We start from the raw sequence: 279461 nt of genomic DNA, 5'->3' as shown, positions 1-279461 counted from the left end.
GAATCTGTTTGAGGTCTACTCCAATCTCATACTCAGGGGACCAAGCAGTGTCTCAAGCCAAGCTTTGGGCAAAAGTTGACAGTCCGGTTTCAAGAGTCTACAGTGTCTCCCCTAAGTATGCGCCCTCCTGGGGTGTGCCAGTAATTGACTCGTCTACAAACAAAAGAAGCTGTTCGCAGCTTAAGACAGGATTTTAGCTAAAATCCTACTGGTCAATCGACCCATCTCTGGGTTGTAAAGGTAGAAAGGTCCATTGACCCCTCTCTGGGACTTCTAGTGTTAAATGAGTAAAATAAACGTCGCTTGCCATAGTATTCAGCACGATAAGCGCGGACTGTTGCTCGCGGTCATTAGAGCCCTCGATATACTCAGAGTTGCGACCTCCGTTGACTTCGCTGTAAGGGCGGTCACGTGGGTCATGGAGCCATATATAGTTCCAAACAAACATTGGTGAGATATAAGTTAATTAGGAATAAAATGTAGGTGATTACAAGTCAGTTACTGGTGCATGTAACATGGAAAGCAAAAGGGGACAAGGCAGTTTTAATAAATATTTAGGATTTTTCAGCATTTTTCATACAAAATCAGCGTAAAGTTAGGCGTGTGTTCTTGAACTAACTTGTTTTATACTTGAACTGTGAAGGTTTGTTCACATTGATTAAACTGAGGTGTGGCATGACTTCCTATTAAAGTGTGTGTGTGTATATATATATATATATATATATATATATATATATATATATATATATATATATATATATATATATATATATATATATACATATATATCTGCTCTGCAAACAGCTGTGGGATGTCAATTGATCTCTTGAACATCAGTAGATCTTTGTCCTTTTTATGTTTTTTGGTGGTGCTTGCTCACCGTCAGTATGGTTGGACTCCATCAATATATTTTCACATTATTTTTTCAGCTTCAGATGCTGGCAAAGCGAGGTTGAACGATAGATGATGGTGTGGATTTTAAGAGCCCTTACTTGACCTCAATGACCAGAACAAGGTATGTTCTTAAAAAAAAAAAGTCAGATCTGTCTTTGCTAGCCAAACCATCCATTGATGTGTGAGTTGTTGTGTTTCCAGGAAGCAGATAAACTGTGAAAGAATTGGTTCAAGAGGTCATTGATTCCTACTTGTGTCAGATTGCAAATGACAATGTAATGGCAATAAATTAAAACTTTGTTTGCACTAGTGCATGCACATATGGCTTTATTTCTCCTGTCACAGATCAAGCATAACTAAAACATTTGCTTGCTTAAGCCCAAAACTGTAACTATGAGACCATGAAACTTAGTAAAAAAAAATAAAATAAAAATGGAAACGCACAAACATCTTTAAAATAACTATCCTCTACATCTTTGTAAAGGTAATGCCCAACAATAAGTCACCCAAAAGTTTGACAAAACACCAGGTGGACTCAGTCGATCTGTGGCAGGATCAGCACTAACACCTAACATCTCTAATGCACCTTTCAGTCAGGTCACCACATAAATCCCCTCCACATGTGCATACAGATCCAGCAGTTTTTCTCTTTTTGTTATATGGGAACGTGAAGCAATTGTTTAATATGTTCAACCACTGGACAACAGTATCCAGTGTGAAATGAGTTGAATTTGCTATGATATACTGTAGCTCATTCATCACATCCAGAGCAGCATGTTTTTACCATTATCTGGTAAACTCCTACTCTTGTAATGTTTCTGGATAATATAAATTATTTGCTATGTGGCTGATTTCACTTGACCTGTCAATGTTAACTAAATATCTGGCATGAATACTTTTCTCTGGATGTCTCTGTCCATTGCAGCAAAGTTTTGTGTTAAAACACAGATGATAATTTAACTAAATGGCTGTCTCCAGTGGGTTTGTTTATGATCTGTGGTTTTAACAGATAGCATAGCTGGGTGATTTCATGTTAAATGGTTCCAGATTTTTTTCTGCCATTTCCAAAGTGTTTTACTTACATGTTTCCTAACATACATATGTTTCTACTCCAGCTTTTCACTTTTACTTTCATTTTCATTTAAAGATAAAAATACTTCCAGACATCTGCTTTTGAACTTCAGCTTCTGTTACATCGATTCACCTGAGGTGTTGCATGACTTCATTTACTCTCGTCCAGCAACCAATGTCTCATGAGACTAACAAGGTTGCAGCTTTGTATGAAGGGAAATATATATTGATGGAAATTACCCCTTAGATTTTAAAAGTAGAAATCAATTTTAGTTGGAAAATATTTTTTAAAACCAGCCCTAAAGGTATTACAGCTCTTAATTCAAAACCAAAACATTTTATTAGCAGTTCTGACTCTGACAGAGTAATAGGGCAGATGTTGTGTTAGATTACATCATACCTAAAGTGTTAGTGAACATGGATGAGAGGAACTGCTCAGAGGTCTCTTTCATCATATGACGGAACAGTTCCTGGCCCTCTCATCTCCTGAATCTTGGTTTCCAGATATTCCCTGCTGATGCTGCTTTAGCAACAGTGTCCATGGACAACATTGACAAAACATGATTTTCTGGATCTGTACAAGAAGAATTAAAGCCAGCGCAGCATGTGTCCAGCAGAATTCGGGGTGATGAGTTGTAGTGCGTCAATGTCTTGGCCTGCTCAGGGTCTAGCATAAGATCCAGAGCCATTGCTGATAAACACTACAACGATAGAATAAGTATGTTTGTCTTTTCTCAGAAACTTCCAAGACTCAAGTTGCAAGCAAATGTGTTATTTTGTAACATGGAGCAGAGCAGTGATGAATTACTTTGCAGCTGTGAATCCTACAAAAGTTAGATACATTTAGTTATTATACTTTTTGTCATTTTGCTATGAAATGAACATTTGAATGAATGAAGATCATGTGTCTCTCTGCATGCATGCACATATTTAAGGGCCCAAAAAAATTGCAAATGTGCTCAGGAGCATGATGGTTTTACCATTTTAAGTAAATTATATGTATAAATGCAATCCAGCTGTTATAATTTTGCAAGACCTTGAGTCATATGATCCATATGATATACAGGTAAATTGTCAGACAATGGGGTGTATTTATTTTAACTGCATTAAGGTAAGACATATCATAAAAGGTGTGTTTTTGTCCATACTGTTATAACATTACTTCCAAAACAGGACATTAGCTTCTACAGGATAGAGCAGAAATGCTGTCATGAAATGTGAGACTGTAGGTGCGACGATCATTTCCAATTAATACATTTCTGTAACAGAACAAGGGTTGTAAAATTGTCACTAGGGCTGTAAAACGTGCAGTAAAGATTGTAGTAAAATATAGCCATTTACATGGGACAGTACTCATACTGTAGACCACAGCAGGAGTGACGAAGTTAATGTACATTTTTTGCTAGATTTGAAACTCTTATGAAACAAGTGGAAAAGTGACTTTTTTTCTAGTTTTGCAGTCATTTCAGAAAGTGTGTAACTTATTATTATATCAGATCCCTTTCAAGTGTTTGTAAAGAAGTTTTTCTGATCCCTAACTAACTGAATGTGGATGGGATCGCTGGTGTCCAAGTACCTCTTCAGTTTGCACCATATCAGAATTTGCCTGCTGTTAACTTTTCATGTTCAGCTGATGCCAAAACAGATGTATTTTCCACCTTTCTTTTGATGTTTGGTCATTTCATTTTATTGGATGATTTTCATGAAAAGAACTCCAAATATTTTTATACGTTCAGTTCATCTGTTAATTAGAATTCAATGCAAAAATCCTAGTAATTCCAGAGTAATTCAACTACGTCACCTGAGTTGAAGAGGAAACCTTCAATAGACATATATTTTTTTTCATATCCAGTGAAATATGCTGGAGGTTTTGCATTAAATCAGATATTTTCACATGTGAAAATTGCAGTGTCTGATGGTCTTAGCAAGTTGCTTTTAAATATCAGTAGAGTGTGCAAGACAGTGATGCTAAAATTGCATAGTAAAAATGCTGTTTATTCAGACAGAATAAAACATGCTCACTAACCCAAAGATGATGAGGAAAACTTTTACAGTGAATCGGTTCATGCATAAGAAGGTATTCTACATCATCTCAAATCCACATTAACAACCTATGTCACACTGATCTGTATGATTTGACTAACCAGCTGTACACATCCTCATGGGCAAACACTATCAAACAAAAATAATCATATCCTCTATTAAACTGTGCACGTGCTCATACACACAAACCCTCTTCAAAAAAAGATTTTATTATTTTAGTCTGTCATAGTTTTTTATCCTTCATAACATGTACTTCCTGTTCCCACGGTAACAGACCAAGCATGACCCATGATCAGTCCATGATGAGCGGCCAAGGCCCCCTCTGAGTCTCCCACGATGACTTCTTGTGGGTAGACCTGCACAAGCAAAGTGATTTAAAATCAAAAAGATGATTAAAGACTTTTTTTTTTTCAATTAAGAGAGCTTCTGTTGCTCTTAAGTGGCATTATCTATGTTGAGATGCTTCATTCAACAATATAACAGTTGCTCAAGTTCCCACCCAGGCCATGAACACAGTTATTAACCAACATGACTCCAGGCTTTTGAAAAGAGGTTGTAAACCACATGGCACAGCAAGTGACAGGGAAGGATCGCAGTGATCTTGGTAAGATCTGTTGATGTTATTTTTAGACACTCAGATGAGAATCTGGCATTTTGTTTAGTTTTCTTTTCAGTGTAAATAACCCCTTGAACCATTTTTGCAACTTCTAACTACTGGGCAACTGCATAAGGAAGGAAAAAAAGGGGAAAAAAACTGTTAATTAAAGAAGACTTAAAAAGGGTGCAACAAAATGTACTCAAAGCACTCTTTGTATATACAAGACTCACAATGACTCAGTTAAAGGAGGGATTTTTTTTTTTTTTTTTTACTTTGCTAGCGTCACCAACATTTTCCTTCATGGGCAGAGACTGTGTTCTTCAATGCCCTTGATTTAAACTGGGTTATTTTTCCAATAATAAACTATATCAGCGAGGAATGTGAGGTTGTTTCCTTTGGGCCCGCGCTGCTCCTCTTAAGAATTTGACGGATTCAACAGTGGGGGATTTTGAAGAGATTCATGAATGGTTCTTTCTTATGTGACTGCTGTAGACATGTGACCTACAATTTTGCATGGCTATGAGACTGTTCATGCTCATCCTCTCTAATATAGTAATTAGAACCTGATGAATATTCTGATAAATGACCTGTTGATCCCATACTGATATCAATGATATGTGTGTATTTTTTTCTTTCAGCCACAGTTATTATTTTTTTTTCTGTAGTCCAGGTGAGATTTTGTCAGCATCTAGTAGATAAAATGAAATTCAGGTCAGATATGTAACATTTCCCTTCTGTCAGCATGTGGTTTGTAGTTTTGATTAAAGTGTCTTGTCTTTCCTTTTACTGAATTTGAATAATTTTGATGATCATTTAACCTTCCCTCCACTCCCTCCATGAACTGTGGTTCATGACCAAATATCTACACAAGAATAAAGATAATTATTAGCCCCACTTTGTGCTTAATAACAAACATGATAATAAGCCTATACAGAACACTGAGCAGTTTTCTTGCCAGACGTCAGCAGTATCGTCATTATGGGCATGTTATGTTTTTAGCTGGAAGTGCAGTGCTTCTTAAATAACTGTGAATAACTGTAAATGACTTATTTACTGGGTTGATAAGTAATCAGTGTTGTTACAGCTTCATTTTGCTTTAATGCTTTACTGATGGATCAGAATGTAATATAGGCCAGCTGCCCTGTGGTTGGTCAAGACCGCTTGATTGGCGTGGAGAGGCATCGCCTTTTAAATTATTATGTCTGCATGAAATAATTAGTGGATAGCCTGAGTCCTACCCTGTGCCGCTCTTTGTACCTCAATCACCAGCTTTATCCACATGGAAGCTACTGTGACTGAATAAAATCTGTGTTTCATTACATTAGACTGACCGCAGCATGTGACATGATACAGAGGAGTCTTGTTGAACTTGGATGCTTCCCTTCCAATACCACAAGAGCCCATCTGTGTCCCCAGGGAGCCAACATTTATGGCAAGGCACAGTTTCCCACTGCAGACCCTAAGAAAAGACTCACCCAGAGCCTAACCTCACATCTGGATAACCCAGAGGTTAGAGGCCAGAGTTGTCAGGACACTGGAGGGGGCTTCATTCCAGTTTTCTCTTGTGGCTGGATTGTCCCAGTTGGTTTGATGCATTGCTTTTTTTTTTTTTTTTTTTTTGGTGCAGCCATTCTGATTTGTGTATTAAAGAGGTGTTTTTTTTTATATCTTCTAATATCATAAAGTGCATTTTAAATACATTTTTATATTGCTGAAAAAAGTGACTGAAGCTTCTAATAACACTAATTTCAGGAGGAGTTCAGGGTTCAGATCTGATGGTATGATCTTGTCTGCTACCTCAAGTGTATTTATGTACCACTTTGCAGTTTGTCTCTTCTAAAAGCCTCTGAGAAATGACTATATTTGGAAAATTCTCTCCAGTATTTTGGTCTTGAATATTTTTCTTTCTTTCTTTTTCCCCTTTGCCTCCCTTAAAAACCATGATATCAGGTTGATCATACTTGTAAAGTTGTTCCTTTGGTTCAACAACATTTTGTGGCATATTCAAGTGTTTGAGAACATTTTTAAACATATCCTTATATTATTTAAAGACTTTCATTTTTTCATTACTGCCAATGTGTTTAGTTAAGAATGCTTGTAGCATTACAAGATGACAAATTGAAAAAAAAAAAACAGGCTGTAGCTATAACTGCCAAAACATTAGAGCAGTCTCTCTTGGCTCACAGCCATGACTCTTACGATGCAGCCAGTCTGTTACTAATCAAAACCAACTGGTGGGAACGTTGCCCACTTCGCGAGCTGCAGAAGAAAAGAGAAAAGAAGGCTGAGGAGTGGAAAGAGAACCGTTTTGAGGAGAGGATAAATGCTGCTTTCTGAAACAGCTAGTAAAGAGCGTACATTGGAGGAGGGTGGGGTGAATAAATGTGTATAGTGTGCTTGGTGAGCTTTGAGACGGGGGATGGGGCTCTTAGGATGTGATTCATACTTCTTGTCAAAACCAATGGGGAGGGGACCTGATGAGAAGAAGGATAGCTCGGAGGAGAGAAGGGGTGGAGAGGGGAAAAGAAAACCCAGCCCCTCTTACACCACCCCGACTCTTCGGCATTCAGCCTCAGCAGAAAACCAAATGTGATCAAGATGGAAGTTGTCTATGGACATTTTACTGCTTCCCGGCTTTCTGCTTGCCTATGGAGGCTTCACCGCCTGTCCAGCAGCTTTACAGCAGCGACACTGACTCAGGTTTTAAAAAAGGCTCTCACAGTCTTAGACTGAGAAGTCCTCGCAGAGTAATGATTTATATGCCAAGTCACTCTGAAAAACTTGGATTCATATTTCCCAAACATGGAGGGATTGCTTTTGGTGGATGAATGAAAAAGCAGCTCATGAACCATCTCTGGATTAATTATTCCAAAGCACTGGATCTGCTACCTGCCCATTGGATTATATATAAAGCTACTGGACAACAGCAATGCTCCGATATCGGATTATAAGTAAGAAATGGTGTCTGGATAATTCACAAGGTGTACGCATTATTATTCCACTGTGAAGCTTCTCAGTTATACTGAAATGTAAGTTTTGTTGTCAATTGCTGATATAATATTTCTTGTATATCACACTTGTTGATTCATCACTCTGCTTATAACAAGGTAAAAGTTCATTATAGGAGGCATGTTCAGGATTTCATACCAACCAAATTTCTTATAAATGCAGTTGTGAAGCATCATTAGAAAACAGAGTACATTGAGAAACAGTATTTATTCTTTTAATGTGTTTTCAGACTAACAACAGAATAACTGAAAAGAAAATCTGATTAAAATGACAATATTTTCTGCATATGATTGATGTAAGAAAGCTCAGCGTGTATTTTAATCTAGCAGCTGAGGGGCCACTGGCTGTCATTTGCTGTTTAAATTCCCTTCAGTTACACCATTGTCATATTTGTGGGTAGATAAGATGACTGTTAACCAACACCCAGAATTTTTACAACACAATGATTTAGTTAAACTTTCCTCTTTCAAGATTTTACTAAACAAAAAAATAAAAAAAAATGGGCATCTTTGTGTATTTTAATGGTGATCTTGATATTTTTTTTATTTTTGCTTTGTCAAGTTTTTTGGCCTGAAAGATTATTTGAACTTAAAGCAAACCCAGTTGTTACAGCTAAGAGGAACTAACTAGTTGGCGAGCTATAAAGTGAAATTCAGAGCAACGTTGCCTGAAAACGTGTCAGTTTCCCATGTTAGATAAACATAACGAAGCCCTCTGACATCTTATACTGATCCATCTGAGTTTACATTTCCCATGGAATTGTGAAAGAAGTGTAATTGCATCCGTCTTGAACTTTCACTCATGACTTCCTGTTTACCTTAAACGAAGCATTATTTACCATATTGTCATCTATGTGTGTAGTTACTGTAAACTTAGAACTTTAGAGCACTTAATGTTTCTTACTTCCATTTCTCTTCTTCAGTTGCAGCAAGTCTGGTTCTCGGATTTAGCCTGGCATTAAATCAGCTCTATGGGATAAAACTGGCTTTCCATCATGCCGGTAGCCATCCGGAAAAGAAGTTGGGAAGAGCATGTGACTCACCCATCAGGATTACAGTACAGCTATGATGATCTGGATCTGGTCTGCTGTCATGGAGTCAGCAGCGAGGGACTTTGGATGGGCTCGGGCACTGTGAAACAAGGTCGACGGACTAGATGTGCCTCCATGCCAGAGGGCTGCCACCAAATGTCAACAGAGGACTTGACTCAGACGCTTGTAGGGACAGCTTCTGCTGGTGATGGTGTTACTGAATCAGAACACTTGATGCTGACTACAAACAGTGGAAAAGCACCTCTGGATTTGCAAGAGTCAGTTCGTGACTTAGATGAGGTGGGGGGTGCTGACTTTCCTCAAAATGCCTCAGAATCAGAGCATCTTCTAACCATTGCCACTGGGAATTCTGGAACTTTTTGCTGTAACTTAAACAGTTTTATGTCCAGTGCAAATATTCCTTGTGCAACTGATACCAACAGCCAGAAAGAAAAAACTCTGTATTGTGAAAGTGATGTTGGCTCAGACAGTAGCCAGAATCACATCTGCAATGACGATAATGTCTTTAAAAGTCCACATATCTCTCATGAAGAGCAACAATACATTTCTATTTCTTCAGACAATGGACCTCTATTGTGTGAATGTACTGGTGAACAACCTGGCAAACTTCCAAATCACCAGGAAACAAAGGAGAGCCCTACACAGTTTGAGGTCATGCTAAACCAGTCTTCTGTTGCTGAACTGGAACCTCAAACTGACTGCCCAGATGTTGTCGAAGGGATGATTTCCTCCTCTGACAAAGCTGGGACGAGTGGACCTGTTGTTGTGCTGCACATTTCAGCTGACATGATGGAGACTGGGGATGCAGTGACACTGGCAAACAAAACTGTGGAACCGTTTGTGATGTTGGCAGTAAATGAAGACTGTGATGAAGGATTATCTGAAAACTGGAGTGCAGATTCTTCTTCCAAGCTAACTGGACTGAATGATTTAGAAACTCCAAATGAAAAAACAAGACTTGACCAGGGAGAAGTTCAAGGAGAGCAAGGCTGCGATGGCTGTACTGGAGTGCTGGATCAGGGTTGTGGTTGTGAAATGTTTTATCAGCCACTGATGAAACTGCATAATGTTAAAATGATAGCTGGGCCTCATGGGGAGGAAAGTCCACATGGAGAGAGCAGTGAAGAAGGAACACATGTCAGGCATGGACCCACAGAATCAACTGATACTGAACTCAAAAGTCAGTGTAGCTCTAACCTAAAACCTAAAACTAACCAAAACATTTCTTCTGAACAACTAAACGCTGGCTGTTCAGGGGGAGATCCCATGAAGACAAACACTATGCTGTGTGCAGATCACTCTGAGCAAACAGCTTTAAGTCAGGCAACTGGAAATTCTGATCAGAGTTTATTACCTGAAGAGCTGACTGTTTCTGAGGACCAAGGTGTACATCATCATATGGAAAACAACAGTTCAAAACTGGACACAATTCCAGAGATCAGCTTTGTTGAGACAGATGACATAATAATGACAAGTCAGCGGAAACAACAAAAAAATACCAATGTTAATATTACCCACAATCCAGATAAGTACTCCAATTTAGATGATACACATAAATCTATTGAAGAAGACATGCAAAACCTGCCACCATCCTCTAAAGAGGTCATTGAGGGACTCCATGGCAACCAAACCTCTGGTTGTTACTTCAATGAGTCACCTGTCTCTGAGGTGGCAGATGGTCAGAGGGAACACCATCGACCAGGAGCCACAGTCCTCATGATGAGGGAGTCAAATGAGGCCACAGACTCAGTTGTTTGCAGCGAGGAGCAGTCCAGTTTAATTTTCAGTGGAACAAATTACACTGAAGATCAGAAAGAGGACAATGTGGTCAAAGTGCGCATGAGAAAGGTAAGACCAAATATTATATTATGTAGATGTGTAGATGTTTAAGTCATAGTCATTCTAGTTTAGGGAACTGTGATTCTGTCCCTAACATGTTTTTCAAATTGAACAAATCCTCACTGGACACAAATGCCTGACAAATAATTTGTCCCACACTCTGGCAAGTGTCTTGGAAAACAATGACTTCACTCTCACATGCTTACAGATCTGTGAGTATGGGGAGGGGGGTCTGCAAAATGTTTTACACTTTCTCAACCCCTCATTGCAAAACAAGGTCCTATAAGGGCATGGAGACTGTAAATGCAGAGAGTGTTGAAGCTCAAGTAATCGTCAGAGTTACTACTACTTTTCTTTGCAAGTATTGTATAGTGTTCAGTTTAAATACTTGTGTTAAGCACGCTCATTTGGTGCAGCAATTCTCAGAACATTTAATAAGCCCTTCATAGAGTTGAGATGACTGGAGCAAATCAGTGGTCATAGAACTGATGTGGTATTTTCTCTTAGTAATCGTTGTATTATTTAATTTGTAACAACACACACAGAGTTTGCAACACAAGGGCCTTTAGCAGGCATGTTATTCAGAAAAGATTGTGGAATGAGAAGTTCTTGTGTAATATTGTAGTTATTCAAGTTGAACAACACACTTGTAAATGAGACATTTTTGTTAAGAAAATCACATACATAGCTGATACTTTATATAGTTGTTTTACACCAGTTGTAGAGGTTTAACACATTACTTGAACACATCTATTTTTAATATTCATAAGAATGTGTACATTATGAAATTACATATAATCTAGTTGTAATCACCATGCCTTTTTTATGGGAACTTTAAGGAGTTGTACCTGTTCATAAGCATTAAAGCATTAAGTCTTCCTAAAATTAGTTGAATGCAAAAATTTAAAAGATGAGTGTGAAGGTTTTATAAACTAAATAATATAGAAATTTATTGCATAATGTGTTGCAGACTTATTACAGTTTTGTCCTGCAGTTTGAGCTCAGACCAGTAGTTTTTAAACTTCTTCTAACATGTTCCCCCTTTGTACTTAAAGGTACCTATATACCCTTACATAAAGTATTTATATATATATATATATATATATATATATATATATATATATATATATATATATATATATATATAAGAAAAATTGAAAATGGTCTAATAAATAAATACATGAAAAAAAAATTACAAATTGTAAGGGGTTGCCCTTTAATGGTTGGAGTATAAGATAATCAGCAGGTTTAGCTAAATAAATATACATAACAGAAATTTTACGGTTTCAGGCAGATCACAGAGGAGAATAGTACTTTTTTTTAAATGTCGGTATTTAATAACTGTGTTGTGTTCTGGATATTTAAATAACAGTAATCCAAAGTATCTGGCGCCGTGGCTTCCTTCTGCAGAGCTGGCGTTATGATTCTGGAATAAAGAACACATTTTAAACCAGCGGCTGTGGATGTTTTATTTTTGCAAAGCAATCTCGCTTTAAAATAATGTTGCTGTGGGCAGCAAAATTTCAGAAAGATAATATGATTCAATGCAATATGATGCAAGTTATATTAAGTATGTTAAGAGCATGTTCAGCTGATAATAAACCACCTCTGAAGATCAGTACTGTGTTATGTGAGCATCACAGTTAGGGTCGCATGTTGTACATCAACAGGCTGGATCCAGATTTGGCTGAGAGATAATTACGGGTAATGGATGGTATGGTAATTATGATAACAGGTGCACGTAGGCTCAGGTTGAACAAACTGAAGCTGTGCAGGACTCTGCTCAAAGCTGGAGATTTTATTCATTCAGCTTTCTAACTATGTGGCTGAGATGAGCCAGTTTAACATAATTTTTTCATAATTTCCTCTAGTTCAGGGCTGATGTGTCTTTATTTGGCTGCATTTCCTGCTTGTGGTACCCAAAGCAGGTTTTCATCTGAAAAGTTTCATCTTAAACAAACTGTAGTGGCTTACTGACGTGAGAGGATGTAATAAGACCATTTAACTCATTTACTGGAAAACCAAGAACAAGATATCCACCTTCTTTCATCCCACTTACTTATTTCTCCATCTCCCTCTCTACCTGCCTCTTTTTCCATCTTCAGTGTGGTCACCGTGGCAATTCAGTTTGTTGTTTGTAGTCTGAAAAGACTCTGAGCAGTGTCTTAAAGATGCACTACAGAACATTGCAGATTTCCCCAACCAACGACTAATTTGGCATCCATCTTGGCCCATATACTCTCCAGCCAGTAAAAGACAGTCCTATCTTGACTTTAGTCTTATTTCTTGTTTTTTTTCTTTTTTTCTCTTTTTCCAATAATGTCTTCTAGTGTTTATTTGCTGAAACAGTCATGATGTGGGTTCAAAATGGCAGGTGTGTTTATATCCGTTTGCTAGCGCGTGACACGGTGTGTAAAGCGAAGCTTGGCTGCAACATGACGCTACATCCCAGATGAAAAGTTGTATAGTGCGGTTTCTCAGCCTTGGGACGCTGCCAGGCTGTGACGGCTGCAAAAAATGCACATAATAGATTACATACAGATAGATTACATTACATAATAGATTTTCTTAATGGTTTTTGGTAACTGGAAAATCTAATTGGTGAATTACTGCCACCAACTGGTTTGGTATGTCGAACAGAATGTTTCCAGGAGCCAGACTTGTAAAACTTTACTTCCTCTGCTACATTTTCCCAATCCCATGTTACCTTGTGGTGTTTTTTTTTCATGTTAGACTGTAAACATAATTCTAACTTTCCCCCAAAGTGTCACCACTTTCACAGTTTTGTATGTATCTACACAAAGAGTTCTGCCCTGTTGCAATTACAGTCTATCACATTCTGTCTGACAGTAGACTACATACATTTAAACAGAAAAAATGTGCCTTTTAATCTTAAAATGAAAGCCTTAAATTAGCTGCTGTTAAGTGACTGCTGTGCTGTGGTGTATATCTGAGTTGGGATGCATTATTTACACAAAAACTGTACAGAACTGTATAGAAACTCTATAGACTTATGGTCTGCCAAATCAAAGACCATTGTCTGCCAAATCAAAAAGGGTTGCTGCCCAGTGAAAGTACATGGAAAAACAGCTTTACTTCAGGATGACTTCAAATATCCCCCCAAAAAAAGTTGCTTCTGAGATAAAATTTTAAAAGGATGATTTCAACCATGAAAATGGAGGACAAAAGGTGATCTTTCTACCAGCTTATAATAGCTTTTCCTCTTCTCTGACAGCCCACACACAGTAGAGAACAGCTCGATTACAACATGGAAATTTTGCAGCAGAAAAAAAGAGGCTTTGTCCCTCAAATGGAGTGAAATTCAAAATTTAACAGAAGGAAAAAAAATCTCTTGAATGTATTAAAGACAATTACAGAGCATATTTTTATTGTTATTATCTCCTAGCGGACAATGGCAGCACCAACCAGGAATGATCTCTGGTTAGATCTTGTACTAATGACTGTAACCCCAGTGGACCATGTTGTTGTTGCAGATTGGGTTTGTAAAATGAAGCCATCTGGTTTGCATAATGGCTTGAGATTAAACTGATATTGGGCTTTGTTACTTTGTTTATTTGTTTTAGCAACAAGGCCTTATCCTAACCCCAGGGCCAACCTGGCTCAGCAGTCATTTATCTGGCAGCAGATGACTTGGCAACATATCTCTCATTGCTGTCTTTCTCTTTTTGACTTTCTGTGTGGGTTGTTAATTAAATGTGTGTTTTTGGTCACTGTTCATGAACAAAATAACCACATTAGATTTAATGCACAGTATTTTGATTAGATAAACGTTTTAAGAACAAGCTTAGCAAAAAGAGAAAAAGTGAGACTCTGCACAGGTTTGAATTATAAGATGTAGACTGGTTGATAGAGGGGGTGGACAAAAGAGCAAGGAACTGGAAGGGGGGATCTAAGAGTTCAGAAAGTGTGGGAAACATCTCCCATCTCAAAAGACAGGAAGTTGGAAGGAATGTAACAGAAACCTCAAAAATGGGAAAGACAGAGAAGAAACTTTCTGAGAACACTCAAACCACCACCATGCCCTAAAAAACTTTGCCTCACTGATGCTGTTTTGTGGCTGTTGTTGCCATCCTGAGACAGATGCTTTTGTTCATTGAGAGAGGCCTCGTAAAGATGTCATTGTTTTACCACCGTACAATGTTTCATTGTGATACTTTGCCAAGAGACAGAATAGCAACGTATGAAGCCTCTAGCTGGGAATGCTGGTGAATGCATCAGTGTGAGGTGCATTTCCATGACATAGAGGTCTATTTGCTCTCTCAGCAAACCCAATAGAAACTGATTTAAATTGGCTAATTGGGCACTAACTGGAAATAAACACAACCACAAATCATAAGACATTAGGGATGGAGTTTGAAGACAGTTGCAGGACTGAGGCTGTGTCCTGTTAATGCTGAGTGTATATGGCCTGGTTAAACATAGATCAGCATTATTCACATTATCACATATGCTGTCATACGCATACGGCATAGTGACATAATAAGATGTCCAAATCCTGTGTGACCCAATGAAATTTTGTTTTAAGGGATCACACATATGAGCAAATACATCATATAAAGAACAACCTGTCTGGCAAATAGGGTCTGTGTGTCATGAGCCCTTCCTCATTAGATATTAAAGGGGTCTGTTCTGACGGTTCTCCTAAGGAGAGAAGCATAGACAGGAAGCTACATCAACTATCACAATAGAAAACACCTTAAGGGAAATTAAGACTTGACGCTGAAAGCCCTGTAGAAAGGAATTTTTACATATTTTGATAAGGATTTGTTAGCATGAAACAAATCAGATGAGTGATCATGGACAGAGTGTATAGTAGGTGGAGAGTTGAGCTCGGTCGGACTGTGTCATTCAGCTTGTCTTACTGGAGTCAAACCACCTGAGGTCAGTGTGAGGCTTGTTATTGCAACTTAAGGATTTGTAATTAAGAACTGCCAATAAACTGAATATTCCATATTATAAAGTATAAATGACACAAAAGAGTCAGTGGCACATATTTGCTCCCTTTTAAAAAATTAAATTTAATTGAAGGTGATTTGTTGGCATTCAGGACCACAAAAATAGTGTTGCTAACTTTTTCTCCACTGATATGTCTCTTTGTTCAGCGTGAGCATGCTCGGTTAGACTCAATGGTGCTACTGCTGATGAAGTTGGACCAGTTGGACCAGGAAATTGAGAATGCCCTCAGCGCTACCTCTTCTATGGACAGCACTCCTACCCCTCACCGTCGACATCTCCTGGTACACATATAACCATTTTACCTTGTTAAATTTGACTGTATTCACCCTGGTATTTACAGCAACTCTTTAATTTAACTGTACAAAAAATGTTAATGAAAACACAAACCATTAGGCTTGACACTGCTGTAGTCCAAAAAGTTTTGGAAATTAACTTTTTTTTCAGTTACCACTTCAGATTTAAGATTTATGGTTATTGCACCTGCTTGTACTTGTGGCTTATTATATAAATTGGGTCCACCAGGTCTCTCTATCCAACCATGTCCAACCTAAAACTTTATAAATCAATTTAGGAAAAATGGATATCAGACATGATAAAGTAGATGGAATAGAAGAACAACAACATGAGAGAATGTAGGGGAATTTCCATTATCCTTACTGCCACAACACCTCATTAAAATAGAAGAATAGACTGATTATATGTGTAGGTGTACAAAGTTTCTGTATTGCTTTGGTCTGTGCATCCACAGTCTCATACTCAGATACAGCTACCATGAATTATTAAATAAATTTTCCTGTATCTGTAGATTAGTGACTGAAATACTGAAATAATAGAGGACTGCAGTGTCTAAAAAGTTTGCATTTTACTTGTGCAGGAGGTTGATGTAGGATCTGTGCCAGCAGCTTCACAGACTGTTCCACATCCACAATGTGCTGCTGCTTTCCCCTCAGAGTCTGCACCGGCCCTTGGAGCAAAACCTAAGAGCGGGGTAAGTCAAGAAGTGATTATCCCTTCAGTTTATATTAGAGAGAAAAAATCCATCAGAGCTTCAAACTGTTAATTAAGCTAATTTTGGTGAGATTTAATTTTTAACTTTATTATAATTTTTTTTCACAAATTTTGTTTTAGTGGGGCTACAAAATAGATGGAATAAAAAAACAGACATAGCAGCTGCATCTTACAGCATTATATAAAAGGACTGATAGATATGTAGCCTCAAGCAGGCTAGGCTCCTTTATTTTATCTGTATTTTTGCCAGATCTTCATAGCAATGTTTGTTTAAGCCGCTTGTTGCTATGCCAGTAACATGGACAGTAATTTAGTAACATGCACAATGATGCAACCATAGACCCGTGTGCAAAGCAGATAAGCAACAAGATGGTGCAGACAAGGCAGCAGAAATTTCCTGTTAGTAACTACCTGTCTACAGTCTGTCTACAGCTACACTCTGGGTCCCACATTAAGTTGTTGCACTTTGTCTCATACAAGCCTCTGTTACTAAATTTAATAAAAAATAAATAGCTCATAGAGAAGGAGCTTTGCATTTCTTTCATTCTTCTTGTACTTTACAGCAAAACAAGTATATATATATATATTTGTACATGCAGTGAACCTCCCAGTTGTAGGAATGTCCTTCTGCTCTAAGGGTTTAGCCAAGCAGACGTTAAAACTCTTTAATTAGCTAGTTCCAAGGACCTAGCCCCCTTCATCCCAACAAAGGGGTCAGGAGGGGAGTCTGGGAGGTGAAAAGCCAAAGCAGGGGGGAGTAAGGGGGGACACACTTCAACTGAGACATGTTTTTAAACCTTTGGTTGTTCATTTCTTGATTTTTGTCTTCCTTGTAGTCAAGCAGCCTTTTACACATCTATAGAGGTATGTGGAAAACTGATGTTAGCTGGTCTAAGACACTTTATCTCAAAATGTTCAGATGTGTGACAGGATAAGCTTTAAAGTCAAAAATATGTTTCTTTTGCAAAAGAGTCCCGCTATCTAGCTAGACAAAACAGCCCAACCTGTTAAACATCAAAATTCCTTGATTAAAAAGTACATTCTTGAATTATCTGTAGCTGTTTCGTGTTGACATTGCTGTCTCTTTTTGCACGGTGTAACTCTTCACACAAGAGTGGAATGGTTTAGTTAATTGGCACAGATTAACGAATTATATGTGGTGTATTTGGTCCATGGCTGACTGTTCAACTTTCATTTCTGCAGTAACTGAAGGTAACTCACTAAGCTTGAGTAAACAGTGCTTTCACTGCACCTAAAAGAAGGCTTTTAACAGCGGAGGCCCCATGGGGTGATTGGCGGAAGTCAGAGAGATGATGACTTTGTGAATAGGGACTCCCAGTAGTTAATAGTTTCAGGAGACTGTTGAGTCCTTTCAGACCTTACTGTTGTGACGCCTACTTAATCTTTTTAGCTAGACAATACAAATCTTCTAAATGATGTAAACACACAGCAGATGTGAGAAGATCCAGAGTTTACGTTAGAGTCAATTCAGTGACTTCATTGTCAGTTTTACACAATAAAAAGTTGATATTATAAACACATCATCTATTCATTGAGCACAAAGATCATTATTTTCACAGAAGTGCTTGTTTTACATTTATTTTGTTTTTATGTGGGCATAATCTCATGTTAAAACAAAACAAATTAATCTTTTAAATTCTGTGCTCGCAAGAGCTTTATAGATCTCACAATACAACAGATGCACCTCAACAACAATGATCAAATTTAATTAGCATGTAGATGACAGGTGCTGATATCACCACCTGCCAAGTGCCGTATCATGCATGGAGAGATTTATTTGTTTGGAAAGTAAATGTTGCACACGATCCACCAAACTTGAGGGCCAATGATTCAAAAATAACAATGCTTTTAAAAAAGCTATGCTCCGAGTCATTCTGTACCTCCTCAATGGGGTGTTGGTGGGGATAGAATATCTCCAAAGTGGTTTATTTATTTAATTTATTTTAATCCCTGTCCCCTGTTGTGGAAGTCCAGGGGGTCATGTATAGGACCTTTCAATAGTCCCTGAGGAAAGTTGCTGCTGTCAAAAAGCGGTTTACGGATTACACCTTCAGGAAGACAGACACATCCTTCTAACACCCTCTTACAACTTAAAGCGTCAACTTGCCTTGCAAAACTGAGTAAAACTGTAACAGTTTTAACAAGAAAATGCAAAAAAATTTCACTTTTCAGTAAAAATAGAAACCCATCATTCTACTAGTTTTATGTGTTTGTTCAATGACTTTGCTATCTAGAAAATACCGTGCCTACAGAAATAATTATAGTTTGACGATGAATGCCACTCTGAAGCTTTTGTCATATCTTAACAAAATACAAACCATGATATCCAGTATCACAAGGATGGTCAATTTTGGTAGCAGGTGTGAAATGATGACCATATGGTGTCAGTGAAGTAAACAATTAACCCTAAATTGCAGTTATTTTACTTATTCTTTTTCTTTTTACATTTGTAAATTAAATGTCTATAAATTTATTCATTTTATAGACATTTTAGGAAAAGAACATGCTCACTTTATTCAACACTATTATTTTATATGGATCATCCATGCTCCCTCTTGTGAGATACACATTTGTCACAGCTGTAATACCCCTCTGTGGTAAAATGAGTGTCCTTTATGCATCTGACATGATCATACGAATCCATATGGAGCCCTGAAATAGCTCTCTGTAAAAATCCAGGGGAAAAACCTTAATGTGTTGTTGACTGGCATCTACGAGTGTACGAATGTGTACACGTTAACATTTGTTATATCTGAAGATACTGTGCTTACGATAAAATGTTTATCATTTAGCATGTGCGGTCCAACCATCTTGTGCTGGATTATGCAAGTGTTGACTCGTTATCTGTGTTGTTACTGTCCCTGTTAGACCTTGTGACACTGAGTATGACACTGTATTGTGATTGTACAAAGCACACGCTCATGCTGTTCTATCCCTTATGTAACCGTGATAAATGTAAAGTAGTGGTATGTGGCTGAATGGGTCTGCGATGAGTTGACATCCACTTGGCATGGATGTTGTCCTTCTCTCACTGTTGTTGATGAGGCACTGAGTTCATGCGATTATATTCTTGGCCTCTGCTTAGCTTGGCTTTTGGCTATTGTTAGCCTTCAGCAGGTGGCTGTTATTATTGCGTCGAATGTGGGGGTAACATCTAGCGGATGTTGTGCCACAGCAGGTGCTTTTTTTCTTGTGCTCTGGAACTGCTATTCTTTCCCCTGAGTGTTTTTGTTGGCAGGGTGCTATTACTTGCTTAGTGTAGCAGGTGTCTTTCACTGTTGTTTCGCTAGCATTGTTGTACTGCAACAGGTGGGTTTTCTTTTTTCATAGACTGGTGTGTGTTTGTTGTTGGTTTTATATGCATTTAAGCTCATTATTAATTACCAGTCAATGTGCTATATTCTCCCAATGAATTTGCAAGTGTAAAACATAGTTTATGCATAGTGTTAGAGGCATTTGTTATGAGGTTATTTTTAGAGTACTGCAGAGGATGAAACAAACCACAGAGGCGGGTGGAGACTGAGTGTTGACCCCTGACCACCTTCCTCTGAATGATACAGTCGGAAACAACATATCAGTCACCTCCAGCACTGACTGTTCCCACCAGCACGTTAAAGAAGACAGAATCCACCAAAGAACCTAAGAGGCTGCTGAGGAAAAGCACATGGCAAGCTGTTAAATTTAGCACAGGGGTGTTTTGCATTTCATGCATATGTTGACAGGAAAGGTGCTGCTCTATGCCAGCCTTCATCCTTTCTGTCTTTTGTAAACATTCCATTACAGGGCAACCTTTAACCTTGTGTTCGGGTCTGTATTCTGTCTCCATAGCAAATCTGCTCCAAATACAAATTCAGCCTGTGATACATTTTTCTGCCTTTAAAATTTTGTGTTTTCGTATCTGTGTTGAGAGTTTTTGAGATGATTGATTGAGAGATATTTTTATTACAGTGACAGAAAGACTTGATTCCCTGTCAGTAGGTTATATATGAAAATAGTTTTTTATCTGTCTGTGGTCTGGTGGACAATAGAAGCGCTATGGTTTGCGTGCTAAGGTCACTCGCAGATCTCTGCTCTGTCCTTCCTCCATGTTCCGCTTTGGCAGCCTCACAGGCCCCAAACATCCTTCATCTGAACCACACCTCTATGTCCCAGACAGATTAAAGAAAAAAGAATTGTATTTTAATACGTTTACTGCTTATTTTTTTTATCTTTACATTTGGTATGTCATCACTGTCCTTGATTGGTAATCAACAACAACAGGCGTAATTGTATTTGCCTACATTCCACCCACATTTTTGCCTCAATGACTGTATATAGCCAAATTGGGTCAACGAGCTATGAAACCAGCCACCATTCAGTTTGAGAGCTGCTGTTAGGGGCTCTGGTCATGGTCCCGCTGGCTGCTTTGTGTTGCGTCATTGTCCTCAAGGTCACTCCTCTGCTGAGCACAGCTGTAACAAGGAGACAAACACAGACCAACTGTGGCTTACAAAATGAGGATCAGAGAAAAAAAATGGCTTATGTTTGGAACAGGATGTGGAAAATGAACTTCTCCTCAACCCCCACAAGGAAATCATGTTTTTCCTGTCGATTCAAGGCCGTATCAATGCATTAAATACTCCTAGAGATGAAAGGAAGATATACAGATGGTACATCTCCTCTTTATAATAGTTGTATGAGTATTATCAGAAAACAAAATGAAGCCAAAATTTGACTAAATAAAAATCACATAAACCTTTTTTTTTCCACTCTGCTCACATTAACTTAATCATCATTAAAATTTATTATCTATTAATAATATTTTTTGTCCTTTTTGTATCCTTTTGTTTAAAGTTTGGTTTTTACTAAAAATGAATCCTATCAGCATGAAATTAATTTTCATCCAGCATTAAACATTGCCTCACTTTGCTATTGCTATCATACATTTGCAGTGTTACAATCCGGCACTGAATCTGTCAAGTAATTGTGTGTGTGTGTGTGTGTGTGTGTGTGTGTGTGTGTGTGTGTGTGTGTGTGTGTGTGTGTGTGTGTTTTGTAAAAAGGACAGTAAACAGTGCCGCAATAGTTGCAGGATGATGGTACTTGTTGACAGTAAATCTTAAGGATGACTGGAAAATACAAGCATCTGGAAACACCCCTGCAGCCTGCTGATAATGAAGTGTCATAAATCACAGAACAAACAACAAACTAAATGCACTCTCACACACATGCACACACACACACACACACACACACACACACACGCTCTGGAATGAACTATAAAACCAGAGTCAATTAAAGCCATGCTTATTCAGGCATGTGGTCCAGCATCTTTAATTGGGACTTTGAGCCTGAAAATGTGTTCACATTTTTTGTTTTGATTGCGCATTTCCACTTCTGTGTGCTGCCAAGTTACCTCAGTGAAGATGCATTTGAGTCCTCAGTTAATCATCTTAGCATTCAGTTTTTGATGGTGTAAGGGAGGAATGTGGCCTACTTGTTGATGATGTTTATTCTGTATTCATAGATAACTGCCTGTGCTGTATTTTTTTTCCTCTTCAGTTACAATTTAGCACTCAATATTTCACAGATCCACTTTGGGTCAGTGCCATCTAAAGAGCATGTTTAAGTAGCTGTTTAAAAACTGTGACCCCGCATGTCTCCGACTGGGCCTTCTGGCACCGCAACACCGTTATGGGGCCACCACAATTTTTGACTTGCAAAACAGTCTAATCCCTCTTGTTAACCCACTTTCTGCTTTCTCCCCAAAATGTCAACAGCTAATCCACAGGCCAGCATTGTTATTGCATTTGGGAACTTAAGCTTATCCCTATTAACTCTGGTCTTTAAGCTACACTTTCAGCCTGGCGAGCAGGAACAGGTCACACTTTTTGTCTCTTGATGAATGTAACAAGGAAAGAATGATGCTAATAAAACCTGTTTTTTTGTGTTTCTATCAAAAGTTTCAACCTTTTTACCCTGCTTTTTTTTAAAACCAATATGTTTAGATCAAACCTTAGCTCAAATCTGGAGAGGACAAAACATGAGGGAAGATGGTTACCTCAGTCTATCCTCTGCATGTTCAAACACATGGCTTTAATGTAGTTATTCTATTTCGCAACACGTTCACATCCAACAGCTTTTTTTCCTTCCACAACATACTTTTCATTTCCTGCACTACAAATGCAGAGATAAGAATCTTCACAGTGTCACTCAGAATTTGTTAGGTACTCGTTTGCTTTCTCTTTCTTTTTTTTTATTCTGTGGAAAAGTTTTGCCCCATTTCTATACATATTTCAGCTTCAATAGGCTTCATTCACCAGCTGTTCTTACAAACAAATTTGTTCTTAAATCCTACTTATGAACATTTTATGGAAACTGTGGCAATCGCAAAAATCGTCATATTTGTTCTTAGCTAAGAACAAATACGACGGACACTCAGGAGTACTCTCAACAAACATTTGGTATCTGACACATTGGAACAAAATCAGCATTTGTGTTGTTTTCTGCTGTTCTGTTAATTAAAATACAATAATAAAACTACAATACTGTTTTTTGTCAGATTTTTTAATAACTTTTGGTGAAGTATAAAGCATTTTGCTATTTAAAATAAATAGTAAGATATTGCAGATTCAAATGTTATAATTTCCCTAAAAGGAAAATCAAACTATTTTTCATCCATTTCATTCATTCAAGAACATGTCGCAGTCAAGACAGATCTAATTCTATTGCTGGTCTTCCTAACATTGGTGCAAAAGACACATGCCTGATCTGTTCCCTTAAGACTATCACTCCATAAATGTCCAGGTCACTTTTGACTTTCAGATCCACCTGCTGAACGAGGTCTTTAATAATTAAAACTGAATACACCAGTGTATCTTTTCTCTTGAATTGGTATTCATCAATCTGGGCAAGGCAGGCAAAGCAATCTAAGAGAAAAGATTTGAACAATTCCGTGGTCTACGAACATATTCCTGAATCTGATGGAAGGTTTTCAAAAAACACTTGTCAAGTGCAACTTAAGAACAAATTTAAGAAGATTTGTAAGAAGATATTAGTGAATGAGGCCCATTGTTGCCAGCGTAACAAAAAAAAAAAAAAAAGTCAGTCTCAGTACTACAACATAGTAAAATATTGTTCAGTCCAAATGTTTATTGCATTGGTTAGAGTAACACAACTGAATCGACCATTATTGGCATTAAAATAAAACATGGTAGCTCTGTAATTTTACAGTGGGCATCTAGCTAGGACAGGCTAAAGCCTATTCCACCTTTCTTGGGAAGAGTCACTACAAATGATATGATTTGATGAAACATTTCTTTCTTGAGAGAAATGATCCTTCTTTAGAATGCCTCTGCCCCTCAAGTACATAGTACTTTTCAAGTCTTATCAACCACTCTAATTGCATAACATCTCAAGCCAGTTTCACCTTTTCACATACACATTTACACATCACCTCAGTTTTTGTTTAAATAAAGCGTTTCTTTTTTCTGGGCATGGGCTGGGCATTATAAACATATTAACAGTTGCCCTCCCAGAAATAATGAGACATGTGTTGGCAGTGATTATGAACTTTGTCACTGCAGCTCTGCATAAGATTAATTCACAGAGAATATGCGGATGGCGGACAGTGATGAAAGCAGAAAAGTTAGATCCCAGGATTTCTGTTAATCCCCCTGCATCATAGGATTTGCGATTCCATACCTGTCCCAAAAATCCTCATAAAAAAAAAACAATGATCTAATTCCACAACTTGGTATAACATAGTTTTTGCCCTTTTCATGTGTTTTAACCAACCACTATCTAACACATACAACATGTTTTTATGCAAATGTCTGAACTTCCTTTACTTTGACTTTAAGGAATCATAATCACAAATGAAACATCAAGTTTTGTTTTTTTATTATTTGAGGTAGAGCAACACTATTATTAAGATTTAGGAGAACACAAAATCTATAGTGATATAGTGATCATTCATGAATATCATTTGGACAAATATGCCTTTTTTTTCTTTTTTGTACTTACAGATAAAGTAGCATGATGAGCTTCCTTCAAATTAACTTAAAAAAGAGAGTTTGGTAATGACAAGTCTTGTGTGTTGTGTGTCAGACTTGTTTAGACTTATTGTCTTGCCCAGAGATGGATTCCAGGAGCCAGTCAACAACAACAACACTTCACAGGAGTCCAGCACTAAACCCCTCCAGACACTACCTGGAACTAGAAGCCCAATACTTTGGCTTAATCATGTAAACAACTACAAATGTGTGTTTTTGTGTGTGTGCTAGGACATATCTCTCTGTCCCACACTTTTATATCACCCCATAGAGATCATACTCATGACTCAGAGTTTAGTGAGGGAATAAGGTCTCAGTTGGCAGTTTTAATATGTGTGTGTGTGTGGGGGGGGGGGGGGGAGTCCACAGTGTGTATGGTATATACATTAACCTCTAAAAACTACTGAGAGTGGCTCAGTCCTGCTATTGATTTTACTGCAGTACTAGAAGTCAGTCAAAATATGGTTAGGAGTTGTTTTCATTTCAAATTACTGTTAAATTCAACATATGGACAGTAATAATGCCTTTTCTGCTGGAAATGTTCCAATGCATCATTACAACAAGTCATTAAATCACTTCCTGTTGAAACACTTTAAGTGTGACATATTGAGACTATTAAAATATGGAAAGAAAAGAGAAACAATGAGAGATTTGTAGCATGGGATTAAACTTCAACTTAAGGAATTTGCAAAAATGAAATTGTTTCCCATGTCTGTCTTATACGTGCTCCCATGGGTTGACAGAGGATGGAGAAAAAATTCCTTTGTAAATGCAGAGCAGAAAGAGCACATTCATGCTGGTCAAAAAAAAAAAAAAAAAAAAAAAAAAAAAAATGACTCCAGATAACATCTCCAAGGTTGGCATTGTGCACATGTATACTCACACACATCTCTCTTCCCTCCACCACACTGTTACCTTAAACATGCAGTGCTTGAGACGCTAGCTTACCTGAACATAGGCCATCTGCACCTATTTAGCCATTTGCACTAAGTGGTGGAGAAAAGGGTTTGGGTTAGCTTAAGCCCCCCCTAATCCTTAGCCTGCACAGACCATGGGTGGTCACATATACACAGACACACACATGCACACATAGTGTAGCAGCAGTGCATGAAGGGGGATGGGAATGATAGGCTGGTGGTGGGGTTAAAACAGGCTTGGTGGACTTCTTGGGTTAGTTGTGCAATGGCCACATGCCACTGACTTGCATAACATCTTTGACTGACGTGCACAGAAATGTGTGCATTCAGTCACAAACAAAGGGTCCATTACTGAAAAACAAAAGTATATTGGTCACTAATGGAAGGTGCTGAATGACATCACACAGTAAAAAATGCAACTAAATAAGGCTACAAAATCTGTAAAAGAAAACAAACTTGGGTGTAAACTCTATATACTACCTTTATTTAGACCAGGGGTGTCCAGCGCCGGTCCTCGAGGGCCACAATTCTGCAGGTTTTGCAGGTGTCCCTGCTCCAAAACCACCTGATTAAAGTTAATGAGTAATTGTGCAAAACGCAATTAGCTGTTGGATCCATTTCATTTGAGTCAGGTGTGTTGCAGCAGCAGCACTAAAAATTTGCAGGACAGTGGCCCTTGAGGACCGACTTTGGACACCACGGAATTAGATAATTAAAACATTACTGTAAGTCCTACTGTAAGTCCTTATAAAAGACCCAAAGACCCAAGATAGACACTGGTGGTGTGTACTTCAGTAAAATGTCTCTGATGCTTTCTGGTAACGATATAAAAAGGTTTTCTTGTAGCTTTTTTAAATATCTGTACTTAAACTGAACAATTTAGGCTAAATATACTTTACTAAACTGCAGGCTCAAGTAATGATAATAATAGCCATATGGTAGATAATCATGTTGGCTCAAGCGTTTGCAGGCATCTACACACATATGTGTAAGGCAAACACATGCCATACCCCCTGTGCCCTGCAACCACCCATTAAATTAGTGGCAGTAAATGAGCCAACTGACTGCTCTGCAGCGGAGAGGTCCTCAGTGGACACTTGACACAGCCTGAAGTACCCCACACTGTGACAACCTGCACTGTGGGATGCTAGAGGGGGTGCAGGCACACAGCAAGAAAACATGTGTCTTTGATGCTATGTGCAATATAGCAATAGCAATGAGCAATAGTGCTCAGTGTTTTTGTTCACATTGCTGCTATTTCTTACTCACTAGCATTTTTTAATCTGTACTTGTGGTCATGTGGCTGTGAGATTTACTCTGTAAGTGACTTCATGGGTCACTGATAGGAATCTGTGGCGTGGTGTTTACATAGAGGCAAAAGTGCACACTGGTCAACAAAATGTCTTCAGTGCTCAGCACACACAGACCTCCCACGCTGATTCCAGTATTTAAGGCAAATCTTTTTCTGAGGATGAAACACATAATACAATTCTTCATTTCAGTATTAGACACAAAATGAATGTAAGATATCACATGTTGCAGGACACATTCAGCACTTTTTAAATATGACATACTGATATGTATTGCAGCAGAATGAAGCAATTAGGCTCATGTTACTGTGTTATTTTGCAAATAGTGTCAGTTGAAAATTAAATGAAAACTACTTAATTAATCCCCTAAGGGGGAAATTATAATGTTTTGCTTTTTTTCTGTTTTTAATTTTTTGTTTTGTAGATACTTGAAAAAAACCTCTGTCTGAACACACTATATTGTTTCCTCACTAAGTTGTGTAGAGAATGGTGTAGGTTATAGAGAATTGTCAGTTATGTTCAGTAGTTTGTGCAGCATTTGTTTTTGGACACTCATTGTCCAGGGCTCCAGATTAATCCCTAGCATAGAGGCAGTCTTATTGATCTGGATCTTGATTCTTAAAAAATAATCTGTATGAAAACTCATTGTGTACAGTTTGATGTTCAACAGAAGCCCAAGGACAAAAATCAGCAATGCTACAAGTCCATTAATTTAAAATCAACATGCAAACCTTTAATAAAAATTTTACAAGTATTAATTTTACTTGCAGAAATGTCTAATTTCCTTAACTCCCTTTTGTAAATGCTATTTAGACAGAGTAAAATATTTAAATAGTCAAAAACATACTTTTCAATTGTGTTAAATAATGCATTTGTTTATGGCCAATTTTGCAGCTGCTAGTTGGTTGGCCACTACATTAAAACGACTGACTACCTGTTTGTGATGGTATTCAACTGGATGTTACTTTGACACCTACCATCTATCTAAACACTGAGGTGAACAAAAGCACACTTCCAAGATGGCAACTGACCTTCCCAATGGCAGTGTGCCCCACCAAACTGAAACACTGCTAAGCGGTGAAAGCAACAATAAGCCCAGGGTGCTGACCTGGACTCTGAAACTCTGGATCCCAGTCTTACTTAGTATTTGCAGGATTTACCTGAAAAAGCCTGATTCATTATAGCTACATCAAGCTAACCACAGGACCCAAAGCAACCGCTTCCAACATCCCAGAGCCAAAACCTAAAAGAACATGGCTTGTGTTCACACTTTGATGGGTCAGAACTTTTTTGTCATCCCCTATCCACTGCTGTATCGCTTTATTTTCATCATTTAACAAAACTGTTCTTCACCATTTACAGTCCATTCAGAATGGACTGCCAGGCTGTTGACTAGGACAGATATTCTCATGTCACCCCTTCTACAGGGTCCAATTCAAAATACTCATCACTGATCTAATTCGCATACATACCACACTACATGTTCACTTAGGTCCGATAACCTCAACCTGCTCTCTGTCCCTCGTACCCAGGGGCGCCGTATGGGGGGGAAAAGTTAGGAAGATTCCAAGGGCCCACGACTTGATAGGGGCCCATTGAGATATAAAAATATATAAGAAAATTATTAAGCATTATCTAGAAATAATAGCTATTTTTTCAAGTATAATGAGAAAATGTAGCAGTAAAATAAATTGCCACTCTGTTCTAACTTATTTTTCAGTAGTAAAATGATAAAAAAAAAATTTGTTATTGACGGCCACCTCCATAAAACTAAATGGTTTGGTCCTGGCTGTAATAGCGCATCAGTTTGAATGAACCTGTCGGAAGCATCGAATATTAAAAATGCAGCGAGGGAAAAATAAGTCGGGTTTTCAAAAAAGGAGAGAGCGAAAGGAGCGAAATGAAAGACAGAAGAGAGGATGCCAATATGTGACCCATTTTTTCACCAAGAAAGGTGAGGTTGAGATTAACCTGTTGCTCATAAGCTAGCTACCTACAAGCTAATTTAGTCCGCTCCCTCTGAGGTCAGAGGCATCGCCTGGATGATGCCTAGTGATGCGCGAGCCGACGGTTCGCGAGTTACCTTGGAAAAATAAAAACGACCCGTGTTTGTGTATTTTTTATCTTTAATGAAACCAAGCCTCTTTAGCGTTTATAGTAAACTCATCGTATGTCTGTAGATAATCCTGTGGGCGAGTAGCCTGTTTAATCCACAAAGCTCACAGGGTTGACACTTCACAAACTTTCACAACAAGACCAGGCAAGATGAAAATGCGACAGACCTCAGAGGGAGTACATTTTAGTAAGATACCTATATTAAATTAGTTTTCCTTTCCTTACCCCTTCAACATATTAAAACAGATGAGCCAGCAGCAGCCCCATCTCCACATAACCCGTCCCCCACCTGTCCCAATGAAGAAGGTGAGCAATGTTCAAAGAGTTATATTGAAACTAAGCAGTGATGTTGAGTGCATCCTTAAACAGATTTTATCCTTGTTGAATAATATGATGTGGTGGGTGGAAAGAAAAAAAAAAAAATAAAAAAAAAAATATATATATATATATATACCGTATATTGTATATAAAAGAAAAAAATGGCATAGGGCCCCGTATGAGTATGTATGTGTATATATATATATATATATATATATAATGTGTGTGTATATATATATATATATCTATATTTAAATATATATATAATATACACATACACACGGGGGCCCTATGCCATTATCTTTCATAGGGCCCAGATTTCCTGGCGGCACCCCTGCTCGTACCCATTTGAAGACTTGTGGGGACAGAGTTTTTGCCTTCACTGCCCCTAAACTCTGGAACTTTCTTCCCCCCCCCAGCTGCTGACAGCATGGACGGTCAAGCTGGATGGGTTCTGCAGTTGCATAGAAATCTGCAATCGTACCACAGTTTCTCAGTCAGGTTGAAGTCTGTGCTGTAGTGTGTCTATTCCAACACATTGAACTTTAGTGTGAGGACACCAGTTTTGATTTTGGGGTCATTGTCATGAAAGGGAAACCTCCGACTCATTTGTTGGAAAGCTAAAACATGCTTTCATCAAGGACTTTGCTGATGTTAGCAGCAACCATTATTACCTTAACGCCTGAGACCAACAGGATAACCGGCAGTCCCAACGGGATCGCCATCGTTTGGCGGGATGTGTTATTGAGCCATATTGTTTTTGTTCTCTTACAATGGATTTAATTCTGCTCCATAAGATATAGAGTGATTTTAATATTTTTGTAATAGCCCAAACCTGATTTGTAATTCTCCAGAACCTTGTCATTGACTTTTTTGGATTTAACCCCCTAGTTTGTCAGAGGACATTGTTACAGGGATCTTGCGGGCTGTTCCACTGTAACTTTAAAACCTAAGAAGTGCTGCTGTTTTCTTTTAAAAGAGAAGAGGGTCTGCTTGCAGCTCTTTCAAACAAAAGATTTGTTTTCTCTAATTGTACTGTCATGATCTTTAATATCTGACATTCTAAGTGAGCCCTGTAAAGTCTGGCATAAGTTGTTTTTTTATTTTATTTTTTATTCTCCAGTTTCACTATGCTTTGCACAGTTTGACCATATGGTAGACTTGCGGGGACATCCACCCCAAAGAAGTTACTTGTAAAAAATCTCTCCCACACTGTAGAATGATGGACTCCAAATTATTCAGAAGTGGCCTCGTAACCCATACCAGATAATGACTAATTATTTTTTATTGCTGTCATTGCTGATGTCTTTCCTCCTTGGAACTGTGTTAAATGTATATTTGTAGCTTTGGTCTCCAAAAATGATCACCACATGTAGCCAGAGTTTTACCAAATGAGGTTTATTTTTGCTATTTCTGTTACAGGTTCATTTATTTATTTATTGACTAGTTTTATTTAATTTTTTTTGTTTGTTTGGTTTTTTTTTTTGTTTTTGTTGTTGTTTTTTTTTTTTATTCTATCTGCAACAGCACATTTACATCTATTTTATTTCTTCAAAAAGTACCTTTAACACAAACCTGGATGGTCCTCAACAGAAAACTGATGAAATCTCTGCATTTTCAAAATTGCTCCCACTTTTTGATGACTGATTAAATGACTGCATTTAATTAGCAGCACCCTGCTAATACTTTACTCTCCTAATTTCACTAGAAACCATTAGGTCCATAGTTTATTTATTTGTCACATATTTATTTATAATGCCCCTATTCATAAAACCTTAGAAATGGAAAACTGTTTACTTTCTTTTTCACGACTCTATTGAAGCACAATCTGAAAACAAGCCTCACAAGACAAGACTTTGACGATGGAATTTAGTGGATTACAGATAAAGTGTGTGTGCAGTTTGCCCTGTGGTTTAAAAAAACAAACAAAAAAAACATTAGAAGCAGCCAACATATCTTTATATACTGAGCTCCCTTGTCATCTTAGAATTAGTGCTTGTACACATATTCTTGCTCTTGACTGGGTAATTATCTTTGTTCGTGATATACTCAGACAGTGGACCTGTACAATCCAGTGTGGACAGTGAATGATAACAGAAGGCACGTTGTTATCTTTGTGATTTAAAAAGATTTGTGATTCAAAGTATTTTTAAACATACATTTCCTTTGCAATCAGTACAAAAAGAAAAGGGGATTTTATCATTTATGTCTGGTTTCTATAACATAATGTTCACTTCTCTGTTTGAATCTTTTAAAGTGTAGAGGAGATAGTGAGAAAGATTTAAAATGTGTGAAACAGCCAGCTTGCTTGTTATAACTTGTTTAAATCATTCCAGTAGTATGGAAGAATGATATGTTGCAGTGTTGTGGGTATGCATCATGTTCCAAGTGTCTGCTGGCTCAATAACTTCTCTGAGTGTTGTTGCCAAGACCAGGTTGTCTGGCAACCAGTGTAAAATATTTCAGCACATAATATCCATACAGTGGAAGGGAAAAAAATGTATATGATTGTGTGTGTGGGAACTTTAGTCACAGTTGTACAAGGTTAACCTCGGCCTAATGTGGCTGTTTGTCCCGGCTTTTTATTTACCACACAGATATGGGAGCAGCGTCAGTCTGTCTCTTGGCATGAAGAGCAGCAAAAAATTAAATTCCATACATTTCTTACATCCTTGGAAATAATATTTAGTATGATTTTGACTGTTCTGTAGCTCTTGTTAAGAGTGAATTCCTTTTGCTCAACAGGTTTTAACATTTTAGACTTTGTAGAATGCAGAACGGTGTGTGTTGACCACCTCAGTAAACCAAAGCTCTTCAGTGAACATAAATGAGTGAAGTGGCTATAATCAGGAAAAAGTTTGATTTCAATGCTATGCATGTAAACTGCTCATTTGTGTAATATAAGAGGAAAACAATGCATTTATTGCAATAGAAGTTTTAAAATCAAAACTGTGCTTTTACCTTAACTTTTGCACACATCCAAATGTGAGCACAGCGAGTGTATCATAAGAATTCTCCTCACTCTCGGATCTTATCCCGGGGAGTGTGGATTAAAACAGGTCTGTGTGTGGAGATCAGCCAAGGACCCTGAGGTCAAATGTCAGTGGCCAGAAAGACCTTTGCATTCCATCTGACTGCTGCCCCTCACACACACACACACACACGCACGCACACACACACATTTTACCACTGAAATTAGAAGCAATTACTCTATTTTTACTACACACCCTCTGTTGATGAAGTAGGATTTCTAAGAAACCCGCAATAGTTCCATAAAAGGGCATATTAGGTGTACATTGTGATGAGAATATCCATATGGGATATGTTTTGATTTTATTAGTGGTGTCTTTTATCAGGGATATCTCTGCAGTCTATTCTAAATGAGAGTTGATTCAACACTGACTCATAGGAAAGTGTGCTGCCTGCTCAGATTTTAATGATGTGATATTTGTTCAGACGTCTCTGGTGGGTTCATTATCTGGTACAACCATTTAGCAAAGAGTGTGCACATCAGAAAACTATGCAACCACATTCCTGGTCTCTTAGAGTTTCTGATGTTCTTTTAAATTTTATATATTTATGTATCTGTGTAGTCCATTAGTTTTAATTAAAAACAGTGTTCTAAGGAGACTATGTGAAGATAGCGGTGTGGATTACAGATGTGTAATGCAGCTTTCACACCAGAACAATTTCTGCAGTTTCTCTGCATTTTCTGTTGTTGGATTTCACTTATGAAGTTGGAAGGAAAATGTTTTACAGTAACAGTATGAATCATTACCTTGCATCAAATACAATTACAATGCATCATAACATAACAAAGCCATCTCATCTATAATCTTTTTTTTTGTTTGTTTTTTTTCTCTTTCCCAGGGCACTTCTGTTGTTCCAGAAAAGGAAAAGACTGGTAAGTCTTTGCTGTTCTTTTTATTCTCATGTGTGCTGTTATGTGTATAGTTTACAGCTTGGTATGAGAAACCTGACGTATGATAGTATCAGCTCCTCTCAACACATCCCCTCTTCTACTTCTTTCTCTCCGTTGTGTGAGAGTTAAGGAAAACTCTCTGCAGCTGATATGTCCTGGGCCTCACCTGGTGTCATGTGAAGAGATTTTGGGGGCAGTTTCTGATTGATAACCTTGTCTGTGTTCGCAGTGAGGGGGCCAAAGAGGATTCAGAGCAGAAGTCAAAAGGTAGTTGGGTGTAGGAGGGGAAACTGTGGTTCTAAGATAAGATCTGAAACTCATCTTTTAAACCATTCAGTCTGCTGCCTTTTCCAGATAAGAACCAGACTGGATGTCGAGTCTGATGCCCAACTTTTGAACCATTACCTTGTTTAACCTTTGCCCTCATTTTTTGCTCACCTTTCTCAGAAATCTAAAAATATTCCAGTAATTAAGAGAATAAATCTTTAAAATATGGAAACTTTCCAGATACATTACATGAAGAATGAACAGCAAGCATTCTCACTATTTTCACTTTTTCTATATTTTTTAAGTATTTTCCAAATGCAAACCATGTAAACAAACGCCTCACGTCGAGGATTGCATAGTTATAAGACAGAAGCCAAAAAGAGATGTCACTGACACTAAAACACCATATATTATGGCAGAAACAGTTAAATAATACGTTGCAAAGAGTCAACAGGATTGCATTATAAGCATGGGAAATAGAGAAGAATAAGTGAATATTTTTGTGTATTATTTAAATGAGTGACTTGCTGGAGTAGATGGGGGGACCCATGCTGGGTCACTAATGGGGCACAGACTACCAGTCAGACCCCTGCAGGATGGAGCAGGAGTACTGGTATAACTTGCTAAAATGAAGAATAAGTAGATGTATGACAAACTGGATGTTTTCAGGTAGAAAATGGATTTCAGATCAACTTCCAAACCTGCTGCCGATTTTTAAAAAGTACTTTCTACAAACTGTGATAGTTTGCAGCATGAAATTAGGCCATAACTCTGCAGAATCATGCTGCTTGTATGCTGCCAGTTCTTCTCTCATTAGCTAGCAAAAGTAAGATAGAGAAAGTATTTTCAGAATTTAGTTTTAAAATTATTCTGCTAGCTTATTTTAACACTGAGAGAAATTAAGACAACTTTTATTTTGTTAAACGTTGATGTTTAAAATTTATTTACATGATATGAAATAATTCTGGATTGGCTGAGAGCATTGCATGCATTTAACCTAAATTAGTCCTTAACAATGAACTCTGTTTAGTTTTCTCAGAATCAGTCTTTGAGCTTTCTTCCTAATGGTGTTCCTCCAATGGCTGGAATGCCATTTTGTTGTAACTCTTGTCACCGTTTACTTTGTACACTTCTTTTATTGAGCGATCTGAAGAGCAGACTCGATCATAGTGACTGCTCCCTCTATTCTGGCTCCAGCCTCTCTGTCAGCAGTCTGCTGAAAATGCACACGGTCATCAGGAAGCTATGGATGGACAGACTTACTTTCAGACAGACAGCAGGGGAACAGTGTTCATTAAACACCCTCCTGTGTCGTCAGTCCTCCAGTAAACAATACCAACGAGGTGGTTCCACACGGGGACGGTCTTTCATATTGCCCCCTGCTGTCTCAGAGCCTGATGGGAGTCCTCACTCAGTCTGTATCGCTCTGTCTCTCCCTCTAATTACTGCCACTGTTGGAAAATTCTTCATGGGAAATGTGCAGAAGGTCTGTGTGTTTGTTCCTGTGTGTGTGTTATGTGCATGTTTGAGTTCTACATGTTGGCAAAAGTCCCAAACTCTTTTTTTTCTTCTTTTCTATAAAGACACAAAAGCCTCTGAAAAATGCAGAATGCCAGCTTCAAAAGGTCACACATTCTTGGTCATTTTTCTTCATTATATAACCTCCATCTTTGCATCTTTGTGATGGAACCCAGTTCTCTGGAGGGGACATGGGGGGTGTGATGGGAGTTTTGGGGGAGCACAAAGCCTTGCGTTCATTGTGACACTTCAAAGCCCTCTGTGTATCTCCACCATTTAAGCCTCTGGGAATGACACATTTGTGACAGTGTTACATCATATGGCATGCCCTGAAGGCTCCTGCTCTAATGCCATGAAAGACAGCTCATTCATGGTTAATTTTACTACCACACTTACGATGGACACATACCAGAAGTTTCCACCGCTGTTGCTCTGCACTGAAACAGTTGAAAACCTTCCTGTTGTAAACCTTTCTTTAGTGAGTGGTCAGTTTCTTGGTTTTCCTGTTCATAAGGACCATGTACCCATTTTGGAGATTCTGCTTTACAAGATTTGCAGAGAAATGACCCAAGTCACCATCTCAATATAAGGACGGTCATGCATCGTCTTTGTGTAACTGTTCTTACCATTGGTTTGGTATGTGATGTGTCAGTAATGCTGTAAAAAAGATAAAGTCAAGTTTAGCCTTTTATTTCCACTGCTTTATGTATGATGCAATTAGTGCATCCAGGAGAAAGCCCTCATAGAAATATGGAATTTGAAATGAGATGTAAGACAGCATTACAGGATTTTTTTCTGGAATTGCTGTATTGAGAAATATTAAATGATCTATTACCCTATTTGAATACAACTGGCTTAAATGAAACACATCTGGGCTATATGATGGTGTGTTGCTTGTAGGAAGACAGTTCCTGTTCTGGATTTCAGCTCAGGCTGGTGTGAGTTCTTTGCATGTATGGGAGGTTAATTGATGATTATAAGCTGTACATAGAAGGAAGTGAGGAAGTGCATGGCTGATCTTCTTGTTTTTGCATGTTAGCTCTGTAAGGGACTGGCAATTTCTGGGATAGGCTCCAACACGGCTGCAAACCTGAACAGGTTAAAGTATGTAAAATGAATGAATGTAAACAGATATATTCTGGCTTATTCAGTCCATATTGAAGAAAATTCAACTTAAAAAAAAAAACAAAAAAAAAAAAACATGATAGGCATGTACTTAAGAACAGATGTCAAAATGTGTCATGATTGACTTTGGGTCAGTTGATGTGAAGCAGTCCATTAATTCTTTAGTTCAGTGGGCATTGACTTGTGTTCACTGTGTGCTTATCTTCAGAGGCAGCTTGTTTAGTTCTGTGACCTCACTTCCTTTTATACAGGAAGTTGACAGGTTTACTATGGGTGAGTGAAAACACAAGAAGGGAAATTTAAGAAGCAAGGCAACAAAGAGAAGTTTAGAGTTCATGTTATTTGTAGATGCTCTTTTTTGTGGTTGATTGACTACAGAATATCTTTTATCTTTAGTATCCAGGCACATTTATCTTGGGGTCTTAAATTTGTTTAAAGATTCATATCGCCCAGTTATACTTGATACTGACACAAGTAACCAAAATATAGATCACACAAACTTTTAACCTTTTAACTTGTACAGCCACAGATGCTAATAAGATGTTTTCAACCATTTTCTTTTTTCCATGGCAAAAAAAAACATCTTGATCTGATGGGCTACTTGTTGGCTTCTAAATGGCAGGAAAGCTAAACTTAAGTGGAACCTGTTACCAGAACTCATCCTTAGCCTTAGTTAAACAGATTTATCAGTATAAATCAGTTTTAGCTTGTGTAAAGTTGTCAATCTAACAGTCTTGGCCATGTTTCATTACATGTATTATGTTTTGTCCAAACACACATCAGGCCACTAATCGGCAGTCCTTGTTTGTCCATATTTAGATCTGATTTTAGATTTTTCATTGATCTTGACAGCAGCTGGCTCTGGTGGCTGACATCAGCACATCAACTTGTAATCTTACGGCACACAAGAATGTGAACATTTGAGTGTGTAACATCTGTAATTCTCACTATCTGCCCAGCTTTAGAGCTTGTAAACACAACACTTTACAAATTCCCGATTCCAAGAATAGACTGTTTTTTCTCTTCTTCTTCATTGTAGTTGGGGTTAGAGGCACCATGCTGTGCTTCGTTGATCTAAATATAAACCAGTGGGAATAAAAAACACAATGATGGGCGTCTGACCAATGCCAGGATTAAAGCCTGACCTTTTACCTGGACTCAAAATTTTACTTGCTGTGGCTGTAGATGGAGGTAATGAAAACTGTGGTTGTGGAGGTGGTTTAATACCCTCAATGGACTCCTGTATGTGAGAGGCCCGCTGACATTAAAGAGCTGGTGGCTTCTGTGCATAGTTTGTATCATCATCTTTGTCCTTTGTTTCCCTCATGGTCACCATAAGTTACTTTTTACAGTTTCAGCATTGTTGCTATTTTTATTTCCTTTTTTTTAAAAGGCAAAACTTCATGTTACCTAAACTTTGACCTCTAGGGATCCTAGAATTAGTCATTCTATTCTTTCACTATAAAAAAAAAAAACCTTTGATTGTGCATCTGACTGAGGAATGAAATTGTGCAAATACAGTTTCAGATGAACAACAACACATGCAAAATTACTGTTGTTATTTATTAACCAAAAGCATGAACAAACACAGAAACAGTGACTGTACAAACGTAAGTACATCTCTACTCCCTCCAAAGGGAAACAGACAGTAAGTAGCAGCCAGGTGCTGTTAATTTAAATTGATTAATTGATGATTGGCAATGATTAGTACCTCTATAAAAACAGATGTGTAAGCAGTTTGCAGACCATTGAGGTGTTTACTTAGGAAATGCATCAATAAATAAGCAGTTGCAACCATCAGTATGCAAAGGGTTATGAGGCCATTTGCAGACAATTTGAAGTCCTTCGTTCTACAGTAAGTAAGTACACCCCAGGGTTAAACTACAATGCTCAGAGAAATTGCAACAAGAAATCCAACTGCTACATTTCTCTAATGACATGATAAAACAGTAGGATTAAGAGGTTGTACTTTATTTTTCAAATAAAAGTAGTCTATAATCTCTTTATTCTTGACATGAAGACTGTAGTTGGATGGAAAGTAATTTTAGCTGGTAAAAAGTCAAAATTTTATTTATTATATGCTATAAATCTAAACTTTCCTCACCCAAAAAGTGAACATTTTGGAAGTCTATGTACTGCAATGACCTTAGAGTTGCATAGATCCTGCCATGTAACTCTGGTCATAAATACATGCAAGTGTATTTCCCACAAAGTTGAATGTGTTCTTGGAGTAATAACGTGTTATGCCAAGTTGTAATTTATCTTCTATACATATATTGTGCTTTCTGTACAGATGGTGCCTGAGATTCTCTGTTCTTCTACAAATCTTGTGACTACTTTTTGGCTCAAACAGATCACATTCTCATCCTTTAACTTGAGCGCATTTCCACACCACTTTTCACATAATTCAGAGAATGTCACAGTGGAATCACTTACTCACACTGAATGACTTGCTCTGTCATTTGTGAGCCACTTTCCTGTCACTACATACCATCTGAGGACATTGACCTCTTCTGAGTAGGTTCTTTGACAGATGAAGTGAAACTGCTTTTGCCTTGAGCTTAGTCAATAATAGCTCCTGACCAGTGTCTGTTTTTCTGCTTGTTCCTGCTCTTAGATTGAGTCTACCTTATCTCAGATTATCTCCTTTTCACCATGCTTCCAAACCAACTACAGGAGTCACTGTGTTTGTGCAAGGTCACATTCCTGGCTTCATCTGTCCATCTACACCATACTTGACTCCCACAGCCCTAACTTGCCCTTCTTCTCCCCCTCCCTTTTGACACATTCCCTCTTGTTTCCTGTGTGGAGACCAGTACTGTAACAAGCAGGAGGTAATGAAGTTTTTTTCCCCACACCTGCAACTTAGATATTCTACATGTACAGTGTAAACAATTCTTTCTAATGTTTGATATCAAAGAAAGATATCTATATTTAATGGTTGTAATCAGTCGTATTGTGATATACTGATGGCTCACATTTCATGCTGAATCATCTCTTGTGACTATACATATTTTGCATGTTCCAAAAATACGTTTTCCAAGTGAATGAGTCATTTTAAAAAGAACAGTTCTGTAAGCTTACTTGGGATTCATTTTTCTTGGGGCTTCAATTTCTTTAGCTGTGGCACGTTGAACAGGAAACCATGGTATGAAAGGAAATTTACAACAGGAACTCAGCTTACTGAACTCCCTGAGTTACAACAACACAAGTCTTCCCTGTCCTGCCTGAGCAGGCATTGTGTAATCATTCTTAGTTTACTGTTTCAGCAGATTGCTATGTGATCTAACAGTCATTGTTACGCTTAAAAATGCCATCCAGACCTCCACTCTCTTATTTTCTGCTTGAATACTTTAAGGATACGCTAGTTCCTGTAATGATACTTAACATTGATCATGGATATGTGTCGTCTAATATAAAATTGTATCAGGGCATAAAGTCCTTAGAGATTTACAACTTTGTAATCTGTGGGGTCATTTAGGTCAACGTGTTCTAAGGCTGTTCATTATGTCAGTACCCACAGGGGAACAGCCATGGGAATTACACATCCAACTCTTCTCCAAAAAGAGCAAATGTTGGGAAGCATTATGTTAGGATTTAATACTTTTTGCGCAAACTAGAAGCATTCAGAGAGCAGAGATTTTGGCCAAGCCATAGGGGCACTCACCCTGAGAAAAATCCCAAAAGGTCCAACAGCCCCCCCAATACAACCTATATTTATAACCTTCTGGATCACCAGATCTAGAATATCAAACAACGCTGGATTATCATCTTTTATTTTATTTTATTTTATTTTATTTTATTTTATTTTATTTTATTTTATTTATTTATTGCCAAGGATTCTGGGAATAATTTGTTGAGTTTGACGCTCTAATGGCAAAATCATCCCATTCCCAATAGTAAAGATCACTTTAAAAATTTTTGGATCCAGATGGTGACCGTGTGGTGTTTTATAACGTTTTGGACATTGCTGCACTAAATGTGGGGTCCTCTACCAGAGCTGCATCGATGCCAGAATTACCTTGCATGCGTTTGTTATTTAGCTCTTGCTTTGTGATACAATAAGTCATTATTCAGCCCTCTGTTTTATTACTTTAACATTATATGTTTTTTTTTTTTTTTTTTAATTGTTCCCCATCAGATAATTGAAAAAATATATAAATACATTTTTTAAAAAAAGATATAATTTGGTTTTATGTTAGCTGATTGGTAAATGTTGTAAGCTAGTAAGCATTTGACATTTTTTATTTGAAATACAAACCCAAGGTAATCCCACATGCTAATCAATTAAATATTTATTAATGAAGCTTTGTCTATTTCTGAATGATAAAAAAAAAAGAAAAAAAAAAATTCAAAGGGAAAAAAGTGGCCTCTGTAAATGCCGCTTTTATTGTTTTTATGAGGCATTGGCATGGTGTCAAAATGACCCCATCTGGAGGTTTTAGGGGGTAATGTGATCAGTTAGTGTTAAAAAAAATTCCTGGATCCAGGCAGTGATCCAGATCACCCCAAAATCTAATCAGTTGTTCCTTCATCCATTTTTAAGATATCATGACAATTAATCTGTCATCCAAAGAGGTGTTTTATTACCATTGCCATTTGAATCACATCACCTCTGTCCCATATTCCTGTCAGTAATAAAGAAATAAGGGTTGGGTCAAAACTTATACACAGCATAGTGCATTCCTTATTTACTAAGTTCAGCTCTTGGACTCTTGCTGCAGAATCGTGCTGGTTTAATACATTTGTTATGTGATTTATCACTGCTTTAATGAAATAAGCAAGATCTTCTATGAAAAAGCTATGTCTAGATGCAAGGGTGCTCCAAAACTAGTATATATCATTAAGCATTAATGTTGCATTGTTTTGTTTTTATTTTTCTCTTGTAACCAGCACGTTGGTCCGTGTCCATTTAAGCCCAGAGGATCCACCTTATTTCCTAAAATGAATTTAACATTGTTGTTTGACTGCCAACTTCATTGTTTTCTGGTCCAGAGTGATGTTTAATCTTCATGTATTTTGGAGTTTAATCTTGAATTTGTGGATATTTCACTACAGAATCATGGCCCCAAGATCATAGCCAATAAAAACTGGTTTTGGTTAAGATGATAAAAATCCTCATTCGTTGTAGTTGTTTGTAGAGAAACATTATCAAATAATTCAACTTCATCCTCTCTACATTCCTTTTTATATATTATTTTACTTCAGTCTGTCACTCAATGTTGTAATTTAACCTGATCAGTGTACACATGTAAGCATATTAAATATGCATGTATTAAATTTTCCAATTTAACATTTCATACTATTTTTAGAATTAAATGTCAGGTTGAAATTATCTGTAAATCCCTGCATTGTATTTTTATCAATATTTTATACATTTTTATGTTATCTGATTATAGTTTCACCAGTGCAAATTCATTAAATATGGAAAATGGAGCGCTAGGAAAGTTGGACATAAAGTGAGAGGGAGTGTATGACAAGCAGAGCAAAACGACAAGTTGACGGTCCCTTCAAAGGGTCTGCACACAATTACATTCATACTCAGGCACACCCAAACATGCATACTTCAACTAACTGACACGTTTTTGGTCATGCTGTTATAAGAAAGAAAAAAGAAAAACACTGACTGCATTGTGTTTCACAGACATTTTGATGTAAGCCCCTCAAATACTGTTTATATACAGTGTTTGAAGTCCACCCAGAACCCCCACACTGCCTGTCCTGTCTCCATATGTGGGTCAGTATGTCGCCAGGTTACCCTCCCGTACTACTGAGATAGCTGTCCATACACGTTCCTGACTTGTTGAATTCCCTTCCTGAGGTAGGAGAATTCCATTGTTTCTTCTGTCCATCCCTCTTCCTCCCTACTTCTGGGCATTTTCCCTTCATATCCAGGTTACAGTCTGTCTGTTGCCCCTCTTACTGCAGGTAAACAGGAGACTAAGATGGAAAGCACACTGATACTGACCCAGAGGGTGGCATTTCATTGTCTAAGATTAAACGCATTAAAACTCTCTTGCGTGAAAATGATTTTATTCCAAAGTCATGCAAATCAAACAGGTGTGTGACAGAGGACTGGAAAACATGGTACTTTTATAAACTGGGTGTTTTTCTCTGTCATATCCTGAACCTCCTTTACACTGTCTGAGAGGTCATTAATCCATTGCAGAAACACAAACTACAGGGTAAAGAAAAAGTTAAGATGAGGGAATCTAGCCTTATTCTCAGCAAACCTTGGGAGACCATAAAGTTAATTGGCCGTGATGAGCACAATGCTATCAGTAAGCTTAAATAAGCCTATGCAGGGTACATTACCTTCACTTGCTGGGGCAATCAGCGCGATTGGCTAATTTTCTCAAGTGTGAGCTCAGTATGGAATGTAATGGAGGTCAACCTGAATAGTACATCCTGCTTACCACTGCACATTGTAAACCAAACTCTTGTAATAAGTTGCTTAACCTGTGCAAAGTCATATGCGCTTCAAAGGTACACAGTCACTTGTTTTTGCTTTTATTGTACATACAATATAACTCATTTTCACATTATTAAGACTACTAACCCATTATGTATTTACTCACTGTATCCACCGACTCCTGAGGAAACTATATTGCTCTTTAGATGCCAAACGCTCCACCATGATCACTAGCTGGTCACTGACTTTCTACAGCTACTGTTTAGTAGTCAACACTAGGTTTATTGGAGCTTTTTGTTGCCTAAGCTCACTTCCTGTTGTGGCTGGAAATTAGTGGATGAAAGCAGTGAACCAAAACAGGGTTTAAAGTTGTAGTCTGTTAAACCAAAAACAATCAACTCATAAAAACTTAAAAGCTCTACAAACCTTAAAGATCACTAATGATAATCAAGGCGCTCATCACTTCTCAGTGAAGCTTTGAGAATGTGGATCATTTTATTTCAAAATTTCTCATTGGTTCAGATATTCTCATTTCTTCAATATCATTAACGTTAAATTATTTAATGTATGTATTTTATTTATAATAATGTGAACCAATTACAGTGTTACTGTAGCAAGTCTGACGTTGCTTGATTTCACTTTTTCTCCAGGAGCTAATTACTAAGCCTCCTCACAGACCCAAGAGAGCTGTGCTTGCTCAATGGAAACTAAATCAGCATTATCCGATATACTTAGCAGCAGTAATGGATTCCATTGTGCTGTTTTTGTCCATCTCCATAGCTTAATGTTTTGTTACATAATGCTTACAGTATGCATGTATTTCTCAATAAGTAATTGCACTTTCACTTGTGTTTGTATGTTTGTCAGAACTGTATGTTCTGTTTCAAGAGTAAAGTGTCTTTAATAAACAGAGAACAAGCTAAAACTAACTCTTTTGGAAAATGCTAGTTTAATTTTTCATCATTTTGATGGTCCTTTAGTTCTGACTGCTTCATCTCACTTTTGCAATGTCTTTAGTAGCAAATATGACACTTTAATACAAGCAGGCTGCATCGGCAATGAGTTATATAAGTGGCACTGATGCTGCCTGTGTCTAGACAGGGTAGGGCAGGTAAACAGAGTGAATGTGATGAGGAGGGGGTCAAAGAAGACATGCCAATGAAAAAGAGAAATGTGAGATAAAATGCTGGATGCACTCAGGTATTCAGGGTGCACTGGAGCTTGTGTCAGAAAGCACTTACTTAGATTTACACACACACACACACACGCATACACACACTGGCAGAATAGAATATGAAGGCATTGCAGCACCAGCTGGATGTGTCCCAGCAGTTACCGCACTGATGCTTGCTGCAGCAGACGGGAGTGTACAGTCCGGACTCAAAACAGAGCAGAGTGAGGATGAACGGGAGGCAGAAACCAGCCCACTGCAGAGACAGATATACATAGGTAACAAATACATGAGAGAAATTAGCCTGATAATAATTAAATGTTTGAACATTGACAAAATGCTTTAACATAGAAAATACAAAGAGAAACAGAGACAGTGAAAAAAGTGGATTCCTCAAGAAACTGATCAGGAACAGTTGTTGGCAACAGCCTGGCATAGGTAAGTTTATGTGGATGCATATCGACATGTCTCGCTCTATGAGGCTGCTGCTGCTGCAGAGATCTTTCAGCGATCACATCAGGACCTCTACCTCCAAAGCTCTAGATCGGCTCAGCAAGTCTGCTCGAGAGAATCGACTGGCAGGTGGGTGGTGAAAGCATCAACTGAGAGAGCATGTGTATTTGTAAAGATCTTTAACTAGTGTGTCTAGGCTTCCTTGCCTGTGTCTTGTCTGAAATTGTGTGCAAACAAATGCATATTTTGTTACTGAGTATAATGCAGTATGTGAAGTTTTGTAAAAATGTAAAAATAGTACAGCAAAACTGCATTGTCATCATCTGAACGAGAAGACAGGATTGACTGCAAGGCTTCTGTAAAGTCAGTTTTGTTTCTGACAAACAGATCAATAGATCAGCATCTCACTAACATTTAATGGATGGGTGGGGATGCTGAAGCTCAGAAAAAACTGGATGGCTTTTCATGTTTGTAGGCCCATTTTTTTAGGTTTATGATATTTTTAGAGCTTTCTTTTCCTCTCAGTGACATCATTTTGACAAGTAGAATGCAGTTCTTTTTTTGCTTTTGTTTTTTTTTTTCCTCCAACCAGCTGTCTTCTAAAGACACTTTGAGGTTTGGGTTGTTCCATGTATAACTAATGGGCAAGTTATACACACTAGACTGAATCCATTAGACCAAAATCCCAACTTTCCAGCAAGCTTGCCTCTAAATAATACATACTGTAAGAGCAGCAGCAAGATATTAACAGAGATACTTTTTAGGAACATTGGCCACAAATAGCTAAGCAAACAATAAATTGAGGCTATTTTAAAGTATTTTTAATAGGTGTGATTATCATTTGGTTGTTACACGTGGCAGCAAAACTGGTTGTTTGATCTTTAAGTCTTCAGCCAAAGGTGTGGCTTTTTTAAAAAGGAAGTTCACCCAGTTTTCCTAATAAATCCAGTGGTCACTACACCATGGCAGTGAACTCCCTTGCAGTGAAGACTAGCTAATAAATACCAACAGCCAAATCCAGACCTTTTAGTCTGTTGCCACATAGCTCACTGACCCACATGAAAGCACGAAGAGTTACAGCTCACATAATCATAAAAGGATCCAATTACAGCTCTCGTAGAGAACCACTGTACATATGTGTCATCTCTTAGTCAGTGGACACATTTCATCAACATGACAGAGTCGTACAAATGTGTATTTAAGGTAAAATGAAAAACAAACACTCTGGTTTGGAACGTTAATGTATTGACAAGCCTTGAAGTTTGCACAATTTATTATTGGTGTGACTTCATACATATGTGGTAATGGCCATAAGATGCAGGACCAAAGGACTTTTAGGTCTTATTAGTGTGTTTGCATTTACTTGGGATTGTTATGCCATTAACCTCTAATGAAAGTCATTTATATGGAATTTCCTGCCTTTTAATCAATAAAAAAAAATTATCATCTTCAAACTGATACTTCTTGAAGGTGTTGTTCAAGTTGGAGTGTACCAATAGCATCCTGTAAAGATATCCTGTGCATAATCAGCTCAATGAGGGCAAATGATCTTCAGCTGCCTTGAAAAGGCAAGTTTATTTGTATAATGCAAAGATAGCATGCAGATTTCATGCACAGGCTCATGAGAAAAGCAATGCTTTTAACCTGGATTCAAAAGTGTCTACATTTGGTGATGGATTAATCTCAGTCAATCCGCAGTCAGGTTTGTTCCACTTTTTTGAAACATAAATGCTGCTTCTCTCCATGTTTATTCTGGACTAGCCGACCTTGGAGTCCTTGGATCTAAGAGCCCTGCTAGCCTTGCTTAAAAAAAAAAAAAACAAAAAGTGGTAACTTAATATTTATTTACTTGAACTCATGACAATGACATGCATTTGGTATGTGATCCTTGATGACGCATGAGCATTAGTTAATAACACTCACGGCATGCTCTCAAGGACTTCATGTTAATGTGCAGCTTTACTTGTCCTGAAACCTGATAGCTTAATTACCTTTTCTTATCCTCGTCTCTTCTGTGATCACATCACTTATTTTAGTATGTTTACAGCCAAAGGGAGAGAGATGTAACGAGGCACCCTGAGTTTATTCACTAACAAAGCCCAGCTGCAGTCTTTGTTCACTCTACGTCATGAAAAACATCAGGCAATTGTCCTTATCTATCCTTTTCCAAAACAAGGACTCTTTAGGGAGTGGGAGTGCATAAACTGAACTTTGAGGTGACCAAAGCTTCCTGCAGATGTCTTTTTCTAACAACTTTCCTTTAGGCCAAGGGTGTGACATTCCAACAAGGTACTCACAGATACATTGCAAAAAAAGCAGAGACCCAGATCTTTCATCAGCTTATGAATAGCTCCAAAATCCCCAATCATTCGGAAAGTCACACTACATTCACATTCATAACCCTGTTAACTGGAACTCAAGTATGAATTGATTTCCATGGTATAAAATGAATGGGTGTCTAATGAATGCAGGGAGTAAACAAAAAGACACATACAGTTGACACCCACTTTGCTTTAAAAACAGTTTTGTGACCTGGAATTTGTGTTTCTGTTTCTATTAGATTAAATATTTATAGAGAAATTCACATCTTGTGTCCAATCCAGTGTCCAGTCCAGTGTTAAATCAATCCAGTGTTTAGTGAGGCTAAACAGTATCATCAGATAAATATCAGAACCTCACTGTCTATAATAGTCAGTAGCAGTCACATCAGACCACTCATAAAATACACTGTGGGTGGTGCCAGTTTCTTGTATAGCTTAGGTTGTGCTGGTAGTAGTAGTACGGAGAGGATGGGACATCTTTGACTACAACAATGGACTGGTCAACTAGTTTCATGTATGAACTTGTTTTAAATTTTCCTCCAGTGTGCTGCTTCCTTGGATTCTGAGTTAGCTGAGTGAACTTGTTTTATTCAGCTAATTGTTTAAACTTGAGTAGGATTATCAAATCAGTAGCATTGAATGAAGCTCTGTCTCTTAGAGTGCTCACATTGCAGACAATTCAGGTGGATGTTGGACTGCTCTTGTGTTCCCACTTTAAATTACAGTATTTCCACACAGCAGACATGTTTGAAAGGTCCTGCTACAACTCTCAATGATAACAATCTTTGTAAAGCTTTTCTGCACAAGAAAATCAAGCACTGGAAGATAACATGTCCGGTACCTGTTAGATGTTGACCACCCCATCAGTGTCCTGGTTTCCACTTGGGAACCAAATGACTGAAGGGGCTGCTTAAAGTCAGTTATTTAAACATGTCTGTATGTGCTGAGAGGAACCTTTCTGTCTGAAAATGTTCATTTCCCAAACAAACTTGATAACAGTTGATACAATGAAAATCCCAGGAACAGGGATTAGAGTGCAGTGTTTGAGTGTGAGGTGAGTGTGTATTTTTGTTTGTGTGCCCCCACTTGTGTTTGAATGTGTAATTGTTAAGTGCTGTCCAGGCTTTTGTACTGAACTTAAGGGTAGACTGATGGGAGGTCCATAGACATGTTCTGGTCAGGCTCTGCTTCTGTTCAGCCAAACAGATGTCGTGGCTCTATTGTGGTCTTAAAGACCTCTACAGAGACCCAACATAACCATTTCATGGTTGAAGGATGCCCAAAGAGGAAGTCAGAAGGGGTACACCACTGTGTTATCAGCAGAGATCTGTTTGAATGAAAAGTCAGCAAACAATTATGTAGCAAATTAGCTTCAACAAGAATCTTTCACAGCAGGAGTGGAAAGTAGAATCACTAATTTAGTTTGAAAAGAGGAGAATTAAGGACAAATAAGAAAAGTGTGTTGTCAAAATGAAAGCCAAGTCAAGCTAGACCAATGGAACCAAATGAGTGGGGAAGGAAAACAAACTTGATCATTTAGTACCAAGTTTTGAGTTGGCCTGAAACCTCTCTTCTCATATAGAGCAGAAATAGTGGTAGAGACAATAAACCCAAAATGAATGTGACAGTTTGTTTTTCTTTCACTGACAATAGGCAAGCTAGTCAGTTAGCTAACCATGTGTTACAGATTTTGGCTTTGGTTGCATTTAGCTGAAATTCACTGTTGCATTGCTTAGTTTTGTGTAAGCATTTTTTTAATCTGTATTCAATCCATAAATCAGTCAAACTTTATTTGTAAAATACTTTTCATGCAGAAGACGTGCAGCTCAAAGTGCTTTCCTTTGTTTAAAAAACCAAAACAGTTAAGATCAAAACATTCATATCCTCTCTTTGGTTTGATATTCAATATGCCATTATGCACTATACACCAGAAGCACTGACACAGCCATTGCCAAGTGGATGCATTGACAGATTTGGGGCCTCTTTGGTTCAGAATTGTATGTATCCTTGTACTTCCCATAGATGTCCAATCGGACTAAGATTTGGAAAATTTGATGACTAAGTTGGCTGATGCTGTGTTGGTCAGCTGTGCAGGTTATTTTACTTTCAGTGTAAAAGTGAGCAAAATTGAAAGCACAGCTATGATGACTTTGTGACAAAACAGTTAAAATAAATTCAAATTTGTGATGATTAACATTTAGTCCTAATGTTTCAATCACTATTTCAGACTGTTGGATAAATACAAACAAAAACAAATGTAAATGAGAATGGTTTAACTGGGAATCCTGCAGTTTGAGACTGCAATATCTAAAAGCACATTTAAAGAAGTTTGTCAATTTTAAGGGCACACAGCAGCATAATGTCCCAGTGACAGTGGACAGAATGCACATAGTGTACTATTAATAATTATTACCTACTTTTCATAGATATTTTGGTTGTATTATTTGTTGTGGTGTACCACTGCATACTTGGAATATCCCACAAGACCTACCCATTTGCAGATGTTCTGGTCTGTCTTCTAACTCTCATAGTTTGGCTCTTGTCGAAATCCCTCAAATCCAGATGTTGCTCGTTTTTCGTGCTTCGAAAACAACAAATTCCAGAACTGGCTGTTTACTTGCAGCCTAACGTGCTCCATTCCTCGGCAGGTGTTAGTCAACGTTTTGCACATTATATGTCAAAAGCTGCAGCTGACCAGTGTATCTTCTTGTCGTTCTATTTCTCACTTTGAGCGTTTACCTCATTTACTCTGTAGAACAGCCTGTGATGTTCCTCGTAGGCTCCAGTTCCCCTGTTAGCATGTCACGTTTCAGTATGTCTTGACATTTAGGTCGAGCTGCTCATTTTGTGTGTCTATAAATAGCACCTCCTTATTATTTTATCAACTGGTCCACTGTCTTCACCACTGTGTCTGCATCACAGCCTAGTCATGAGGCTACAAAAGTAGGCCAAGAGCATTGTTCTCTGTCATCTCTGTTTGTGACAGAGATTGTATTAAAGTCCATGTGTTTCTCACGAGGGAAGTGTGGTGCATTTGAACTGTTGAAATGATTAATTAAAACACTTGTAAAAGTGTGTGAGTAATTCATAGTATACCTAAAGGCATGCCCTCTGTGCACTTTTAATGTTGCAGTCAGGCTCCCCTGCATGTTGGAAATGCCTTCCTGTGTTGTTATTCTTCTTTTTTATGCATTTTACATTTTAATCTTCATCCTTTTTATACTGATTCCAGTGCTTAATCTTTATTCTTATTTATGTTTTTATTTATTTTGCTTGTAATGCGTATTTAGCCAACCTTTTGGACAGGTTACAGAGTGGCACCAGCTAGTTTAGGGTCCTAATCTCAGAACCACTTACATCACAGGCTGAGTAGGATTATGATGACTAATCAGAGCCAGTATGATGGTCTGTCTTTGCCCAATAAGCCCATGAGAAAGCTGTTTTTCTGCTATTTAATGTTTGAATAATATTCTAAATTCTGTTTTGTGAATACTAGCATGTGCACCATTTGCAGCTGTGTTGGAAAGCAGCATTTGCAGCTGCTTTTACAAAGTCAAACCCAAAGTACCTTATTTGGTCACCCCAGGGAGATTTTTTATTTTTTGTCTTTTTTTTTTTGTCTTTTTTCTTTTTTATTCAATATCACCAGCTGTTGAACGTTTGGATCGAAACTATGCTTATATATTTGATTAGCTCTGGTGTTTATAAGTGTCAGTCAGAAGTTTTAAATGCTGAATTATATTAGGATTATGTGTAAATGCTCTCAGTTTAATGCAGTTCTTTGTGCTCATATTTGATGTATAAGTTTTACTGCATAAAACATTTTGAATTACAGTTTGAATGTACTTTTGCACAACCAAGCTATTGAAAAAAACAAGTATAACCTGATTTATGATTTATACAACATCTGTGCCTTAAAGCATGGTAATATTTATGTTGATTTGTTTTTTTGTTTGTTTTTTTTTGTTTGTTTTTTTGTTTTTTCATAAACAGACTGATGAAGAGACAATTCTTACATTCTTCCTGGTAAACCTTTGACTAAGTTTTCAACCAGCTTTAACAAAAACATTTAACTTTCAGAGCTTAAAACTCTGTGCTTCTAACTTGTTTTGATGGCACAGTGATATTCTTTATGTACATTCCTGGAGCTGTGATTGTCCTGCGGCTGAGAAACTGCACTTCACAGCTTTTCCCTCCTAGAGCATCACATTACAGCAGCGTTTTGCTTTACAGCATTGTGTCACATGCCAGCAACTCAGTATCAACTCACTGGCTGTTTTGGACCATGGAAGACAGGAAAAGAAAGTGAAAAGTGGCAGATCCAGAGATTTGACTGCACAATGGATTGTTATTCTAGCTGGAGAGAGCTCAGAGAAGAGACAGGTTGCAAATAAATGTCAAATTAGCCTTTTTAGAGGCACCAAAGTATAAAAAAAACCTTGTTAATACTGCTTTATTTTGGCTGCATCAGATGTTCAGATTTGTTTTCTGGAGAACAGTAACACATATTTTAATTTAAACATAACATTTCTGGAAATTTGTAACATAAACAAATATTTTAAACTGTAAGAAATCAATTGGGATTTTTATTTTACCTCATTAATCTTTCTCCCCTCAAGGTTATTTACTACCGTTCCCTTGAGGTTTCTTAATGATTGTTATGATTTCATCCATTGTAAATTCTTCCTGTCTGAGGTGGTGTGATGTTTCAGTCCATTTTTAAACTATTAATAGCAGTTTGACAAAACAGTGTCACCTAAAGGTTATGAATTTTTTCTCCTTTATTTTCATCAGCATATATCACATCTATTATTTAGCACTTTATACGTAGTTTTAATGTCTCATTTTTTACTTCTGAGAAAAACTACTTTCCTGTGGTTGATTGAAATGATTCAAGTGTGTCCGTGCATGTATTGTTTCACTTTATTATAGAGATAATATGTGTGTTTGTTGGCTCAGCCATAGCATGAGTGATGCTGGATAATACTTCATCTGCTGCAGATGTGTAAATGATGGGATGTCTATATTAATCACACTTTATTTCAACATTGTTAATACCACAGGATTCCTTTTAATTTTAGCATTAGAATTTGATGTAGCGAGTAACTTCTGTAACTGTGGTCTCAGTTCACATTATCTCTCAGTTTATTAGGTTTAGTAAAAGCTGTCCTGACTAATTTTCCCGCTGTTCTGTAGGTGACTGGTAGCCATTCATCTTGACATGTAGGTGAACACTCTTGAGATATTTATTATTGAATTAGAGTCCTTCAACGCGGTTCTTGTTCAGTGATTTAAAGCCCTCTTGTGTCTGCCTCACAAGGCCACTTGTTTCAAAGACTCTGGAATGTTTTGCTAAACTCCATGACTCTGGCAAGCTCACGCCAAAACTTGTTTACTTTGCTTGTTGTACCTTGCTTCCCCCCCCCCCTTTTTTTTCACTTTCTCCTCTTGACACAAAATTATTCTATAGCTTTTCCGATCCTGCCCTTAAAAAGACGCCTTACTGCTTTGTTGATCAGTTGGTGTCTCGTTGAGTCTGAGGAAAAGATCTTTGATGACAGGACTTGAGCTTGTAAAATAGAAGTGTAGGATGCCAAATCATTAATACAGAAGTACTAGTATCCCACACAAATCTATACAAGATTCCCTGTATTCATTATTCTCTTAATGTAAAGCAACGTAAAGCAAAGGTTTTATTCTTTTTGTGAGAAGAATCCTTATCAGCCTTTTTTTATGATTTGTCTTCCTCTAGTAATGTCTCAAGTAGTACTTTTCTGCAGGACCTAGCAGCACTCTTGACTTTTCATTGTACCATTCACTGCCCATACTTCACTCTTACAACCCCCCCTACACTTGTCTCCCTCTTGGACTCAAACAGCAGGATAAAACTTAGCTGGAACATCTACTTTCTATTTCAAAAACCCACTAACATTATATGCTGATTGAACAGTGATTGTTTTAAGTGCTAATACTCACAGAACTTCTCGTTTAGCCCAACTCTGGATTCCCAAAGTGGTGTATACAAATATTTACACAAATTATGGAATGCAGTCCTGACTTGGCACTTTGGAAAGCCTTATTTCACAACCCAGTCTCTCAGATCAGTCCATTCCTACACCCCTTCTTCCTCCATCGACAGAAATGTGAGTGCTGTTTGGAGCAGTATTGCGATTGTTGGCAGAGACAGAGCTGTCCTTATTGGTCTGAGTCATTCGGAAACGGGTGACCATCCAGCTTTAATCAATGCTGCAGGGTTGATCTGTGGTGCTGTGTTGCAGAAGAGTCATGTGCTGTCAGAGAAAGCCCTGGAAAGATCCAAAAACAAACAGAAGTTTTGTTGAATGTAAGTACATAAAAGCAAAATTATGTCCTTAATGATAAATTTGATAGATTTAAAAGGTGTGACTAATTTTTTGTGGCTTTGTAATTACTTTGAACTGGTTCCATGAAACTTCAATACAGGAATTCAGATCACTTCTGATAAATTGAAAGGAATCACAAAAAGCAATGAAGGAATCAAAAATCCTCAGAGACTTTGGTTCATTAATGTTTGTTTTCAGGTTTGTCAATAAGAAATACTAAAAGCAAATTTGAGTAGATGTTGACCAAACATTGGGACTTTCTAAATAATGATTTTGCCATTTAAAGAAAAAAGAAGTTACTGAGTGTTTGTGAGTTCATTTAAGAGGGTTTTGGCAGATTTGTAGGATGTTACCTTGTGCTATGAGGGAAAAAAGGGAGATAGAAATAAGAGTATCATATTTAGTAACATTAACTGACATTAACATCCATATGCACATCATTTCAAAAGGAAAGATGGTTCTACATTTTTTTAAATGGCAAATGCACAAGGAGCTTTCTAATAGTCTCTATGCAAAGCTTACTTTAATTCAGAATCTCAGGTTTTTTGTGGATGTTTATGATAGTAAGGCCCAGTCTAAAAATACATGTGAGACAAGGGAGGAGGATAGCGTGACTCGTCACTCATCATTAGCTGTGAAACAGCCACATTCTGGAGGAATCTATTCCAGATGGGTACTTAAAACAAGTTTTAGTGCCCCATTAAAACAGTCTCATCACTGGTAACTTAACTGCCTCTTGGGGTTCCTGATCTGATGGTATGTTGTTTGTTTACTCTCCAGTGGGCCTTCATTTCCTGCGTCTCTGCTGCTTTTAGCAGCTCTGACCGGTCTCAGTGGGTTAACCATTTTTAATTTACCGAGTCAGTCGGCAGGAGATTTTGGGCTAATCCTATGGCTTTGTTGGTATTTTTGACCCTTTAAAAGACATTGAGGAATTCTCACATACATTTGGCTATTTGTCTGAAAGGCAGAAAGAATTAGTGGCAACAACTCAAAACACTGAATAGATTTTAAAAAGGGGTAAGTCACAAAATCAGTGAGGAATACAAAAGTTATTATTGGCCTGGATATCTGTCATTTCAAAATACTTGAAAGAAAGATGGGCAGATGTCCCTGAGTGTCTCACAGTTGGAGGATGGTATGCTCTTATTAAACTTACAGAGGAGCTTGATGATAATAGCTTTGGTAGAAAAAAATAATGCAAACAGAAATGATCAGACATCATCAACACGTTGACCCTTATTGGTTTATTTGAATAAATCCCTTTTGCTAAAAAGTCACAAGATAAAACCGAATACCAGAGATTTGTCATTCGAGCATCTAATCTGATGACTACTATACATATCTGTCATGATTGAACAAGCATGTGGCTGCTTTTGTGTACCAAATCAAGACTACAATCTGACCAGTTTGGGCCTAGTTACAAACATGGATCCAGCAGATCATGTCAATAAATTAATAAGGAAGAGAAGGTTTAGAACCTTGCTTTTTAATACTTTGACCTGCAACAACTAGCTGTTGCACCTTCATGTGTTTTGCAGTATCTGAATCTAATAAACAAGCAATCATTTCAGCTGCAGCTCCTGCTTCTGCTCTGTTTGCTATATAGCAGTTTATCAACTGTTCCCATTCATCTCCTTTTTTATATAGCAAGTTCATTGAATTCTTTATGGTAAAATAACATTTATTATGAGGAAATTGTAGTCCATTTGGACTTCAAGTTTTTAGTCAGACTGTGCCTTCTCATTTCTCACACAGCAGTGACAATAAAGACGTCTCCAGCTGAAGTGAAAGATTGTGTTTTAAGAACTCAAAGTTGGTTTTTATAACAGTGAGTGTTCAATAAACTTAAACTTGCAGGAAAGTGAATTTTTCTGCTGTGTCTATACATCAATATTTTATTCCACCCAACAATTGCATGCTTAGCATGCTAAAGTAAGTTTTAGTGGCACTACAAGATGTAAGAAAATTCCAACTGTTTAAAGACACCCTAGTAGGTTTTACTGACATGTCTTGCATGAATGGCATATTTTAGGTACACACTGTATGAGCAACATCTGGATCACTAAATACCATGACTAAACAGACTGATGAAGCCACTGATGTTCCATTTCTTTTGTCTGAAAAAGGCTTTGAATTCAATAAAAGAGACACATTTTCTTAAATCAGTAGGCCAACCTCTTTAGATTATATCTAAAACAATATGTCCAAACTTGGACTTAAAAGCTTATTCTTAAAAATAGCTGAGAAAAAGATGATCTATAATTGTGCTACTCCAGTCAATGCATCTGATAGTTTGTTTTTAACTTGCAGCTGCAGATGCACAATTTACCCAATCAGGAAAAAATATTTCTGAATCCACAGGCACATCGAAGTGAGTGACTTAGTGGTCTGTGAATGCAGCTGTTAATCCTTCCTTTAGACATGCTAATGTCAAAGATACAGAAAGGGTTATTCCTAGACTTCCTTGTTTTCCACTAATGTGCCAGTATTTTAGTCTGCATTTGTGTGTGGTGTCCAATAAAAATACTGATGGTATCCAAAAGGAAATGGGAGTGTCAGTAGGGGTGATATGAGAGCGAGGATGTGCTAATACATTGGAAAGGAGATTAATTACAGTTAAGTTTCCTGAATCCAGAGTGGCATTTACAGAAGCAAAGCTGACATACCACCTCTGTTTTGAGTTGGACCGGTTCTTGGCTTTTTAGTTTCTGTATGCTGTAAAATAACTGCTATGTTTTAGTCTGTGAGAAGGCTAACAGACACAGTCCTTGAACAAGTGCAATCTTTTTCCAGTCTTCATACTTTCAATCTTGGAGGGCTCTGTTATGAATTTATATCTCCTTCCAGATGCTTTCTTTGAGTTAACACAAGCACTAAATGTTGTGGGACTGTCAATAGTTTTCCTGAAATGTGCTTGTTGAACAAAACCATTATGACTTGGTCTTCATGGAATTTGGTTTGAAGCTATGAACTTCACCATAGATGATGATGACAGTGTTGTTGCTTTCTATTTTTTTTTTGTTTGTTTGTTTTGTTTTTTTTTTGTTTGTTTGTTTGGTTGGTTTTTTTTGTTTTTTTGTTTATGTGATGAAGAAAAACAAAAGATAAAAAAACGTAAGCCCGTTGTGAAAACCTTATAGTATATCACATGGTCGTTTACTCTCATTTTGAACCACCTGGACCACCATGACACATCATCAAAAACTGGAAAGTTGAGCTTATAACTGTCTCTCTGTCTTTGCTTTGCTACTTTGCTACTGTTAGTGTCATATTTACATGCATTTCTTCCTTTTCATCATAGTTTCACAGCCTTATTATTCTCCCCAACTCAGTGTCATCCAACAAAGAAGCAGAGAGACCAAATATTCTGAATTAACCTCTCTGTGTTCTTTGGGGCTTTGGAAATGTAGGCCTACATATGTTATGACATTTTTGCTGCCTCTTGGAGGCAGTATCAGAAATACAAGGATCAGTCAGAGCTGAGGGCTGCTCTTCATTGGGTTGGCGCTTTTGTTGGTGCTTTACCTTTGCTCAGTAGAATTGAGTGTGTAAAGATATGCTTTGTGGATAAGTGAAACTAATTGTTACAAGTAAAGATTGTACAGTGCAGCTGTTGTGCAGTCTTCTCTCCATCTTTTAAAAAACTGCAATCTGCTGAGAGTGATGCAGTTACCTCTTTGAATGTATGAAAAAGCCTTATTGTCCATGGGGCTGTAAACTACTTTAAACTTATATCCTTAATAAAATTAGTTGAAATGCAGCCTTACCTTTTTTTCTATCTTATTGCCGAGCCCCCTGATGAAGAGGTGTTTCCGGTGACCTTTCACCCTGTAGTGACTCTGGGATCCTAACCCCTTGGCACCTTGAATGGGTAAATACAAGGCCACTGGCTAAGTGTTGTCACCCTCCATGTCCAAGCCAACCCCTAATTTAACTCTTTACAGCTGGTAATAATAGAAGCACTGGGGCGCTTAGCAATAGGCTTGCTAGCTAAGTGACACTTTGACAACTTAATGTTTTTTGTGCATGTGTGATTGAAGTCAGGGTCAGAGAACATCATGCAAGTCCAGCATTTCTTCTCCTAAAGGCCCTGACAGATCTTGCAATCTGGAACATCATTACCATCATTAATTTGGTATAAAGCAAAGCAGCAGGTCTGTTCAGTTGTCAACAAGGTGATGTTGGAATGCCATGAAAACAAGGATTTGTTGGATTTAGCTAAAGGTGACTCTGGACCTGAAGGTATTTGCACACAAGTTGTTTGAGTCTGTCTCTGTCCTTTTCTCAGATAGCTTCCATTTGAAACTTAATGACTGGTAAACACGCTGGGTCTTTTACTATCTGTCTGTCTTTCTGCAGGGTCAGTATAGCTGTCATGTGAAACACTTAAGTGGCTCTTACAATGTGCACACACTGAAACGTGAGCTGGAAAATCCTGGCTGTTTGAGACCTCACGTGCATAACATTTTTTAATTCAAAACCTCAGGAGAGAAGCCCTTCACCCCCTTCATGTGCTTCTTTTCTCTCTGTCTCGTTGCCCTGAAGACATCAACAGTAAAAATTGTTTCTTGTTTTCAGTTGTTATAAGAACCTGAACCATTTTCCTTCAGATAATTGTTTCATTTCCACCAAGGATTTTCTGTTTATATTTTAAGGAGGCTTAAAAATGAGACTCAATCAAAGGTTCAAACAGTTTAAACTAGCAGTCACAGCTCTGGTGTTCAATACCACAGTCCACCAGGGTTGTGTGCTCAGCCTCCTGCTTTTCTCTCTGTATCCCCTGTATTGTATGGCTGTAAAGATAAATCTGGGAAGTTTGTTGACATTACCACCATCATCTTTTAGATAACAATGATAATTATTATCAACAGGATGCCAGCAGAGTTTAAGTGCAGTGCACAGAGAACAGAGAATATCTGTAAGTACATCAGTGGATCTGAGGTGGAGCAAGTGTACAGTTTTAATTTCCTGAGAAAAGAGCTGAGCAATATGACCAAAAGAAAGTAATATATCAGTAATGACAAAAAAAGTATTGGTATTCTGCCAATGTTAGCTTTCACTGTGTTTTCTTCTCTCCCACTCTGCGCTCTCATATTCTATTTGATGTAAATAATATTCCATTTAAGTTGTTCTTATGTACATTTTCATTGTCAATCAGACCATGCAAGTGTAAGCTTCAATATTTAAGGCTCCATTTATATACATCATTAACATGAGCTGCTGAGCACTGATTTTGACTGTAATAATATGATAAATACTGGCTTTGAAGCTAATTAGCTTTCCTGCTCACTGCCATGCAATCAGCCAAATGTGTTGCTTCCTCCACTTGAGAAGGCAGAGAAAGATGTGTTGGAGAAAAAGCAAGTCGTCACACTTGTAAGGCGTCTTTGGTAACCTCTCTCTCACTTGTGTGGTTAAAAATGACTGTATTTTAGTGCTTTACATAACATTGTATTATTGTGCATCTACTCTATTGATGTAAACATTAAATCTTTGTTGACATTGTGACTTGGAGTATTCCTCCAAGTTCTCTATCCACCCATGCTCCCGTACTCTTGAAGAGATAAGGGTGCTGGGAGAGCAGAGGAAGGTTAGTGATGAGACCCAGAACTCAGTCTCTTAAACATATGGAGGCTCTGTCACTGCTGCCAAACTCCAGCTGGACAGTATTAGTCCTCCTCCATACTCAGGAGCTGAGCTATCATCCTCCAGGGACCAATGAGGAGCAGAGGAACGAGGGGAAAGTCACAGGTCTGACTGTGGTTCCTGATCATCACCCAAATTCCCCACCCTCAGACAAGTCTAAGCCATCCATTAGTTTCTAAAGTAAATAAACCAACTGTGCAACTGTGGCTGGGTGTTGGGGAAAGAATGGCTGAATGAGGGATAAGGGTATTAGAGCTAATCATATAAAATACTCAAAAGTTTAGCTCAAATGTGTTTCTGAGGGATATTTTTCAACTTGATGTTAAAAAATAAGTTTAGCTGATGAGGTACTCTGATTCTTGATGATATGATATTTTTAAGAAAACACAAGTCAGGCTTAATTTATAACAGTATCTGTCCACCACGTATCTACAGAGGTGTTGCCCTCTCCTTATACAGCAATAAACAAATGCTAACTTCCTTCTCTTTATTTATATTTACCATAATACACCAGATTCCTCAGATTCCTTCGAGCTGGATTTGGGTCAGCTATGCACACAGATAAACATTTAGATTTCTCAACAAAATGACCGCCCTTCATAACTACACCAACCACGTCTTTACTGGCTCACAGAGGGCTACCTGAAAAACATGCTAAATAAAGTACAAATAAACCATCCATATGTAGGTTTGCATAGATGCAGATTCTGCCTGTGCTTCCATGATTCCTGCTGGTGTGAGAGATTTGTTTTGTGAATATCATGTCTGTCTATAGTTTAGTAGGTCAAGGTTGTCACATGAGAAATGAGCTAATATCCACTGGCTGATCTCTGCCTTCCTGTTGTGATTTGGCAGCCTGGAGCTGAAGGGCACGCAAAGCAAAACTGAGAGAGAAGAACAGCCCTTGAATGTCTAATGTTTTACTTGAAAGAAGAGAAGACAAGTAAATATTTGTGAATATACATTCCCTGGACCCTTACATACATATATACCATTACGAGGTCTGTCTCTGTTACACATCTTTGAGTTACATAACTTTTTTATTCACATCTCCAGTATTTTTGTCAAATAAACACCACAGTAAAAAGTTGCAACTGTTAATAGTGGTCTGTTTGGCTCTGCAATCATTGTCATACTCTAAAATTTACAATAATCCAGATACCAGAAGTTAAAGATAACAGAAACGAAAGTGGCAAGTATCAGACTGAGAAGGTATTCTTATCATTTTAGCAACTACATCTGTCATCATGGCGTAGCATCTGAATTTCAGGATGTTATGTATCATAAAGTAATGTTTCCTAATAGGAAAATGATGTCTGGTATTATTATTTCTGTGAGGGTAAGTCCTTCATCCCACCTGTTTTTGATCTGCTGCACAACCCCTACTTACTATCCTCTAAAAAATGACACAGGAGCATTAAGATGTTAGCAGCTGGCAGAAAATCGTTCTGAAATTAAAACCTGCTTGGTTCACTTTGGCTAAGAAAGTCTGTGGACCAGTGATGATCTCCCAGCTGAACCTGGTTTGTGTTTTTCGTGACAGCCTTCACGTCTGCCTGGTTTGTCACATGGCCCACTGGAGGCCAGGGTTCGGGGAAGGTCACAGGTCAGAGCAGAGAAGACTTCCTGCGTTACTCACTGACAGATTAGGCACACAGAGAGAAAGAGAATGGATATGTGGTACTCAGGAATTTAGTTTTTTGACAAAAATCAAAAACAGGAAAGAAAATAGAAAAGGGTAAAAGATTTCTCTAAAAGCTTTGCTTTTAGACACCTCAACATAGTCATGCACGTGCAGAAAACAGTGATACATTAAAAAGATAATAACATGCTAGTCATTCTTGCACAAACATAAAATTTAAGCTTGTAGACACACTCCTGTGAATCTTTTTTTTAACCCTGATGTCATATTTCTTCATCTTCCTTGCATAGCAAGCATCCATCCACACCCACCTACAGCTACACTTACGTGTCCCCACAGGGTTAATTTCTATCTAATCACACTGTGTACCCAATGCCCCATGAATCATCTGTGCTGAAAGTTAATTGGCGTACATTTTACACGCATGCCAATAGCATTCAGCAAGTGAATGCCAACTCCCCCTCCATCCCAAACAATTTATCACAATGTCAGATGGGATCAGAGGCCTTGCATTCTAATGGAACCTTGTCACTACATTTATGAGGTGCAGAAAAATGAGCATCTTACAGCTTTATTTGCTTTAAAGCTGGATTGGATGGAAGGCTTTTTTTTTTAAGTTAACCCACTTTTATAACCTGTCCTCTCTGTCATAACCACCAGATGTATATAAGCCTATTCTACATAAGCATGAACTTGGATTAATCACCAAAAGTCTTTAGCCACAGCTAGTGAAAGGTTAACATATTAGCAGCAACCGTCATAGCCAGCTTGCAAGGTATATCGACCTATACTGCCTACCTTATTTAGATATTTCTGGAAGCTGAATTTAGCTGCTTACGGGCTCAGGAGAAGAATAGCAAGCTGTGAATAGATAGCATTTTAATGTGTTTGTAATCTTTCTCTTGACTTTCTAGTACATCCTCTTTTTCTGGTTATATTTAAGCATACACAGTTATTGGCAGTGCTGGAAAATCAACTTTCCACCATTAAAACAGACGTTTTTCACCACATGAGACATGCAAGCATGCAGTCAATAGGAGTGCATTTTCTTCCTGAAAGGATTTGTGATCAGCAAGCACCCATCACAGGCTAAATGATCTAAAGCCCAGAAACAAGTCTGGTTTCCCCTCAAACCACTTCAATTACAGCATGCTAAAGGGTTATTATGGATTTTTTTGCTCCAAAAAAACAGCTTTAATGAGGACAGATCCACACAACAGCCTCTAGACATACACAGATGGTTGCCATTAAAGGAGGACAGACATCACTGACAACACCACCTGAAGGACCATTCAGTAGCCATTCTGAAATCTTGCCTCATCTGTTCACATTTCCATTTTCATGGTCACTTTCAGGACGCCTTCTCATGAACTGTCCTTTTTAAATGACTGCACTCTGAACTTTAAATCTCCGAACCAAAACAGGAAATACTACTTAGGAAAACAAAGGTTTAGAGTCTTTAAAGTTAAGTGCCCAAATAAACTAAAGTCATTTTTGTAAAGCAATTTTTTTTTGTTTTGTTTTTTTTTGTTTGTTTGTTTTTTTTATTTTGTTTTTTTTTTTTTTTTTTTTCCAGTACTTGGTGAACATTAAAAGTCATAAAGGATTCCTTCTTATTTGGATTGTTTATTTGTCTACTAAATGAAGGAATTGGAATTCTGGAAGTTTCCAGGCATCACGTCACAGCTTCGAATGTGTATTCATTCACAGCCATATGGTTGGCATCATTAACCACTCGCCAAGTATTCATGTTGGTTTTCCAAGCAGACCGCCACCTCTTGTAATTCTCAGAAAATGTGGTCTCTTAGACAGTAACTATCTGCAATTAAAAGCTTTTTTCCCCAGTTATAGAGCCTGTAGAAGCAAATTAAATCAGATTGTTTCATTCAGTTTAAGCCAGCAACAAGAAAACTTTACCATAATACATAGTTTTGAGTCTTTGTAAGATGAATGGCGATCATCAGCCAGTGCGTGGAAGAAAACACACACAGACTAGCGCTTTCAAAGAGAATGACAATAGATGATTGCTGTTATTTAAACCTTTTCTCTACAACACAGACTTCCAAGCTGATGACGCCGTCTTCATCTGTTCTCCAGATTTATATCATTTTTTGTAATAGTCCTCTGCCTTGTTTTCTAAGGTTTATTTGAAATGTTTCTCCTCGTCCTTCCTCTATCTGTCGCTTGCCCTAAAGCAAGCCATCTCTCATCTGCTTTCCCCAACCATGACTAATGAGAAAAATATGAGCAATGATCTAGAGTTCTTTTTGTGTTTTTTTTTATCAGAGCTCTGGATCTGCTGATCAGTGGATCAAACTACACATTTAACAAACTATACTACACTGTGTGTGTTATAATGCATATTACCTACACAGATGGTATAAAGTGAATTTGCTCTTCATGTATCTTGAAATACTTGCTCTCTACTAAAGAATATGTCAGTGTGTAAAATAAAGGATTGGGACATGGATATGTGTATGAAATTAATTGTGAAATATTAGTCAGGCTCAAACCACATATATGAACTGATTTGTAGCATAAGTATGCTTGTCTGTTGAAACCAAGACTAATCCAGTAAAGACCAATCTATAGATTATTTTAAACTTAACATGTGCAGTAGTTTGGTTGCATTGTGCTATATTATTTGTTTTATTTAATTAAATTAAACATATTTAATTAGTGGTCCTGCTTTGTTCTGGACTTTTAGAATCGTAGTGCTATCTGGTGAACCAGCCTGTGTTCACACCAGTTTAACCAGAACCAGAGTGGAAGGTCATTACTCCATCAGGATGACAGCCATTTGCTACACCTGGTTGTTGTTAGACAATGAAAATGTAATTTCTTTATCCACTGTGGAATGATGTATACATTTATGTGAATGGCGTAGACAGGCAGATAAAATCACTGTGCAGTTCATCCTCCTTGCTGATGTTCTGCTGTGTGCTTCGTACCTCCCTCCACAGTTAATTATTTGTTGCTTTTAGTTTTTCTACTTGTGATGTGATTTAAACACACTCAAAAACTGTGTCCTTTAGTAGTACAACACAGATCCATTGTTTATGTGTGTGTTAGGCTTCTGCCTCTATTGTGATCACGGTCAGTCTATTACAGGCTGGAGAGGGTATTGGAGAGGCATTTGGTCCACTGTCTGCTTCACATTTCCTTTATTTGTGTGTGCGTGTTTGTGCGAGAGCTGGTCCAAGCCTCTGTCTCCTTACACTTCCTCTTTGCCATTGTGTCTATGGAGGCGGTTGCTCTCTCTCCATCTCTCTCTCGCTCTGTAATTGGTGTCTTATTAGGCTGATCCCCAAGACTATGGATGAGCTATTTCTGGAGATTCCTGTTATGAAAAGATGATCCACTCCACCTACGCCCTATCTGTTTATGTCTCACACATCATTGCAGTTAAACCCTTTATTGCAGCCTCCATTGGTTAAAGGCAGAGGACACATGCTTATCTTGGGAGGCATGTAGATTCAAGTTCTAAAGATTTCAAGCATGATGTCAGTTATGAAATGCATTTCTGGCCTTACCATCTGAAATTCTGAAATTCCCACATCTTTCATTTAAAAATGACGGCTACAGCTTGTACACCTAGAATTTAGTTATCTCATGAATGTTTGTTGACGCGGCCTTGGGTGTTTGGTTGTTGGAGTGACACATCCATTCAGTGACCCTCATTTGGCCCCACTGTTTAAGGTTAGAAGAGAGGGGGGAGAAGACCCCAAGATACACCCAGAGAACAACTCTTATTCTGCATCTTTCTGTTACTGCTGATGTGTTTGTTCTCTCTTCTAATCTTACATCTTCATCTTTATTTCTAGCTGTCACTATCTCAGGAAAGCACTTCTCAAATCATTGTTTATCATATTCACTGCACATTTACTCTTTTTTACACTCTGAGCCCCTCCCTCTGTGCGTCAGGGTCAGAGGTGATGCTGTAAAGTTTACAACCTACAAGAGTAGTGTCACCAACGATTCAGCAGTTGACGGACCAAACAAGAGCGTTTTCATTTGAATCTAATTTCTGCTGTTTGTTTTGTTCCTACGCCCACGTTTTTTGACATCTCAATGTAAAGGTGATAATTAAGACTTATGACACACATGAGTAAAATTTACTATGAAACAAGGTAATCCCCTTAAACATCCATGGCTTAAATGTTTTTCTTTTTGTTTTGTTTTTTTCCTCCCTTTTGTATAGTTGAATGTAATGCTGGCTCTAATCCCTTGTGTCTATCTGCTTTAACACTGATGCATCTCCTTGTTTCCTTTCTTCTGTCCAAAACCCTTATTTTACTTGTGTGTATTTGATTTGTATTTGAATCACAAACCAAACAAAAGCCTGGCTTTGATGAGCTTTGATGAATGAAAATTGTAGACAGGACACACTCATTTGCCCTGGAGCTACTGGCAGCAGCGGCAGTCTGCTAGTCTGATCTCTTGCACTTTACCACACACATTCATCAACAGTCACTAGCATCATTGTGTATTTATCACCACAACATGACTCGAGAGGGTGAACCCCCTCGCTGCTGAGCAGGGTTGTTGACCCGTCTCAGAGGAGAATGGCTTCTGGTTGGTGTTTTGGGTGCAGCCTCTGGGTGGTCGGGTTTTTGTGGATCGGGGATTTGGCCTTGTTTGGTAATCTCTCTTCATCTCTGCTTCCTCCCTGTGCTTTCTCTCTCTCTCAATCTCAGTTGCACACACCCTAACAGACCATAATTATCTTTCTCCCTCCCTGCAGGTTACAGATTTAGTAAAGAAATCACGAGGGATTAATGAGCTCATAAGATGTGATGTTTGTGCAGGGATAATGCTTATACTCAACCACGTTATGGTCATTGCCTTTTGAGTAATGGCCAAAACATGCCTAACACTTCAAATGGAGAACACTCCAAATGATGGAAAGTTAATATCAAATGTTGTGTCACTTTCTTACTGTTTACGTCTTTGATCATATAACACAAAATCTCAGTCAGGAATGTGGAATGCATGATGATTTTTTTAGTTTGCATGTCTCAGCCTCAGTGTTTTTCTGCCATTAGCTTCACTTCCCATTCTTTTGTGCTTCCACAGAAGAGATGTGATATAAGATATAACATCTAAGAAACAGCTATATCCAATGTCAAGATTTCTATATAAGAAGTGGCCACCAGACCCTTTTTTTAGCAGGGCATGTGCTGATATGTTGCCACTGCCTGTCCAAAGAAAAACCAACCAAAAAAAAAAAGGCCACACACTTTTTGTTGGACCACCTTTAGCTTTGATTACAGCACAGATTCATTGTGGTATTGTTTTGTTAAGCTTCTACAACCTCACAAGATTTATTTTCATCCAGTGTTGCATTCATTTTTTTACAAGATCTTGCATTGATGATGGGAGAGTCCGACCACTGCACAAAGCCTACTCCAGCACATCCCAAAGATTCTCAATGTGGTTCAGGTCTGGGCTCTGTGGTGGCCAATCCATGTGTGAAAATGATGTCTCATACTCCCCAAAACACTCTTTCACAATCTGAATCCTCACGTTGTAATCTTGGAATGTGTCCGTGCCATGAGGAAAGAAAAAAAAATCCATTGGTGCAATAACCTGGTCATTCAGTATATTCAAGTATCAGCTGACCTCAATCCAGCTGACCAACTGCAGCAATCCGAGATCGTAGCACTGCTCCCACAGCCTTGTAAAGTATCAAATCAAATCCATTTCTAAAGCACTTTTCATACAAAAAGTAGCACAAAATGCTTTACTTAAAAACAATTTAAAAAAAAAGTCTTCACACACCCAAGTATTAAACCTAACAATTTTAAAAATACACACCTCTCTCTCAGATGCCCTCATGTGCACACACAACATGCATGCACCCACCCCACCATCACCACTACAACCACCCACACCCCCCTCCATCATATTTTGTACTCTAACTTCTAGTTTCTGTCTCTTCAACTGTATATTAAGAAGAAAATAAACATCTGGCTTGATGCTGCTGTAAGGAAATGATAACTTGGAGATCTGTTCACACTGGGAGCAAGTCCACTCATGACTACAGAGGCCACTGCCACTGGAAACCACACAGATCGTGGCAGGCCAGAGTCCACACCACAGCCATAGGGATACATTGCAGGACCCCTACAGCCACCCAGACAAGGGGGATCACCGAGGCAACAATCCAGCAGAATGAACAGGCATAGCCCCCGGCATAAAGATCTCCATGGAGAAAAACACTGGAATTAAAAATGTTAAGACAATAAAGCCAAAAAAGCAACAGGGACAAAATATTAATAAATGAGTTCATAAAAACAATGCTCTTGGGTAAACAGAAAGCCACATAAATATGAATTTTATTAAAAAAGAATAGAAAAGTGTATAATTAAAAAAGTAGGAAACAGAAATATAAAATTATGATAAAATAAATAAGATATAATAAAATAGACTAAAATAAAATCCAATAAAAGTTTAGCTCTAAGCTCACAAGTCATGATGGCTGCATGACTTTATCTGCCTCTCTTCTTACCCGATGTGCCCCTCCCTCTGGAACAGGGTAAATCTGGACTCATCAGACCACATGACCTTCTTCCATTGCTCCAGAGTCCAATCTTTATGCTCCCTAGCAAACTGAAGGCTTTTTGTCCAGTTAGCCTCAGTGATTAGTTGTTTTCTTTTGACTACACAGCTGTTCAGTCCCGATCCCTTGAGTTCCCTTCTGTGTGTGTGGAAATGCTCTTACTCCCGCTATTAAACAGCCCTGAGTTCCACTGATATTTTTCTTCGATTTAATTTTACCAAACATTTAAGTGATCGTTAACTGCGATTAATCAGGATTTTTTTCTGACCACATTTCTTCCTCAAAGAAGACGGTTCCCCAATTTCCTTTCAGTTTTTAATAACTCATTGAACAGTTCTTAACCCAATTTTAGTAGTTTCTGCAACCTTATTAGATGTTTTCTCTGCTTGATGCCAGTAAGTTGACCCTTCTGAAACTGACATCTTTTCCACAATCACGGACGTGTCTTTCCACAAGATTGTTTAAGAAATGAGAAGCTACTCATTGCATCAGTTGGGGTTACATAACTTGTTCCCATCTGAAAAATAATCACCCATGCAGTAACTATCCAATAGGAGGCTTGTACCTATTTGTTTAGTTAAATCCAGGCAGCAACTTTTTTGTGGCCAGGCAGTGTATTGTTTACTGTTCTACCATATCAGACCATGCAGTTTAATTTAATATGTAAGCTGACGTTAGCAGAAACAGCAAGCTTGCTAAGGGTGTACCACCTTGTGCACTTTGTTCATGTCACTCACAAACAACGACATACATAGAGCAGTCAAGTCTATGTGCACAGCGTGTAGCGCACAGCATGAATCACCACCAGTACAAAGCAAGAATACAACTTCCTGGCACTGTGTGTGTCTGGAAGTTGCAAACAGTGTAAGTAACAAGCTAACAAAGTTAGCTTGACATGAATATTATTATAACAAGCAAAGCATGCATTTTTTTTTCTGTGTAATATTTTGTGTTGTGCATTTCAATGGAATCCACTGTGTGTGTGTGTGTGTGTGTGTGATTGAAGACACAGGAAACAACACAATATTGAATAAGCTTTTCATTAAGCAGGTAAATATTTATATATTGCACACTGGTGATGACGTCTTGTACATCACCCATCAGTGAAGCCTAAGATGAAGAGAACAGTAACCCCTACCATATAGATGGCTTACCCCACACAACTGATGCACCATCACATGTCAACAAACTTTATGTAACTACTTTGACCACCAAGAGGAGGAAATAAAATTTCCATACTCCAGGTTTAATGGGCTGTTGTTTGCTTATGTTCTACATTTCCATCAAGTTTAATGGAAAACAAGCAGGTACACTGAAGTAATCCTGAAGACAAACAAATGGTACTGAACACAAACAAACACCCAGAGATAAAATGCATAAAAAGAGCCGTCAACACCAAAGCTGGCAATTAAAAGCCTACATTGTAATATCCAGATGTCCCACTTGGGTTACATTTGCCTTACTTTATGTGCCGTGGCACATACTGTGGCTTTTTCCATCACTTTACTAACAATGTTTTAATGAAGGGTGCACATTAATAGAGAAATGTTCAATGCCAGAATGACTGAATGTTATTACTTTATTTGATCAATTAATCCAGTCACTTTACTTATGTCATCTCTGGAAATGGCTATAATGTGCTGTTTTTCCTAGTGGAGTTCTTAAACATGTTATTTGCTCAAAATGTAAGTTAGATGCATTTTTTTTTTTTTTTTTGGAACAAGTCATAAAAATGTTATGCTTCAATAGAGCTCTTCAAAACAACATTAAACACCAACCCCATAAAGGCACGTTTAAATAAATAAATAAACAGCCTCTCTTTAAAGCTAATAATATTTCTGATGCTGTGGTCTCAACGTTTTATTGCGCGTGGCTGAAAACATCTGGTGCAAGCTCCAGATGATTCTCAGCCTCTCGGAATAAATGCTCACTTAAAAAGTGGGCAGGATCTGTTCTTTTGGTTGAATCACCGTCAACTGGGGCAGGTACAGCAGCCAAATTCAAACTGCGTAACTTGCCAGGATTTTCTGCATCACACCACCCCGCTCTTCATCCAAGACTTGAATTGCAAGTATTTCCCTGCCACATGGCAACTCCTCAGACTTTCCTTTTCTTGCTCCATCTCAGCTCTGCGTGTTACCATGACAATAACAAAAAGATGGCTGACTTCGTTGAAGAGAAGCTGGGAAATTGTGAAAAGAAGGACATGGTTAGAGAGGATAGTGTGGCCAAAAGTGGGGAATGAGATTTCCCCCATTTTATTTTACTTATTTGATCTGAATAAAAAATTAAAAAGCTGAGACTGCGCCATCATTCAGGACTTAATAATTGCCAGTCTGAGCAAACACAAGTGTTACGTGCGCCAGGCACGCCATGGACAAGGACGGACAGGGGCAAAGGCATTACCATACCTGCAACAGCTGTCTTTTCACAGTACCACTTGCGCTTTTTAGACTAATCTGGCGTCACAAAAGGGCGTCTCACAGTTGTCTCCACTAGTTTCTAATGATATGCAAACTGAGCACCAACCCACCAGTCAAACGCCGTTTAGGGGAGTGGTAGATCTGTGGAAAGCCCGCAGCTGTAGGAACCACTCAGGATTCCCGGGGAGTCCAGTTAATCACCTAGCAGGAAACATTTTTACGTAAACGCTGTAAATTAAATCTGTGAAAAACGGTAAGCATAGCATTGACAGAAGGTCCCACGTGGAGCTCAGAGCTTGCATCAGTTTCTGGCCCATGCTTAGGACACTTTGACAAACATGATCTAATCATTAGGCTTCATAAACTTCACCAGTAGTGTCCGGAGTCTTTTGTCTGTGTGTGCGTGTGTGTGTCTCCACTCGTTATCAGGTGGGGAACAGTCGAATGGGTGGGGGTGGAGCCAAGGCAGAGTCGCTCATTCCTAAAGCTTGAATCACACAACTCTCCATTCACATTCCTGCTGGGGGACTGCATCATAGGGTTGGTGGGAGCAGAAGTTTGCGGAATTCTGCCTATCGCCTGCATACCAAACTAGAAACCATGGATGTAACGACCTGCGCAGCGATCCGGGGACTCTGGCGAACCTCTGTATAACTTTTCTCTACACTGGATTTTATCATGAGGACTTCGTCCTAACATTGGAGTCGGCGGAGTTGTAATCGGTTAGTCAAAGCCTGCCGAGGCGCAGCCGGGAGTTGGGTTTTATGGTGAAGCTGCTCGCGACCGTGACATTTGAATATGATTTTAACACGTAAGTTTGTTTCATTCTGTCATGAAATACGAGAAGCGTTTTGGAGGTCTGCTATAAATTATCCATACATTCAGTCGGTCTCCAGAGGGAAACGCAGAGCTCATTAATAAAAAAGATTAATATAGTTTTAAGACCCAAATTTAAAGCTACTTTTAATAGTTAAAATTGTGAACTTTTGCTTGAATTTTATCGTCATAAATAAGATTCTTTTAAGTCGTCTTGAAGGCGCAACGCTGCAGGCTGTCAGATAAGAATCCCCCCGCTCGTCGCATACTTCCACGTCCCCACTCCCGTTTACAATTCACTGAATATGCCCAGGTTTTGTTTACTGGTTAACCTTTCCCAACTTACGCACACTGTTAGGGATGATTTTCCACGTCTGAAGAGAAAAAAACTGTCTGTGGTTACCCCTTTTTCTACACACTTGAGCCAAAGGAAGTTTCCAGATCTACTGTTCAGGTTTAGACGGAGTGAAACTTTGATCCCTGTTGGGAAAAATCAGCCATGAACTGGAATGTTTAGCCTAAGTCGTATTTAGTGTATTTTAAGATTATCAGAATGTATATGCTGGTACCAGTCACACCTCAGTGCCTCTAATGATTATTTGCTTTTGCCTGACTGCCGTGGTTATGTTATGACTACATAAAATCCTGTTTTCAATTTTTCTTCTTCAGGCTTGCATTGATTTGTGGGCTTTTTATTTTTATTTTTTTATTTTTTTCCTATCTGTGTCATTGGTTTTGTCTGTTCCAGCGCATGGCTCCTTATCAGTTACCTAAGGTCTGGAACCAATATGAGCACACTGAGCTTCAGTTAAGACATAAAACCATTAAAGAAGGTCCTCAAAGTCAACCAGCCGTCATGATGAAGGGAGACAGATCATAACATACAGTTAATACCAACCTGGAGATAACAGGTCATCAGCAGTATCTTCACCCTCACCGTCTCTACTCTTCTTTCCCCCAGATATGATGAGATAATTAAGTTTTGTGGAGATTTTTCTGTGATGAGAACTAATGAAGGAAACAGGCCTCATCTGCTCTCTGTGTAAAACAGGAAGTGAGCTGTGTTATCTCTGAGATTTACATCCAGCTGGTTTCTGCATGTCCTGTGAAGAGAGCCACATATTTAGTTTTACTTTTATTTTTCTTGTGTTGAAGGAATGGGGTTGGTCTTTGTTAATTTACTGCAGGTTGGTCTGTGTTGAGGATGGACTGGGGGCCGCCTGGCAGGTATTGCCTGTCATCTGGCTGTAGAAAGCTTCTAAGAGGTTTTGAATATGGCTCGTCACCTGATCCAGGGATAGGGTCCTCTCCATGTGAGCATAAATCTGTCATCAGGGGGGCACAGGGGCCTGTGGGGTTAGCCAAGCGATGATCCATCTGGACCAGCTGTGTGTTTGCATGTGCTGGTGGATTCATTCCTGCATGCCTACACCAGCTGGTGGTTGATAACTGGAATGGACCATGTTAGTAAGTTAATTTTTTTGTGTGTGTGTGTGTGTCTGTGTCAATGGGGTTGTTTGCTTGAGGCCAGCCAGATGGTGATTCTGCTGGCACCATATCACTTAGCTAACAGCCAGACCATCTCAGCGAACACCAGCTGTCCCGGCAGTGGAATCACAAAACATGATACCCATCAAGAAAGAAATATCTGTTATCAGCCATCTTTACATTCCAGTACTGGTCATGCTAAAATCAACTCTCTCTCCAGTTGTTCTGTGTGTTTTCAGACCAGCGCAGTTTGAGATTTAAAGCTTGGTCATTCCTTAAATACTTTATATCCATGTCTGTTTGAAAGTTCATTAACACATCTGCTGAAGAACAAAGACCAGCATCTTTCCGGTATCTGGCTTTGCTTATTGTAGGTCACTGCTGAGCCACTGAGTCTGGCCTGGTTAATCACCCCCACCTGTCTAGACCCACTTTGCAGCTCCTTCAGAATGACCCACTCAGTCCTGGGGTAGATAAGAACCTTATGACCACCTTTTGGATTGTTTTACAGTCGGCCCTTCGAAGCCCAACAGTGATCGAGTAACTCCAGATAAGCTACCTCAGTCCACAACAGGCATCAGTGAAGCATTCTTCTCAATCTGCCAACTTCAAAGACCCAGCGTTACAGATAACTGTATTCAGACTCTTGACCTCCAGTTTGCTGTAGCAGAGCCTTTGAGGTGGGGAGCAGCATCCTTTGTTTGCTAGCCACTGACAAAACTCCCACTGGAGCTGAGCATTCAGACCCAAGTCTAGCCAAACCCTCACTGCCTCCTGTGATGGAGGGAAGCTATGGCCGGCAATTGTGAGAATTTCCTGCCTCCGGAAGGGAGAGAAAAGAAGTGGTAAGCAGGGTTGAAATAAGCGGAGACAGTGTTGGTGATGAGGCGAAAGAAGGTAAAAGGAAAGCAAATAATGACTATAATGGATCATTTTAGGAGTTGCTTCAGCTGGCAACTGTGGAAATGTGACCTTGCATGGAAGCTCAGCGCAAGAACTTTTGACAAAGTCTAGAAGTAAAGCCACTCGTGATCTCTGACATATAATAGCATCGGCTTGAAAATCACTCCCAGCTTTCTTTAACATTGAGAATCAGTGTGTCTCACTGTACTGTTATCCCATAATTTTGTACATTTATCTTACAATGTGGCTAGTTATACCAGGAAAAGTAACACTAGTTACCATAGGGATGTAATTCATGTCCTGGTGAGACCAGCTTAAATTTAGCCACATACACGTGGGTCTGTGTCCAGTCTTAAAGGGAGGTTTCAGGTTGTTCATTTCTCTTTTTTCATATTAAATAATTACAAATTTAAACCATAAAGAAGAAGATACACTGAGTGTGCTATGTAAATAAGGAAAAATGTGGTAATTTACAAGAGCAGATGGCATTTTTAACGCTGTTGTCAGCTTTGAAACGTTGGCGCAGGCCTGACTCACCCAGTTCTTGTTTTCAATAACACCAACTTAGTACCTATACCACCATCATAAAAGTGGGAGGGCTCTTTTCTTCTTGTGGTTAGCTTGGTGGTTGGCCTTTGTTATCATCATATTTAAGCTGTAAGTGCGTGCCGTAAGACATTTGTCCAGTGTGGCTTTGTATCTCTCTTTAACCAAGGGGGCGTTTGCTTAGTACACACAATCACCGGAGCCTGTGTTTGTCTTGGCTGCCTCTATGCCTATTATCTGACAAGGAACAAATGAAGGCAGGGCCCTCCAGCCAAGTGGTCAGTGGTCACTGCAGCGCTGCTCAGCTCTCTTCCTGTGAGGGAAGCAGGAAGAGGAAGCGAGGTAGTTCGCTGGTGAGGGTTAGGGAGTTGCATTGGACTCTAAGGAAAAGAATAAGAAATAAACAGATAAAATACAAGCACAACAAATTCTGAATGATTGGAAGCAGTGTTGTAGGGTCACATTGTAATGATCACTGCAAAGGATATTTTTTTTAATTCACTTCGTTAAACTATTTTTTCCTCAGATGTGTATGAATATTTTTGTGCCTCTATTGTCAGGTTGTTTGTGCCAGATGCCCCATGCCCCTGTCCACTTCCTGTAGCCAAACAAAGAGCACAAATATTCCTGCTCCACTGTGATTGGAGACTCGGTGTGATGCAGTGACACATTTTATTCAGTTTTATGTGTCTGCAGAGTGAATGCTGTTGTCATTATTTCATTTCCTTGGCACATTAAGGTCACATTATGTTACTGTAAAGGAGATTTGACACACATTCTAGCCCAGTGGGGTGTGTCTCTAGATAGCTTCCCACTATAAGAGATTATTGGATCACATCGCTGTTATTCTGGGTTTTTGGGGGCGGAAAGCTATCAGTGTGTTTGCATGTCTAATTTGCATTTCAATGGACTCACTGTCTTTTGAGTGATTTGTCTTTAAACATGAGGTTGGTCTTTGCAAACACAGCGACTTGCTTGTGCACACATACACCTACACACAGATACGCCAGCTAGCTCAAGAATCTATCCCTAGATGTGTGCTTGTTTTCAAGAATGTTGGTATAATTACTCTTTGGTTTTTGAGTTCCTCTGGGTTCACAACCCTCCAGTACTACAAGGCCAAACACACACACACTCAAGGAGACTTTTTCTAAAACATGCATGTCTGCTGGGAAAGATCGTGCTCATTTGTCAAATAAAGTAATTACTGTTGATGCATTATCTGACATTTTCAGCATGCTAGCTTCATGTTACCTGCCTGCCCCTGCAGTGGCAAAGGAGGAGACCCTGTTCTGGTCGTGTCACACCTTGTTGTTAGAGGGTTTGTCTGCCGTCTAGGCTTGTTGTTGGTATGAAAATGCTGGCACATAATGTAAACCAGACCCCTCACAGCAGCCGTCCTCCCTGTCTGACTTGACAGTGTTTTATGGCCAACTTTGGTTTGCTCAATGGAAAAGAAACTTAATCCTGACCCATTAACGTGGCACCTGTTTCCCATTATTTTCTACTTGCTTATCTTTGTATTTTTCTCAAATACTAAGTCTCCTTTTTGTGTTGTTTTTTAATGTTTCAGAGAATGATATAACAATGCACTTTCGCTCAGAAATGAGGCAGAACTGCAAACTTATTATCATTCAGGGTTTTAAAAAAAAAACACTAAATAGCAGCTCAGTTAAAAGAGTAAAATGTGTTATTGGGTCTAAATTCAAGGATGATTGTCTGACTTTCTTTTGTTGTCACTTTCATCTATAGTTTACCAGTGTCTTTTCCTGCTTTTGTCCTGCTGGTTTGTTTTTCTCAGGGTTGTGCTACATTTGTACTTGCTGTCACATCAGTGCAGTGAGGACATTGTAAAGTCAGCTCTTTAAGGCCATCAGACATGTTTCTGTATCCTCTTACTGGTCGTGTGGAGCGGGTTGGGGTGTTGGCTGCCATTTGGCATATGTCATCTAAAAGACTTTCACACATAGTTGGGAGACATCTCTATGGCTTCCCTGACACACTGTGAACCTCCACATCCAGTCACAGTACTTAACATCATAGGCCTGAATATCACACTTTGTGTTTAAAAGAAGCTATGAAACAGTTTGTTTGGTCGTGTTTGTGAAAGTGCCAAACACAGAGGGTGCAAAGAATGTCTCATCAGACATACAAAGCATCCTTTTCTGTAGGCAACAGCACCTTCAGATATTCCTTGAATTTTCAGTCTTGTCATCACGAGGAAACAAAAGCTCAAGATTTTCAACACATTCAGGCTTAAGGAGGTGTCTGTGTGAGCAATGGAAACCACCGCCTTGCATTTCTGAGGGGCCTAAGTGGCACACACTTGGCATGTGAGGGTGTTAACGCAGTTTGCTTGAAAGATGCTCTGAGCTCCAACTTTAAAGGCATGTGAGAGGAGAGTGACCAAGGGTGAGATAGCTAATGAGGTCAAAGATTTCACATGTGATAAGCTCCTAACACACTGTAGTGCACAGTTCCAGAATCATCCAACTCTGTTGCTGTGACAGGATAACTTTACCAAGCAATGTTTTATTCATAATAACTATTGTTCCATTTTTTGCTTCTCTCACAAAGATGTGTTTTTTTGTAAATCATTCATTAAAAAAAAAAAACATATTTTCTGTTTTGTTGATTCTTTTGCAACCTGACATGCTTTTGTCCTGTTCTTTACTTTGTCCCATGTAGAGATCGAAGCCAAAGAGGCCTGTACCTGGCTCCGAGCTGCAGGGTTCCCACAGTACGCCCAGCTTTATGAAGGTACAGAACCCCATGAGATACCTTAAATCATCTAGAACATGCAGAAACTATCAAAGCAATACCATAGTAATAGTTTATAATAAAGCAAATTTGTCAAACAGTAAGTAAACCTAAAGCAAGCCAGTTTAATGAACCCTAAACATATTTTCTGTTGGCTCTAAACGTAATTCTACAATCACAGATGGTCAACAACATATGCTTTAGTCAATGCTTGAGCTTTAAATACACACTCACTTAAAAACATGGTGCATTCTTTACACTCCATGTTGCTCTTCTAACTATACTATAGCATTCCATTAGCAAACCAGTTGCCTTTATGTAATTACAGGACGATGACAGCACGACCAAGCGACCACTATCAACAGGTCATTGCTTGTTTCCACTTAACCGTGAAAGGTTTCCCATTTGAACTGAACGGTCATTGTGTTTCTGCACAGGTGATGGGACATCTTGTGCATTCATGAAGCCCAAACCACAGTCAATCACTCCACACACTTTACAGTAGAGCCACCTCATAATTGCTGTCATTTCTACACTAGAGGGAATTACTGTGCTTATGTAAGGGACATTTTTGCCCCCTTATATCATTGGGAAAATCTCTATTGTTCCTTCAAGACTATTGCCCCACTAAAGATAAGTAGACTGATAAGCCTGCTTCAGTACCAGAAGGTTAAAGATGTTAGCCTACTGTGAATAGCGTTTTCTTATCATCATCACACCTGAGGGTGTAGATGTAAGATTCCTATATTGGGTAGGGTCAGCACATTCCAGAAAACCTTTTGGTGTCTCAGCTTTGTATTCAAACCAGAAAAGAGCATCTGGATATTTTATTTTTCTTTTTAAAGTCACATTAACCTTTTACTAATGCAGTCACTGGGTGGGTGGAAGAAGTGATCCTGTTATTGAGGTAGACTAGAGAGAAAGAAGCAGAAAAGGAAGTTGGACCTCTAAGCAGCAGTGGAGTACCTATTGTCATTCTTCAATCAATCCCCTGTTCACTCCCTCTGTGCTCCATATCCCCCCTGCCTGACCAGTTTGAAAGCGGCAGCTGTGTTTGTTTGGTCGGCTAAGACGCCACTTCCTCCTTTAGCTTTTCATCAAGGTTGTATAGGGGCTGGGGGGAGAAGGTAAAGGTTTGAGCTGGTGGGCGTGTTTGGGGCTAGTGGTGATCTTTAGTTTTATCCGAATACAACTTATCAGTTGAACTGCAGAGGAATGCCATCACTAACTTGACTGTCCCTCTTTTTAGATGCCCAGTTTCCTATTGATATTTCTTCAGTCACCAGAGACCATGACTTCCTCGATCGGGATGCTATTGAGGCTCTCTGCAGGTGAGACAACACGAGACTGTCAGCCTTTCTTTTGATGGTTTATGCCATTCTTCTTTTTCTTTGGTGCGTTATCTCTTTTTGGGCCCCCACATGAAGCCATGAGAACATGACTTCAAAAAGAGGAATGCTTTAGAAATTTAGAGATTTGATAAAGGAATTACACGATAGGCATCATGGAAGCACACTGTACCCAGAGTTTTTCTATAATTGTACCATGCACTTATCTCACTCCTACCTTTCTCTGCTGGATGGCAAAGTCTTGCAAAGCCTCTAAGTTTTGTTATTGCTTTCATATTGTAGGCATAAAATATTTAGCCCCTTTTGGAAGTTTAATTTGTGAGTAAAATCTTTACAGGGTTTGTCCCTGTCATTTTATTTAGTAGATAATAAGAGAATAAATGGCCCTTCTAATGGAGTCAGTTCTTTCATAATGAGCCTCAGCAGGTGTCCAACCATACATCTGTAAGCTATCATCTCTATGTCTTTTCCCTTTCACCCTTTCCCCAAACCCCTACTATCCCTCAGTTCCCATCACTTCATCTCTCCATTGTTACATGATATGCTCTAAGTGCTCACAAGAGGGTGGACCCCAACACCACCCTTTCCTGCCCTTCTCCAGGTGGCAGGGGGGATAAGCTTTCTGTCCCCTCCCCATGTTTTCTCCACCACTTTAGCAGATTTATTCACCTCTCTCTCTCCTTATCTGTCCCATTCTCTCCCCGCTCATGAAGAGGATTATCCCTCAGCAGCTAATTAGCTAGACTGGTTGCACCCTGGCTTCCCCTCTGTCTTTCTCTTCTCCAGTTATGTTATCCATCCTTTCCTTTTCAGAATAGAATTTTAAAAAGGTCAGTGAGCTGGAATGTGTCTAATCCATTTTTTTATGTAATGAGTTTTGTGTGTATGTGTTGCAGGAGACTGAACACCCTCAACAAGTGTGCTCTAATGAGACTGGAGATATCACCACAAAGAAAAAGAGTAAGTGCACATGCACACACTCGGGCCCATCTTCCAGAGAGCAATGCTGCTTTTTCTCTCATTTTGTTTAATGAGCAGGCACCCATTGAGTTTATTTCCAGATCAAGTAGGCTGTGAGACTTCTAAGGAAGCTAGGGGGACTCTAAGGGATTGCATTCATGGAGACCCCCCTCATTAAAGTCACGCTGCCCCTCTTTGTCAGATATTTCCGTGTAATTGTGACTCTACATAAACAAATACATCTCGTGCACAGTTGTGCATGTCCGGGTCTTTGAGCAATTTTATGGTGTAATGATGGTTGGTTTGTTTTTAAAGTGTAATTTAACTCAGATCAGTGCCAGCTCTTAAATTTCTCTTTCAAGTAAGCCTGCTTTTTGGAAAGTCTTTTTGAAGAATGGACAGTTATCTGAAAATCTCAGTTTTTAGATAATGCATGTGTCTAGTAAACTGGAAAGTCTTGACTGAAACAGTGTCACTTTGTGACAATAATTACTCGGCTTTATCTAAATCAATCCTAACAGCCTTCAGGGCTGCATAGTAACATCCTTGTTCTGCGGGTGGTGGTATTCATTAGGATGACCCTCTCTGTGTCACCTTTCATTTCAGGAGGCAGCAGAGAGAGGTAGTAGAGTCAGAGGTTATTCGCCTCTTTGACTTCTCCGCTCTTACTTGACAACAGCCAACCATGCCACCGCCCCCATCCAGACAACTTAGGAATGCATTGATCTTCTCGTGTCTTCACATTCCCTCTCCTTTAACATCATCTCCATGTCTATCGTTCTATGCTGTGTTCTCTCTGTTGACTTTATTCTAAGAAAAAATTATTTTAGTTCCCCACGCTCCTTCAAAGTGGCCACCATTGCAGTGAATGCTTTGGTGGTTTTTGGTGGTTTGATGAGTTGATAAGATATCTCCAGAATGTTGACCAATGGTCCCAGCTCTGTTGGCCAATCGCAGCTCTTTGTGTGCAACAAATACAATACTACTGTTATCTCACATTCCAGCCAGCATGACTGGAGAAATGAGCCACAGTGGTAACTAAAAACAGGATGAAAAATCCTGTTTTTTTGGGGGGTTTTTTACCCTAATTGTACCATTATTACTTGAAATTCCATCATATAATTATTTTTCACTTTGAGAAAAGTTTTTACATCTTGCTAAGTTGAGATTTAACAAAAGATAGGATGTATAAAGTAAAAAGAGGCAGGTGGTTAAGTTGTGGAACCATGTTTTTTTTTTAACTTGAGCTCCTCTAATGTGAAGGATGGATATGGGTGGATATCTCTGGGATGAAGAATACAGCATTGTAGTACCAGTGTATAAGTCTGCCTCTCACTCATACACAGAGTGTGTTTGTGCACATATGCACAGACAGAGAAGATAAAGACTATTAGGTGGGGGTGTGTCTGGCATGGTGACCCCAGTCTGGCTGGCTGCGTTGGGACCTTTGGGGGTCATAATGGAATTTCCTGAACTCCCTTCAGGTTCTGCGATGGATTAACTAAACTGGGAGACATAGGCATTTTGGTTAAATGCCTGTACATTAATTGCAACTCACTAAGGGACTAATCTTTTCTGACTGTTCCTGCAGTCAGGAAGTGAGAGCAACATGTTAAGTAGCTAATCTTAAATAGATTCAGTTCCTCATCTCTTAACCTCAGATTAAGATATTATCCAAAACATTTAGATTCTTATTATTTCACTGCCTTGTGATATATACTCTCACACCTTTAGTAATGATCTTCTGTTATGAAAGGATTTGACAGCTGCTGTATACAGTTATATTTCATGTAGTTTAAAATTAGAACAAGTTTGCCAAAAAAAAGAAAAATTCCATAACTCCAGCAGGTTTCCTGGATCAGGGTTAGGAATGTTGGAAAAGAAGTGGAAAATGTAGCAGTGCATAATGTCATCTAACTGTTCCTCTCCCGCCTGTTTCCCTCAACCCCCCTTCTGTTCTCCCATTTCCTCTCTCCTTTGTTCCCTCCTTCCCCCCATTTTCAGAGCGAAGACTCAGATGAGGACGAGCCTTGTGCCATCAGTGGCCGGTGGACCTTCCAGAGGGACAGCAAGCGGTGGTCCCGGATGGAGGAGCTGGAGGTTTTCTCTACGTTGTCTACAGATGCCACCCAGCCCTCCTTTACCAAGGATCAAGTATCTCAGAAAGGCAAGCTGGCCCTGCATGAAGGCAACAGTTCAGAAAGTGTGCTGACTGACCTCAGTGAGCAGCCTGAGGTGGGCTCCATCCATAGCAGTGGCAGTGGAGGAAGAGGAGAAGAGAAAAACCACAGTGCTGCCTTGGTAAATGAAACTATACCTGCCGGTGCCACCCGTGCCAGCTCAGTAGCTAGCATGTGTTCATCCTCAGGCACAGGCGGATCAGGAGGCGCCAATGAGGACTCTCTGTCTGATGGGTTACCTCCGTCTCCCCTTGAGACTTTCAGGCAATTCACCTTTGATGTCAAAACAGGGATGGCAGGAGGAAGTCTGGACCGAGGAGGAGGCAGTGGCAAAAGTACGCGTTCAAGAGCTAAAAGCTTCCTCAAGAGGATGGAAAGTCTGCGGCTTCGCAGTGGCACCTCCTCCAAGAGAAAGAAGAAGGGGAGCACCAGTGGAGGAAAATTAGAAATCAGTGGGCCAGTCATCAAAGAGGGTCTAGATGATGACAAACTGCGAAAGCTTAACTGTGTTGACATCTCAAGTATCAACCTCAATCACCACCGCAATCCCACTCAGACTATGACTCTTAACCGGATTCGCTCTGTATCTTACTCTACTCAGACCAGCAACGGAAGCACTGGAAGTACTGGGAGCAGCCAGTCTGAGGCCAGCAGTGGAAGTGCAGTGAGCACACCGAGCCCAGTGACTCGAGCTCGTAGCCACAGCACAGCAGCAGGTTCAAGTAAGAGAGGAGGAATGTATCTGGAGGGTTTTGATCCTTTCAGCATTCTCCAGCAGGCTTCCGATCGACAGCCGCCTCCTCCAAAATCTGCTCCGCCCATCCCCTGCCAAGCCAGTAATGGGATGTCGGTTGATGAGCAGAACCACAGGAACAACTGCAGTGTTCCAGACAAAAGCAAACAAGAAGAAGATGACGATGAAGAAGAGGGAATGATCTTTTTTTACTTACCAGAAGGGCACAAGCCGGGAACCTTCCCCAAAGCCCTGCAGGATGGGAGTTCACGTAATAACAACGGGAATGATAATGGAAACTTGGTGATCCTCAGGGGACGGCAGAGTAGACGCCAGCGTCGCACCTCTTCAGGCTCAGTCGACAGCCGGCTTAGTTTTTATGACAATGTCCCCTACACTGAGAGAGAGGAGGGAGAGGAGGAAGAGGTGGATGAACACAAATTGGAAGAAGTGCTGCAACACGTCAGTGGCCTGCAGCGCTTCGTTAATGCCTGGTCGGAGGCCATGGCTGGTGAAGAGGAGGAAGAAGAAGATGATGAAGAAGAGGAAGGAGACTCTGATTCAGCACTGGATTCGGCATCCCCGTGCCCATCATCTCCTCTGCAGAATCGACTGGAAGAGGCTGAGAATGGAAGCGACCAAGACAGCACAGGAAATCCCCTGGGCGATGGAGAGGATGGGATGAGGGAGAGAAGAGATTCGGGCGTTGGAGCGTCATTAACTCGAACCAGCAGGTTGGTGAAGAACATTTAAACTCTCTATCTACCAATACATTACAAGTATTAAAGTTATTTTCATCATTTTGACTGAACTTTTTTCTCTTCTTGGTCTCTTGATGGTTTTTATTATTTGCTTAAATTGATCAGAAGCCAAACTGTGGACTACGTGTAGAAAGAATTGCCAAAGAAAACTTTTTTTTTTGCCTGTACTAAAGCATTTTTATTAGACTGTTTTAAATAAAATGGAGTGATCCTTTAAAATAGAAGCATACACATGAAAGTAAATGGAAACATAAACACTGAGTTGATTACAAAAGGACAAAATCCCCAAAAAGTGACAACAAAGAATAAACAGAGGGACAGGTTGAGACTCCTTTCTTACATAATGGTGTTGGGCACTCTGGAATGCTGCTAGGTCTCCATGGAAACTGTTTCTGTGCTGCTAGGATTTCACTGTTAGAATTAAACTTGGTGTCTTTTAGGTAATCTCTTGATTGATGTGTACATACATCTTTATAATCCCTAACCTGATCACTTGGCCACACACAGCATTGGTGCAGTATTTGTGTCATTTTCCACATTTATGTATACACACAACAGCATGACGCAGATCCTAAGAGTCACACTACTCTTTCTTCTTTTTTTTCCTTCCCACATCTCAATTTGTGCTTTCTCCCTTCTCCTCCGATGTTACTGCAGACCACAGAAACTGCGCTGGCCGAGCTTTCAGAACTCCCATCGGCCCAGCTTGGCCTCCGCCCAGCTCCAGATAAGCTGCCAGTCTGTGCTGCAGATGAATCTGCTGCAGAAGCTCTCCCTTCTGCAGCTCACCGCTCTTCTGGAGAAACACACCCCGACAAATAAACACGGCTTCAGCTGGTGAGTGGAAATATCGAGTATGCACATGGAGGAGCAGGCACTGGTTTTAGCAACAGCTTGGCATACTGATTTTTTTTTTTGTTTTTATCTTAAAGTTTATTCTCGTGCAAAATGGCTGCTACATGTGTTTCTGCAAGAGATGCCCCCAAATATTTTCCTTTCAGCCAGCCACTGCCCCTCTAGCCAACCCATCCATTCCACTCCATCTGCAAGTTGTTGAATAGCTCTGTGACGGCTGTCCACAGAGGTTGGGTTTCACATTCTTTTCCCAGGCCCATAATTGCCAAGAAAGGGTGTACATTGTCTTCTTCTCAACGGTGCAATCATGGCAGTTCACACGCAAGGTGCTGCGCTGGAGGCTGGAAAAAGCTGCCCTCCCCTCTAATGGTCTTTCTAAAGTTTTCTACACCACTTGTAGGCAATTGGTCTGACCTTACTTAATATGCTGTGTTTGATTATCCACAAGCACCCAACTGCATTTATGTAAAAATCAGTTGTAAGAGAAGCCCAAATCCAAAAAAAGGCACAAAATACAAGTGGAACACAAGATTAAATGTCTTTTTTTATTCAATTTCTTTTTATCCACAAAACATTACTGTCATGCATTATTTTTGGGAGCCAAACATTTAACCCACTATTACCACATTTCCAAGTTTAACTTTCCTGCCAAGATCTGATAAGAAAATTTAACTAAAAGTGAAAAATTGCATCATATTTTTGTGTTTTTCTCCTGCTGGAGGCCTGTCTTGGACAGAAACTGAAGGCGTCATGACAGTCTTATGACAGGTTTGGGCTCCCTGAAAGACAGAGTCTGATTGTTGGCCATTTGAGGCCTGTGCATATTCAGAATTCCGTCCACGATCATAAAATGCTCCTTTTTCATTTTTCCCAAACCGTGGTTCTGAGAAGTAATCTGAATCTTGTGAACAGCAGCTCTTACAAAGACATGCTTGTCTCAAATCACACACAGCGGTCCTTCTGCTAAACACACTCACACCCATGCATATAGAAGCACATCCATAAATTTGTGGGCACGTTCTCGTCGGTGTTGCATGTTTCAGCTCAGGCCCTGTGATTATAGACTTGTTGTCCTCTCGTTCTCTTGTGCATACATGCTCACAAAGTAAGAAATGAGGAGACACCAATCACTTTACACATCCCCACTATGTGCAGATGTGTAAAGCACTTGGTTTGGAAACTTTCTTCCTCCCGTTTAAAAGGTTATAGTTTACAATATGGTTTCTTTCGTTCTGTGTATGTTGCAGGGCAGTGCCAAAGTTTATGAAGCGGATCAAAGTGCGTGATTACAAAGACAGGAACGTGTTTGGTGTGCCACTACAAGTCATTGTCCAGCGCACCGGCCAGCCCCTCCCTCAGGGAATCCAGCAAGCCATGCGCTATTTACGCAACCAATGTCTTGATCAGGTAACATTAAGCACACCAGTACGCCCCTAAGAACTGAATGTAAACTAAACCCAAGAAAATGCAGCATTTTTTTATTTTATTTATTTGTAGCAGAAGTTAGACTTTTTTTCTTTAATATGTTTAAATTGTATAATATCTGTTTTAGGATTTATGCAGTCAGTCAAACTTTCACCTCTGATTTTTCTTTTCTTTGCCTCACAGCATGTTACATAAGACTGATTTGTGAATAGGAAAAAACCTGGTACCCACTTACCCAGTGTGTATACAGTTTCTCTCTTTCCCCTTTTTCTCATCTCCCTGTCACACATACTCTGAAACAGGGAGGCCTGTGGAGAATCAAAGTGTTTTTAAAGAATTCATATGCAGAGAAGGGAGTAATTCGTAGAAAATCCCTGCTAACGAAGAGCAAAATAGAAAAATGAATGCAGCTTTCTTCTCAAAGCAAGACAAGGCCGCTCTGTTTGGAGGTGGTGAAAGCTCATGGAAAATTTTCAGACTGCATATTAAGACTCTTTTCCTTCCAAGTATTTATTGCCATTTCATACAGCTTTAAAAAAAACACCTATATGATTCTACATAGCTTTCTGTGAAAGAGTGAGGAGCTTGTTTTCTTGCTTTTAGCTCTGAAGTTTTCAATATGTTGTGAATATGTTGTGTTTTAAAGATATGCACCGTTTTACACAGTCTATTAATACGATCAAATGTTTCACCCAAACTAACACAGAGACCAATAATGGACTTAAAGCTCAAAGGTGACTATTAGGTGTTTGTTTCTGCATGAAGTAACTGTCTTCATTTCTCCTCCCTAGGTGGGTCTTTTTAGGAAATCGGGAGTTAAATCTCGAATCCAGGCTCTTCGTCAGATGAACGAGGCGAGCGGTGCAGATGGAGGAGGAGTTAACTATGAGGGCCAATCGGCGTATGACGTCGCCGACATGCTGAAACAGTATTTCAGAGACTTACCAGAACCCCTTCTTACAAGCAAACTGTCTGAGACCTTCCTCCAGATCTATCAGTGTAAGCATACATTTAGAAATGTCAGCATCTCATCTGTGCACTTGTAAGGAAATACACATGATGTGATATTAGTGTTTCAAAATGCAAATGCTTAACAAATCAAACATAATTTAGTGCAGTAAATACCAGCTTCGTGAGGTAATCATACAGGAAACATCATCACCGTTTCATCCTTCTGGTGCTCCCTGTTACAAGTGCATCCTCAAGCTTGATACTTACTTAATTAGAAATAGCTTGTATAAGGTGAGCCCAAGCCAGCCCTATGAAGCATACAATGTACACATTCATGGGCTTATATAACACACTTAAGTCACCTCAGATCCCACAATAGCTCATTCTTGGCAGGAAGAGCCAGCCTTACCAAATTTCCTTCCTGAATCAATCAGTTTGTGCATAAAAAGATAACATGATGTAGCATGACAGTGGTTAATGGCACTGAAGAGGAGCCATGACAAATGCCATTTTCTCCTACAGACATGCCTAAAGAGCTCCGTCTTCAGGCGACACGCGCTGCTGTGTTGCTGCTGCCGGATGAAAACCGCGAGGCGCTGCGGACGTTGCTGTGTCTGCTCACCGACGTGACGGCCAGCGTGGCTGAGAACCAGATGACCCCCACCAACTTGGCTGTTTGTCTGGCCCCGTCACTTTTCCACCTCAACACTCTGCGCCGCAAAGAAAGCTCCTCGCCAAGGTGTGTGGGCCCAAATCTTCCGTTCACTCGTATGATCTCATAGCTTTTGACTGACATGGTTATTGTTATTTGAGATTACATAACAGCTAGTAAGCTGTATGTTTTGAAAACAGGAAAGGGGTCACACCAAAGAAACAAAAGAGTAGGATGCTGTAGATGGAGGGCAGGGATGAGAGAGCAAGGGTGCAAAGCTGGAGAGAAGAGGAAGGGAAAGAGACAGAGGAAATGGAGATGTTACATAAATATATTAACCTAAGACACTTATTGTTCCACATTTGGCATGCCTATGAGAGAGTTTATCACCTGTATGCAGCTTACCCTTTTGCTCCACACTCAAACTTTACCCCTGTTAATAATATCTTAACATCTATTTGTTTGTTTCTCCCCTCTTCCTTGGTGACAGGGTTATGAACCGGAAGCAGATGCTGGGAAAACCAGACCAGAGGGATCTAAATGAGAACTTGGCTGCCACTCATGGCTTGGCACATATGATCCAGGAGTGCAGAAAACTCTTCAGGGTCAGTGAAAAGTGCGAAAGTTGTAATTGTGTTATAATGAAATGCACCCATTTTTAAAGATAAAAGAACATGCAGATGAAGACCCAGACTAGTTTAATGACTTACATTCTTACTAAAAATTGCCATTTGCGTCGGTGAAGATATTTTGGTGACTTCGATAAATAAATGTCACCTCCAGCTCAGTGTACCATGTCACCTCAGCACACCTTGTGTCCTAACGTTTGTCCTGTAAACACAGTCACTGTTACATAACAAGTTGATCCCAGTCATGTTACGGTTACATAAAGTGAATGAGTGCTTGGACTACCTCCATCGTGCTGAACTTCCCGTGTCTGTGTTAATTTAAATCCTTCTCCAGGCATTTGTGGAAAAAGGTAAATCAACGAATCCTGCCAACGAGTGAGGTTCACTGTCTCCACATGAAAAGCTGTTGACTCGATAAACAGGAAATAATCAGCGTTACAAATCCCGTTAGAACGATATTCTGCCACAAATGTGCTCTGCATTGAGCCCTCTTCTCTGACACGCTACAGTAAATGCTAAAAGGCCACACGCGGTGGGTCATTAATATCATTCGAAGTTTTATTAGATTGTGGTGAAGCTTCCTGTCATAGTCATATCACACTAGTAAACTTAATTACCCCCTCAATTATTCCCTTTAATCACATTTGTATTTGCTCATGGAGGTTTATAAAAGGAAAATGTTGTATAAAAAAACTATGGTAATGAACTTAATTTGAGCTGGCCTTTTCTTATCTCATGAGAATCTTGGACCGTAATGTTGTCAGGATTCGATTAAAGGAAGGAAGGTACAAATAAAGGAAGTAAACAATGGGAATGAGCTACACAAACATAGAGATGACCACAGGATTCAACATGTTTCTACTTTTAGATGTGACGCATCCTAACCCAGGTTGCATAAATAAGGAAATGGATACCTGATAATAGCAGAACACCCTTAAAGATGGTGCATAAATCATATATTGAGACCTGTAAAATTTGATTAATGCTCATATGTTCCAGTGCAATAACATTTTAAGCTTTTAATTTAAATAGTCGTTCTTTTGCTCTACTATTAAAACACTTTTAAGGTACATATTTGTTTTTATTCTCACAAAGGAGACAGTTAACTTTAAACTAAACAACTTTAGATATCATACAAGCATGTGTGTGTATGAAATATCTGACCCTCTTTTTCCTTCTTTTCTCACAGATCCCTGAAGAAATGAACCGCTGTAGGAACTCTTATGTGGAGCAGGCATTACTGCCACAGCGCTTAGAGGAGCTTGCAGGTGAAGAGGCCGGACAAGGAGGCTACAGGGCCTACCTGCAGGACAGCTTAGATGTTTTTCTGAAAGAGGCCAAAGACAAGTTCAAAGGTTACGACAGCTTCTCAACACCTGAGCATGCTGAGCTCTCCTGCAGGAAGGTGAGCCAGGATTGATTTTCTAAAAATGAAAGTAATGAGATTAAGGACAGATTAGATGAGAAAGCACATCAGCCTGTCTTCAGTGTGTAAACAAGCAGCCATTCATGAAGCAAACTGACCACCTTGGCTCAGTTTTCCATCTTCATTTTTAGTCTTAATGTTCGCTTTGACTCTCTACTGCTTCTCTATATAGTTAGTGGAAAGACAGCATTTAAGGGTTTCCTGTATAGAAAGACATTCGTGTGAAAGCTGCCCAGCTCTTGGCTTCTCATTCCCATCCCTGGACTCTGGAATCTTTCCCAGAATGACATCAGCTTGAAATGGAGACACGCACACTCACACACACAATTGCAAACAAACACAGCTTTCCCACTATCCCAGGCCTACATTTCCTGTGTCTAGTGTGCAAAGGGCCTGGATAGATTTATTTGTTTTCTAGTTCGAAAGTCACAAGATGGAGAGTGTGTGTGTGTGTGTGTTCATCGTCAAATGGCAGAATGAAGCAACTGACATGGCTAAAGGGCAGCATGAGGTTTTGAAATGGAACTGGACTGTAATTATGTCTGGTCTACCACTTTGAATCTTGAAAAGACGACTGCTGATCGTTACATATCCTGCATAAAGCTACTGAACACAAGTTTTTCTCTTCTTATATGATTGCCCTAAAAACATAAATAAATAAAAAAAAAAAAACATAAAAGGCTTCAGATAATAATGTGAATAATTCAGTTTAGATAACTGGACTTCTGCATCTGTTTCTCCAGGTGCATGATGGGTTTCCACTGCGGCTGTGGAAAGTGACTGTAGAAGTTCCTGCGAGTCCTGAGGAAGTTCTGATGCGGCTACTGAGAGAGCAGGGGCACTGGGATGAGGACCTGCTCGAGAGCAGAGTAGTGGAGACCCTTGACGAGAGGACGGAGGTCTACCAGTACGTCCGCAACACCATGGCTCCACATCCCACTAGAGACCACCTGGTGCTCAGGTAGATGATTTTCCATCTCCTCACCTGTCTTTTTCTAAAATTTTGTTCATCTCTTCACATATTTTCATAGTGTTCTCAACCCAACCTATGTTAATTCTCTCCACTAGAACATGGGTAACAGACTTGCCAAAGGGAGCATGTGCACTGGTGTGTTCATCTGTGGATCATGAAGGGGCACCAGTGGTGGGTGTCCGCACCAATGTCCTTACTTCACGCTACTTCATAGAGCCCTGTGGAGCCAACAAATCCAGACTCACACACATTTCCAGAATCGACTGCAGGTGGGTGCATTAGCCAGGACCAAATATAAATCTGGCATAGTAGCAACTCTGTGGCATTTATGTTTCCTGTGATGTTTTGTTATGTAATCAATAAAACTAGCTGCTTCAGGCCGCACATGGTCTGTGGAACCAAAGCCAAGGAGCTAACATGGCATCTCTTTCTTTTTCCAGGGGTCGCTTCCCGGAGTGGTACAATAAACTTTACGGACACTTGTGCGCTGCTGAAGTGGCTCGGATACGAGACTCATTCACTGTGCCCATGGACAAATAAGAAAACGGCCTCCAATTTGACTCAACAATTTCTTGGATCAAAATGAATAATTCCAGCTGAGTACAGGTGGATTAAAAGCCTCTTTATGCTCATAGTCAAAGACAGACCCTTGAGCATTGATTGAAGGACTTGTTTTCCCTGCATCCATACAGACTAATGTTATGTTTAAAACCGTTCTGTTGGGACCCCAGAGAGGACTTCTAAACAGATTTACCCGGGCCTGAGGACATTGTGTTGCTGATACAGGATGTATGGCTTAGACTTGATCTAAAGGATGCTATTGCTTCTGAGAAGCAAGGGAGATTCATGGTATGTGTGAGCGTGTGAGTGTGTCCAAAGCAACAAGCGGGTAATTCATATTTGTCGTGTTGGTTTTCAGGTGGAGAGTGATGTGTACATATAGTATTCTGGTCACACAGTAGCAGTCGGTGCCTGTCTAGTTTTACCTTTGTCCCCTTTTCTGTTACGGCAAAGCACAGGAGGAATAGTAGACGTTATTATGACGAGCTGATTGATGAATCTATGGGTGAAGAAAGATGCAAATGTGCTGGTAATATGCAGACTGAATGGAGACAAAAGACAGGATATAGCGAGATGACAGGTGGCCAATAGCACACAGGGTTGTAGTGTTTCAAGGCAGAGACGGATGAGAACTGGTGGCTGGCTCACCAAAAGAAATAGACTGATCAAAGAAAGGGTTTCATTTACTGACAGGTAAATAAGTCACTTCAGTCCCTCAAGAAAAATTGCTTTCACTCAGCCTGAGTCATGAGCTTAAAATGGAAGTTGATTTTTGTTTGTTAAAAACACACAGGCAGGGTTAGTTTCTGTGCTAGTAAAGCAACATAGTGCCAAAAACAAGTGTTTCAGTGACAAAGAACAGAAAGAAGCCATAAAAAAAAAGCTCTGAAGTGGTAAAATCGATGACCAACTAACAGATTTAATGGACCAAATAAAGAAAAAGCTGAAAGCTTTCCAGTATTAAACTTACTATTAGAGCAGTCAGTAGTTGTTTTTGTTTAGAGCACAGCACAATTCACACTTTATATTGTTGTGGCCAGATATCACTTATATACATAAAAGATATATAAAATAGTACAATTTCTAATTGCTTTCATGTACACAAGAACAGGAAATACAACCCACTGTTCTAGCTTGCAACAGGATCCTCTTAAAGAAAAAAGTTAAAACGCTAAAAAGGAAAAAAAAAAAAAAAGGTCCTTTTATAAAGGTGGGGATTTTACAGGTTTTACTGTAAAGAAGAGGTCAGATTTGATGTGTGGTGTTAAAGGAAGGATAAATATGTTTCTGTAAGCTTCTTTCTCCGTACTGTCTTGCCAGTGTTTAAAAAGAAGTTGGAGATTTGGGTCTTTATAACCGGTTGACCTTCTTCACTCGTAACACTTCAGTCTGAGGGTGTGCATCGTTTATGTTGAGTGTTTAATTAAATCACTAAGCCATTGTTCATATCATAAATGTTTGTACCTGTAACTTGTGTTTCTGCCAAATAACGCATGACAATGACAGATAATTTAAAGCAAATATATTTATACCTCAGATATATGTTTGTTTTGTATCATTTTATTTTATTTTATTGTACATGTTAAGCTTTGTGTTACAGAAATGAAAAAAAAATGTTTTATCTTTTTTATTAATATTATTTCTGTACAGGTTAATCAAAGTGCACTATTAAAACTATTAAAATAATAATTGTGCAGGTTTTCTGTTACAGTCGTGCAAAGAGACCAAACCACTACACAGACTACTTTTTGGACCAGAAAGGTGCCTCTTTGTTGTGGTTTTGCCCATCAAACCCCTCTCAATCCACTTATCAAAACATTGCTCCATGTCTTTACTCCATTCCACACCAATACATGTAAGATTAAACCAGAGAGTCCTGGAAGAAGATGATCTGATGTCCTTATAATGTTTCTAAAGAGAATGGGGTTCATTGTACCACAGTTGGTCTGGTCTAGAAGAGGGAGTTCAGGGATCCATGTGGGTACCAATGTAGCTCTTCAGAGTAAGAGGTTCTCATCTGTGGCAAGAAAATATCTTTACTGCTCTGCACTTATTTTGTTATGTTTTTTTGTATTTTATTATCCAAACATTTGAATTATTGCAAACCAAGAATCTGGGCTGTGTATTCTCATCACTCTAGAGTGGGTGTTTTCCATGTGTGTCTGGTGTGACAAGTGTTAACTTGATTGTGATTCCAAGATAATGCATTTTATGCTGGCATACTCACATTTCATATAGAGCAGCACAGAACTAGACATTATCCAGAAACTTTTAAGCATCACACACTTAGCCAAAGACGTATCCATGTGCCTGCCTTTGAATTGCTCAGATTTATCCTCACTCCCTGTTTGAATAACATAAACATCTACAGACAAGGTTTCTGTCTTTCTCTGCCTTTCTTTCCATTTTCTCCTGAGTGTGTGTTTGCTTGTATATTCCACACCAGTGCATTTTTCCATGTGCTTGTGTATGTGTTGTTCCTGAGCGCCCCAAACACCTCAGAGAGATTACACAGGGCCAGATAACGGAGTCAGCACCAGGGCTGCATTCCCGCACCTCTGTTTGAGAATCCAGCTCAGAAGCTTTCCCACATTGATAAATGAATATGAACGTGTGCATTCCTTAGCGTGTGTGCTCTTCCTCTTTGTCAAGCATTTATCAAAATGCTGGCCTTGGATTTTGTAACCACACACTATACAAGTGCTCTGTCTATATCAGGTCTTGGTTTTTAATTCCTTATGTCACTGAAGCTCCATTTTCGCTGTTTTCCTTTAAACAAATCAGCATTTTCAAGTAAATAAAACCCACAAACTTATCTTGCACCCTTACGCAAGCTAACCCACTTAATAGCTTATTATTAATCCCAGAAACATGACGTCAATCAAAGAACTGAGTCACATTACGTATCTCCATGTGGACCAGAAGGTTCTGTTGGATAACTTGTAGAACTGTTGTGGCAACAGAAACTGTATGTCATTGCGATAAGATTATATTTTAAGAGTCAACATAGAAGAGGACGAGGGTTTAGTCATAGTGTTTCCACTGCTGACCTCATATCATTCCTCAACATGGCTCGATATTTTAGAAATTGCAAAGGCTGGCATGTAAGTTTCTGAACCAAGAGAAATGGAAAATGGATTTAGCTGTTTGTCCTGCAAAAAGAAAAAAATCCGGTTGGCCCTGTGTACAATCAGAACTTGTGCTGCTGGTGCCCATGCCCTTATGTGGATGTGTGACAGAGAAAGGAAACAGCTGGGATACAAGATGCTTAATTTACATATCAATGGAAACATAGGTGGTATTTAATTTTTACTTGGGAAAATGAGATTATCTCCAATAACTTGTGTTAGCAAATAACTGGAGGGGAGAAGAATTTGAATAAATTGTTCATGTTGTGCAATATAATGGTACTGGGTTTGGTTTTTTTTTTCTGATTTTCTCAGTTGCTAAATCTCTGACACCATTCCCTTGTGTGAGTCCCCATTTTGTCCTCCATAAAATATTTGCTGTTTTAATCTGCCTGGATCATAACACACCTCCAACTATAGTGTTTATGAGCTGTCTAGGGACAACCACCAGGTGTTACTGAGCTGACTATGACTCACAGATTACTGTGAGTCTGTTTCACAGAGTTCAACACTGACCTCTTATGGTTGGAGGTAATGAGTGTAGGCTCTGAAAACTTAAAACACAATGTACAGGAAGCATGAGAAATGGGCAGTACAGAAGATCTTTGCACATGCTAGGAAGCAGCAATATCAGCATGTAGCATACCAAAATGAAAGGAAGAAACTCAGCTACAAGACTCTGTCAAGCATTGCCACCCAAATAAAACACAGTTCAAATCCCAAGCAATTATAGGGGAATGTAACAAAAACATGAGAAAGGAACTGTTAATTTTAAAACTTCATCTAATCTAATTCCTTCACTTTTAGAAAACCACACAAGGTATTATATGAAAGCAGAGACTCTGTCTCATCACTATACGACAAAACCTCACTGAGAGCAGCCAAAGAATAGCAAAGAAAAGAATCACTAAATCCTAAACCATGCCTTACTTTTACTCTTTTGTGATCCAATGTTAAATCTCACCTCAAAAATCTCTGCTAATATGTTTTCCTATGACTGCCTTTGATTGAAATCTATTGAAATTAGCTTTTAGTTTCCATGAATTTAAAGAAGGTTTTATTATAAAGAGGAATTATTCACTTTTCTTATGATTTACTATTTTGTGCCTCCCTTCTTACAAATGATAGAGTTGTCATCAACATCTGCTGATGGGTTTCTGGGATATTTCTCTGCCAAACACCTCTAATAAAACATCTGTGAAACTACTCAGGTTCACTTTTTTAGCTTCTACTTTTGCATAGATACTTATCAGACATTACTAATTCCTAGATTAATTGGGCTGCTTTCCTCTGGCTTTCACTCTAAACCTTCTCCTTTAGGAAGAGATAACCATTCACAATTTTTTATTGTATTCCAGGTGGGTTTACTGTAACACAGTAAAACATAACTTGATTGTTTTGAGACCAAGATTAGACATACAGCCCTTGTACTTAAAACATATCTCCTTTATTCTGGGTCTGTCATTTCAGACAGGAGGCAGAAAAAATAGACCTAGTCAAAAAGAGGTACTTTTAGTTACATTCCACTAAATATGTGAAGACAAATAATATCAAGATTGTGCCTTATTGTATATCATTGATATTATTTTTACATGTTTAATCATCCCTGTAATCAATTGTGAATACTGCTTTTATAATCTAATACTAAAGTTTTTATGTACATCTAAATGTAAAAATGTCACAAAGGTTTAAAATTTTTGCACTGTATAAGTTTCCTCCTAATTATTTCAAAGGGCCCATGGCTAAGTGTGTTGTAGAGCAGCCTATGACCTCACTGTCACAATGACATCAGAATGATGCCAGAATGAGTTTTAAACTCTTAAGTTAAGGTCTATAGTGCTGAAGAAGAGAAAAGTGAAATTCCACTTTTTTAATCTTAGTGAGAGTGATCCTACCCATCATGGAGCAGCCAATTAGCCAGAAATTAAACCTAGAACTTGGAAAATGGCTCACGAAGATTGAGGAGATTGCCTCAAGACTGCAAGTCTGCAAGAGAGCAGAGCAGTGAGACTGGTGGTGGAGAGCCAAAATGGGAGGGTACACTCCAGCCCAGGATCACCTGGGCAAACATCATGCAGGCAGACTTCCAGCAGGTCCAATTCTTGGTGCTGGTACTCTCTGTTTCTGAGCCTAGCCCATCAAATCTCCATGTGTGGGGCAAGAGCAAAACACCTTTCTGCTCCTTTTTCTCTGAAAAAAACATCTCAACAGCTGTCCAAACGCTCTGACAGACAACCACAATCGATAGTGCCATGACCAGGTGTTGAAGGCAGTAGCTAACAGTTAAGTCACAGCCATCAGCACCAGCAAAAATCATACCACTACAAAGACATTTCCCTTTGTCGAAGCTCCATTTCACTGTGATGACCCTGACTCTGCTGGTTGCTGGGCTGGCCCTTTGACTTTGAGCTTTGTGCTGTGGGTGCCCAGCGGGCATGTTTAGATCGTTGTATATTGATAACACCTGGGCCCAGTGTTCCCAGTATTAAAGGCCTCCTTTAAGCCTTCCTTTATTTGTCATGGATTTAAGGCAGCCTGACACCCATTCAAAAACACCAACAATCCTTCTCCAAACAGCCTGGGACTGACAGCTGCAGATGGATGTGAAAAAGCAACTTTTATTCAGACCACATTACTGAAACTGCTGGCTCGTGCCACTGCGTGAATGGTTGGTGCAGGACTCACAGTATCTCCCAAGTGGGTGGGGGGTTGTAATTATTATTATTATTATTATTACATTTCAGGGTATGCTGCAAACCTTATATCCAAAAGCTCCTCTTGAGTTAGTTTGAAACAACAGGGCATCCAGACCATTATTCTGCTGTATTGATGCTGGACACGAAAAGGTAAAAAAAAAAAAAATTAATTAATTAATTAAAAAAGAAGGTAAGAAAGAAAGAAAGAAAGAAAGAAAGAAAGAAAGAAAGAAACATCCAATGATCCCTGGATACATCACTGTCTTTGCATCCTAGGAGATGTTTCTTATATCCTGAACAAGCTATATTAACATAAAGTTTATAACCAGAGAGGAGTAGAGCACATCCTCCACCAGGTTCAATGTTATGACCCTCATACATAAATAAATAAAACAGAGAGACAGAGAGAGAGAGAGAGAGAGAGAGAGAGAGAGAGAGAGAGAGAGAGAGAGAGAGAGAGAGAGAGAGAGAGAGAGAGAGAACGAGAATAACTGATAAAAAATAATAGTGAAGGCCTCCCAACTGTTCAGCGCCCATTGGCGCAGTGACACACTTTGACCACTAGATGGCAGTATATGCAGGCACACTACCAACACTAACACTGAGCCACTTACTCTTCTTAACCCAGGACAGGTCGCCAGTCCATCACAGGGCCAATACAGAGAGACAAACAACCACTCACATTCAGTCCTAGAGAGACTTTAGTGACCAATTAATATAAAATGCATGTCTTTGGATGGTAAGAGGAAGCTGGAGTACCAGCGCTGAGGTTTGAACCAGTGACCTTCTTGTTGTGAGGCTAAATGTAGTAATAATAATGGACTGGATAAAATACATTCAAACTGGTATAATAATATTAAAATGAATAATTATTAAATGTAATAATAATTAGTTTTAATATTTTTTATACCAGTTTGAATGTATTTTAACCAGTCATCTCAACACTGTGTTAATGAAACAGAGCTGGAATTATTCATTTTCTTTAGTTTGACTACACAGGACAGAATTATGGACACTATAACCAGTTTAAATTACAGCTAATCAAACATGAAGCCACATAGGAACTGTTCAACTCAAAGCCACGGTCCAGATGTTTGTGAGGGCTAAAATGTGTATCAGATCAATATGATTCAGACAGAAAAAAACCCCCATTATTTTCTTGCTTTTGTGCTTTTTATGCATGACTTGTTTCTCTGTAATCTGATATTTAGCTCACTGGAATGATAACACACCACTATTTTCAGCATATTGCAGTTAAGTAATACTGCTCATGCTTCCTTTCATTGGTAATTACCATCACATTCTGAAACTAGAATTAGCTTACAGCCTCATGGTTTTGTGCCAACCAGTCAGTTGTTTCCATTTTGTCCATTAAAGAGAGCTTTTCCTAATCCAAGTATATGGTCTAAAGATAGAACGCAAGGACTTAGTGATTAATTGTTTGATATATCAAATGGGTCATCTTGCAGCCATCCTCTAAATATAAGGCTGGAAAACACTCTTCTCAACTTTTCCTGAATGAAAGATTAAAGGCCAGAAAAGCATTTATACAAAACATTCTAATATCATCATGACACTGACGTTTGACTGCAGTTATATCAAATATAGACAATGGAAAATACTACATACAATATACCATAACAGCATCAGTGATATTTATTTTGTTTAAAAACACCTAAAAACATAAAAGCAGTTTGGAAAATATTTCACAACAACAGAAAACGTCTGAATGAGCTGTTGTTGTTTTGGATATGCTTTCTGTAATTTTGTTGTTTATGTGTTTTCATGGGTGCATTTGTGTGTTTTCTACCTCTAGGTCAAAATATAATGAGTTCATCTTTGGGCCTAAGTGAATAATTTTCCCACATTTAAAGAAATTCCCTCAAGGTGTTTTTAAATCATCAAAACTGAAAGGGGCAGACAGCCTGAGAAGAAAAATGCTTCTGGCTACAACCGTTGCTGGTGTAGAATGGTAAATGGACAGCATTTATGAAAAGCTTTAGCTTTGTTGGCCACTCAAAGCGCATTAAAGACCAAGCGCCTATTACCCATTCACACACAGATTTAGACATAACTTCCTTTGTCACTACATGTTTTTTCTTAAATCATGCACACACTCGCTCACCAAGGAACACATCTAATGTTGAGTTCAAGGACACTGTGTCTGATGGATGAGGGAAAACAAAGATCATGACAATAAATTTCTGGCAGGAAGACGATTATTTGATCTAATCCCATCAAAAGGAAGATAAGTCAGTATCTTGAAGGTCAGGACAGAATGTTCTGTTCTGTGTCATTACAATACAATACTAAAGAGACAAATTTTTGCATCGGTTTAACAAAACTTTTGACTGGCTTCGGTCTGCTGCTGGATCATTCACACACTTCTGTGCTCATGTAAGGAGTTTGTTTGGTTTTTCACTTCTCCATTTATCTGACATGTTACCAACTTTAGGCTTTAGGGGATGAGATGATGGGAGTAAACGTCAGGGTAACACATTGTTAACAAATCTGCAGATGTCTTTTTTTATGAATTAGCATTGTGTCCCAAAGAACGTGACTCTTTTCTGTAGTAGCGTGAGGGATATCTTCTTGGCACACTTTGAACTTTGAACCCTGCACGGCAGTGTGGTGGCTAGCACCGTGGCCTCACAGCAAGCAGGTTACTGGTTCGAGCCTTGGCTGGGGAGGGGGTTGAACCAGTCCAGATACTCCTGCTTCCTCTCAACATTGAAAGACATGCATGTAAGACATGGATGTTCTATATTTATGCAAGCATGAGTGCGAGTGGCTGTTTGTCTTTGTGTTAGCCATGTGATGGACTATTTTGTCTGAGACAAAAGGGGTTCCAAACTGGTAATGGTGAGGTGTACCTATCTACTAATGTGGCTGATGAAAATGTCTGTTATTACGTTTTCTGGTGGTGGATTATTTTATAGAAATTATTTTAGTGTTGGCCAGATTATGACCATCACTTTAATTTGTGTGGCAGAAATATTCTCATTATTGTTTTTCTGGCACAAAGCATAAAGGGCAATTATTTATTTATTTATTTATTTTGCATATATAAGCATGAGTACTGTAGAGGTACATTGAGTTAATGTGGCCCTTCATTGATCAAAAAAGATCAGATGCATATTCTAATAATACAATGTCTGTATTCCTGAAAAAGTCACAAAAACTTTATACTTAAACAACACATAATAACTGAAGGTAAGCATCGATCTGCTCAGTTCTACTTAGTGTTCTGTCAGTTATTCAGTTTTTCTTCTTGATATGTTTATATTTTTTTATTTGATTTCTAAGTTCATCTTATATACTTAATTTACATAATTTAAATGTATTTATTATTTCCGTCCCTTTGTACAATTTTACAATTTCAGAACTGAACAATCAATTTTGCTTAGTTTTTATCTGCCACTTGTGCATCCACATACAGTACATAAATCATTTTTCTTATTATTATTTCATTGTTTGCTAGCTCAGAACACAGCCCTGCAGTGTTTTGGGCATGAAGGTGTGTGTTATTGAGATGGGTTTGGGTGAAGAGAGGGCTCTGAAGTACTGTTTTTTGTTTTATTTGTTTATTTATTTATTTGCTTTTACACTTGTGTGCTAGACTCAGTTACGTATTAAAAGTGCTACACAAATAAAGACTGATAGATGCATTAACATAGCGGGAGTCGCAGCTCCAGTTCTGTAAATACACTAGTAGCCCTCTGAAGGAATTCAGGAAAAAATCTCTGAAACAAGCTGTGAATTTTTGATCAAGGCTCAAGCAGGTCACTGAGAAGAGGCAATAAGACGATTAGAGAGGACAACTTAAATTATATAAAATCAAGTTTTTATCAAATCAAAGGACAATACAAATGGTGTTATGACACCGTCTTGCACAAACTGTTAATAATGAGTTTTTTCTACAAGTCTATAAAGAAACTCCAGATTAAATAAATAAATAAAACAGTTCGGTTGCTGGCGCACAAATTTGGCGCAGTTCATCAACTTAACTGCGTCTCTTCCGTAGTTATGAAACTTTCCAGCGCAGGTTTTATAACAGGCCCGTTCTGACCAATCACGGTACAGGATTGCTGTTCACGTGACCAAGATTTCCTTTATGTAACAAACTGGTATCTGTTGGAAAGCTAGTCGCTAAATTGTAAAGGACCGCGGCAGCTATCGAAATGTCTAATCACGCTGACAGAAGAAAACCCAGATCCACATAGCATTTTGCAAATGTATTGATGATATAATGTCGCTGCAACCACAAGTAGTGGATGCCTTGGAGGAGAGAAGCGCCTTCTTCATTGGCGCGGACAATGTCTCTGAAGAGGAGGACCATCAAGAACTTATTCTTCAGAAAGGCAATGCTCTGGCATCCGAAGACTGCCTAAAAGAAGCCATTGATTGGTTTTCAGCGGCCATACGGTATGGCCCTGTGCGACCCGAGCAGTTAAGCACTTTTGTGGATTGTATTCTTCGAAACTTCAAGAGGAAAACGCCTGGCCCGGATTCATCCACAGGCCAGAACTCGGACGCAGAAGAGGGCTCTGGGGACGCAGTGTTGGACTGTCCCAACTGTCATAGCTTTTTAGGGGAACCTGTGACCATAGCCTGTGGACACTCGTATTGTAAAAGATGTTTACATCGGCGGCTGCTCTCCAAATGTAAGCTGTGCAGTGAACCGGTCGGCAGTAAGGAGAAAGTGAATGTAACTCTGTGTGGACTTTTAGAAAAATGGTTTCCTGAGGAGCTGAAAACGTCAAAAAAATTAAGTGAAGCGGACATGATGTGTAGAAGAAAACGCTACAAAGAAGCTGTGTCACTAGCTACCGATGTTATCCGGTCAGGTGAGTGCCGCTATCACAACATTAGCACTCATGTTTTCGGGATAGGTGTGTCTTCTTGGTTTTAACATGAAGGAGCGAGAGCTTACTGCGTGATAATAGGTGTAAAATAGGAGTGTGTGGTGTTGTAATAGACCCTGTATTCAGTGGGCCCTGGGAGGGATAAGTTCAGTGAGTTCTACTGACCAATATTCTGAAAACAGTTACGATGTCACCATGTGTTGTGCTGGTGCCAGCCTCCTGACTGCCCCAAGTCTGGAGGGCCTTGCTTACGAAATCTAACGCACTGAGCATGCGCAGTAAGAGAAAGTTGCATAAGGCAGGTCGTGACACATACTGGGGCAGGTTTTGTAACTTATAAAAATGGGTGGGTGGGCATATTTATTTTGTAATTGTTCCGGCTGTTACGAACCACAGTTTCATAAATGTCCTACAGGGGAATGAACATACCGTTAGTGGGTCAAGTAAAGGGCCAGGGTCAAGCTGGTGGCCCATACAAGCTCTCAGGAGGGCTGCAGGTTATCTGTTGTAACACGGTACAGTGAAGGAAAAGAAACTAGGTCAATTCTGTCACATTGTTTTGTAATAATCATGTTAATAATTTGGGGTGGGAGGGTGCAGACAGCATGCATGCACACAATAACTGATAAGAACATCATATAATACTGCCAATAAATACTACAATTGAATAATTAGTTATAAATACTAATAACTAGATGGCTGTAACTTAAAATATAACGCTGCACTTCAGTTAAGGCACTAGGGACTGACAACTGCTGGTGAACGTGGAAAAAGCTCATGCTAGCACTAGCTGCAAGAGGAATATGTGCATATATTTTTGTTTCTTCAATATCACTGAACCTTTGGTAACCTCTGATTATGTAGGAAGGAGCAGCAATTTCCTGTTTTTATCCTGTTAATTTTTTTATTTTTTATTTTTTTACTGCAGGTACAATAACCAGATATCCTGACATAAGGTCTGGAATATTACTTTGGACTTTCAAGATTATAGATCACATTACATGCTGCACACCGTCTGTTATCTTCTGCCACCTAAATACGACTAGCAGGATGCATTTCATTAAAAAAATGGACTTGACCCTTTGTGTCACCAGAACTTCAGTGACCTTGAAAATAATTTGTCGAAGAAGTAATAAAAAATAATTATAATTTTGGTCAGTGAATTAACATTTTCCTTGAAGAATTAAGGATAAGTTTTTTCTGTTTTCTACTGAAAGGAGTAAAATTGACATTATTTAAAGATGTCACCTTGACATTTGGAAAGTCATTTCAACTTTTGTTATTGTTTTCTGATACGTTAGTGACCAAATGTTAAATCTGAGAAAGTAATTATCTTATGCAGAAATGAAAATGATTATGTAATAATAACTCATGTTATTGACCGTAATAGACCAAAGTGCTGCCTATAACCTAAGAGACAGGACAGGATCTGATATGTTGACCTTCTGATGACCAGAAGTTCTGCTGGTGCTGATTTGACCATACACAAGTTAACAAGCTTTACACTATGGTTCAGTGAAAGGTAATACATTAGTGGCATCATGTGCATTGCGGGGAAAAATAAATACAATTGAATTAATCTGTTAGTTTGCCGTTTTTTATTCTTATAACTTATACAGATGTTGTTTGTAGTTGCCGGTAGCTTTTTCATTGGATGCTTAATTGCTGTTTGTCTTACAAAATGTCAGCACCATTACAAAAAAAAAAAAAAAAAGAAAAAAGAAACACAACAAAGATTTCTCTTCAACTCTAGCCCTTCTTGCTCTTTATCCACATTAGTAATTTAGAGCAGAAATAAATCATCCACTGATCTCTCAGCTTATGTAACTTGTTATTCTTTAACTCTGTTTGCGGAGAGGTCTTTGACATAGTTAATATAAAAAATGGGGTTATAATGTGTTTATATAGTGTATGAGTTGCAGGACAAACTTTCTGGTGCATTTAAACAAAAAAAAAAAAGGGGGGGGGGGGGTCTTGTGTAACTAAACAGATCTTCAAGGTTTTTCTATTAAATGACCCTCAGTTTGTTGACGTGTAATGATGAAAGCATTTGTTATGTCACGGAAGATATCGACCAAGAGTTGTATGACTGAATGTTCCCTCTAATCCGGGGCTACTCAATTCAGTCCTACAAGGGTCGCAGTCCTGCAGATTTTCAAAGTATCCCTCCTCCAACATACCTGAATCAATTTAATGAGTCATATTTAAGAACTTAATAGACTGTTAGATCCATTTAATTGAATTGAATTGAGTAGCCCCACACTAATCGACTGAGGAAAACAATTGAAGAAAAATAAAAACACTAATGAAGGTTTATCTTTTTCTTGCAGATCCACATATGGTGATGGCCCGGCTGTCTCGAGCAGAAGCGTACATGGCTCTCAAGCAGTACCGACTGGCTCTCGAGGACACAGAGTGTTGTTCCAGGTCCAGTTGTGCTACTGAGGTAGGTCACTCATTAATACAGCAGCAACTCATTTTTCTCTACAGTGATGATAAAGACAAAATAATTCATTAGAACAGTTTTTTGCTACTTTTAAATTAAATACTGTGTCTGAATTCAGTGTTCAAAATATGTTTTTGTGACTCAAGCTTGAGTTTGGTGCCAGACAAAGTGGAAAATGCTGGCATGGCTTCCACCACATTCTCTCGTACAGCTGCTTTTTATTTTCTGAAGTCTGGCGTGTGTTTATCTCTTACAGGAGTCTGTTCTGATATCTTTGTCTGCCAACCATAATTAAGAAAAGGATTATTTTAAGACTGTCACCTTCAAAGCTACAGTCAGGATGAAGTGCTTCATGAGTTGTGTCATTGGATTGTAGTTATAAGTTTATTGAGCTGTAAGTTGCAGGTCCACTTACGTATCCAAGGTTTAATTTAATTGGTTTGCGTCATCATAGAGCAAAATGGATTTTTGACTCTGCTATTGAGTTCACCGAGTGATGGTCTGAGGATAATTCTTTCACACTGACCCTGTTAGTTTGTTTAAAATGTGTATTTGTAACAAACCTCAGATATTTTTAGTGCTGTGTCTGCTGGGGTAGATATGTTACAAAAGAGTGTTGTGGCCACTGTCGGTTTTCTAGACCAAAGCTGAGAATGCAAAGATTAAGGTCAAAGTTACTAAAGAGTATTACATCACAAAAAGGGGACATCATGTTTGTGTTGTATTTATTGATGGTGTCATTTGTTTTTGCAGTTTGAACAAGCTCCACTTACAGTGATGTTTTTCCTACGAGATGTGCATTAACACTTAGCAATCCATAGTGTACCATGGTTTATGTCTGCATAGTATTAATGTGACTCAGCGTAAGAAAGATAACACAGAAGTAACCCTTCCTTCCTTCCTTCCTTCCTTCTTTCTTTCTTTCTTTCCTTCCTTCCTTTAGGCTCTGTTCAGGAAAGCTATGGTGCTGCATGAAATGGGTCAAGTGGACGAGTCTCTCCAAGTCTTCCTCCACTGCCTGACTGTTGATGAGGACTTCCCAGGTGCAAAAAGACAAGTGGAAAAGGTTAGAGAGCGAAGCTTAGGTCACATAGTGCTTATGTTTAGAGGCCACTGTGTACTCCAAGCCAATGTGGAGTAGTACTACTACTACTACTACAATGTAGTAGCGACTTACATCTGAGAGCAACACAAGCAAGAAATCAAACAGGAGGGACATCATAATTAAGTGGTAGTCAGACTGCTGTGACACAGGTGCTGTCTTGAAGTGCTAGGGGCAGTGCATTTTTTTTCCCAACAGTAGTCCTTTGTTTAATTATGAGATCACGATTACATCACACAATATCATCTTTGTCGTAAATGCATGCAGCTTATTCAGTCAGTACTCAGTGAGTTCTTATATTATGTCATTGCTACAAGGAGTTAAGTTACAAGAGTAACTCATTTCTCTGAATGGACAGCAGAGACCAGAAAGTATAGTTATTTGCATTATTTTTATGGCATGCAGTTGTTATGTAACACTGACTTTGTGGTCATTATTATGATCATGTTTAAGGTTTATAAACTAATTAAGTATTTTACCAGAATTTTGAAGATACGTTGCTTTTGTTATACACCTTAAAGATTTTTTTTTGTGTAAAACTACATTTTAGTAAGATTAAAATTATTTACATTGTTCTGTACAGAGATTATTCATGCTCCACCACACTGGGGGTCTCTTTATGAGTTCTGGATGTATTCAGAATAACACACAACTGACAGCATTTTGCTGAGGTTTCCAAGCATGATTTATTGACTGAAGATGCTGTCTAGTACCAAGGTTACTGGCAAGGATGAAGCATCTGTTTTCCTTAAGATCTGTTGCAACAAACTTTGTAAACCTGGAACATGGGATTTTGAGAGCAGGTCCAAAAAAAAAAACAAAAACAAAACACACCTGTCACTGGCTCATTGTTTTATTCAAAAGGAAGAGAAGATGTCAGGATTTGGCTGATGATGAGGGGAGTCATTGTGTTTTAAGAATTATTCAAGTGTGTCTGATCCATAAAGCTAAAATGTTTTCAAGGGAAATTTTTATAACATAGCCTATGATCACAATCCATTGCTTAGTTATCTTTTTGTTTCAATGGCATGGTTGACTTAATTCAGATTTAATTGAGTTCCCAAACATCAGCTACTATGAACACATAAGAAAGCTCTCTTTCTAGAGTTTATATACAAAACTGTACAATAAGTGGTGTTAGAACGCTTCTTACAAAAAAGATTATTTGTTTGTTAAACCTAAAGGCAGTCGACTACTTACTAGTTACCGTACTAATCGTTGGTCAGATTTTAAAACCCACCCATTTTTGACTGGTGCTGTAAATGTTCCAAAATTTGTTTCTACCTCTCTGTGATCATCTGTGTTGGTATTGCATAAGTCTTCAGTGGGTCAGGTCTTGTGACTCTCTGTAATGACATTAGTACCACCTAATATGACAGAACACAGACAGTATTGAAGTTATATAAGTGACACACATTTGAGGCATGCATTTTTAAGAAAAACACATTTTTTTATATTGGCAGAGGTACAGTATGTGATGAGTGCTGTTTGTTTGTTTGTCTACATTTTGTGTTCAAACTATCTGTTGCTACATAGCTCATATAAATAAAAAAAAAAAACTTTGTACAATCATCTCTATATGTACCAATATTCAGGTTCTCACTTGGTAGGCCATTAAAGATAGAAAGGCTGGTAGCTGTAAATAATGTATTCCTCCAAGTTCAAGAGCCATATTTTAAACTACACATGAGCAAAGTAGCTGTAACAACCCATGAGTGGACATATAATCTCAACACAGATACCTCAGTGCTAAAGTAACATGGCAAAGTAATGCAACTGACGGCCTCTCCTTATCGTCACTTCTCAGTGACATCAAGGCATCTAATTAATGCAGAGCATATAGTTGTGTATTTTTTTTAAAATATGAGTAAAAGAAATTAAAAATGACTTGTTCATGGCACTAAATTCTCCTAAGCACGGCATCACCATCAGCTCCATTAATGAGTTGAACATGAAGACGTGACTGCTTAAAGGAAAAAAATGCAAGTTGTAGAGATCACCCATATGAAGAAAGTTCTTTCTTTCTGCATGTGATAAATTCAGTTTAATAATACTTCATTAATCCCTAAAGCAACATTTTATCATTACAATGCAAGAATAAATAGATAAATAATAAGGGGATCAGTTATTATAAAGAGTTATTCTGTAGGGCTGTCGTTGTTTAAAAAGAAGCCTGTATCTGGAGGCCAGTAAATACAGAACCAGTCAAAAGTTTGGACACATTTTACCATTAAATCTAATAGAAAAATGTGTCCAAACTTTTATTTGACATTTTTTTGTTATTATATTATAAATGTTGAGCTCAAATCTGACAGATTCCTGCTATACCCAATAAACCTTTGTGGAAAGTGTGTTACTTAGTTTAAAAGGAGAATTTCCTTGGGTGACACTAAATTCAGCTTTATTTTAACCCCAATGACAAACTGATGCTTTTTACAGATCTTGTGCGACCTGCTCTCACCTGGTGATGAGAACGTAAAGGTTGGCCTGAGGGAAACCACACAAAACACCCTGCCTCACTTACGCAGTAAAACCCTGGTGGCAGATACCCAGGCTGAAGAACAGAGCCTGGTTCAGAGACAACACAATCAGGTCCGTGCCACCTCTGCGCACAGTGTGGACAACCTGGAGGTACCAGCATAAAGAACAATGACATTAAAGTTAATAGATAGGTTGATTCAGTGTAGTTGTTTCTCTGCAGAAAAGAAATGACTGTTATCTTCTGTCGTTGTGCAGAAATGCTGGGAAAGTCTGGAACGCCCTGGTCTGACCCGTGCACAGTCACTACGAATGCACACTTCCAGCAGCATTGAAGAGGGGCTGAAGAGAGTTAGTTCTGCGCCCCAACTGGGTGACCAGGACAAGGGAAGTCTGCTGAAGAGAAAGCTGTCGGTGTCAGACATAGAACCCTGCTTTGTGGACAGTGGAAATAGCAAACATAAAAAAGGTTGGTTTGCTAAATAATTTCTTGGAATATTTTCTGCTCTTTCTGTCATTTTCCTGCAGAAAGAGTTGGAGTATATGTAAATGATGAATGACTGAATGCTATTTTCTCCTTATTGACTGTAGGTGTGGCAAAAAGCTTAAAACAATGGACTGCCAAAGCAAAAACCTACAGAAGTGTTCCTGTGAATCTGTTGGATCCCAGTGACCTAGAGTGTTCCCTCTGCATGAGGTAAGGACAAACTACAATGCCACATGATACATTTACTACCAGCTCACACTAGAACCTGTGCATTTGATTAAACAGCTAGCTGATTATTACCTCTTACTAACTGATAACAGGTTGTTTTATGAGCCTGTGACGACACCATGCGGTCACACCTTCTGTAAAAACTGTTTGGAACGCTGCTTGGACCACACGCCCTGTTGTCCCCTCTGTAAAGAGAGCCTGAAAGAGGTGAGAAAGGCATCAATCTATCTTATATCTAGATATTAGTTTTATTACTTACCTAACATTGTACTCACTGTCTCCAGTATCTAGCATGCAGGAAGTACATGGTGACATCCGTCTTGGACATGTTAATCAAAAAGTACTTGAGTCGGGAGTATGCTGAAAGAACTAAAACTCATCTGGAGGAGACCAGAGAGCTTTCTGAGTAAGAAGCCTTTCCATTCCTTCATATTTCAAATGTCACATTGACATTCACAGAGAATTTTTAAGGTCTAAACTATGTCTCTCTTTGATTCCCTCTTTGTAGCCTGACAAAGAATGTGCCTATCTTTGTGTGTACCATGGCTTACCCCACTGTGCCTTGCCCCCTGCATGTCTTCGAGCCACGTTATCGCCTCATGATTCGCCGCTGCATGGACACAGGCACGCGGCAGTTTGGGATGTGTATTAGTGATCCTCAGAAAGGGTGAGCATGCTAGCCTGCAGCTGCTCAGCTTTTTAGAGGACTTCATGCAATGTTATGAAGCATTTCCTTACAGTCTTCATGAATTTTCAGCTTAGTTCATTAAGTGTTATTTGATCTGCTTTATATCTACTTCAGAATTAGCTATTGTATTTATTCCTGCAGGTTTGCAGATTATGGCTGTATGCTGATCATCAGGAGTGTCCATTTCCTCCCTGACGGACGTTCAGTAGTGGATACTATCGGAGGAAAACGGTTCCGGGTCTTAGCTAGAGGAATGAAGGATGGTTACAGTACTGCAGACATTGAGCACTTGGAGGACAGCAGGGTAAGAGCTACTTTGACCATTTAACCCATTCACACCTGAGGTGCCCTGATACCTGCAATGTGCAAATGTTGCATCACATCATAACAGGATGTTACTTAATAGGTGTGTTAATTTTAAAGACCTGTCATACAAGTTACTGAGGTGAAATTTTACATGAAGCTTACATCATTATCTGCCTTTTTCTGGGGGACTTATGCAATTGTTTAGTGAAGTTAATCATTAAATTTGACCCTTAAAAACATAAATGGTGACTTAACTGAGTGATTTTTGTCTGCTAGGTGGAGGGCAGAGATGAACTAAAAAAGTTGCAAGAGCTACACGATGCAGTATATGAACAGGCCCAAGATTGGTTCCAGAACCTCAAGATCCGCTTCCACAACCAGATCCTGCAGCACTTTGGACCAATGCCAGAACGAGAAGCTGATATCCAGGTACAGGCACGTTGTATATGTGTTGCTACAAACCAACAAGTCCTCAAGATCTACTGTCCTGCAACTTTTAGATGCAACCCTTCCCCAACTCACCTGAATCTAATGAATGTCTCGTTACCAGGCATTTGCATGTGGATGAGGGAATTGAGGCATTTCATTTAGGCATATTGGAGAAGGGCTGCATCTAAAAGCTACAGGATAGTAGATCTCAAGGACTGGCCTTGGACACCCCTGCTATTAACATACCTGTACAGATTTGCTTCCCAGATCAAATAATAGGAAACTTTTTCCATAAATATGTCAACTAATGATAAGTGTACCTGCTATCATTTTTAGGCAGCATCACAGTTACTGATTGCATGTTTTATTTGGCTTGTCAGTCTAGACAAAAATAGCTTTTTACTAATAAATTGCTCATCTGGCTCGCTGCCTCATTAACGATGCTTGAGCATGTGAGGTTAGGAGCCATGTTTGTGTTGGGGTACTTTATACCATATGATGCAATACGATAGGATACCATATACTTTAATGTCCCCGTAGTGTATTTTGTCTTAGGCTTGATGGTTTGCTCTCTAATGCCTTCAAAGTACAACAACACAGTATCAGATAGTTATACATTTTACATTGTCCCACCTCCGATACCAATTGCACAACCCCAGGCCTGTTACACACACACACACACAGACACACACACCGTACACATATTATACACACCCTAAAATACATAAATTAATGCATGTCACAAAAAATACATAAATAAAATCATTAAAAATAAATAAAAATCATAAAACAAATGAGTCCATTCAACATTCTCTTTGTCCTCAGGCAATAATATTTAAAAGTCTGATTGAAATGAGCTCAAATAAGCTTTTATAACAGTTCAGTTTACAGCGGGGGACTCTGTCACCTGCCACTCTGTATCATCTGTACCATCATATTGTTGAATTATGTTGTTTTTATTACTGTCCTCATCGGAGCAGACAATTTGCTTAAAAACAACTTCCAGGTTTGTAAAGCTTTCATTACTTGGACCCAAGCTAAACATTTACGCTAAATTCTTGGACTTAAGTTGAATCATCTCATGATGCATTTTCTTGTGGGAATATCCACACTGACGAGGATTCACCTGCGTAAGAGGTCTTAATAACAGAATGTAGTTGTTGAGTGCTTCAGCTTCCACACCAGCTCAGTTTGCAGCGCTCAAAGGGATTACATCCCTGTTCTTAGGACAGCCACTGCAGTCTATTGACAATGTGGGCTAAAGAGCTTAAAGAGTACTTCATGCCTAATCTCCAACCAACCGTGTTGCGTCACAACAGTGTCATGCAAAGAATCCCCAGGTCTACTTGTGCCAATACATTCAAACAACAATGTGGGGACTGTGAGTTTTGGTGGTCTTATGTAATTTCCTTACATGTTTGTCACAGGGTAGCTTATAAATTCTTTGAAGCCTGACTAAGGCTCTTGTCTTGAAGAAAATTGTATCACAGATGAAGTAAATTTCACTCCCAATCCTTATTAAGCACATTGGAGCATTGCATTGCCATGCATTCCTTGTGCAGATTACTGTAAACCATCATTTAACTCATTCCAGTGTGCTCCATCCAGTTATCCACCAGGTAAAGGGAAGTGTCTGAGTATGAAACACAAGGGGAAGCAGAGACCCAGAAGCAGCTGGAGGCCTGGAAAAAATGCTCAGTGTGCAGCTAATTCAAATCTGGAGAAGAGTTCATTTAAAAAAAATCTATATTTGTGTGTTTTCTTTCAGCAGATTAGTTTGAAACATTCATGGAAGATTGGATTTCATTACAGCTCTGACAAATCAAAGCAAAATAGGGTGGATGGGAGAACAGCAGAGCCTCTGTAATATGATCAAGAATAACAACGCTAAAAACTAAACTGCTGTTGCGCAAGAGCTGTGAAGTTATTGATTATTGGTTCACCTAGTATTGCTTTAATCAGCCTTGAAAGTCTTGAAAACTGATACATAATGCCTTCTTCGGTGAAGGAAAAATAAATATTGTACAACCCAGAATTTTTTTATATTTGATATTTCTCAAAATGAAACTTTAGATTTTTTTTAGCTGTATGAAACACTATCACATATAATTTTAATGGAGATCATTTTTTTGTTTCTTCTTTTCTTCAGGCAACTCCAAATGGTCCAGCTTGCTGCTGGTGGCTGCTGGCTGTTCTGCCCATTGACCCTCTGTACCAGCTCTCTGTCCTCTCTATGACCAGCCTCAAAGACCGTCTGGTGAAGATCCAGCACATCCTCACATATCTGCAGAGCATCCCCAACAACTAAAGCTTCCCCCACAACAAACAACTTTCTGGGCTTTGAAGTGATGTTTAAGAAACCGTAAATCATTATCTTCTGTCTCTACTACCAGCTGAATGCGTCATTTTTCCTCTTACAATCTGCAACAACAAGCAGTGTGGCCACACCACCTCAGGGACACCTTCGTAGACACATTTTTTGTGGGTGAGAAAAATAATTTACAAAAACAAGAAAGAAAAGAGATGATTAAAAATATTCTTATCTGCTTCCTTAATGATTGCAGAAAAAAGACGGATGAAAAGTACGTATTGCACTGTTGATACTAATGAAGACAGAAATGCTTCTAACAATCAACTGTGCAAGTTTGTACATGTGGAACTGAGGTGAAGACAGCCTAATGCAGGTTTTATATTTATATAATCTGGTTAAACGAGTAAAAGGATGATTTCTTTTCTTTGTATGTTTAAGAGAGTGGAGTTATTCCACGAAACAAAATCCTAAATGCTGAAAGTCCAAAAATTGATAACACCTTCTAAAACACTCTAAAGATGCACCAAGATTTCATCCATTCTAGTTTAGAGGAAACCATCATGAGGGGATTTGTGCGAAACCTAAGTGCAACTAAAAAGCTGGTGTAGATGTAACCAATCACTGAAAGTATTACTCTTGTCATAAGATTCCCACTCTTTTCTGTCACACTTAACACGCACAACTTCCACTGCTGCCTCTGCACAGAGGCAGAGAACTTTCATGTTTATAGAACGAAATGTTCTGTGTTTCTTCCTGTATTTTTAAGATGCAACTTTTCCGTTTCTTCCAAAGCTCACGTGACGAGTGTGGCCCTGAAATCATTTAGATTTTTTTACGTCACGTTTTCCACTTTTTAACACTTCTCCTTTGACGGCCCCGGGGTTAGCCTTGTCGTTCCTGGTTGGCTTACAGTTAACCTTGATAGAGGAGTCCCATCTTCCAAATGTTTTCTTTGTCGCAGATGCTAAAATTCTTCGGCAGCAGGAAAGATTTAGCAGTGAAAATATTACCCGTGCATTCAGCCCAGTTCTCCTATCACAAGTGTCTGATTTATCTTCCCATTAAACTTAATTTATAAAGAAAAAGATATATTTGTACATAGATTTTTGTTTGAAGAAATACAAAGGGGGTTTTGCAATATTATAATTCATCAAAACCAGAAATGAAACAATGATATGTACATCACAGGGTTTGGGTGTTGTTCCTCATGTAAAGCTGCTCTGTCTGCTTGGAGGAGAGAGGAGGGTACCTCCAGTGCTTCAGTCTGGGGACTGCATTTGCCTTACACCATTTTGCATTGTGATTTCAATAACAATGCGATGGCTTGGTTACCATTCCCTTTTTTTTTTTTTTGCCATAGCATGAATGTTTGTGGTTTTGTTCTTTTGTATTTTTTTTCTTCTCAGTTAATCTGAGTTACTATGTGTTCACAGTATATGTAAAAGATCTAGAAAAATAGCATAAAAAGGCTGTTAAATGTAAACTATTTGTACAAAGGCTTTTTGGACAACTCTTGTTTTATTTTTGCTCAGATGATTTAAGTTATCGGTTTTCAATAATAAATGCACTTTTTTCAACAGTAGCCTCAGTGTTTTCTTCACAAATTTAATTGAAAATAAATAAATAAACTGAGCAGTTTATTTATATCTCTTCCCAGAACATTGATCATCTTCATTCCAAAACAACAACAATAAAGTAAAAAAAAAAAAGTGTTTTGCATGTGTATAAGGCTTTCACTTCACTGTTATAGCATTATTTACATAAATTGACCCACTTGAAAGCATTTAAATATACATAGAAAACTAGACTTACTATTATAAGCATATATATATATATATATATATGTGTGTATATATATATATATACACACACATATATATGCATGTATATGTGTGTGCATGTATAAAAAATAATACAATTCCAAGTTGACACGTGGAGAGGGAAATAAAATATTTTTTACATTTCTGAGCCACAGGGTGGCAACCATGCAGTATTTTTGTTACATTTAGGCAAGTTGTTTCATAACTCACCTTTTACCCACTACCCTTACCCAACCTCAACTTTTGATAGAAAAATATAAAGAGATTTCTGTGACACGGTTATTTTACAGCCTGTTAAAAAAATTATATATATATATATATATATATGTGTGTGTGTGTGTATAAACAAGCTGCAGAAACAGGACTGCAACAGAAGGACGCAGACTGGCTGTGAGTTCATGGCACACGGCTCCTCTGTCCAGTTTCAGCTTTTGTCGGAGGTCATCGAGCAGAGAGCATCATAACAAACTCTGCAGGGGAGACAAGAGACAGAGGACCCACTGAGAAAGTTTAATAACACTCAGACATCACAAAAGAACAGCATGCTGCCACATTCTTCTCTGCCCACTTGAAGTCATAACTAACACTACTTATGGTGACAATTCTTCACTTGTCACCAAGTGCAGCGCTGATCGAGTGATGTGTCAAAGCAGGACAAAAGAAAAACTAGACAAGGAATTAAACTTAGGTCATTTAAAAGATTAAATTATTTAACAAATTTCTTATTGAAGGTTCATTTGTCTGTGAAGACAACTTTTGATATTTCCTGGAAGGGAAACATGCGAACAGACAGATTTCATGGGTGGGAGTTTATTGATTGGCGGGTATTAAAACTGAATTCCACATGATTTTTTAAATTGTGTGAGCAGCTCTCTGAGTCATCCCAATACTTAAGGGCAAGCTGTTCAATACGCTCCTAATTGACAATAATGAGAAGCACCAGCTTATTGATGGTTTCTGAGATTGATGTGCCTTTTCATATGTTCTCAATAATTGTAATTGATTGGGCTGCTTAGGCAAGATCAGATTATAATGCATGATGCGTCGATGTTGCCAGCACATGTGCACAATGACGTGCATGTGTTTGACTGTGTGCCGTTGTGTTGTTTATTTGAAAGAGAGTGCTTGGTAATGTATTTTCTGCAAAGTCCTTGAGGTGTCCAGCAGTGTCTCTTCTTTGTGGGTAGCGTGTGACAGATCTCCAGGCATGTACAGAGTTTAATGCACTTCTGATCTGGCCTTTTCAACCAACCCACTTTGACTTGACAATGTCTCCTTTCCTATTTTGTTTCCTACCTCATTCCTTACAAATCTTCTCTCTCTGCCTGCTTTAGCCACAACTTTTTCCTGCTAGGTACACCTTGTCCTTCCTTTAATTCATTTTTTTCTATCAGAGGTCCACAACCTCTGTTTTTTTTTTTTTTTTTTTTGCCAGTATCACATCATTGACTGTGCACTTTCTACGCACCAAATACTGTGTTCTTTTGAAAAGACACCAGATAGCATTTAATACTATATATTATTCATTATAAAGATATTAATTATATATTAAAACAGACAGAAGATAACTCCTGCCAGCAGCCATCACCCTCTGGATTAAGGCCCTGTCCTGTAATTAACTATTATTATTGTTTTGTTGAAAAAGAAAAGTAGAGAAAAACTTGCAACAGCATTGCAATTTCTCTTCATATTAACAAAATATTTTTTTATTTAATGTAATTTAATTATAATTATAACTAATTAAACCCCAGTTAATTTGCCAGGAGTTCTCTCAAGTGTCATCTGTTTGGTCTTACAACCATGGAGGCATTTGTTACTTGTAACTTGTGATGTTTCAAAGTTTTGTGAATTCAGTGGGGTTTCCAACATATTGACATACAATTGACTGGAAAAAGTATCATATTTTCCACTTGCTTTAAAATTGAAGAAAACCCGATTACACAAATGCATCACAAATATATTTAATAATTTATTTACTGAGGAAATAAATCAATTGTTCCCTCTGAGTTGAAAAATGATGCGAACCTCACAGTTAACCCTGAAAGTTAATCCGAGGGTGAAATTAAACTGAGTCCTTTTCAATCTCTCAGTCCAAGTCCCATTTAATTTCTGTGGAAGTGTATCATCAGAAAATTTAATGAAAAGAGTTGTTCATTCTAATCAGGCCAGAAAAGTCTACAAAACAGTCTAAAGGGCTTTGAATCAGTAAATGAAGAATCTTCCCTTTTTGGACATAAATGTAAATCTAAATCATCATGAGGATGCAGTATGTCTGATATCAACCTATTTTTATTTTATTTTATTTTATTTTATTTTATTTTATTTTATTTATGATATCCCAAATAATAATCCAGCTATCTTTGCTGGTCACAATGTTCTATAGCACTTTTAGTTGGTTAGATTTTTATTTGATTTGCTTGGTTTGAGGACTGAAAACTGGCAGAGCTGCAGAAAACATCTTCTGCTCTACAAAAAAACATTGCTGTAAAGATTAAGTGAAATAACACAGAAAACCATTAGAAAAATATTTAGAAGATAAATAATATCAAAATGGAAGATTTAAGTTTAAAGGAGAACAGTACAGAAAACACTCCATCCCAACACTGGAACCTCATCTCCTCCCTCTGTGAAACATGGTGGTGGGAGTATCAGGGTTTGGGCCTGTTTAACTCAAGCCTGGAAATCTGGTCATCAAATGTGAAACAAAAACAGTCTGGACATCTTTCTGAGGGCTAAATGTAAAAGGAAAGTGGGTTATAGAGTAAGACAATGACTCTAGGCACACAATTAGTTTTAATGCGTAGTTAGAGAAGATTAGAGTTGATGAGCCTCATTCACCCAAATCATCATATGAATCCTCTTGAATTTGTTATACTTGAGAAATTATTTACCAAAATTCTCCATCAAATTCACCAAAGTGTTGTAAGCCCCAAAATTATTTCTAACTTTCCTCTTAGATTGGTGAATACTACTTTCTCTGCAAATTAAGCTTTGCATACGTAAACACCCAAAATATCCATAAAAGGACATGAGAATGCATGGTAGACACAGACAGGTGAGACGGAGACAAGGACAAATAACAAACAGGATGTCAAAAGAATTAATGGAAATGAGTGAAAATAATTAGGATGCACCCTAAAAACCTGATTGTTTCCTAATTTCTAAAGTGATACACTTGGTTGTAAATAATGACGCAGTGCGGTTCGATTCATATAAAACCAGCTTTATGTACAAACGGGCAATTAATTACTTCCAAACGTGGACAGTAGCTTTAGTCATCCAATGAGCATGTCAGGATGCACTTTCTCATGGTGTGGATACGGAGGAAAGGTGTGGTGCGCTGATGGCAAGTGTTACATTTGATGAAATAAAACCTCTTGGTGAGTCTGAAGGTTGGTCAGTGCTGATATTACCAAAGGAGCCAGGGCATAAACTCCATCTCCTAATAAAACAAATCATTATGATAAAAAGACAACAATGTAGTTCATTTGATTTATTAAAGACCACATTCAACAGGTGGATCTGGGAGTTGTAGGTGACATGGACATTGATTTAGTAATATTGTTTGTGGTTGAGGGGGCAGATCTGATTAGGGTATGGATACATGTGTGCAGTGTATTGCACCAGTGGTGTCAGGAGGGCCAGTGACCTGCTCTTGAATTAATGAAATAAGTGAAAAATAGTTTCCCCCTGAAGGAAATTATAAGTTTGAACATGATCTGCATATTTTGCCTTTGTTCTAACAAACTGTTTTGTAAATGGTCAAAAATTAGTTTAAAAATCAAACAAAAAAACATCACTATAGTTTTACTGTTGTATTTTAATGAACTTAACATTAGAAGAAAACACAGACACTAATTTCTTTTATTTGTAATGTGGTGATCACAGCAAGGGTTAACAACATTTTTGTAAATATAAAATACTGGACTGAGTACATCTATAATATTTATTGGGTTATCTATGTCTTTTAGTCATATTTATGACTGAAATGTGACTAATGGTTGGTTTAACAGGGTGTTTAAAGCAAGTATTTTGCTGCTGGAATAATAACTGCAGCATCAGTTGGTCTGAGATCATCACAGATTATTTTAAATTGACAAAAAAAAAATAAGCATCACATGAATCTTTAAGTCTAGCTGGTTTATTTTGCTCTTAAAAACAACTATGTGTACATTTTGAAAAGGGCTTCATCTATGCTCGTTAAATTCTTGTCATGCATCCTCGCTTCCACTAACAGTTTTACAGGTGTTTAATCCCTCCCACCTCTTTTCTCCAACAGGGTTTTAAATTCCTGACAAAAATGTGGCTGAACCAAATATTCTTTCCATCCACTCACCATCAAAGTCAATGCTGCCATCTTTGTTGAGGTCAATATCGCCGAGGATTTCCTCCAGCTCGCCTTTTTTCAGCTTTTCTCCAAGGAGGGTTTTCGTGCCCTCCTTTAACTCTTCCAATGTGATCTTTCCATCACCGTCACAGTCAAACTGCCATGTGGCGGGTTGGTGGAGGGAATGAAGGTGGGGACACAATCATGCAGTGAGCAAGGAGACAAATAAGTAGATCACAGATGAGGAGAATTAAAGGTGACAATGAGCAGAGAAAAAAAAAGAAAATAACAGAACAATTTTTATGGGACAAAAAGAAAAGCGGAGAAATGTAATTGCAGTACAATGCAGACAATAACGGGGAGACGAGGAGAAATAAAACTGTTTGCCACAAAAGTAAAAATTGAGTTACAGAAAAGCAATATAAGCTCCTTGTGAGTGTGAAAACAGCTTGCGTCAGCAGATGGTTTATTGCTGACTCATGATGTGTTATGTGAAAAAGACTGCTGTAGTGATTTGATGAAATTATTTAAAATAAATTCTCCGTTGACCAAATAGCAGACGTTGCTTTGAAGCTGCAGATGTTTCTGTTCAGAAGCAGCTGAATCATTCAAACACCACAACAACAACAAAAAAAACAAAAAACAAAAAAAAAACACCACAACACGTGAACCGCTGGCTTTTACCTGCTGTTATGATGCTGAATGTGGGAAGAAGGTGCAGCTGCAGATCACCATATAAGCAATATGTTTGTAAGTTGTGTGTAATGTTTTCAGTTGCTGTCATTGAGAACATACAGGATTAACGGGATGCAGACAGGCTCAAAACTACTGCACAAACACAGCACATTCAATTTTTGTCTCAGGCAACTGTATGTTTACCAGATTATATTTGTTGCGTCTGCAAGTCCCTGGCAGAGTTCTGGTTGGATCTTTAAACACGCCTCTTACCAGAACTGATGGAGCTTAATGACATTTTTGATTTCCTGACAGAGACTTTACTTTTAATCACAATCCGCATGTGTTTGAAACCATGACTTTGGGAAGAACATTAGAAAATCTTAATGTTTGTCCAGTTTTATCCACTCAAGAGCAAGGTTTGATGAGCTTTTGGGGTGTTATTATTTCCACTGAACAGTTTTTGATGCAGCTGCTGATGCTGCTGTCACTAAAGTTAACAGTTGGCACTTGTTATCATGGTCGAATGCTTTATATGATAAAAATTGTGGACATTTTGTGAAAACAATACAATATTTGTTGCATGTGACCATAAAACCTTTATAAGTATTTTTCTTTGCGCATGGGGCCATTTGCAAACTTTATTTAAACTTAAATGTGTTGGTTTCGTAGCAGGAGTTTCTTTCTTGGGGAGCATCATTTCAGTCAATTGTAATACAAAAATCCCTTGTAGACAGTGATTATGATGTTTTCTTTTTAGTTAATAACAGGGCTACCTTGGTGATGCCTGGATTGTTTCTGAATATCATAATAAATTTCCTCTCTGTCAAAAGTAACTGGTTGGACCTGCCAGACGTTGGCAAACTGGCTCCACCTCCCAATAACTGTATATTGTTATGAATTTTTAACAGAAAACCCTGGAGTCGGCAGTCGTAGAGAAATAGTTCTTAGTAAAATGTCTGTAAATTCACGATTCCCCTCTCTTATCTGCACTGACATCTTCAATGGCATTTCAATGTTTCGAAGTCTGCTCATGTACAAGCTCTATGTTACATAAATTTATTCATCCACGCTCTGGTGTCCTTCTGCAGCATTCCAAATACTTGTAACCACACACTCTGAGCATGGCAACTATTCAAACACCATAATCAATCTAAAACCAAACAAAAAAACAAAAAGAAAAAGTAGACAAGAAGTACCAGAAGAACTATATTTGCATTTGTTTTGAAGAGAGACTTTGCAGGAGAACCGTATGACTGCTTACATGCTCCTGCTGCAGTGCAGCTGACTGAAATGATGACTTTACATCACACACAGAGAGTAAAAACGTGAATCCAGCCTTTGACTTTCCCATTGGTCTGTGTGCTGATCAGTCCAAAATGTACCATCAAGTAAAACCTGAGGTTTACTTAAACTAGATCTTGTCAATCATCACCAATCAAGAGACCTATAACTTTTAATCTTTCATTGTTTAATAGGATAGTTTGACCAGTTGTATACCTCGTGATCTTTGAAAATCCCAATTACTCAAAACTTAGTTACATGCTGTACAAATATTTTGTCCTAGAAAAAGAATAGTTGTTGAAATCTCTCCCGGACTTATTTACACCCTTGGTACAATCTAAGCAAAAGTCCTGTTACACACTTGAAGATACACCCAGGAAACAGTCCAGACCACTTAATAGGCTCTAGCTGAGATTCCCTTACCTGTTTAAAGGCACAGCGGAGCTCCTTCAGACCGACCATATGAGCTGTTTCTGCAAGCATCCTTGGCCCCATTAACTCACAGAAATCATCAAAGTCTACATGTCCACCCCCTGCAGAAAAGCAGAGGACAGCATGCACAGGCTGAAATAGCAACATCTTTCCTTTCCTTTGGCCTCTGTTTTCTACATATGGTGGATATTGACACATAAAGTTAGATGTTCTAAAGATTTTTATATCCAGCAACAAAACTTGATGAATTGTTCAGATCTTTCACTGAAATCTTAGATTTTTTGGCAACAATTAAAAGGTAAATTTAGAGTCAAATTTGAAAAAAACAGGGTAACTCTGACTCATCACTCAGTCTCCTATTAGCTCTGTTTTGGTCTCCACCAACTCCTCCAAAAATTGCTGATTGTTCTTCCCCTTTAGTGCTGCAAAATGTGCACATCTTAATTAAAATTCTTTGAATGGGAATAGCCATCTGCACGTGGGAGAAAACATAAAGTACCCATCTAGCCTGACTTAATACCAAGCTTGCAGTATTCATTATAAATCACAGGCTATGCATGAATTCATCCATGTTCTCATTATGTTTCCTTCAAGCTAGTTGGAACCAGTTTTATTTTGTTTGATCCCCATGGTAATTATTAAAACAGGCTGATACTATGGGATGACTCATATTATTAGTTTGACAAAAGGCAGGCTTATTTAATAGTGTGTAGCCAAATAAGCTTGTTCTGTTTTCATTATCTGGGCCTTTGTAGAAATGAAAGACTACTTCAATAAAGCCACATGGTCATTTAATGGTTCAGAAATGTAATCAGGGCTTTGAGTCTTAGGACTGCTGAGAGAGAGTCAAACTACTGCAAACTGATGTGAACATAAAGCTATTTCAGTGGTACTGAATCATGTAAGTAATGGTGAAACTGTACTGGTAAGGCAGCTGCAGGATTCTCGAATTAAACGCCTCTTCTGGTAATTGACTCTCTGATTTTCAAGGTAACAAAGAATTTTCACACCAGCCTCAAGGTAGATTATAATTTTTGGCTCCCTGACTGTAACCTTGTGAAGCAGCGATCCCGGGGGACCCTGCACTGAACAACTCTGCTTTACAGAATGTGACTCATGATGCAATCACTACTTTTGTCAAAAGTCTTATACTGATGGTGTAATAGTTGTTGTGACAGACCTTTTTAATAGCTCCACAGGGGGTGTACCACAAAAAGCAGGCTTGACAGGTCAAATAAATCTTAAATGCAACTAATAATCACCTAAAGCCTGTTGCACTTAGCATTTTTTGTAATCTTTCTATCTCAGATACGGGGCTATTTTTTTTTCTCTTTTACTGTTCGAATTATTTCAACTTCATTTTTATGGCTGAAATATTGTATTTAGTTAGTTAGATAGGTGGCATCTTTGGAAATTCTGACAAAACCTAAAGTTTCTGCCACCTTGACCTGTATTTATGGTACAAAAGTTTACCTTATTTTCTTTTTTGCAATGATGCACATCAGATTTTTTTTAAATTAACGTAGCTAGTAGTCTCCCTACTCATGTTTTGCTGTTGTCATTGCAACCATATAATTAGGAGATCATTGAAACTAATTAGCTGGCAGAAAGGAGGCCAGCAGCACTCTGGTCCCAGTGGATCGCAACAGAAAAGTACACTCTCAGTACTCAATATGATGAAACTGCTTTGTTATATTGTGGATCCAAATTCCAGGATGTTGTTCATTGTCTGTGTAATTTTTCAGAGGCTGAAACTAAGTTTAATTTTTAAATGCAGAAAAACCCAGTCTTCAGACCTTTTCCTCTAAGGGCTGGGATATACTTGCTGTGAATGCAAGCGTTCACGTCAACACATTTGTGTATATATTTGCTGCAAATGACAGGAGCGCAACACGACAAAAACGCTCAATACTGGAGGTCACTGCAAGGGCAAAACAAAGCACTTAGACTATAAAATAGTGAAAAGGCCAATCTACTGGTCACATTGTATATCCTAAGCATCAACCCCCAAAACGCTTCCAATTTGTTGCCAACTGTTAAGCCACGAGTGTTTGTCACTGTGCACTGGGTAGAAAAAATCATATAGAGAGCGGTAGTAGTGGAAATGTCCGAGAGACGGTCTTCAGCATAACCATCAAGCCCTTTAGAGCAGTTTTGGGGTATGTTAGCAAGCAACATACATGTCGTGGGACCACATTCACATGAGTTGTAGATGTATGGAGTGGTACTGGATGCGATTGAGGTAAACAAATGAATATTAAGAGGATGCCTTTGTACACCCACATGCAATCAAGTACCAGTGGTTCTGGAGCCGTGCTGAAGCAGATGCAGACATTGTGCAGGTAGATCATACTAGTGTTCTGCAAAATACTGAACATAAATATAAGAACAACTAATTATACAGATATTTACTTGAAATAATATTAAAGAGTCAACTTAAAAATAAATAATCGATTATTAATCTGTCTCAATACCAATTTAGAGAAGTTCTTAGAGTGAAAATGTGTAACACAAACTGAAAGTTAAGTGAGTTTTGGTCTTTGTAAAATATTGGATTATACTTTTGACAGCAGCTGGCAAGCTGAGGCCTTTTTTTTTTAACACCAACATGAGAACATAAAACTTCTGCTGCAACTTACTCTTCAAGTCATGTATAAACAGTGTGTTTTAAAACAGTGCTGGACAGCAGACATGACAACAACATTTAAATAGGCTGAGGTGACATTTGCTGATAAACTTTGTGGCCTAGGTTTTTAATGGGCTACAGCTGACTACTACTACAGCTTTCCTGACAATAACGGTTCACTTTTCAATTGCCTGTGTGGCCACTTATGCTGCAGCCTGAAGCTGCTATCTGGTGATTAGTTCACCCTCCTGATGTGGCCAAGTGGAAACAAGTTCTCAGGTGAAGAACAAACGGCATTAATAATACATTAGACATTTAATTCTAATTATACAACAGCAGTGCTAAGTGTTTGACCTGATGAGAATTTGAATCTTGCAGGAATGAGCAACAATAAAATCTAAACAGACAAATGTCTCAATGTAGCTAAAAAATAAGCTGATCAAGCTGTGCTGTTCTATAGAGTAACAGGCATCAGATACCAGATGCTGGTTCATAGAAAATTAGATCTAACCCCCCCCCCCAGATTCTTTTCGTATAGCTCTCCTCAGAGTCTTTAGGAGGAAATGAAAAAATTCTAAAAAATAAATCTGGTGTGTAATTTAGGAGTTAGCCATGGTGTAATGACAAGACTGGGTACGAGAGAAGAAATTTACCTCTGAATCTGAGAAGTGAGGCCACAAAGCACTGCCTGAAACCTGCATCATTTGCTGTTCTGATTGAAAAAGGTTATCGTGTAGTACAGACAGTACAAAAGGTTATATAAGAGAATGAACCTCAGCTTTAATTGCCCCAGTTTGTAAGCTTTCACAACATAGACGACAGTCTTGGTGTTATTAGGTTGCAAGTATGGTAGAGGTGAATTTGGTTACATAACCTGCACAATACATTGATTTCTTGGGTGGATAAATGCAAATGAAGGAGTTTATTTTAAAAAATAAAAAAGAAGGAAAAAGAAAAAAAAATATCAAGCACACATTGAGGAATTTGTATGTTCTACTCTTGATGGTGTTGGCCTCAAAATTATTATTTTGCTGAATAATATTGTCTCGAAACATACCTAAAGAAGACATTGAATGTTATATTCTTCATCTTCTCTGTTGTTTTTCAGCTGGCGGACACTTCATTAACCCCTTAAAAATCCACGAATATAATTTTAATGTCACCATTTAACAAACATGTTTTCCTTAGTGTACTTGCTTTTGTAATGTTTTTATTTAAGTGTAGTTAAAAAAAATGCTTTTTTTTTTTTACAAAACTTTATTGAAACCATAAAAATACTTTTCTGAGCGCTGTTGCTCATTTGCCACCATCTTGTGCGCAATGAATTCTGGAAGAAAAGAAGCCTCAAATGAAAGATGCATCACCAGCAGCCTTTGTTTGAGGCCAAACGTAGTGCAGATTTGTAGGGTGGATTTTGGGGCTCATTCGAATTCTCTGAATTGGGACAGTGCTTGGTGCACCACGATGACATATGTAGCCGACAAATCCGTACTTTTTGTGCAGACCCTGAGTTGGGACGCAACCCATAAATTCTGAATTATGATATAGAACATGGTTAGATGATTTAGAACATATAGAAATACACTACATGCTGCATTTACTGACCATTGGACATCTGATGTTTGCCCAAGAGAAGCTCAGTTAAGAGTAAATATTTGTAGCATTGGCTCTTTATGAATTAATTTGAAAGCTGTGATTAATCTGATTAAAAATTTTAATAATTTGATAGCTCTAGTTTTAACAGCCCTAACAACTGATGTAAGTCATGCTTGGGAAAATGCACTTGAACATCTAACAATCTTTTAAAAATCATGCAGGCTGTCAGTACTCAGTAAGTGGTCTATCATCCAGTAGATTTCATCAGAACTTTAACACTCACACATGTGCATCTCCCAACAGGCTGCAGCTTTGAATCATTGCAGAGATTGTGTCCAAGAGTATCTTGTTCTCTATCATTTGGAAAATAGTCGACGATCTTCAATATTTTAAGTATAGTAGATAAATGTAATTATATCAATAACAGGGGATATCCATCATATTCAGTAGCTTAATTAGCCATTACAAACTACTGGTCACACCAGAGTAAGAGGCTGGCTGTAGCTGCATAAAACATTGAGAAAATTACCACACTTCCTATTCTTTATAAATAAAAAGTGAAAAAAAAAAAAAACCCTACTGTTCTGTCACTTGCATAATATAACTGGTACCATACACAAATGCATATTAAATATCATATTTTACTTATGTACAGTATCTTTTTATTGGAATATTATATAACTTGCCATCCATAGAAAGTCTTGTCTATCTACTGTGGGTTTATGTAACGTTTTGGCTGACACATTGTTTAGCTTTGGTAGGTGTAACACATTCTGGTCCTCCAGGCTTATGGCAAAATCCAGAGTTTATTTGTGATCGTGATTCACCTTTAACTCAAAAAGCTGACCACATTTGAGCATTCAGGAAGGAAGGCAAAGACAAACACACCATTAAGGCGAGATATTATGAATAAATCATTTCTGCAGTAGCTTATAGCCCATAGACTTAACAGGTATGAGCAGACTAGACACAGCCCTGGCTGTTGGTGGTCACAAAGGGTTGCTCACTGTCTTACATTTAATTTATCTTTTGATACTGTTACATGACCTCAATGACCAGAACAAGCTGAAGAAATAAAATAAAATAAAATAAAAAATACAGAAAAGAAAAGAAAAGAAAAGGAAAGAAAAGGAAAGAAAAATGAGCTGTCTTGGTTGGCTAAAACCATCTCTTGAGATGTTTGTATTGCTTCCATCAGGGCACAGATATATTCTGTCATGACGCAGATCAAATATAATAAAAAAAAAAAATCTTTATTCTGTCATCTATTGTATTACAATGTTTAAGTGCACTCAATATCTGGTTTGTGATGTCGTTCACTATTTTATAATATGTTTTAATGCTGGTTGCAAATCAAAATTACCCCCATGGCACAATAAACACATCTTGAATTGTGATTGCTCCATCTAGCCACACAAAGGTGGTAACCTGAACTAACTGCTTTTTTTTTCTCTGAACATAGGATTTAATTAGCAGAGCAACAATTGTTTTGCATTAGTTTAATTAGTCAGTGACACAACATATATTCTAAAATTAGTGAGCACATTGTGGTTTATATTGTTTTGTCATGACTTATTAGTTGCTTAATTTTGTGTTTTTTTGAGTTATGACAACAGCTCCAGTCCCTTGACTGAAGAACCGGCAGGTGCTCACAGGGCGGAGCTGACAAATTGGACCATACCACAAGCCAGTTTCAAGGGGATGGAATTGGATTTTACTTCACTAGTTTCAGTTAAGTTTTTGTCTTTCACCCCTCGTGTCTTTTTTGTGGGCATTTAAGTTTACCCATTTGTCTCATTTTATTAGGTGAGTTTTGTCTTGTTATGTTACCAGGTATTTCAGTAGAGTTTTGCTAATTTGACCTTTTTTATTGGCCCAACTTCTTGTTTATTTTGTATAAGTTGCATTTTGATTATTTTTGGGTTGAATAAAAAAGACCTTTTTGGACTTTAACCTGTGCCAGATTATCCGTCACTGCTTTGTCCATCACATGAATCTTGCACCATAATCCCACCTAGTCCCCGATGTAAACGGTTAATAAATCTACACACAAGAAGAGTCGGTGCAGCTGTGAAACCTGTTACATAGTTGTCAAAATAGGGGGACGTAATGTGAACATAATAATTTTTAAAAATAAAATTTTTTTGTGCTTGAAGCATAAATTATGGTGTAAAAAATCACTGACACTCAAAATTTGAGTTTTTAACAGTCAGACCTGGAGCTCCCATTTAGATCAGCAGTAATCTACAGTACACCCCACTTCCAGGTCTGAGAAGAATTATCCTGCCTGCTCATCTACTATATCTCCTCCCAGCTTAAAATCATACTGTACCTTGGAGGGAGGTAGTCAAAATGTTTGTTCTTGCCTTTTGCTTTACCAAGTGTCTGTTGTGGAACTAAGAAGGAAATACCTGTCAAATGTTTTCATCTGAGTTTGGTGTGTGATAATCTCAGCTCAGTTTGCCATGAGAGCAGTAATAATGTATTTCAAACTTATTGAATATTACCAATTTCAAAAGAACAGGTGGAGTTGAGTCAAGTGGGTCACAAACAAGAAAATAGAGCTGTTGTTCTGCATCTCTGTGGTATTTGACCAAAGCAGACATCCCATTAACACCCCAGGACATTGTGTGAAAAAATTGCATAACATGTCTTCTTTAAGATAAAACTCTTATTCACTCTGCCCCTGCAGTGTGAGGTCCATTAATCAGTATGCTACAGCTTAGATATCTCCCAACTCCAAAGGCAAACATTAGGTCTTCAAGGACTTTATCCAAAATAACACAAACACATGGCTTATGAAGCACACACACAGACATTTCTCTCACATTCAGACCTGCTCATTTAAGAAAGACCAATCAATCACACATGCTTTAACCCCTGAGGGGTGGATGAATACCATGCACACATAAAATACACACATACAGCTTGGAAGATAAATACTAACATTTCATCTTGATTTGTTGAATGATCTCGATGAGCTCCATCTCTGTAGGCATGTAGCCCATGGTCCTCATGCAGTCTGCAATGTCTTTGTAATGGATGAAGCCATCCGCATCATAGTCAAATTCCTTAAAGGCCTCTTGCAACTCTGCCAAACACATAAACGAATTACTTCGATTGTAACAAACCATGCAGGAAAGTAAAATATTTTTCCCAAGAGTCAAACACATTCAAACATTCAGTTAGCTGCAAGTTTGAAACTTCCCTGTGAGTTGTTGACTCCACTAAACAGACCTACAGTCAGCCCTAAAGAACAGCAAGTTATGGTGTCTTGATTGATTTTGTTTCTCTGCGTCATTGGCAAATACATTTCAAGGCAGTCTGAGAAACCTGCAATCTCTTGCATGAATCATGCACTGGAGCAAGCTGAAAGGGAGAAGCCATTGATGCAATTGATAAAGTTCTGTATTGACTGGTGATGTATCATACGCTTGCCTTGTAATTACAACATCAACAACATCTTACCATCTATCTCCCCTGGCATCAGCTCTCTCTCCTGCAAGGCAAAGAAAAGACACAATGGAAATGATTATGAGACTGTATCGCAGTCAGCATGTGAAATCAGGGTGTGTTTAACATTGAATTCTCCTGAGAAATACCCAGTGATAATTTGTTTTAGACTACCAAATTAGAACAACATGCATATCATGTCAGCGCTGCTGCATGCTGACAGTAAACTCTAATGGGATTTCACCCAGCGACATATCTCCCTAATTTGCACAATGATACAATATTACACACTTACACACACACTGCATTCACAATATCCTGAGAGAAGTGTAGTATTATCTCAGTCTGTGAACACAAACATACACCTACTCACAAGCATATACGTGAGTCTCATAGACCTTGCTCTTTCTCAAAGAAACACAGATACATAGGTACACCGGCTATGTACATATGAACAGCTGACTTTTAATGCATCTCGTGTTGTTTTTTTCAGTAAAGAGAGACAAACATGACGTGGACATTTAGGTTAAATGTAATATTTGGCTGCAGACAGACAGACAGGGAAACCAGTACAAATTAAAAACCAAAAATTTATAATGAATTTTTTGCTTTTATCACAACTTCTTCAGCTAACTGCTTATATTAAAACATGCAGAATATTAGCTGAAGCTAGTTTTTAATTTTACATATCAAGGGTCAAATATATTTCCAAAGGGGATTTTTGGATAAAAACGTTGCACAAAAAAAATAAGGAAAATTCTGTTTGGTCAGTTATTTCTCACTTTAATAATACCAATTGATTCTGTATTATACACTGTTGGAAAACCTGATTACTAACTTTTACAATGAGGAATATTTTGTAAGGTTGAGAAACTGGAGCCAGTGATGAGCCCATATTTCCAGAATCAGGGATCTAACTCCATCCTCCTGGATGACAATGCTTTCCTCCACAGTGCCAGGATCATCAAAGATACCTCCATAATTTAGAGATGGAGAGGATGGAAAGGCCTTTTTAATCAACACTAATGTAAATGTGCTAGCCAACGAGCTCATTCTTAACTCGGCACAAAAAAAAGGAAAATGTGGTTAATTATTCCTCCACTTAAATGATACCATTTGGTGTCATATTATACATTGTTGAAAAGCCTGATTAGTCACCTTTATAATGAGGTATAACATTATATCACATCTTGTTAAAATCCTTAAATTAAGACTATAATTCATAAATTTGAGAAAATGATTCAACACCCTCTTGATTCCGGGGCTCACTAACTATGTTTAACTCTTCTTTACAGACATCATCCAAAGGGGACTCACAAAACATACCAATGTAGTTGTGTCTGTATGTAGCAAGTCAGCCTGTAATACGGAGATACTGCTAAGCACAAAGATACTACGAGCCTGTGGGCATCCATAACTTCAAAAGAACAAGATGGCCAAAAAGACCTATACAAGCTCTGATTATTGCAGACACAAATTTGCTGCAGGGCGGCTTTTCCTTTCTTTGATGCCATAAAGAAAAAAGAAGAAAAAGAAAAGATAAAAACAAAGTTCTATACAATTAAAAGAACAGAGATAAAGACAGACTACTAGAAGTTGAAGTAAGACATCAAGTCATTGTGATGATGTTTTACTTGACATTTTTTATGAGTTTTTTCTTTTTTGTTATTTTTTTATTTTTGTACCTCCACCAAGGCAAAGGTGTTTTCAGCTGTGTTGGTTTGTCTGCCTGCCTGCCTACCTGTCTTTCGCTTTGTATTTTACTGGTTGGATAGAGCTCACAGTACTTGTGGGATATCAGGTGGATGCTGAAGTAGCCATGCATCAAAGAAAATATCGTTCTGTAATGTATTTTTAAGTGTGCTGAAGTTGTCACTGTTATAAAGTATAAGAGCTCAGTCCCTCCAGCAACAAGATTGTGTAGTTGGTTTGTTTGTCTGTTTGTAGCATTACTCTAAAATAATTAGACTTACATGACAATTTTTACCTGAGGTGCGGCAAACCTACCAGTTTTAACTTTTGATGCCAATTCCTATCTGGATCTAGAACATGTGATTGATGCAATAATGCAGGTTCTGACAGCTTGAGTTGAAATAGCTCTGAATTTAGGGAGAATGTAATGTGAATGCTAACTTTACATTTATGTGTTCACATGTTTGTACTGCCTAAACAGGGCAGCAGTGGAGCAGCAAAGAGAAGCGTAATAATTTCCTCTGAATAAATGTTGGCACTCACATCAGCTAATACATAAGTTGTACAAGGTCACCCTGCTCATGTTCTCAGTAGCATAAGGAGAAGGAAAGGCTCCTTTGGTTTTATATGGAGGCTGCTCTGTATGGCAGGCGTTCAAATGCTTATTCACTGCATACCATTGCCAAAACAGTTAAAAAGCAACGCCAAGATGCAGTTGCATCAAGAGTTATATCCCTTTTAATGTTCTCTGCCTATAAGCACCCCTGATTTATTTAACCCTTATGCTCTGATATGATTTTTCTTGTCATGTAGCTCACAGTGTGCTGTTTACCCTCCACAAGATCTTTCAGTTATACAAGGGCAACATTTAGATAACAAGGTCAACACATTAATTGGATATTTTTCATCCAGAAAGGATTAGACAGCATGTCATGCAGACTCTCAGTTCATCCATCAGAATGAGCCCATTAACAGTTAATGCCACTCTGTCTGCCATCACATGGTTAATTTAGCATCCCGCTGCTTTGTAAGCATGACGCATGCACACATATGAGAGGTTTGCTGATACCTAACACTAAATCATAGACCCATCAGACTAAAACATCACCTAAAAGCCAACCTAATGAGCACAGTTCATTCTGTCTGTTTTATGCTGTTTATCTTTTAGATAAAATTGTTGCTTCTTCGCCATTTTCCTCTTTTGTCTCTGTAGGACCTGATGATAGCTGACAGTGAACCTTGCTAAAGGGCTTATTAATACTTGTGTTGACATGATAAATGCCGCAGGGTAGATGGTCTCTCTGCCTCAGTGTCCCAGCATCAGCCAAAGCAGCGTGTCCTCCGCCAGGCTACTAGTAAATTCAAACCAAATACTGTCACAGTGAAACAAGTGAGATCAGTCACAGAGGTTTTACATCAGGCTAGGATGTGAAAACATCTACAGAAGCCCAAGGTCATGGAGAAATTGTGTTCTGTATCCATAAATTGCTTAAAAAATTAAACAGACCCATTAGTTATTAAGGAATCTAGTTATGGAACATCATTAAAAGTTAATGGGCACAAAACTCCCATTGGTGTAAAATTTTCTGTTATCTTTCTCAGTAAATCCTTATTCTGTGATGAAAGCAGTTATAGAAAAGCCTTGCTTTCACTCATTCAACTGTATGAGACTTAAGTCTCCATTTGGTTGTGTTGAGGGCTTCTTTAAAAAATTAAATAAAATAACATAAAATAAAATGAAATGGAAGGGGGGTAATTGGGAGGAAGCCCCCCCCCCCATCTAAATCCGAGTGGTGTTTTGTTGCTGGACGTATGTGCTCGTCATGGATTGTCCATAACGAACAACTTGTTCAGGCATAAGAGTGTTCACATATGCACTTAGCACCAGGACACTCTAGGACACAGTTCGATGATCGACTTTGTAGTCGTATCGTCGGACTTGAGGCTGCATGTTCGGGACACTCGGGTGAAGATGGGGGCAGAGCTGTCAACTGATCACCGCCTGGTGGTGAGTTGGCTCAGATGTTAGGGGAGGATGCCGGTCAGGCCTGGCAGACCCAAGCCTGTTGTGAGGGTCTGCTAGGAACGTCTGGCGGAGTCCCCTGTTAGAAAGAGTTTCAACTCCCATCTCCGACAGAGCTTCAACCATGTCCCAGGTGAGGTGGGGGACATTGAGTCCGAATGGGCTGTGTTCCATGCCTCTATTGTCGAAGCAGCCAGCCGCAGCTGTGGCTGTAAGGTCGTCGGTGCCTGTCGTGGCAGTAACCCCCGAACTCGTTGGTGGACACCGGCAGTAAGGGATGCCGTCAAGCTGAAGAAGGAGTCCTATCAGGCCTTTTTGGCCTGTGGGACTCCAGAGGCAGCTGGTGGGTACCTGTGGGCTAAGCGGAGTGCAGCTTTGGCGGTCGCTAAGGCAAAAACTCGGGCATGGGAGGAGTTTGGAGAGGCCATGGAGAATGACTTCTGGAAGGCGATTCTCCTGCGGAGGAGATTTTGGTCCACCATCTGGTAGCACAGGAGGGGAAAACAGTGCTCCGTCAACACTGTGTACAGTGGGGATGGGGCGCTGCTGACCTCGACTCGGGTCGTTGTGAGGCAGTGGAGGGAATACTTCGATGGCCTTCTCAATCCTATCAACACGTCTTCCGATGAGGAAGCAGAGTCTGGGGTAGCTGCTGCTGGCTCTCCCATCTCTGGGGCTGAGGTCACTGAGGTGGTTATAAAGCTCTTGGCCCTGGGGGTGGATAAGGTCCGCCCAGAGTTCCTTAAGGCTCTGGATGCTGTAGGGCTGTCTTGGCTGACAGGTCTCTGCAGCATCGCATGAACATCAGGGACAGTTCCCCTGGACTGGCAGACTGGGGTGGTCTCCCCCTCTTCAAAAAGGGGGACCGGAGAGTGTGCTCCAACTACAGGGGGATCACACTCCTCAGCCCTCCTGGTAAGGTCTGTTCAGGGGTGGTCCTCAGCCGGAAAAGGGTGGAGTGCTCTCTCCGGGTCTGCAATAGGGTCCTGCCCCAAGTTGGGGAGTTCATGTATCTCGGGGTCTTGTTCACTAGTGAGGGAAGGATGGAGCGGGAGATCGACAGGTGGATTGATGCCGCATTTGCAGTGATGCGGGCTCTGCATCGGTCTTTCGTGGTGAAGAAGGAGCTGAGCCAAAAGGCAAAGCACTCGATTTACTGGTCGATCTACGTTCCTACCCTCACCTATGGTCACAAGCTGTGGGTAGTGACCGAAAGAACAAGATTGCGGATACAAGCGGCCGAAATTAGTTTTCTCCGCAGGGTGTCTGGGCTCTCCCTTAGAGAAGCTCGGTGATCCAAGACGGGCTCAGAGTAGAGTCACTGCTCCTATGCATGAAGAGGAGCCAAATGAGGTGGCTCGGGCATCTGGTTAGGATGCCTCCTGGACGCCTCCTTGGTGAGGTGTTCCAGGCACATCCCACCGGAAAGAGACCCCGGAGAAGACCCAGGACACGCTAGATGGACTACATCTCTCGGCTGGCCTGGGAATGCCTCGGGATCCCTCCAGATGAGCTGGTGAATGTGGCTGGGGAGAGAGAAGTCTGAGTTTCCCTGCTTAGGCAGCTGCCCCCACGACCCGACTCCGGATAAGCGGCAGTAAATGGATGGATGGATATAAAATAAAATAAAATAAAATAAAATAAAATAAAATAAAATAAAATAAAATAAAATAAAATAAAAAACAGCCCCTAAACTTTTTTAAATTGTACAATGTCTAAAAATTTATAAATAAATTGTTATTGTTGTTGCTTTATCTACAATGTGCATAATATTTTTCCATAACACATTTCCCCTTTTAATTATTATAAATCTATAATACAAGTAATGTTAAAAAAGAGAAAGCAAACCTTCCATTATGCATCAGAACAGTTTTCATGATTCTATGAGCCAATTCTAAATATTTGTTCTCCCATATGGTGCTGGTGTATTCTCACCACCATATTTCACTGTTACTCTGCTTATAAGCTGCAGCTTATTGCTTTGTTAGTTATCTTAGTTAGATATTTTTGTTTCTGTTAAACTCTGAGGATGTGTTATAAAATTTCCCCGATGCCAGTGTCAGTAAGTATTTTAAACTGGTTTATATTAATGAGTGGAACTATTATGATGTGAGTCTTTTTTTTTTGTTTTTAAGGATAACGAAAAAATCCACAAGAGCTATTCTGATTAGCATAAAAACAGAAACTAAAAGAAGGTTTATATAATCTGTTGACTCGCTTCCAGTTGTAATTTTCTCAGATATTCTGAGATGCCCTGCAGAAATCTGGGGTCATAATATCAGTTCTGAACACAGCCAATACTTTGCTTGACATTACTGGATGTCAGCTTTGTGGCCAGACAGTAAATCATATGTGAATTTGTGAGTGATTTTACTGAAAAAGAGGTTTTTTTTTTTTTTTTTTTTTTTTTTTTTTTTAGTCTTAGAAATTGAGGGAAAATATCACAGTCTCATTTACATGTTGGATAGAATTATTTCCTTTTTGGACCAACTCCATGAGCAGACTCCACTTCCTGAGGAAGCTCAATTCCTTTAATGTATGCAGCAAATTGCTGGAGATATTCTTGCATGAGACAATGGAGATATATATATATATATATATATATATATATACATATATATATATACTGTATAAAATCTGTCCCTGAAAAATTAAATAAAAAATTTTAATGGCCCTTTAGAGATCTAAATGAGCTGAATTAAATAAGTAAAGATGTGTAAAATGCTAGATAATCATGTGTACAGCTCACTGGTTCTGTTTTAAATAATGTTATGCTCCTTTATGATGATAAAAATCAATATGAAGCAGTTTTAAAAAGTGTGTGACATTGTTAGTGCTAACAAATATAATATTGTTCTTTCTTTTTTATAACCACAAAAAGGTTTCCTTCCGTGAAAAATTACATTTCATTCCAAATGTTTTCAGGCTTCAAGGAGGGAAATGGGACATTCTCTAATCACTTCTCATCCCAAGGAAAAGGCACTGCTTGTTTTTTTTTTTTTTTTTTTTTTTTTAATATTTTTTAGGCATGGCAAAAATTAGATGCCATCTTTCTGGAGTGTTTACTCTGGAAAAGGCTTGATTTGTGACACAATCAGAGTGAGAATGAGTTGGACTGCAGAGTTGGTAAAGATGGAGAAGCATGAGGCAAAAATACTGCTGAATGTGAAATAAACTGTTGCTTATTTTCAGTGAATTGACAAAAGTAAACAGTCCCATGGAAGGTGTACCAGTAGGTTACTGTGAAAGAAATTTCTGGCAGGCTTAGCCCTGGGTTTTATTTTCCCATCTTCAAGGGTCTAAATGATGGGGGTAAACATTAATGGAGAAGTTGGTCAGCTGTCTTATACTGGTCATTGTGAACAATTTTAGCTTAGTCTCTGATGGTTCTTTCTTAAGTACATCGGGGTACTATGGTATTCACATTGAACTGATTTTTTTTTTATCTTTACCCCACCTAGTCTTTCTGTTTCAATAGTAAAATAGAGCCCAGATTTTAAAAACTGGACTTTGTCTTCCGAACTTTTTGTACCAATTTACAGTACTGTGCAAAAGTCTTCAGAGACTTGTCATTTCTTTATATTTTACCAGGAAAACTGGACACACATGCAAACTTTAACAAAGTCGGTACAGTTAAAATAAGGTTGGAAGTCAGTGTTGGTTATGGCCACTTTAATTTTTCAACACAGCCCTGGTTGAGCAAACCTTCTCCAGGCTTCTTGAAGAACATTTCACAGCTCTTGAGTGGATGTTGGCTGCTTTTTGTTTTATTCTGTCAAGATGATCCCACACTGTTTCACTCCTGTTGAGGTCTGACCTCTGTGGAGCATTCATCAATCCATGAGACCTGTTTCCATGGATCGGATTGTGTTTTCTTGAGCATTTTTCATGGAAGCAGTTATACAAATGAGCAAAAATTGCAACCAGCAGTTACTAACAAAGCCTAAAAATATTATTTACAATGGGCTCTTTGCTAAATTGTACATCCTATGTACATAAAATAATACTTCAGACTTTAAATTCTACAGCCCTTTTTAATGCTTGAACGACATCAGTGTTCACTGTTATGTGGCCAAAATGGAAAATAACAGAATAAACCAAAACATGGTCAGGTACAAGAATAATTTAAGAAAATATGGGAATATACTGGGGTGGTTAAAGACTTTTTTACAGTACTGTTTGTCAAAAATATGAAGTAACATAATCACATTATGAGAAATATGCATGGTCACATAAAAACAGCTATTTTTTCAAGGTTGCTTAATAAGATAATGACGTTTTAAATTATTTCTGATTTAATGTGGCATCATTAAAAGTGCATGTGTAGTATTTGCCATGGCCTTCCTGTCCCTTCTTTATAGATACAGCAATTTATAAGGCTTTGTCTTCTTTTTTATATTTTCTAGCCGGGAGCATTTATTTACATCTCATCATATCTGTACTGTGCAGTTTAAATGATAAGGGTCATCCAGACTTTTTAAATTTTGTTTCTGTTTTTCCAATCAGCTTATGTGCAACCAGTTAAATAATAGTAATATGAGATTTGCAGAAATATGCAAACACATTTAACAGGGTTTATAAGGGCTGAATGTGTTGCGAGATCACGCCCTGTGGAACTGATCCACAGTATTCATTATATAACAATGCTGCTGCTAAGGTTTGGTTAATGCTGATGCCCCTGAGGACAAAAGCAGATGATGATTTACTCAGCAGCCTACAGGCAGGGTCCCAACACGGCTAGCCAGGGCTGTTGTTTGTGAAAATCATTCAGCTAAATAAACAGAAGTGTGATATATATGCAGTAAGTAAAAAATACACAATCATGATGCTGCATGTGTGTTAATGTACATCATTATTCATGTGGATTATTGGCTGCAATTTACAAATGCTGCCTCACCTGCATTAATTTTCACTTCATATTTATTATGAGAGTTATGTTATCAGAATGGAGGTTATTAACCTGACGCCCATAAATTATTCATCCCCAGGCCAGATTTGGACTCAGTGTAAATTCTTTTGGCTGTAAATAGCATAAACAAGTCCTAAAAGATGGTGAGACACTAATGCTGAGTTATTTCTTATTTCTATTTTTCCTTTGCGCTTCTCTTTTAAGAAAGAATGCCATGTCTGAAATTACTCACATGTCTTCTCTCAGTCTAAATTGTCACAGCAAGTAAATACTAATTCATGCTGCCATGCTGTTTGTACAAATCTGTAAATTTGAACCATTCCTCCACTGAGACAGTTGGAAGGGTTTATTGTTGTTTTCACAGACTCTGGGTGGGAAGAGGGTCAGCTGTGTTGTCATTGCTTTCTGTTAAGCATTTCTTGAGAATTTTAGATGTGTGCTTCAAGCCACAAAATAAAAATCAAACCTTATACCTGTGGAGATCATTACATAGGATGCATGCTGCAGAGTCTGAGTGGCGGCACGGATACTTGCTAGCATTTATAAGAACTCTTTGCTTACTGTGATGGGTAATCAAAGCCTTGTGACTAATTACTGAAAAATGGCAGCACTAAATTTGGACACAGCATTTTTCATTAGGATGTGTTCAGAAATACATAAATATTGTTGATGACTGGTACATAGTTGAAATCCTGAAGTTTCTGATCTCAGATGACAGCGTGTTAGCTATTTTTTTTTTTTAAATAAAGCAATAAAAATTTTATACCCTGAAAAATCTATTAAACCAATTAAATGATTGCAGTCCAGACCAATCAACTTTGAGCCAGTCTGTCTTCACATCAGTGAGTATAAACGTGTATTTTTATTGCATGTGCTGAACAACATATTTGACATTGCACATGATGTTGACATGCACAGATCTGATAAAACAGTGTATGCTTGTGACATCCTCTATTTTATTAATCCTCTGTGCACTGAAGCAGTGACAGCATGCATGTGTGGATGGGCAGCATTGTGTTGCTGAACTAACCTGTCCAAAAAGCTTATTAAGGTAGGCGATGTAGGCAGCGGCCACCGTTGAGCTGTTGCTGAGGCTTCTTTTACTCTTCCGACTACCATCCTCTCCATCAGGGCCATTCCCTTTGGCTGTGGAGGGCTGTGATTTTGAGCTGTGAAGCGTGTATTTGCATGCCATTGTTTAGAGCTGTCATCATCAAAACCAAGCCTGCAATTTCTCCTCCCAGCTTTGTTTAACAAACACACTCAAATGCCTTTTAGGTGATTCTCTTAAAAATGCATTTATAGCCTTGCTCTTGCTGGGAATGACTACTCAGCCTTAGTACTGTCAGCTGACTTCGCTGGTTACACAGTCGCTCACTAAAGAAAGAAAGGCAGTGTTTTTGAGAGGGACAATTCTGAAGGCTTGTCTTCCACCTTATGAATCATTTGATACCGCTAATTGGGTGCACAACCCTACATAATTCACTCCCTTCGTCTTAATCAATGCTGATTAGAAACAGAGAATGATAATAACCAGAATTTCTTGGAGAGGCTAAGCTGAAGGGCCTTGTTTTTGAATTTCCCCATAGCGGGCGATTTTCCAGCTGCTGCAGCTCTCCCTCCTCGTGGTGACACGCTGGGAAAAAAGGAGCCTTGATCAATTTAAAGTGAGCTAGATTTAGTGTCATAGTTATAAATATTTTTCAATTTCTTTAAAACAAAAATAAAAATCAACAGGCAGGAAATTGGAGGGTTGAAATAAGGATCCTGTTCAGGTTATTAAGACTGACTGCTGATAAGTACCAGACAATTACTTTAACTTCTCAGAGACTCCCCAAACATATTGGTAAACAGTAGATCTCTACTCTAAACCACCAAAGTACATCTTTCACTGTGTGAACTACTGTGTGAGAACAAACTAATATTTGGAGCTCTGCAGTTTTGCATAGCCAAATTTATAGTTTAAAGAAATTTAAGATTCTAAGATGCATTTGCTGAGTTTTGTCTTTAAAAATGTGCTTCCTGTTGTTCATCTTCACTGACCTGCAGGCAGATGAAGGTCTACTTTCTGGTCCTCCTTTTGCACTTTTCACAGACATCCTGGCTGAAAAACATAAAAAAGAGAAGCAACAGATTTTCTAGCTGGACATAAAATACTCACAAAGACATATATTGTTTAATAGCATTAAAACTCCACAAATAAACTTTTTTTTTTTTTTTTAATCACATTAAGAACAGGTGTTGAATTCACTGCCTCCTTAATGCTCCTATAACACCCAACCTTGTCAACTGTAAAGTCAAGCCAATGTGAACGTGTCTGGCCATTCGTGGAACTACAGTTCCACAAATGGCCACTTGTGGCATCTAAAGCCAATAAATCACCACTCTCACGTTAAAATGTTAAACATCTACAGCTCAAATGAACATACAAAACAGTTATGGTCTATAAAAGTACCCTGTTCTTTCATGACGACTGTATTTATAATTGTTCTGTTAGATTTATGAATTTTAATATGGACCAGACTGTTTTGAGGTACCCAGGTTGAGTTACCCAAAGAACATACAAAGTGCTCTCTTGATCAGTCTGATCTTTGTATATATATTTATTTTCATTCTACTTTTAGAATGGTCTCTAAATGAAACTTTCATTGTTTTACTATCTGTTTTAACTGTTTAACTTATCTATGTGCCAGAATTTAAATATAAAATATATATTTCATTCCATTTAATTTATGTTTATAAAATAATAGTCATTTTTTTGGAGTTTACAGATCAAGAACTTTAATATTGTTTAAGGAAATATACTGTAACTTTAGTAGTTGCCTCAATGCAAATTTAGAAGGTTGATGGGATCTCAATTAGAATTTTTCTTGGTTTCTTTGTATTTTACTTTCCTGGATTTTTACAATTACAGTGCATTTTAAGAAATGGGTCCAGGATTTAATGTTTCCTTGTGCACAAAGTTGCTTATAGAACCTGGAGGTTAAATTTCAACAACATTCATGGTCACTCAGTGAGATTTATGAGTACACTAGCTGTCTCATGAAGGATTTAACTTTTCCTTGTGTGGGTTGGCCAGAGGGTAACAAAGCTTAAATAAGTGGTATATATATATATGAATACAAATTTAACTATCTTCCTTTTTACCAACATCTGACATGATTATATAATATCCTGTCAGAAGCTATATAGAGGTGGAGCAGCTTTTGTGGTATCACCTTTTCACTTCTGGACTACCATTTTGGAGTCTTGATGTTGAGTATTTGGCATGTGGAAGGAAGAATGAAATTACGTCTTGATATCATCTAAAAAAGTTTATTATATATGAAATCACCCCTGTACAGCTGTCATGAGAGGTAAGATGGCTTCTAGAACCATAATCTTTGTACCTGCTGTAAAAATGTTTGCATATCCTCAGCGTTTTAGTTGTAACTGGACATTTCAGCATCAGAGGCTGTGGTAACTGACCTGTTTTTGTAGCAGGACGTTCAGTAAAGTACAGCTTTTGATGCTTCCACATTGACTGATTAATGGATTCCAAGTCACATGCAACATATAGGTTTATGTGCACATGTGTGTGTGTGTGTCTGTGTGTGTGTGTGTGTGTGTAGGTGTGTTTGTGTGTAAGTGTTGTATTACAGAGGTGTGTGGGTTGAACTTATCCCAGCTCGAATGAGAAATGGTGAATACTGACATGTGGGCAGTCAATCAAAGGACTCATATGCAAATACTGATAGAAAAACAACACACAAAGGACAACATAGGTTTAAAGGGTCAAGAAAGCTGATATTAATAAAACAAATGTAGATGAAAAATGGAAACAAAGGCATGTGGCTTAGAGGAGGATGGAGAGGAGTGAATGATAATCATACGCAGGGCTTATAAGAAGGAGGAGGTGCAGGAGGAGGAGGAGAGAGTTCTAGCTGTCTCTTTGAGACGCAGATTAATGTTCTGTCATGGACCTCTGCGTTTGTGAGCATCAGTGCCTGATGATGAATAGCCGTACTTGGTACTGATGTGCTATAAACACAAGGCCTTACACCACCATTTCAAATGCCACAAACATGGTGCAAAGACCCCAAATCTGATCCAACAGTTGCCCCTTGGGTCCACATAGACTAAGGAGGCTGTAATGTGAGGAGATACAAAGACCAACCAGTCATCTAAATGGTTGTTGACCATTTAATGCGTATCTGTCCAATAAGCTCCATTCCCAACTCCCATTGGGCCGAGCGAAATGTGCCATGACTGAGTAGCGATTGCCTGTCTGTCACGCTCTCACACAATCAGTGTGTATGTGATACATACTGATTACAACACGCTTGGAGCATATTAAGCTTTATGGGGGTGGAGTGGAAGAATGTTCATGTCCACAGATAAAAACTTGTTATGTTTATTACACTGCTTTTTTTTTATGTGTGTCGATTAATTTATGATGCATGGCCTCAAATAAAAAAAGTTTGCAACATGTATTTAATGGCAGACAATCTAAACTCAAGCTAGTTCATATTTTTCTTCTTCAGCTTCATTTCATTTGTGAATGTAGAATACATTTTGTATTTCAGACATACAGCACATGAAAAAGCTTTTGCTATTTTTTTAAATTATGTTATTTAGAATTTTAATTTCCCCATTCTTCTTGCAAATATGTCTTTTCACATTCTCTGTGGGAAAAGATGTCGCCTCTAATGTCTCAACAGACCATATTCTTCCGCATTATTGCTGTCATCACAGAGATGTAAATTATTTTTTTCCAAGGGCAATGATGCAACCCAGCGCTATCACAGAGGTTGACTTATCAGATGCTGTTAACAGCCTCATGTCTACTCCCCCATCCACAAAGGCTGTATAGCTGTATACTGATGGTCTAATCACAATATATATTTCCATTGTGCAATGGTTCATCCTAAATGCCTCTGTGTTTAGATAAATTTAACTTGAAGTTTCTATATTTTACTGCTTATTACAAACTACCCAATAAAGCAGGAAGTTAAAGCTAACTAAAATACAAACTAAACCAGGAGTCTTGTTTCCACCAAGCGATTTGGCCCATGACAGGACGGTTTGGTACAGCAAATAGATGTGTCAGCTATGTAGTAACATGATGTCACAGTGGGGCGATGCCTTCCTTGAATTATAACAAAGAAAATGCAACACAAAAATAAAGGAAAAAATGGACATGCAGCAGGTTGTGTTTTGGAAAGAAGCCACATATTTAAATATGCTGTTTTAAATGTGGAAATGCGTACAGAAACTGACCCAGACACGTTGGTAGAATAAATTTACAAAGGAAACAACCAGGACTCACTATCAGAACAAAACCCATAGACCATGACACATCACATTCACAAACAAACTAACCTGCTTATAATCAGACGCCTGTAGTTCACAAGCGATTCAGTCACAGCTTGTCTCCTGTTACATTAACGTTTAAATATGAACCTGATTAATCGTTCAGGTAATTTGGTCAACCCTGATAAATGAACTCCTCTTCGAGCATCATAAGACTTCAAATTCTACCTGTAAGCTGTCAACTGCTTTCCACAAAGTTTCACTCAGTGCACCAGTGTTGCATTTTTCCATGTCAGCTGTGAATGAGCTTGCTGAGGACAAATAGCTAATGAAATTTCTAAAAAGTGGAAAATCTCTTCCTTAGCACACTTTCTCATCCTGCCTGGTGCTGTGCATCACCTGTGCCTCATCTGCGCAGCATAAACTACAGCCATGCCACGTAAAAAAGTTAATAAAAGGCAAATCTTTTATAAAAAATAATATAAAAGATGTGCTTTTCTTTGGTCAAATAATGGTGCAATCAGCTGTAAATTGCAGGTTCAAAGTTTCAACAATCATTGATAAATCAGGGCCTTAGACATGTGCTTCTTACTCACTAAAATTCCATCCTTAAAGGTCCCATATTATACACTTTATTCCCAATCTGAGACCATTCATTAATATCTAAATGAAATATTTCCGCCATGGTATGAACAAATCGACCCTCAGTTTGAGTGCAGCGGCTTCTCTTCACCTCCCTCTTTTTAGCAGCTTCAGAAATGTGCCGTTTATGGTGGGCGGAACCCTGGTGGAGCAGCTCAGCTGTTGGCTCCGCCCATCGCATCGCCCGTCATGAGGTGATTGACAGGTTAATATATTTTCAAGCTATCAGACTAATAAGGCCGAAACGATAAAATAACTGCCAGCTCTTACCTCTCCAGCTGTGTCACGGACAGTTGGTATTGAACCTGGCTTCAGCTTCAAACGGTTGGCGAAGCCTGCTTTCCATGCCCCCATGTTGTGGAAACAGTCCTCTTTGAAATGCTGGCCACAGACATGCAAAACCTTTGGAAGTTTTCCGGGTACATTTCCTCCAAAAATAAAATTAATCCACTCAGTCCTCGTGGGTTCAGTGGATGGAAGTAAAAAAACGTTTTCGTGTTCATTTATGCAGCCACAAACAGAACAGTGCTTCTGTCGCTTAGCCATGTCCGCTAACGAGGGTTGCCGAAGAGGGAAAAACACTGGGCGCTAGGTGATTTTTAGAGGGCGGGCTTTGAGAGCCGGTAGACGGGTCCATCGCTCTGTGGGGAGTGGTTATTGTCCCTTATGACGTCATAACGTACACGCTTTCAAACAAGCTCATTTCAGCGCTTACTTCCCTAGAGGTGGAGCAGGGGGGAGAGAGAGCGCCTGAAAGAGTTTCACACTTATGTCTCCTACACATGCGGGGGGACCAGTATGACTGTTCCAAAACCATTAAAAAGTGAATTTTGCATAATATGGGACCTTTAAATTGTTAAATAATACTGGAGCACTGGAGAAGAAATATATAAATGCCCTTAAGTCTTTATATTTCATGCACATATTTGTCGACTAACTTAAGATTGTTTTCAAAGCTTTGCCCCTCAAAGACTCTGGCTATTATAAATGCTGCTTTTGTTTCATATTATTATTACAATCACCTGTTGGCGTCACCTCTTGGTAATAGCATCTATATTTATACTGTAATTCATTCTTTCATTCATTACTATGCCTAAACTGCGGATTTTCTAACCTGTTAAAGAATGTGTTGCAGGTCTGAAATGAAAAAACGGATGCTTTGTAACAAATAAAACGAAACTGACTAAAGAAAATGTAAAATGTCTTAGGTTCATACTATCTTCAATGAAAATAGAAGTAAGACTGCACATGGACACACGCAGAAGAAAATATATCCAACAATGCATAAAATGTTAAAAGTACATTATATTTACAAAACCTTTCCCTCATATGTGGAAGCACACACAAGCACACTTCTTCTTCAGTCTGAGCCACTCCCCCAAAGCAGTCATGTTGCACATGTGGGTAAAGATATTAGAGTTTTCTGCAGCGATTGTCTGCCTGAAGAATAGTTCTCATCTTCAATGAGCACAGCTCCCTTCAGGGAAAACAGAGACACCCACTAGCACAGTGGGTAGATACACATGCGCGTTTCACTACACAAGCCACTGAGCAGCACTCAGTGTGTCTTCAGCTTTCCTCCCTAAGTGGCCAATTGCTGTCAATCACTGAGCCGACACAAGCAATTTTAGATCCTAATCATGCTAATTGAGGTAATGAAATGGAGAGCCAGGTGGACTGGGCAAAAGCAAACACAGCTGAAGATGGAGGGCAGGCTGCACTTGTTATGTGCAATAGGATCTGAGTGGTGCTGCCTGGAGCTTTAGGGGTTAAATACTAAATAGGAATTCTAACAACCACTGGAGTGGAGGGCTCTGAGATTCATGGTATATATTATACAAACCTGACCCACATACAGCACATTCACAGCCACTAAATAAAATGATGATTCACCACAATCCCTTCTTTTGTTTTTTGATGAGATAAAAAATATTTGCATCTAGGAGTAAATCTGAATCAAAACACAACCAGAGGTGATTGTTGTGAGAGTCGTATTTGGCTTTGCACAAGGATAAATGCATAATATTACAAGTGAGTCATGTTCATTGTTGTTTTTGACACATTTTTTTATATAATTTTGCCACATAATATCAGTAAGCTGCATCATGCCTCTGCTGTCCAGCAACAAAACAATGATGGTAATGCAATCAGGTCTAGCACTCCATATTATCTTCACTTTTTTAACACCGCTGCACCACTGCCTCCACCTGAAGTCCCTCCTACTTCCCACCAGTACTGATTTCATGTCACTGCTGTGAAATGAGGCTGTCACCTTCAGTCTCATTTTAGATACCAAGCACCAGGCCAGAAGATCTTTATTTTTCCATTCACAGATATCTTTTCTGTCTCCAGATTAAAAAAAAAAATCTGTTTTGTACAAATCTTGTCAAATTACAACCTTTTCTTCCTTCAGTTTCTGGAGGCTTGATGGTGACTGTTGATGTGAGTGCAATTCAGCACACAACAGGGCCCCAAATATTGAACCATAACAAATGCAAGCAAAGGGCTGGCCATCTGTTCATACAGCAAAACACAGTCAAGATCCAGATAATCAAATATTATAAAGCCAAGGGGAAATGCCTGTCAGTCTCATTAGACTGTGAGTGGGCTGCCTCAAACATGCCCTGTCCAAGGCTCGCTTATTACAAATGAAGTGTTGTTAATGCAAGTTGAATTATTAAACAGTGTAGAGCAAAACAAAAAGTTAACACCTCACAATAAATCATTGAGCAGCAAAAGGATTTTTTTCTTCTCCTCAGGTTTTTCCATCTACAGCCACATTAAAGGAAGGAAGAAAGGAAAGAATATTGTTTATTCTACTTACTGGGATGGCTCTTTTTGTTTGTCCTGGATGACAGATGCAAATGAAATGTATGTGCATGAAGTCCTCTTACCTAACTGGAGGATTATATGATGAAAGGTGATTATCCAGCTAAATATGTCTGGATTAGAGATGCAACTGGCTCATCAAGAACAGCAAGGACAACAATGTGTTCTTGGAGCGCATGTACCATTTTCATTCATCCAGAAAAGCTTGCATTTTATCTGTATTTTCAAATTGTGTGAATGACTGCAGATTTAGATCTGCACAGTGTGAATGACCAAGCAGGTTAAGGCTTTTCTTTATATGTAAATGAATATGAGAAGCAAAGTGTTGTTGTACATTTTGCTTACTTGCAGAAGCATGTGCAGAATAATAACAAGTTACCAGAACATGTCGACAGGACTGAATGGGATTGCTAGAGGGACGGGACGGACACAGAGGCAGTCACAGTTAGATTTACATGTCCCCATTCTACATGTCTGTGATGTCTGGCTTTTATACAAGCCATTTTACAAATGAATTGCCTCTGAATGCACAACAGTTCATTTTAATTTTTAGTTCCCCTTTGATTTTTTTTTTTTTTTTTAACCAGGAAAGTTAATTGAGAACCAGCTCTCATTTACAATGACAACCTGGGCCAAAGGCAACAGTAAAACATATAATGGTACATACATATATCACTTTCCTGTAAAGTAATATGTCCACACACTGATGTCTGGAATGACAAATTTTGCCTTTATAATGACAGTACATTGATTTTTTTAAGTTTAAAATGACACTTTGGAAAGTTTCCACTTGCAGCTATGAGAAAGAATCTCACCTTTATACAGTCAATCTTCCCATTTCCTCACTGAGTTTAGTGAGGTTTGTCCATTAAGTTAAATAAATATATGAAATGCCCAAACCTTTATCAAGCCCTAAGCAAATAAATGTTACGTAAGGACAGAACACTGGTCCTTTGAAGATCAGAGAGCTGCAGAGCTAGAAACTTTGTTGTTCTTCCCCTCGGCATTCTGGTTTGCCCTGCAGTGAACTTTGTCTCACTTCACTGGACAAACTTACTACATGACACATGATTCAAATGTAAATGTCACCCACTTTAAAATAATAATTTAAAAAGCAGCAAAATAGTTTAGTCTTGTCATTTTAATTAAAAACATGCTGTAATTTTACACAAGCATTAATTTCAAAGCAACTTTATCCTCCTCTGGTGCTCATTGTCCTGTAAATGAAGCAAACACACTTTGTGGTGCACATCAGTAAAGTTGCAGGTAAAGCATAATCTGAATTTTCCACATACTCACCCTTTTCTCTCCGTTTTTTCCATCTGGTCTTTGCTCGTTGAGGCAGTGCTGCAGTGGGAAACTGTTGAAGAACCCATTCCCCTGTGCAATCAGACTCTCGCCACGCTGAAATATGCTTAGCCCATCCAACCAAAGCCCTTATTTAGCACTTTGATTTTTTGAAGAGGTAGAAACTTATTTCAACCCTTACCTTCACACAGAAAGACAAGTGAGTGCAATAATGTGTGTTTCATGCACCAGTCAGCTCCCAATGGAGTGTAGACCTTTGAATTGTTAACTCCTTCTACCCTATGGCTTCCCGTAGAGCGCACTGCAAGTTAAATAATAATAATAATAATAATAATAATAAGAAGAAGAAGAAGAAGAAGAAGAAGAAGAAGACAGAAAGAAAGAAAGAAAGAAAGAAAGAAAGAAAGAAAGAAAGAAAGAAAGAAAGAAAGAAAGAAAGAAAGAAAGAAAGAAATGCAGGGCCATTTTTTAAGGTTGTTGGTTGTGATACATTCACTGAAGAGGCTCTCTGCTTCTACAGTGAATCTAGAAATTCCAGGTTTTAATTGTTTTTCAAGCAAAGAAGCTTTTTTTTTTTTTTTTTGTGTGTATTTTTCAACCCTTTCTGGGGGATGGGGAAAAGGGGATTGGCTGTGTTTTAAAATTTCATTGATGCAGATTTCATATGGACTCTGGGGAAATCCAGTAAGCTGGATGTCTGGCTGATGTTCTCTGCGGGACACTTGAGTGTAACACTTCATTTAATGCAGTCTGGTGAAAATAAGGCTATATTAATAAAGTCAGTGAATCATACTCAAAGGGGCAATAAGCATAAATTCATTATTTCTAGATTGAAGGAACTTAAGAAATGGCTATGTGAAGAACTAGAGGTATAATTTCATCTGGACGTCACGTCGTCTCTCCAGCCCTGTGTTTACCAGCTGGTCTGGCCACGCATTCATGTGAATTGCCGCCTTACTCTCTTCTCTCTCCGCTCCAAGCCTTTGGCACCACCCTCCCTATAAAAGGCTACAGCAAGAGAGCAATGGCAGCTCGTATTTTCAAAGTGAAATGGTTGAGAGTAAATTAAATGTTTACCTGCAGACGACCAGGATCCGACATTACCTCTATAAAAAAATACGGTCGGATAAAGAAAGGGTCATAACCCGGATTAAGATTGGCCTTATATTTCCAATGTGGAGAGCAGTGCAAGAGCTAAAGAGCCTACAATTAGATTTGGAGCAATTTTTTCTCCTGGACAGTAATGATGTTTTCCAGTTGTCTCAGAATTCTGAGCAGTCGAGAGTAGGTGAGGTCATTACCAGATAGTCGGTGTTCCAGCTGCACTGACTCTGGAAAAATAGACGCCTCCAAAACAGCCAATTTGTGAGCATCTCTAAATGCCCTATAAAACTGCCCTATAAAAATATAAAATTACAACCCCATTGTAAAAATTGTGCACCATGAGAACAGCAGCCAGTTTTAGTGATAGTAATTAATAAACCACACATTGACATGATTTTACACGAACAAACTCGCCGTAACAACGTAATTATCGAGAACAACTTATTGCTGCACAAAATTTATTAGAAAGAATCTTCATCAAGTCAACAATGGGCTACAAGTGGTGGAGAAGCCATCTTTAAATCTGGAATCTTGGGGTCCTCTGAAACTTCTGAGTTCACTGTTCGGAAAAACAATATAACATTTCTAGCACAAATTCCTCAGAATTCCAAATTCCAAAGACAACTGGAACACAACAAGTAATAACATGAACGTTATAAGTTACGTTGCATTAAATAGTGATATTGTTTTGCTAGTTGGGGGTGGGGGCAAAGGTAGAGGGAGGTGTGGCTCATGATACACTTTGTTTTGGTCTACAGGCAGTGCACAACAGCGAACCTTGCGGTGAAATGATTTCCCTTTAACTAAAGTTAGTTTAACTGCTAATTAATTTTCTGTAGGTACTACTCTCCCGGGTGGCCTGGGAACGCTTTGGGATCCCCATGGGTGAGCTGGAAGAAGAGGCTGGGGAGAAGGAAGTCTGGGCTTCCCTGATAAGCAGCACGACAATGGCAGAATAGATGGTTTAGGTCAATGATGCAGGTCTTAGATGTCTCCCTGCAGCAACACACCTGATTCAAATTAAATGGTTTTTTGACAAGCTCTGCAGAAGTCTGCTAAAGAGCCATTTATTTTAGTCAGGTGTGTTGAAGCAGGGAAACACTGAACATCTGCAGGACAGTGGGCCTTGAGGATTTGAGTTGAGGACCCCTGGTTTAGGTTATATTTTAGTTAGCCCTGCTTCCTGTTTAATTTAGTAAAACTTGACCTCTTTTGTTAACTGTTAAGATTACTTCTTGTCCTTGATTAACAGAGATTGAGTTGTTGATTGCCACACCTGTAGCTTGCTTGTCATTAGCTTCCTTACGATTTATACACCATGTTTTCCTCTGCTCTTCACCAGATCCTTGACATTATTCTGAGTTTTTCTTAATGTTCCCACTTGCATGTGGGTCCATCACCTTCACTGCTCTCTGATAGCAGGAATGTGGTAAGCAATGTGGAATGTACTGTTCTGGCCAGTGAGGCGTGTCCTCATCCCTACAGTGGTGAGAAAAAAAAACAAAACAAAAAAAACTCAACAAGCGCAAGGCTTAACACAGGAGAGCAAATTCCACAGGTCAAGCCTCAGCTGCTCACCTACATTTTAAGGAAGAGGGACACTTTTTGGAAGGAAAATAAAAATATAATCTGGACAGGGTGGACAGATGGTGTAAAGAAAGCAATTTATTCATTAAAATTATTTGGTTGGCTCAAGCATCCCCTATACTGTTACAAGAGAACGGCTACTAGAGCACAACCCAGTGCATCCTGTTTAAGTTTGTCTAACTTAACTCTGTGTCAGGGTTCGAGGCATGGATGAGGACCCATGCTTACGAAAAGGCAGGAGACAGACGGGTGCAGGAACAAGCTTTAATGAGAACTGACAAGCAAACTGGCTTGGACTGGCAAGGTGAAAAGGAAACCAAGGGGTATATACACACAGAAGGACAACACTATTACTATTACTATTACTATTAATATTTGGAACTATTACATAAACTCACAACAACATGCCTTTATAGCAATAGTCTATTGTAGCTAAATAATGGAGAGGCATGTTTTCTGGGTTCCTGGGTGCCTTGCTGCTCCCTTCCTGTCCTCTGTGAGGGAGGAGTGAAGAGGCAAGTTGTCTCTTTTTTCGTAATCACATTTTTACAATAAAACTATCACGTTATAACATGATAAGATCCCAATTTTTATTTATAAGGATGTTTTTGCTTGTGAAAATAACATTTGAGAATGAAGTTTGCTCCGATGTATTCCTATGAGTTAAATCCATGTCTTGAAGCTTCTAGAATCCGTACATTAGAGGCGAGCATTAAGAGACCTGATTGTTTCAATTAGAAGATATTATATTGTGAAGAAAACATGCCTGTTTGTTTGTGATAAAAAAGAAGCGACAGAGGAAGAGACACTCTTAGAGACATCTTGTGGTTAATGATGTGTTCACTTATTGGTGACTGATAATGTCAAATCAGGAACTAATTGCCTGCACTGTTGCTTCATTAAGCATAGCGTGACTCCCTGCCAAGGGGCACTGGCTGCGCACCTCACAACAATCACTGCTATCACAATACATTCCCATTTTATGACATCTGCTGCTCATACTAATAACATGTAATGACAAGAAATGAGTTTTGAAGCTATTGGTTTAATTTTCTGTAGAAATTGTGCTGACATCATTTCTCGTTTTATGTATTTAAACTCGTCTGTCTTGTTAACTCCTCCCTATTTCACTTCTCCATGCATGCAATTTTTTTAATCAGTCTCACTTTTAGTCTGTCTTCAATTCTCTTTGCTCACCTTTTTCTCTTGATTTCATCTCATCTCTGTTGCGACTTATTCACTGAAGTCACCTTCACACTCCTGATCGGGAGCAGTTGGCTCATCACTCCCCTTCGCTCTCTATTCATTCACCCCTCTATTTCACATATGTACACTGCCCTGCCTCTGGGCCACACTTCCTTCCACATCAACCTATTTTATTTATGGCACTATGCTGATGGGACAAACCCAAGTAGAGACAGATTTTTTTCCTCTGTAGTATTGTGGAGAAGAAACAGGGAAAAGAGTTAGAAGGCATAACAGCGAATGCACAATTTATCACATACTTGTCACTTGTCCTAGAAAGCAAATTCATTCATCAAATGCAAAGAGGAAAAATAACAAGTGAGGCAAAAATTGAGGAAAGTACGAAATATGCATTGCACGATCAGTGCAAAACCTAATTGGGTCAGTAACAAATAATGTGCCTGTGTTAGTGCTGAGCTTTGCTCCAGAGCTGGAACAGCAGGCTGGTCAGAGATCTGCATCAGCAGGAGAGTAATTCAGACTCACGAGAGCTGAAACAAGAAATGAGGTAACCTGGAATCTCCTGTGGTATGTTTCTAGCTCAGCTCCACACAGCAACTTGCCATGTGAAACCACTGAACTGAGAGCAAGATATCAACTTCTCTAAATTCCCGAAGGGACACACTCATTGTAGACACAGTGTAAATCCAAACAAAGCTAAGAAGAAAGCAGAAAATAAAACAAAACAAATTTAGCTTGATGGATTATCATTCTATCAGTGTATGATTTTGTTTGACAGAGGTCATTCTTTCTTTTGAAGGACTGGCTGCACCTGTCACAAATCATTAGAGAAATGACAACTTGTTCAGCATCATTGTGCATGAATATAGATGAAAAAATAAATAAATAAACTCCCACCTGTTCTTCAGGCACATGACCCTGCTTGTCAGAGATAAAGACAAATCAAGGATAGGCTTAATGGGCTCCATCTGTGTTAAAACAACCCTCAGGACAGGAAACAGAGAGGAAGGACTGATGAGATGAGATGAGATGAGATGAGATGAGATGAGATGAGATGAGATGAGATGAGATGAGATGAGATGAGATGAGATGAGATGAGATGAGGGTGAAAGTGAAAGCTAATTCTGCTGGTGAGCCATTGCAGTGATGGAAGGGAGAGCTCAGAGCAAATGTTCAAAAAACAAAAGGGGGCAACTTTTTTATGTGGGACCAGGAGCCACTTGGGATGTAACATGGGGATGTAGCTCTTGGTGAAAAGAATAATGCACCCTGACAGAACAGCACTGCCTGCCAACGTGATCAGTGATCCACCAACCCTCACCGCTTGAAGTAGAGTGATGTGAAGCGCAAGCAGCACCTGTGACACCAACTGCCAGCCTGCAGTAACATCAACAACAAGCCACCTGTTTAAAAAAATGCACTCCAACATCCAACTTTCATTTTCATCCAGCTTCCTGTGATTGACATCCGTTATAGAAGTGATGACCATCTTTTACCATTTCATGTGGAGAAGCTGAATTTCATTCATCAAGTTTTCTGACATTTAAAGAAAATTTGCATCATTCACATCTGCCTTTCATCAGGAGACCTGCCGCTCAATGAGTAGCTGATGCACTACTTTGCTTTATGTAAGACTGTCGCTGTTGAAATAAGAAATTACACATTTCCCCCTAAATTTATCACCAGTGGAACAAACCTTTACGACATTCAAGATTTTATGCAGTTCTAGGTGAAACCCCAAATATAGACAACTGAATTTTTACAAATCTCTACTGTAAACTGACCTTTGCTTGGGTAAACCTCAGATGCTTAAGTACAAGTGAATGCAGCACATAATGAAATAAGAAAATATGTCCCCCTTCTGCTGCCAAATGCATAAAACATTAAAGATGGTGGAAAGTGTAATTTCAGCCTGAGAATGAAAATAAATTTGTGATCAAGTAAAATGAAGTTTGATTTGAGTATGTGATGTTTAATTATGATATGCTAAATAGATCTATAAAACGTGATATGCATGAGTCTTTAAAATCAGGATGCTATACTTGAAAAATGCTCGTAGTAGTGGTAGAAACACATTGGGGATATTGAGAAGATGCAGCTCCAATAAGATGTACACCCTGTCAGTATCACCATGCCACCATATTTTATCTTAGTTATTTCTACATCAGTACAATCACAGTCTTGAGCATAAGGCAGGACTTGAATAAACAGCTTGCATGAGTAATAATATTTATCTGTCCCGGCTGCTTATATTTTATGAGGATGATGTAAAAGACTGTGCAAAACGTATTGATTTCCTGCTAAAATGTTGTTGTCTTACACAAGAGAAAGAGAAAAGAGAATTTACTGACTTTAGGTTTTGGTGAATATACTGTCTTCACTAATGTGTGTCTGAGCAAGACAAGACCCTATAGCTATCAAAAACTCTAGCAAGCCAAGTTCTTAGAAGAGATTTGGTTTTACTGATGGCCGTTTCTGTAAAACTGAGAAATACAATCCAAAGGATGTAAACATTTTGCATACATGGGTTTACAATTGGTGTTACTGAAAACAAAAATGTGGATATTCATCCACTCAACATAAGGAATGAAATTTAATACATTTTACATGGCTGACTTTCTCTTTCATAGCATTATTTCTCATGTAATGAACATAAGTGAAGCTCCATGGTGTAAATTATTACCATATGCTATGCTCTGAAATTAACATAGTGGCCAAGGGAAAACAAATTATTTCTGAGAATGAACAAATGAATAGCTTGTGCAACACTAACTACAGTCAGAGAAAAAATAATTTACATTCTGAAAATAAATCAGCGGGCTGCACAGTGGCGTGATGGTTAGCCAAACCACGTTTCCACAGCCTCATAGCAAGAAGGTTAGGTTCGCGTCTTGGCTGGGGATGGGTTTGTATGTGGCCTTTTTGTGTGGAGTTTGAATGTTCTCCTCATCTATATGTGAGTTCTCTTTGGGTACTACGGCCTCCTCCTACCTCTAAAGACATGCATATTAGGTTAATTGGTCACTCTAATTTCTCCCTAGGTGTGACTGTAAGTAGTTGTTTGTATCGCTGTGTTGACGTGTGACATTGGCGACCTGCCCAAGGTGTACCCTAACTTGCCTGCTAATTGTTGGGATAAGCTCCAGCCCTCTAGACCCTGAATTTGACTGAGATAAGGTATAAAAAAAAAGGAATGAATGGAAACAAACAGCTATTAAACATTTTAACAATACTTTCATATCTATTTACTCCAAGGCTAGAACGATAGGAGAGAACTGTTTTGTAATTTGAGGCTGAAGGGGTGATGGAGGAATGCAACACGTGATTTCCAACCAAGAGACTTGAGTCTGAATCTTGTGTGGGACTATAAATTTATAATTTACTGGTTGGTCTGGACATTCGTGATTAGGCTAAAGAAAACCTAATGTTTCAGATTTAATCTATTTGCTTGTTTTTACCACATGATAGAGGATTAACTTCTTTCTACAAAACACTTGTTGTGCATGTTTATTTTTCTATGGACGCTGAACTGTGTAAATAAATGTGAACTTGTTTGGATTTTGTGAGCTCCTGTGACCAGAGGTGCTACCAGGAACATGGGACCCACTAAAGACCATTATTTAAAGTTTCACTGTAAAATTCCAATATTGAAAGATTCTCTTCACGTTAAAGAAAGTTTCATGGGAATAATAAAGATCTATAGATGTGTTTTAATGGCTGTAATTCAATCTCAATGTACACATCTAACTGGACTGTCTTTTATAATGACTGTCACTTTAAAACAGGGTCCTGGAGGCTACTCGTTGTTTCCAATCACAACTGTCCAGTATCCAGTACAAACAATTACAGGCTGCTGTTATTATTTTAATGATCTTTATGTAGAAAAAAAACCCCATTGTGCTTTGATTTCTGTCAAAAAACAGAAAAAAGGTACTTTTCTGTCGCAAGTACCGTCTCTCTCATAGCGTTTTTTTATCGTTTATGTAAGAAGGAGGACTGTATCAGTTCATGGCTCAAACCAGCACAATATTTACCCCAAAGTATTGTTTTTGGTAGGACCCTTCTTAAACACAGTAGCTGAGAAGAGGTAGAAAAGATTTATGCTTCTGCTTTGCAGGGATGGGTCTAGAAAAGTTATAAAGGGTGGCAGGCTGGAGCAATGGCAAGGAAAATGGGGTCAGAAATAAAACCTTTTTTTTTTTCTTTTGTTTAGAGTTTATGAAATATTGAACTGATTATTACAACTACAGTGATCATCTAATGTAAAAAAAGAAAAAAAAAAAACAAGTAGAACCTACAATAATGTATATATATATTTTCAACAGTTTACTTCTGATGATGCTGCTGTAGGACTTTTATCACTGCTGCACAAACACTTACACTTCAGTGATGAAAGAAAAAGCCCATTTCAACCAGACCAAGGTCATAGCAGACATATATAAAACAAACATGTCTGTGGCAGACACTCAAGTGAAGAGGGATCCTATAGCATCCCAATTTTTCAACACTAACAGTCTAAATACTAGGACTGCAGATGTCTGCCAAGCCACAAGCTCACTCACCTTAGAAAAACCCCAAAAGGTCCAAAGCCCACCCAGTTACCAACCCCATGCCAACATTCTCATGTATACTTCAAGCTTCAAGCTAATATCGCTATCTATTTCCATCATCAGGGTATCTTATTTAAAATCTTTGACCCATAAAACATACCTTTTGGCAAATAGCAATAATTGTCTTGAAGTTATTGAAGAAATTCACATTTAAGGTGGAACAGAGTGTGAATGTACCTTTTCCTGCTTGATTCAGCAAAAATGGATCGTCTCAAACTCATGAAGCCTGTTAATGACCCAATAATTTGAGTCAGGTCAGTGTAAGCAGGGAAACGTCTAAAACCTGCACGGCAGTGGCCCTTAAGGACCAGATTTGGAAACACCTGTACAAAGGAGGCCTAGGTCAACCAAGTATCTGATAAGATGAGTTAAGGTTTTGTTGAATCAAAGATAGGAGTTCACTGCAACTCAAGTGTGTGGCCAGTGGAACTGCTGTAGGATGTATGTAGGGTACACATTATTAATTATAATCTAAACTTAAATTGAAATTTTAGTTTACCATGCAGGCAAGGAGCACAGAATCTGCTATGCACTTTGTCAAAAGAGCAAGGAATAACTCAGGAATTCAAGACTTGTCAGCACATACTTCCATTTATGAGATATAATGAGCAGTTCCTTTGATTTTTATCAGAAGATTTATGCAATTTCATGTCCTGTAATGTGCCAAATGTTGAAAAATTCAGTATGCACCAGCGCTACAGCATGTAAATGGAAGGTTACTTAATCGCAGAGCTAATGGCTGCGGGAGAGGCAAGACAGGCTGTGGCTGTTTACTTAATGAAAAACCTGCAATGCTTTGTGCTCTAGTAATGGGAGGAGATTATCTCGCCATGCAGAGGGACTGGCTGAATGCTACTCCACAAATTGCTCACAGACACTGCATCCTTCTCAACCGTCTTCTCCTCAATAATTCTGGATGCTTTTTAACCCTCGTGAATGATGGGTGCTTTCATATTGCTGACATGGAGGCTGGGGTAGCATAACAGTCATGCACGTGTTTGTTATTTTCTTTTATTAATTTATTTTTTTTTTTATTTTAAGCATTCCTTTATTTAACAGTGAGGTGTCAGTAAGTACCTTGAGTACATGCCCCTCAATTAATACATTTGTTACCACGCTTCACTGATGGTGTTCAGATCTTCCATTTTTTCTTTTCTTAGTTTTAAAATTTTTTATTTTCTTAGATTACAGTCTATGTCACACAGTTAAACATCCATCTGACAGGCTACCTAATGTTTACCCCTTAGAAAAAGTCAATATCACAGTGCCATTACCAAGACTTCATTCTTCAAGCACAATTGATTAGGTTTCTTCCTCAATGCCGGCCTGGACATGGCAAACCAGACAAATCCAGACCTTGTCAAATGAAAATATTACCTCATTCAACCCATTGTTGAGCTTTATCCACAACAGTGTCTTCCCTCTCATTCAGATAATGTTGAGTGCTATTTGAGATGTGCTCAAAGGAAATCCTTGCAGATTTAGGATTACTTTTCAGCTCCGACAGAATAAAACAGGAATTTTATCCATAAGTGTCCATAAATATCTGTAGTGCTTAATTAAATGATAAGCTCTGGTGTGCAGCTGAAATCCTGAAGGGAAACCACTGAGAGGGCACCAAACATTTTTTACATGAAGTAGACAATGTGTAAGCCTCCCCTCTTTTGCAACAGCATTAAGGTTTTTTTGTGCATGTGTTTGTTTTTTTGTTTTGTTTTGGTTCTTTTTCTTCCACTTCACAACTCCAATCAAACAACATCTTTTTGAGTGAGAATTAAGTGTCCAATTATATTTTTTTTTTCAATCAGTCAATCAAATTTTATTTATAAAGCACTTTACAACAAATCTAGATGATCAAAGGGCTGGACAGAGATAAAACAAGAATAAAAACTTAGCACAATTATAAATATTACAAGTTTCTCAAGTGACACCACTATCATGTGTCAAAGGCTGATCTGAAAAATTAGGTTTTCAGTTTGGCCTTAAATAGGGGGAGGTCCATGATGGAGTGTAATTCTAGGGGCAGAGAATTCCAAAGTTTTGGCCTTGATACTGTAAAGCCATGATCACTCCACTGTTTGCACCTGTACCTTGGGACTACCAGTAGGTGTTGTTTGAAGGGGACTGTACTGGGCTGGTGAGGGGTCAGCATGTCACATAGATAAAGAAGTGCAATAGTCCAAATGTGAACTAATAAGATGTGTGTAGCACACCTAAAAAAGGGTTGCTACATTTATTTGAGTTTTTATTTGTAATTATTCTGTGAGTATTTCAGTTCTAGTATTTTTTATGTAAAAGTGAGAGGTGGAACATTTGTTTTCTCTCTTGTTGCTCTGGGAAAGGTAAAGGAGCCGGTGTTCTGTCAGTTTAGCACACACATCAGAGTAGCATACGTTATGTTAATGTGCATGTGGGTTAAGGTTAGGGTAGGGGTTAAGGTTAGGTGCAGTCGTCACTTTGAACTATGCGTATGCTGATCTGACAATGTATGCTAAACTGACAGAACACCAGCACTTCCATCATTTACTCAGATGCAATCTTGGAGAGAAAACGAGATGCAACTCTTCCTTACTTCTCCTCTTTCACCTGCTGAAAACAGGTAATATCTTTGTTACAGCTGTCATCATCCTCAAGACCCGTAACACATGGATTGTTTTTTCAAGGATCTTATGGCCAAGGAATTGTTTGACTTTGGCCAACAGGCAAAGCTGAAAGAAACTTGCCCTGACCACAGAGTCTATTTGGTTATTGAGTTTAACATTATTGTCCTAAGTCAATGGGACTTGAGATGGAGGCACCAAAGAAGATGAATTCAGTTTTTGACTCATTCAGACAGAGGAAGCTATGTGACAGCCAGTGTTTAATGTCATGCAGACACATTTTAATGGATTCTGTTTCTGGGGTTCTGGGCAGTCTGCAGATTGATTTGTAGATCGTTTGCATACAAATGGAATGAGACATTATCACGAGATATCACAGAACCTAAGGGCAGCATGTACAAGGAAAAAAAAAAATCGCGCCCAGAATGGAACCGTGTGGGACACCAGTGGACAGTGGGGCTGGAGAGGTGATGAGATCATTGAACATTACAACCAAAGTTCTATCTGTTAGATAAGACCTGAACCATTGCAGTACAGGTCCCTGAAGGCCCACATGCTGGGCCAGACGGATCAGGAGGTTGGAATGGTCCACTCTGTCAAACGCTGCAGTAAGATCCAGCATTACCAGCAGTACAGGTTTTTTAGCATCCAAGGACAGCAGGACGTTGTTCTGCACTTGCAGTAGTGCAGAATCTGTGCTGTGGTGTGCTCTGAAACTGCATATGAATATGTGATTTTGATCCAAAAATTATTTTAGTTGTGTGAAAACAAGCTTTTCCAGAACTTTAGAGAGAAAAGGTAGATGGGACACTGGTCTGAAATTTGAGAGAACTGATCGGTCAAAATTAGGTTTTTTTGATTAGTGGCTTGACCACACACCCTGTTTAAAAACAGTTGGGCTAGACCCTAACCTAAGGCTGGTGGTGAAAAAATGGAGGAGGCATGGCCCTACTATGTCAAAAACCTGTTTAAACACCCTGGATGAAACAATGTCCAGAGGACAGTTGGTAGGTCTCAGCTTCTGGACAACCTCAGAGAGCCGAGAGAGTAATAATGGCTCAAACACATTAAAGACAGCAGAAGTGGAAGGATGCAGGTGCATGACTGAAATGCTAGCCTTACTGTTGTTAATACTCTAACTCTAACTGAGGCCATTTTGTCAATAAAGTGATTGAAAAACTTTTCGCAGATTAATTTAGACACATTTTTAAACATGTTAAGTTACTAGGATGATTTGTGAGAGGCTAAATTGTATTAAACAAGACCTGGGGCCGATTACAGCTAGCAGAAATGACACTTGAAATGAATTTACATTTGGCTTCTTTGACAGCATTTTGATAGCCTTCGAAGACGCACATCTGCTAGATAGCAATAGTTGTTTATGATACCAGTCCGTTTTGGTCCTTGGGTGTGTGATTCTCCTCTGAGAATAGGAAGGAGAGTGACGCCATCCAGTCTCCTTTCTCTGACTTTATCATTTTTTTTATTTATTTATTTTTTTTTAACTTGTCCTGTCCAGCATCATAGCAAGCAAAATGATAATCTGGTTGCTGTATCGTGCTGAACAAATTTGCTCTGCCAAGGGGAGGCCTATGGGTAAGGCTCCTCTTGATAATCTGATTCATTTACTCTTTTATTTACTTTGAATCACGGAATCTATGTAATCTTGCTGGACCTGACCGGAGGGGACAGGAAAAGATGGAAAATAGCAAAAAGATGCAAAAGGGAAAGAAGAAAGGAGACATAAACATCACAGACAGAAGGAAAAGACCCTTCAATCCACACCATCACCAGACAACAAATTGTTACACCTGCATATGAACACACCAGAAAATTTTCTACAACTTTTACAAAAAGCAAAAACACAAACAAACACACACACACACACACACACACACACACACACACACACACACACACACACACACACAAAAAGAAAAACAACAACAAAAAAAAAAAAACAGAGCTGCTAGTCATTAAGAGTTTTTAAATTAAAACCCAATTTAAAAAGACATATGAAAGTAGCATAACAGCAACCAGATACTAACTCACAGGAAAAATAAAACAAAGAATTCTCTCTTAGTAAATAAACCCACTGGACAACTCAGTGACTGTGTCAGCATGCAGAGCATGAGGCATAAGGAGTGATCAGTGATGAAGAGTGGTGAGTGAGATCGTGCAAATGTGACCACGCCTCTACGGAGGTCAGAGGCAGACCAGGGCAGCCCAGAGAACCGGGCCCTCAGCAGCAGCCCCGGAGCACTAACCTAAGCTACCCCACCACGAAGACGACTCCAGTTTTATTCAGCTGGGAACCAGCTGAATAAAACTGTTTTTCTCTGATGAATCGGGAGAGTCCTCTTCTGACTTTTCGTGGGTCAGAAGACTGCTCTCAAGTTACAAGTAATTTTGTATTCAATAATTCTTCTGTGATAAACTCTAGATATTTTTACTCATTCCAGACTCTTGGTAATTTTTCTACGACACAATCCAGCACCTCACAGCAGGGTGCAAGATACTGGCAGACAAAGAAAACATGGAACACCATAACCAAGTAGCCATAGTGTACAGGAACATCTGTGCAAAATGTGGACTGGAGACCCCTAGGTCACAATGAGAAACACCTCCCAAGGTGGTGGAGAATGAGAAGGCTAAGATCCTGTGGGACTTCCAGATATAGACAATTAAATGGTGGTTGGCCAACCAACTGGACATTGTGATAATGGATAAGCACCAAAGGAAAGCCACAGTAATCGATGTAGCCATCCCCAACGATAGAAATATCAAGAAAAAAGGAACACGAGAAACTGGAGAAATACCAAGAACTCAAGGAAGAGCTTGAGAAATATGTGTTTGTTTAACTAACCCTCCTTAAGTACACATACATTCATTGTAAATCAGCTACAACCTAAACATGCTGTAAGGGCCATCCTGAGGAAGTTATGTGTGCTTCTCTTGAAGTCTCACTGGACAAAAAGGTCTAATATCTGGATGAGATCCAAGAGTATACAAGTTTGTGCATCTGCCACATATCCAAAATGTTTCAGGGGATATACATAGATCTGATCTGTAACAGGTCTTTGTATGGGATACCCTGCACATATACATCTTTAACAGTATAGGATATTCTCCAGATACACATCTGTGATAGATCCTAGGATTGGATATCTTCTGTATACACATCCATAAAAGTTACTAGTAAAGGATATTCTTTGAATACACATCTGTGACAGATTCTATGGGATATCCTCCATACACACATCTGGAACAGATCCCATAATATATTCAACTCATTGACAACTTAAGCCTAGTGCCCTGCTCAAGTTTTGCACTCTGTTTGACTCACATTGGCAAAGTGTCCACACACAAAACATCTATGAAATCATCATACATCAATATTTTTCTGCTTTGTTTTTCATAAATCTTTTAAACAGCTTTCATCATGATTAAAAAAAAACAAACATTCAATCATTTTTTAGGATTTTAACCCTTTAAATTAGTTTAACTATTTTAATTAATTATTTACTAAAAACACACAAATCATAAAATATTTTCTATAAAATAAATATTACATTGATGGGGCTTTGGTAGTAATTAAAGTCTTGGGTAAGTCAATTATTAGCAAAAGAAATGATCTGATGACATTTAATTTTTATGTAGTATCAAATACTTTCTCTGGTGACCTATGTGAACAAAGCTGTTGATTTTCATTAAAACTACGTATTTTAATCTTCTTGCAATTACAGTTTAGAACTATTCAATATTTAATGTCAGGATTTCCTTTGGAAGAAAATGAAATGCTGATACCTGATTCTACCAGATTCAGCTATTTTCCCATTTCCCATCTAGCCACATGAAGAACATCTAAGAATTTTGGAGATCAGATCAACTGTGAGCACTCTAGCTGTCTTACAATTGCTCCTTTGGATGGAGCCAGAACTCACCAGTACCACATCTTTTTTCTGTAAAGAGACAAGCAGCTCTGTAGAAACATAATACACTAACACATGAAAACTCCCATCTTTTGACCCATGTGAGCAGAAAACAGACAGAGGTGTCCTTTCGACTCACTTCAGCATCCATTTCAAACCATTTGATACATGTGGCCAACGTCTAAAGCAACTAAAAATAGATTGCTTGCCATGGGACGACTGAGTCTTCATCCTTCTCTTTTCAACCCATTTGTCCCACATGTTCTTTTTGCAAATGAATGAATGTAATGGTCTAATGGTCTGTTATCTCAAAATTGATGAGCTAATGCTGCAGTAATGAAAAGCCCAAAGTTAATGTATGTGTTTACAAATGGATGAGCACATGACTCCCTCACCAGCACTCAAATACACTGGATTGTTCATTAATTTAATTGACTACTGCTGTTGTTAATCATGGTTACTTTTTAAAAATTAGAATATAATTGAAAATGGGCTGCATGTTGGTGTGGTGGTTAATATCACAACCTAACTGGTTCGATTCTCGGCTGGGGAAGGGTTTGAACTGTGGCCTCTGTGTGTAGAGTTTGCATGTTCTCCCCATATATGCGTGGGTTCTGTCCTCCCACTGTCCAAAGACATGCATGTTAGGTTAACTGGTCACTCTAAATTCTCCCTAGGAGTGAGCATGAGTGGTTGTTTGTCTCTCTGTGTTGACCTGTGATGGACTGGTGACCTGGATGTACCCTGCCTCTCGCCTGATAATTGCTGGGATAGGCTCCAGCTCCCCTGTGACCCTGAATGGGAATAAGCTGTATAAAAAATGAACAAATGAATAATTGAACATAGTATCTGTTGTTTATTTCTACCCTCTGACTTCAGCTCAGAAAAGCCTCTCTTGAATCTTTGGAGGAATTCAAGCACAGGCAACAGAATTTCACATCTCTTTAGCTACATTTAGACACAAAAACTGGAACAGATTTAGAGAATAAAGCAAGTTACGGGTCATAACAAGAAGGGCCTTTTCTAATATAGCCACAATAAAAATGTCTTTGTTATTGTGGCTAACAAAGATATTTTTATTCTGCACTCTAACACAGCAGCAGTAATGCAACTTTACTAGATTGTAGATATTTACATTCCATTAAGCTATTTCTAAAAATATGGGATTGGCTGCTACCTGCAGTTAGATACATTTAATTTTAAAACAAAGAATTTTTAGTCTTTTATAGCACAGAGGAAAATGCATTTGAGAGGACTTGAATGATATCCTTCTTGGTTCTGATATACAAGTCTGGTGTGCAGTTCTCAGTGTCACAGAGTCAGCATGGTATAAATCAAACAATTACAGTGTTATTATTACCTTTAACTTGGCTAAGTTGTGGCTAAACTGTGATAGGAAAAATTTATATCAGGGTTGGAATTTGAAATATTGAAAACTTGGACTGCAGCCCTTGTGGTTTCAAATTCTACTTCCACCACTAGATTTGAGCAGTACACCCAGCATGCAGGCTGACTGATACACTGCTTTAATGATGTGCAGACTGCTCTTCTGACCACCAGAGATGCATGGTGATGGTGGGACTCCAGTAAAAATGGAAATCTCATATCAACTCTGTGTAGGACCTGAATTACAAGTTTGGTGGACCAACTGCTACCTGATCATACAATAAAGTCATCCACTGGGTTATGGTATTGAAACTGATCCAATGGGCCCACATATTGATGTAATTACATCTTTAACACAGTTGTGTAGATTCATTCTTACACCCCTAATAGACCCCTAATATGATCCTCCAAGGACATTGCTGAACACATTTATTTTAATAAATGGCTATATGGTGATTTATTGTTTATTGGTTTAACTGGTTCTCCATTAGCAGCAGCAAAACTGCAGCTATTCTTCCTGGGGTCTGACATGGGTTTCTGATGTGGATACATTTCTTATAAATATTAGTAGTGAATAAATTTTACCATTAACCAGTTGAGATCTTTATGCATTCCAAATACATTTCTTCTAAAATCACAACCGACAATGCGAGCTGCTCTATTTTGCGCTCTTTGAAGTTTATTATCCATGTCTGCTGAACCGTTAGACCAGACAACTGGGCAGAAGTCAAGATTTGACAAGATTTAAACCTGTATTATTAATTTAACTGATTTTAGTGGCAAATATGCCTGGCGTCTACTAATGACAGAGATGCCACTTCTCTTTTTATTAACAGTTTTATTTATATGTATTTTGAAAAATGAAAGTTTGTCATCTATGATGACTCCCAGCAGCTTAGTCTCTTGCACTTGGTTGATAAATACCTTCTCCATTTTCAGCTTTAACAGTCAGTGCAAATGTATATAAGGTTGAGTCATCAGCATACATTCCTGTTTGTCTTTCTCAGAACAAGAACAAGAACTTCCCTTGTCTTACCTATGTTGTTTTCTCCAAAAACTTGCCTTTTGTTTTCTCAAAATTACTACCAAATTTAACTTATCAAACCCACAGCTGTATTTTCGAAAGATCAGAAGTTGGTCAAGGTTTGCTCAAAAGGGGTGGGTGGTCTGTCTGTTAGAACCTAATTTAATTGTTTATTGTGGCATACATGTGTTAGGCAGACAATATGCCTGCATTTTATACTCACATGTGTGTAGACAACCAGCTCCTTTGTAGGTGTAATCATTCGGTTATTGCTTGTGTAAGCTTGCTACCTAAGGCTTTCCACACAGGGCACATTAGGGAACTCCACATAGAGCCAGATAGAGTTGCTGAATTTGTAGGATGTAAACAAAATGATAAACATGGTAACAATTGAGGAAGTTAGCATTTGGTTAATTTTGAAATCATGGTAGAGAGAAAAAATAACAGTAGTGTTATCACACTGTGTCTTGTCTTAACTTCCATCATTTTAACAGCAGTCTATCCTCTGACTTCACATACAGTCAAATTGGTCTCTACACTGTCCCCACTGGGATTATTGCATATCGCAGAGCACATAGTTAATTTCTCAAACAAACAGTGCTTCAAACAAATGCATGAAAACATGTGCATGTGTTATTAAAAACAAGTATAAGTTCAGCCTTGTTCTGTTATTCTTTCTTCTAGTAGCTTTGCTGAAGTCTACCAAGGAAAAGACCTCTACTAGAATCTTAATTAGTCCATTAATTTAAGGAAAACAATCCTTTTTACCTTAAGTTAGACATAAATTATGTTACAAATTTATTTTAAGTATGGCTGCTTTCAGCTTCTGTTAAGGCTATTACAAACTCTGCAAAAACAGAGAAATTTAATCTTGCTCTTGAGGTGGTGAAAACAAAATGTCATCATTTTGTTCTCGCAGCCCTGGTTTGGTCTGGGCAGAAGTTTTTTTTTTTTTTTTTTTTCTTTCATCTGGTGTCCGAGAACGTTAGGTTAGAATCTTGAAGTGTTCATTTTAAATGCAGAAAGGCTTGAAGCAGAAAGTTGTGAAAGATTCAACAAGGTGGAACAGCTAGTTGGGGCAGAGAACTATGAAAATCTATAAAACACATGTAAGCCATTACAAGACAGGGTTAAAGGGGTTGAGCATCATAATATTTATTGGACTTTATAATAAAAACTAGTAAATGTCATCATGTATGTTGCTTCTGTGTTGTGAAAACTCAAGCAGAACAACAGGCTGTAACACATCCTATATAAACCCTCTGATAGTGATCTGTCTACATCTTTGATTCATTTAATTAGTGTAGCAGGTGGTAGCTGTTGCTATGAAGGCTGCTACAGTTGGACACAGGCAGACAAACACTGTCTCACACAATACACAAATAAGCTTGTCTTGTGTTGGGCATGTAATAATAGCAAATATAAAGTAGCCTTGCAGTGCGATTTCATAGCTAGCAGTTTATTTTCTTCAGCTCAGTCAACATGACGGAGTTAATTTCCCCTTTCTGTCTGTCAGTTAGTGTTTTTCTTTTTCTATTTTTTTCTTTTACCCCAGAGCAATACAGTATTTCCTATTTTGTGCCGTCAGTGTTTTCACATCCACTCTCCCCCTCATCCATTGTGCATTGTGTCTGCTTTTCAGTGTGTGTGTCTATGCTGGCGTCTCTCTGCGTTTGTCTACTTAAAGCTGTTCTGTCTTCTCATCTTTTCCTCTTTCTTGCTCTGCTTGTCTGTCTGTCTCTCTTTCTTGCGCTCTCTTTGCACCTCCCATACGTACCTTATCCACCACTAAAACATCCACCCTCACCGCCCCCCACCTACCCCCCTTTTTTCTGGCTTTTCTTAAATGTCCTTACTGGTGAGAAAGTGAGTGACAGTGCTATATGCACAGCCTGTAGACAACTGATGGGGATTTTAACAGTGTACGTCACAACTACAGAGAAAGGGAAAGAGGGAGGGACAGAGGAGAGAAGAAGAGGAGAGCGAACGATGAGCAGAGACAGGGAGGGAAAGAGGGAGGGAGCGTACGGAGGGATATATTGACTCAAAGCTGGTCTACATGCTCCACAGAGTGTGAGAGACAGAGGACGTGAAAGCAGGCAAGATGGAGTGCTGGCACAGATGAAGACTGTCCCTGGGTAGGTTTTTATGTGTCTATATTTGTGCATGGATGTGTGAATGTCTTTGAGTGTGAGTACACATGTGCTTGCTTGTCTCTAAGCAGTGAGAATTGATTTTAGTAAGTTTGTAAGCAACATGCAAATGTTCATGTGGACCGAAGCAGTAGATTTGGATGTCATTACATAAGAGTGATTGTATGAGTGTTAAAGATAGAGAGAAGCAGTTTGGGGTCTTTGTCTTTGTTGAGTCTTAAGACATGTGTCTATGTGCGTGTGATTTTGAATTGCAACTAAGTAGAGTGGAGAGGGTGAGTCATGTTCTTACAAACCCAAGTTTTTAGTTGTAAATATGAGAGAGATGGTATGTTTTATTTAGCATCAGAAAAGATTTATGGAAATAATACAAAAAAAAAAAGAAAAAGACAACACAACAAATCTGTAGTTCTTTCAATCCTTGTCTTCGTTGTCTATTGCTTTTTCTTTTATTTATTTATATTTTTTGGACAGCTCAAAGTGTAAAATGAAAAAAAATTACATAATTTCTTGAAAATGACACATCATACAGGCTTAGCACTGTTTGGTAGCTGTGAATGAAAACTCCACCTTAACTAGAGGTGAAACGGCAAAGCAATCAATTAACACTATAAGTAATTTTTTAAACATAATGCCAATTATTCTCCATTTCCATCATTTCTGGTGTGAATATCTGCTGCTAATGATTGATTTTATTTATTTTTTGTTTATTTTTTTGCTGAGGAGAAGGAGGAGGGGGGATAAAAGATGGTTGAACAGACAAAAGAAGAAATATGAAAATGTGAGCTTGAACTCTGAGTGCAAGCATTACATATCAGTGGGACTTTATGACTTAAAACTGCATGCTGTTGCCAAAGACTCATTGCCAATGTAAGATGAAACAAAGGCAAATTCCTTGTTTGAGGTTACGCAGAATGATGACCAAAAAAAAGTCTGTATTTGACAGGAGCTCAACTCTAGGACTTTCACACAGAAGACTGAGGTGTATAGGTTAATTACTGCATTATTATCGATTGTTCTTTAAATTATCATGACTTTCCTTTTCAGTTGCTGTTTGGTCAGGTTTTGGCATTGAAATAACTGGTTAAGGTTTAGGAAAACAAACGTCATCAGAAGAATGAAAAGAATGAGTAGTCAAGCCCATGAAGAGCATGTAGTCTGTGCAACCTTTCCACAAAAGTGATGGTTTCCTCATCACCTCCTGAGAAGGACTTATGACCTTGTCACTATGGCAAAGGAGAAGAAGCTTCTCATAAATCAAATGCCTGTAAGACAGCTTTTAGTACTTCACATATTTCTATGAGAGAAAACTGTGTAACTTCACTTATATATTAATTAATCTCTTGTAACAATTAGTTTAGAATTGAATTTAGTGCTTAGATTAGTGAATTTTTAACTAGCACTTTCTAATAAAAGCAAGACAAATAATACATTTGCACAGAGGTCAATAATCTATGTTTATCTAATGCAGATTAGTAAGAAACTGAAGCATAAAACGGTTTAAAATAGTCTAAAAAAATGATGATATCATCTGCATGGAAATTACAAACCACAAGTCACAAGTTGCCAACTATTTACTGGTGGAGCCATGGGTATATGCAACACAGGGAAGGATGAAAAGTGACATGGATCCCTTAATGACTTGCTTTTACTGAACTATGCTGGCGATGACTTGTTCATTAGCAGGACCTGGATTTCTCTGCACATCTAATATAAAGATCAAATCAGTTTTTAGAATCATACTATTTTTATCTGGTATCATTTAATCTGGGACAGCAGTAGAAAACAAAGACACCCACTCGATTTTGAAGTGGTTTTCTTTTTTTCTTTTTTTTTTTTTTGTCACTAATATAATCAAACATGCTCTAGAAATCTTAAGCGAATCTGTAGGAGCACATGACAGAAAATGTGTAGTTTTTTTTTTTTTAAATCTCTGCAAGAAAAATAGGTTTAAAGAGGATAAAATTTGGCAGCAGTTGTATGGCTTCATTTAGTGACAAATATGTAAGGGACTGTGAAAGTATTAAACACTATTATGTAAAAACTGCTCAGGGGGTTTGCAGATGAGAAAGAACAAGTGAAAAAAAGAGGGATTAGAGTGAAGTGCAGATGCTCAAGTGACATCACTTGTTCATAATTTACAGCCCTGCATTTGAATATTCACTCAGAGAGCAGACTTGAGGTGCTGACACATTGTGTGAGTCACACTTGAAGTGCCAAAGGTTCTGGCAAATTCTATTTTGGCTTTTGAGAAGTAAGGACTGAATCAGTGGATTGAAACAAACAAACAAACACAGCAGCTTGTTTAAAGTTGTCTCCAGGATGTTTCAGAGCTGTGGTGAAATTTAGCATTTCACCTGGAGATGAACTGATCACAGCTGCTTGCAGGAACTTGAGCATGTGAGTGTGTTTTTATGTGCTTTGTTCTTCCTGACATCATTAATTTCTTCCTCTCTTCTTCCTCATCCTCCAGCCCCGTTTGACAATCCACATGAGTGTCTCCAAGCCCCCCCCACCACCCTCCACCTCCCACCTGGCCATCCCCCCTTCTTCCACCTCCACCCCTTCCTCAACCGCTTCCTCCCCCTCGGCAACGCCCCACTCCACCGCTCCTCCCCCACCTTCCCCAGTCAAGATCTCTATGCAGGAGCACTTTGCCATTAACGTGTGCCCGGGGCCCATTCTCCCCATCCCACAAATCTCAGACTTCTTCCCACGTTTCCACGACTACCCCTGCACGCCACCACCCCCCAGGGAGAAGAAGATCCTGAAGGAGGAGACTTTTAATGGGGAGACGGGTGGAGGATTCAAGGATGGGGAGAGAAGAGGGGACACTGATGGCGACAGGGAGGAGGTGTTTGACTCTGATGATGATGACAGTGAGTTCTGAGGAGGAAAAGTTTGTGGGGGAAAGTTGTTGTCTTGTCAGTTTTTACACAAAGTTGTGTGAATCCTTTCATGTGAAGATTATTAAGCAATTTAGCATAAACACAACACTGCTAATTCTGCAACTTTGAGGGAGTGTCATCTAGTTTAGCTCAGTTTGAGTTTTTGCGTTTTTCCTCAGCAAGCACAACACATGTTTGCAGAGTAATTGTGGAGTCAAGCATTTTGTCACTCTGGCTTTGTGTGACAGAGCGGCTCAGATGATTTATTACACAGTGTTGCAATAGTGGGACTCCAGTTTCTGCTCATTCCCAAACAGTAATCAAGCAAGGCAGATCAATTCATATGGGGCAGCAGCATGTTTTTAAGAGCCCATCTGCTGCAAACATGACTCAGGGCTTTTGAGTGTGTCTGAGTTTGACTGAATGCGTCTGTGCCTCTTAGTGACAGTAATTGCTGTGATTGTGTTGCTTTTTTTAAGCTTACCTGGGAACGCTGGAGTTCACCCTACTCTTTGATCAAGAGAACAACTGCCTTCATTGTACTATTCACAAGGCGAAGGTACACACAATGTTCAATATGCTCTCTATATAAACAGACCATCTGCATTTGTTGTGTAATCATCCTTGAAAGCCCATTGAAAACGATTCTTTCAGATTTGCACAAGACGTCACACCTCTATCTTCTTTTCAGAAATATGTCCCCATCTCGCAATGCATCAGCTTGTCAGTTAAAAGCAAAATGATGCTACAATGAATTGTCAGATAATGGCCATTGTGCACGGACACAAGCCTTCCAGTACAAATTTCCTTCCATGATTTTAATTATGTAAATCTCATTGAAGAGTTCCTCTGAGGACAGCACAGAAAAAAAAAGAAAAAAAAAAAAAAAAAAGAAGTCGAGGAGGGTGGAAAACACAGTCGGGGAAAGAAAGACCCCAAAGCCAAACAGAGAATTAACTACAGTAGAAGTGGTCTGCCATATTCACTGTCTTTTTCTGACCCTGTCAGTTGTGTGACATGGTTTAAAGGCACAATGATGTCACCTCTGACACTACAGTATGTGTGTGTCTGTGTGTCTGCTTGTGTCCTCAGGGTCTGAAAGCCATGGACTCCAACGGGCTGGCCGATCCCTACGTCAAGCTCCATCTTCTCCCCGGGGCTAGCAAGGTCACTGCTCCAACCTTACCTCAATTGCAATTAGTAGAACATGCTTCCACACTGGGCTCCCCTACACACCAACACTCACAATTAAGGCTGTTACGTTTATGAAATTTGAGTTGATGTTTGATTGTGACTCGAACATAGTCATTTTTTAAAAGTTGACACATAATTCAAAAAGCAGAGAAGAGGAAGAAACAGATCATTTTGACTGTTGTTTACTTTTTTTGTAAATAAAAATCCCCCTCGTTGATTCTTATTTACCTGATACACAGACAAAGGTCAAGACACTCTTGCAAAAACAAGGCATCGGACTAATTTAGTGTGTCTTTTCAAGCCGTTGAGCATTTCACTTGGCCGCTGCTTAATGTGGCCCGTCTAGTCCTGCCGCTTTATCGAGCACAAACACGTTCTGGTCGGCTGCACCACTCTTGTCTCATTTTCAGCTGAAACGGTGGGGAAGATAAGGCTCGCCCACAACAGCGCCAACAACACTCATATACACAGAGCTACAGCAGAATACAACCTGTTGTCGGCCATTACGGTCAAGGTTGGCACGAAATTGGGTTATGAGGAGTGTAGGAGGGTAAGACACTTAGTCAAGTTAGGTTGAGCCGGGCACATGTCAGAAGTCCAAAGGGCTAACGGTGACAAAGTCTTGGGGATTTGGGGATTTTTGACCTCCATCTTCCCTCCCACTGTTATCAGTCTCGTGTCCCCACTTTTCACCCAGATCTCTGTCTCTATCGCACTATCTGCCTGTGCCCCTCTCTGACCTTGAAATACCACCAGTGTGCAGAGAGAGAGAGAGAGAGAGAGAGTGGGGGAGACAACCGAGAGGGAGGGGAGGGCAGGAGCGGGAGACAGATGAGGGGAGGACAGCAGCAGGTGGTTGTCATGGAAACAAGGAGGATTGTTACACGGCTCACGTCAACAGGCGAGTGTTGATGGGGGGGAAGAAGGGTGGTTAAAGGTAGTGTTGGTGGTTAGGGGAGCGCAGAGAAAGCACCAATGAGTAGGTAAGTGCCCGTGAACCACTGTTTGTTAAATAGCCACCAGACGGGGGGTGTGCATCACTCGAAAAAGTGGGAGTGTGCTGAAGTGAGGATGACGGACGCGCACTCTCACATCCACTCTCGTCCACTCTATGTGGGTACTTTGTGATGACTAATCCAGCACACAAAAGCACTCAAGAAATTTCAGAGACATGTCTCCTCTGTCCTGCACATTTTGCTTATGTCTCCCAGCAAACACTTTTTATTCAAGCTACAATCAAGCGTGCTGACGAGTGATGTACAACACACACTGCAACACATGCGGCACATGACCTTGTGTGTGCGGACACATGCTAAGGATTTAGTCACAGCCACACAGAGAAGCTCCCTCCTCCCTTCTTTTCGATCACTGCTTCCCTTCTTCTCACACACAAACATGCAATGACACAGTGGATCTTGACTCCCCAACGGTCACTGGTATTTTCATGTACCCATTCCAAGCTGAGATGCATGGACAATTTGCTCACAGCCAGGCTCTGTTCATCACAGCTCTGGGAAGGAGGGACTGAGTAAGAGGGAGTGTGAGATAAAAAAAAAAATCATGAGAGACAGATGGAGAGAATGGAGGAAGAGTGTGATGGACAGATGGAGGATTTGAGATAAAACATTTAGAAACAGATGCAAAACCACCCGTTGAGAGGGAGCAGTAAGTGACAGGGCAGCGAGAGGGAACTGGTGTTATGAATATTTTTAGGTGGACCACGTGATAAGATGTACGTTTAAAAATCCAGCCCAACTCAGTTAAACAGGAGTGAAGGTTTTCAGGGGGAGGCAATTATTAAATTTGTACCCAAGCATTAATCAATCAGACTAGGCTAGCTTTGTTGATGTAGCAAGCTTTGAGGGGTTGGTTCTCAACTGGTAGGCAAAGAAGTTTCCAACAGAAAAAGCACTGGAATGGGGACAGAGATCAAAGAATGCGAAAGCAAAAGGAAAAGTGGTACTGACAGAACAATGGTATCTGATGACAAAAACAGACCTGGGGGGGGGTGTCACAGCTGGCCCTGAAGCATTGTAGTGGGAGGCTGACAGTGGTAGAGAGGAAGAAAAAAAGGGAGCTGGGGCACTTGGCTTCAAAGCCTCAAACATAAGCTGGAGTTTTATTAAGACAGGAGGGTACACACTTCTCTGGCTTTATACAAAATATTTTAGCACAGCTGCAGCATTAACAGCAAATTGAGTTGTGACTTTAACAGCTCAATTTAAAAATACTCCAAGACCTGCATTTAAAATGTTATCAAACATAAAATATATACATAAAATGAAACTGTAAATGGGGTTATGTAACTTATTGATGCCTATTACTAATGCATTAATAAGTGGAGAAGATCTTTGTACATGCAGACCCTGTGTTAGTGCTTAAAGCAGTGAATTAATATGCATTTGGTGCTCTTATGCAAATTCACAGCTGAAAGAATTATTCCATTTATAAAATACTAAAGAAAAAAATGTGTTTTTTTTCCTTGAAATGTTTAGGTGTTACAAACCTTTAATTTTGTGATTAAAATATTTGTAGAGTTTAAGCATTTGAGGATGATATTTGCATAAATCATTTAATGTGAATCAGTAAAAACATATTTTAATTGGACAATGAAGCTTCTTTTGGTTACTAGAGGGCATTTCCTCTTCTGGAGAGCTTCGAATTTTCATGCTGATTTTGTTGCACAGTTTAATTGGCTGCTATGCTGTGCTGTATTCGATATGCGGTACTTGTTTTGGAAGTCTTGCTGGTACTGCAGCACTTGGTTATGATGTTGGGCAGGAGACAGTAGAACAGGTGAGATGAGGCAAGCATTGCAGCCCCTCACTTTCTGGCAGCAGATGCCAGCGAATTCCTGAGGGACACAGATAAATGATGTTTTCCCCACTGTTTTTCATCTTCACTGTCCCCTTTTTTCTTGATATTTCCTCACTTGTTTTCACTGCACATTCATGATCTTTTCTCTAATTAAGATCTGACGAGTGATCTTTTGCCCTTTAAATATTTCCCTTTTTTTTGTTTTTTAACTTTTTTCTGACTTTCATATCTTTTTTATTTACTTTCCTGCAGGCAAACAAGCTACGCACAAAAACCCTAAAGAATACTCTGAACCCAGTGTGGAATGAAACGCTGGTGTATCACGGCATCACTGGGGCCGACATGACCACCAAAACACTCAGGTAGGTTCTCGGCTCTGAATTTGTCTCTGGCCAGCAATTAGCACCATTCCCCCAGACAGCCAAATGAGCAGTTCATTACTTGGGAAATGAGGGTTCATAATTCTAACCCTAGCAGCACTCTGTGCTTCCCATTGGGCTTTTCCAGGTACTGTAATTTATTATCACAAGCAGGCAACACCACTGACTGCTCCACTTGCTGTTACTGCAGTAACTGCTCAGGTGTTGGTTGAGCTGCGACTCTCCGCCCCCTCCTTCCCACAGTGCTCTCCATGTGGAGTGATTGAGGTCAAATGTAGCCATCTTGGCCCAAAAACTCTGACGCGCTCGTATCATCCTGCATGGCTACGTTGACTCAGAGACAAAGCTACACGTGTGTTTTGTTTTTGGATGTGCGCGCTGAGTGCAATCATTGTCAGTTTATTTGGCGGATTCATAATAGGGCTGGATGTTTATCCTGAGGAAATGCAATGCCAAAGATATGCGCACACAGACGCATACACACATACACACACACACACACACACGCACAAAGATATCATCGCTGCACACAAATACAGGCAGTCAGGTGTGTGCCTATCCTCCTGTGTGCACATCAAGGGCAATCACTGACAGGAAAGAACATGTGTGGCCCCTCCTATTTATGTAGAGAAAATACACACACATTTGTAAACCACACATGTCCTTGAACCACACATGTTCAGAAATAACATTCTCTCTCATCCTCCAAATGTACCGATATGAACTTTTGGAGAGAACCCCTTAAAATAGTGGAAACTCTCCTAACCTCTGCTCAAGGACACTGTCCAGTCACAACCCAGCATGGGGACTCTGGACTGCCAAAATGAGGAAGAGGAGCTGGAGTGTGATCAGTGTCACGTCAGAGATGAAGAGGCAGGAAGGAGGCTGCCAAGATAAACAAAAATTTAGGAGGAAAAGTGCACATGATGCTGAGTGACAAATAAGAGGGCATGGAGGAGGAAAAGAGAGAAGCCAAGCCTGAGGAAGATGACAGAATGGGAGGATGGAGAGAATCCAAGGGTCCATTGAAAGAAAGAAAGAGATTGGCAGAGAGGGTTGTTCATTCATGAATGAAGTGATGAATGAGAAAATTCACTTAGCTGAGATAAAAGGGAGGCTGATGGGAGGATTTTGCTCAAAGAGAAGCCAAAAAGAAAAGAAAAAGAAGGGCAGTGAGAAAATGGGAGACAGAGAATTGAGCTGGCGTGAATAACGGACTCTCTGACAGCATGGGTGGGTGTGGGTGTGTGTGTGTGTGTGGGGGATAAAGAGCAAGCGACAGCCACATATAGAAAAAGGTAGGTAGAAAGTGTGTTTGAGTTCCCTTAGGATGTGTTCACCAGTACAATACCTCAGATCGTTAAACAACTTTGTAGTCATCACTCTCAAGAAAGAGACAAGAGAAAGGAGAAAGTGAGAGGGATCCCCAGGGAGATGTTTACTCAGTGGGTCGAGCCTGGCCGTGCTGGTCACAGCAGGGTGCAGAGGAGGGGATGTTGTTGTACTCTTTGATCCCTGTGCTTTGTGCACAGATAAACAGGACAGTTCAGCCTCCCTGAAGGCCTGAACAGGTCAGAGTTTATTGTTAAAATGGGCCATAGCTGTTAGCTCCAGTATACTAGAAAGCTTTATCATCTCAGAACAAAGATTATGCCTGTCCAGTTTTTTTTTTTTTTTTAATCCACGCATCTTTAACTTGTCATCATCAAGTTTGAAGTTACTTTGAGTAAGTTAAACAAGGTTTAAACAGATTAAGATTGCTTTTATGTTCTGGACCCTTGATGAATACAAGTCCAGTATTTATTTTGTTAGTGCTGCGTTGTGTGGCCTCTACCAACTGCTAAAAAAAACAAACGTCTAGCTCTGGCTCTAAACCAACCAGCTGCAAATTGTGCCTGACTGCTATTTGGTACTGAGCAGATTCTGTACAGCTGGCAATCAAATCTGTTTCTGCAATCACAACTTCCATTTGCAGACAGAAATTATGCTATGAAAGCAGTGATAGTTAATCAGAGATTAATCAAAGAGTGAAATTGTGGGACGGTCAGTTGGGCAATGAGCTGAAACCAATAAAGCTTCATTACAGCAACGATGGGCAGCAGATGTGAGTGATGTTTGCTGGCATGTTTGTCATAACAACTCATTTGACAGTGCCATTGTTTATTGTAGAGATTTTAGCCATTTTAAGAACATTTAAATGTTATAATCCTTCATATTTCAGTCCTGGTTGATTAGTCAGCTTACGATGGCACCAAATGTTGCTTTTAATAGAAAACCACTTCAGTCGCTACTTTGCATAAAAACAGTATCCATCCATCAATTTTCCATACCTGCTTATTCCAATGCAGGGTCATGGGGAGCTGGAGCCTGTTCCAGTAACCAGAAAAGAGGCAGGGTAGTATTGATTTTTTTAAATGTAAATGAAATTGATTAACTGGTCCACAGCACAAAATGGTGCAGTTTCATTGTGAATGCTCAAAAATTGAACAATGACCACTTTCTTTACTCTGTTCTGTACAAGGAAACAGCTTCTGATTTGTCAGCACACTGATAGTTTTCGAAAGCTTGTCTACACCTCAAGTCTCCAGACCTGTTTCAGTGTTTCACTAGCATTATGTGACTTCAAAAGTTAGTATAAACAAAGTAAGGGATAACAGAATGAGTTTAGAAATGGGCTTTTGGAAAAATGGAGTAAAATTGATATGCACTTCCATTTATCAAAGCCAACTAACTACGATGTTTGTGCACAGCAATCCCGTACTATGTTTTGTAAAGGTGGATAAACAAATCTGTTACATGTTTTCTGGTAATACGGGGCTGCCTGTGTGAGTGTGCTGAGTGTTTTCCAGATGTTACATTAAGGTGTGTATTGTACAAAATAGTATTGACACGATTTATCGAATAATTAAAAAAAAAAAAAAATCTTTATATGACTGCACAAAAATAATATGTGTAACACTCCGAAGAGGCTGCAACCAGTCTAATGTAATATGGTATACTCCACCTTGTATGCAGTAAATGTTGGATTCCTTGAAAGCTATACTGTGCATGTGACATGCATACATGCAGATCTTTGTTGTGAATCCCTTGTGCTCAGTTCATCTTAAATCAGGGCAGTAACAACTAAATAAAGAAGTAATTACTGGACGTAAACACATTAACCAGCTATCAAAAGAAAAATGCCACGTATAAATAGTATCAAACATGGGCTTTGATTATGTCTTTGAGCAGGTTTTTATGGTTTAGCATGTCATCGCTCATCATGGTCAGTGATAAAAAGCTGGAATGCAGCCAAGACGTTGCAGCACATTAAAAATTGATTCAGCTCAGGTCTTTGTATGACAGGACAAATGCAGGAAAACAGAGTTGAATTGTGTGCAAAGTGGAGGACACTGAGTGGGTTTGTGCATTATTTGATTTATTTAAATTATCTGCACTGAGAACAATTATATAAAACCATTTTGCTAAGGCTAAATACTAAGGGGAGGCCGGTCATAAAATGGCTGGGAGTAGAAAAAACCTCAAACTTCTAACAGCACACTTTTTATATATAATCCATAATCAAAGACTTTGACTCTTAGTGTGCTTACTTTATCTCTAAGGGCCACTGGAGGTCCATTTTGCTATTAAGAATGAAGCAGCTGAGTAAACCAATAACTAATGTCTTCAATCCTAACTTCACGGCTGGCCTCATACCGGCTAATCCTTTAATTGGCGCAGCAAGGCTGCTTGAGGTGCTCTAGTCTTCAGCGAAAAGTCTGTGAACTGGAATAAACAGCATCATATTGATGAATTATTTATTCTATCACTGAGTCAAAATCATAATTGATTAAAGGATTTTGAAAGAACTCGGAGATGATTTTGATCACCAGTAAAAGTCTGATTTTATATGCTGTCACCAGTTTTACGGGAAATACCCTGAGTATGAGAAACCTCAAGGTAGATGTTTTTGACATCTTACTGTGAGACTCGTTGAAGCTGTTTTGTTACAGAAGGACCCGTGTGATTTAGAGATGAGGTCTAAAATGCCTAAACAGCTGCTGCAGTCTGACTTTGCCTTTGGGCAAATTTCATATGATTTCAAAGCCAATGACAATGATAATGTGATCTTCAAACCATCCCTTCATTTTAATGATACCAGTCCTTTATGCCCTTTAATTCACAAACAGAGTGTTGAGTCAAACATTAATGCATACCTTGGGCAGAAACCTTTAGGGAATCTCATCTTTAAGAACCCTTGTGGATCACAGTATGTCACTAAAACTATTATCAGGTCTCCAAATAACAGCAGGGAAGATGTAGAGGTGTTGCAATGAGAGGCCATATCAGGAGAGCCTGTGTGTGTGAGTGTGTGTGTTAAAGGAGCATAAACATGATGTCATTGCCAAGTTTAGTCTATCTCCTCTCAATTTCTCCCCTCTATCTCTCCATGCTTCTGACCGGCTTCATAATAGACTTGACTGTCATCAGCTGTGGGGAGATGGGAACATATCCAGGACTTGATTTAGTACTGGATGGAGGGCAAGGCTGAGATTGGATATAGGATGCCTCAGGTGGGATGTAGTTAGGTGCTGATGCCTTCAGGAAAGGATGTATGTGTGTGTGTGTGTGTGTGTGTGTGTGTGTGTGTGTGTGTGTGTGTGTGTGTGTGTGTGTGTGTGTGTGTGTGTGTGTGTATGTGTGTGTGTGTGGGATTAGGAGATAGCTGATTGATGTTTTAGTTGGACCTTTTTCACTGATTTTTTTATTCAGACCCAACTTCAGGCAAAAGTGTGAATTCATCTAATACTTGAAAATCTGCCAAACAACTCAGATTAAAAACAACTTCTGTGAGTTCAGTTTGCAGACAAACTGTGTGAACTGTGCAAATAAGCTATGCTGACCCAATTTAATCTGCCAATCATGGACACATTTTATATGAACTGCATTTAGAAGCTTTTTATAGTCATTTGATCACATTCAATGGTTCATTAAGTCAGGAAAAACCTGAAGTCCTTCATACTAATGCTTAGCCAAAAGGAAACCCTAATATCCAATGACAATGAGATAATAATGAGAAACCAGCCTCCTCTTTAGTTGGCAGGGCAGCAAAATACCTTATCTAAACCTAAATAAAGCTACAACATATTAAGTATTGAACTGTTTAATTTATCCAGTTTAAGAAGAGGCCTACTATCAGATATGAAACTTCCAGCCTCCCTAGAAACAAATACTGTGCATAAGAAATTAATTTGACTGAGCATCTGGAATGTAAAATGAGAATCAAGACGTCTTTAACGTCTTTTACATTGCAGACCTCGTTCCATTGGCATTGGCAACACATGAAAAAAAACACAGAAAACACATGTTACCATGACAACCATGGTATACACGCACTATAACACATGCATACAGAGTCATGATTACAAGTCCCGCAGCCTTGTGGCCTTTTATTGTGCATCCAGCACCCTTTGGGGGCCTGCCTCACAAGTTTAGTGACATCAAGAGAAAGTGATATTGTTCACAACAATAACAATAAATCAAATTTATGGGCAAGCTAAAGCAGTATGCATGCAGGCATCTGCTTCAAACCTGGCAGCCTCTTCTGACAACATTTAAATCTTTCACAGCCTACTGGACTCATGGGCACTTCCAAGCTTCAAAACCCACGTTCCTCTGTAGCCAAGTGTCCCATAAAGCCCATCTTTGTGCTTGGCCTTCTTTTTTATCTGCCCTGCACTCCTGTACAAATTGTCTGTATCTTGCCCAGTTGTGCTGCTATCTTGTTTGCAAAATCATTCCTCAAATGTCCAGATTCGCTGGTGTGTTGCTTTGTTTTGAGCTTTTAAAGGGACACAAGACAGATAGACTACAGAAAAATGTGTCAAATTCATAATCCATTCATCATAGTTGTTAACAAAATTAACAAAAAATTGACATCCGTATGGACATTATAACAAAGACATATCTGGCCACAGTAATTATAATTTTATTTTTCCCCATACAACCTTTTATCAGTTGACAGTGGTCTCTTTTTTACTTTATATTACTCCTTAAATGCATTCTAAATTAAATACGAGACAGCTGAATCAATATCTTCCCCTGTGCTGCTACAAGGCTGCTTTTGCCCCAAGATGAATTGGAAGTGCACTCTTCTAATTCTGTCTTCACTCGCACACCTTCCTTCCTCCGTCTCTTTCTTCCCCCCTGACATTTGGACATTTGACATGCTGGTTCCAGCTTTTTAGTCATAACTGATGAGTATCTCTTGCAGAAGTTTCAGAATAGCTCTGACTCATGACCACGTCTGTCAGATGATTTATTTCCCTTTGCTTTGTCACAGTACATGCAGGGTGTCTGATGAGATGGAGTTTGCTGTGAAATGTGACACCACTCCTCCCAAAAGTTTGGGTTCTGTAAAAAAGTCTCCCATTTCCTAGTAAACCAGGACTTCAGATGAGTTTTATGAGTTGCATATTGGTCCACATCCAAATATATTACTAAAAATTACCAAACCTCTTTTGTTTTAAAGGATAATGGCCACAGAGTATGATTAAATTTATTATGTGTATCTGGCCAAATAATAAAAAAAAATCCTTTAACATGAATCTCTTTCTCTTCTATGAATTAACATATAAGCTGACAATGTCCTTTATGATAAAATTAAAAAGTTGGTTTCTCCAAATTTGATTCACATGAACTGTTGCTTTATTCAGAAGATTCAATGTACCCTGAGAAAATGGAGAATAGCAGCTTGTTCTTTATAAAATATCGTTATTTCAAGCTGTTCGGCACAGTGATTAGTTGCTGGCAGAGGTGTTGCCGTTCCTTATCTGTTCCTTCCCATGCTTATTCATCACTGCAATTTACAAGAATGGTAAAAAAAAGAATTGTTTAAAATCTGTGGTCATGCCAGTGAACTATATATATATATATATATATATATATATATATATATATATATATATATATATATATATATTGCAGCTACATCATGTTTGTCATTAGCTTGTGGTCCCAAGGCGCTGGCAGCTGCCTTGAGCATCTGATGTTTCTTTAAGTTAGTTCAGCACCTACAGTTCTGATCGTCTTGCTCCTTTTTTGATACCATTTGGCCACATCTCTCCAGCCTCAATAAAATACATGAACAGTGTGAGTCTTTCATGTCAGAAGGAGTGAATGCTGGAAATTTTCAATCGAAGGTCGCCAGCTCATTTCACATTTAATCATCTGATATTTGAGAATGCCACGTGACAGGAGGGTTTGAGTTATCGGTTTTCTTCTAAAAGATAGATAGGTGGTTCAGAGACCTGAGCGCAGTGACAGGAACAGTGAGCCGCTTGCTGACCATACATACTGTAGGTAGGTAAAGACCCCATATGGTTTTAATTGTTCCCACCTGGCATTGTTACGATGATGGCAAGCTGGTGTCTTTGCTCTTTCTTTGTCTAACAAGGCACACACACACAAACACACACACACATTGATTCTTGTTCACTCCTGTTTCGTAGGGTGCATGATGGGACATAAACAGGGACCATTTTGCTAAATCCCACTGGTGCATTGAATAGTAAACTTTAACTGCACTGTCTCCAAAAATGGCCACAAAATGCAACTAAATGGTCAAAGTCTGGAGATCCATACCTCCCCTACATTTTTTTTTTTAGCTTTAAATCCTAATGTCAACGTGAGTGACAGAGTGGACAAAAACATGTTAGAAGACCAGTTGTCAACAAAAATGATTGATAATGACAAGAATAATCCACTGTAGTTGTGAATGTATGACTATACCTGTCAATACAAAGCCCAGTGCCAGAGGAAAATGTCACCTTTTCACATTTTTGGAAAGCACAGATATGCATTGTGTTAGCATTTCTCAGTCAGACACATACAGACTAAATGCTTTGAAGCCAAAAGGCTTGTTGAGTTTCTCTTCGCCTCATTGCAGGAGTTTGTTTAGGATTCAGAAAGCTTGTATTTTTCTCTAAATGAAGATTTTTTTTCTAATCTTGCCAAAAAGTTTAATCCTAACCAGAAAGTGACGAGAATGAAAATAAGGAGGCAAAACCTGTTAATGGCATTTTTGTTCTCTTTTCAGAACTTTTCTTTGGTAACAAACATGCATCAAAACCACTTGATTAGCAATAATACTGGGTCAGGTTGTCAAATTTAATTTAGTTATGATAGTTAGGAAAATACAAATGTAGTTTGAAGTTAAATACACAACTTAAATAACTTCATCTTTTCTCACAGACCAGTGTTGTGTTGCGGCTGATTTTATGTAAAAGAAAATAATACAAATGCCTTGAAATTTGTATTTAAAAATTCATCCAACCACATTTATCATTAAATATTTATGTCCTTACGCTCTGGAGAAAGAAAAGGAATTCTGATTGCTTGATTCAAATAATTTCTTTGTCCTCTTACATCTTTCAATTATAACAAATTAGAGTCTGACTGAGTGGGAGGTGATTAAAATCATCTGGAAACTCTTGCTCTTCAGCAATCATACAGCTTGTTATCGTTCACAAAGCTGCTGGTGATGAAACACAAAGTGCTCACCTGTTTGGAGACTGTTTGTTCTTAATACCAGCCTGCTTAACAACATGCTTCACATAAAACCTTTCACTGATCCACCTACTTCTCTTCTCCATCTGCGTGTGTGTTCATGTATGAAGGCTGTGTGTATGTGACATGGACAGACTTGGACGAAATGAATTCATCGGAGAGGTGAGAGTGGCTCTGAAGAAACTGAAAGAGGGAGAGAGCAAACGTTACAATATGGGCCTGGAGAGAATTGCACAGGTATGCTTAGTTTCTCTATACCGTGTATTAATGTGTTCTTCTTATTTATTTTATTCTGAGTTCATCAGGCATGAATTTCCACCGTTTTCAGTTGTGTAATAAATATCCATCTTTGCTTAATATTGCAGAATAAAGAAACCAACAATCAAACGGTGGAGCAGGGAGCAGTGGTGGCAGAAGAGGAGGTACAGCGATCATCAGCTTTATCATCACCACTCATCATTTGGATTTTCAAGCAAAACATGGCTTACTATAATTTCCAATTATTCTCTTACTTCTAATATATTTTCTTATCTTTGCAGCACTTTTAATCGGCCATGTATTGCTGCTAAGTTAAATTAATTAATCTGTTTAAGTAGCATGAGCTTTAACAGTCTTGTGAGCAATTAAGCTACAAACCTGGACACTGTGTGTCAGTAGTGTGTAAATCACACCAGTGTTTTACTCCGCTGATCCTTGTTATCTCATTTCCCTTCATGATCTTAGCTAAAAGCTTCTGTCAATTTATGGTCCAGCCTGGAGATTAAAGGGAGAAAGAGTCGTGCCATTTTTGCCAGATAAAGCCTGCATTTAATTTCTTGCATTTTTATTTTAAAACCCTAGACACTTGCTATGTCCTAAATAGTAAAAATACTGTAACAGATCCTACATATTCTGTTTACAAACCTTTTAAATTTGAATATGTTATGGGTTTATTGAGTGAAGTGTTTTGAAGAAATCATTAGAGAGGGAATATGACACTGTTATGTGTTGTGTATCCAGCGTGGCCGCATCCTGGTGTCACTATGCTATAACACAGAGAAGGGCTGCCTGCTGGTTGGGATCATACGCTGTGCCCATCTGGCCGCCATGGACTCCAATGGGTACTCTGACCCTTTCGTCAAAATGTAAGTCACATCCAATATCTATGAATATCTTACAAAGTGTGGTCATGTGTGGATTTCCTTTATTAGCAATTCACATTCAGTGCAGTAGATGTTGTGATATTTGCCAGTGTAAGGCAAGGAAAGGCAGTTTATTTGTATAGCACATTTCATGTACAGGACAATTCAAAGTGCTTTACATAAAACAAAGGCATTACAGATATTTAGAATAGTAAAAGGCATCAACACATAATCACAATAAAATAATAAATTACATTAAAATGATTAAAAGCAAGAAAAGTTTAAAAAAAGTTACCGTGCAGATTTCATGCATAGGCACATGAGAAAAGAAATGTTTTTAACCTGGATTTAAAGATGTCTACATTCGGGGAAAGTTTAATCTCCACTGGCAGTTTGTTCCATTTGTTTATTCTCTGAACATATCACAGATGTATTCTGGGCCTAAACCATTCTGGGATTTGTAAACTATCAGAAGGTTTTAAAATCTATTCTGTGACTCACTGGAAGCCAGTGTAAAGATTTTAAAACTGGTGTGATGTGTTCAGATCTCTTAGTCTTGGTTAAAACTCTAGCAGCAGCGTTTTGGATGAGCTGCAGATGTTTAGTGCTCTTTTTAGGAAGTCCTGTTAAAAGACCATTACAGTAATCCAGCCTACTGGAGATGAATGCATGGATGAGTTTCTCTTGGTCTTTCTGGGAGACTAAACTTTTAATTCTGTTGATGTTTCTGAGCTGGTAAAAAGCTGTCTTAGTGACAGCTTTGATGTGGCTGCTGAAAGTCAGGTCTGAGTCTATCAACACTACAAGGTTACGAACTTGGTCGGTGATTTTAAGAGTCCGAGTCTCCAGGTGTTTGCCAATGCTGTCCCTCTTCTCTTTGCTACCAAACAGAATAATCTCAGTTTTGTCTTCATTTAATTGTAGAAAATTCTCCTTCATCCAGGTGTTTATTTGCTCCAGACACTGACACAGAGTATGTGTAGAGTATGGTCTGGGCTCTACCTTTAACCATGGACTAATATCTTAACCATTAGCTGACATTACTGACTGTTGTTACTGTGAGTTCAGTTTATACTCGAAAGTTGCGTTGCCTGAGTTCCCAGTCGAAAATACAACGCGAACGCCCCTTGAAGTCGGATATCTGACTCGGCTCTGACCCAAATTAATTATACTGTTACTGTATATTTTGGCATCCTGTTAAGACTGCAGGCCTAAACACATGTTTCACGTACCCAGACTGAAGCAGAATTTCCTCACAGAAAAAAAGCACATTTAAGAGATTTAGCTTTTTTGTAAAGTTTGAGGTTGTTTTAAATACTAAAGAATAGTCTGATTAAACTATGGGCATATACCTACCTTCATATCAGACCAGGGGTTTCAGTTAGATTGGACAGAGAATTAAAAAATTTTTGCACCTTTGTTTGGTTAGGTTTGCTTTCACACTGCACCTTACTCAAGTGGACCAAACCACCTGGAGAACATCACTGAGTTACAACAACTGCTTGCTAGGGACAATATTCCTTAAAAACAACCCTGACCATGAACAAAACAGAAGAAAATCCGGCTCGAGCCACTCCAAATTCCTGCAGACTTTGGGTTTCTGTTTTTAGTTTGGTGTTTGAACCTAAGGCTGTTTTCACAGGAATCTAGCCAGTATGAGCTGCAGGAAAGGCAGCAAGCTTTTTACCATGTTGCACTTTGTCGTGCTCACGTCACTTTTATTCATTGGTTCACTGGATGATCCATTTGCTTTCCCCCCCGTGAGCGAACTGCTCCAGGGTTCATTTGCAAGTGAACTGAGGCCCTCGGGTTTTAAACAGAACAGAGTAACGCATCTTTGGTTCACACCAGAATATGAACCATAGACTGCATATAAAAGATGGACGGAGCCTCTGTGACGTCACCAGTAGGTTCCTGAAGAGCAAAAGTGAAGCCCGTTGGGTTGTTCCTACCATTGCCATCTTGGCAGCGTCATGCCTGCTTTTGCTCCCGGAAAATACAAAAATGGGCAAAGTGGCAGAGCTGAGAGGGGGGCTGTCAGCGTGGGGGTGGATGATTGACGTCTATCAAACTCCGAGCTGCCTGTAGCTAAGAGCTAACCGAGCCAACTCTGATCTAACGTGAGCTGACCGGCTAATGAAGGTAGGTGGGCAAAAGCTAAGGCCCACTGTTAGCCGGCTAAAAACCACGGTTGTGCTACACTCTCCCTTCCTGCCACAGATATTGGATACATGTCAGTCAAAAGGACACGCCCCTAATTATGCAGAATTTCAAGATTAAATAACATCCAAAGTAGGGCTGAACAATTTTGGAAAATAATCTAATTGCGATTTTTTCCCCTCAATATTCCAATTGCAATTTCATTCAGGAAAACTAAAGAGAACAAATATGTTCTTAAGCGAATATGTTCTGGACACGTTTCCTTTTAGATAAATCAAAGTCCCAATGAACACAAAATAAACAAGTGTATGTTCTTATTAAACCTTAAGTAAGAAAAAACTTTTTGAACACTAATGAAAATACTATATTCATACAGTAACAGCAGCAAACAACACACATGAGTGCAAAATGAGTGGCACAGCCAGCCAGAAAGATTCTTCTGTGTAGTTCACAGATTTTTAGCGAGGAAAACCAGCATGTCAACTTTTGCTGGTTTCAAAGATGAGCGAGTGCAAGTTATTATATTCCCCTCAGCACTAAAAAGACGCTCTGAGGGAGCACTCGTGGCAGGGACACAGAGATACTTGCGGGCCATCTTGCACAATCGTGGAAAATTGATTTTGTGCACTTTCCACCACTCCAAGGGTTCATCTTCTCCATCAGTGGCAGGGATCATGAGGTAACTATTTAACTCTGCCTCAGCGACATCTTCAAGTTGCAAGGGAGAAGCAGAACACGCCACAGTGGTCTTGAAGAAGCTGCCAATAGACTTCTACACCTTTTTGTCAGAGGGCTGCACACTTTCAGGCCTTGGAGTGGTTTCTGTGCGAGACCTCTTCTCCTACCACATGAAAAGCAAAAAAAAAAAAAAAAAAACAGCAATTAGTAATCAGTTAGTTAGATTATGAATAAATAAATATAAGGTACGTTTGTGAAATAATAGATACACAATTATTACTAACCTGGTTATGTGCACGCCTTGCTGATTCCAGCATTTCAGTCTTGAGTCGGGTCTTAATGGCAGGAATGTTGTCTATGGTGATATACTGGTTTTAAACCTGGGGTCCAGGAAGGATGCAACATCCAAAAGCTCCTGGGTCCTGGGGTCATTGTACTTGTCATTAAGGTATGCCAAGACCTTGGTTTTGATTGGCCTAGTAAGGTCAGTGTCCTCTTGATCTTCAGCCAGGACTGATGTGGCCAGAAGATGAAGAACTGGTTTGAGGTAGGAGATGCTCACATACTTCTCTCCAAATAGAGCATCTCTAAAGTCCTGGAGATGATGCAGTGCCTTGTGAACAGACTCCAACACCTCAATATCCTGCGGATGAGGGAGCATGCATATCGGTCACCTGACAATACGTGAGATATGGCTTTAAGCTGCTCTAGCACCCTGGCGATCATCTTTGATCAGCAATGAGGCTGTGCTCAGGAAGTTTGAGCTCCTTTTGTGCTTCAGTCATTGCTGCCTTCTTCTTCCAACTGTGGGAGAAGTGTCCCACCAGCCTCTTGCAGAGCCCTATTGCTCTTGACACTGCCATCTTTCAGCGCATGTCCTAGAATAAAAAATAATATAAGAACAGTATAATTAATAAAGTTGTGTGATACAGTGTTATCAATTTAAACACAATTCTCTTCTATTTTCTTTTTTAATTTCTTGTACACTGTATTGGTCTAAGTACTATAATTTATCTATCTATCTATCTATCTATTTATCTATCTAACTATCTATCTATCTCTCTCTCTCTTCCTTCCGGGTTGTGTGTGTGGTGGTGAGCTCGGTGGAGGGGAGTGTGGTGAGTGTGGCTGAAAAGTTTGTTTTTCTTTGACCCACTTTTTTCTTTCTTATACTTGTCTACTGTTATCTACTGTGTTACTGGCCGTTTATCAGGTTGCTTCACTGGTATTAGGCAGGTTTTTTCTGCCGGGATGGCGTCGGTAGAGACACCCTCCTTATCTTTAAAACACTGGGCTCGGCTACAACCTGATCCTTCTATACCTGTGGAGACAGTTCTCCTAGCCGTAGGGGAACAGGTTGGTCATGCAAACCTTGTTTATGCCTCCAGGATGAATAAAGGTGTGGTGGTTTTTCTGAAGGAGGAGCGGCTTGTCTCTGAGCTAATAGCTAGCGGCGTCACGCTTAGCAGCGTTTACCTACAGGTTTCGCCGCTTGCGGTGCGGTCCAGCTGGGTTACGATCTCCGGGGTTCCCCCTTTTATTCCTAATGAGACACTGGAGGGGGTGCTGCAGCGTTTCGGTAAAATAGCGAGTGCTTTCCATTCAGTTGGTCTGGGCTGTAAGAGTGAGAAACTGAAACATGTTCAGTCTCTCAGGAGGCAGGTGTTTATGTTCCTAAACTCTCCATCACAGCCTCTGGAGGTCTCCTTCAGGGTTAAGCACGGTGACGGGCACTACATGGTTTATGCCAGTACAGGGAGCATGAAGTGTTTTGAGTGTGGAGATGTAGGACACAAGCAAGCTTTTTGCCCACATAAGTCAGCTGAAGAGTCAGCTGGGTACCATTGGGAGTGTGTGGGGCAACCCGTAGAGGTTCCTGCAGACCCTGCTGTGTGTCAGGAGGGGGAGGGAAGCCCAGGAGAGGGGCGTGACAGACAGGTGAGTGGTGACAAGGATGATGAACAGACTGATTTTCTGAGTGTGAGTGTTCCAGCTGAGGACAGGAGTGAGGCTGAGGGGAACGTCAGGAGTAGTGAGCAAGCTTCTGCTGATGCAGCCTCTGTGTCTGATGCTGGAGAAAACATGGATTATGATACTGACTCTGACTGTATATCTGTTGCCGGTTCACAGTCTTCTAGTGGGGATCTTTATACTTTGGAGGAAATTAATGATTTCCTGGAGGAAACTTTTGGGAAGTCTGTGCGAGTAAGTACTTTCCTGATGGCGAGAAGTTTATTAATAGAGTGAGGACTCTACTGAAGGTGGTTGGTGTGGACTTGTTGGATGAAAAGAAACGGTTCCGTCAGAGTAAACACATGACAAGCATTCGAAAACAGCTAAAAGCCAGTAAAAATCAAAGTGCTAAACGACTAAAACTCCAAAAGTAAAATCATGGTGCTTCACTGGGTGATCTTCCTTTTATTGGTTTCTATTTCTGTCATCTTTAATTCTCTCCCCCGTATGCAGAAGGTGAGGGTGGGCTCCTTGAACATAAATGGAGGGAGGGATCGTCAAAGGAGGGCAGTTGTTTTAGAAACAATCACTCAGAAAGGCTTGGATGTAGTTTTCCTGCAGGAAACTCATAGTGATGCAGAGAATGAGGTAGACTGGGGTCTGTGGTGGAAAGGCCAGTACATCTTGTCTCATGGAACAAACTTCTCTGCCGGAGTTGCTGTTCTTTTCTCGGCAGCTCTTAATATTAACATCACTTCCACCACAGAGCTGGTCGCAGGCAGAGTTTTGGTAGTTAGAGCAGAAATTTTTCCTTCTGTTTTCTTAATATATATGCTCCAAACCTGGGAGCTGATAGGCTTGTCATTTTTAACCAAGTCAGGACCTTTCTGAAGCAGTGTGATCAGAGTGAGTGTGTAGTGATGGGGGGAGACTGGAACTGTACTGTTAATTTTGTTTTGGATAGGAAGGGATTAGAACCTCATCTCCAGTCATCCACTGCTTTATCCTTGCTGCTCTCAGAGCTGAGCCTGGTAGATGCCTGGAGGGTTAAAAACCCACAGAAGAAGCAGTTCACCTGGGTCAGGGTGGTGAGCGGGGTTAGGAGCACAGCTAGGTTGGACAGGTTTTACTTAACAGAGAGTTTTAATAACAGACTACTTACCAGCTTTGTCTATCCTGTAGGTTTCACTGACCATCACTTAGTCACCCTGAACGTCCAGGTTTCTCCTACTACTAGGTGCAGCTCTTACTGGCATTTTAATATCAAGTTGCTACAGGACAGGACTGGGGGATCTGGAGGGGAAGAAAGGGGATTTCCAGTCTCTAAGTCAGTGGTTGGAAGTGGGTAAAGCCCAAATCAGGGTCTTTTGTCAGCAGTACACTAGTGACTCTACAGTTAGAATTAAAAAGGTCATTAGTGAGTTAGAAAAAGAAATTCAGTATCTGGAAGACCGTATTTTAGTTTCAAACATCACTGGCAGTGATACCCTTCACCAGAAGAGGAAAGAGCTGAGTTCTTTCCTCCATGAAAGAGCTAAGGGAGCTCTGGTCAGATCCAGGTTCACCACAGCTAGAGACATGGATGTTCCCACCGCCCTCTTCTTCTACCTGGAGAAATCTGTCTCTCAGAGGAAGCAGATGACCTGTCTTAGCCTCCCTGATGGCTCCTTGACCAAGGACCGGGTGATGATGAGGCAGCATGCTGTGTCCTTCTACAGTGCCCTCTACAGTCAGGAGGAATGTCATAGCGAGTGTGTTGGTGCAGGAATACATGGAAAACCTGCTGGATTGCGGCCCTCGTAGGACCGAATTGAGTAGCCCTGATTTACAGGGACCAGTCATATTGAATACCGGACAGATCAATTATGGACAATCTTTTTCTGATGAGGGACTTGTTTGACGTTTGTAAACTGTTTGGTTTGGATGTACACTACCATTCAAAAGTTTGGGGTCATTTCCTATTGAATCCCATGGCAAAGTGACCCCAAACTTTTGAACGATAGTGTAAGTTTTATTTCTCTGGATCAGGAGAAGGCTTTTGATCGAGTTGATCATGGCTTTCTTTTTTCCGCTTTAAGAGCATTTGGTTTTGGGGATGGTTTTGTTTCCTTACTGACTATGACTATGACGAGCTGGCAGCGCTGATTAAAACACAGAGGGAGTACCGTGCGTGCAGTTTACTGAGTTTTATGGAGTCGTGGCTGCACTCACATATTCCGGACCACAGCGTTGCTGTACCCGGCTTTGTGATCGTGCCGGTGGACAGAGACGTGACAGACAGCGGTAAGAAGAAGGGAGGAGGGATTGTGCTTTATGTGAATGAACGTTGGTGCAATCCCGGACACGTCCGTGTCAAGGAACGTTTCTGCAACCCAAACGTGAAACTACTGGCTGTTGGGCTACGGCCGTATTACTTGCCAAGAGAGTTTACATCAGCCATTGTGGTAACTGTTTACATTCCCCCATCAGCTGATGCGGAGGCCGCCGCTGACGTCATCAGCTCCGTCATCTCCCGGTTGCAGACGCAGCAACCAAATGCCTTCATGGTAATCACAGGGGACTTTAATCATGCTAGCATGGACAGAACACTGACTGACTTCACTCAGTATGTGGACTGCTCCACTTGGGACAATAAAACTCTGGACCTACTGTATGCAAACGCACAGGGAGCATACAGTGCAACCGCCCTTCCCCCCCTCGGCAGGTCAGATCACAACCTTGTTCTGCTTTCACCAAAGTATGTGCCCATTGTCCGGCGGCAGCCTGTGCCCACAAGGAGAGTGAGGAGGTGGACACAGGAGGCTGAGGAGGCCCTGCAGGACTGCTTTGACTGCACAGACTGGGATGCACTCTGCCTGCCTCATGGGGAGGACATCAACAGTATGATGGACAGCATCACGGAATACATCAAATTCTGTGAGGACACTGTCATGTCCTCCAGGACTGTTAGATGCTTCCCAAACAACAAGCCGTGGATCACTAGCGACCTGAAGACCCTACTCAACAAGAAGAAGAAAGCCTTCAGGTCTGGAGACAGGGAAGAGCTGAGGAGGGTGCAGCACCAACTGAGGGACAAGTTGAGGGAGTGTAAGGACTCTTACAAGAGGAAGCTGGAGGCCAAACTCCAGAAGAACAACATGAGGGAGGTGTGGTCTGGAATGAAGGCGATCACAGGATGTGGGGGGAGAGGCAGACTGGCTGATGGTAATAGGGAGAGAGCTAACGAGCTTAACACCTTTTTCAACAGGTTTAGCTCTCAGACTGCCCCTGTCTCCTCTGCCGCTACCCCAGCCATCCCACACCTCCCCCCTCCTCTTCCAACTGCTCCACTGCTCTCCCCTCCCCCCCCTACAGTGAGCCCACTGGATCAGACTGGACTTCAACCCATAACACCTCCATAACAAGGTTCTGGGTGTTTATTTGGGGAGTGAGGGTTTTCAGAAAAAAAATTGGGAGGGTGTCATGGAGAGAGTGCGTGCTAGGTTGGCCAACTGGAGGTGGCTGCTGCCCCAGCTGTCCTACAGGGGTAGGGTTTTAGTGGCTAATAATTTGGTTGCCTCGACCCTCTGGCACAAACTGATTGTGCTACCATCACCGGAAGGCCTGCTTGAGGACGTACAGAGGACACTTGTGGACTTTTTCTGGTCTGGTCTTTTCAGACACCAGAGCTGGGTGAGTTTGAAGGGCCGGGAAAGAGGGCCCTCTACCTTATTAGCATGAAGGTTTCAAACCTACGCTCGCTGGCGGCTGTCAGGGGGTCGAGGTGGACTGAGTTTTTTGGCTCTGGGGCGTCCCCTAAAGCCTGCTGGCGGTCCCTGTACAAACATCCCATTGATAAACGGTCTGGTGACCTTCAGTGCACAGGGCCATAGCCACCAACAGCTACCTGGCACACCTTGATCCGAACACAGGGCCTGGGTGTCCCTTTTGTTTCCAATTAAAAACGGTTCACCATCTTTTTGTTCAGTGTTCACGACTGATGGGTTTGTTTGAGCTTTTGAGGAGTTTGGTTCAAAGGTTTGGAGAACAGTTCTCTTTCAGTTATTTTATACTCAAACTCTATCTATCTATCTATCTATCTATCTATCTGTCTGTCTGTCTGTCTGTCTGTCTGTCTGTCTGTTTCTCACACAGACACACCGCCTCTCTCTGCTCACACACAATCACGCACACGCGCGCATTCAGTATATAAGTCACAATACTAATTGACGTACCGATGGCAAGATGTAATCGGTGCCCAAAACACTGGAGTCTTGTCCATTCATTTATCTGTGCCGCCATCACCATATTCAGTGTGTTGTCCGTCGTTATACATACGTGGTTTTCTTCCTGTAGATCCCAGCTAGCAAGCCCATCTCTCAGGCCGGCTACAATGTTTTCGCCCATGTGGTCGTCCGGGAAATAGGATGCTTTGAAGGCAACAAGCTCTGAGATTTAAGTCTTCGTCAATGTAATGCACTTTTAGACTCTGGTATGGCTCTGCTGTACGGCTTGACCACAGATCAGTTGAAAAATTTGAAAAATTTTGGAGTCAGTCAGCTGATGCATCACTGAGTAAATAGTGAAAAAAGTCACAGGCTAGTTTTAATGTCAGGTTTTGAAAATACACATTTCTATGACTCGATAGTGCCTTTGTTTGTTCAGTAAATAAGAAATAGTGGCTTGGGAGCATCTTCCTGTAGCAATATAATACAAATTCTTTTTGGAAAAAATTGTTTTACATTACCCTTAGGAAGGCCTATGATGACTTTAAAAGGATATCTTTGTTGAAATGGAAAAAAGGTTTATTTAATTATGTTATCCATCACATATAACAACCAATAATGTTTATGTTTCCTCATAAACATTTTCATTTTGAGTGGGTCATTTTCCAAAGAGTCAGTATTACCAGTAACATACAATCCTAACACTATTGCCACTGATATAATTGTGCCTGTATTTTATGTAAACAGAGCACTTTCCTTCATGCTAACAGAGAGGTAGAGCTGTCACCACTGGGAAAAAAATTGGGACCTAATTAGGTTATAACATGGTAGTTTATTGAAAAAAGTAAAATGTATCACGTTATATCGTGGTGCATTTTATTATTAGAACATGAAACACAAAGTGTACGTAACCGTTGTTGTGATTCAGAAACACAAAGATGTAGTCCTGTCTGGTTTAAGATGCAACAGCAATATTATCACAATGTCCTCCAAACTTCACCATTGTCTAATCTCTCCTTGTCTCAGCCTAGTATAAAGTAACTAACGTTAGCAGGGTTTTGTACATAGAAGAAGAAACCAGCCCATTTTGAGTGTAAGGAGAATGCAGGTTTTTGTCAGTTTTGTTGTGTCTCCATTTACATGGGTGATGTGTTGATCTCAGGAAGAATACTAAGTTGTATTTTTATAAATAGTGGGGATCCTATTGTACAAAAAGGTATTACCAGAGCAGCTACCTCAATGATGGGTGCCAGTAAATAATTTTTAACAAGCATTCCTGTGAATGTTTGTACAAGAGGCAGGAGCCGTAAAAAGACAAAAGCAAGGTCAGATTGCAAATTGAGAGATATTTATTGAGTAGATAGAGCTAAAGTTGCAGGGATGTGGGTGCTTGCACAGGAAGGAGGTGATTCTGTCAGAAACTGTTGGAGAAGATGAAACTTGTGAATCCACAGGTGAGTATTTAGAAACTGAGCTGAAGTGAAAGGAGAATTCTGACCACGAGGGTTTTCCTGAGGCGCATGAAACAAAACCTTCCAATCAGGTGACGATGAAGAGTGACAAGAGGATGGATGAGCTCTTAGGATTGACTAATGACAGTGGATGATTTCCAATACCTTGAAGAGGTACAAAAATCCTAACTGCAGATCTTGAACAGGCAAATTGAGACAAACAAGATCAACAACACAAACTTCTTTCAGAAGCTTGAACTCAATAGATTTTCGGCCATACAGTATTACGTGAAAGCAGACGAACTGGCACTGACTGAAGAGCAGATCCAGGCTTTAAGGAGGAAGCAATCAGCAGTCACGAGTGAACTGCATGAGCCATCAATCAGGAGCTAGAAGCTATACCCAAGAGAAGGCAGGAGCTGGAGACAAACCAGCCACAGAGAAAAATACCCAACAATCCCTCAGTCCAGAACGCTGGGCTTTTCACGGCTAAATAAATCCATTTGCATTAAAAGTCAAGCCCTAATGTTAGCATTAGTCATCGACTAACCAACTTGCACTTTTCTGTACGTAGTTTGGGGTGCAGATATTTCTAACACATTCACTATTGACAGATATGTGTTTGAACGGCAAAAGCTACTGATGGCAAAAACGCCTCGTGTTTTAACCCGTGGCAAAGTCCTGTTGCTGCTGTTTTCCCATATGTTTATGAAACTGAAAATCTTCTTAAGGCCAGCACATGAAATTCCTGGCAAGGGAAAGTGCATAGCTTAGGGTTAAATACCAGCCAAGTCATCAGAAAATTTGGCATACTGATTTCTAGAAATGTAAAATTAGCAATCTATTTCCGAGAGGCTTGGCTGGTTTGGACAAAGGTGAGTTTCAAGACCTCTGAATTTACTTATTTAACCCAAAGAAACTTATTTCACACTTGCTTTGCCCTTCAACCAGATTAACAGGCTTGGGGGGGGAGGGGCAGAGTCACATGCCCTGCTGTGACAACAGTATGGCCCAACACCCACTAGCCTCTGAACACACGTGCACTGGCCACATTCTATCATTGCATAAGTTAAAGGAATTTAAAGTCAACATAAGCCTCAGCGACTTACACAGCAAAACAGACCATCAGCAGATCAACAACTTCAAATGGCTACTTCAAGTGTATTAGGCAGCAGGATGGAATTGAATCCAAACTCCACATTTTTTTTTTAAGAAAACACCACTCTGTGAAACTGTACACAGCTGATGTTCATCTTCACAGACTAAAACACACAACCAGGGAGAGGTTCAGTAAACAGCCTGCCTGTAAGGGATGGATAGTGACAGATAAACAACCCACACAGCTGAATCTCAGATATGCTTGCTGTACCTAAATACCAACAGTGCAGGAAGAGAGATCTCCTATTAAAGATAGCCAGTCCTATAGGCCAGTGCCACCTCCAGCAGTGTGATGCTTCCATGTAGAGGAAGCAGAACTGTTCGGAAGACGTTAAATTTCTTATGTTTGTTAAGTTTTGTACCAGGACTGAATGATTGAAAAAGCAGTTATGTAGGTTTAATGAGTGATAATCTGTTTTCTTGATTTTTTTTTTTTTTTATTTATTTGTTTTGTGACAGGTTGCATTTGTTTTTGGCCTGAGGATGATGATCCCTTTGTGTGTTTAATAGGTTTACGGCATCAATATGCATCTGTGGGATATGATGTTAGCAAAATCTGCATTGCTGTCAGCCAGAGATGTTTGCTGGCCGTTATCTTTTATGCATACACTTATCTTTTTATGTTTTGTTTTCTTGACAGGAGGTTGAAACAACCAGTCAGCTTATGTGACATGCAGTCTTGTGTGACATTTTTGTTTGAGATTTCTTTGTGAGCCTGTGCACCCACAGCACCCTCTGAACTACATAGATGCTTTTTTTAAGACATTTCTCTTTGTAGTGCTACAACTATGATTAAATGCCCGGATTACTCATTTTAAATTTTGGCAAAGAATGATTTATTTATCAATTTAGTTAATATTTTGCTGCTGATAAGGTTAAACTGATAAGGAGTGGGGATGGTGGGTTGCAGACAGGTGCAATTGCTCTATCAGTAGATAGTGGAAATACTCTGCAAACCCTTCTCAAAGTTTTTTAAGTTTCTCTGAACTGCTGACAAGATAAACAACTGCAGAGACTCAAGTCTTGTTAAAAATGTATTTTTTTCCATTTTCTTTCTTGTAGAGAGATTTTGTTTCTTTGCTTTACCTGCAGCAGCTGGTACTCTATCCATCTATTCTGATACAATGAGAGCACATGTAAAATGCATGTGAACTTGTTTTTTCAGGTGAAGTATTGAATCCATGATCTCAAGCTCACGTTTCACGAGGAACTACAGCTAAAACAACATCCTTCCAATGAGACTTCAAACCTAGTTAAAGAAATTTTACATACATCATAATGTGGAAATGCTTGAGTGAGGCGTATGTCCCTCTTGCTGCATGTAAGATAATGAGGATGTTATTAATAAAAATCATTTCCCAGCATAGAAATTGCCAAGAATTTTAGCCTTTTGGCTAACTATATAATTAAAAGATTCAGATAAAGCCAAATTCTCTCGGAAAGTGGAAACCATTGCACTGACATAGTTGCAACTTCTGACTCTAACATAAAAAAAAAAAAACTTTAGACAAGATTCAGATATGGCCTTACTTTCTTTGTCCTTCAACATGTTTAAAATAAATTGAGGCAAAGTGGGGAGATTTGCTATAATCTGATGAGAGAAGTTTTTTTTATTTATTCATTTATTTATTGTCACGTCCTTGAAGTTAAAGAGGAGTGAAACCATCTTGCTTTTTTAGCCCACAGTTCAAAAGCCAGTGTCTGTGGTGGTATAGAGGTGGTGCACATGGCATTTGTATTGCAAAAATGACTGACTGTCTTAGACCCTAATTTTAAAGTAGAAAATGTCTCTCATCACAGCATGAAAGGAAGATAATACTTTTTCTCTATCACATACATGTTCATATACCACTGAACACATCGGAGGCATTGTGGGATTCAGTGTTTTATCCAAGGAAACTTCAAACTTCACTGTGAGGTGTTGGGAATCCTGGACTCAAACCACTAACCTTCTGACTGGCAGGTGATCGCTCATTCACCTGAACTAAAAGCTGATTTAATGCAAAACAAGTTAAAAAAAAAAAAAAAAAGTAAACTGTGTTAAATCTGTAAATTATATATACAAAAAAGCTAAAGGCACAAATCTAAATTTACAAATAAACATTTTCTTTTCCTCAAGATTGACAACCATATACCCATTTATTAAAATCTTCTTTTAATGTTTAAGGAAAACCTTCGTCTATGAATAAAGCTTTTTTAACCATTTTCTTCTTTCTTTTGTTTTTTCATAACAGACAGATGTTGTACCCTAACATTTAGAAGAAACATTAAAAATATATACCATTTACCACTTGACAACATAAATGTACCTTTCAGAGGCTCAAATGGGCACAAATAGTCACCTTGAAGTCCAGTTGTGAGCCCCAGTGGGAACATTAGTCCAAACTGTACCCTTGGGGACATAAATGTACTTTCTTTCTCTGACAGTGATATATACACATAAGGTTCTACCACAGAGTAAGAATGGAAAAAAAATGTCAAATATGCATTTTTTTTTACTATTTTTAGTTCATGTTGAACTTGACTTAGTTTAAAATAAATTAATTTTGTTTTTGTTTTTTTTACATTTTGTTTGTGTCTCAACTGTTCTGAGTACATCTCAGTGATTCCTTTTCCTGTCTCAGTATCAGAATCTTTGCATGCATCATGTAGAGCCTTGTTTACCTCAGATCCACAGATAGGCTGCACAAAATGTGCTGTTTATCTCTATCTAGACCCCACATAATTGACACTTTATTGATGTTTTTGGTAAGAAAGTTTGAGTGAAGTTCATTTTAGCCCATGTTTTTGTGTGCTTGTATCTTTACTTTTGTTGGCTGGGTCTTAAAGAAGCAGAAAGTTGTAAGTGGTGTCCTGGTTATGCTGTATGCTGGGGTAAGGTGTAGTTGTAATTAGATATAGTTGAGAGTTTGGGTTATGCTGTCCACAAAAAATGTACGTATTTGGGATAAAAAAAAATATGTGCATACGTGTTGGGTGCATCTTTTCTCCAGACCAAAGTAAATTTATCTCTCTTGAGCAATTGAACATTAAACTGAAATAAAAGAGGAAAGAGTTGCAATGACTCTGGGAATGTGTGTGGAAGATACATAAATGAAATCTCTTTTTTTACTACACGACCCATTCGAGGTTAACCAAAGAGCTTCATAGAATAAAATTATAACATCCAGAGGTGGACGTTCTGATGGCTTTTGTCCTCTAGCTGCAGATACCTTGCCTATTTGATGTAATACTTTTTTTAAAGTTTGATATTAGATGACAACCGTGATTGATGATTGTTCTCTCCTCCATCACAAATCATTAACTGCTCTTTTTTCTCTTTGCAGTGTTTATTTTTTTGTTAATTTAACTTTTTTCCCTGTAGTATATTGTTTCAGAGGATTGTTAAATAATATCTATATCCTGCTCTTAAACTTTTACAAGTGAGCTTCATATATATATATACATATATATATATATATATATATATATATATATATATTGTTTTAATTAGGCCAAATGTTAACTGAACTTGAAAGAGTGAACTAAACAGGGATGTTTGTTTGGCTTCAAAATCGGTAGAAATGAATTATTTCTTCTTCTCCATCACTCTGAGGAGAAACACAAATGATATCCATACGACTTCTAAAGGGATGTGTTGTCACCATATATGGTCAGTTGAGGGCGTTTCTTAGTGTAAATGACCATGAATGAAAAAACCATTAAGGATTTAGAACAGTGGTTCCCAACCTGTTTTTGCTGAGGAACCCCTTCATGCAGCTGCCAAAAAGCAGTTTTTTTTTTAAATATAAGGACAACTTGTCTGCAATGAGGCAGTTTCAAGTAAAATGGTGTTAGTGTTCTTTGGCTCCCAAAACACTGGTACCATGTATATGAAACACCCAAATAATAAAAAAATTTAAGCCAAGACAACTCAACTCCTTAATTTTAATTACACCGTCTCTGAACAGTCAAAGCTTTGGGGACCCCTGGTGCTCTTTGGGGACCCTCTTGGGATCCAGGGAACCCAGGTTGGGATTCACTGATTTAGAACATGTGGGATTCATCAACAGCTGATTGCTTACTAACAAGCATACAACTGGCCTCTGCACATTTTATGAATATAGATTTTTTGTACTTCCACACATTTTAAATGTCATTTGTAGGAGGAAATTTTGGAGTTTTTTTTACTAATGATTGATAAATGAGGACCCAGGACTCTAGTAAAGAAAATTCTTCTTTTTTTTTTTACCGGAATTGGCAAGCTGAGTGAGTTGGGTAGAGAGTGGGCATCAGGTTGTAGCATAAAGTAGACAAATCCAAGCTTGTGGACAGAACAACATTTAAATATATGCCTACAAAAAAACTGGAGGCACCAGGAACAAATTTCAACTTAAAGCAAAAGTCTGAAACTTCTAAAAGGCCTAAAGCAACAAAATATCACTTCAGTGACTGAACTATCTGACAATGTCTGGAATGCAAAGCAGGTAGATACGCTGCAGGACTGAAGAAGAGATGGAAAAAAGATGAGCCAGTGCCACAGCTCAGGCTGGAAGCTGTGCACATTAAACACTAAGACCCAACAAAGACACACAAAGAGAGAGAAACTCGGAAACACCAAAGAACAGAAAGGGATCAGAGCTTAAGCCATGACACTTTTCTCTCTTAATTCTGTGACTCATTAAGCTTTAGGAGCTAAAGGTAAACTGATTTGCTTTCCAACAAGAAAAATAAGCACATTTAAACACTAGATGAGTTTACTGCTCTGTAGAAGCCCACAGTCCTTTTCCCTGCAACTCACACATATGAAGTATGCAAAATCTGAATTATTCTGCCAGAAGAAAGACATGTAAATGCATCAAAGGTGCTAGACATGTTCGACAGTTCCTGCTGACCAAGCACATTGCCATGCCTAGTAGTTTTGTTTCTCGTTTCTTGCTTATCTCCTGTGAAGTAAAAATCATGAGTAACCCCTGCAGCAGGCATATATTTAGCTCCTGTCATCTAATTTTATTCATTCTCTCCATCACTTTTTTTCCGTGTTGCTGTATTTGGTGTGTTTCTTTTTTTTTCCATTTTGTTCCTGATTTTAGCACCAGCTCCCTCTCCCTTGTCTCTCCCTGTCACTTTTCAGTGTCATTTCGCTGAGCTGCTCTACTTCCTCAATTTGATTTTCTGAATCATAACATGCTGTCAGGATGATTTTAACTTGAATTTTCATGACACTCACAACTGGCATTGTCAAGCTGTGACCATGACATGTGGCTCCAATGACAAAAAGACAAACGCAAGGCAAAAAATGCACATATTTTGCTTATCAACAGATATTTTTGCTGTTCTTGCTACTTCTAATACTGTCCCAATTAGTTTATTTCCATTCAAAAGATACAGTTAATATTGTATGCTTAGTTGCTTCCATACTAAGAGTTAAATGAGATTTTTTTTTATTACTAAGATATAACCTACTTCATCTTAAATTCATATTCTAAAGTTCCAGCATATAACAGGGTATACATGCTTTTAGTCATGCAAAAACCTCTTTTTACATGACTCATTACATGAGAGGTGATCAGACACTTTACACCATTATCAGTCTCTTTCATTGTTGTGGGTAAATTTTAACCAGCTTATCTTTAACACATAGTTTCATGGCGTGTAAATGACTTGAATGACCCTAATCATGTGTCTGCAAAACAAGCTTACGTCATCACCTCTCTGCCACTGTTCAGTTGACATGAGATTCATCTATTTCTCAGTTCATTCAGACATGAGATGCTGTGTTTCATTTTCATCAAATGTGGCGCTGTGCTGACAGTTCTTCCTGATGCAAAAAAATATTTTAGGGTTAAAAAATCTGAGGTAATATATACTGTGTGCATGTATGCTTTATGAGTTCCACCCATGCTGCCTCTTCTTGGTTTGAAATGTTGCCTCTTTTCAGCTCAAACCAACACTTCTTAACCGAGCAGGAACAGTAGGAAAAAGATCTGGTAACAGAAGTTACACATAAAAAGTTTTATAAATCTGAAATCCTCATTTTTAACTTCCTCCAGGATGTATAAACTTTTCTTGACTTAATACGTAGATATAACCTTTACATTGAGCAGGTTCTTGCTTTCGTCTGTGTTAACTTGTTGAACATGTGGTTTCTATAAATCTATTAAGCATTATGTTAACAGTCTCCCTTCCCTAAAAAGTTCAATACAACTAATAGATGCTGTTTGCACTCCTTCCAATAAAAATATATTCAGTATAGGAGGAATCATTGTGGTAATCTGTACAATATGGATGAATTCTTACTACAAAGAGTCAAAGTGCTCTGTTTAGCCCTTTAAAGTTGGCTTTAAGAAAAAGGCAAGAGAAAAATATTCCTTTACATTCTTTGTTTTCCTTTGAAAAAAAGAAGAATCATCATTGTTTTTAACAAATTGTTAAAATGACAGTTAAAATACAGTAAAAATGGTGAAATGGTCAAAAATTTAAACAGTAATGGGATAACAAACACTTAGTTTTGGCATTATATGCCCAAACCAAGAAGTAGCATTGGCAGAGGAAGGTTTATTTCCACTAATTTGTAATAAAATACATTATAGTCACAGAATTTTTTTGCTCTAAACAGTCGAGCAGCCTGTGAAAGGGTTAGATGGCTCTTTTAAGCTAACTCTCAGCTTATCAGCATTCAGCCTACATGTAGGGTAATTTCTGCGGGCAATGTGCCATCAGCTTTTCAAAGGACTGCACGCAAGCCCACCAGCGATGGTTACTTACACAAACTCTTTACTCTACTTGGGCAAAGAGTAACACACTTCTATTACACACGGGATTAAATACATGGGAGAATTTAGCCCATGATCAATACTGAAATGAAACATCGTACTGTAATAGTAGCTGAAAGTACTTATTAAATTAAGGTTGACTAATAAACTTACAAAAGAAAAGAGTAAAAAGAATAACATAAAGTAAAAAATAAAATGGAAAAGGTAATATGCTGTTTTACAGTACATTCTTTATTATTCTAATATTTGTAGCAGCCAGGTGTTAAATTTTAAGCTGAAGTGGTTCTGCTGCATTATATTTTGTTATATTTTAGTTTGTAGACCTCATGATTGGCATTGTTATTGTCAGTTCTCCTCACGTGTTCCCTTCTTAGAAAAAGTTAGTCTCATTAACAATATTCAGACCTTCAGCAGCAGCTATCATTCCTTGTTTACCTCATCAGCCAGTGCAACCTGGTGATTTGTAATGTCAGAAATAAAGTGCAGTGAACATGTTGTTTTTTTTTGTTGTTGTTATTTTTGTTTTTAAGAAGAAAAAAAAACAGCAAATGGGAGAAAACACTTGGGGGATAATCCTCCCATATCTCTATGGACCAGCCTCCTCTGTTATGAATTCCTCCTCAAAGTTTCTGTGGTAATTTGGTTGCTGCTGCACAGCTTGTATGGTTTTATCTACGTAGTTAAAATTATGAATGCTGTTGTCAAATAGTGTTTTGTCACTCTTAAAATTAGAATTTTCCAGGCTGAGTTGGCTCAGAGCCATGGGTAGACTGCACCTTGGCACAGATCAGACTGAGATGTATGTACCTTCTCACATTCTGCTGGTAAAACACATGCTTTGCTTGGCTGGCTTTCTGCATTTCTGCAAAATTTCTTGTTTTATGTGTTTGTTGTGAAAGAAGTCACACCGAAAATAACCTTTTATGATGCTATCGTTCACATAACTGTGACCAAATGTGAACATGTGACTGCTGAAAAGAACTCGGCTCGGGGGGAAGGGGGAGAGTTTTTCTTTTTTGAGCAACAATATCAAAATATTCAAATCATTTTATTATCCATTAACCTGTGGGGACATTTCTTTGTAGTTGATGACAAAAAACTCGTAATCTAAATTGACATTTTAAGCTCTTATATTCGACATAAAGTGGATCAAGTCTTTCTTAGGCCACCTGGCTTTCTATCATGTTGCCATCCTCCTCCTTTTTCCTTCTCCACCTCAGTCCTTAAATCCTTGACTTGCTCCAATTCCTGCTTTGCAGTGACAGCCGCCAAGCCCATCTCATGCATCAGCTGTCAGGCCAGCATTTGTCACTGGTAGGAGAGAGGCTGTAAGAGTGAGATATCTCATCAACTGAACATCTTGACTTGGAATTTATGCTGATGATGACTCCTAATGCCCTTCGGCAATCCTTCTGTTGCCTATTCGCTGGAGCGTGTACTCCAGCAACCTCTGCATGATTATGATCTTGCTGTGGTCTACAGTCTCTCTGTTTCCCTCGCCGTCCCTGCCTTTGTTAAAAGGACTTCTAGGTCATAATTATCTCATGAAGGCATTTTGCAAACTTTCTCATTTTCTCTGATTTTGATATTCAGCAAGGTTCACTGCCGCAGTAGGAAAAGACATGAAGAAAAATTCATACAAGGATAACTTTGATCTTAGAAACAACGAAGGTTCTTCTGTTACTGATACTAACAGGAGTTTAAAGTTATATTATATAAACCTGTTGTAGGTTTTCTGTTTTTTTTTTTTGTTTGTTTGTTTTGTTTGTTTTTTTTTTGGGTTTTTTTCTGTGCTGATTGCCAATTACAACAATGGTGGTGGTAATTAAGCAGTGCAGATGTAAATGTGGGATGTCCTGGAGCAAGATACTCAATCTCAGGTTGCTCCTAATTGGAGGCAGATTCATGTGTTTGGGAATGAGTATAAGAAGTAAACTTGTAATAGTTTTATAGTACCTAGCAATGGGTTAACCATTACATACTGTTCAGGTCGAATTTGACCCGTTTTGACAATTGACAGCAGTGAAAATACCTTAAACATCTAAATCTACTGACTTTTCCTAAAAAGACACAAAATACTCAGAATTCAAATTCTGTACTTTGTTGTTGGTGCTACACATTTTTGCACACTAAGGCTGTTTCGGGTCAGATTTGACATATTTGTATTTCAATGGATCTTAGATCTCCCAGTGTGGGTCAAATCAAGAAAAAATTGTGGTTTTAGGGAGTCTTGCAACTGTGGAACTGCACAAGCCATGTTTCGGTTTTTTTTTTTTTTTTTTTTTTATCTTATTTAATTATTAATTTTTATGGGACAGCAGTGACAGAGGTCAAGAGGGCCTGGATAATGTCATAAGAACTGTTTGCATTCCCAGTACATTTGTCTTGGTTTACACTGAAACAGACACCTGCTGGTGGGGGGACCAGGGATGAGTAAAGTAGTGAAACAGCAGAGGAGTGATCATGAATGGTGTAGAAAGGGAACAGAAGTCAATGGTCATGCAGAGGTCAATATTTCATTATGAAATTATCATAATTTCATATGATATAGCAGGGAAGACAGTGTTTATTGATTGCAATGTCTTAACATAAATTCTAACAGTTCTAGAAAGTTCATGCCATTATTAACACAAGTAAAATATGTTTTTATAGCTTTTATGTTTTTATGTTTTATGGGAAACAGGACATGATACTGTGTGATAGTGTCATGACCACAATTTTTGTTTTTGGTTTATGTTCTTGGTTTTTGGTATTTAGGGTCATGTTTAGTTCTGTGTTGCTTTTTGCTTCCTGCTCATTTACTCATTAACCTTACCTGTGTCTAGTTTGTCCTTCAGTCTATTTAAATCCATTGGTTTCAGTTCTTCTTGGCCAGTGTATTTTCTACTGTTTACCATTAGTTGATGTAGTCCATGTAAAGTATTATTAGTCTTCGCGTTTCAGTCCCATGTTATAGTTTTTGCCATTGGACTCTTTTGTTATGTAAGTTAAGTTTTATTTTATTAAAACCTTTTACCTGCACCGGTCTGCCTCCCGCCTCCTTAAGCCTGCACTTGGGTCCTCATCGCCACCGTATCATGAGAGATAGTAGATGTTTTTCTCCAAAAATGAGTGTTCTAAAACTTAAAAGATAAACTCTTCCTGCTCTCTGTAACATTTATAAAGATGCAATCATGCATTTTACTATGTGACAAAAGCTGATTAGACATTCTAAATAGATCTGTAGTTTAAAATTTGCTATATACACTTCCTGGACTTCTGGGTCCACTGATTCACTTTGCTAGCATATCCTGCACCTAAAATAATGATAAAAGTTCAAATTTTGAAGCATGGGGCTCCCAGCCAATCAAAACGTCTGACTAATTTTGTGTCTGATCTTGTTGCGTGTTGAGCCTTAAATCAGTCCTTGTGAATCCTGGCTAATGTGAAAACAACCCTATGCTGCGTTATACTGAAGAGTTGTGCATGTAATCCAAGCACACTGTGGTGAGACTGAAAATATGTTAAGCACTCTGAGATGACATCTCAACTCATCCAATCAGGAGAGCTCCAGGATGAATGAAAATGCTTAAAACTCATCATGAATCTAAACTCTCTTAGTTGCTGATTTTCTTCTTGTCCTCATCATCAGACAAAAGTAATGGCAGGACAATCCTCTAAAGGCTTAAAAGAAATATCCAGGATCCAAGTTTGCAGCTGCAAAAAAGAAAAAGAAGAAAAATAAGAACTCTACTTATTTATCTTTTTATTTGCCTGGCAGCTAGCTTTGAACTTGGATGCTTTCTCCTCCCCGGCTCTGCACACTCCCCCCACAGCAGACACAGTGTATACCACATCCTATGTGACAGCAGCTTAAAGATAATCTACAGTGTAAATGATTTATATCTGATGATACATAGCCGTATCTCTCTTAGGAAATTCATCCACAGACTACAACAAGAGTTCAAATAAAGATTAAGTTGGACATTTTAAGAAATAATGTGTACCTATTACCTGGAAGCAAAACCTTAAGTTCACCTTTTAATCACAAGTCTACCTGTGAAGGTTTTAAAAGGGTAGAATGAAATATCTTATTTATATAACATATCCACTTCACATATTGCTTTGTTTAGTCAACACCCTCAGCAATGACAGCTTTAAGCCTTCTTGGAAATAATCTGCATTTGCTTTGGAAGTCCCTGCTCCCTAACTAAGCACAGTTTTTTAGGTATCTTTGGAGATGGCATACTGTAAAAGATTCAACTCTGAGTCACTCCACAACTTTCAGTCACCTCTCATGAAACCACATTTTAGACTGCAATGTCCTTTAGGTGTTTTTTCTTATTTAAACAAATGTCTCAGCTTGAGGTTTTATACACTTTAGAAAAAGATTTTCTTTTTTCACAGAAAAGGTTTATTTTTTATTTTTTTAAGGATTGCTTCTGACAGTTGCCAGTAAAGACCTTACTGGCAGAGTGTTGTACAGATGGTTGCTCTTTTGTAAGGGTTTCCAGCTCCACAAAACAACTCTGGATCTGATTCATTGTGACTGCCTGGTTCTTTGTTACCTACCTGACCGGAATCCTTTGTTGTTGTTTACTCAGTTTGGCAGATTGACCAAGTCTGTTGCTTTGCTCAAAGCTCCTTTCATTTCAGAAGTCTGGGAGCTTTTATGCTCTTTGTCTCTTTCAGTTTGGAAGATGTTTGTTTGCTCCAGATCTGTTGCGATCTTGTCTTGCAGGCCAACAGGATTTTACTCTTTGTAAAGGAGCAACTGTGTGAAAGCATTTTAATTATTTCCAAATTCTTCATTTGGAAAAATTTCAGTAAAATTGTAGAAATATTTAAAGAATAGTTGAGACTGAACTAGAAGCTTTCAGAGAGCAAACGAACTAATGCTAATAAAAACATGACCTCCGACCCCGGTAGAGGCGGAGTTCATGTTTTCTTTACACACACTGGAAATTTTTTTAGACTAAATATTTTCTGTGTATAGTAAATTTAAGATGTTTCATTCTTTTTATTTTACTCTTTCATGTTATGGTTGTGTGTGCATTTGAAGTTAATCTCATTCTTTTTTAATCTCTTGTTCTCTTTGTTCTCTTTTTCTCAGCATCTTACAGCCAGATATGGGGAAAAAGTCAAAGTACAAGACCTCTGTGAAGAAAAAGACTCTCAATCCTGAATTCAATGAGGTAATATTTTTCTTTTGATCTACAAATAACTACAAAACACTTGACAATTTATTTGATTTTACTTCCAAGCTCTAAATCATCAGCAGATTGGAGCAAAATATGTCTTTTGAAAATCACATTTAAAATGTGTCATCCCTGGCATGCGCCCCGGTCTCAGTCTGACATGTTTTCATAGAAATTCAGGCTCCTTTCAGTCTTGTATTTCTGACTGATTTATATGAATATGCTCTTGTGTACACCACCTGTGCAGGAGTTTTCATATGAAGTATCCTTGGACCAGCTGGCAAAGAAAACCCTGGAGATCTCTGTGTGGGACTACGACCTGGGAATGAGCAACGACTTCATAGGTAGGCTGTAAAAGAGGAGAAGAGGAGAGAAGGATGGTGGTATCAGTAATGAATATGAATGTGTATAAATGAAAGAAGACCTACGTCAGAAAACATAAAAAAACAGGCAGAGTGTGGGTGGAGAGAGAGAAGAAAGTGGGGGGGATAAAAAGCCACGATATGAGGGGTAATTATGATGCTTACCGGGATTGACTGGTGGGAAAAAAAGAGTTTGAATGGAACAGGAAATGGAGGGAAGAAATCAAAAAGGAGGATGTGTCTCTCTGGATTTGTAGCCTTCATGAATTTAGCACATCAGATGGTTGCAGCTTAATCAGACTGCTAAACAGCTTTGCCATGGCCTGGTGTGTATATCATGGCAATGAAGCACATAGGAGCTGAAGGAATGATGGAGAACTAGTGAGGAGACATACTGGGAATGGATTACCACCCTGTGAGCTGGAAGGCCCTAAGATCAAAGCCTTTTACTTTGACTAATTTGTGTGTGTGTGTGTGTGTGTGAGTGCATGTTAGTGTGGAGTAGAGGGTGTGTGGGTTGGAGAGAGACACTAACTGTTTAGATGAGCTCAGTGAGTTATAGCCCTGCAGGGAGAAAGGCCATCAGAATTACATGTAGCTCTAGATAACAGCTTTCCCATGACCGTTATCATTACAGGTTTGGCTACAGCAGCCTGCCAGTTAGGGTAATTAGAGCTGAGGGAAAAATGACATCAAGACATAGAAGAGTGGCGAAAAGGAGTTGATAAAGAGGACAGGACACCAGTGTGCATTATGAATGAGGGCAATAACGAGGAGCATAATAGGCTTAGCAGAATCACAAAGGATGTTAAGCAAGAAGAAGGGAGATTTTATAGATACAAGAAGGAGAAACTGACCTGTTTGAACTCTAATTGGAGGACCATTAGTCCACAAGAATGCCAACTGACCTTAAAGAAGCACTAATGATGGCTAATTCAGCATCCATCTTGAATCCTACCTGTTCTCTAGCTCTCTCCAGGGAGAAAACTCAGTCCAGTGTTGACTCTTGTCTTGTCTCTTACTTTTCTCTCTTTCCTTTCCTCTCTTCCTCTAATAATGTCCTCTTGGCTTGATGAATCAGCCATGATGTATGATCAAAACAGTCATTGTTTTGATACGTAGTTGCTGGTGTGTGACGCAGTGCATAAACCAAAACTCAGCTGTAACATGTGGTTCCAGGCTGGAACCCTAAAGCTGCAAGTTGGGTTTCTCAGCCTCCGGACACTTCTGGGTAACAACGGCTCCAGGAATGTAAAAAAAATTAACATTCCTGTGCCATCAAAACAAGTCAGAAACACATATCTTTAAGGTCACACAGTGACATACTGCTGTATTTGGCACATAAGATATCAGCACATCTGAGTTTCATTTACATGTTGTCGAATATTGACATTTTATTAGACCCACAGTTGAAATATTACAACATCACTTTAAGCCACCCAAAATAAAGATCTGCAAATGTTTTTTTTTTCTTTCTTTTTATTCAAGACAACATTTACGTATTCATTGGTTCTTATTGTTTGTCTTCACAATGCTAATAGACAGAAGATGTGTTTACAGGCACGGTAATCTGCCCATGACGTCACACTACCTGTAAACTTCTCATCAGGCTCATCTCTTTGTTTTATTCAGCTGGTTCTGTTAAAAATCAAGTAAGTAAAACTTCTAAAAAAAATTGTGGGGGTATTTATTATGATGTCTAGAACACTGATTTTTTGGTTAACATTGATCAAATCTGATTTAACCCGTTAAGGCCCGACCCATGAAAAAATGGTAAGAAAGGTCCAATTTTTTAAATATGAGGTATTTATTTGGCCCTTTAACAAAATGTAACAAAAAAATTAAAAATTTTTTTTGGGGGGGGGGGGGGGGGGGGGGGTACCTACCATTTATTACCATGTGATATATTAAAAATATTATAATGTGGTTTTCTGCTTCTGGGTATCTATTAGGGGACACAAGAAAAGTATCAGATTGTGTTCAACAAGATTTTGAGCAAAGTTTATTCCATAAATTGAAGCAAAATGTCTCAGAAACTGTATGTGACAAATATGTCACGTCGGGTTCTTATGGGCTAAAGCTTGTTATATCTACGTTGCAATACTGCAACGTAGTTTTAGTTTGAGAGGTAGAGTGGTCGCTAAAATGGCCTGTGCCCTGACACATTGCATGGGGACATTGCACTTTGCTTGTGTTCACTCATGGACAAAAAGAACTTTGAAATATAAAGACTTTCATCATTCACTATAAATCAGTTCTAAATTAGTTTTAAAATTTACTAAAATTAGTTTAATCTGTATTTAAAGACATGCATTGTTTCTGGTATTTATGGCAGTATGGTTACTTTAATCAGTTTTGTTTTATCAAAAAGAGAACAAATAAACAAAAATACATAGAAATGATCTTTGACTATGTGTTGTTTTGTTTTTTTCCAAATTGCTGCTTGTATTATTAAAACAAAAAAAAAGGCTCTGAAGATTCTGAATTGTTTCAGGAAAGGTGTGAGTGGGGGGGTGCATGTTTGTTTTTGTAGAAAGCACAATAGTACATGCAAGACAGTATTGTGTTGAAGTGCATAGGAATAATTTGCATTGAAATGATTTATCATAAAAAATATTTGAATTTCTGCCCTGAACCCTTTATGTATTTACTATTTTTAACTTTTTCCATCTCAGAATGCCACCAGTCCTTCACTTTGCAGAATGTGATTGCTCCAAAATAAAGAGAGTGATTTTTAAATAGAGTCGGATGCAAGCTATACAAGTGAGACAAAGACAGATGAGCATGAATTCAACAAAGAAAACTACCAACCAACTCTGCCCAGCCGATGTTGTGGACATTGAACCTGGACCAAAAACAAACACCATGCCCCAGGTATCACTGGCTGAAAAAGGATTTCACCAGCACAAGTACTGATTTTACTGGGTCAGACATCAATGATGTGCTTTTGCTCCAGACCCCCCTTGATTACTTTCAGAAGTTTGTGACAGCAGACATAACGGAGGCTCTGTCAAGAAATTAAAATTAGTAAAACTTGCAAAAGAATGGAGCATCTATAAACACCAATACCAATGAAATGGAAAAGATGCCTCGCTTGTAACACGACATCAAATAGAGGGTGGCCATCAACACGTACCAGGAATGCAATTAAGTAGATGTTGAAATCAAGTACTACTATGGATCCTCAGAAGAGACCATTTTCAAGTGGTGCAAGTCCCCCAGCCAAGAGGTCAGCAGATCACCCCCCCAGTGGATGTACTTAAAGACACGATTTGGACACTTCATAGAGAAGAAAAAGAGAGGACAGTCCAGAAACTGTCATGATGTGTGCTTCTCTAAAGAAAAGAACTGTTACCAGGACCATCACTGCAACTGAGCGTAGACTGGAAGACACTAAATTTATTCAGGAAATATATAAGTTGTAAATAAGTTTTGTAAATGATATTATCATAATTCTGTGTTCTTGTTAATAAATATTTTCATTAGAAAAAGACTATTATGTAATTATTATTCAGGATATTTCCTGTTATGGGGCTAAATAAGCAATCAATCCTGCAAATAAAACCTAAATATAGTTTATATTTGTTCAGTCAGTATGAGCCGAAGTACAGATATTTTGCATTCAGCTAGGCCCAGCGTTGCAATATTACAATAAAAACAAACAAAATGTAAAACACATTATTTTATGCATCTGGGGGCTCCTACAACAACATCTATCAGGTGAAATTTATTCATGCTTTTCAAATTTATTTTTTTAAAATCGGGATCTTACATGGTTAAAGCTGTTTTAACTTGTATGGATACTGATATGGATGCCAGTACTGTAAGCACAAGGCACACCTCAGTTACTATAGGTTTGTCATGACTATCAGTTTGCATCTAACTCCACCCGCAGCTTCGATTCTACCCCCACAAAATTTATATAAAAAAAATGCGACTCAATCAAGAATAGTGTGCTTTGACTTTTGCTGTACAAAAGTCCTAACAGTTTTTCGTAATTCACAAAAAAGTGTGACTTTTTGTCTCACAGGAATGAATGGGATTTGGCCAAAATAATCCAAAAACCCAACCTACTTTGGAAACTCACAGCTCAGGCCTGCTTTCACCTAGAAACATCATTCAAGTCAAGTTATGAAAGATAAAATCTTAACTGACTAGAAGTGCATCTGTATATCTTTTATGATATGATATGATACAAACTAATTTACCACAGTTTTTATAAACCACAGAATTTACCAATAGCTTTTGTATTCTTGAAAAAAGTCATTACTGAATCAGCATAACGTGCACACAAAGTGTCCTTTGGCATCAAAGTAATAACATGCAAGCCACTACAGAGCAAAACCTGCATGCACACCTGTCCATTTTTTTTTCAAGCTCAGGACTGTTGCCCAGGAAACCATGACTCAACTGTGCATATATATTTTATCATCCATAATTCCACAAATACAAAAGTTTACGATGAGATTTAATGTACCCCAGTGATATTCCACTACAATGGATGATCCTGTAACAAAATCAACATCGTAATCAATTAAATAAAACTAAAGATGAACCCAAAGGGAGATGCTTTTTATTTTAGTAACTGACGTCAACATAATTTTTTGCAGTTATATCATTCCAATCCAATATACTCATCCCAAATTTGTTAGGCATTTCATCCAGTCACATAATAATAGGTGGAATAAAAAGTCCAAAGTTGCCAAATCTGCAGTCATACAGTCAGCGGTTCTTGGCTTAGTTAATGACAATGACACCAATGACACCAGAGCCCCCATCTGCCTTAACCTGCATGTGCAAACCCTACCAACAACTACAACAGTGTCAGATTGTAGTTTTTAATTCGTGTTGCAGATGCTACCTAACATGATATGGCTTTTACAGTTAATCTAAAAAAAAAAAAAAAAAATCCATAATCCACACAAATATCCCTCTTTAGCTGAAGTTTCTATTCTCTTACGTATGCTTGTTTACATTCCACCAGATTATGCACATTAAAGAATGTCTTATAGGCACCACTTAAGCCCTCAGACACCACAATGGTGAAACAGAAAAACTCAACAACTAACAGTTTTGTTGGATTCTGGCCTCTTGTTTATACGGTAACAGAGTTTTGGGTGGATTAAACCATGAAGATTTGGCAACGGCCTCCAGAGTAAAAGTTTCTCACAACGCAAGGCGCGTCCAGTCAGTGGAAACTTAAAGTAGAATCTACTGGCGATAATGACGTCTTTCATGCATTCTTGCACTTGTGCACTCAGACCAGTGACGTGTGGTCAGGGGAGGCATGATAAAGACAAAAAACATACAATAAATATTAATATTTTCCACTGATCTGTGTTAAAAATGCATTTTCAGTATGACTCGTATGAACACGTTTTTAACAGTTTATTAAGTAAAAATCGCCAAATTTGAGTGTTTCCCGATCAAATCCAGTGCAAAAACCTGGTGGAGGCACGGGCGAGCTGTGCCTCAGCTCTGACTGTGCCATCCAATACAAACTGGGCACTCACCAACACGGTGTGTAAATGTGTTGCCATCTTGGCAACCTTTTTGTTTGTTTGTTTGTTTGTTTTGTTTTGCTTAAAGGGACTAGTGACAAATCTAGTGACTTTTTCGGTATTGGGGACTTTTGTAGACTGACGTATATGAAAATAGTTTATTCTTCTCAATGAGGAGTGGGTGCTGCTGTGCAGGCCCCTCTCCTGTCCAAAAGCAATCAGAAGAAGCTTCTGGCAGCAGCAGCAGCTGCATTCAGAGCAGGAGATGATCACCTGTTTCATGACCAGGCTGAAAATGAAACATTCAAAGCAGCTGCTGGCTGGTCCCGCGCTGGCTTACCGTCAGATATTAATGTCTATTAATGAAGAGTGTGGAGGAAAACAAGTGTTGTGAAATGTTGCAGCCTCCTAATTAGAAAACAACCTATACTTAATAAAATTAAACTAGAATAAAAGAAAATATTAACCAAAGAATTTGTTTTCTTTTTATTAGTTTTGCCTTTTTAAACATTTTTAGCTTGTCTTTTCATCCATTTTTGCCTTTCCCATGACATTCCTCTCCACAGCAGCTCCATTATTATGTACCAGGCTATTATGCACATTAGATGATGTCATTTAGCAATTTCTAGTGACTTTTAGGATAGCCAGTAGCTACTTTTCTCACTGAAGAGTTAGTAACAGTGGGTGTGTGAGTGTAATTGAAAGAGGAAAGCTGATAGGAAAGAAGCATTACCAGTAGTTGCATGCTGTTGAATGAATATTGAAATAAGATGCTCTTTTCAGTTCTTACAATTGTAAATCAGTGCCTCACCAACCATAAACGTCACTGCACATCACTGACTCAGACCCTGCTTAACCCTCGAGAAAAACAGCAACAACAATGGTGGACCTATGTGTCATGTTTGTACATCTTTTTAATTTATTTGGTCTGTTGATGCAAAACCTGTTTCTGGTACAGTATTTATGCTGTCAGCGAAGTCGGCATCGGTTACATTCACCAGATAACTAGCAGCTGACACGTAACGTTTCTGTTGTGTTGTGTTTTGTTGTCTTATGAGGATGGTGGACACCTGGGTGTGTCGATGCAAAGTTTCACTGCTCACTAGAGGCCTGGCATGCACACTGGTCTTTTTTGCGTTTTCTTCTGCACAGACATAGCTTTCATTCCGCTGTAAATCTATTTATTTATTTTTTTCTAAAACATAAAGGAACAATATTTGCATTTTGTGTGGAAACATTCATGTAAACAGGGCCTTAGAAGCCTAGCATACATCCTAAAGCCGTTTTAGTGTCTTTGTGGGGACCCATTTCTTGAAACAATTCAGACTTTACAAAAAAGAAAAAAAACTTATTTGTGTGTTTGCACAATGTGCCTGTTCTGCAAGAGTTTTTCATCTCTGTTTATAGGTCCACCAGGTCAAGTCTTAAATTTTAAGTCTTTTCTGCTTTAAATCCTCAAGCCAAAGCGAGTTTTCTAACAATTACATGTCAAGTAACTCAAGTATCAAGGGTCACCTCTTGATGGTTTCTGTTATTCAGAGGCATTAATGTAGTTATACTCACATCCTGCTGCTCACCTACACAGCAAGGAAAAGGTAATCTGTAAAGCTCAAGAGAAAGAACTTCATTTCAGCATATTTTAACCCTTTAACGCCTGGTTGCAAATTTCCATCAAACCACTTCTGGCCTTTATTTTATTTCTTTATGTCTATTTATTCTGTTTGGTTTATTTTATTTGCGTTCATTCACTCTCATTTTTGCATATATGTCTACATTATTTATTTATTTTTAATCTTTATTAACATATTAATCAATCCAATATTTAATTGTAATTTATTTTGTTCCAGACTTTTCCTTTTTTTTATTTTCCCGATATTTAAACACAACAATCAACCTGAATTAATTTAGTATTTTTGAAAATTAAAAAGAATTCAAGCATTAAGGGGTAAATTATCTGTTCATGCTTGCAAGACTGTCAAATATTATCCAAATTAAAGATTGTGTAATTCATTGCAAACTTTGCCCATCACACACTGTTTCCTTTAAATGTATTGTTTTCCCTAGAAGCTTAAATCATCGCAATTACTTTTTTGCCTTCTGACTGAGTGAAATTAGATAGATTTGCAAAAGAATGGATTTTCTTAATAAAATCAGCAGACTGAGAACAGAATTTAACCTGTGCAGGTGATAGTAGCTTGTGTGAATTTAAATTCCATCTGTGCTATATCCTAGTGTCCTGGATCCTCATCCCTCCTCTGGCCTGTAACAAGTGTAGGAATGACTGAACATTCATTTGTCAGTAGCTGCCAGCAGGCTTGCTGGAGCACTCCATCGATCTCTGTTCAAAGGTGTTAGTAGAGGTGTGGAGGCATGGAGCTGAGGTGACAAAAGCACTGTGCATTACTATTCGATCCAAACAACCAACAGGTTTTGACCGGCTTTAAGCTATTAGCTATTAAATGCCTCAAAGGCTCCTCCCTGGCAATGATCAGTGCAAAGCTTCAATAAGCTGCAGATCAACAATCAAGCCTTGTTTGCTCATGGCTGTCATGGATGTTTCCTTTACTTTATCCTGCCCTATGCTCCATGTGATACCACAGCCAAGGAAAGGGCTTTGTAATGACCTCAATGTGACAGTTGTCTTACCGTGGGCTTCACCACCTCACCGAAGCCCTAAACAAAATCTAACCTGTCCTCCAGGGGAAGAAATAGCAAATTCTAACAAATATTCATTGGCCACGTTTACACAAGAGTTTTAATTCAGAATTAAGTTTAAATCCTTTTAAAAATTACCTTGTAAACACCTCACTCCTAATTAAAATGGCCTTTCCTAATTTAACTTAAATCCAAAGTAAGTGGCTGGTTTATTCTGATTTTAAATCCGAATTGAATAATTCCTCGATCATGTATATGTTCATTCCGCTATTCCGGTCATTCTGTGCATGCTCGTTCCTTTGTCCTGTCATGGTGATGGTTCGGTACTCCATCTGCCTTCTCCACTTCAGCTGACCAAAGTGAAGTAGTATGCTAGTGCTGAGCTGCTGCTTCAAAACTAGAATCAAATTCAGAGAAAATGTTTTTGTTATGTGGTCTTCCATGTTGTAGATGAAACAAAAAGAAGCAGGAACTGGAGTTTGTTTATTTCTGGTAGACGTAAATACCTTACGTCCGCGTCCCGTCCAACCTGAACCCTGCCCAACCCGCAGACCTGAAGCAGAGTTGAATAATGCAAATTAAACATGTTGTCCATGTAAACCTCAATTCGGAATGACTATTTCCATGTAAACACGAAGGAGAATACTTTAATTCTGAATTATTTATTTCCAAATAATAAATTCTGAATAAAAAAAAAAAAAAAAAACACCATGTAACCGTGGCCAATGGAAATCAAATCAAACTTGATGTGTAAAATGCTTTTCATGGAACCAGCAATACAAAGTGCTTTACATAATAAAACCAAAGTGTATAAGTATATAACATAGCAATTAAAAAAAAAACACACACCTCATAATAATCTCCTTCACACACACACACACACACAAAAAGCTAAGCTATATAAACTAATTTTAACCCGTGTAAACCTCACATGTCAAAGGGCAAGTAAACGCACCATGTAATGTACAATATGTTGTTCTCCATTGATACCACCATGTTTTTCTCTTTAGATCTGTCATCCAAATTTTTTTAAAAAAAGGTTAAAAAGCTAAAATTTATCACATTATAATGTGATAAGTTTTGTGGGGAAATGTGGCGTATAAACCGTATTCATCTTTGAATAAGAGGAAACTGTGCATTCAGTCAGTCAGAGAAATGTCTAATTTACCAAATGGCATTGAGTTATATGTAATTCTAGAAGACAAGGAGAGATTAGACAATGGTGAAATTTGGAGGACGGTATGATAATGTTGACGCTGCATCCTTAAATTAGGACTACTTCTCTGTGTTGGCAACTCAATTCTCCCAGCAGTGGATTTATTCTTTATAATTTTAAATTTTAGTTTTCAGAAGACAGCTTGGCCATAGGCGTGGCCACTGGTAGCCCACATGGTAACCAAAAGTAACATACACACCCAGAACATGCCTCGCTGCGCGCAGGCAGGTGACATATCGTGTTGCTCATTACTGTCCCACTTTCCTGTGTGTAAACAATAAATCAGAGCAGAACAATTAATCCCTGACACGGGTCTAAGATTAGTCAATTTCTACCAATTAACAAGTATAAATTCTCCTTGCAATAGTGTATTTCTATCATTTTTTTATGTTTACACTTGTATTTTTTCTCAAGTAATCTTCGTCTACTGCAGCTGGATTTCACTGTTTTCCTCTGCTTTCAGTTATTTGTTTATTTCATCCCACCCCCAAACCAACAATTTCCCATCATCTCTTGACTCCCCTCTGTTTCTGCATCTTCCTCTCTGTTTGCAGGCGGAGTGGAGCTGGGCATCAATGCAAGCGGACAAAGACTCAGACACTGGTTCGAGTGTCTCAAAAACAAAGGGAAAAAAGTCGAATATTGGCATACGCTCACGCAGCAAGGAGCCCCGAGCAGCGACAAGCCAGACTAGATGGCACAAGACATTCAATCAGACACACACACAACACACACACGTACACATTTATCTCACTGAGCAGTGGCTGATGAGAGTCCAAGAACAGCAGTGATCTCAACAAAGGAGAAAACATGCAATAACAGTTATGCTGAAAATGAAATCTGTCATTTATTGCTACTAAATGCAGCACAAAGTATTAGTATATACTCATACTAATATTAGTGATGGTATTACGGTGTAATCTGAATACATTTTTTTCAAGGTGAACCAAATTGTAATGATGTCCTCATTAAATTGTTGACGTAACAAAACAGTACTCACAAAATTGTGCTTAGACCTCACTGTACAGTGGAAGTTGCTCATACTCATTCAAATTAACACTCAGTGAAGAAGAGATTTGAGGCTAAGATATTCAAAAGTCATTCAGTGAAAGTGCCCAGCTGTATGTACACCTTTGTGACTCATAACGTGGTACATAATTAGAGAAGCGGGAATGTGGTTGAGAAGTCTCTATTTTAGTGGCTGTTCTGATGCAAAATAACACACCATATTATACTGTAAAGCACAAAATGATCCATTTGGTGGATTTGTACCTTTACCTTTTCAGTGTTGCGCCATTTCATTGTCTGTCAGTGGCAGTGGTATGTTCTACCGCCTTCATGTCAGGCAGTAATGTATCTGCATATGTGTGTGTGCATGAGTGTCTGTGTGTTTGGAGGTTATGACAATATGAGTGCCTAAATTGTTTGTATGTGCAATATGTATTCCTCTGTATTCTCTTCATCCCCTCAGATTTCAAAGTTTCTATAAAAATTCAACTTTAGAAGCACTGAGATGTGAAAAAAAATTGACGATAGACAAGGTTCATTCAGTGGAGAAATCCTCTGCAAGCACCACAGGCCTCAGCACTATGGTGCCACCCACTTTTGCCATCTCTCACTCCTCCTGCCAGGCAGTCATAGGGCAACTTTTAAGACTGGAAGATCCTGAAACTTAATATCTGACTGCTCCTTTTGACTTTCTTGATGAAAAGCTGAAGACGTGTTCGCAGCATGCAGAACAGATATTGCTTTTGGATGTATTGCTTGTACCTTTACTTTGTTGCAGCATCAATGAAACAAGATTCCAGTTGGATTAAAGAGAATTTACAGTGTATCAGTGACTCCGATTCTGCTCCAGTAGAAACACAGATGATGCAACATTTTGTTTAGGCAAAGCAATGATGTACATTTTTATTATTATTATTATTTATAAAAGATGAATTTGATTGGTCTGGTTGTTGGATATCTGTGGACAGAGCAGCCCAATGCATGAAAAACTCCCTTTAACCACCAATGCATGCTCTCCTCATGAGCTTCTAAAGGGATAAGTAAAGGAGATTTTAATCGTGTGTCAACCATCAGAGGAAGTCAGTGCTGTGTTTATCTCATTACCAATAAGCTTTCAGATATTTGTAGCAAATATTTTATCCTCTGGACAAGAAACTTGGCCATGTCCCTTTAGGTCTAATGCATGATTTCCTGCTGAAATAATCTGTGCAAAAATGCAGACATACAGAGCAGAGCCCCTTCTTACAGTTGAACTTGAGATAGTAAAAAGAAACTGCACCCAATACAGACACTCATTTGCAGAAAGTAACAGGGAATTCTCACAGACCACAATCCAGACACTAACCTACATATGTAATGCAGCTCCCTGCATATATTTGCATAATAATGTTTCATAAAAATTGTTCCTGCATTCTTTGAATGCCTACCAGGATATCAAATTCCCTCCCCAGTTTTATTTATCAGACAGCTATTGTCACACAAAGCACACCTACAGTCAGTCAGTGGCCCCCAGGGCTTTTCTAACTTTAACAACCTTGTGATGTTGGCTGGAAAAAACATGGATCCCTTAGTGTTGGGTTGAGTTATCCCAAAAAGGGCTTCAGAGTTATAAAAGCTTAGAAGACATAAACACATTTCTATTTAGATCTAAGAAAGAATGGGGGAGTTGTTCTGTACTTTGGCTATGCACATTAAAAGTCCCACCAGGTCAGCAGTAAGATAATCAAACCAAAACACAATCATGCTATTTCTGGGAATATTCTGTGCTTTGTTTGTGCACATGCTCAGTGACAGCGATCTAATAGGGTTCACATTTCTGGCCAGTTGATTGCTTATTTCTGTCTCTGGATCTGTTGTTTACAGTCACAGATTTTTCTGACTCTTGTCTATTGACCTCGCTTTGCTTATGTAATCGCTTATCTACAATACAGCTGCATGTTTAGCAATCACCATCAGCTCGCATAATAGAGTGCAGCCTTAGCTGATCATTCTGAATACTGATGTGTTTACAGTCTACACCATCCAGTCAATGTGTATTTGTTTGTTTGTGAATACGACAATTCAGGGTATTTTTGCTCAGTTGCTGTGCTTTACCAAGCAAGTCCTTGCTTTAACAAACAAAACCTTTACGGTCACAGACTTTGACACTTGTCTTCCTTAAATGAGTATCAGTGGTAATGATGCAGGAGGGCTGACGTAAGAATGAGAGGGAAAGTCATGATTGCAGTCCCTGTGTATTCACTGTCAATGTCTATACCACAGTATGGCTGCCATCCTGTGGTGGGTTTGTGTAACTTCTTCATAAAATAAATTGAAGCTATTTCAGTGGTTGTCTGTCCTCCTTTGAACATGTGATCTATGTCAAGCTTAATTCCTCAGAAAAAACAAAACACTGGCAGCATGTGTGATGCACTTATGTGTTTATTTGTCAAAATCCAAGCTTGGATGTATGTTTATGTAAGTATTACTTATCACTTTCTACATCATACAACATTTATTATCCTTCTTATCTTGCTGAAAAAGAAGCTCTCATAATTATATATGTTCAGCTTATTTCCCTCTGTTACATCTCTTTTCCTTTCTTTCATTCTTCCTTTTACGGGTCAGTAACCCTGCCAACAAACATCGGCACATTAGCCCGGTCATTCCACAGCAGCAAAACAAAAGGCCGCAGGGCAGAGAAGGAAGGGTAGGAGCGAGAGAATGACAGAGAGGTGGCAGCGGCAGCCTCGACTCCTTGTTTGGTCAGAACAAGGACAGCTTTGTGTCTGGCATCATCCAGCACCACCCTCTGCTCAGTGTAGAGGCCGCAAAGACTGGCACCTTCGAAGAGCAATGACAGACCTGAGTGGGAGAGAAGGGAGGGCAACCAATTTCATGGATCAGATGCAGAGAAGTCAAAGAACAAATGCAGAAATGCTGAAAGTGTTGTCAGCCAAATTTAAGTCTGACAGGCAGAAAGGAACATTTTAAGAATAACAAACCTAATTTCTTCATGAGAATGTTAATGTTTGGCTCATCATCCAGTGTGATTTTGGGCAGAGTGACTTCAGTAGGATGAGAATTGACTGCTTTCATTTGCTGTATCATTTGACGGACGGCTGTGTCTGTCATCTTCTCCTCCACCTGCTGCAGGGCGGTCGCTTTGTTGTTGAGAGGCAGCAAAATGTACAGACTGCTGTCACCTGTGAGCGCAAACTTTGCCACCTGTTAGCACAATAAAAACCCAGATGTTTTTGTAGAGGAAAGCTTTGACACAATGGGTAGAAACTGAGATAACCCCTCTGCTTACATTTTGGTAAAATAAGGGCATCAACACATTTACTTAATGTTTGTAGTGCATTAGTTTTATTTATGAAAAACAATCTGAAAATGTTATTAAATTCAGATATATATATATAGACATTAATGTTGGATTCTGACTTTCACCAGGTCACTGTGTATTGGCACTACAATAAAGACACTGAAATCACTGTCTTTGTACCTTCTACAAATGAAGGTTAAAACTAACTAGACAAAAAGAAATTTGTTATTTTGGGGGGAAATCCTGAACATTGTGCCCTCTATACAAAGGAGCAGAGGAAGCATCTGGATTTTTTTCAGCACTCAGTTCAAAAACCTACGTCTACAACAGCATGTGTTGCACTGGTGGCTATGAAACTGTCAACCTGCACATCTGCAAAGGCACAATGTCAAAAGACAGGTTTCCTCAGCTGCCTGATGTTTATATGTTGTTCTTAAAGAAGGGAGACGCTTCACTGTGGTAAACACAACCTGCAACTTTTCTAAGTTGTGTTGCTGCCATCAAATTCTAGATGATCTGAGTAGATGATTAAATGTCTCACTGACTGTATATTATGTTATCTATGCTCTGTTGTGAATGAAATGTTGATTTACAAGGTTGGTGAATCATTACATTTGAATTTATTCAAACGTCCTAACATGTTAGGAACTGGGGTTGTAGTGTTTCATAACATCCACAGTATGTTAGTGTGAATGTGAAGGAGTGTCTGTGTGATGGTGGCTTGCATTGACTGCTGCTTACCTGTGCCTTTAGCTCAACACTATGCATAACAACTGCCATGTATTTTTCATGGTAGAGGATCGGCACAGAAACTAGATCCCCATCCAGTTTTGTGAAATAACCTTTCCTTGATTTTATCTCAAACTTGAACTTCCACTCACCTGAAACACAAGTACATACAAGTACATCAGTGGCTGTATTCAAATGTGCATATGCATAACTGTGCAAAAATACACACTTTACTGACCACTAAAGGAGACAGCATTGAGCAGGATCAGCTGTGTGCTGGTTGGTACAGAGTCAACCAAATGCGTGATTTTGTTTTTGGTCTTATTTGCCACCCAGCTGTTTATCATCTGGGCATTTTCATCACTGGATTCCAGCAGTTTCGTGGGTTCTGCTTCATAGTACTGAATGGACTGGTTAGTAAAGTACTTGCTTAGATTCAATTCTGAGGAAGACAAAAGAGAAATCCCAGTGATATAGAAATAACCAAGCTCTGTCTGATATTCTAAAACAGTCTTACTAGTGATTTGTATCTTTATAGATAAGTCATTTTGTGCACAGCAGTAGTACCAGGGTTATAGTACATCTGAGAAGCCATCTGCAAGGAGTGGCTCATCTTCTCTCTCAGCTTCTTCATCTGGACATGAACACAGTGGAAGTCATGCGGCACAGAGACAGCTCTTTCAATGGCTCTGCGGGTCTCATTACGTGCACCTGAAAGTACATAACAGTCAGTAAACACATCATAATAAAGATATTGTACTTCAAGTTGCTATGGAAAGCTGCAAAGTGTGTCTAACATGTAAGCACATGAATCGTATGTGACTTTTCTGAGCAATGATCTTGTGCAAAGTTTCTGTTTAGTAATACTTTTGTTGTTATTAATTATTCCATCTCTAGGTCATACTCGGTTTCTGAAATTTGACATGCAACACGTTGTCCTAAACATACGTGCTCCGACAAAAGATGAAAAAAAAATTGAACTAGTTTGGATTTACTTTGAAATGTGACATTACAAGACAGCACAATTGATTTTAGACTTCTAGTTATTTTGCTTTAATTTTCTATTAGATTGTTAGGAAGTCCAAAATACACTTACTGGGTGTTTATGGTAATAGGTGTTGAGTTTAGATGCTGTCTTTAAATACACAATTATCAGGGAAATGTTTCTCTGAATTCTCTGGTACATTTATTTGGTAGAAATCTAGATATCCCTGGGGACATGTCCAGGTATCTATTAGTTTGCGTCTGATCAAAAACTCTTGTAGTGTCTTGTTGAAGATGATGGGCTTTCCAGATTAAATAAATAATACGTATATGGCAGTAGATGCAGTTCATTTTCTGTTAGTGTAAATCTGACACCATTTTCACTGACATATTTGGCATCATAACAATTGCTGTATGTATGATTAAATGAAAATGAATCACTAGAGAAATGCACATGTTTAATGAAAAAACAGCCTGTGTGTATTTTCTTTTGAAACTGATGTCAGCTGGATCACCTTTGCTGAGTAGTTCCACTGCAAACATTTATCTTTTAAATAATGAGAAGTCTAATTTGACTAGGTTTAACACACAACACAAACACTTTGCTGCCACATTGTGCTGAACTAATTTACTTAGCCAAGAGGAGCCTTTTGGATATGGGGCTCCCCTTGAATCTTAAACGTTAATATTTGTTATTATGTTATGATATGTTTTTGCTTATAACCACTGGACAAGACAGGAGAAACAGCAGAAGAAAAAAGGTGGATAGAGGAAAAATAGGAAGAGAAAGAATAGAAAAAGGGAGAACAAAACAAAAACAAACCACAACAACTGCAATCAGAGCTAAACAGAGAAACTATTTACACCTGTAAAGAAACAGTAAACACCCTAAAGTCTTCTAAGAAAGCACAACAATCAACAGGAGCACCTGTGAGAAGAAAAACTGTAAAAACCATAAACACCACAACAGCCACAAATATTAGGGGTGAGCTGTTTTGAATGGTCATGCAAATGCAGCCGCGCCCTCTCCAAGGATCAGACGCAGACCAAGAGGGCCCCAAGCATCGGCCAACCAGCAGCCATCACAGAGAACAGAACCTAGACAGCCCACCACAGGGACGGCCCTGTGCCCGGACAGACAGTGGCAGAGACAGGCCGCAACCAGAATAATGTTAGGCAACCTCATTCCCTGGGTCCCTTCCAAGGGCAGGATGATCCAGTACCCAGCTAACCCAGAACCCAAAATTATAGCAGCCAGACCCACATTGCATCCCAATAATAATAATAATAATAATAATAATAATAATAATAATAATAATAATAATAATAATGCAAACATTTTCAACAAATTTCTGAATGTTGGAAATAAATAATAAACTTGTTCAATTTTGCCTACCTAACAACAAATGAGAAAGCACCCCACTGATGCTGATGGGAGAGAAGAGTAAGTTTGAAGAGGGATTTATTTCTCTGAGGTGAGAATACACCTTCATGGAAAACTCTGTAAGGGACTCTTGCAGTACGGTTTCAGCTGTGCGGCTGTTTTCGTCCTGGCAGGGCTCCCACTCTTTGCTGGTGTCATTGCAAAGGAGAGGGGGTGAAGCAGGAGCAGCTGGAATAAAGTTGAATAGATAATTAAGAAACATAGACAATGGATAGACCCACATTTTTATTTTTTATAGCTTTATTTATTTACTGTAAATTGTAATCCTTGCATGAGTTCTCATGTAAAAATATCCAACATCCATTTTTTAACAAAACTACCTGCTACGATAAGATATCCAGTGCTGAGTATCTGCCCCTCTGCAGATTCACAGCTGTAAACTCCAGCATCCTCCACAACTACACGTCTGAGTATGATGGTCTGATCGTTGTCCATGGGATAGAGCAGATCCAGTTTCTTGTCACCTGTAAAGTCATCTTCAAGCTTCAACTGTGATCTCTGACTGGCACCTGTCTCTTTGAACCACAGTGCATTGGCCATGACTTGGTTAGAGGACGGGAAATAGCACGGGAGGTTCACAGTGGAGCCTTCAGTCGCCACAACCGTATAGCTGAACAATCCTGCAGAAAAAGACATCTTTAGTCTTCAAATGTTTTCAGTTTCAAACAGTTTGTTAAGAATTTGAAATTTTCCTCAAGTTAAATTAACAATGTATATATTTATCAGAGGAAAATATGTCTCACCATCAACTGTGATGTTATATCTTCGTATCACCTCATTTTCGTTCCACTTTGCCAAACACATATACTCACCCTGACTGGCAAAAGTTACAGGGGATATAGAGAGGTACAAGCCATTTTTGATAATTTTGGCTGAGCCAGATGACAGAGCTGTAGGACTTATTTCATTTCCTGTAATTATCAAAGTAAAGAAAAAACACAAGTAAAGCGAAGGTGTAAAAACTGAATGGTGTTATAGAAGGAGAGTCATTTGAAATAAATCTAAAACAGAAACACAGTGAGACCATTGAATTTCCAAGTGATATCCTCTCCAGTGAAATCGGTTTGAGAAGGAAAACAGGGCAACTCCACAGCCGAACCACTTATCATCCGAATAAGTGTGCATGACGAAAGCTGAAGCGAAGGAACAAAAATAATCAAACATCAGATTAATAGTAAACTAATTAAAGAGGACGCAATTTAAGTACAAAGAATCTGCTTTGGCACAGCAAAAAAGAGATAAAATACACAGACTCATCTGGATTCATCAGGTTTACCTCAAACATGAGCTGCAGCAAGAGGAAAACTGTGGCTTGTTGTCTCATCTGTAAAGGGAATTAGATGAAAAGGGGAGGATTTCAGAATTAATATGGCACCGAGCCGGAGGGAAGATCAATATATGGCGCAACCTGTGAAGCAGTGATATCTTCCACCATTAAAATCTTTTTCAACATGATCCTTCACCCATGCTGTCTGTCACATAGATCACATTTTTATCAGAGATTAACCCCATAAAATGAATAAAAATATATATACTAATATGCATAGTGATAGTCATTAAACTTTATGCAATACATTTCTTTTGTTCACTGAATCATTTTTGAAAAAGAAAAACTAAACTTACAACTGCTGTAGATATCCAAGTGTTCAATTTTTTACCAGCAATGCTTCTCCCTCATCCAACCTCTGCTCATTTCATTCAACCCCTCTGGCTCTCTGCTCCTCTGAATTGCGACTGACAATCACTGATCAGTCATTTGTTGGTTTAGCTATGTTTATTTGCTTAATGCAGGTCTTCTGACTTGCTGGAAATCACATGATTTCACATGTTGGCAACAGATACTAAAGAGAATGATGAATCCTTTTTTTTTATTAATTTATTTCACATCTTGCTGTAAAACTGAAATATCTCATTACTTCTGATAGTGTGTTATAAATTGACTATCATGCATATTCAGTCATGATAAGTGAAACTTAGTTGTTGTTATTTGGGGTAGATAAGCAGTTGGGCTATTTCAGTTTGCATAGTAAAATGTTTTTGCCTGAAGTGTTTTACATAATGACGTTTTGCCAAAGGCTGTGTGGATGCAGACACAAGAATGTAGTGGTAGAAGAATAAAAACCACATTTGAATTAACTAGAAGAAAACAAGTGTGTTGCTTTTCTGAATAACTTTCAGTGTTTCAGTAAATCATTTCCTTTAAAGTGAGATACTTTTCATCTTAATTTTCATATTTTCTTAATCAGAAAACGTGACATACTGTATTTCTAATAGGGTTTAAAGCATATATTTTATTTTAAAATGTCACCATAACTATTAGAAATATGAATAAATGTATCAGCTAAGGGAAGAAAAAAAAGGAGCCAATTCCCAGTTTGAATTTTAAAAGCCTTCTAAGTGATTTAATTTATTTCTTGGTTTTTAAGGGTACCCAGTCAGATGGCAGCATCAACTGTGGAGTCACAAAATGAACTGATTTAATGGAGTTTTAGAGTTCTAAATGAACCTTTAACATTTAAATGAATGATATATTTTATTCTGCAAGTGTAGGGGTGATTTGTTTTCTTTTTTTTTTCTTTTTGGAGTTTGGTGTATTCTAAGGTACGTAAAGTCAAAATAAGCAAATAATTAATCAAAAACCCTTTGAATGTATTCATAAAGTACTTAGGTAAAATTTTCCTTAGAGTGTAAATAGTGTTTTAGAAGATTTAAAGTTGACTGTATCATGTCAAACTATAATGATATGATAATGATAATATAGTGTATTACATACTTCTTTTGCCTATCCTGTGAATTTAAATTGTAGGAAAGCAAGTTCTGAAAAATCACCAGTCAGTCAAACAGATTATTCAGCATTAGAAACATCTCTAACTCAGTGGGATATTTCCCTGCGATAGATAGATGGATGGATGGATGGATGGATGGATGGACGGATGGACGGACGGACGGACGGATGGACGGATGGATGGATGGATAGATAGATAGATAGATAGATAGATAGATAGATAGATAGATAGATAGATAGATAGATAGATAGATAGATAGATAGATAGATAGATAGATAGATAGATAGATAGATAGTCTGATCTGAAGCCACCATACTTCCATCACCTGTAAAACCTGAATTCTGTCGTTTCACTTAAGTAGGAAAGTTAGTAAAGTTTAATACTTTGCAGATATAACTACTAACGATGCTTTCTTAAAAGTCTCTGATAACTAAAACTCCGCCATCTACTGTACTTCATAATGAATAATTGTACTTAACTTGTTCGCGTCTTGTTCAGTCTTAAGTTTTTCAGGTTTTTTTTTTTCTAATTTATAATTAATTTAAGAATAAGATTGGTTGTTGCGATCGTATTTCTGCCGTTCTTCTTGTTTCAACAAAGTTTGATAATCACTATATAATTTTGATTCATCAAATTGGACCATTTGTAAAAACCTAAATTATTCAACTCGCTTTCATATCCTATAGTAACGTCATCGAGATATAAGTTCAGTGGTCGATCGACACTCGATTAAGTGCACTGACATCCCCACACAAAACTGTTTGGGCGTAATCAGTCCTGGGTAATCGACAATCGAGACGTGTGGTACTGAAGACCACATCATAAACTTAAAACTTCTTCAAAGACTTTTTCTCATCAGAGTACATAAAGATTTAGTTTATAAAGGTTTTATACAGAGTCGCCTCAGACTGAACCAGAATGTGAAACTTTAACAACTTGAAGTCAAGTTTTGCCTCGCTTGAGAAAAGATTTACCAGAGACAGTAAGTTTTCCTCTTGGTCATCTGATCGTTAAGCGGAAAGAGCACAAACAATGGAAGAAACCGACAACAGAGCCAGTTAGCTGCCGCTGGTTTTTCTCCTGAGGTTTGATTACATCCGCTATGATATATTTCTCAAGCAGGGGCTCTTTTCCAGCTTAATGGTTTCTTTTGGCTGTATAAACTGTGTTAACAGTGGTTAAGTTTACGAAATGCAACTTCCGATCAACTTATTGTGCATTTAAGAATTGGCGCGCCCTTTAAAGAGATTAATTCAAGTATATGTGAGCAAAAAAAAAGTGTGAAAAATGACTTCGCAACTACGTTTTATTCCATAAGTGTGTGTGCAATGTCAAAAATAAGGTAAACAACGACTGTTGACTTTTAAATTGACGAGAATGCTCGTCTTGTAAGGCTTATCTGTCCTCTAACACAACAGTGAGCGTCAGATTTGAGGAGCTCTGGGTGTAGGAGGTGATCACTGGAGAAGGGATGGCAGCGCAGTTTACCATCGACGATGCCTTTGTGTTGGAAGGAGATGAGGAGGGAGCTGTGTCTGATGGAGAGACAGAAGGGTGGAAGGGCAGAGACAAGGACAGAGATGGAGAGATGACATTCGGCCCTCTTTCTTTCTCCAAACCTCAAACTCACCCTATACCTGCTGCCACAGGCTCACCTGAGCACAGTAACCTTAAGTATCAGGTATGTATGTGCCTATTTTTTTTTCATTACATTTACAAAAAGTTGTTTTCAGCACTTGTTCACAGACATATGCTGCTTCTTTAGAATCTGGAAAATGAAGACGGCATGGGTAACAATGGCAATTCCTCATTCAATAACTTCTTCAAAATCAGGTGGGTTCTATATGTTATCATCATTGGAGTTATTTTTCTTTCTTGGAGTGACTGACTTTTTTCTTTCATGTCTATTTATTTGTTAAACTTGAGATGAAGTGGGTTTGTGCTTTCTCCACAGTGACCCTGCAACACTGTCTTACTGCAGCTCCCAGTGGTCCTTCAGCACCTTGAGTTCTGTCACACAGCTCTCTGCACACTGCTGTGGGTAAGCTGAAGCTCTCTCACACACACACAGAAGCATTAACAGTCAGAGATACTTAAAAAAACACATGTTTCTTAGGTGGGTGTCCCATCCACTTGTGAAGAAAAACAGAAGAGTTGTTCTTGCTTCATTCCTCCTCCTCATCACTGGGGTTGGTAAGTCATAAGCACGGGTGTTTTTACTCTTTGAATAAAAAAATACAACCAACTTATTCTAAATTATTCTGCTTTTAATTCTACGCATTGTTGTCCTAATTTATCTGCTTTAGTTTATATGCTTTGTCTTGATTGTTGTGGTGTCACAATAATAAAGATAGGCTCTAACTTATAGCTGAGCTTTATGGTATCCCCTAAAAATGTTCTACTTTCTTAATAAACTTGATCTAAAACATCCTCAAATTTCCAAACAAAAGATAAGAAAACCCAGTGTCAGCATGTTCTGCCCATTTCTCACAAACTGATTTACTTTTCTGAGGCCATGATATGTCTATGACATGCTTTGGCCAAAATACCACAGAGACAGTATAACAACTCCTTTTTTAACCTTGAATTTACACATCTTGGTGCATTAGTGTTTCAAGCTGTGGAGTGACACACTTAACTTCACATCCCCCCTCTTGGTAGTGCACACACATCAAATCAAGTTTAGATTACAACCCATCAATTTGATATATTATATTATATTATATTATATTATATTATATTATATTATATTATATTATATTATATTATAATCTCAACAGTTTGGATGCTGGATAAAATGTAAACAAAAACAGAACTGAGTGATTTGCAAATCTCACAAACCCATATTTTATTCCCAGTAGAACATAAACAACACAAATCAGATGTGTTAAAACGAGGGAAACGTCTAAAACCTGCAGGACATCAGCTCTTAAGAGCCGGAGTTTGAGATCCCTGTTTTCTGAAATTGATTCACAAGTTTTAGACGCAGCTCGTAGCAGATTGCAGATCTGCCCATCCTTGCATCTGTGATGCTCTGAGTATCAAAGGAGCATTTTGGTCATATTACTGACCTATTGCCCATTAACCTCATTCATTTACAAATATGCATACATTTTTTTCATTATATGTCCCCAGTAAGCTAATGAGCTGCTTTCTTTCTGTTTTGACTGCCAAAATTGTGATTTCAGTACCAAAAGGGTGGGGCTACTGGTACTGTTTTCATTTGTTTTTCACTGACTCTTTGCTGGGTGAGAACAAAGAACTGTATGTCAGGGGCAGAGGTCTTTATGATGAAGATCAACCAGACCAAATGAAATGTTTAAAAATCTGAAGTCTGTGTTAGAATTAGTTTTAGCTTCAAGAAAAAGGTCAATTTTGCTATATACTGGTCACAACTGCTCACTGTAATCAGGACAGCAATGATATCTGAATCATAACTGAGTTCCAAAGAAAAATATCATGAACTGAATCTCCACATAGAATAGGTCCCGAAGCACAAGTTGTTAGGAAAGAAAGACAAAGCTAGTTTTTGGAAGGGTCAAGTCCTGAGGCAAGCAGTCCAAGTAAAAATCCCACAACCATAGCAGAGTTGGAGCTATTTGGATAAATGAGATTATCACATACATCGTGGGTCTCTCCACTTCTCCCTTGGTACAATATGCACTTTACTGTCTCTGCAAACTTTTATATTTGACCATTAGTGCGCTATATACATCCCTTGTAAATATTTTAGAATGTTTAATTCTCAGTGTTAATTATTCTATTGTTTTCTTACATTATGTAATGTGTTTGTTCTTCTCTTAGTTCTCTTTAAATTCCCATTGCCTTCCTTCATGCTGCTTCACTGTGCCTTTTAAACTGCCTTTGGGGGGGTAATCAAGTTTATTGAATTACATTTAACTGAATGATGTGAAAGACTCATCAAAAATGTTAAGTTATGTGTAGAGGTTCACATCATTTTTGGTACTTATATTTAATAGGGGAACTCTTTTGCATTTTTTGTGTGAGATGTGAAAATGTGATTCTGTTTTCTGTCACATTCCTGTAGAAATATACAAAATTTTAAAGGCTCCTAAAAAAAATCAATATTAATGGTTTATCCATTTTACTTTATTATGTTATTTTTGGGAAAAGCATAAATTACATACAGAAAGCTACTATCTGAAATTAAGTTAAAATAAAATTCTATATCGTAAAAAAAGACTTCACATGAGGCTTTAAGCATATTTTCATTACTTTAGCTTTCAGGGCGTTTTGTATTTTACTCCACCTGATATTGTCAGGGGCGTTCCTGGCGCTCTGCATACTGAACTTTGTCCTCACACTGATCAACTTAGAATCAACAGATTTTTACCAAAACATGTAGTTTACTTAGAAATCAAGTGATTTTAAAAACAAACGTATGTGCTGATTTTCATGCCTCTTCCTAATTGTGTAATTTTGTTTTCTTTTACTTTAGCTCTTATTTTCACTGGCATCATCATACAGCTGAATCCAAATGCAGGTAAGGAAAAACTGCTGAGGTCAACTAGTTTTGTTTTTTGTGTGTGTGTGTGTGTGTGTGTGTGTCCAGCAGTTGCACAATAGTTCTGATATAGTCCCAAAAAAAAAGGTGCAAAAAACTGAGCTACTGATAACAAAATACAAAATAGGTGTTAAATATATGTTTTTATTATTTATTAACCTATTGATGCTTCTCATACTTGCATATAAATATAGCTTTGACTCATCTCTGTACAGTCTTGTCTTCATGACACCATCACACACACGGCTTGGCTGGCTGCAAAGAGGCGTCAGTCTATAAAAGCCAAAGTTCACTTATTGCTTTAGATCAGTGTTTCTCAATCCCATCATGAAGGCCAAACTGTCCTGCTGGTTTACTTAAACAACTGCAGTGATGGCACAGAAGTGGAAAAACAAATGTCAAGGACTGATGAGTTTCAGTTGTAGCTCAGGATCAGGTTTATTTTTTCTTTATCATCCAGAACATGGCAAAAGTTAAATATTTAGTCTATGTATCATCACACTTGCAGTTTCTTGCAGTACTATAACAGGGTGCTTACACTTACATAATCTTTTTATTTTTTTCTTTAAATCCTTTTAGGCAAAAGCAGCATTTGGATTTTGAACGACATCTGGCAATAACAGATGTTGGGATATATATTTACTGTTTTTAATATTATAAAGTAAATTCCTATTTTAGCATTTCTGTACAAACAACCTAGACCAAAATGTTCTTTTAGGTGCTAAATAAAATTAGATAAACATAATTTAAAAAATAATCAAATACCAGGTTTGTGTAGAGATGTTTCCCGCTCGCTTCCCAGTTTAATAATTTCTTCTTTGAGATTGAACAATGTCATTGCTGTTTGGCGAGATGGATTAACTGTTACTGTTACTAATGAAAACGTCCCTTTAGGTGTTTCAAGTGCTATTTTCTTCGTCCCTGGATTTCTTCTTTTCATCCCTGGAGGTAAAGCGGTCATTTATTTCATCACACTTTTTTTTATTTCACTTTAAACTATGCTACTTAACCAGTTTTTTCTTTGAAATAAGTGCCATTGCTTGTATTCCCTCCAGTGTATCATGTGATCTACATCAGCTGTGCTGTCCGTGGTAGAAGAGGCTTCAAATTGTTCTACCTACCATATTTTGAAAAATAACATTTCATGAGACACTACATTTCCACTACACTTCTGTTTGCTATAATAAAATGAAATGTGTTTTATTACAACTTTGTTGGTTTTTTTTTGTTTTTGTTTGTTTTGTTTTTTTTGTCATTGTAAGGACCACTGCTACTGGAACCACTCAATGCCCTGACTACGTTTTCACTAGATGAACTGTCATAGCTGTATGTGTACACTTAAAAGATTAATGGTCTTGCCTGTGGTTTTCTTTTATGTTAATGAAATCTGTGAAATTCCAATAAAAAAAATGTTTGTATATTTTAATTTGTGTCAAGTTCGTTTAGTTAGCTTCTTCCCTACAGCATATCTTTATCCTGTATACATAAAATATAAATATACTGTGTGAAATGCCTTGGGGTATGAATTGGGAAGATGTAGAATTAATTGTGCAACTAATAGAAGTGCATCTAGATGGCAGTCCTCTACAGTCTTGTTGGGCTCACCCCATACTGCATATTGTATGTGTTGCAGCTAGTTTAAGATACAACCAGGTACAAATCTGAACACGAAGGAGTGGAGACCTTTTCAGTCAGTTAAAGTTAACATGAGCTCTGAGATTCAATATGATGGTTCCTTAACTGTTTTCTTAAAAGAACCTTAAACAAATTGTAAGACAGTAGTGATTCCAGTAGGATGGACGACCACCAGATCTCTTTTATAGTGCAGAGTTATAATCAGTTTGAATAAGTAGCAGCATTTCTAATTAAGTTAATTGTGAAAAGATTAATTAAGCTAATTGGTCATTCTGAGGACCAATTTTTTTTTTAAAAAAAAGAAAAAAACAATGCGTATAGAACCATGAGTGACAACAGCGCTTAACATTGATTGAAATTTTCTACTTTAATATATAAGTATATTTAAGCTATCAATACGCCTACCTTATAAATGAGCATGTAGAAATGATGATGTTGTTATGGTAAAGAAACGAGTACAGCAGCGTAATAATGTCAGCAGCCCGAACGGACGTGACGTCTTACGGAAGAGCTGGCGTCGGCCAGCTTCGTTATTTGTCGCGAACGGTTAAGGATGGAGGAAGAGGCACGCAAGCTTCTCGAAGAAGGAATTAAAAAGAAACTGATCAGTCCTGGCAGGGGAGAGCTGTCGACTTTCCCCAATGGAACCAAGGTGAAACTACACTATCAGCATTAGAATGGATTCTGTCCAGTGTGCTAGAAATCCCTACACAACCCGATGAAACACGTTAGCTACAGCAATGCTATCAGCGCTTACATCTTTGCTAAAACATGGGACGTGGGTGGATGGATGAAGGCTCTACCAAGCGCAGTTAAGTTCTATGCATACATTACTGACGGACTTGAGTAGTTATAGCCTCTGAGCCGATTCACTAAAACGTATACAAAGCCAGTTTTTAACCGAGTTCACATTTTCCCCTGTTTTTTTTTTTTTTTTTTATCAGATGGAAAAAATAGTGGGCGGGACAGGATGAGAATGTGTTTATAAAGCCGTGATTCGTCGGCGGCCACGTCAATCATTTTTACTTTGTTGTGATTGGTCAGATTACAAGAGCGAGCCGACGTTCATCCGGCCTGTTAGAGAAGTGATTTCTGTTTTGTTTTGCACTGAACACAAACAGTAAGCTATACTTAGCACATGTGATGTACACTGTACTTTTTTGACAGTCTGTCTTGCATTTGTGTCCATCTGTCTTTTTTCTTCTGTATACTAGGTGATCTTTAACTATCGCACCAGCTTGTGTGATGGCACTCAGCTGGATGACTCAAGAACCATGGGGGGCCACAGCAAACCTATGGAACTCATCCTGGGCAAAAAGTTTAAACTGGCTGTGTGGGAGAGAGTTGTCATCACTATGAGACAAGGCGAAATTGCAGAATTTACCTGTGATACAAAGGTTAGAGTTATGCCGAGAGTGGATTTGATGACATGTTGTTTTTCCTAAGTGCTGATTGTTTTCTTTCTGACTCCTCAAATTTTCAGCATACAGCGCTGTACCCGGTTGTGTCCCAGTCCCTAAGAAACATAAGCATTGGGAAGGACCCTCTGGAAGGCCAGAGGCATTGCTGTGGGATTGCTCAAATACACTCCCACCACTCTTTAGGGCACAAAGATCTGGATCACCTTCAAGCCAGTCCACAGCCTCTTGTCTTCACCATTGAGCTGCTGGAGGTGAGCAGACAAGAGATGGCACCTGAGTTTTGGTCCCTTTTGATGGTTATATAATACTTTTCTCTTTATTACTACTCGTTTACCTGGGTTCAAATCTAAGCTAGGAGAATTTACTAAATATTGCTCCATCCAAAATATCTCAAGAGTTTTCACCACTGTTGTTTGTTCTGAAGTAGAAGCAAAAAAATCCCCAAAAGTTCAAAAGACACGTATTTGCCAAGGTTTTTACTTTTCTTTTTAAATTGCACAAGCAAAACCTCTGTTATTTAGTTAACATTTTTGTAAAATAAATAAATAGTGTTAAATAAGTAGTTAAAAAAAACTTAAACTGGAGGACACATGTTGAATTCCATGTATAGTGAAATCAGTAAATTGTAAAACTGTTAAAGTTGTACTTTAATACAAACCTCTTTGAAAACAAACGTATTAATTAAGGTCCTATACTCCCTTTAATTGGTGTATAGGATGTTTTTTTCTATTGTAACATTGTTTTTAAATGTATTGTCCCTGTCAAATCAATTTAAAAATGAATAATTATGTCTTACTTCTGCAGCTGATCTTCTGTCTTGTCATTTGGTCAGGTCCTTCCTCCCGGTTCCTTCCAGCTGGATATGTGGGCTATGACAGACAAAGAGAAGTTGGACAATGTGCCTCAAATCCACGAGGAGGGCAACTTGCTCTTCAAACAAGGCAAAATTAAGGATGCAACAGAAAAGTACTACAATGGCATCGCCTGTCTCAAAAACCTACAGATGAAGGTTAGGAGCCATCCTGTCCTTTATAGATCAATATAATAAGCCTGAAAACAGCAACATCTCATTGTTTAATTTTCAACCTGTGTTACTTATTTGGAACTTTGATCCTGTTAACTATTTTATAAATAGTCAGTTTGTGACACAGTAAGTCCAAGTGTCTCCAACATTTTGCTGTGGGTTTTGACTCTTCATTCAGGAGCATCCTGGAGATGAAGCCTGGCTAAAGTTAGACCAAATGATCACACCACTGCTCCTCAACTACTGTCAATGCAAGTTACTCCAGGAACAGTATTACGAAGTCATTGAACACTGCTCCGCCCTGATCTTCAAATATGAGGGTATGGCTTTGTTGTTAGTGTTGTTTGAGAAATCTTTGTTGCTGTGATGCATTACTTCTGCAACCTGAATTCCAGCAAAGTTGGAATGTTCTTTAAATTTGAGCAAAATTCAAACTAAAAGACCTTCAAATCACACGAGCCAATATTTTATTCACAACAGAACACGCATAACAAAAAAAATGTCTAAACTGAGAAAATTTTAGATTGAATGCAGAAAACAGCTCATATCAAATGGGATTTAAGCTTCAGCCTTGCATTAAATCTTTAATCTGTCTGTCTGCAACAGTTAGAGATAAAAATCAGTACAGGGGCATGTAAAATCTACGTCTTTAAAGCAGGCTTTTGATTTTTAATATACAATTTGTTAGGTCTCATTTGTTTGTTGTTTTGTTTGTTTCTGATTAGTTGGCTCAGAAGCCTGCTCAGTAGGAGAGGTAATTTCCAATAAAGCCCCAATTTCAGGCTTATATTATTCTCCCAGATATCATGTGATGGCTGTCAGACGAAGCCTTCCTCCTAATACTGTCACGCTGTGGCATGTGCTGTTAATTGGCATTAGTGGCTGAGAGGGAGCAAGTTATGAGAGCAAGCTTGCGTGGCAATATTTTAACATGGTCTTAACTAATAAAATACTAAGTCTTTAAAAAGAGCAGGTGGCACAAATGGCCATGAAACTAGACTTGAGTCTTGACACTCATCAGTGTTAGTTTAAACACTGTAATGATACTGAATTAGAAATGTAGACACTGGTCCACAGTAGCTAACACAAATGTTTTTGTTTTTAATAACTGATCAGCCTTGATAAATTAACCATTTACTATTTAGTATTAAACTAGAAAGCTTCATTGTTTCATCTGGCCATCACAAAGTCTTCTACCTCTAAACTTACTCATCGACCTAATTCACCCATCTTATCCTTATCTCAGAAGAGTTTCTGTTTACGTTTTTCTTTCCCCCGTTCAGACAATGTGAAGGCCTATTACAAGCGGGCTAAAGCTCATGCCGCAGTGTGGAATGAAAAAGAGGCTCGAGCTGACTTTGCTAAGGTGCTGCAATTGGACTCTTCTCTTGGACCATCTGTGTCCAAGGAGCTGAGGGCTATGGAGGACAGGATCCGCTCAAAGCAGCAGGAGGAGAAGGGTCGTTATAAAGGCCTGTTTGACTGCAACACACAGCCAGCCACTGCCACTACAGTCAGTCCCAATTTTGGATGTTTAAAGTGAAAGAAAAAACATGTATCAATGCAGTGGTGTAATGAAGTACTGTCTTTTTCTTGTTCACAGAGCTGAATCTCATAACAAGTTAGACAGGAGGATGCCAATTAATTTCAAGATGGAGACGGAACAGAAGACATTGTGGTGTTTGTTTTATCCCCAGCACCCCAGCCAACCTGCTCTCCATCACACATACTCACTAATACGACTTGTGTTCCTGCCTTACTCGTCTGAATTCACTCTACATGTAAAATTAGGGCTTTAATTGGAACATGATCAGCTAGACTTTAAAGGGAAAAAAGTCTGAACCCCTCAATAACTTTAGGCCTGTACTGTCTCACAGTATAAAATATTTTTTCAATTTCAAAGAACTCTTCAGTTTTACTGTTTCACCGGCATAGTTTAGTTTGCCTTCTCTGAAATGTCTGTAAAGTTTACAGTCCTTAAAATACCTTGTATTTATCAAGATTGCTGTGGGATCTGATTCCACACAAATGTGCTCTCTCTGCCCCACTTTTTTCCCCGATTTGTACAAGGCACATCATGTACTCACTGCACACCTTTGTCACTCTGGTCACACCTGAAGCACTACTACCACATGGAAGGTGGGACATGAAACTCAAGTGTATGTGACAATCATTAAAAAAAACACATAGTGTTTGCTTTCTATGTACTTATTTCATGTATTTAAAAATATATTATTTTGTCATTATGTACTCAGAAAATCCCCAGAGGATCATTTTCACTTAGAAAGAGCTACTCATAACTCTACATGTGAGGTCGCGGCTCATCAGCCTGTCGGGAGTGAGATGTTACTGAAGTTATGTATCTGAAAATAAATTTGTTAATCCAAAACCTTGTATTTGTCTTCTTTAAAAAACAATAAAAAAAAAAAACATCCAAAATGACATCTTTTTGAATGCTGTGTAGTTTTCAGGTATTAAGAAAAACAAATACCAAGTTGTTTTTTTTGTTTTTTTTTCAGTTATTTAATTAAGATATACATACCGAACTGCAAAAATCTGGTTTACAAAATTTCCATACTAACAAACTGGCTTGAGATGTACAGTTTTTGGGAATGAGAGAAATCTGTTAATATGACTAAATGTGTTGATAAAGCAGGGTTGAATGCAAATGGCATTTTAAAAATGCTCAGATTAAAATATTTCGTAGTTTAAGAATGCTGTTCACAAAATAAACAAAAGAATCAGTTTAAAAGCATTCATTTTATCACCAGACCCCCAACTTTGAGTTAACTGCCACTTCTAGTAAATAAAAGGTTTTTACCCATGGCTTAAGTTAAAAATGTGCTGCGAATTTCTGCACCCTTAAAATAGGTACAAATTTTAGTTTTGCATATGCCCTGCATGTTGCAGAAAGTTTAATGTAAAAGGAGTTTGGTGAAATGCAATGAACGGTGAACATGAGAGGGACATAATTCATCTATAAAAGCCAAAGGAAATACAAGGTGGAAGGATGTAGACTGGTTGTAAAATATCCAGCGGGGATCATGAAGAGGGCGGGCTCCAACAAAGAGTGTCTGATGAAGGGTTCTTTCCAAAGGGTTATGTACGAGCGCTCCTCTCAGTTTCTGCGAGACACTCCCGAACCAGTGCACGAGCATGGATAATTCCTGGATAAGATGAACACAAACTCTATTATTCCAAAAAACTTTAAAATAAAAAATGGAAAAATAAATTAGAGTAACTGTCAGAATGTGTTTACTCCAACTACATGAGACCTATGAATGTTAATGGTAAAATAATACGACTGTCAGTAACCACTGCTGACAACAAACAGTCTTTGTACTCAATCTGACACAAACATGATGTAACCAAAGATGGGGAAAAAGTTCTGTTCTTTTCCATCAGTTACCATAATCAGTGTTCTTCCTGCTTTCTTGGGTCTTATTTGTATAAAGAAAGAACATTTAATAATTTGGTATTCATGACACATTTAAACTATAATTTGTACTGACAACATAAATACCTCTCTTTAGCCTTTCCATCGCGCTCTTGCTCCCGGCATACGTAGGCCTGATCTCACGGCTCATCTCCTCAATGACAGACAGAAGTTCACTGTAGGTGGACCCTTGAGACACTTTGACAGGCTGTATATTCGCAGACAGAAGATGTTTGGAGAAGAACAAATCATCACTTGCCACAACTGAAAATTCACATCACAAACATTCAGCAATGATACTAAATGAACCCCTCATACTTGTGTATCTCTGCCAAACAGTTACATCCTGGTTTAAATCCTTATTTCTATTTAGTCTATTTAGGAAAGGTTTTCATCAACTAACGCAAGGGTATGAGAATAGAGGGAGTTTGCTATACAGATTGTGAAGCAATTTGGGGCAATTTTTAAATTTATGAATCGTTAATAAAAATAAATTTTACTTAAATTTGTTTTTACTACATTAGTTTAGCAGCAGACCACTGAAAGAAGCTAAAAACAGAGTTTAAATTTCTCAATTCAGGAAATGTCAGAAATGGTATAAAGGAACAAGTAATTACATTTTGGGGGTGATCAAGATCCCTGTCTGGATCCAGGAATTTTTTTAAAGGGTTTATTACTATTGGGAGATAGGGATAATTTAGCCATTACAGCAATAAACTGTTTTGACAATGTCAGTGTTTATTTGCTGTATTGAATGTAGTTATGTTTTACTTTTTTGTGTTTAAATGAAAAGAAAAAAGACGATAACAAGGAAACGATAGATGAAAAAAAAAAAAATTACTCTCAATATACATTTTCCTCCATCGCTTAAGAACATATGGGAACTATAAATACACTAGTGTCCAATACTGGGTTTGTGTATGTGTGTGTTGATTTTTCTGTTAGGAATTCCCTTTGAAATTCTCTAATGAATTTACATTTCCCTCCATCCCTCTATGTGAATGCTAAATACACTAACAGCTCACTTAGATTGCTGCCGTTAGAGAAAATGCAAATTTCTAATTTATTCTATTATAGTCATTTGCTTCATCATGGTGTCTAAAGGTAGGTTTCCAGGGTCAAAGGTTTAAATAAGATGTAGTACCTATCCTGATGATGGAAATAAGTGGTATGTTGGCATGGGGTTGGTAGCTGGGTGGGTTGTTGGGCCTTTTGAGGTTTTTCACAGTGACCCTATGGCTTTGCGGAGGTTTACGTTCTCTGAGTGCTTCTAGTTATGCAATGCTTATAGCACTACCTTCTGATAACCCTGAGACTGGTGTCTTTAGTCAAAACCTGATAACAGAAATGTAAGGAACCTGTTCATGTCCATATTTAACAACAAGAGTGCAAACAACTGTTAATTTGCATGTTAACTTGGCACACAAAGTGAGTGCACATATTTCCTGTTTGACTGATACAAATTAATCCAACGAAAGTTTGTCATTTTTTAAATGCACATATACATTTGTATCAAGCAAAGAGTCAGCTTCCCTGTTGGCTGTGTGACCCTCTTCTTGTAGGGTACAAGCCTGCAGCTGCATAACAACATTAGTTATTATCACTTCAAGGCTTGTTTCTCTGCAGTTATTTCAAATATATGTAAATTTTTGAGTTTCAGTAAACTGCAAATGTAGTCAGAGATTTCACATAAGAATGAGATTTGTTTAAATGCCCACAAAACTGAGCATTTAAACACAATTTTGTCTTGATTTAGACAACACTATTTATTCTGTTTGATACATGGTAACAACACTAAAACATAAACCAGAAATATATCTAAATTTGTGCAGGTACAAATTAAGTCCTCACCCACATATACAAATCTAAAATCAATTTCTATCATTTATTCTTGGCAAATAAACTAATTTAATAACATATGCTAAGTGGCTGGAAAAAATGCATAATGCCAAGTGTCATACTCTTCTGAAAACATACCTGAACAAAGCCCATAGATGGTGGGCCAAAGTCACTGAAAGCTGGCCTAAAGTTGGATGATGAAGGGAGAGATGGAGAGGGCACGGAAGAGCCTGAGTAAAAGAGAAAAAAGCCTGAGTTAACGAGACAAAATCCTGGCAAGAGTTCTTCCCACTGATACATATTTTATCACTTTAGGAATTATATTTAAACCATCTTTTAAATACTTTATCACTTCTACATGGGTGACTTACCACAATTAACCTAAGAACTCAAAAATTTCTTGTTCTCCCACTCTGTGATAAGCACTTTTGGCAAAATTATTACTCTCACTATTAAAACATCTTGATAATGGTGTTCACAATTATTTGCAGTGTGAATAAATATTAATTTATGATGGTGACCAAGATTCAAGTCAAGATCAATATTGTCATTATGCAAGCATAAAAAAATTTTGAGCCGTCTCTCGGCTTAAGCACACATAAATATACCAGACTGTTCACCAAAATTATTTTCCACAGTCACAGTGTTAAATGTCCATACCAATGCTTGGCATGAATGAGAGTGGGGAGATAACTGCATAAACAGCAATAACACTACCTGGCGGAGTGTGGTTGGAGCCAGATGGTGCAGGAGCAATGGGTTTATAACTCATGGCGATTTCAGCAGGCAGCTCCACGTACGACACGCTGCTTCCTTCAGTCCCTTCAACCCGATGCTTATACAGCTTTACTGTTGGTGATGAGCTCCTAAGAGCTGATGCAACGCACATAAACAAAATATAATCAAGTTTAGAGACCAACTAATTTATTGGTTGGTTGGTATTTTTATTACAGATTTACCCAATAGTAGTACATTCTTCAATGTGTGGCATTATAGTTTTCCCCCTTTCTAAATCCATTATAACAGAAAGCAAAGATAGAAAAAAAAAATTGGATAAATACAAGGTTCCTACTACATATTATAAGAACTGTTAACTTCTTAACTTAGCTTTCTAACTTTGTCATTTTATTTATAAATATTTATTTCAGTGAATTAAAAGTATTTGTCTCCAGTGATTTTACCAGACCACACTGTATTTGTTAAATCAGTGATTACTGAACCCTTTGTGAATGGGGCCACAGTCACTTCAGCCACTAATTTAGGCATGTGCTGTCCTGATAACAGGAAAAAAAAAAACTAAGAGAAAGAACATAGCTGGAATTTGGTTAATTAGATTACATTACACAAGTAAACAGCAGCATAGAAAATACCATATATATATATATATATATATATATATATATATATATATATATATATATAATATGTCATAATATAAATCGATTTCAAAGATCTTTCTTTATAATGTTAAGTCATGCATTTTAACGTCATGAGGGTCTAATTCATAATAGATCATAAAAGTTGTTTATTCATTTTGTCAACTTACTTTTGTTAACAAGATGTTAAGTGCTAAAATTTTAAGTTAAATAGTCCACAAAAAATAAATGTGTGGCTTCACTCCCGCACATGTCTGACTGTATGTGCCATAATATTAACAATCTCAGATCATTTGACAGCAATTTGCTGCTTGCAGTTCGTTGAAAGTAATTCTATTTACCACACAGCGATCTCAATAAAAACTTTGGATGTATTGGATGTCCTTTACCATGCTAAAATTTATTACAATATTCTAACTTTACTTTTTGGTGATTTACAACCATTTACGTTCTGTTACATTATTTAAGGTAATTTCACTTGCATTTGTGGAATTATTGAGTTATATACTGTATAAATGTGAAACTAGAGGATTTGCTCATTTAGGACATGTCAATTAATATAGTCTTCATTCACCTGTCATGAAAAAATAGTCAACAATAGATGTCACATCTGATAAAGAGTTAATTGTATGTATATCTTATAACGCCTTTCAGAGTGCAGAGGTCTGAATGTGATCGATACTGGTTGTACTATATGAGCGCAGCCAGTGGTGAAGAATGAAACAAAAGCTGACGTTAGCTTTCAGAGGAAGCTGCCAAGCTACTACTTGGTAACGTTAGCTGGATTTGCTAGCCTTTTGCCGGTTAGCATAACAACATAAGTAAAATTCAGGAAAAATAACTACGATAACACGGTAGTATTTCACATATGGACAGTACAAAATAAAGCCTTGACAACAGGTGTGACCACGGAGAAGGAAACAATCAATCCAAAAAGGTGTTAATTTTTACCTTTTTATAGAGAGCTGAAATCTTCTGTGAGCCCTGGCTCTTCCTCTGTGTGTGAGCATGCGCAGAAGGGAAACATGGTGTTTTGTTTTTTTTTTTTTTACACTCATAGCGATATGATTGGTTGATCGAGAAGCCTCTGAGAATTGCTCCAACGGAATTCATAGTATAAAACACATACACATCAAACCATACGGTGTAAACATACACAGTCACGTTAGAAAACCTTACAAAAAACCTCAGATACATTCACAAAAACGTTTCTTTTCAGTGCATTTTAAATAAACGTGTCAACTTTAATATGTGCAAAAGCTTTATTTTGAAGAAAACAAATAAAAAAAAAATGCAGCTCAGACAAAATAGGGTGACTGACTAAAGAAAATCAATTTTTTAGTCAGTCTTTTCCATACACACACACACACACACACACACAATATATATATATATATATATATATATATATATATTAGCTAGTTTTGGCTATTTATTGCACAAGATGCTGTTGTCTTAAGGTGATTAGATGAGAAAAAAAACATAACGCATAAACAAAAAAGGCATCTTAAAAATTAATGGACCACTGAATCTAAACAGTCCTCTTCATCATACTGTTCACATTTCACAACAACAGATGTACTGTTATTAGATTTTGTTTCAATAAATAGTTTGAGATGAAGGAATTACCATCACGTGATTCTACTTACAGTGTAGAAGAAGTTATTGCCCCACTGATCTAATCTGATCTTTTTCCACAAATTTTGAAAACACAGAAACTGTCACATTGGCATCATATCAACTGGCATGGAACATTGCTCGCTCTAAGAGCCCGTACAGTGAAGGGGAATTTGTGAAGACGTGCCTTAAAGATGTTGTTGTGCTAGCTCCAGACAACAATAACTTGAAGTGCTCTGTTTCTGAGCTGTCAAGACATACCTTGGAGCAGAGAATATCCGACATTGACATGTCACTGTGAGCACAGTTGCATATAAATTTAAAAAAATGCTAATATCTTTTCAGCAACATTGGTTTGTCTGTCTGTCTGTTAGCAACATATCTCAGAAAGTAGAGGACAGGTTTTGATGAAACTTTCGGAAAGTCTCAGAAATGAAATAAGGAGCAAGTGATTAGACTTTTGGGGGTGATCTGGATCACCGCCTGGATGCAGGATTTTTTTAAGGGAGTCCTTTACAGGTGCAGGGTATGCACAAACATCTGGGAATATTAGTGAACTTTGTCACATCCAGGTCTTTCACTGGTGAAAACAAAGGGTGGCTAAAGCATAACATCATTGGCTTTTCAGCACGGAGCCACATAGGTTTTTTTCTTCAACTTTTGCAGTTTCCTTTAAAACATGAAAAGTTGTGTTGTGGTAAGCTGCCATAAACATGTTTGTTCCACAGACAACAAGAGATCATTCTTCAAACTACCAAAAAGACACAAAAGGCTATAAAGTTGTGATAACTGGCTAGCAGCTATCAAGCGTGTCAATGCTAGGGGCTGGGCGATAATGCAAATTTTGGTATTGATTCAATACCAGTCATAAGGGTATTCATTCAGTTCTACTGCCAATAGCCACGCCTCGTGTCTTTTTCTAGTCTTGACACTGAGGGTATCGATATAACTGTATGACATTATGGATAAATTCTATCAAAAACTGATGTGGAAAACTTAAAACTATGAGAACAAGTTGCACATTTCAACATGGACACTGGTTTGATGTGGGGTTTGTTTTCACTGGCAAGCTGTTCGTGGTCATGTGACCACCCATTTGCGCCTACCCATGGGAGATAGTTTTGCCATTAGAGCTTCTTACTAAAAAACTAATGCCCACAATCATTGACAAAAAAAAAAAAGACCATGACTTGTTGGAGGTCTGCGCTCTCTGAGTGCTTCTAGTTCAGCATTGCTTGGATGAGTCTACTGACATTCAAGGGAAGCCACAGTTGGTGGTATTTATAAAGTCTGCGTCAAAGGATTACATAATTAAAGAAGAGACGCTTGCTGTTTTGCCACTAAAAGAAAGGACCTGGGGCATTGACCTGAAAAAGACACTCATGGCGTACATGGCTGATGTTGAAAAAAAAATTTGCACTTATCAAAAATAACCGCAACATAGATGGTGCGGCAGCTATGTTGGGATCCGGCCTTGTATGATTCGTTTCCCTAACTTTTTGGCATTTCACTCCATCATCCATCAAGAGCAGCTTTTATCTAAGAAGATAAATATGGGCACATTGTGAAGCTTGTGCTAGAAATTGTGACTTTTATTTGCACTCATGCTTTAAAAACCTTTATTGCTGATCATGATGAAGACCTTCCCAGCAATCTGAGTCTCCAGTATCATTGTTTTTTAGGAGAAAAAGACGGACTGTCCAGAGCTGCATGACCCCCAATGGAATTCAGATTTGGGGTTTCTGGTTGACATATTGAAACATCTAAACAAACTCAACTTAGATCTGCAAGGGAAGTTTAAGCTCCCTGGACTGGTGCAAAGTGTCCTCACATTTGTTAACAAGCTCAAACTCTTCTCTACCCATCTTCAACCTAACACATTTTCCATCCTTGTAAAAGGCAACTGGAGCAGCTGCTATGCAACACTGACTGAAAGTCTGGATCGACTATGTCTGTGAATCAGTTTTTCCACATCTAAACAAGGGAAGTCTGTTCTTACATGCTGCGTTGCTTTAAGTAGTCATAATGGAGCCCAGCCAGACCCAGAGTCGCGACACTCTCATTGACTCCCGTGTACAAAAAATGGTGGCGCACTTCCGGGTTACTGGAGACGTTCAATAGTTCCAAACACCAGATCAGACTGCGTTCATCACCAATGCATTCCATTCATTTTCAGAGGGAAGTCGATACAATATCAGTCACTAAATGCATTTACATTCAGTCGAACATCCTGCATTAACATATTTATGTCTGTTAAATGTGATAAAATTTTGTTTAAATGTATGCCTTTGTATGTTATAACTATTGTGCTTTTACACCATGGCCTCCCAGCTTTTTTGTTTTCGTTCAAAGAAGTGTGGAAAACTGCTTTGGTTAGCTGAAACTTATTATACCTGTGTTCTCATATTGCCGGTTATGTTTAGCCCAGTGCCCAGAGATGACATTTCGGGGTCCTGTGTTGTATTTTAAGGTGAACAGTTTTTTCATGTGCTGGGGATTTTAATGCGTAGTAGCAGGGAAAGCTTGGGAGTTTGTAATGCTTTTCATGAATTCTCTATTACATATAATAGAAAATTACAGAGCAGATGACCTCTTATGTAATTACCCAGAGCCTACTGACTTTTATGCATTATAGGGCGGCAGAGGAGAGCCCCAGCAAGAGCTCCACTGTCTTGAGGCACAGGTCCCAGTGGGCCAAGATCCCCAGCCGCTGGCCCCGCCAGGGACCGGCCACCCAGGACAGCCCAAGCAAAGGGCCCAGGGCCCCAGGAGTCCAGAGGCGGCCGTCCCACCCCTCAAAGGCAGAGGGCCCGCACCATGCTTAGGAGGACCAGGCCCCCCCAGACAACCACCTGGCATAGGCCAGCACACACCCCGATGTTCCAGCCGCACACAGGGCTCCATCGACCCCCTCCCCCCACCTACTCCAATCTGCACCCCACACTCACATCCTCCCCTGTGCCGTACCCACTAGCACTCACCATCACACAGTCACATCACACATAACCCACCCACCATGCCCCAGGCGGACCAGAGGACAGTGGGCCCCAAGCACCCCCCCCCCCCCCCTCAACCCAGCACCCACAGGGCCAACGGCCCACCAGCGCAGCCACCCCGGGACATTACTGCCATTCTTAAAAAAAATACAAATCTTTATTCAGGAGCAGCAGGCAGGAACACTGACATCCATCAGTTTGTCATTTTTCCTTCCCCAAGGTTTATTTTTATCATTTCACTATGCACACTGAAACTGATTTATTTACTTTATGGACTTGCCCTGTTGTCTTATGTCAATAAAAAGTTTGTTTTTTGAAAGGTTTCCCTTGTTTTCTTGTGCCTGTCGGTGCCAGTCCCACCAGTAGGTCAAGTGAGTTTTTAGTTAAACCAAGTTGTTACTCAGTGAGACATTTACTGTTACATTCAAAGCAAAGCAAGTTTATTTGTACAGCACAATCCAACAACATGGTGATTCAAAGGGCTTTACAAAGACATAAAAAACGTAAGAATATATGAAGCATAATTTAAAATAAAAAGACAAAAAGGGAAGAACATAAACTAAGCATGATCAAGTTTTTTTTATTAATCCAGCTTATGAGAGACAGTGCAAATTTGGATTTTCATACAAACCATTGAAATGCAGCTGAGAGACACAGTACTGTCTGAAGGGATACTCAGTGTTCATTGTTGACTTTAAGTACTGACATTACATGCTACCACATGGCTGGCTTTAATAATTAGATGAAAGTAAGCCGTTACAACCTAGTCATTTAACCTTACAAAGTGAATTGTATGGGTGGTTATCAGTAAGAAATATAGAGGCTAATGAGGACCATCATATCTAATCTTTAATAAATGCTAGCTTGTCGGTTGAGATTAATATTTCCCTCCAAAAATGTATGAAATTATTGTACTGGTTACACTTAATTAATCTATTGTCAAACATGACTTGATCGTCACTTAAATCAGCATTAACATAATGCATTAACTGACAAAAGTATATGTGCAGCAATAATATGTTTATTTAGTTTTCACCCTCAGTAATCCGATCGCTGCTGTCTGTTTCGTAGTAGAGTAGCAGCGCAGGGATTGTTTGGAACTATTGGAGGCTCCATGACCCACGTGACCGCTCTTACAACGGATGTCGCAACTCTGAGCATATCGATGGCTCTGGCCAAACCTAAAAACAACTGTGCAAAAAAAGACTGTCAGGTGTCAGGGTTTTATTTGGCTATTTATGCTGTACTGGATTGCCACTTCTGCATAGATGAAGGAAATAGGTAATATCTCAAACTGTACAGAACAGCTTATAATAACTCCTGCCTTTGATAAAGCAACAACATACAGATTTGATCAGTTCTGTGTGGATTAGATTAAGGGAAAAATTTTAACTGGTTAATTGTGTTAAAAAGCCAAACTGAGCTCATGGCAGTAAGTTAGCATAGAAGTGAGGTGTTGGTTTGCCTAATATGTCTTTTTCCAGCAACAAGATAGAAAATTCATTACATTTGTAATTCAAGGGCAGATGTTGTAGAGGAATTAATTGGTTTTTCAACTAAAGAGAAAAGGAAAGCAGATTTATTCTGATTACCAGTAATGAGAAGCAGACTTTGTTCTATGTTAAACTGTAGAGTGCAGTTTTTTGAATTGGAAAAATAATTCGTAATTATTTCTTTTTTAATTTTATTTCAGCTTTCCAGCACATTGAGTATTCAAAGGTGGGTGGATAAACAATGAAAAAGTTAGATGTGAAAAATATTCACTTTATTTCTTCAGATGACTTCACACAGTCACTATTTAGTCTTTCGTTTTTGATATATATATACATATACACACCACTGGGGGGAGACCACAGTAGTCCACATAACCAGTCTTACTTTATTAGCTTTAGGAGCTTTATTAAAACTGAGCATTTCATACAGAAGGTAAGGGACACTGCAGTAAGGTAAAGTAGAGTGCAGTAAATAAACACACTCGGATGCTGAGCTGAAGTTATTAGCCTGTAAGTGAACATAAAATGTGATCACTCATTTTATCTTACCACTGCTGTAAAATTTTACCTGTGTGAACTGCTGGATCAAGTGACTGTAGAACAGAAAATCCAGTTTAAGCTCAGCATCATTTCCATCTCGGCATTAAAAAGAACTTTGATGGGGGAGTTTATTTCTATGAAATGAACCAAAAGAGACAAATTATCTTTAATCCAATGAGCAGAACACCAGTGATTATTTTGATAATGTTCCTGATTGCAGTCTGGAAAGGATTTTGATTTGAAGTTGCAGAAAGACATTTCTATGCATGCTAAAGAGTATGAAAGCAGTAAGAAAGAAGCAGACATCATTCATACTGATTTCTGGTCCCTAAGGTGGCACTTCAAAACCTTTAAAGGCATTTCAATGCTTTTGACTGCTCCCACAGGTGGAGATGATCTACATTCATATGTAATGTGATTACCTGGATAAATTAAAATGAGTGAAAAGGATCTACATCTACCAATCTAATGTACCTTATATGTATATTCTATGGATATTACAAACTTTCATATTTTCTTAAAACATGGACGTGTGCAAATTAAGGCTGTCAAATTATTAGACTTTTTAATGAGACTAACCACAGCTTTCAGATTAATCATGATTAATCACCATTCACAGCTATGCCTGAAATTTGCCCGTTTTTACTATTTTGTATCAACAGAACAAGCCGATGCTACAAATATTTACTGTTAACTGACCTTCTCTTGGATAAATGTCAGATGTCCAATGGTCAGTAAATGCAGCATGTAATGTACTTCTATATGTTGTTCTGCAAGTTAAACAGCCAACCTTGGTGAAGAAACTTTGCTGCATGGGGCCACAGTAACCACCTGCAGCTCAACACCTCTAAGATGACGGGGCAGGTTATTGACTTTGGGATGTCCAGACCAAGACACCGACCAGTCCGGATAGAGGGAGCTGAGGTGGAGGCTGTGGACTCTTACAAATACCGCGGGCTGTGGCTGGACAATAAACTGGACTGGACAACACACACCAGCCACCTGTATGGGAAGACACAAAGCCGGACGTACTTCCTAAGGAGACTGCGGTCCTTCAACATCTGCAGCAAACTTCTGCAGATGTTTTACCAGTCTGTGGTTGCCAGTGTCCTCTTCTACAATGTGGTGTGCTGGGGGGGGGCAGCATCTCCAAGAAGGACACATCCAGACTGGATAAACTGATCAGGCGGGCTGGCTCTGTGGTCTGCATGAAGCTGGACTTTCTGGTGATGGTGGCAGAGTTGAGGACTCTGGAAAAACTGCTGGACATTAAGGACAATGCCAGCCATCAGCAACCAGAGGAGCCTATTCAGTGAAAAACTACGCCTTCCCAAGTGTCGGACCAACAGGCTTAAGAACTCTTTTGTCCATCAGGCCATCACACTCTACAACTCCTCACTTGGGGGGAGAAGGACAGAGAGGACAGAGAGGAGGACATTGAAGATAGAGAACAGTCAAAAAAAAAAGGGAGGTAGCCACTTTCATCTACTTGTGCTACACATGCACACACAGAGGTGGACACTTTCCCTGGTGAAATAACCTCATTTTCATCTGCAGTGTAAAAAATGTTTTACTCATATTCTATACAAAGCCATATCTAGCTCTTTTTGTCTTTATTTATCTTTATTCTTATTTATCTGTGTGTTGCTCTTTTTTTTTTTTTTTTTTTTGCTCTTTGTACATGTGCTTATTTACCAGTTTTTTTTCTTCTTTTTTTCTTAAGTGCTGCTGGAATTGTGAATTTCCCCCCATCTTTTCTACAGTGGTGGGAGCAAATGGTGTAGGTTTCTCTTGCTCCGTGGCCGCCGACGGTCCTGCTGCCACAGTTCCAGTAAAAAGCCAGAAAGCTTTGGCAGCTTTGAAACAAACTGCTGCCTTTGGTCAATCCTTTTCTTCTTTTGTGAGATATTTTCGAATGCTGCTTCATTTAGATTTCTCCATGGGCCTGGGGCTCCAGGCGATTGCCTAGTTTGCCCAATAGTATGGCCTGCCTCTGCTGGCACATAGGACCTTTTTGTTTAGCATGAAAAAAGCAGGTTTTGCTCAATGAAGATGTTTGTTTGGCATTCTGTTGGTCAGAAAAAAATTTGACCCTATAGGCCAAATTTAGTTGCAGATCCCTTGTCTAATCTGTTGCTTTGCTTACTTCTGTTTTTCCTAAAACCTCCTAAAAAATTATGTCTTTTGATTGTTGTTAAAATGAAGGATTGTTTCAGCACCATCCCATAAATTGAGTAACCATTTCCCTGTACTCAGCTTTTTGTCCACAACAATGGAGTCATTAGAGTATTTCTGTAGATGACAGGACTCAGAGTTGTACACACTGTAAACACTGTATACTGAAGAGAAATGGTGAAAGTACAGGCCCTTGTGGTGCCCCTGTACTTCTGACCACCTGCTCATACTCACAACCTTTCAGTATTACAAACTGTGGTCTGTTAGGTAGTAACATCCACGAGATTGTGGAAGTATCCGCTTGTATTTTTCTGAAGCTTCTCCCCTAACAGTGCATGCTAAACTGTGTTAAAAACACTTTCATAACAATGCGATTAATCACGATTCAGGATTAATCGCATTGTTATGTGCAAAATGTCTCTTTCCTTTAAAAGAAGACCTACGGCTTTAAAAAGAAAATGTAGTAAATTTTGGTTTACAAACACTACATCAGGGGTCTCCAACCTGTGACTCTGGAGCCGCTAGTGGCTCTCTGGACCTTCCACAATGCCTCTAAATACGTGGCTAAAATATTTTTTTCACATTTTCCATTTTCCACAAACATCTACATCCCTTAGAAAAAAGTCTGTTTATCCTCTTTTTATAAAGGTTTTATGTTTTTCTTTATTTTAAAACCTTAACATGGAAATAAAAATGTGGTTCTTCAAAAATAACAAATATCCTATGGTGGTTCTTCCTTAAGAATATATCTATTAAGTTGCCTTTTTGAAAGGTCTCGTAACATTTGCGGCTCTAAAGGAGTTTTATTTAGCTGGCTGAGGGAAAAATGGCTCTTATGATTGGAAAGGCTGCAGACCCCTGCACTAAACACATAAACAGATATAGCAGCAGTTTTCTCTTTAAACACAACACCAACAAATCAAATATTTCTTCATATATTTATAAAATCAAATATTTATGAGAAAGAAGGATGAAATGTTCAGGATTTACTAACTAAAAAATCAGCAGGATGGATTTAAAGCTATGAAGCTGCTTCCCTCTAAACACAGAAGGAACAATATTTGATGAATATCAGCATCAGGTGAACAGACAGAAATCAGGATTAGAATCTCACAGCTTCTAGATGGCGAGGGGAGAGAAATATTCACAATATGCACAATAACTTCCATCCATGCACCTTTTGTTAGGGTTCTGTTATGGTTACTGGGTTTTTGTGTTTCTTGGTTTATTAGGTTCTGATTATAGTTTGGGTTTCTGGGTTTTTGTCATGTCCAGTTCTGTTTTCCTTCATGTCCTCTGGTTTCTGTTCCTAGCTCGTTACCCCACCTGGTTTGATTTGTCATTCACGTCACCTGCTCCTTGTTACTCCCTCTGTCTTTAAATGCTGTTGGTTTTCAGTTATGCTTTGTCAGATCCTTGTGTGTGGTTCCTGCACCTGTACCGTGTGTTTCCTGCTCCTCAGTTTGAGTTAAATAAACTCATTTTCACCTGCACGACCTGTCTCCTGCCTTGACTGCCTGCAAGTGGGTCCGCACCTCCGACAACACGCGCATAACACCTTTAGTGTTTCATTATCCAGATTTTTGGCATAAAAATTCTCTAAACTTTCATTTTTAGCTTGACTGCACCTGCAGCCTCAACTACCGAGAGTTAAGGGGTTAACATCTTGTTTCCAGGTGTAGCGTCAGATGTGCAACTAAACATGTGTGATATCCACAGAAAGTCCAGAATCTCAGCTACCAGCTCAGCAAAACCATTTCTATTACCAACATACAGTTAAGACAACAAATAATTCAAAGACCAGCTACATAAAGTCCAAAAAATATGTAAACACAGATGATGTCCATATCCACCCGATGCCATGAACACAGACAAACGACTCCTCTACTGAAAGCTCACATCTCTCAGATTCCAAAGCTGGAAGTTTCATCTCACCATGACCCAGATTCACCGAATCAGAGTAAAAGTCAGAAAGCATGTCTTACTTTTGCTTGCATAAATTAAAACTGCATTTATTAAAAAAAATAATAATAAATTAAAAGTTTCTCATTCTCTTTTGGGAGCAGTTTCTGGCTAAAAAATCATGATGTTCTGCCATCTGCATGGGTTTAGACAAAGAGAAACGCGATTAAAAACATTAACGGCGTTAATAAAGGGATGCGTTCACGTGCGATTAACGCCGTTAATACGCCCAGCACTATTTTATTATTGTCATGTTTTCTGTTTTATTAATCCTTTGTTTGCCTAAGTGTGCCTTATGTCATCTTGTTTCTTTGTTACATGTTTGGATTTTGTTTTTGTTTTTTTGGACTTGTTGTTTCACAGTTATGTTAATTAAATGACTAAGTTGCCACAGGATAGACTGAAAGAAATGGATTAAATAAAGGCTAAACAAAGCAGAGCTGTTTCCAAGAGATACTGCAGATCCTTCTTTTTCTTCTGTCTTCATGAATTAGCTACATATATTTAGCTCATTTCACTGACACAACCAGTTTCAGTCTTCACAAATGAGACACTGTGGCAGATATAGAATTTTTCCATTTCATTGTACTTTATAACTTAATAAAAGAAAAATAGAAACAGAATGAAGACTTCAAACCCCAGGTTATGCTATGTTAGTACACCCAGTTTTTAACTTTGAAAGGGGAAAATGAGAATACTAAATTATTGTCTTATAATCAGAACTCCACACTTCTTGTGGAGATTTCTTTCCACAGTGCCCTAGTAGATCAGCTGGGGAGTCCACCAGGTGTGCTCCATCACAACAGGAAATCTCCCAAGCACTATACTGAGGGTAGATGCATGAGCTTGCTGGTGAGGGCTACTGCTTAAAGCTTTTCTGTTTATCTCTGTCATGTTGCTTTCCACTTACTCTGTGATATTATGGATACACTCAAATAATTATTGGCATATTCTTGATAAGCTTAAAAAAGGAAGAAAGAAAACATCCATTGTCACTGTTTTCCACAGCACACTTTTCTCATGTGTACTCCAGACTCAAACTAACAGAGGTTATTCTGCATCTCCATACACTGTTATTCACACTAAAGCATATCTCATCTCATAATGTGTTTTGCATCCCATCTCAGTGCATCTACAAATACATATGTGGAAAAAATGCATAGGGAGTCCAGATGAACGCTGGAAAACTGTTATTTTCAGACAAATGCTTGAGATTTTCTACATCTAGATTGTTCCCATGTGGAAAAAAAAATTTGACAGTACCAAATTAACCAATCACAGTTGCTGCAAGGTATAGCTATAGTTCTTAGGAGGTGTAGGTCAGACTATGAAGAAGCAGGAAAATTGCTACTTTAAGCTAGTTTGACATAGCACAAAAGCTAGCTAAGCAGCTGCTGGAATGAAAACTGCTCTTTGTTCGCATGTTTTTTGTTTTACTAATATCAGGTTATCTGACAAAATGTAATAAGAACTTCTAAGATAATGCCAAATGCTTTTACAATGTAAAGTTTTTCCCTTGAATTTTATGTTTAAGAGTTTGAGGAAAAATGCTACTTTAAGCTAGTTTAACATAGCACAAAAGCTAGTGTTGTAAATATTTTTTTTCAGTATCATTCTAAGCATTTATCTTATATTTTTACTTTCATCATTTACTTTATTATCATAAACTTGTAGCAGTTTATTTAGGGAGTGTTTAAAGTTGTTTCATGTTACATAAGCTTTGCAGAATACACAGCACAGTATAGAGAAGAGCGGAACAGAGAGGCTTGAAACAGAGAGTGGAAAATTAATAGAGGGGAGCCTTAACATAGTAGTAGAAAACTACTAGCACAGGGTGAATGGAGAAACACCAGCTGTGTACGTGACTGAGATTGTGTAGGCAGAACAGGCCTGTTTTGCAGATTTCACCTTGACCCTGCGCACTGAGAGAGAAAGGAGGAATCCGAAGGAGGAACTGAGAAGAGGAGCAACGCTCTGCAAAAATACACATTCACACAAACTTGCACAAAACATGCACACACATAGTCTCATGCATTGTAACAGTATAAAACAGGAGGATTACTAAGATAGGCAGGTTTTTCTGGCTAAACCTGAGGACTTTGCACTTCATGTACTAGAGCTCAGCAGCTAAAGGCTAAAAACTGACCTCCTCTTAAGAGATATGTAACTTTTATTCTTCTGGGAAACAATTCTACTCAAACTCTCTGGTGTTTGTGTCTCCCTACTTCAACTGGATTTTTGAACACAACATTCCTTCTGATTAATATTGCAGGTTTTGGAAAATTTTAACTCCAACAATGGTGAACCCCGACGTGAATACTGCAGATTGACTTAACCTAAATTATCAGACATCCTGAATCCTCACTCTGGTAAGTGAACCAGTCCTTCTTCGAAAAACTAAGGGTTGAAGTCCCTGAAAGAAGGTTGAAGTCCTTCTTCGAAAAACTAAGGGTTGAAGTCCCCGAAAAAAGGTTGAAGGTTTCTGAAGTGTATAAGAAGTGGGTGGGTCATTATGATACATAGAGCATTGAGATTTTGAGAAAAGAAATACTCATGGTGTGGGATTGACCCTAAATCCTCCACCACTGTCATGATATCAGTTCCAGACAGTAGAAGCTTGAGAAGGAGCACAGCTTAATAAACATTTTCTCTGCTCTGTGAGGGAGTATAAGAAATTGGGGTGGGATTGTTGACTCTAGTTGAGTGGAGAATTAAAACTGGATTTTGTGAAACCACACCGGACTCTCACAGGAGAGCCTAGAAGCCTGTGTGGTGGTAGACACAAATTTTATTGATGAATTTTCTGAATTATTGTCGGTTATCTCTACTGATTTTAACCATTTCATCATAACTGGGGATTTTAACATTCATATAGATAATGATGGTAATGTCAAGGAATTTTGTTCCATATTGGACATGTTTGGTTTGTGGCAACATGTAAAACAACCGACCCACATTTGAGGTCACATTCTGGACCTGGTTATTTCAAAGGGTGTGGAAATTTCTTCTGTAGCGGTCACTGACTTGGCCATTTCTGACCATTTTTGTATTTTGTTTGATTTACTGATCACTCAGAATCAGACAGGCATCAGGCATTTTTCCCAAGTCACTAAAGATAGCTGCTATTAAGCCACTCCTAAAGAAAAGGACTCTAGACGCCTCTATAATGAACAACTATAGACCTGTCTCTAACCTCTCTTTTATTTCCAAGATTATTGAAAAAGTTGTATTTCACCAGCTTAATGACTTTTTAAATGAAAGTGAAAATCTTGATAAATTTCAGTCCGGCTTCTGACCTCATCACAGCACTGAAACAGCTCTGGTGCTAAATGACATTAGGTTGAATACTGGTTTTGGTCAAGTATCAGTCCTGGTTCTGTTGGATCTCAGTGCTGCATTTGATACTGTAGATCACAGAATCCTGTTGCACAGGCTGGAAAACTGGGTTGGACTTTCTGGAGCGGTTCTTAACTGGTTCAGGTCCTATTTAGAAGGCAGGAGTTATTTTGTTACGATCGGCAGCTATGAATCCGAGCGAGTGGCCATGACTTGTGGAGTCCCCCAGGGGTCAGTCCTTGGACCTCTTCTGTTCAACTTGTATATGCTCCCTTTGGGTCAAATATTACAGAACTATAGCATTAATTATCAAAGTTATGCAGATGATACACAACTTTATGTGTCTCTGTCACCAGATGACTGCAGTCCAATAGACTTATTGTGTCAGTGTCTGGAGCAAATAAACACCTGGATGAAGGAGAATTTCCTACAATTAAATGAAGACAAAACTGAGATTATTCTGTTTGGTAGCAAAGAGAAGAGAGTCGGCATTGGTAAACACCTGGAGAGTCGGACTCTTAAAATCACCGACCAAGTTCGTAACCTTGGAGTGTTGATAGACTCAGACCTGACTTTCAGCAGCCACATCAAAGCTGTCACTAAGAAGCTTTTTACCAGCTCAGAAACATCAACAGAATTAAAAGTTTAGTCTCCCAGAAAGACCAAGAGAAACTCATCCATGCATTCATCTCCAGTAGGCTGGATTACTGTAATGGTCTTTTAACAGGACTTCCTAAAAAGAGCATTAAACATCTGTAGCTCATCCAAAACGCTGCTGCTAGAGTTTTAACCAGGACTAAGAGATCTGAACACATCACACCAGTTTTGAAATCTATACACTAGCTTCCAGTCAGTCACAGAATAGATTTTAAAACCCTTCTGCTTGTTTACAAATCCCAGAATGGTTTAGGCCCAGAATACATCTGTGATATGTTCAGAGAATATAAACCTAGCAGAGCTCTTAGATCCAAAGACTCTGGTCAACTAGTCCAGACTAAACATGGAGAAGCAGCATTTAGCTGTTATGCTGCAAACAAGTGGAACAAACTACCAGTGGATATTAAACTGTCCCCGAATGTAGACAACTTTAAATCTAGGTTAAAAACATTTCTTTTCTCATGTGCCTATGCATGAAATCTGCACAGTAACTTTTTTAACTTATCTTGCTTTTAATCATTTTAATGTAATTGATTATTTTATTGTGATTAGGTGTTGATGCCTTTTACTATTCTAAATACCTGTAATGTCTTTGTTTTATGTAAAGCACTGTGAATTGTCCTGTACATGAAATGTGCTATACACATAAACTGCCTTGCCTTGCCTAGACAAACTCGGGGACAAGATCCATTCACATACATCAGAGTCCATATCTTAAAAATGTCTGCTCTAAATAAGCAAGTCCCTCCAGGGGAGGGCAAGAAGGACAACTTTCTGACCAGGGTGAAAAATCAGGTCGGGTATAGCTGGAAAAGGGAAGGAGTTTGAGACTCTGTGGACTGACTGCAATTATTTGAAAAAAAAAAAAAAAAAAAAAGATTTTTGTCCCATTGAAATAAATGGGGTTTTGACTGAATGATTGAAAAACCCAGCCCGCTTTGGAGCCCTAAAACTCAGCAATACTTTTACAAAGAAACTTAATTTATAGATTAAACAGGTCAGGGAAAAATCAAACATTTACTGTTTCAAAAGGCATTTTTATGTTTTATGATTTCACCAGAATCTCAGGTTAAATTTTATTAAAAATCTGAATTTTCCCTCAGATCCTTCCCAGGCTGAAGTATGACATCATGCACTCTAAGCCTACATCAGTTTACATAAAAACTATCAGTATGATTTTTGAATAGTTTCGGTTTGTGTAAATATATGTGTAGTTTATGGGAAACAACATGGCGGTGTCCCTGGAAAAACCTTTTTCTGGGAAACCTCGCATTTAAAGCAACAATAATAATAATAATAATACATTTTATTTATAAAGGCGCCTTTCTCACACTCAAGGTCACCGTACAATAAAAACACAACAATGAATAAATCCAAATAAAATACAAGAAAAACATAAAACAGTGATTGCAACAATGTACATATTATAATGAGTAAGCCAGTTTAAACAGATGTGTTTTCAATTTGGATTTGAACAGATGAATAGAATCAGAGTTGCGGAGGTCAGGGGGGAGTGAGTTCCACAGATGAGGAGCAGAGCAGCTGAAAGCTCTACTCCCCATGGTGACAAGGCGAGAGGGGGTGAAGATGAGGTGAATTGCAGAGGAGGATCTGAGGGAACGGACCGGTTTGACAACACGGAGGAGATCAGAGAAATATGGAGGGGCGAGGTTGTGTATGGCCTTAAAGGTTAACAGCAAAATTTTATAGTGAATGCGATGGGTGATGGGGAGCCAGTGGAGCTGCTGTAAGATGGGGGTGATATGATGGATGGATGGGGTTCTAGTGATGATTCTGGCTGCTGCATTCTGTACCAGCTGAAGTTTATGAATTGATTTCTGGGGAAGACCAAACAGAAGGGAGTTGCAGTAATCCAAGCGTGATGTGACCAGGCTGTGTACAATGCTCCTTGGGAGCCCATAAGGGTAGGCGGGTGTGCCGAGAGAGTGTGTGTCCTCTGTGACTGGATCCTGAACTGTCAATCATTTCTGTCTGTACATCCCGACCTGCCCACTCTCCACCCCCTGATCCCCCCCATACCTCCCACTCCAACCCTTGCAGTTTCTGGCATTTTTTCAAATTCGGCAGTGGGTGGAGTCATGCAAAAAGTAGGGGGTGGAGTTACGCTTTAATATTTATAAGAAATTTGTAATTGAAATAATGTCATTAAACAGATATTTTTCATTTCTCTTATATATATATATATATATATATATTTGTTTGTTTGTTTTTATGGGGGGTAAGGGAAAGGAAAGGAAAAGAAAGAAAAGGAAGAAGGGGGGTAAGATTGGGAGCAAAAGGTTAAGAGAACAAGAAGAAAAGAAAAGGGTAACTGAACTTTAAAAGTTTATTTATGGTTGAAGATTGTTTGATTTCAGGTATTAAAGTTGAATATCTTTTATAGTGAATATATGAAAAATATTTTTATAATATTATATTCGTATAGTATAGTATTATATTAGTATTAGTTCTTATCATTGAATGTAATAATTTTGCCAGTGGTCTTGAACAGATTATAAGGTCAGTTTACTCCCAAAAAAATGAAGAAAGAAAGAAAAATAAAGTTGAAGTTGTGTCAGGTTATTAGCTCAGATCTTTTTTTTCAACTATATCCCCTCAATCAGATGTTTCCCATCTGTTAATTTATACTTGAATTTTCTGAGGTCTAAATTTCTCTAACTCATACTCCACATGCCTCACATCAGCAACCTCCAGGTTTTTAACAGTTGGCTTCATGTTAAAATTAAAAGAACCTACAAGACAATGTGGACTACATATAAAGCTCTTTATTGTCACTGTTACATTTCTGATCTTCTCACCCCTTACTACGCCTCCGTCACAAAGACAACGGCAAAAGCTTGTGTTAGCCACCAAATTAAATTAACTCTGAAAAACATCAGACTGTCTATAGAAATCCAATCATTTTTGGTCTGTGTCTGTTCTGTTTCATTTTATAAGTCATATAAGTGTTTTCTATCAACTGCAAAGCTAAGCCCATTTAACAAAGATTCAACAAGCTGGCACTTTAATCAAAACAAGGCTAAGGATAAAACTGAATAAAGGTGCAGAATGTGACAGAAGATTAGCAAAGCTGCAGTGTAATTAATCTGTCACCAATGAAGTGCCTAAAAATGCAAGAGTACTGTAGTAAAATAAGGGGTGGATTTAATCCCTTATGCAACAAAACAGAAGCATAAAGCCTTTAGGGAGGAAGATATCACTGCAAAACAGTAATTATTTTCACAACAAATGTGTTGACTTGTGAAAGTATTAATAAAACAGCAGTATTAACATTAAAGGGGTAGTGCACCCAAATATATGTTTTTTCAGCTGTAAACAACACAGCATGTCCTAATTGTGATGAAAATCAGCTATACTGTAATTTTTTGATTTCTTAAAAATGATTTTGTGTGTAAAAATGGCTCATAATGCCCACTATAGGGAAAAAAAACAGGTTTTGTTTATCATGATGTAGAGCCATACTTAAGCCATACTTGGTGCCTCTCTACAGCATGAGAAATTTTGAAAGCCACCTCCCTCCAGATGCAAATAGGCAGGTCCTCGCCTTGCAGGCATGGAAAATCAAGCCCACCAATGCATGAAGGGATGTGAACTTATATGAGTTGTGTCCCAGTTCAGTGTTGTTTTCATCAACGATGTCAATGAATTTATTACGTTGAGGAACTTTTTTTTCATGACATTAACGAGACAGTGACAAGCTAAAAAGGGCTCTCTGATGGCAACGACACAATGAGACGTTTGTGAGATTTTGTTGCCTATTGTGAGCGCAATCTGTCAGTCAGCAATGCTGCTGCACCTTGGCCACGCCCACCACCCGACGTGCAGCGCGCAAACACATGACAAGTAGTTTATTTATTCATAAATTAATCATGGCGGTAGTGTCGACGAGGGAGTTTGGTGGTCGGAAGCAACAAAACAATATATGGACATAGTTTAACTATAATACATCATAATTTCACTGGCAGACTAGGTCAAGTTGAGCATGTGTGTTCCTCATCCATTGCTCATATTTTGGGCATGTGTATGTTCAGGGTGTAGTATTGCACTTCAGAAAATTCTTAGAAATAAAACCACAGTTACCAAATTAAGGATGTTGTTGCTCTTTGCTTTTTTGGTGTAATTGATTCCACAGTTAGCACTTTATCTGTGCATTTTTGTATGATGAAGTAGGGCATCAGTTTATGAAAAAAGTTTAAATATAGAAATAAACGATTTCTGCCCAACAGCAGTTAAGTGAAGTCATGCTTTAGGCGTGAAATTATATAATGATATAAGGTCATGCATTACTGCTGATGCAGCTAACCCTAAAGCTAATGCCAATGCTAAGGGACAAGCCTGAAAGTTTAACTCCTTGCAATGTACAAATGAGTCCTGTGTTTTCTTTTTTAAAAGTGGGGTGAAGTGCTCTGCCACCTTAATTTTTGTAAATATTTTTTTGTAAACGTGCTTCTTCCACCTTCTCAGTATCTTCACTCTCAGGCTTGGAGTCTGGTTCAAACATAAATGGCTGAATTCCGTTAGCTGCTGCTTGGTCAGGTTCGCTTGCTAAGCTGTTGAAGTTTTGTAGTCGGATGCACTGTGCATGCACTGGGCCAGCCCCCTTCCAAATCTGGCATCCCTGTGGCCAATCAGCGTGCACCTCATTAACACTAGTCAAAAGCTTGCATGAACTCTCATGAGACAAAGTTGTGGTATGAGCAAAGGGTCAGAACAAGCTATATGTTTGATTTGTTTTTTGTTTTTTTGTTTGTTTGTTTTGTTTTTTGTTGTTTAATGAGGTTTCAAAAAAATATTTAAAGACACTTAGAGGACAGTGGATATATGAAAAAACCAGGTGATGACACCTTTAAGGCCAATCAAAATGCAGATTTGTAGGGTAAATTCTGAGGCTCCTTCAAATTAGGACAGTACTTGGCGCACCCCGATGACGTCTGTAGCCGACGAATCCGCACTTTGAATTGTGCAGACCCTGAATTGGGACACACTCATGGTGTAAATTTGCTAATTTCAGACTTCTATTCTTTCCTGCTGATCCTCATCTGGCGACAGACAGCAGCTCAAATCATAGCAGCGGCAACTTACATATACACCAGATATACACTGCTCCACTCACTCTAGTCTGAGCCAAGCGGCAACCTCCGTGGGTGAAATGTGAAGCCTCTGTGGGAGTGCAAAAAATTGCAGTTCACACCTCATCCGCTAGGGGCTGGCTCCAAAACAGAGCAAATCCCAATAGACTCCCACCTTAAAAAGGCCAATTTCACAGCAGAAATAAACATGTTTAAAGCCTGGTCGTATCTATCCAAGCTATATCTCCTGATGGTATACTGGAAAAGTGGTTGATGTTGGGGGAGTTTTGAAGGATGTGCTCTCTGAGTTTTGGCAGATTTTTATGAGCAGTGCATGATGGAGAGTGACTTTAAGGTGCCTTACCTACGCCATAATTTTGGTCAGCAACAGTGGGAAAGCGTTGGCCGAATCATTGCCTTTGGTTGGCAGAAAGAGAAGTACCTGCCTATAAAACTTGCTCTGTTAATACTGGAGCAAGCTGTTCTGGGCTGTATTAAGAGCCCTCTTGGTAACAGCTTTCTCAGGTATGTTTCACAGTCAGATCGAATGATCTTCGAATCTTGCTGTTCAGATTTTGCAAGTATTGACTATAAAGAACTGCTGGAAGTTATGGATCTTCACAGCTGCAGAAGAGTTCCAACAGCTGATAACATCAAACAACTCGTGGAGGAGCTTGCTCATCAAAAGCTGATTCAGGAACCTGCCATTGTTATTGAGCAGTGCAGAACCTTATGTCAGAATTGGAAGGCATTGCAGTTGCATATGAAACTTTAAGAAAGGTCATAAAATCAGTTATACACTCCATTGCTATGAATGAAAACATTAGCAAGTATCTAAGCTCATATCTCAGGGAAGCAGACACACAACTCTCCCTTTTCCTCCAGTTTTGCACTGGATCTGTTTGTTTATTTGAAAGCGCATCAGTGTCAGCTTCACATAATTGCAAGGTATCCAGAGATGCCCAGTTACCCAAACATGTTTTTAGTCTAAATTTTAGCTCTTAGATAATTTTTATTTGACACACTAGACATGTCCCCACAGTTGTTTTTTCTATATTTGGTACTATATTGCTTTCTAATGTTCTTTGATGGGGCAACATTGGGCAGCAAGTGTGCTGTTTTCTACAAAACATGCAGAGAAAACACTCCCAGGCAAAGGTAATCATTTAACACTTGGGGAAATATGAATAATTACCTTTCTTGGAGTTACAGAATAAAATTTAGATAACTCATGTCATTATGGTTGATGCGAAGAAAATAGCAGGTAACTCTACTGCTTCAGTTAGGCTTCCTAGGAGAGAGTGTGAATGGTTGTTTGTCTATCTGTGTTGGCCCTGCAACAGACTGGTGACCTGTCCATGGTGTACCCTGCCTCTCACCTGTTAAACTGCCGGGATAGGCTCCAGCTCACCCACGACCCGTAATGGAATAAGCAGTCAAGATAATGAATGAATGAATGCTTCAGTTGGGGGCTGGAGAAAGTTAAAGTCGTTGTAACGTTTTTGCTGTGTTTTATCATTGTTACCACAACCAAAGACTTCCATCCATCCATCCATTTTCTTCTGCTTATCCGGAGTCGGGTCGCGGGGGCTGCCTAAGCAGGGACACCCAGACTTCCCTCTTCCCAGGCCAGCCGAGAGATGTAGTCCGTCCAGGGTGTCCTGGGTCTTCCCCAGGGCCTCTTTCCGGTGGGACGTGCTCGGAACATCTCACCAGGGAGGTGTCCAGGAGGCATCCTAACCAGATGCCCGAGCCACCTCATCTGGCTCCTCTCGATGTGGAGGAGCAGCAGCTCTACTCTGAGCCCCTCCCGGATCACCGAGCTTCTCACCCTATCTCTAAGGGAGAGCCCAGCCACCCTTTGGAGAAAACTAATTTCGTCTGCTTGTATTCGCAATCTTCTTCTTTCGGTCACTACCCACAGCTCGTGGCCATAGGTGAGGGTAGGAAGGTAGATCGACTGGTAAATCGAGAGCTTGGCCTTTTGGCTCAACTCTTTTTTCACCATGACAGACCAATGCAGAGTCCACATCACTGCAGACGCCGCTCTGATCCGCCAGTCGATCTCCTGCTCCATCCTTACCCCACTCGTGAACAAGACCCCAAGATACATTAACTCCTCCACTTGGGGCAGGACCCTATTGCAAACCTGGAGAGAGCACTCCACCCTTTTCCGGCTGAGGACCATGGTCTCGGACTTGGAGGTGCTGATTCTCATTCCAGCCGCTTCACACTCGGCTACGAATCGCTCCAGTGAGAGCTGAAGATCATGGCCCGACGAAGCCAACAGAACCACATCATCTGCAAAGAGCAGAGACCCAATCCTGAGGCCACCGAACCGGATCCCCTCAACACCTCGGTTGCGCCTAGAAATTCTGCCCCTAAAAGTTATGAACAGAATCAGTGACAAAGGGCAGCCTTGGCGCAGTCCAACTCGCACCAGAAATGATTCTGATTTACTGCCGGCAATGCAGACCAAGCTCTGACACCGGTCAAACAGGGACCAGACAGCTCGTACAAGCGGGTCCGACACTCCAAACTTCCAGAGTACCCCCCACAAAAGTCCCCGGGGGACACGATCGAATGCCTTCTCCAAGTCCACAAAGCACATGTAGATTGGTTGGGCAAATTCCCATGCCCCCTCAAAGACCCTGAAGAGGGTGTTCACTATTCCACGACCAGGACAAAAACCATACTGCTCCTCCTTAATCCGAGGTTCGACTATCTGACGAACTCTCCTCTCCAGTACCCCTGAATAGACCTTACCGGGGAGGCTGAGGAGTGTGATCCCCCTGTAGTTGGAGCACACCCTCCGGTCCCCCTTTTTGAAGGGGGGGACCACCACCCCAGTCTGCCAGTCCAGGGGAACTGTCCCTGATGTCCCACACTGCAGAACACTCTTAAACTTCCATCTCTGATATCTGTTTCTTTGTTTAGACAGAGACTTCAACAGATTATTGTCGACACTTGTTATTGCTGACGATGCTGACTCTCACTCAGATACAAGCATTTGTCCACTACTTTTTCTTTCATATAGATCTGTCCCATATACTGAGACCTACTCCCTTCCCCCTTTCATTTTTATATATTTGTACTTGCTCTGCGTTGTTGCACAGTTGTATGTTTGTATGTATGTACGTTATTTATTCTTGCTGGGGCCTCTTGGCCAGGTCATGTTTGCAAATGAGAACTGGTTCTCAAACATTCTTTACCTGGTTAAATAAAGGTTAAATAAATAAAAATAAAAAAATTTCCTCCACCGCCTCACAACGTCCCGAGTCGAGGTCAGCAGCCCCCCATCCCCACTGTACACAGTGTTGACAGAGAACTGCTTTCCCCTTCTGAACCGCCGGATGCTGGACCAGAATCTCCTCGAAGCCATCCGGAAGTCATTCTCCATGGCCTCTCCAAACTCCTCCTACGCCCGAGTTTTTGCCTTAGCGACCACCTGATAGGACTCCTTCTTCAGCTTGACAGCATCCCTTACTGCCGGTCAACCTTATATTATGTCCATAATTATATCATCTGCTACATTGTTTTAGTTGCTTTGTAAGAAGAAAGCCTGTTTGATTTGGTTATAAACAAAGAACCACATTTAGTGTTTATTTGTGCTATGTATGGAAACTTCAGGTTTATTCAAATAAAATTATTATTTAAACCTGTTTGATTTACCATTTCAAATATGCACAGGGTGTTTTCCTGACTGTATTGAGCTACATCCTTTCTGCAGGAATGCAGCTGTATACATTTTGCCAAGAGAGAGCTTTGTTAAGTCATATTGTTGTAGGGAAACTATATCTGATGGGTTTCTGCTGTCTTGTCTTCAGTCCACTGGTAGCTTCTCTAAGTTTAATCACTAACACAAAGTATCTTCATTGTAACCAGGGGAAAACACATTTTGATGGCTGAGGCTCACCTGTCAGATACCGTTCCCCCTGTGTTTAAAGGGTGAAGATGTTTCCACATCTGTCAGTGTTTCTATTAACTCATTTTCAGTCCAGCAATAGCTTCTCTGAATTTAATCCCTCTAACACAAAGTATGTTCATTGTAGCCAGGGGGACACGCATTCTGATGGTTAAGGTCGACCATGTTCATCACATTGTCATGGCAACACATAACTGTTTTCCACCAGCAGAATCTCAAAAGCTTAAAAAACCAACCTAATAACTTAAATCCAACTTAAATAAACACACTACATGGAAATGAAATGAGTCTGGAGGTATATCTGTTTTTTTTCCAGCCAGTGTTTTTTAGATTGAAGATGAGTGGTGAAACATCTCATAAAATGAAAGTCCAGCTGATGTTAATAAACTTCAAGGTCAATACATTTTTTGCCTGACTGACTGAGAATCTACACAGAATTACCCTACTGTCTCTATATAATTATGTTCATGATGACATTGAACACACAGTACAGGTCTGACCATCATAGAACAAGCTTTAGATTAAACATAGCCACAGAAGCCAGTGAGACTGTCATGGTTCTGTGTGTGTCTGAGTTTGCAGGTAGGGTTGAGCAGATTGCCATGGGGATGGAGGGCGGAGGCTGGAGCCACAATTGATCCCACCTGCAGCGCATCAGCACCTTCGTTAGCCAGCCTTCCTCCCAGCTATTTAGGATCATGCAGGAGCTCCAGTCTTCGCCAGATTGTCATTCTATGAAGCGTGGTAATCAGGCCTCTACCTACGATCTACCTTTACCTTGTTCTTGGATTATTGACCTTGTCATTTTTTCTACAGCCTAAGACCTTGATCCTCTCAGTTAACCTCAGCACCCAGGATTTGGCCTACTCTTCATATCAAGCGGACCGCCTGCCTGCTCGCCCTGCCTGCAACCAAACTCATATCACCATTCACAGAAAGCATCTCCTGGTTCACCCCTCCATCGTCAGTTTCACTCCGGAACACAGTAAGCCATCACCTAGCTGACACAACCTGGCATCTTCTCTGTACCGTAGTAACCCTCTGCCCTTTCTTAGGAAGAGCTGTCTGGACCTGGACCAAGCCACCAACACTTCTCATTAATAAACATTGTTTTGCACCTTTCTCCTTGCCTCCCTGAGTGTTCTGCTTTTGGGTCCGCTTCTTTGTACCGCGACCGCAGGCCGTGTCAGAGACAGCCTTAATCCACATGCAAGATCCTCAACTTCCTTAGCACCTTTGAAAAAACTATATGAATGTTTACTAAGGTCATTTGATGTACAGTCAAAGGCAGAGAATGTATTATTTTAATTTAGGTTTTATTGTTCATGCTGCCATCTATATAATTTAAAAAAAAAAAATAATTGCATCACCTTCAAAATCATTCTAACTTTCTTGTAGTGCTGAAGGGTTTTCCACAAAAACATGTACACAGACACTGTTATACCTACATATATATATATATATATATATATATAAATGTATGTGTGTGTGTATATAGTGCCTAAAAAAGCGACCACCCTCTCTGGAACTTTGAATACCTATTTCTAGACCTTTAAAAATGTGCGTACAGGTATTGTTCCCAGACAGTTAATTGCCAGAAGTTGCACACGACATGTATGACACCATCAAGTAAACCACAAGATTACTTCATGTTTTTTTTAAGATTAATTTTCATATTTGCACATAGTATATGTCACTTATGTGATTGTATAACTATTTTAACACAGTTTTCAATTTGCACAAAGTTATTTTCAAACAAGTCCACACCGTTTGCTATCTGCAATTACGCTATCTGCACACGACATCGAATGGTGTTTATTGACCTGGCAAATGAACTTTTAAGAAGTTGCAGAACAGTGAAAAACCTGCAGAAGAGGTGTGTGAAGGCCCATATAAATCCTGAACAGTGCAAAGTGACAATTATAGCTTGTAAGTCGCATTAACTTTTCACAGAATCGAGCTAATTAACCTATTTGAGTCATCCCTGCTAGGCAAATGGATCCAGGACTTTACAACCCAATTGTAAATTATCTGACATCTGGTAAATATCCAGACGGCGCTAATAAATCTCAAAAATTTATAATGAGGAGAAGGGCTTTGGACTTCAAAGTTGATAGTAGGTTAAAAAAGATACAAATTTGTCATCTGTAAATGTGTCCTATACTGTATAGTAGGCTTGTTAAAGGTAATAAATGCTAACTAATTATGCTTAGATTTTTTTTTCCAGCTGTTTTGAGATCTTTTGGTCAAATTGCCATTTAGTTTAAAGGCTCCACTTTGTAATGCTGTAGAAATGTCATGACGCAATATTTACAGCTATTGCTATTGTTTTGTCTACTACATCCATGAGAAACTAGCACAATCAATTTTTTCACACAACATAAATAATTTACATGAGTGAGCTATTTTCACAGTGGTTCTACTCTTTTTAATAGTTTGTTAGAAGTTGGATGGAGTTTAAAATATAACTAGCCTGCACTAAACATGCTGTTGCCAGTTACATTACTGGTCTTAACACTGTTAAATAGCTGTGTCATGATAGTGTACGAGAACAGTTTAACAAATGAATAAACAGCTTTTCCAAAAATATCATCTGAATGGTGCAGTTTGCAGGATTAACTCATAGCACCACAAATGTATACTAAAGCAGATGGTGGATTGTTATTGCTTTCATAAACACAGATACAGTATACAAATTATTATGAGATTTAGTATTTATTAGGCACTCATTTTATCATTATTATGTATATGTATTTTTTATATGAAAGGAAAAGCTGGTCAGAAGAGAAAAGTGGTTTGTGGCACAGAGGATGTAAACCAGATTTTTAAAGAGTTCCATGCCAGTGCTTTTGGGGCCCACTGTGGCATTATCAAAACAAGGGATGCGATAGGAAAAAGATTTTACTGGCCTGGGATGACGAGTGATACTGAAAAATGGCGGGCGTCGGAGGAGGTGAGGACCCAATTGCAGGCAGTCAGGCAGGAGGCAGATTTAGTGCAGGAAAAGAAGGTTTATTTCCAGAATCCAAAACAGGAAAAACAGATAACTCAAACCAGAGGGAACAGGCATACGTGAATGGTGAATGATGAGGATCCGACAAGGAATAACTGAAAACAGGGAGTACTTATGCACAGAAGGAATAACGAGACACAGGTGAAGTGGATGACTAATCAGACCAGGTGAACTAACGAGGCAGGAACAGAAAACCACAGCACACAAGGGAAAACTAACATGACCAGAAATCCAAAAACATAAACATAAAGTCCATAACCATGACAGTGAGTACATATTTTGATTTTATGTACACATAATGATGTTACTTCTAAGCTAATATATTTTCTCCAAATTACTGTACATGAGTAGTTTTCTAATGAACTTTTTAATGTGTTCGGTATGGTGCAAAAAACGTATTTATTTGTTTGTCCAAAGACACACAAGAACATGTCATAAGAAGATAAATATTTTAGAACATTAAGACAGTTTCACATCATGTGTTGCAGGTTTCAGAATGTCAGCAATGTCAGGTCAGTGTTGTAACCATAAAATAGGAGAGTGAATACATCCCCATACAGGTGACTCCAAATTTATATTCTCCCTTTTTATGTTACTATTTTGCAATGAAGTGTTTTAAAAAGGCTACACTGTAAATGCAATCTGTACATTTGATTTTTCCAATGTGTTTTTTGAAGGTAAACAATCCATTTGAACTAGTGGGGATGGACATCATTGGTAAGCTAGCCAAAACAGAGGCTGGAAACATGTACATCTGCGTGATGGTTGATTACTTCACTAAGTGGTCTGAGGCATTTGCCCTCCCTGCAAAAACGGCTGCAAATGTTGCAGAGTGCATTGTCAAGTTCTTCTATTGTTTTGGGGCCCCCAAATGAATTTTGACTGACCAGGGATGAGAGTTCGTTAACGAGGTTTGTTGGATTTTGGATGTTGTTACAGTACATAACAATGTAGTTCCAGGTAGTGCTGGAGTAGGTAGGAGATTTTACACCAGGATTACAAAATCCTGATACAAAGTGTCTTCATAGGATTACGGCAATAATTGCATGTATTCATGTTTATTGTTGATCAACAGGTAAACACAGAAGTGTGCAAAACTCTGGGCATTAAGCGTAGCCTTTGTGCACCTTACCACCCACAGACAAATGGGCTTGTGGAAAAATTTTCTAAATTACTATACTCCAAACGTAATTTCATTGTTCTTCTGTGACAATGACAATAAATACTTGAATTGAATTAAATATGTTTGTTTGGTATGAAAATATGTTTAATACTTGGTATAGGCCATAAAATCTGGTGCTGTTATATATTTTAAACATATTATAACATATTATAAAATCACTTCAAGCTGGTTTATAATTATAATCCTGTGCTAAAACAACATAAAACCACAATTTTATTATATTTCTGATATTATGATAACATGGATTCAAAATGTAATTTGAAGAAGTTGGCTCAGTTATTGATGTAATTTCACTTTTTAGGGCACTGTGCAATCTTGTCCATGAACGGCCTGAACGGTGGGATGAGTATCTGGACGCAGTGATGTTTGGACTAAGACCCAAAAAACAAATCTCAAACAAGTTTTCACCTTTCTTCCTTCTGTTTGGAACCGAGGCTCGATATACTTTTGAGGTGCCTGAAGACTACGAGGTTGGTTTAAAGCAGGGGTAATCAAACTTTTTTTCCTGGGGGCCACATTATGGTTCCGGATGATGATGGGGGGCCAGTCCCACCTCAGCTGTAACGTAAAATTGTATGACCCAGACCAGAATGACCACCAGCAGGCCAATGGGATCATTATTATTTTAAAATGCTGGAAATTAGACCATAATTTCTACCAAAGATCCTCAATGGATGCAGTTCCAGAACCACTGAAGGAATCAAGTATTGATGACTAGTGGCGATGTCTGTGGCTCATTCTGGAGTAGATTGCAGTGGTTTGATGTTTATTGGTTTATCTTTACTGGTGTTTTCTAAAAGTAGTAATTGAGGTCTTCACACTTTGTTTTGATTTGAAATACCACAGATATTCCATTTATTTACTTTCTAATAAGAATAACATCAAAGCTGTCAAAATAAGAAACATCTGCCTAGTCGAGGTGATTGACAATGGCAAAAGTGAAAAAGTACAAAGTATATTGTAGGTAGGCCTGTTGAAATTAACAAACAATAATTTTGCGCAGCATTTAATAAAGGTCAAACAAATAGGCCTATTAATATAAATAAATTAAAATAAGATTAAAATAATAATGTGAGCAATTGAATAACTAACCAGTAAAATAGTAGTTGCTGAGAGACTCACCGCGTTGAGCGCATCCTTTTTGTCGGGACACATTTCCTCGGCCACAGCAAGGATACACTCCTTAACAAATTCCCCACCAATAAACGGCTTTCCATGGGTAGCTAGTAAGTGACCTTGTAGCTTGCTCGGACAGCAGTCCGGTTGATCTCGGTTTGGCGAAGTAATACGTTCTGTTGAGCCGCCAACCCGCCTCTCATCCTTCGAATCCTGCATGCGCTGTCTGCCGACTGATGCTGCTATCTCAGGCATGACAGGCGTGGGAAATTCGTCAAATGTAAACAGTTCATTTTTATGATTATTTTTTTATAAATATCAGCTGGGGGCCGGTCAAAAAGGGGTGGCGGGCCGGAGTCGGCCCGGGGGCCGTAGTCTGGTGACCACTGGTTTAAAGCGTAAACCATGATGAAGACTCTGTTTTGAATTAAACGTTGACTAAATTGTAGCTCATTACTGTAAAGCATTGGTTGTTAGAAGTACATTCTTTGTTAGCCATATACAATAGTTTATGACATAAATGTAGTATTACACAGTACTACACAAGTGTCCGCTACAACTGGCCAATGAGTGATGGCTATATACATACACCGATCAGGCATAAGATTATGACCACCTGCCTAAAACTGTGGACACGTCAATGCAGCAGTCTGTTGGGACTGTCTGTTGGGACTTTAAACCATCCAAAAGGGCACAAATGTGTCTATCATTTAGTGATAAAAAATATGTAAAAGGAGTGAAAACTGTGGTTGTGAGAAGAAGTTAGAGAGTGTTTTTTAGGCATATTCAACAACCTCCCCACTCTGGTGTCATATTACCACTATAGCCACTGAATGTTTCTCTTCATACAGACCAATGGAAAGTATTTCTCATTTTCAACCATTTTAACAAATATTCAAAAAAACTTTAATCTTTACAGAAGTACAAATATAATTTAAACATTTAATAAACAGTAGATCAGGCTCATCATCAGTGAGCCTTAGGTGTCCATGCCCTTGACCCTGTTGGTAGGTATTAACCACTGCAGACCATGAACACCCAACAAGACCTGCAGTCTGGGAAATGCTCTGACCCAGTTGTCTAGTCATTGCAATGTGGCCCTTGTCAAAGTCACTCAGCTCTTACACTTGCTCATTTTTCCTCCTTCCAACACATCAGCTTTGGGGACTAATCATTCATTTGCTGCCTAATACTGACAAGTTCCGCTGTAACGAGATAATCAATGTCATTGACTTCACTGTCAGTGGTCACAATGTTGGTGTATATAATACAATCAAATCCCTTAAGCGTGATGGATGGTGTATCTTGCCATGGCAACTCCAGGCTGCTCCAGTGTTCAATTAATAGAGCAGACAAGGAATGCAACAAGCTCATTTGATTATTTATGGTTACTGGTCTCTTTATAACTTGTGATGTGGCATTGAACTCCAAGACACAATATACATTTTCTCTTATGGCATTAATGTCTCTTTTCACTTACAGACTACTGTAAACATTGGTTATGTATTTAAATGGTTAAATGTATTTAATGTAATATTTACCACAGTTTAAGTCAGTCAATAATAACATTTTGTAACAATGCTTAGAGATCATTTAAATACATTTTCTTCGGGTTATAAACTCAGCTTAATGAGTGTGGAGACCATGTTAACATATCAAAATAATAAACAATGGAATACTGAATTTTTTTTTTTTTACAAAACAGATAGACGGCAGTGTGGAGAAGACTGTGAAGCAAGAGGTGGTGTCAGAGGCCATCGACAGGCAGGAGTCACTATTTAATGTGGTACGACAAAATATTAAAAAGGCTCAAGATGCCTACAAAACACCCAAATCAGAGAAAAAGGCCTCTTTTAATGTAGGAAAAGGGGTTCTTCGAAAAAAACATCAGGAGCCAAGAGAGAAAGGGTGAGACGTTGGACCCAAGCTGAACTGGGCCATTTACAATTGTGGCCATACATGATGAGTGCAGACCTCCAATCAGAAACACATTTCATCCCAAAAGTAAACATTGATCACCTCTGGCCTTTTAAAGCACAGCAACTAAGAATCCCCCATCAAATAAAATCACAGAGGGTGCAATTAGCAACAACCCCACCACCACCCCACTATCGTGCATCACCCAAAGCTCCTGGAACAGTTACAGCTTCTGTAACAGCATCTACCTCCACTTTATTCTCAACCTTTGCACCAACCTCATCACCTGCAACACCAGCTGACCTGACAACCCCATCAGTCTCTGCAACACCAACAACTTTTGCACCACCGTCCTCCACCACACCATCATCAATCTCTGCACAACCACCAGCCCTGGAAACACCAACATCCTCTGCTCCACCAGCCCCAACTCAAGCTTCATCATCTGGGACTATAGAGAAATGTATGTTTAGACATTTATCTCAATCTTTTAAGTGTTGATTTTTAATATTTTTATTACTGGACAGAATTACTTTTCCAATATGCGAGGCATTTATGAAGTAATTAATACTTTTTGCTTTTTTATGTAGATGTGAAGGATGCCTGGGATGGTCTGAACCCCCATGTCCTTCTTTCTAAAATTGGGGCATATAAGATTTTTTTACTGGGACATTGGTCAAACAAGGCCTGGACTGGAATTAGAGAGTGAGGTAAAAATGGTTATTTGCTTAGTTAAGTATGAGTAAAAAAGTATCAAAAAGTAGAAAGTAATGGTTAAGTAATTTAAGTGGTATATATGTTTACATAAAATAATATATTTGGCACAGTTAATGCCATTTTAATATTCTTAGGTCATCAATGCCTACCTGGCCATGCTTGCGAGGCAGCACAATGTGAAGTCACCAGAGAAGGCTCTTCATATTGATACATATGGAAAAGCATCAGTATGGAATGGAAACATTCCACTATTCAGGGTTAGTTATTTTCTTGTAACATATTCCTGCAACTTTAATTTGATGAGGATGGTTGCAACTCTAAACTTATTTATTGATTCAGTGGGACCCCTCAAAATATCAGTTGCTGTTTGGAGTTGTGAATGAACACCATCACTGGTTTCTGGTTGTAAATGTTTTATGGGACTTTCATCATATCAGTTGACATGTTACATATATTTTTCAAAGACAAGGGTTTTATATTAGGTACTATGTTTTGTACCTGAAAAAATCACTTGTATATCATATAAAATATCTTCTAAATTATAGTGTTTTTTTTTTGTTGGGTACAGGTGATATATCCATCACAGAACAAGACACTCCTCCTGGATCCACTTGGAGAAACTGCTGCCAAGTTAAAAAGGTGCCAGGATGCATCAAGGTAAACTGTTATTATAGCTTTAGTTGTAATATAACACAATTGTCATTCATTGTTATAGATGTGACATAAATACATAATGCAGATATTCTAAATCATATAGGTTCCACATTTGACAAATTACATTTGTTGTTTTTTTATAACAGTATCACAATTTTATCATTGATTGTCGTTGATAACTTACTATGTTCTGAGGAAAAGTTTTTTTTGCATGTTACACTGGATGTTTTAACTGTGTTAGGGCACTTATGAGGAGAAAAGGGATACATGTGTCAAGATGGAAGTGCCTCATCCCCACCAACCAGACAACACGTCCTGTGGTGTTTCTGCCATTGTGGTTCGTAAAAGATTACTCCTTTTATTTAACTGTGTGTACACACACAGTACGTTGCATAAAATTCATTGATCGTCATTAAAAGTGTTAGTGACTGCATTGTTTTTCAATCAGTTTGCTGATTTACAAAATTTTACAAAATGTTTACAAAATGAGCTAGTCACATTTTCTGCTTCCCCAAAGGATGTGTCAGATTTGTGGTGGCAGACCAGACCAGGTGGAGGAGACCATGCCACTACTCTTCTCAGAGATTCAGGTAAGTTATGCAATACATGCAGTACAGGAATTGAAAAAAAATAAATTGTGGACTAGTTGTCATTGCTGAGATTGTGCTGCAAATAAAAACCAATGTGGTCATCATTACCTTGTTTCAAAATAATTTTGCAATATTTTGACAGATGACCTGACAAACCTGTGTCTTCACTGTGGGGAGGCCAGTGTGGATGGCAGCCCAGAGGAACAACTGACTTAGGTATTTTATTTTATATATATTAATATACAATTAATATGGATATCTAATTATGCTTTTAATTTACAAAAAATAAAATCAAGGAATGATGAAATAAATCACATTCTAAATCAGCACACATTAACATTAAGAAAAATCATACTATTGAAAAAGTAAGTTGTCCAAATTAAGGTTTAGTCAAATTTACATTAGAATCTTCAGTTATGTGCTCCATCTTTTAGAAAGTAAATTTGGGGTCTTAACGTCTGTTGGATACACCATGTTTATTTCTAAGTAGTTGATTCTGTTCATCATTCCACTGTTTATGTACGTCATTCGTCGTCTTGTTCTGTACTGTATTTGCAATCCCCTCAGAGCTGGAATGTGAACAACAGGATAAAATGTAACTGTTTCATTTCATTCATTGGTGATTTATCTTCTATCTCAGGCCAAATGTGAACAGTAAAGTTATATCCCAAAAGTGATGAATAATTAAAGAATATGTATATTTTCCTACAATTTGAAAAAGGTGAAAAACAAATAGGAGCATGATATTATAAAAAAAATCCTTAAACAAAATACAAATATTTCTGCTTTCATTACATTTTAAATGGCATAGTACAAAAGTCTATTTACTAGGATAAGGAAATTGAATTGTTTTGTGTAAATGGCATTAATATTTGAATACAAATCCATATTTGATGACTTGCTACAATACATTGCACAACAGGAAGGTGGTCAATCTTGTATTGTTATTGGATTTCAGCCAGGTGTAAATAGCCGACCACATTCTGAAGTTAAAGCATTACTCTAATAAATGGAAAAGTCTTCTGACTTTGCATCTTCCTCATCTTCAGATCTGTCACATTCCCCTGCCTTCTGCTTGTGAATGTGTTTAGTTCTGCTGTTTGATTACACCAAGAGGCTTGGCAGTGAGCTCCCTACACTTCCTCCTCCTCGGTCACTGGTGGACGCCAGGATGGCTCCGCCTACAGCAGGACCAGCCCTCTACCCCACCTCTGTGATTGAACGCTACAACTCCCAGGAAAGGACCAATCTGAGGGACTATGGGTCCTTAAAAAGGAGGAAACACAATCATTTGGGGCAGCTGTGTTCCTTAGGCACACATTTAGCCAATTTGGGAGTGGAGACGCTGGTTGTAGTTGACCCTGGTAGTTTGTAAGCCTTTTGAATTCCCTGTTTATTGTTGTATATCATCTTGTTAATCCGGCTTGTTTTGTTATCGACCCCGTCACCCCTGGTTGCAGATGGGGTCTTAACAAGATCAAAATCAGGGCAGAATCAAGATAAGAACATTTTTAACAAGAGATATAAATGTAATGGAATTGAGATATCCAGAAAAAGAATGTTAAAAATATACAAAAACATATAAACCACAGCCATTGCATTAGATGCACTCAGTCCATTAGGCCACATCTTCAACCTTATGGAAAGTCACAAAAGCCAAATCTGCATTGATTCAGGTCAAGCACTGACACTGGTTCAAAACAAGAACATGAGAATTAGCCAGCACAGAAGCATTGGCTGAAACATCATTCCTCTAGTGAATATTGTTGAAGATATGACTTTACATTTAATACATATTTTCACAAACAGATCTCGTGATGCCTGTGGAAGGTGGTTCCACTATGACTGTGTTGGCCAACCAAAGATGGAGGAACCATTCAAGTGTACAGCATGCTGAACATAACAATGGAAGCATAAAAGTGGAGTTTTTGTATGTTTGTGCGTTTGTCTAATTCTAATTTAACCATTTAACTGTTGTTAAACAAAAGTTCTTGGAAATATGTACATTTTATGTGGATTTGCATTTTTTTTTTAAAGTTTCAACAATAATATAATTTTATTTTCATTACTGACAGACAACTTAAAGTTCTATAATCTTATGTTTTACTGTAAGGCTTTGTTATTTTATTTACTTAATTTATTTACTGTTATGCTGTAATGTTTCAAAACTGTGCAATATTTGAATATTCATTGTTCTTAAATAAAGGCTTTTTCCATTCAGTAAGTTAATATTTTACCAAATGAGTGACAGAAACTCAGAGAAAACTCACTGAAAATGAGTTAATAGAAACACTGACAGATGTGGAAACATCTTCACCCTTTAAACACAGGGGGAACGGTATCTGACAGGTGAGCCCCAGCCGTCAGAATATGTTTACCCCTGGTTACAATGAAGATACTTTGTCTTAGAAGGATCAAACTTAGAGAAGCTACCAGTGGGCTGAAGACAAGTCAGCAGAAACCCATCAGATATAGTTTCCCCACAACAATATGACTTAACAGAGCTCTCTCTTGGCAAAATGTATACAGCTGCATTCCTGCAGAAAGAATGTAGCCCAATACAGTCAGGAAAACACACTGTGCATATTAGAAATGGTAAATCAAATAGGTTTAAATAATTTTATTTGAATAAACCTGAAGCTTCCATACATAACACAAATAAACACTAAGTGTGGTTGTTACGACCCAGTACAGAGGTTTGATGTACATAACAAAAGAATGAGAATTGTGGACAGATGTAAACCGGGAGATAACAGAATTTATTGATACAAGTGGGAATGAGGATAAATACAATGACAACGATGGTAAATCAAGTGTTGGGGTTAGTGAAGCTGCTTAAATCAAGAAATCAATATAAGAACTATTTTCTAAAGTTAACACAAAACAAACCAGTAAAAATAAAGCTGACAACCAAAAAAAAAAAAAAAAAAAAAAGGTGAACAAAAACTGGCCAAGTAATCTATATATTAACAAAAAGGTGAAGCAGCTTCAACACCTAAATTTTAACCAAAAGAATTATTATAAACCACTACAATCCTAACTCCCCCAACAAATTCTAATTTTATCACTAAACTAATAAAATATAACTAAGGGAGAAGCCAAAAGGGCTTTAAGATTTATCACAAAAGAAAAACAAGACTGTCAATACCACAAAAGCAGAACACAAAAGCCCAAACAGCTTTAACACTGTGGGAGATCTACACAAAACTAAGTTCTTCTAATCCCAAAACCACCAAACAAAGCACATGCTCATAACCAAAGCTCTCAGACCAAGGGCAGACTGTCTGTGCAAACAGTTGCCAAAGAATACACAGCTGCAGATGGCTTTTATTTCCTCATCAGGTGGCTGTAGGGATGATGATTGGCCTGGCAACTATCCAATCAGCTTGATGAAGGCAGAGGTGTGGTGTATGGAGCCAATCCTCAGTAGGCAGGAAGGAGGGTGTGTAGAGCATGACCAGTCTCAGATAGGTGACAACACACAGGCATTTCCATGCAAAATGAGAGGGCAATTAGTGAAATGACAGGCAGCCGTAACACAAAGCACCTAAGACAGGGCTACTCAATTCGGTCCTACGAGGGCCGCAATCCAGCAGGTTTTCCATGTATCCCTGCACCAACACACCTGAGTCAAATTAGGTGGCTCTAACAGCCAATCAGGTTCTACACAATAACTCATTATTTGACTCAGGTGTGTTGGTACAGGAATACATGGAAAACCTGCTGGATTGCGGCCCTCGTAGGACCGAATTGAATAGCCCTGACCTAAGACAATGTTGCAAATGATATATTAATGGACATGAGTCTTTGGTTGTGTTAACAATGATAAAACACAGCAAAAATGTTACAATGACTTTAACTTTCTCCAGCCCCCAAATGAAGCATTAGATTTAAAGAAAAAAAAAAAAAAAAATCGATAGTCTATTTTGCCCTCTCCTGCTATCCGTAGAACCTTAGTGCCGTGAGTGTGGCAAAGGCACGGAGCTAGAAATAGAGCCAACAGAGAGGCAACATGGCGGGGACGTACCATGGGATGTGCCTTTCCCTGAAAGCGCGACTGACTCCGCCCTTTTTCCTGCGGGCGGCGGAGGGGTAACAAATACTGACGGGGAAACACTCCTCAATACAAGACCAGACCGGAGTCCAGAGGATCCATACTGTAAACAAGGAATCTCCAACTCTCTGTCCTCGTGAGCTACTGTCCTGTAGGTTTTGGATTCTTCCCTGGTGCAACACACTTGACTCAAATCACTGGGTCATTAACAGGCTTGTACAGAGGTGTGTTGTAGTAGGAGACATCTAAAACCTGCAGGACAATAGCTCACAAGGACCGGAGTTGGAGATCCCTGCTGTAAACTGACAAATATCAGTTCACCCTCTTGCCATTTTTCATTAATATGTAATAGTTTGCTTTGTGAATCTGCGGACATTTTTATTTTGTGGAAAAGATTTAACTTTAACTTGGACTGGCCCCATTTCCACAGCTGAGCAGCGGAGTCTATCAGCAAAGCAGCTCGGGTCAGAGTGCTGGGTCGTCCCGTTGTCATTGGGGAGGGAGGAAGGAGAAATGCTGTCACTCACCATAACCTGTGCATCATCTTATCCGTCAGTTTGTGGATCCCTGCTGGCAGGGCCAGAGCCGCTTGGATTGAATTGAATAGAATAGAACTGACAGGAGGGCTGTCATCTGTGATAGGAGGAGCTTCAGCTGCTAACAGTGGTGAGAGCAAATGGTGGAGGTTTCTCTTGCTCCGCGGCCACCGACAGTCCCGCTGCCACAGTTCCAGTAAAAAGTCAGAAAACTTTGGCAGCTGTCTTTGGTCCCTCTTTTTCTTCTTTTGTGAGATATTTTCGTATGCCGCTTCATTTGGATTTCTCTCTTTTACCATTTGTTTGTTGTTTGTATCTTGATTTTACGCGGCGTAATCATTTCCTCATACATGTAGCGTGATAGTAACATGGAAGAGTCCATGTAGTGCACACTGAAAGGGAGTACAGTTGGTAGAAAGACCTTCAAAGCAATATGAAGAAGGCATTTTGCGGGACACATGAGCCCTGTAGGGGCCTGGGGCTCCAGGCAATTGCCTGGTTTGCCTAATCGGTCTGTGTCAGACACGTGACCTAATTTGCCGACACGCCATGTGGGTTGCATCTCGGATATCAGCAAGCAACAGAATGAGCAGTATTTTAGTTAAACCGTTTTAAAAACAGTTTACTCAGTCACCAGTATGGAGAAAAAGAAGAATGATGAGAGGATACCGTACAGGGACAAGCTTATCAAGGAGGCCCGGGATCGGTATTTGGCCAAATTGTCATAACATTTAATAACATAGATCCATACAACCTCAAAGCAAAGGAATGGAGTTTCGATGCTACATTACTACCTCCAACTTCATCGGACATTTCAGGAATGGCTGGGTGCAGGATCTGTTCACATTTAGTTTTCGTTAACTATAATAACCTTGGTTGGGGAGGGTGGTGTGGGGTGATCAGGGAGTGGAGAGAGGGTGGGTCAGGATACACAGGCAGAAATTATTGACAGACAGCAGCTCAGAGGCTACCAGCAAGATGGATGGATTTTTGCAAGTGGGGCTCTGTATCAGAAAACATCATATATATATATATATATATATATATATATATATATATATATATATAGCTTTTTTTTTTTTTTTTTTTTTTTAAGTTTAATGTTAGCCAACAAAACCACTATCCACTTACTTGATTTCGGATATATAAAACCATTATATGAACACTTTGAGAGAAAATTGGGAAAAATTGGGAATGATAGGATGCCTTGAACATTGCAACTCTCAATCAATCAATCAATCAATCTTTATTTATATAGCACTTTTCATACAAGAATGCAGCACAAAGTGCTTTCCATGGTTAAAACAACCCCCCTCCCCCACCCCCACAGATAACCCCCTCCCTCCCTGCTTGTGTACAAGCAAGCATACACATACACATACACACACACATACTTGCACATATTAAAAGACTAATGTGAGGTTGAGCACAGATGAGCCTGGTAAGGAAACACTATCACAGGGAGCCGTCTGCACCGGGAGCCGCCCA

General features: G+C 38.8%; 8 protein-coding genes and 3 long non-coding RNA genes across 19 annotated transcripts; 8 read left to right on the top strand and 3 right to left on the bottom strand.

Moving 5' to 3' along the window:
- The first annotated feature begins 7268 nt into the window (after positions 1-7268).
- dlc1 (DLC1 Rho GTPase activating protein) lies at positions 7269-89943 on the top strand. 2 transcript variants are annotated; one of them, XM_041982388.1, is made up of 18 exons: positions 7269-7635; positions 8538-10514; positions 15629-15763; positions 16357-16470; positions 33075-33108; positions 75473-75544; positions 76794-76875; positions 77790-77853; positions 79858-81500; positions 82185-82364; positions 83630-83789; positions 84599-84806; positions 85281-85497; positions 85901-86015; positions 87229-87444; positions 88209-88426; positions 88534-88707; positions 88879-89943. In XM_041982388.1, the coding sequence occupies exons 2-18, from the start codon at positions 8610-8612 to the stop codon at positions 88976-88978; spliced, it is 5637 nt and encodes a 1878-aa protein (XP_041838322.1). In that variant the 5' UTR covers positions 7269-7635; positions 8538-8609; the 3' UTR covers positions 88979-89943. The 2 variants fall into 2 exon arrangements, with proteins under 2 accessions (XP_041838322.1, XP_041838324.1); XM_041982390.1 differs by lacking the exons at positions 7269-7635; positions 8538-10514; positions 15629-15763; positions 16357-16470; positions 33075-33108 and adding an exon at positions 69541-69842.
- LOC121637985 lies at positions 28285-29552 on the top strand. The gene is made up of 3 exons (XR_006009978.1): positions 28285-28725; positions 29133-29192; positions 29515-29552. It is a non-coding gene; the product is annotated as an uncharacterized LOC121637985 (long non-coding RNA).
- Positions 89944-98937: 8994 nt separating the features above from the next.
- Positions 98938-111740, top strand: lonrf1l (LON peptidase N-terminal domain and ring finger 1, like). Of its 3 annotated transcripts, XR_006009994.1 has the most exons (13): positions 98938-99670; positions 102019-102134; positions 103078-103200; positions 105676-105867; positions 105973-106183; positions 106306-106411; positions 106522-106636; positions 106714-106835; positions 106938-107096; positions 107259-107421; positions 107700-107852; positions 110002-110643; positions 110715-111740. XR_006009994.1 is itself a non-coding variant. In XM_041982709.1 (12 exons), the coding sequence occupies exons 1-12, from the start codon at positions 99073-99075 to the stop codon at positions 110158-110160; spliced, it is 2178 nt and encodes a 725-aa protein (XP_041838643.1). In that variant the 5' UTR covers positions 98938-99072; the 3' UTR covers positions 110161-111740. The 3 variants fall into 3 exon arrangements, 2 of the variants coding, with proteins under 2 accessions (XP_041838643.1, XP_041838642.1); XM_041982709.1 differs by having other exon boundaries at positions 105676-105828; positions 110002-111740; XM_041982708.1 differs by having other exon boundaries at positions 110002-111740.
- Positions 111741-112344: 604 nt separating this feature from the next.
- On the bottom strand, positions 112345-145279 carry cabp4 (calcium binding protein 4). Of its 4 annotated transcripts, none has more exons than XM_041984111.1 (9): positions 145063-145279; positions 137044-137104; positions 136535-136636; positions 136031-136169; positions 126392-126422; positions 125871-126014; positions 118693-118802; positions 116320-116467; positions 112345-112453 (listed from the first exon to the last, which is right to left on the bottom strand). In XM_041984111.1, the coding sequence occupies exons 2-9, from the start codon at positions 137097-137099 to the stop codon at positions 112425-112427; spliced, it is 759 nt and encodes a 252-aa protein (XP_041840045.1). In that variant the 5' UTR covers positions 137100-137104; positions 145063-145279; the 3' UTR covers positions 112345-112424. The 4 variants fall into 4 exon arrangements, with proteins under 4 accessions (XP_041840045.1, XP_041840041.1, XP_041840042.1 ...); XM_041984107.1 differs by lacking the exon at positions 112345-112453 and adding an exon at positions 114415-115425; XM_041984108.1 differs by lacking the exons at positions 112345-112453; positions 145063-145279 and adding exons at positions 114415-115425; positions 144579-144751.
- Positions 145007-162948, top strand: LOC121638981. The gene is made up of 3 exons (XR_006010117.1): positions 145007-145017; positions 161093-161104; positions 162859-162948. It is a non-coding gene; the product is annotated as an uncharacterized LOC121638981 (long non-coding RNA).
- Positions 162949-164531: 1583 nt separating this feature from the next.
- On the top strand, positions 164532-218415 carry doc2d (double C2-like domains, delta). The gene is made up of 11 exons (XM_041983485.1): positions 164532-164658; positions 167147-167552; positions 168041-168120; positions 168654-168728; positions 171825-171934; positions 180610-180736; positions 180865-180921; positions 181499-181623; positions 205073-205154; positions 205405-205501; positions 215446-218415. Exons 2-11 carry the CDS (start codon positions 167165-167167, stop codon positions 215583-215585), a joined length of 1281 nt encoding a protein of 426 aa, XP_041839419.1. The 5' UTR covers positions 164532-164658; positions 167147-167164; the 3' UTR covers positions 215586-218415.
- serping1 (serpin peptidase inhibitor, clade G (C1 inhibitor), member 1) lies at positions 218308-224103 on the bottom strand. Its single transcript, XM_041983484.1, has 11 exons — positions 223984-224103; positions 223637-223684; positions 223385-223493; positions 223104-223271; positions 222681-222980; positions 222313-222528; positions 220500-220643; positions 220171-220374; positions 219945-220084; positions 218884-219106; positions 218308-218743 (listed from the first exon to the last, which is right to left on the bottom strand). Exons 2-11 carry the CDS (start codon positions 223682-223684, stop codon positions 218496-218498), a joined length of 1800 nt encoding a protein of 599 aa, XP_041839418.1. The 5' UTR covers positions 223984-224103; the 3' UTR covers positions 218308-218495.
- Positions 224104-225908: 1805 nt separating this feature from the next.
- Positions 225909-231097, top strand: tmem134 (transmembrane protein 134). Of its 2 annotated transcripts, none has more exons than XM_041983487.1 (8): positions 225909-226128; positions 226565-226827; positions 226912-226979; positions 227101-227187; positions 227263-227339; positions 229606-229650; positions 230566-230619; positions 230727-231097. In XM_041983487.1, exons 2-8 carry the CDS (start codon positions 226618-226620, stop codon positions 230807-230809), a joined length of 624 nt encoding a protein of 207 aa, XP_041839421.1. In that variant the 5' UTR covers positions 225909-226128; positions 226565-226617; the 3' UTR covers positions 230810-231097. The 2 variants fall into 2 exon arrangements, with proteins under 2 accessions (XP_041839421.1, XP_041839422.1); XM_041983488.1 differs by having other exon boundaries at positions 226115-226231.
- Positions 231098-231809: 712 nt separating this feature from the next.
- LOC121638616 (aryl hydrocarbon receptor interacting protein) lies at positions 231810-236156 on the top strand. The gene is made up of 7 exons (XM_041983486.1): positions 231810-231958; positions 232521-232703; positions 232790-232978; positions 233560-233736; positions 233930-234071; positions 235035-235264; positions 235355-236156. Exons 1-7 carry the CDS (start codon positions 231860-231862, stop codon positions 235358-235360), a joined length of 1026 nt encoding a protein of 341 aa, XP_041839420.1. The 5' UTR covers positions 231810-231859; the 3' UTR covers positions 235361-236156.
- A 102-nt stretch (positions 236157-236258) lies between these two features.
- On the bottom strand, positions 236259-241442 carry cdk2ap2 (cyclin-dependent kinase 2 associated protein 2). Its single transcript, XM_041983489.1, has 5 exons — positions 241354-241442; positions 239744-239899; positions 239165-239256; positions 237275-237395; positions 236259-236918 (listed from the first exon to the last, which is right to left on the bottom strand). Exons 2-5 carry the CDS (start codon positions 239796-239798, stop codon positions 236851-236853), a joined length of 336 nt encoding a protein of 111 aa, XP_041839423.1. The 5' UTR covers positions 239799-239899; positions 241354-241442; the 3' UTR covers positions 236259-236850.
- Positions 241443-268789: 27347 nt separating this feature from the next.
- On the top strand, positions 268790-273070 carry LOC121637698. 2 transcript variants are annotated; one of them, XR_006009923.1, is made up of 4 exons: positions 268790-268859; positions 271211-271885; positions 272708-272796; positions 273035-273070. It is a non-coding gene; the product is annotated as an uncharacterized LOC121637698 (long non-coding RNA). The 2 variants fall into 2 exon arrangements; XR_006009924.1 differs by lacking the exons at positions 272708-272796; positions 273035-273070 and adding an exon at positions 272013-272241.
- Positions 273071-279461: the final 6391 nt, after the last annotated feature.

Source organism: Melanotaenia boesemani, chromosome 4 (genome assembly GCF_017639745.1).
Source record: "Melanotaenia boesemani isolate fMelBoe1 chromosome 4, fMelBoe1.pri, whole genome shotgun sequence".
Classification (NCBI taxonomy): Eukaryota; Metazoa; Chordata; class Actinopteri; order Atheriniformes; family Melanotaeniidae; genus Melanotaenia; species Melanotaenia boesemani.
This window is presented reverse-complemented; position numbering and strand designations above follow the sequence as displayed.

What these genes read in the sequence shown, in the direction of transcription:
- dlc1 (XM_041982388.1), top strand. Translation starts at nt 8,610, where the DNA reads ATGCCGGTAGCCATCCGGAAAAGAAGTTGGGAAGAGCATGTGACTCAC. An exon ending in GCAACCAATGTCTTGATCAG is followed by an intron (nt 83,790 to 84,598) that starts GTAACATTAAGC and finishes TCTCCTCCCTAG; the next exon opens with GTGGGTCTTTTTAGGAAATC. An exon ending in AAAGAAAGCTCCTCGCCAAG is followed by an intron (nt 85,498 to 85,900) that starts GTGTGTGGGCCC and finishes CCTTGGTGACAG; the next exon opens with GGTTATGAACCGGAAGCAGA.
- lonrf1l (XM_041982708.1), top strand. Translation starts at nt 99,073, where the DNA reads ATGTCGCTGCAACCACAAGTAGTGGATGCCTTGGAGGAGAGAAGCGCC. An exon ending in GGTCCAGTTGTGCTACTGAG is followed by an intron (nt 102,135 to 103,077) that starts GTAGGTCACTCA and finishes TCCTTCCTTTAG; the next exon opens with GCTCTGTTCAGGAAAGCTAT. An exon ending in AAATAGCAAACATAAAAAAG is followed by an intron (nt 106,184 to 106,305) that starts GTTGGTTTGCTA and finishes TATTGACTGTAG; the next exon opens with GTGTGGCAAAAAGCTTAAAA.
- cabp4 (XM_041984107.1), bottom strand. Translation starts at nt 137,099, where the DNA reads ATGTCTGTGAAAAGTGCAAAAGGAGGACCAGAAAGTAGACCTTCATCT. An exon ending in AGACCTTCATCTGCCTGCAG is followed by an intron (nt 136,637 to 137,043) that starts GTCAGTGAAGAT and finishes CTTTTTTCCCAG; the next exon opens with CGTGTCACCACGAGGAGGGA. An exon ending in AGCCTCTCCAAGAAATTCTG is followed by an intron (nt 136,170 to 136,534) that starts GTTATTATCATT and finishes CACGCTTCACAG; the next exon opens with CTCAAAATCACAGCCCTCCA.
- doc2d (XM_041983485.1), top strand. Translation starts at nt 167,165, where the DNA reads ATGAGTGTCTCCAAGCCCCCCCCACCACCCTCCACCTCCCACCTGGCC. An exon ending in TTCTCCCCGGGGCTAGCAAG is followed by an intron (nt 168,729 to 171,824) that starts GTCACTGCTCCA and finishes ACTTTCCTGCAG; the next exon opens with GCAAACAAGCTACGCACAAA. An exon ending in ATGACCACCAAAACACTCAG is followed by an intron (nt 171,935 to 180,609) that starts GTAGGTTCTCGG and finishes TCATGTATGAAG; the next exon opens with GCTGTGTGTATGTGACATGG.
- serping1 (XM_041983484.1), bottom strand. Translation starts at nt 223,684, where the DNA reads ATGAGACAACAAGCCACAGTTTTCCTCTTGCTGCAGCTCATGTTTGAG. An exon ending in TGCTGCAGCTCATGTTTGAG is followed by an intron (nt 223,494 to 223,636) that starts GTAAACCTGATG and finishes CCTTCGCTTCAG; the next exon opens with CTTTCGTCATGCACACTTAT. An exon ending in ATATAACATCACAGTTGATG is followed by an intron (nt 222,981 to 223,103) that starts GTGAGACATATT and finishes CTTTTTCTGCAG; the next exon opens with GATTGTTCAGCTATACGGTT.
- tmem134 (XM_041983487.1), top strand. Translation starts at nt 226,618, where the DNA reads ATGGCAGCGCAGTTTACCATCGACGATGCCTTTGTGTTGGAAGGAGAT. An exon ending in ACAGTAACCTTAAGTATCAG is followed by an intron (nt 226,828 to 226,911) that starts GTATGTATGTGC and finishes CTGCTTCTTTAG; the next exon opens with AATCTGGAAAATGAAGACGG. An exon ending in ACAGCTGAATCCAAATGCAG is followed by an intron (nt 229,651 to 230,565) that starts GTAAGGAAAAAC and finishes ACGTCCCTTTAG; the next exon opens with GTGTTTCAAGTGCTATTTTC.
- LOC121638616 (XM_041983486.1), top strand. Translation starts at nt 231,860, where the DNA reads ATGGAGGAAGAGGCACGCAAGCTTCTCGAAGAAGGAATTAAAAAGAAA. An exon ending in CTTTCCCCAATGGAACCAAG is followed by an intron (nt 231,959 to 232,520) that starts GTGAAACTACAC and finishes TCTGTATACTAG; the next exon opens with GTGATCTTTAACTATCGCAC. An exon ending in TCACCATTGAGCTGCTGGAG is followed by an intron (nt 232,979 to 233,559) that starts GTGAGCAGACAA and finishes TCATTTGGTCAG; the next exon opens with GTCCTTCCTCCCGGTTCCTT.
- cdk2ap2 (XM_041983489.1), bottom strand. Translation starts at nt 239,798, where the DNA reads ATGAGTTATAAACCCATTGCTCCTGCACCATCTGGCTCCAACCACACT. An exon ending in CTCCAACCACACTCCGCCAG is followed by an intron (nt 239,257 to 239,743) that starts GTAGTGTTATTG and finishes TCTTTTACTCAG; the next exon opens with GCTCTTCCGTGCCCTCTCCA. An exon ending in GATGGAAAGGCTAAAGAGAG is followed by an intron (nt 236,919 to 237,274) that starts GTATTTATGTTG and finishes CATCTTATCCAG; the next exon opens with GAATTATCCATGCTCGTGCA.